The 275,058-nt window shown below is 41.5% G+C and overlaps 17 protein-coding genes, 1 long non-coding RNA gene and 1 other non-coding gene across 38 annotated transcripts; 10 read left to right on the top strand and 9 right to left on the bottom strand.

Annotated features, from left to right (window-relative positions):
- Nucleotides 1-13,379: 13,379 nt before the first annotated feature.
- On the top strand, nucleotides 13,380-21,100 carry LOC122983421. 3 transcript variants are annotated; one of them, XR_006403683.1, is made up of 8 exons: nucleotides 13,380-13,680; nucleotides 13,957-14,007; nucleotides 14,343-17,314; nucleotides 17,456-17,590; nucleotides 17,681-18,128; nucleotides 18,767-19,043; nucleotides 19,273-19,359; nucleotides 20,464-21,100. It is a non-coding gene; the product is annotated as an uncharacterized LOC122983421 (long non-coding RNA). The 3 variants fall into 3 exon arrangements; XR_006403685.1 differs by lacking the exon at nucleotides 17,681-18,128; XR_006403684.1 differs by lacking the exon at nucleotides 17,681-18,128 and having other exon boundaries at nucleotides 17,456-17,613.
- Nucleotides 21,101-59,698: 38,598 nt separating this feature from the next.
- Nucleotides 59,699-62,865, bottom strand: si:ch211-151h10.2 (uncharacterized protein LOC567699 homolog). Its single transcript, XM_044354585.1, has 8 exons — nucleotides 62,781-62,865; nucleotides 62,624-62,688; nucleotides 61,961-62,099; nucleotides 61,277-61,395; nucleotides 61,013-61,193; nucleotides 60,821-60,904; nucleotides 60,644-60,739; nucleotides 59,699-60,554 (listed from the first exon to the last, which is right to left on the bottom strand). Exons 1-8 carry the CDS (start codon nucleotides 62,847-62,849, stop codon nucleotides 60,207-60,209), a joined length of 1,101 nt encoding a protein of 366 aa, XP_044210520.1. The 5' UTR covers nucleotides 62,850-62,865; the 3' UTR covers nucleotides 59,699-60,206.
- Nucleotides 62,866-64,613: 1,748 nt separating this feature from the next.
- On the bottom strand, nucleotides 64,614-78,629 carry prdm10 (PR domain containing 10). 5 transcript variants are annotated; one of them, XM_044354247.1, is made up of 23 exons: nucleotides 78,539-78,629; nucleotides 77,247-77,388; nucleotides 76,675-76,836; nucleotides 76,501-76,560; nucleotides 76,312-76,416; nucleotides 75,658-75,832; nucleotides 75,055-75,296; nucleotides 74,326-74,526; nucleotides 74,094-74,166; nucleotides 73,851-73,968; nucleotides 73,636-73,756; nucleotides 72,904-73,170; nucleotides 72,199-72,543; nucleotides 71,585-71,740; nucleotides 69,919-70,098; nucleotides 69,729-69,839; nucleotides 69,403-69,603; nucleotides 69,103-69,246; nucleotides 68,409-68,579; nucleotides 67,810-67,947; nucleotides 67,400-67,631; nucleotides 67,200-67,297; nucleotides 64,614-66,615 (listed from the first exon to the last, which is right to left on the bottom strand). In XM_044354247.1, exons 2-23 carry the CDS (start codon nucleotides 77,316-77,318, stop codon nucleotides 66,427-66,429), a joined length of 3,561 nt encoding a protein of 1,186 aa, XP_044210182.1. In that variant the 5' UTR covers nucleotides 77,319-77,388; nucleotides 78,539-78,629; the 3' UTR covers nucleotides 64,614-66,426. The 5 variants fall into 5 exon arrangements, with proteins under 5 accessions (XP_044210182.1, XP_044210185.1, XP_044210181.1 ...); XM_044354250.1 differs by lacking the exon at nucleotides 78,539-78,629 and adding an exon at nucleotides 78,264-78,428 and having other exon boundaries at nucleotides 67,864-67,947; XM_044354246.1 differs by lacking the exon at nucleotides 78,539-78,629 and adding an exon at nucleotides 78,264-78,427.
- A 6,173-nt stretch (nucleotides 78,630-84,802) lies between these two features.
- aplp2 (amyloid beta (A4) precursor-like protein 2) lies at nucleotides 84,803-139,172 on the top strand. Of its 6 annotated transcripts, none has more exons than XM_044353290.1 (18): nucleotides 84,803-85,108; nucleotides 110,950-111,123; nucleotides 112,328-112,457; nucleotides 118,574-118,686; nucleotides 120,420-120,640; nucleotides 120,927-121,126; nucleotides 121,619-121,786; nucleotides 123,745-123,878; nucleotides 124,756-124,830; nucleotides 125,164-125,322; nucleotides 126,335-126,463; nucleotides 129,895-129,994; nucleotides 130,793-130,966; nucleotides 131,632-131,667; nucleotides 133,655-133,737; nucleotides 134,896-134,973; nucleotides 136,545-136,700; nucleotides 136,995-139,172. In XM_044353290.1, the coding sequence occupies exons 1-18, from the start codon at nucleotides 85,037-85,039 to the stop codon at nucleotides 137,094-137,096; spliced, it is 2,304 nt and encodes a 767-aa protein (XP_044209225.1). In that variant the 5' UTR covers nucleotides 84,803-85,036; the 3' UTR covers nucleotides 137,097-139,172. The 6 variants fall into 6 exon arrangements, with proteins under 6 accessions (XP_044209225.1, XP_044209230.1, XP_044209226.1 ...); XM_044353294.1 differs by lacking the exon at nucleotides 84,803-85,108 and adding an exon at nucleotides 94,508-94,513; XM_044353295.1 differs by lacking the exon at nucleotides 121,619-121,786.
- Nucleotides 139,173-142,749: 3,577 nt separating this feature from the next.
- st14a (ST14 transmembrane serine protease matriptase a) lies at nucleotides 142,750-156,790 on the top strand. The gene is made up of 19 exons (XM_044355202.1): nucleotides 142,750-143,189; nucleotides 146,134-146,293; nucleotides 147,451-147,581; nucleotides 147,673-147,743; nucleotides 148,471-148,637; nucleotides 148,804-148,839; nucleotides 149,376-149,610; nucleotides 150,566-150,708; nucleotides 150,799-150,902; nucleotides 151,037-151,149; nucleotides 151,252-151,388; nucleotides 151,475-151,579; nucleotides 151,709-151,816; nucleotides 151,916-152,032; nucleotides 152,852-152,974; nucleotides 153,185-153,368; nucleotides 154,650-154,921; nucleotides 155,635-155,771; nucleotides 155,876-156,790. The coding sequence occupies exons 1-19, from the start codon at nucleotides 143,148-143,150 to the stop codon at nucleotides 156,032-156,034; spliced, it is 2,544 nt and encodes an 847-aa protein (XP_044211137.1). The 5' UTR covers nucleotides 142,750-143,147; the 3' UTR covers nucleotides 156,035-156,790.
- Nucleotides 156,791-157,273: 483 nt separating this feature from the next.
- Nucleotides 157,274-166,666, top strand: dhx34 (DEAH (Asp-Glu-Ala-His) box polypeptide 34). Its single transcript, XM_044353075.1, has 16 exons — nucleotides 157,274-158,308; nucleotides 158,774-159,085; nucleotides 159,318-159,572; nucleotides 159,678-159,780; nucleotides 160,059-160,276; nucleotides 160,370-160,544; nucleotides 161,059-161,252; nucleotides 161,383-161,484; nucleotides 161,571-161,834; nucleotides 162,227-162,400; nucleotides 162,505-162,610; nucleotides 163,566-163,672; nucleotides 164,353-164,622; nucleotides 165,277-165,468; nucleotides 166,147-166,294; nucleotides 166,449-166,666. The coding sequence occupies exons 1-16, from the start codon at nucleotides 157,616-157,618 to the stop codon at nucleotides 166,577-166,579; spliced, it is 3,444 nt and encodes a 1,147-aa protein (XP_044209010.1). The 5' UTR covers nucleotides 157,274-157,615; the 3' UTR covers nucleotides 166,580-166,666.
- A 779-nt stretch (nucleotides 166,667-167,445) lies between these two features.
- On the bottom strand, nucleotides 167,446-174,722 carry spred3 (sprouty related EVH1 domain containing 3). The gene is made up of 6 exons (XM_044353080.1): nucleotides 174,599-174,722; nucleotides 172,499-172,664; nucleotides 172,129-172,297; nucleotides 171,967-172,028; nucleotides 171,710-171,868; nucleotides 167,446-171,246 (listed from the first exon to the last, which is right to left on the bottom strand). Exons 1-6 carry the CDS (start codon nucleotides 174,607-174,609, stop codon nucleotides 170,248-170,250), a joined length of 1,566 nt encoding a protein of 521 aa, XP_044209015.1. The 5' UTR covers nucleotides 174,610-174,722; the 3' UTR covers nucleotides 167,446-170,247.
- Nucleotides 174,723-176,148: 1,426 nt separating this feature from the next.
- trnap-agg lies at nucleotides 176,149-176,220 on the top strand. The gene has a single exon. It is a non-coding gene; the product is annotated as a tRNA-Pro (tRNA).
- A 2,785-nt stretch (nucleotides 176,221-179,005) lies between these two features.
- Nucleotides 179,006-183,479, top strand: LOC122983371. Of its 2 annotated transcripts, none has more exons than XM_044353078.1 (3): nucleotides 179,006-179,139; nucleotides 180,448-182,052; nucleotides 182,834-183,479. In XM_044353078.1, exons 2-3 carry the CDS (start codon nucleotides 180,467-180,469, stop codon nucleotides 182,946-182,948), a joined length of 1,701 nt encoding a protein of 566 aa, XP_044209013.1. In that variant the 5' UTR covers nucleotides 179,006-179,139; nucleotides 180,448-180,466; the 3' UTR covers nucleotides 182,949-183,479. The 2 variants fall into 2 exon arrangements, with proteins under 2 accessions (XP_044209013.1, XP_044209014.1); XM_044353079.1 differs by having other exon boundaries at nucleotides 179,007-179,139; nucleotides 180,448-181,931.
- psmd8 (proteasome 26S subunit, non-ATPase 8) lies at nucleotides 183,107-187,478 on the bottom strand. The gene is made up of 8 exons (XM_044353081.1): nucleotides 187,460-187,478; nucleotides 187,107-187,218; nucleotides 186,409-186,481; nucleotides 186,214-186,316; nucleotides 185,952-186,117; nucleotides 185,399-185,499; nucleotides 184,649-184,760; nucleotides 183,107-183,958 (listed from the first exon to the last, which is right to left on the bottom strand). The coding sequence occupies exons 2-8, from the start codon at nucleotides 187,209-187,211 to the stop codon at nucleotides 183,821-183,823; spliced, it is 798 nt and encodes a 265-aa protein (XP_044209016.1). The 5' UTR covers nucleotides 187,212-187,218; nucleotides 187,460-187,478; the 3' UTR covers nucleotides 183,107-183,820.
- On the top strand, nucleotides 187,263-189,899 carry nup88 (nucleoporin 88). Its single transcript, XM_044353077.1, has one exon. The coding sequence runs from the start codon at nucleotides 187,335-187,337 to the stop codon at nucleotides 189,495-189,497; it is 2,163 nt and encodes a 720-aa protein (XP_044209012.1). The 5' UTR covers nucleotides 187,263-187,334; the 3' UTR covers nucleotides 189,498-189,899.
- Nucleotides 189,900-192,266: 2,367 nt separating this feature from the next.
- On the bottom strand, nucleotides 192,267-199,174 carry ehd2b (EH-domain containing 2b). 2 transcript variants are annotated; one of them, XM_044354443.1, is made up of 7 exons: nucleotides 198,759-199,174; nucleotides 197,080-197,547; nucleotides 196,787-196,963; nucleotides 195,649-195,764; nucleotides 194,116-194,528; nucleotides 193,716-193,880; nucleotides 192,267-193,610 (listed from the first exon to the last, which is right to left on the bottom strand). In XM_044354443.1, exons 2-7 carry the CDS (start codon nucleotides 197,298-197,300, stop codon nucleotides 193,053-193,055), a joined length of 1,650 nt encoding a protein of 549 aa, XP_044210378.1. In that variant the 5' UTR covers nucleotides 197,301-197,547; nucleotides 198,759-199,174; the 3' UTR covers nucleotides 192,267-193,052. The 2 variants fall into 2 exon arrangements, with proteins under 2 accessions (XP_044210378.1, XP_044210379.1); XM_044354444.1 differs by having other exon boundaries at nucleotides 195,667-195,764.
- A 517-nt stretch (nucleotides 199,175-199,691) lies between these two features.
- bicra (BRD4 interacting chromatin remodeling complex associated protein) lies at nucleotides 199,692-214,150 on the bottom strand. 5 transcript variants are annotated; one of them, XM_044354083.1, is made up of 15 exons: nucleotides 212,507-214,150; nucleotides 210,451-210,496; nucleotides 210,293-210,338; nucleotides 209,694-209,759; nucleotides 207,357-209,432; nucleotides 206,980-207,168; nucleotides 204,999-205,625; nucleotides 204,288-204,468; nucleotides 204,090-204,187; nucleotides 203,773-203,907; nucleotides 203,629-203,675; nucleotides 203,389-203,537; nucleotides 203,200-203,294; nucleotides 202,996-203,101; nucleotides 199,692-202,896 (listed from the first exon to the last, which is right to left on the bottom strand). In XM_044354083.1, the coding sequence occupies exons 2-15, from the start codon at nucleotides 210,489-210,491 to the stop codon at nucleotides 201,086-201,088; spliced, it is 5,667 nt and encodes a 1,888-aa protein (XP_044210018.1). In that variant the 5' UTR covers nucleotides 210,492-210,496; nucleotides 212,507-214,150; the 3' UTR covers nucleotides 199,692-201,085. The 5 variants fall into 5 exon arrangements, with proteins under 5 accessions (XP_044210018.1, XP_044210020.1, XP_044210019.1 ...); XM_044354085.1 differs by having other exon boundaries at nucleotides 202,996-203,098; XM_044354084.1 differs by lacking the exon at nucleotides 212,507-214,150 and adding an exon at nucleotides 211,777-212,453.
- Nucleotides 214,151-216,338: 2,188 nt separating this feature from the next.
- On the top strand, nucleotides 216,339-223,988 carry napab (N-ethylmaleimide-sensitive factor attachment protein, alpha b). The gene is made up of 11 exons (XM_044353561.1): nucleotides 216,339-216,566; nucleotides 217,938-218,017; nucleotides 218,116-218,232; nucleotides 218,712-218,758; nucleotides 218,865-218,942; nucleotides 219,155-219,210; nucleotides 220,641-220,725; nucleotides 220,831-220,935; nucleotides 221,017-221,085; nucleotides 222,261-222,311; nucleotides 222,709-223,988. Exons 1-11 carry the CDS (start codon nucleotides 216,469-216,471, stop codon nucleotides 222,808-222,810), a joined length of 888 nt encoding a protein of 295 aa, XP_044209496.1. The 5' UTR covers nucleotides 216,339-216,468; the 3' UTR covers nucleotides 222,811-223,988.
- A 99-nt stretch (nucleotides 223,989-224,087) lies between these two features.
- On the top strand, nucleotides 224,088-227,464 carry b3gnt2l (UDP-GlcNAc:betaGal beta-1,3-N-acetylglucosaminyltransferase 2, like). The gene has a single exon (XM_044353560.1). It carries the CDS (start codon nucleotides 225,305-225,307, stop codon nucleotides 226,553-226,555), a length of 1,251 nt encoding a protein of 416 aa, XP_044209495.1. The 5' UTR covers nucleotides 224,088-225,304; the 3' UTR covers nucleotides 226,556-227,464.
- On the bottom strand, nucleotides 226,967-233,772 carry bckdha (branched chain keto acid dehydrogenase E1 subunit alpha). The gene is made up of 8 exons (XM_044353559.1): nucleotides 233,478-233,772; nucleotides 231,757-231,933; nucleotides 231,546-231,632; nucleotides 231,341-231,449; nucleotides 230,224-230,385; nucleotides 229,905-230,111; nucleotides 229,668-229,809; nucleotides 226,967-227,945 (listed from the first exon to the last, which is right to left on the bottom strand). The coding sequence occupies exons 1-8, from the start codon at nucleotides 233,571-233,573 to the stop codon at nucleotides 227,603-227,605; spliced, it is 1,323 nt and encodes a 440-aa protein (XP_044209494.1). The 5' UTR covers nucleotides 233,574-233,772; the 3' UTR covers nucleotides 226,967-227,602.
- Nucleotides 233,773-234,795: 1,023 nt separating this feature from the next.
- LOC122984460 lies at nucleotides 234,796-243,714 on the bottom strand. Of its 3 annotated transcripts, XM_044354925.1 has the most exons (16): nucleotides 243,614-243,680; nucleotides 243,152-243,273; nucleotides 242,721-242,871; nucleotides 242,244-242,556; nucleotides 241,410-241,588; nucleotides 239,847-241,301; nucleotides 239,617-239,756; nucleotides 238,907-239,081; nucleotides 238,256-238,351; nucleotides 237,701-237,893; nucleotides 237,062-237,609; nucleotides 236,806-236,950; nucleotides 236,490-236,721; nucleotides 235,714-235,845; nucleotides 235,404-235,490; nucleotides 234,796-235,310 (listed from the first exon to the last, which is right to left on the bottom strand). In XM_044354925.1, the coding sequence occupies exons 3-16, from the start codon at nucleotides 242,755-242,757 to the stop codon at nucleotides 234,972-234,974; spliced, it is 4,071 nt and encodes a 1,356-aa protein (XP_044210860.1). In that variant the 5' UTR covers nucleotides 242,758-242,871; nucleotides 243,152-243,273; nucleotides 243,614-243,680; the 3' UTR covers nucleotides 234,796-234,971. The 3 variants fall into 3 exon arrangements, with proteins under 3 accessions (XP_044210860.1, XP_044210859.1, XP_044210862.1); XM_044354924.1 differs by lacking the exon at nucleotides 243,152-243,273 and having other exon boundaries at nucleotides 243,614-243,714; XM_044354927.1 differs by lacking the exons at nucleotides 242,721-242,871; nucleotides 243,152-243,273; nucleotides 243,614-243,680 and having other exon boundaries at nucleotides 242,249-242,331.
- Nucleotides 243,715-245,102: 1,388 nt separating this feature from the next.
- Nucleotides 245,103-249,592, top strand: exosc5 (exosome component 5). The gene is made up of 6 exons (XM_044355269.1): nucleotides 245,103-245,261; nucleotides 247,624-247,737; nucleotides 248,032-248,153; nucleotides 248,276-248,416; nucleotides 249,117-249,206; nucleotides 249,432-249,592. The coding sequence occupies exons 1-6, from the start codon at nucleotides 245,162-245,164 to the stop codon at nucleotides 249,525-249,527; spliced, it is 663 nt and encodes a 220-aa protein (XP_044211204.1). The 5' UTR covers nucleotides 245,103-245,161; the 3' UTR covers nucleotides 249,528-249,592.
- A 111-nt stretch (nucleotides 249,593-249,703) lies between these two features.
- On the bottom strand, nucleotides 249,704-264,664 carry tmem91 (transmembrane protein 91). The gene is made up of 4 exons (XM_044355268.1): nucleotides 264,094-264,664; nucleotides 255,753-257,388; nucleotides 253,503-253,649; nucleotides 249,704-251,990 (listed from the first exon to the last, which is right to left on the bottom strand). Exons 2-4 carry the CDS (start codon nucleotides 256,185-256,187, stop codon nucleotides 251,835-251,837), a joined length of 738 nt encoding a protein of 245 aa, XP_044211203.1. The 5' UTR covers nucleotides 256,188-257,388; nucleotides 264,094-264,664; the 3' UTR covers nucleotides 249,704-251,834.
- Nucleotides 264,665-275,058: the final 10,394 nt, after the last annotated feature.

The raw sequence follows: 275,058 nt of genomic DNA, 5'->3' as shown, positions 1-275,058 counted from the left end.
CCATGGCAGCAGGTGGTCTGCAATCACGATCCATAGAAACCTGTGAGACAAGAAAGCACAAAAACTATGGGGAAGAAGCCAAGTTAGAAACATGTATTAATAGGACATGAACGTGTACAGATGGAGAGGCAGAGGAGGAGAGAGGAGCTCAATGCATCATGGGAAGTCCCCCGGCAGACTTGGCCAATAGCAGAATAACTAGGGGCTGGTCCAAGGCAAGCCTGAGCCAGCCCTAACTATAAGCTTTATCAAAAAGGAAAGTTTTAAGCCTACTCATAAACGTCAAGAGGATTTTTGCCTCCCAGACCCAAAATGGAAGATGGTACCAAAGGAGAGGAGCCTGATAGCTGAAGGCTCTGCCTCCCATTCTACTTTTGGAGACTCTGGGAACCACCAGTAAGCCTGCATTCTGGGAGTGCAGAGTTCTAGTGGGGTAATAGGGTATTATGAGCTCTTTAAGATATGATGGTGCCTGACCATTAAGGGCTTTGTAGGTGAGGAGAAGGATTTTAAATTCTATTGTGGATTTTACAGGAAGCCAGTGCAGAGAAGCTAATATGGGAGAAATATGATCTCTTTTCCTAGTTCTTGTCAGTACACGTGCAGCTGCATTCTGGATCAGGTGGAGAGTCTTTAGAGACTTGTTGGGGCAGCCTGATAATAAAGATTGCAATAATCCAGCATGGAAGTAACAAATGCATGGAGTAGTTTTGAGTTCTGCATCTTTTTGAGACAGGATGTGCCTGGTTTTGCAATGTTACGAAGGTGAAAAAAGGCAGTCCTTGAAAGTTGAAATTTGTTTTTTGTGGTTGAGTTGAAGGACATATCCTGATCAAAGATAACAGATTCCTTACAGTGGTGCTGGAGGTCAGGGCAATGCCATCTAGAGTAGCTATAACATTAGATAATGTGTTTCTAAGGTGTTTAGGGCCAAGCACAATGACTTCAGTTTTGTCTGAGTTTAGTAGCAGAAAATTGCAGGTCATCCAGGTCTTTATGTCCTTAAGACATGCTTGAAGTTTAGTCACCTGATTGGTTTCATCTGGCTTCATTGATAAAAAATAATTTGGTATCATCTGCATAGCAATGAAAATTTATGGAGCGTTTCCCAATGATATTACCTAAAGGAAGCATATATAAGGTGAATAGTATTGATCCAAGCACAGAACCTTGTGGAACTCCAAGTCTAACTTTAGTGTGCATGAAGGATTTATTTTTAACATGTACAAATTGAATTCGTTATGATAAATAGGACTTAAACCAGCTTTAATTCCAATTAAATGTTCCAGTCTCTGTGTTAGGATGTGATGGTCAGTGTTGTCAAATGCAGCAGTAACAGATCTAACAGGACAAGTACAGAGAGAAGTCCTTTGATGCAATTAGGAGGTTCGTTGTAACTTTCACCACTGCTGTCTCTGTGCTATAGTGTGCTCTAAATCCTGACTGAAAATCCTCAAATAAACTATTGTTCTGTAGAAAGTCACACAACTGATTGGCGACTGCTTTCTCAAGGATCTTAGAAAGAAAGGGAAGATTAGATATAGGTCTATAGTTGGATAAAACGCCTAAATCAAGAGTAGGCCTTTTAAGAAGAGGTTTAATTGCAGCTACTTTAAAGGACTGTGGTACATAGCCTGTGGTACAAGACAGATTGGTCATATCTATTGCTAACTAAGGGTAAGACTCTCTTAAGCAGCCTAGTTGGGATGGGGTCTAAGAGACAGGTTGATTGTTAAGATAAAGAAATTAATGATTTATTATCATGTATAACTGCAGGCCTGATTGGCAGGAGTAGATATGCACCAGACAAATGGACTTTTCACAACCTTGCCAACCCAAAAGTTGTTTTTCTTAATATCTTATTACTATAGTTTAGTATGAATACATAGTGCACTAACCATTTATAACCATAATCAATTTATAGACCTTTCATATGGTGTTTCTTATTCAACAGTTTTTTTCCTCATTGTCTTTAATATAAGTGATTCATTTTCTTTTAAGTTGGTCTTCAAGTGACAACAACCTCTCTCTCTCTCCCTCTCTCTCTCTCTCTCCGTCTCTTTCTCTCTCTCCCTCTCAGGGTCAGGAGCTGGTTGGAGATGGAGACGGAGGCTCTGGGTTCAGAGGGGGGTGAGCAGGGTGATTGGACACAGTCGCATGTGAAAGGCCGGAGAGCTGCGAGTCCACAGGGAGCAGGGTCCACACACAAAGGGCCAGGGAGGGGCTCGGCGGGGGCGGGAGGAGCAACCGAGGAGGAGAGGCCACGCTGGGAACCAAAGCTGACAGCACAGACACTTCTCATCCACTGAGGGTTCGGCTGTCTCTGGCCCCCTGGGGTCTATACTCACTTATCTGTGCAGAGCTGCCAGCTCCACACTGTTGAGCCACAGCAGCCTCAGAGAGCTGCTCACCTAGAGCAGTCGCAGCAGAAACATTAAGCACACAAAGCTGCAGTGACCTCTGGCCCACATTTAACTGATATGGGGCCTGTTTCCTTAGTCATAGCAGCCCTGATAAAAATATCAATAGATTACAACACATTTAGCCGATGCCAGATTAGTATTTGATGACCAAGCAGAGGCTGTAAAACACAAGCAGTTTCCACCTTACAGATTTCAAATACTGAATTTCCTTGCATGATGCCTGGATTGAGCTTAAAGGAGGGGAAATGGCAGGAGAGGTGCTAACAAGGGCTTTGTGTCCCAAATTCACAGGCTGGGATTGTTTGGAGTTGGTAGATCCAGCTTGCTGCCCTTTGCTCTGAGGATAATAAGCCTCTGACCACTGTCAACAGAGTGTTTATGGCCTGCAAAGCAGCGCTCCGGTGTGTTGACTCTGTCAGCAGGGGCCTGAGGGACGCCTGCCTCTCAATGCTATTAAAAGGCACTTCCAGATAACAGGAGTGCCATCCGTCTGTTTGGGCTAGTCAGGGTTTGTGGATTGGTCAGCAGGACAATATACCAGAGCTTAAGTGATCTGACACCCAATTTTATGTAATACAATTGAAAGCGAATGTTGTGGGTAAATTTAGAGGGTAAAATGCCATGAAAAACACCCTGTTGCCTTTATATTCATAGAGTGTCTTACCATGGAGTAGGACCATTTCAAACATGTAGTTGTTTTTTTTATTATTATTTCTAAGACGCTTAGACAAGCACATTTATTTGCAACTTTTTATAAGTTTTTATAAGGCAAGAAAAACTTTGTGTGGGCGAAGAAATATACGAGAGTGAGAAAAATCACAATATTTTACAACATAGACTAAAAAGATTTCCCCAAGGGTGCAGTATATCTCATGACTTAGACAGGTGTGTGTGTGTGTGCGTGTCTTTCTGTACGTCCGGGTATGTGGCTGTAGTTGTGTGTGTGTGTGTGTGTGTGTGTGTGTGTGTTTGTAGATGTGTAAAAGAAAGAAAGAGAGAAAGAGAAATTTGAAGGCACCCCTCTCCATCTGGTTTCTGCATCACTGTGGTAGGATCACATTATCCATCGTAGGCTCTCTGGGAATTTCATCAGTCTGTAACATCTCACTTATTCACACATCTCCCTGGGCTTCACCATGTAGAGCAATCCTGAGTGTCCCTCCTGACACGGTGATGACCCTGGACATCCTCTGACCGTTTTTAAAGCTTTTCCCCGTCTGATATCATGTCTCTGTAAGAACTGTACAGGACATAAAACTGTCTAAACTCCAGTTTTCACACGGTCCCTGTTTTGCCTAAGTTGTCCACAGCTCAATAATATATGTTCATACACATAAACCCAGCTACCGCTTTGCCGACAAGGACAAACCAAGACAAACCAAGGAGGGCAGGAAGTCGAACTCGAAGGAATTTAACACAAAGGTTGTTACGGTATTGCGGTTGCTTGTGACTTCACCAAATGTAAATCAGTTACAAAACAAAAATGCAATAATGTGCTCTTACAACCTTTACATTCCTTTGTCATGTTTAATGAAAAAAGTAATGATGACAAAATGAAAAACTGCACAGATCTGGAAATGCATTAGGTTAAAGGAAGGAAAGAAGGACTTGCATCTCTGATTTAAAGTGCTTGAATGTTTTAAAAAATAAAATGTCAAAATATTCTCATATGCACAAATTCCAGCTGAGTGTATCCAAACCTGTAAGACACAGATGAATCCAATTAATGATTTCCACACAAAGATGAACTATAATAATGACATTTTTTACAAAATGTATGAATTTTGTACATCTGTGGATCACACAGTTTGGCTCATCATTAGAGGAATATGTAACACCTGCTGCTATTTATATTATTATGAATATTTGCAAAAGAGTCTGTCATCCAAATACATGATTACTGAGTAAAGTAACAGGACACATTAACAGTCCTTTTTTTGTACAGTGCTCATGGAAACTATTCTGCTAGTCCTCAATCCTGCACTTTATCATTTCCACCAAACTCTGATTTTTAAGCGGTTTCCAGATTTCATCCCCATGCGAATCAGCACTGACGTGAAGCTGTCATGATAAAACATCCGGGAGTTGGATGTAGTGGGTATCTGGGGAGTAGTGGAACAGGAAAAGGGTGCAGTGAAATATCATTCCTGCTTAACACTGATGTTTCCTCTGGTCCCACAGGTTCATGGTGATCTTGTGATTTATGGTGCAGCGCTGCAGGAGCTGATCAGAATACAACATACAGCTGCCCCGTATCACACAATCATGTGTATACCAGACCCATGCATAACCTGAACTCTCATATGTAGTCACTGAAGGTCTGCAGTCAAATCAAAGCAGCTTGGGACTGAAGGATTTCCGGCTTTTAGATTAAAAAAAAAATGTATCCACATTTCTCGTCTTCTCTTTTGTGTATATTTGCTTCTGTCTGTGAATCCAGGGATTATGTGCGTAAAAATGTGACGCTTGTTGTGGCTAACTGGCTTTTCCAGCTCATTCTGAATGGCATGAAGTGATGTAGAAAATGAGCTAGATGAAGAGGATTAGGACCCAAGACTCCGAGTGCTTATCATCTCCCGTAGCACTGGAGTGTAGCCATGGAAACAGGAAGTGAGAGGCAAGCTTCCAAGATGGCCACCAGCTTGTGAATGGGTGCATTCCTCAACGGCAGGGTGTCTGCTGGAGGGAGGAGGGGCGCACGAGTGTTTACTCCAAAAAGGGACTATATAAATAGTAACTGCTGCTGTTTTAAGGACTTCCTGTCACTAGGTATTCCATAAAACAGTAGTTAAATAAACAATCAGTTTCCCATTGGGGCTGCCTTGTCTATACTGAAGTGAGGTCTGCTGTGGGTTCATTCCAGGACCCCGGCGTGTGGATTTTAAAACCCCCAGACCGGAGTCATGGCACTGTTAGAGGTCACCACACTCTCTTTCACTCACACCCCGTCTGGTCGTACAACCTCCTCAAACACAAACTGAGCCTGAATTCCACATTCAGCATGTTTTTTTTTTTTTCTCTGCCAAGTAACTTCTACACTGACTTTTCAGTGACCACTCCTCATTGTTTTGTTATGAGCCATGCATATGGTGCTCTTCTTTTTGCCACCACAGTGCATCATTTAGTGTGTTGGAGCTCGAGAAATCTAAAAGTAGAAGCTAGGGAACAATATTTAGAAACTGGCTTTATACTCCAGCACATCTGACTTAAAATAAAACAAAGACTACGGAGTTAAATTGTTGACTTTCAGCTTTAATTTGAGGGTGTTTACATCCGGTTTGGTTGAACAGTGAAAAGCTAAAAAAAAAAAAAAAAGCTAAAAGTCAGCCCTTTAACCTCATAGTAATTGTTTTATTTCAAATCCACACAAAAAAAAACACACACACACAAAAAAAATTAAAAGAAATGCAAAAGCCGAGTGCGCAACCAGTTTCACATGTAGTGAATCCAGGGAACTTCAAGGAGCTCTTGAAGATAAAAAGTAAAGCATGTCCAGAGAAAAAGTCTATTAAAAGCCTATATTTACTCAGTCATCAACCAGTTCCAACCTCACAGGGTCTTCATAAGGCCGTAGATAATAAAAACAAATTGGTTACATCTGGTTCACTAGACAGACAATCCACCGGAAGTTAACATTATTCCATCACATAATGAAATTACCACAGTAAAATATATTTCCACTGTAAATCTGTGGATGTGCTCAGCTCTCGGGAATGCATCAGAAATCTTTTGAGAAGAGGTCAGAGACAAGGACAGAGGTAAAGAAAAGGAATTTCTGGTAATCAATCTCATCTGCACACGCACACACACACACACACACACGCACACAAATACATTTAGATGTCAGTGTGCAAATACACAAACATCTACCAGCTGGCATTGTCAAGAAGGACACCATCCATCATGCTGGCTCTGTTTCAGACAAGGCCATGAAGCTGTCAGCATGTATTCCTGTACACAAATTTTGCAAAGCACATTTGTCAACCTCAAGGAGAGCACATACCGAAAATATATATATGGATATTGGCATTCCCACAGGTGCTAAAATAATCCACAAACAAAATGCTTTGGCATCAGCAGAGGCCTCGAGTGGTGCACTGTGATCCTCTAGAGGACATTTTAGCATGCCATCATGCTTGTTTGTTTGTAAGGATTCAAGCAAAGATGCAAAGATTGGAATTTGGCAAACACAATGGACGCCGCGGACAGGATGTCAGGGTGTGATAGAGCATCCGTTGCCCTCATCTTTTTTTTTTTTTTTCTTCTTGCCTCTGTCTCCTAACACAGACAGTGCCCTCATCACGGCAGAGGTATCACTTTTGTTTGTGCGTCGCACTGGTCAAACACATGGTCCAGGAAGATAGCATTTATCTCTCTTCGGCTTTTTCAGATGTTGAGCCTCAGAGCCCCCAGCAGGGGCCAAAGCACAATCAGTGCAGAATATCACCAGATAATCACTTTGGAGCCGCAGGAAAATGTACTAAGAGTAAACAAACTGTGTGTAACAGTAAACAAAGAAAGCGTGGGTGTATGTTTGTGTATGCACATGTGCTGTGATTATATATGTGCAGATATACTGTACATGTCTATTTTAGATTTTCCTATGTCAGTATGTTTGTTTTCATATGTAGCCATACGGATGCATGTTTTGTCTCTCCATGTTGCAAAGATGTCCGCTATCTAATCAGTGACAAGACACGAGAGATTTGCTGGGTTCAAACAAACCCCAGAGGAGTGACTTTCCCCCGGAACAGGATGGTCTTTGGGGAAATCTCGGGCAGATGTGAAGTGAAGACTGATGTCTTCATAACGATCTCTGGTTTTTTTCCTGCTCTCACTCATGTCACCCAGCTCTGCCCATCTCCTCCTTTTTCTCCCCCTCATGCCAGAGAGACAAGCTAGATCCGTGAACAATCTGCTCCATCCCGCAGGCTGCGCTCCTCTCTCTGCTCCATAAATCGCAGCTCCCTGGGGACAGGTGGAAAGACAGTACAAGTGGGAGCCAGATAGAGCTGTCTGAAGAGGCTCCTGTTTCAAATTAGGCGTGCTGGACAAAAGTCACCTCAACCCCAAAGCTGAATCCATATCTACTTCCTGTATCCCGTTTTTTTCCAGCGGTGCGGGCAGACACTCAGTGGCGAGCGTCAGTGTGTTAGGACTGATGAAGCTGGTGTCACTGTGCCTGTGGTCTCCCAATCAGGGCACTGAAAGGCAGTTTACAGCCCTGTTAAAGGCGGATAAAAAGCTCTCTCTAAAGAGGCATATATTTCATGGCCTGTGTACTCCCGCAGTTAATGTCCCAGCCCAGCATGAGTTCACTGGACTTCCTCCCTCGTTCTGCCTCCATGCCCTGATGGACTGAGGTCACTGCAGAGTTGTATACTCCAAATGAAATGGAGTGCAGTGAAATGGAGAAAAGACATTTGGTGAGTCTTCACATAAATAACTGCAGGATCACAACCTGAACGAAGCACTGAATTCTTTTGCCATAGTCGCTGTGTGTGTCCAGGTGGGCCACTCAAGTCTTTTGAAATTTTTGCAAAGCCTCATTTATTGACATTTACTGTGATACAGTCTGCAAATATTTAACAATGTCAACAAAGTCTTTTGGCTCACTAAGGTTTATTTCCCGTTCTGAGGAATTTAGTAGTCACATCTCAGACAACGTTGGAGAACATGTCAGATATGATTTCCTTTGTATTATTTTGGCAACCTTAAAGACCCAATTTGTGATCGAAATATAAACAAAAGTGTTGTTCCACTACCAATATTCAAACCGCAGCTTTGGAACCTGCTGTCATGTCAAATTTGAGTCTTTTAATAGTCTTTAAAAGTATTTCAATAAACAAAGTAACAGTAGACAAACAAAATCTAAGATTAAATTTAAAGGCCTACTTATTTATTTTATTTTACTCTAACTCAGATATGTAAATAATTTTCCATATATGGTCAGAATACAGATTGGACCTTTAAGCCTCTCATATTAAAAGTAAGCAGACTATAAACATGTGTGTGGCAAACAAGACATTCACATAACTGAGTGAAGATTTGTGCAGATTTATAGTCAGTATCACAGATCATTCTTGTTTTGAGTGTCAGATATAAAAAGAAACTGAGCAGCCAGGACAAATTGGTTGAAATAGAGACAGGGCAGGTGAGATCTAGAGTTCTTTAAGTCTCAGGGTGGATTGATGGCACAACAGGGAACATTCAGGCAGCTCAGGTTCACGGCTGTGATACTGGACTGTTTGGGGTCAGGGTGAGAAAGAATCAGGGGAGCATCAACTGAAGAACCATCTGATGCTGCTGCAGGTATAGTGTCACACCAGCCCCCCTGAGTGACTGATCTCACCACAGGCGCTCATAGTAGATCTACTCACAGGGTCAGGGCAGCAGAGGAGCATGGCTAACATGACCCTGACCTCTCAAAAGAATAATTTTTCCCAAAATGTGACTGTAGTCAGTAAGCAGTTACTTCGCTTTAGGGCTCCAGACTGTGAACGTCAGTATATTGTCTGAGGTCAAAAGAGTCCTTTTTTTCACTGTGTTGACATTTAGACTGAACGGGGTAAAAATGCATTCAGGTATGTTTCCCATGCTGACTGAAACGACTTACCAGATTTCTCAGAACTAAAATATAGAGGGATTTACCCTGTCAGAGAGCTGAAAAGATGACTCAGACATGGAAATATTTGGACTGCTTTAAAGAAAATGAACTTGGCACCATCCTATTCTATATTGAATTCCCATTATTTAAAAATCTCTGTCATGTCTGTAACTTTGTGCTGATGCAGGTCTCTCTTGTAAAGGAAATTTAGAATCTTTATGGGATATTAAATGGTTTAATGAATGATTTGAGCCATTTGTCAATTTTTTGTCTTATTGGGATCGCGAATGCAAGTTAGCTGTTGAGCTGTATATCCAATTCTGCCTTCTCCATAGCTATTGAATAAAACAAGATCTTCCATTTGAAGTTTTGAAAAATCTGATTCATTCAGTTTCTCTAAACAGCCTGAGCTGCACAGTACAGATACTCTCTAGCCATACAGCTGCGCTAACTTTCCTCACTGATTATGCAGTGGTTGCACACATATATTTACTCTAATTAAAGACTTGCTACTGTATAGTCTGTTTGTTAGAAGAGAGCTGTCAAGCCAGGAAAATTTAGGAGATAATGAGATAAATACTAGACTTTTGGACCTACAGTGCAATCATTTGGCTGCAGATGGTATTGATTATGCTGTATGTTTGTTTAGAGAAACATCTATGCTTTTTTGGGGGGGAGATGAGAAGGTAACACAGTCCTGCACGTGTCTTTCTTGTTGTTTTGATGTACTTAGGACTATGATTTTATATACTCACAGGCTCTGTAGAGGTGGACACTCAGGTTACTTGTCCCAGAACGAGCATTCTGGTTTTGAGGAATTCTCAGGGACTACACATTGATGGAGTTAATCTCTTCTGTTTTAATCTGGCTCATGGATATTAAGAACAGCCTCTCTGGCCCCGGTCCCATCACCTCTGACCCCCTCTGTAATCCGCCTCTCCCATCAGCTCATTAAGCCCGGGGAGTTCACACCTCTCGCCATGTTGGGCCCAGCTGTGTCCCCCTAGTGCCCAGGCCAGCCCGGGGTGTCAGGAAAGGCTGCCGGCTTCACAGGCGCGCAACAGGCCCGGGCCTCTGATCTCTGCTAAAAATGCTATAAATCACAGAGTGGAGGTGATGGTCCAAAGTACTCATTAAAGCAGGCAATAATAAATGTGGAGAGAATGAAAGGCTCTCTCTACCTGTCAGCCTGGACTGGTTAATGAGAGGAGCCTGTTGGAGTTTACTAATGACTGATGATTAGGAAAAGGGTAGATGGAGTGTTAACAAACGTTTAACTACAGCAGTGCTCGTAAATGTTTCACAGCTACAATAGGCACTACAATGCTTCCTCTGAGTGCATAAAAACCCCTTGTTGGATGTATTTATACCCACAATTTCATCCGTTTCAACTTAACTCAAACAGATTTTAACATTATGACTGATTAATATGAGTTTGTACAGTGTTTACACTTTAAAATGTCACAGTGAACCACAGTGACTCAGTCACTTTAATAGGATTTTGGCTTTGGTAGACTTTGATAGAACATTTGCTAATGGACAAGCCAGTCTCTCTATTCATCAACCTGACAAATAAATCTTCTTATGTTCATATTAATACCAAAGAAGGCGTTCTTCTGTAAAACATATTGGTAGACTGAGTGAAAAGTTGTAATGCAGCCACAATGAAAACTGAGGTCATATCCATGCTAATGCAACTCACTTGTTTTTCCTCCTTCTCTGGAGGATTTACAACGACACTGTGATGGTGTTTTTATCTATTCTCATAAAAAGGAAAAATCAAAATCATTGTTCAAAGCAGTGCTGAAATAATTTGTTAATTAACTGACATGTTGACTGAGAGAAGATTAATAAGCAACATTTTGGATGATTGATTTTTGAAGTCATTCGTTTGTCCCAGGATTTGAAATGTGATGATCGTCTACTTTTCCACTGTTCTTTGTTTCATATCATCGTAAATTGAATATCTTTGGGTTTTGGACTGTTGTTCACATAAAACAAGATATTTGGAGACATCGCCTTGGATTGTGGTAGACATTTAATAGGCTTAATGACTTATCAATGAATCAAACAAAAAAAAATAATTAATAGAAAATGAAAATAATCATTTGTTGGAGACTTGGTCCAAACTAGACAATAAAACTAGTATATGAAACCTTGAATGTGAATGTGAAACCTGCCTCATGACTTTTCCAAATTTCAGATCCGCATCATCGTGAACACAACCTTAGACACAACCGCATGCCTTTCAGGGCTCAGGAACACTACACATGCAATCAAATAAACATGCTCATATTCATTACCTGGGCTGGCCAGCTGCAGGAAAGCTAATATTGGACTTGGTGGTTTGGGTGGCGCGGTGTGGATTAGGAAGCAGCGTGGGTGTGAAAGAGCTCTCTTCAGAGCCTTATTGCCCCGCAGACTGAACCCCCCGGACGCAGGGCAACCTTCAGAGTCAATCCAAAGACTGCTTTCACAGCGCAGCCAGGTGGGACACAACGCAATAGCCAGACTCCTCAGGCTGACTCACACAGAGATTCAGGACTACAAATCCCACCTGATTCATTTGTATCTTATGCTCTTAGATGTGTTTCTCCCTTTTTACATAACCAAGATTAAATACTTCAGAGAAAAATGAAAGATTATACTGTGAGATTAAAGTAGCTCAATACATCTCAAATGAGATGTCTCCAAAAGACAAAGCAGATTGAAGTCAAAGTCTTGCTCTTGATGTTTATAGGAACATGAGTGAAATTTTGTTGTTCAGTCTAGTTTCTGCAAGAAAGAAATTTATAACATAACCTTCCATCAGCTCACATCATTATCATCGTGCTTGTAAGTCGTTCTCGTTTACTGAAAACATCAGCTTAGTTTGAAAACTGTTTTCTATGTTGAAAATGTAATAGAAGGAGGGAGAGGGAAGGAGGGAAGAAAAAGAGAAGTGCAGGCCTGACTGGATTAGGAGAGGGGCTGTTTTTCCTCTCCGTGTCAATGCACTCCTGCAGCAGGATAGATAGATAGTGACGGCCTGCCAGTTGGTTTTCATTACGTCCTCTGCACTTCAGACCTATACAAAAAAACGGTATCGCTCCCTTCCTCCTGCCCCCTCACAACTGAACACAGTTTCCCTCTGAAGGAAAGGTACAAAATTGTTCCTGAAAGTGAAAAAAAAAAATTGCCAGAGGGGACTTTTATTTTTCTAATATCCTCTTCAGACTTGAAGTCTCCCCCTGCATGCCTTTTTTCTTTTAAGTAAAACCCTGTCATCTACCCCGTGGGGGCTACGCTGGAATGCTACTTCAATATAAGATCTGTACCTTTACATTCTCCGTAATGCATGCCTATGTGTGTCCAAGTGGGTCTCCACACGGGGGGAGAGAGAGAGAGGAAGGCAGAGGGGGGGAGGCAGGGAGGTTTCAGTCAGGGATATGGAAACAAGGTGGAACTGTGCTTTGTTTGTTGCCCTCTGTGCATACCGACACAAAATTGAACAGCAATAAAATAAGGCACAGATGTGCATTACTGGCTCAGACTTCAATTGTCCGCAACCTGGGAGGAGGCCTGATCACATGGTATTAAAAGGTGGACGGTCTGACTCTCTTTCTCTCCCTCTTAAAGGCCTGTTATCTCTCCAACATGCTGTGCTGCCTGGATGCCAGCATAGCGCACCGATAACCACAACCAGAACATCTCCCCTCATAGGTCTCCTCACCCTGTTCGTCTCGAGTCACGCCATGCTATACCTACGGGAGCGGTATGCTTCAAAGAGAGCAAACTTGCACACGCAACGGAGCCACAGCAGGCTGATTTTTAGAGGATAAGACAACTCCTGTCTGTTCTTTGAGAAGCATTGCCCTTTGACCCTTTGGCTTTAACGTTGACAAACTGAACTGTTCATTATTTCAATCAATCAGAAATTCCTTCCCGCGTGTGCCTCCTGCTTTAAATCACTTGGCATTAGCAGCGGAACTGCAGCAAAATCAAAAGCATGCAACCTAATGTGGCAGAAACAGAGAAAAAAAACACATTTTGATCTAACTAAGTGAAGCATCAAATATGCCATGCAGAGAAATAACACTGGAAACAAACAAAATAATCTTGAATCAGCTTAAACACATCAACCCCAGCTCCAAGGGCCTCGGGGACGTTGCTGTATGGTTCTGATGAACACACCTACTCCAGTCACGAGAAATGTCTTGCCAGACTTCGCTGCTGCTCTTCATTTTTGGTGGCAGTTTTCCAGAAAGTTTTTCAATAAAACCTTTGCCATCATGATAGCCTTACATCTGTTTTGTTTCTATATAAGAAAATGCAATGCAGTAAATTGACCTATGAATCTCTGGGGATGTTTGATTTAAAGAGTCCCAGCCTGCTTTCCAAATGTTCTGATTTGAGTTGTATATGAATTAGGCATACACATGCATGCTTTTACTTATGTGTTAACCAGTGCTGTACAGTAATGTGTTTCTTTGTCACACATTACAGTAACGTGATTACTTTTTTTCAGTAACGAGTAGCGTAAGGGCTGATATCAGTTTGCCATCTGTATGTTCAGTGGACAGACTGGTCTGGGACATGCTAGCTTGGTGTGGGGCTGGAGATGTGGGGGCGCAGTTAGCCGCCACCAAAAGCGGAGAAATGCAACTCCAGGTAACTCCAAGGTTGTCTTATTGACATGTTGTGTTTTCTTAGCTGGCTTGCTAAGGTTACCAACTGACAAGGCCTCAATCAGGAATCACCTGGTTTAGTTCAGAGTTGGAGGATGTGAGAACATTGCAGCATCATTAAGAGGACGAGACTTCATGCAGTTAATGTGGCTAACGTCACGCTAGCTGTTGATGGTCAGTAAATATTTCCAAACTGTACGCTGGCTGGTTGTTAAACCAGAAAATCTTGTTTTTCTTCTTCTATATGTGTTAAACACAGAGGATGTAACATGTGGGCGTGGAGGCTTTTGATGGAGCTGGGCTGAGTAAAGTAAGTAAGGAGTAATGTCAATAATTACTTTTGATGTTGAGTAAAATAATGTAATGAATAAATTATTACATTTTTGACCCCTTGTGTGTACAGATCCCAGCAAGGTTAAACCAGAAATTAAATCTGACCACTCTTTTATTACTTAATTCTTTCTGTTATTAACAGAAATTAGAAATTGTGGAGATTTATTAGACATGACCTGATTTAACCTACAGCTAGACTTGGTCGAGGTCATTATATCACTACTTGTTGCTCTTCTCATTGATTATCTCCACTTATTGTGTCTTTTTCAATCTGTTTGTGTTTGTTTTTGTTGTGTATAAAACACATGTCAGGAAGACAGAGGGGAAACCAGGAGACAATCCAAATGGACGTTTACTCTGCAGTGCTAGCCAAGCAGAGGGGGACAGAATGGGAACTGTTTTCAGCTCCAGAGCTTGCAGATTTTTCCAGATAGCATATCTGCCTCTTTAATTCTGCCAGAAAGGGTTTGTATGAGACCCAGACCCTTCAGCAAGCATCAGTCTGTTGATGCAAAGCAGAGCAATTACAATTCCTGCCCAAATTGCAGAACTCACTCACTTCTCCAAGCTGAGGCTTCAGTGGGTTGGACTCTGCATCACAAGACCACTGTGTACACGCTGTACTCTTATCTTCTGTAGCAGAGAAGCTAAAGATAGGGATAAAGAGCTACAGAGCTACCGGGATGGGAAACAGGATCGCTCAAATAACACACAGACAAGTAATCTCTACACTAATCACACTAATTACTTCACTCAAAGGGGGGTTTGGTCTGAATATTAGCCTTCAGGCATCGTATTCCTTTTATCTTGGGTAGTTAGCTCTGTTAGTGAAAAAAAATCCACCTGAAGAGGGGAAGAGGTTCAAATCTCTCTCTCTCTCTCTCTCTCTCTCTCTCTGTCTCTCTCTTTTCTTTTTTTTTTTTACATTAGATAAAATAGTTTTCAGAATTCTTGAACATTACATCCGATTTCTTTGGATGATGTAAAGAAACAAGAGATATGGTGAACAGTGGCACTTTAATGTGATTTGTTCTGCACACTTCCAGCATCTTATGGAGGAAATCCATTACTTTTTACTTACTTATTACCACTTATTACATACTTATTACTTTGTAAAGTAGTGTTTGCTCTTCATTTTCTGTTCAAATAACTGTGAGCAGCAGCTTACAGATAAGATACATGTCATTTAAATTAAAAAAAAGAAGTTCAGGCAGGTTGAATGCAGTTTCTACTTTCATATCTAAAGAGAGTGCAATCTCAGATTTCTAATTCTTGTTTAAATTTACAAAAACTGTGATTCAGAGTAACATGTCAGATCTTAAATTGAGTGGTTTTCCAATTTAGCCCAAATGGTAGAGCGGCTGATTTAATAAAATATTGGGTCAGATTACTTCAGATTAGATGAAACCTGATCCTGATGATCCCTGCAGGAATCCCAGGAACACTGTGGGTCCTTCCAGCAGCAAACAGCACAACATAAAAAGTTCATATAGAAGGTATTATACATAATATGGATGTTAATGTTTATCAGTTTAAAATCAGTGCCTCTATGTTCAGTGTGTAATCTATCTAAAGCTGTGACCCCATGGCAAGATGTTTAGTTTTCCAATAGCACCTTGAAGTGGATTCATACACGGTCAATTAACACCCATAATACATTTCAGGAGCAAACATAGTTTGGGGGGAAGCATTTATGTTCATCTTTGATGTAAGCAAGCAGAAGTGAACAGTGTTAAGTGTGCGTTGTCTTTGAGAGTCACCCGAGTGAACGGTGTGTGTGTGTGCGTGTGTGTGTGTGTGTGTGTGTGTGTGTGTGTGTGTGTGTGTGTGTTGTGAGCCTGTGGGCCCCTGCTACAGCAGGTTGTGTGTGAGAGCTGCTGGTGCTGTGTGACCATCCCGCGGTGTGAGAGTGAGGAGCTGGAATCATCCGAACCCCCTGCTGCAGCTCCAACATCTGCTCGCCCGCCGTAACCAATCAGAAGGGAGAGCTCGGAGCCGTGACGAATCAGCCTACTCGGTGATCTTTTCAGGGGATCCTGGTGGAAGAGTTGGAACAAAAGCCAACCCCCACCACCCCGAAAAAACTCCCGCTGCATCCACCCTCTCCATCCTCCCCACAGCCTTCTGGCTTTGATATCTTACACCCCTGCGTGGAGGAATAGCCTCCCCTGTTCATACCCCCACACACACCCCACCTCAATACAAATAATCCCATGGATCATGACAGAAAAATGATGAGGGTTTTAGTATCCTGTACATGGTTGACATATATCTACCTCAATTCCTCAAGGAAAGGTTTTTTTGTGTCCGTTCTTCCTTCACCTTTCACAGGATAAATTGAGATATTCCTATACCGGAATATGTGGGCCTTGTCCAGTGAGACAGATCTCATCTGCAACCTCTGCGCTCAAAGTATCTATCTCGTTACTCATCTCTTATCTAGACATTCTCACTTTAAGCAGAGATAAAACTCTAACAGCCTGAGGATACACAGGCGTCATGTGAGCAGACATAGCAACACCAATCTTCCAATAAGAGATTATCAGACCACAGAAATGCAATTCATGCAGAATAAATCAGACTCTCTAAGACGTTTTAGGGGTCAATGTTACATTTTATTTGTGAAAAAAGACACACTAACTTTTGAACTGAACCAGACGGCTCTGTAAGAATGGTCCAGACAGTCAATCCTTTGGCCAGCCCAGCTCAGCAGGCTAATGACATGGCTCTCTCTGAACATCTGAGGAATTGGCAGACAGGCAAAGGGAGGACTGGGTTCACTGAGTGAAGTGCAGAAGGTAATTATGGGATGGAGTAATGTAGAGACAGACAGAAGAGACAGGGGGCACATCGAAGTATGTGGCATAGGGCCCATTGACACAATGGGTACCCGCACAGGGATGACATCCACTCCATCCAGATGATAGGCCGTGACCAGCTAGAATTACTCCGTGCTGAAATATGTCCTCTCGAGGCTCATACGATCCTGTTGTCTTTCAGAGGGACTTCAAACATTCAAAAGTTGAGTTGACTCTGCCAAACACTGACACATTATAGCACATAAATCATGCTCAATAGATATATGATACTTACTCTCCAGCTTTTGTCTTGCTTTCCGCCGAGCACTATGAAGTGCCAGTTTTAGAGGGTGAGGTGGCGGTCGTTGCTCTCTTATGTGACATACTGGAGCAGAGGTGAGAGGTGAGAGCTCTTTCCGGGCTAATCCTGATTTAATCTCTGTAAACTAAGAAGAAACCAGAAAATCCTGCACACCAGGTCATCAGGTAAGATAACCCAAATCTTACATGATTAGTTGTTGAATCATCATAACTAAATAAAGTCTCTACAATTGACAGAGTTTGCAGGATTTCTGGAGCGTTTTTTCGTTCTATGGTCCTTTACTTGATTTGCTCTCATCTCTCCAGTGATCCGGCTATCATCAAAGAAGGAGGGCGCCACAGCTTGCATGGCTCTGGTTTCAGAGCAGATGTGCCCGGGTATCAGGGATCACCTGGGGAAGCCTCGGCCTCCTGGCAGGACCAGCTGCCCTCCTAGAACAGGTGCCTAATGGCTATAAAATCAGGTTCGGTCAGTTCATCGTTACCACTTGAATTCGTGCATTAGTCAATCCTCTCCCTTTCATCCTCTAGGCTGTCAGCTCTTATTTATCTAATTGGTGTTACTGGTGAAGAGGCACTGACCCGCCACCCTTCACCCCTTCCACCAGCCTCCCTCCTCCTCCTCCACGAGGCCCTACCCCGGCCCTCTCATTGGCCCTTAGACCTCATGTCTCCAGCTCCGTACATGCAAACCCACTACTTTTATGCACCCTTGCACATTGAACTCTGTTTAACCTGTAGTGAGCAAAGGCTCATCATCAGTGACAGGTCAGACCCGGCTGACCGTCTCACCGCCAAGAGACTGAAGAGGGCCACGGATCTGGCCTTTAGGCCATGTTCAAAGTGAAAACACCCATGAAAGTACCTGTATGTTTTAAAAACACATGGTACCTTCTCAGCTACAGGCACCGTTGAGAAGATGAAATACAGACCTGGATGTCTAGTTTGAAGACTTGTCAGATGCCAAGACACTGCAGCGGTTTGTACTCTTTTGAGGCTATGATAAATTATTATGGCAGAAATAAAATGCTCCTCCAGCTCAGTACTTGTGAGATAAACAGCAGCGTTAGCACAATGCTACACACATGCACATGCTATAAGGTATTCTGTCTGTTATGTTCATTTGATTAACCAGTCCACTAATTTGCCAGATGACGTTGGACAATGTTGCTGCTGCTGCTGCTGCTGCTGCTGCAGTAGTTGAGCTAGAATTAGACCAGATCAGTGAGCTCAGTACTCCATCTGTGATTCAGTCACATTGCAATGCATCATAATCTCTTTTTTCCCTGTGATCCAGCAACAGGTTGCATCCTCTAGGTTATTTTTGTGGTCTCACAGATATTTACAGTCCACCCAGAGTCATAAAATGTTGCCCAGGGCAAAAACAACATTTAAATCCAATATTTCCACAGACTTCACCGGGTTTGGTTTTGGACTGAACATGCAAGTGCTGAGGTCACTGATGGGGCTAAGCCAACATCAACCTTTTCTCTTTTTTTAAGCCAGAACACTGTGGCAGTATTGAAATAGCTGTGGAGGCTGCATTTTATGACGCATCGTATTGTCGGCCTAAACACGACCTTAATCTACTGTCTACTTCTGTGTTTCCCTCTGTAGGAGCCGCAGTGCACTGACTCATGAGGACGGAGAAGTAGATATCCTACTGCAGGGATATTCGACAGAGTTATAAAGACCAGTGGACAGACAGGAAGTGTGGAAGGCTGACAGGAAGAGAGGCCCGATTTTACTGCGCCAGCGCTAAACGGGAGTTTCGAAATGGAGAAAGCAGAGAGGACAAGAGCAAGGAGGAGGAGGGGGGAGGAGTTGAGTCGACTGCCTGAGAAACGAATACTGGCTCACTGAAAGAGTTTCAGTCAGGAAGGCACAGTGGCTGGTGGGTAATTTATAGCACAGAAAGGCTTGTAGGGTGAAAAACATTATTTTAGCGGCCCCCACATCCTAATAGAAGCCAGATGTGGAGGGATTAACAAAGACCATTCCCCCTTCTCTTTCTCCCTTACTCTAACTCTCCCTCTCAAACCCTTTTTCGCCCTCCCCCCTCCTCTAACTCGAGTCCCTACTGTCTCATTTTCTTCCACTCTCTCTTTCATACTCAATCTCAGGCTTTCCTCCGCCACTCCGGCATATTTTTCCATGAGAGCGCGAGATGCACTGGGAATACGAGAGCAGTCAACACTCTGGTTTTTGAGGTGAGACTTAGGAAAGCGTCATTGAGCCTTTCCAAACAGATCCTCTGTTTATCCCCGCTCCCTGCTCGTGTGCAAACGGGAGCTTTGTGGTCACTGATGTCACTTTACTCCAGGAGCTGGAGGAGGTTGCCAGGCCACACGTCAGGCAGCAACAAAATAGCCTGGCATCACTTTACCCAATGATATCAGGATGCAATTTGTTTCCCTTCACAGCGAGTTCTCCTGGCCGCTAGAAAGGTATGATTAAGCAGTAGAGAGATACTGTTGTAATGTGGCGCCAGGATCTTCAAAAGCTCTTTATAGTTGTGAGCTCGTGGCAGCATCACAAAAGCCAAAGTGCCATTACCTGGCATGGCTTTGAAGGCCAACCAAGCCTGCGCACAGCAGACATGCCGAAACCCATATCAGCTGCGTAAGCCAACTGCAGCGCCAAAAGACAGATAGATGAGAAAGTAGGACAGATGTTTCGAGTCTGTTTGAGTGCATTAATCACTAAAATGTGTTGAGGGAGAGAGCTGCCAATGAAAAGGTCCTGCGTTCCTTTCAGCAGAATGGTATCAGTTCCAAAGTCAACACATTATGTAAATTGAATAAAATTATTTGCGCTCTTCCCTCAACACTTACATCATCACCTGGGAATAAAAGCTCAATGTTGCAACCTGTGTTGCAACCTCAGAGGACCTCTGGCGCTGAGATGAAGTGCACTGAGTCAGGGCAGGTGCGTCTCTGAAGGTTTGAGGTGAAGTTTGCTTTGTGGCAGCTCTAAATCTTGCCTCACATGAACAACTGACAGCATGTTTACATTGAGTTTTCTCAGTGTTTTTGTATGTGTGTTTATGTTTGAGTATGTTTGGTTATACAGTATAGTTCATAGTTTGATGTTTTGTGTGTATATAGGTATGTAACTATATGTTTATGCTTCTGTCTGTGTATTTGTATGTGCACGTGCTTGTGTGTGTGTTTTTGTGTGTTGTCGTCTGTAGTGCTTAACTGTATTTTCATGTATGTACGTAATTGTGTTGGTATTTACTTTTATCTGTGTGTGTGTGTGTGTGTGTGTGTGTGTGTGTGTGTGTGTGTGTGTGTGTGTGTGTGTGAAAGCAGCAGGGGCAGGAGCTCAGAGAATGACAGCGTGTCTGTGGCGGGCAGAAACCCGAACTCTCTGATCTCGTCTCAGAGTCTCCTGCCTCCCAGCTGTCACTGTGCCTCTGGCATCCTACTCGGCCTCTCGCCCCCCTCCCGCTCCCTTTGAAGACGGCTACCCAGGAAATTGAAAGCTGTTTTCAAACAAAGACAAGAGAGGAGAGAAGAGTACAGACACTGTGAAAAAGGGAGTGTGTGAAAAGAGGGTGATGGAGAGGTTTTAGGTTAAAAAGGGTTAGAGATGTTCTTCAGTGAGGCAAAATCTATCTTTACTGTCTGCGCTATAGTTAATCAAATGCTGATCAGACAGTATCATCTGTGATGACGTGCTTCCTTCCTGGCTACAGCTACTTAAAACAGTGTGTGCATTCGAAATGACATTTTATATCCTCTGAAATTTGACATTTTTTTGCATTAAATTGTTGAATTGTGTTTACTTATTTGTTCATTTAGATCAGTTAAGTGTCCCAGGCTTACCCTATACATTAAATAGGCAAGTTTGAGGAGTTAAATGGTTGGTTTACTTTAATCACAATAAAGCTAACATATTTTCCTCACAATTTGCCTCCTTTGTATAAGGGTGGCCGCAGACATTTTAGAGACATGGATATACCACAATGGGTATATGAGAAAAATATGTTTTTTTAGGAGCCCCAACTTCAGAATAATTTTAGAAACATGTGCTCCAGTGGAGAGCTTTACTGTCCCATGATTGTCAAAACACTGTCTCATGCTATTTCATGGTGGCATTGCTGTTGTAGACACTGAATACTTTTATTGTTGGGAGCATTAAAAGGGCACAGTTAAAGGAAACTAAAATAATCTATCCAGCATCTTCAATTTTAGAAAGACGTAGGTATAGTTTAGCACTGGAAATTTTTGAAATCATCTACATGAAGCCTCACAGTGGATTTCAGAATGATGATGTCTGTTTTAGTTGCTTTTATCACAGGGGTTAACAGGTTTGTATGCTTTCCCTGTCCCATGGGTTTCTTCCCCCAGTATAAACACCTGCGAGCCTGGTAGACTGAAGACTCAAAACCAGTGTGAGTGTGAATTTGAGTCTATCTGAATGTTAGTAGCATGTTCTCCCTGCTTTTTGCACACGACTCCTTCCCTGCAGTGCCCCTGAACAGAGATGTGCAGCTATGCAAAATGGATAAATGGATTTCAACTTCAAACTGATGCAGGCCCCTTAATCGTACAGAGCTGAAGCAGCGCTCATTCCTCGGGCCAGAAAGTTCAAGAGGGCAACTTGATTCCCCCAATAAAACGTATTTTATGGAGAACTGTCTCCTATTCTCAAACGACAACACATGGATGAACCAAATCCACAAACCTTATGTACACTTAGGCCAGGTGTGTGTGTGTATGTGTGTGTGTGTGTGGACAGGAAAAGTAATTGCTCTTTCAGATAGAGCATATTGTCAAGGCACAACGATCTCTCTATTGGCTGTCCTGCATGGCTGTCAGGTTATGTGGGTGGGCTTACCTAGTCACAAGACCAGTGTTAGTTTGAAAAGGGCGTGCCGGAGTGATTAAGATAGTAAAGCATACATAATATACAATACAGAAACAGATGAAACAACCAAAGTCTGTTCCTATCTTTAAACGTCTTCCTGGCACCCCAGGGCCCGCCCCATAACACCAGAACCGGCATCAGCGTGTGCCACATCAGAATTAGATCAACATTAACCTTAAATTTTACAATTAAATTTAATTTCCAAATGTGGCATAGAGAAATGCATGCCCCTACATAATAGAAACACATGTGCTCACACACATCTACATACACAGACATGAAGAACTTTAAAAAAACTAAATAAAGTATATTCTCAAAAATCAACATGTAAGATAACACTCTAACCAAGCAGCAGGTAATAGTTTAAGGCTTTATTGAGGGGAAAAGTGGTTTGGCAGTTTCAATACAAACTAATATGAATGCACAACAGTACAGAAAAAGTCATAAGAAGAAGAAATGTGCTTTTATACACTTTAAAAGTTATCGATTGTGAGGTGGAAACGAGAAAGAAAGTGGGAAAAGTGTCTACAACAAAATAATTAAGATGAAGAAGAAAACAGCTTGTTCAAAACACTGAAACATCTTGAAAACAGGTGGTTAAGAAAGCAGGAGTTGATGCAAGAATACTAGAAAATAAACCAAACATGCATCAGAACAAATGACAAAATAAACTAAAGAATACAAAAAATTAAATAATATTATTATAAGCTTTAGTTGTAACAAAACCAACAGTGCAAGTGCAACAAGAAATATCATCCAAAACAAGCACAGTAAATAAGTATTACCAAAGTAGAGTAATCAAATACATGAATACAAAAACAAACAGGTTAAAACGACCACTGATAATAAATGTTATGGCTGTTAAATCTTTACTCGATAATGAGTAAAGGATGGGAGTTGTCTGACCACGTGTTCACAGTGTTTTTATAACAGACGAAGCAGAGGCCTCTGACCTGACATCCTGCTCCGTCTGAAGTCTTCAAGACTCCCAGGGAGAGAATCTCTGTTACAGTAGAGCTTCCTTCAAACTTTCCCTCCTCATGTCTTCGAGACAATACAGGAGTGTGCCAGAGCACCGGGGTTCCAGTAGTTCTGCTGAGGTTTACACTGGAATAACATTTAGATGATCCATGTCTCAGAGGACAGGAGCCAGGCAGAGGGCATATGGTTGTGTGGTTTGGCCCAACGGCCGACAGCCGAAAAGACAGGCAAACAAACAGTGATGGACAGGTGGGCGTCACACGGGTGTGGAACAGCCAGACTGGCAGTCAGATGGAAAGCAGCAGCGGAGGATCCAGAGTGGCATCTTGGCACGAAGTGTTAGACCGACGCACAAGTCTCCCAGCCAACAATAATGTCTGCCTCATTAGATCTGGACCACGAGACTGACCAGTTGTTCCAGTGGGGAAAGAGCTCGTGAAGCGCTCCTGGTCAGGACTGTAAAGTTTATAAACGCAACAGATGGATTAACACACTGTTAAATAACAAGGTAGAGAGCTTTGGTTCCCTTTTTATGGTAATGAGAAACTTAGTGTGCTATTTTTTTCAACTGTAATCAGCACCTTTGCTACGTTTTTCCAATCATTCAAGAACTACAAAAGGATATAAATCTGATACAAATGTCTTCAATGTAACTTTAAAAAGAAACCAGCTCAAAACCCTCTGTGAGTAATGATGTATAGTTTGTGCCAGTCTTGTTGTGCCATATAACTGTCCAAATACGGACAACATGGCATTGTACTGAGACATTTTCTTATAGGCAGCCACAGTCGGGAGTTTGACTGCAGAAAGAGTTTCAACTACCTAAAATATCAGCCATAAAAGTGTTTGCATTTTTGTCTAGAAATACTGAGCAAGAGATTCTCATTTTTTCTCATTTTATAGACCAAGACTAACCCATTTGTTCATAAGGTCAACAGTCATAGAGCAGGCAATCCATCCAAAAAAAAGAAGTATTTCCAGAAATATTTCCACTGACAGAAGCACCAGTAGACCAGAATGCAAAGCTGGCAGATGAAAACGCTGCGTTTAACAGCCTGACTGTCAACTGGAAAACTCGCAATGCTATCACTATAAATTTCTTCATGTACAATTTTCACAGCTGAAATTTAAGTCTCATTCTCTGGAAGACATCAGAAGGCATCGTGAGGAAATAGGAGATTGCAGGAAGGAAACAAGAAAAGCAGATAAACCGAAATTGTGAAATACGTCACTTGATCAGAGTAGCTTGCATCGCACTGAACATCACAGACAACAGTGTTTGATATTTCTCTGCCCTTTACTCCAAAATGTGACATGTTTTTCTGTCAGTCTCTGATATGTTTCTGCAATGACTTTATTATGTCTGCTTGGATTTCTCTCAAATGTTATACAGTCCATTCATGAATAGACAAGAAAGCACCCCTGCACTCTTACACAGTGCTCCCCTTCTACTGTTACACTATAGCGCCAGCTGGACCAAAATATTTGCAGGAGTAAACCATTACATGGCTAAATATGAGTAAGGGAAAACATGAAACCATGTAATTATGGAGTAATACAGCCTGAAGGGCTGGAAGGTTAATTCACCCAACTTTAAATGTTCACAGTCGCACGAGTGCAGGTCTCTTCTCCATTAACACAACAGACTTCCAAGGCGCCTGTGAATGGGATCAGCTTTTTTTTTTCTTCTTCTAACAGTCAGACATATCACCGTTTCTTGAAACAGTTGCAGCATATGAGTCAGACCTTAAGAAGAAAATTAAACCCCCGCTGGGTGATTTTCCAGTGTTAGATGGGAGATATTAGCGGATGCTTTACAGTTCATGATTTTGCTAAGAGATTAAACGCAGCTTCAGTCAGTAACTCTATAACTTCGCCTCCCACAGGAGGTCATGAGTTCACAACAGCCTCTTATCACATTCTAATGTGTCCTCTTTTTCAGGGCTGCCTCTGTATCCATGGCAACAGGTCTACAATGGCAAACTGGAGACACACACACACACACACAGAAAGACACACACACACACACACACACACACACACACACACACACAGGTTGAGAGAGACGGATATTGTCGGCTTGAGAAGTGTTCACTCACACTACAAAGGAACATGTACAAACACATTCCAGGCTGGTGAGGACCACAGACGCAAACAGAAACATGGATCAAACATTTACATACAGATCCCCAGATATTGAAAAGAAAATGCACATGAAGCATTTAAGCGCTGAAGGTCATTAAACATGTTATTTTTATCTCAAAACAGATTTGTACTGTTACTACTATCTGTGGCACCTACCTGCTGTATCTATTTCTTTGGCTTTTTCTGTCTCCTTCCACATCTCCTCCTAAACTCTCTAATCAACAGCAATAAGTTTTGTGACCTGCATCCCCAGGTGCGGAGGTGAGGGGTCAGAGCTTTATGGCGGAGCGGGTAGGGGTCGGGACCTGCGCTCTGTGGAATTTGGGTGTCACCATGGCAATCACAATGGAGCGGTGAGAATGACAGGTAGCCCCTGGGGGCTGTAAATAACAGATATGCTCTCATACTTATGGGAAGGGGGCAGGGGGGCTAAAAGCCTGGTGTAGCTCAAAACAGGAAATGAGTATAAGAGGGATGGACAGGGAAAACAAAAACAGACAAATGGGAAAAGATAATTGCATTTGAGGAGCAAAGGAATGCCACAAGCTGAAGGGCAGAATCTCATATCCCGCTCATAAAACCTCACAAAACCCAAGTATGAATTCATCAGGTTTTAGGGACTCTTAACCTGCTTGAGAGTCTTTTACTGTTAAAATATTTGGAATAGTTTTAGATCAGTTGGATTTGTCTGTACAGAAATAAATCACAAAACAGAGAAATGGAGAAAAATGATAAATTGGCACAGATGTCTTTAGAGGAAAAGTGTGTTTTTAACACAGTTATAAAACATGGAGGTGAAATGGATGAAAATAATTCATGAAATGATCATCACAGAGGCGGTAAAGAATGATAAAATAAAACACTCTTGATTAAAATATAGGGATGAGGTGAAATAATGTGAAAAATACAGAAAAAAATGCTAAATTGGTGCACTTGAAATCAATTTTATAACTGACAAAACACAAAAACAGACAAAAGCAATGGAAACACGGCAACTCATTAGGATGTAATTAGTTATGAGTTATAATCACAGTGTCGTGCATCATTTTGAAATCTGGATATAAAAACAGGCTGCACAGAAACATTTATACTCCAGGGTATAAGATTGTAAAAAATCATCCAGATCACTGGAGACACTGTGAGGAGACACAAGCTTGAGACGGGGCCAGCTTCATCCCAAACACTTTGCTTGTCTGGCTTGTCAAAAAGGGGAGTTAGGAGCAGAGAGGAGGCAAGTTGTTTAAACGTGTTTGAGAAGCACAAGCAGAGACACGGCCAGCAACACTTTGCTTTGGACACAGCCAGTGGGAGACAGTGGTGTGTAATGCAACGTGTTTCTCCTGCAGGCTCCAGAAAAATTCCTCTGAAGCCAACACACATGCAGGACCGGTGCCAGGAGAGGCAGGGGGTACAGGAGGAGGGAGGGTGGTCAACATCAAAACACATGGACGTATATATGAGTCCAGAGAGAACAGTCGTACCCTGTCTAATGTTACTTTTGAAAGCTGACTTCATCTGAACTAACTTCCTTGAACAAGGTAATGATGGTTAAACCTCTCTTTAGAATCATCTATAAGTCTTTTCTTTTCTCCAGGATGTGGAAAACTTAAAGCGATTACTGCTGGAGAAATGTATTTTGGAAAACTTAACCATACAAATTGATGCTATTCAGTTCTCCACAGGCGCCATTGTGGCCACTGGATATGTAAACTGATGTTTTTTCAGCTGCTTGATCAGAACTTTCAGAAAAATTTCTGTCTTTATTCCTCATTTTTGTAAGCACAATGACGCCATACAACCCTCTGAGGAGCACTTATTGATCTGTCCGAACAATCCAAAATTGAGATGGAAACTGGATACGGCAGCTCTCTTTCTGCACTCTGTCAGTTGATCCAAGAGAGAATAAGGGATTCAGGTGTATACAAAATAAAGAGATGGAGAGGCACAGCCCATCTCTCAAGGAAGGGAGGGGAGGGAGTCCTTCACCCACCCCCAGGGTAGGTCACAGTCCCTGACCTCTGACTTCTCTCTCAAAGAAGGGAATTTAGGGGAGGGAGAGAGAAACATGTCTGAGCAGAGCAAGTACCAGAGGAGCAGCAGGAACAAAGACTCGACACAGGCAGCACGCCACGTAAGACATCTACATTTAAAGAAGGACCATCAAAAGTGATAACAATCCTCAGAAAAGGAGAAAAGGACTGTAGTAAAATCTGAATCTGAAAACAATATAAGACACAATTAAACCCCTCATTTTAAATACAGTTTAATAGGGGTGTTTTTTAGTTCTGGACAATTTCTGCAGCCTCTTTCCTGTCTTTTTCTGCAATCAACCTCCCTGTCATCACATGCATACCTGAGTGATGCTGATCAGAGTCTCATTCTGTGCTGTCCAACCTTGGAGCCACTACTGAGGTTTGTTCTTCTCTGTTGTTCTTCACTTTTCTTCTTTAATCTGCATTAAAGGGCCCGGGTAACCCCTGACCCCTCATACATCTGTCTCAGAGGCCATGTGCCTTCCAGATGTGCTCGTACCTGACCCCCCGACTGCCAAAGTCGGAGTAATTCAATGAGGCATCAGTAGATGGCAGCACACAAAGTTTATTTGCAGGAACCAAACCAGTGCTTGAAAATGAGCTATTATTCTAAGTCACTGTTCATAAATAAATGTGTTTGAAGCGTTCTTGTGAAATGTTTGGTACTTTATCTCATGTATGACTGTATAAGACATATTTGATGTAGGAGCAGTATCACTGCTGTTGCTATTTTGTACCTAAAACTTTGCTCTTAAATGTGTGACAGAATGGAAAATCAGTGTAAAAACCAAAAAGTAAAGTCAATCATTAAAACTTTTCTTTTAATGAGAATGATCAACAACCACTGAATGAATAACATAAGCCTAATAGAAGATTAATGAATCATAAAACGATATGATAATCATAATTCAAGCCAAAGTAATGACTTCATTCCTTTCAAAGAAAGCCAGTGACAATATGTGACTCCATTTTTTACCCTTCTTCCTCTCTACATCACTGCCTGTCCTGCTCCAGATGTTCAGTGTCTGTAAAAACCTCATTGAGAAAAACTGGGAGTAAGTTGTTTTTGTATGTGTGTGTGTGTGTGTGTGTGTGTGTGTATGAGAGTGTGTCCTCTCCAAAAATCTGGCAGACGTCCAGCCAGCAGCTGTTCAAGAAAATATTACATTCATATTGTTTTTCTTTTAACGTGCTAAAATAAATCTGTTCCACATGGGAAATGAGGGAGCTTATTTAATGATAATAATTATTTCAGCGGTCGAGAGGCTTGACAATGAAGGAGTTCTAGACGGGGACGGAAGGGTGTTGATGTAGACTTGAGACTCGAGACTCAGCCTGGAGTCACAAAAATGAACGGCTGCTATTTGACTGCTGTGAGACATGATTTGACTCGAGACTTGAAAGCAGCAAATAAGATACAAACAGACAGGCTTTGCGTAGCTTCACGGCTTGAATATTTAATCGTTGTACACTGAGAAGATTTCTCAGCAGTGTAAAAATCACTAGTAACACAGCTCTCAAAAGAAAATGTTTAAATGATTTTCATTGCTATCAGAGACCTTAAAGACTTGCGACTGACTTGCAATTTGCTTCTGGAGACTTGACTGAACTGGATTTGCCCTCAACAACTCGATACTTGACTTGGCATTTGGTTTGACTATACTTGAAACCTGACTTCGACTTGGCCCAATAGACTTAAAAACAGCTCCACATCTGACCACATCATCTGGACCTCAGTTCATCTCCTAAAAAATAAAGGGCCCAAATAAGGGCTCCAACCTTCTTCCCTGCTTTTTCTTTCTCCATATCCCTGCCTGCCTGCCTGCCCCTCAACTCTGTGTCAGTCCATACCTGACTGTGTTCTCTCTCACAGATGAGGAATTTCAACCCATCCAGATCTGTAAATTCACCATATATGTATGACTTTTTCCTCCCTCGACCACCTCCCCACCCCATCTTCTCTTACTCACTCTTCATTAAGGAAAGCTGTGCACATTTTCTCAGTCCCCGAAGCTTTCAGCACTACAACACACTCTTTCCCTGTCCGATTAAGCACACTAACAAGCTTAGCCAGTCTGTGAAAGCCAGATTTACCGCCATTCCTCTATGCTGGTAATTATTGGCAGAGCGCACTGTAACAATTCTGGTTATAAAACGCTTACTGCTCTGTCACGGTCCACCTCCCCACTGACCCCCAAACCTCCATCCTTCCTTCACACCCCCTCTCTCTCTCTCTCTTTCTGGCCTTCTCACTCGATCTCCCGCTCCCTCTCTTCCAGTTTAACTCCTGCTCCAGGATTCTCAGCAGAGCCAAAGAGCTAAGAGAGCCAGAGAGAGAGCCCTCTCTTCATGGAGGGGGGAAAATGCTGAGAACAAGTCAGAGTGAGAAAGGAGGCCATTGTAGGGGGCTGGCCTGGGGACAAGTCACCCATTCAGATGCGGCCAGCCGTGTACAATGGCTAAACTAACATCATTGACATTTGGAGTTGCCCAAGCTTTAGAGTGAGAGGAAAGGGGAGGAGTGGGGGGGGGTGCCATCAGGGGCGGGGAGGCTGGCGAGAGGAGCGGTGTCGGCAAAGGCCCTTCAGAGGCACCAGCCATTGATCAAAAATTCATGTCAGCGGCTGGGATCAGACCAGCATGCCCTCTGTTAGCTTTCATGTGCTGGAGAAGCAGGGGGGACGCAGAAGAACGGTATGGAGGAGGGGAGGACATCTGAGATAGCCACCTTTTCTAAACCCTGTCCCCATGGACCAGGCTGGGCCGACAACAGAAGGCCACCCAGGGCCACATGGGGCCACCAAGGGCCAGCAGGGTGATAGAGAACAGGCCCATGCTTGATCAAAGCACTCAGATAGCACTGCTTGTTACACTCTATCGGTTGCCATTAAGGGACACAGTGCTTTGATTAATGATAAAGTGAGCAGCCAAGTGGACTTCATGGCATTTACTAATGAGTCATTCAACTGCCCTTGACTGATATGGATGTGGCCTGGTATCAGTGACAGTGGTACGCCATAAGGAGATTTTCTGTCGTTAAAATTCCTAAGTGAAAGGGCTTCAGCATGACTAGATAGCATCCTATCCGTCCTAGAGTCCTGTTTTCAGGAGATAAATCCATGTCATATGGTTCTGTTCTTTAGACCATTTGTTTAGACGTACATACCAGTGCCTTAAAGCACCTTAAAGATACAGTCAAATGGCATGGTAAATGGTAAATGGAGTGCACTTATATAGCACCTCTTTAGTCTTCCAACCACTCAAAGCAGCTATCGGGAGCAATTGGGGGTTCGATATCTTGCCCAAGGACACTTCGAACTGCTCATAGTCACCCCATAATGTCTTTAAAATGCTTTATTTTATTCTAAATTTTTCATAATGCAGAATCTTGAATCAAAGTGCTAATATTTTCTCAAGGGTAGAAACTGACAAAAGGAAAATCACCACAATGTTTGTGTCTAACAGAGATAGTTAATTAAAGGCTCTGCTCAGCCTTGGTACATCTGCACAGATGTTTTCACTTCTTTGCTTGATTAAAAATCTTCAGGATCGTGTCAGTGAGATTAACTAACATTTTCCACTCTCCTGTCAGTTTTGTTGCGCCTGACAATTAACACCTTTATGATTCTCATTAGTGTATAATCAGTGATTCCCATCATTATTTCCATGAAAGCTTTCCCCATCATCATCAAACTAAGCAGAGGTCTAATTAGAATAACTGAAAACACCTGTGGTTTCATCTTTTGAGTTAAAACTCCCCAAAAATGACATTATAAACATGCCTGATATCCTTCCATATGATATTACTCATTCTAACTTTACGATCTTGCTCGGTTTCAGGGAAGATCACCTGTGAGAAGCAGGCAACAGGTGATTGAGTGAGCATACAGTGATCACAGAGAGAGCTGGCAGTACAGTGAAGTGGAAGAATGTTGAATCGTTGGCTGCGGGGTTTGACTTCAGGATCCAAATGTTAATCAGAGCTGCCAAAGAGCCAAGATTTTCATGCTGTTCCATCGTTTTTTGGCATACAGTTATCTGGTCAAACAACTGGGACGAGGGCTGATGTGGTCTGAGTCCTGCAGCTGGCAACATCTCTCTCTCTCTCTTTCTCTTTCTCTCTGGAGTACACAGTCCAGGGTGCTCCTGGGAAAGGCCACATCAACACGCGCCTGCTTGATGACGTCCACAGGCCGAGGGAAAGCTTATGAAGGCACCCACTTTGTTTAAACAAGCCTGTGCGTGCGGCTGAAGGGGTAAACAAGGCCGGACCACCTAGCCTGCATTGCTTCGCCTGCCAGCCTGGAGACAGCCTGGCATGGGTCGGTGTTAGAATATCCCTCCCTGGGCTGGGCCGCAGTACCGTAGCGTCATCCCGAAGGTCCCGCCTCCTGCTCTGTCTCCACGCTGGGCCCCTTGAGGGCAAAGTCCTCCCCCTCGGCTCATGCCTGTGATTCAGTGGGGGCAGCTCAGTCTCTTGAATGCAATAACAGCTGCTAAAAGCAACAAACTGAGAACCTGATATATACTCTGAAGGACTGACCCCTGCTCATGAATCAGCCCCTGGACAGGAGGTACTTGAGCGTGGGTCATGAACAAAGTTCCCTGCAATGCCCTATAGATCCTCTTGCCTAACCACTGGGCTATTTTTGGGTCACCCTCCACGCATCAAAAGGCCTCCAAATATCTCTTCAGTGAGGAGAGAACATTTCCGGGTTGATTTAAAGCAGATGATGGGTTTTTTTCACTTCTGAAATTATATTGTTGTTTCATGTTGTTATGTTTATTTTTGAATCCAGTCATTTACTGTGGTTCGGCATTTGTTCCAAAGTATATCTCAACAACGCTCAAAATGCCTTGACACAATGTTCCAGACAGATGCTTTTCATAAGACACTTAAATTACACAGGGTGACACTGTTGATGTGCTGCCAGAACTGTTGGTGTGTTTGGACAAGAAATGAGGCGTCCACCCATATTACACTTGCAGAGACGACTAGACATACGCAAGCTGTGTGTGTACGGAGATTAACACATACTGCAACCCGCGCACCGAGGGCTGGCGGGTTCCTTCCTCATGCATTCCCAGGGTGCACCGCTTTCTAACAGCTGTGGGGGCCTGTTAACACCCCGATCACCGATGTGATTATGACTCTCTTAAGATACTAAATCACACGCAGCTCCTGTTGGACAAAGACGGGCTTGTCCCTCCGCCGTCCGGGAGATCCTGACACAACCCCAGCTGGAACACACGGCACGTTTATCTGGGCCAGTGTCCAGCTCACCTTCTGTGTCCTGGGAGGTGAGGAGCACAGGGAGTTATGTTCCCCTTGGCGAACAGAGGAGGGGGTGTTACAATTGATACTCACACTGTACACAATCAACACTCATAACATGCCAAGGTGGGCCACCCGCTGAGCAAAGGCCACCCAACGGACTTTACGGCTGCTTGACTGGGTACAGAGATTCATGCTGTTAAATGTTTTTCCATTTGTTGACGTTTTGAAATTTTCTGCAATCTGTGTGTGTCCCGAGATTTCAATGTGTATTTTCAATTTAATATCAGCGAGTTCACATGGGTGATGGGAAATGGGTAAAACATCCATGTCCTTCAAAAAACGAGGGATGTCCTGCCAACACCTCGGTGCATCTGGCATAGACATTTCTGCAGCAGTGATTAAAAAGCGATTTAATAGGAAACTTGAAGAATGTGGCCGCAAAAGTTCAGAGTGAGCTTCGGAGTGAGCTTCATAATGCACATCTCTTGCGGTTTATTTCACCTGAGACGTGACTGAGTGTTTAATCTTCCACGTATGACAGAGAATGTGTGCCACTCTCACCGCTGCTGTAATAAAAGTTTTGCTGCAACGATGGCAGGTCGGCGCTAACAGCATGATGTCACTGACGGGAAGGAAGTCGAACATCCAAGCAACAATTTTACTGCTGGGCGTAGACTTGATGCTTGAGTTTCTGGTCCTGACAGTATTTTTACCTCATTACATTAACTACAACTGTATATATGTTGGACATCTTACAGATATGACATGATGTCCATTAAACAAGGAGCTCATGAGTGTAGTGTTTACAGGGGGAGCATTATTGGACTGAACAGAGGCTTCTCTATCTGCCACAGTATCTCATATTGAGGAAGAATTATTAAGGATTAAAGGTCCTATAAGAATTGTGAAGCAATTACATGTATTAATCATTTGTTATTGCCAATGAGTAAATGGATTGTAACATAACTTAAAAAATAAGACCTTCCCCGACTTTCTCAGTTGTCTGTAACAGCCTGTGGACTGGACTGACTAAGGCCGGTTTTTCCACAAAAATCCAAAGAATGTCACGTTTTTGTGCGGTCCCGAGTGCCTTGCCTCTCTCCCAGTAACCTCAACAAACAACCGACATCTACCACAACAGACACGGTGCAACGTATACACAAATCTATTATATTGTAATTTATTCCCATGCATGCTGCTCAGAGTAATCTCAGTCAGTGGCTCTTCTGGCAGCAGCACAGCATCTTTCCCTCTCCTCTTGCGCCATACGCACGCAGGCAGGAGTGAGAATTTACTATGGTTATGGGGACGCTCTGTGTCTCTGTCGCTCTGAAACTTTCTCGCGAGGCCCAATAATAGGTTTTTAGGTTAGTATGCCTATGCAAAATCATGAATTTAAGTACTTAAATGCAGAAATCTAGTAATATAACATAATTTTACATTTTACAGGGTTGCCAACACGCTCTAATCTCTCAAATAAGAGACCCTGCTTCACCACAACTGGCCACAACCGGTTCAAATCAGTGCAACTCAGAGCTCAGCACACCAGGTTAGTTAAGGCTGTTTAAACAGGGTTGGATGGGATGAAAAACATTTCATATATGAAATAGCTTCTTCTAATAATCATTTCCTGTCCTGATCTACTGATTCTATACTGTTCTTGATGCATTATATTGCAAACTAGACTAGACTAGACTAGACTAGTGCAGGTGGCTGTTTTTTGACATAATCCAAGAGGTTAGGTGGTGTAGAAATGCAGGAAATTTGTTTTAAATTATTATTTTTTTTTTCTGAGGGAGGACCCCCACCCCAACTCCACCCCACCCCCCTGCCAATTATGTATCTTTCCAAGTTTGCTCCCCCAATTTTTAAACATAACCAGGCTCCCATGCATAGACATGTTTACTTGTATTTGGATAGACTTCAGAGACTAAAGTGGGGAGTGTCGGATGATGGGAGCGACTTGGTGAGGAGCATAGATCTTTCTAATCCTATGTTTTATGTATTATTTAATATCTGGAGTGTATATCAAAAATGCTACGTAATAAACACAAATTAGCAAAAAGATTTGTCATCTATCTGCCCCCCCCCCCCCCCCCCCACACACACACACCCTCCACCCCACGGGAACAAATCTCTCCAAGCTGAAGTCAAAAGTTGGCAGCCCTGTTAACGCATATTTTTGTGGGTTGGGCGATGTGGATTGGCTCTTACCGGCCAGTGGCCACAGCACAGCGGGACCCTCTGTGTGTGTGTTTGTGTGTGAGCATGCACACATACAGCGGGGGTTGGGGGGAGGGGGAGGGGTGGTTGGACTGACTGAGAGATGCTTTGCAGAAACACGGTGCAAAACACAACGTTATATTATTATTTTATGCAGTTCACTTAATGGCCACCAGTGTCACTAATGAGAAGGAATTTCTGATTCTCACGTATAGAACCTTTAAGATTTAATTCCAAAATAAACTGCACTATTTTTCAAAAATGTTTATATGTAGAAGCTCAAAGATGTTAATATGTTTTAAAATATTCTTTAATATATTCTTTTTGTCCAAATAAATTACTACATCTCTGACGGAGCTTCTGAGCTGAGGGGGGAATAATTCAACATGAAAGTATATTTAACTACTGGTATGTTGTGTAGAAACTAAACGACTGTATTTATAATCAAAATACATCATGCTTAATGTCCATCTTATCAGTGATGCTTGAAACTTGAAATACTCACCTGACCACCATTACATTCTCGAAGCTCATATCTCACCTTTGACCCTGAGCTTTTTGTAGACGTCTTGGGAAATATCAGTAACCTTGACTGCAAACAACACTCCCAGATCTGTTCTTCATCGGCATATAGAACTGATCAGAGAAACGAGGAGTTACCTGGAGAAATGAGAAAGATCAGACATCTCTTTCTATCTGTCTTTCTCTCTCATCTCTCCCTCTCAGTTCACGCAGATCATCCGTCCTGAACTGCTCTGGCCTAGCCTCGGCTGTTCCAACAACATAATTCAATTGTCTTTTTATCCACAGGCGATGAATAACCTCTGAATAGTAAATCAGCGCCATGGCGTCTCATCTCTGGACTGGAGTGCGCCTCTGATGGGTCCACAGGGGCTCAGATGGAGAGACCGAGCAGGCTCCGTTCCATCCCCTGCTGATGCAAATCAAAATAAAAGCCATTCTGAAAGGCTCAGCATGTGCTCAAGTCATTTGAGGCCCCGTCAGGAAAAACCCAGGAGAAAATACATCCCTGATTCCCATCCACATATTGACAGACAGGGAGACAAATGTGTCTCCCTGTCTCAAGCACACCCTCTCAACCTCAACGTGGTGACTGCTTGCACACAGTGTGATGAAACAGGAACAGAAACACAACAGAGCAGCAGGATGAAGGATCCTGAAGTCTGTCATATTTATGTATGTGTTTAACACTTGTACATCAGTGCATAAACATGTGAGAAATTGTATCAGTTGCAGAGAGGGATCAATGCAACTGCATCCTACAAAAACACAAGCAAATGGAGAAAACACTTATCTGGCTCAAATGCAATGGAAATACAGAAAGTACAAGCACATACAGGAATGTTGCAGGCTGTACACAATACAGTGGAAGAGAGTTACAACACAAGACTTATGAATGTGATTTGCTAGAGTCAAACACTCTTCAGTGGGGTTGCAAAATGAGATAACAATGTGAGTTTATTTTGGTGTAAATATTTTGATTGCATGAATTTGATATCATTGGAGATATTGGCTGTACACCTAGCATTAGCTTTTTGTAGCCGGAAACTTTTTTTGTGTTGTGTATAACTTAGAGGCTGTGTTTTTTTGTATTTGCAGCATGTTTCTTTGTATGTTGTAAAAGCAATGAAGATGTTTTCTTATCTATTAAGTTGCAATGCATTAGGCTCTCTCGGCCACCATATGTATGTAAGCGTGTGTCTGTACTAATAATACTGAACAGAGTTGACCTTATGTATGTAAATAAGTGTGTTTGCATGTGTGTATACATGTGTGCGTAATGAAGGGGGTGTCTCCCAGAAGCAGATGTTGGTGTTTTGTCAGAATAATTTGGTGGGAATTTTCATGAGCTGCACAAGGCCACAGCTGGGTTACAGGTGGGGAGGTGGGGGTGGGGGTGGTGGGGGAGTGGCGGGGCGGGGGGGGGGATGGTTATGAGGAGGGTTAAGTAAGAGCGGAACCCCGGACCCCTCAGGGACAAACCCTTGTTCTGAGCCAAAAACAGTCAGAGAGAGACATGCAGACAGAGGGAGGTGGGGTGAAGGTGAAGACAGCAATTATTCAAATTAGTATGTTGTATGTTATCATATACTGTATCTCCTGTGAAACTAATGACAAAGCAGGTTTGGCTACTCTCACTGGTTGCTGGCCTTCTGTTTTTGCATACTTTCAATTTCTAGCATGGATGCACCCACTGACCGCATTTAACGCATGCTCAGATAAATCCTGTTTTTTTTCTGCGAGCATGAGCTCCACTCAGATCTGTTTTGAAGTATATGAAGCAACAAAAGAAAAAGACGTTTTAAAAAGAAAGCAAGACATACAGAGTGGCAATTACCTCAGCTCTTGGCAGGGACTCTAATTAAAACCAAACTTGTTTCCTTCAGTGAACAAACATGACAGGCGCTGAGCAGAGGAGCTTTTTTTCCACTTCTGCCAAAATATTAAGTGAGTGCAGGTGCTCCAGGAATGTCGACAAGGGTGGGGGCAAGGCAGAGTTTGACCTTCTTCTCTCTCCATTGTGTATGTGTGTCTGCATATGTGTGTTTATTTATGTATTTGCGCACGTGTTTCCTCCAAACCTGACTGTTTTCACGCATGCTTTGGTTGCACGGCAGAGGAGCACACCCAGCAGTTTGTCTTAGCACCCCTCTGCAGCTTCGCTGTGGTAGACAACTGGAGCAAAAGCAAATGATTGTTACGTTATTCAGGAGAGGCTGGGGGCTGCCCTAAGCAGGAACAGATGCAGGGGTCCTGGCGGCTCCTGGGCCTGATTGAAGGAGGCTCGGTAGCCCCAGTGGAGCCTCTGACCGGATCCACGGAGGCTTGGCAGATGGGAGAATTTCCTCTCTGCACCCCTTACAACACAACGAATACAACGATCACTGACCTATAGAAACAATTTGGTGGAAAAGATATGACTCTTAGAAGGCCATAAAGGGACATATGAGTAACTAATACACTTTGAGTGATATTCTAGAAGAAGAAGAATCTCGTCATTTTGCTTACCTCTCTGCCATGAGGCCATCAAAGTGCCAAATCAGCTACAGAATGGCACCCCTAGGGATCTTGCTGTCAAACGTGATTGAAATCAGGGCTTTCTGCTTGAGAGACAGGCTCTCTAATCACTATGCCACCCGCTGCCCTAATAATTGTACATAATTCATTATTAATGTCCATCCAAGGCAATAACTCACGCTCATTAGTGAAGTTGCACATTTAAGCAGTTCCGTTTCTGGAAGTTCGCAGTCACTGTAGCGTATCTTCCAGCCGACAGCGGTGGAGGGGATGAAGGTTGGAGGAATTGCAGGCCTCCAGTGCAGGCGGGGTGACATTTTTTGGCAACTTCCTGTAGGGTCAGACACGCCTCACTAGTGGGGTGATGGGTAGAAAGGGACACCTGGTCCAGATTGACACCTTGGGGCCAGGCAACCAGTTGAACTGCCTGAGGACAGCTGCCTAAAATGAGGCTACAGTAAACGAGGAAGCTTTGAGCTGTTTGAATGGGCAGACAGAGATCAGTTTGTAAAGCTGTTTACCAGAAACCTCAGGACAGGAGGACAAGTACCACACCGAATGTGGCAGACCAAGGACAACACAGGAATTATCAGTGTTTCCATCTGCCACTGCAAACAGGACACAACCCATTTCCATGAGACATGCACTTACAGTAACCGGTAAGATTCAAAATATTTACATTGGCTTCTGTCTGACTTTTTTTTAACTATTACTTTTTCTTTCAATTTCAGGCATTGAGCTGTATGCATTACTGTTACTGGAACGATTTGCAATGAGTCATGAAGAAGAGATTCACTGTTTTGCTCACTTCGATGGGTAAACATGCCAACCAGACAGTTAGAGGAACAGTCTTACTAATCAGCAGGCCACTCAGCTCGTCATCAGGTTTGATACTTGAGAGAAGTTTTGCAAGTCTGATTGCACTTTCATCTCTCCTCTACATAAAATTAAAGCCTGGTTATTTAGTACACATCTACACCGAAACACTTCAGCTAAATCAACTAAAAACCAAGTGGAGGAAAAATAAAAACAGTCTCTTCTGGTTGTGGATTGATTTCACTCTTTTTTTCATTGCACAAAATTCAAATTTAGTGAACTCTGACCTGTCAATTAGCACTGCAAGCCAACAGAAACACACCTGGATACACTGAACAGTGATCCTGCATGAAAGTTTCCACACTATATAAAAAGGAGCACACACTGTTGCGATACAGCTTCCAGCAACCAGTGAGCACTGAGTGCAATGCACTCAAGGTGTTGAGTGAGGGAGAAATGATGTGCCATCTTGGATTTTATATGGGTATATTGACTTGGATGGATATCACCCACACCCCATTGGATGAAGTCATGTTTTTGTTACTTTTTATCTATCTATATACCACCTATATTTTTTCTCACTTTCAATATTCTTCAATAAACATCTTAATGAGAAATGGATGGGTCACCTGAATATCAGTCCAGGACTATGATACATATGATATAAACTAATTTAAAGCTCTACACATGTTAAGATGGTGAACAAGCACTAAGATTGATGCAAGATTTGTCACAAAATGAAAACTGTAACTTCACACAAGAAATCATTGGATGAATTCAAAATGACCGCCCCTTTAGGACATGCCCCCGCTACCATCTCTGGCCTTGGTTAAATACTGGCACCCCTGATCACGTCTGCCTCTCACATTCCTCCTGAGTCCCGCCTCGCAAGTCCAGGCGTCTTGGCACAGCGCTGACAGGGAATTTTCCACAGGTCGTCAGTGGAAGGGGCACACAGGCCTACCTTTGTCTCTGCCTCCTCTACAGACCCTGCTCTCTCACAAGCGCACACACACACGCTTTATCTGCCATCACACACACATACACACATAGCAAACAGTGACATTAAGCCAGGTCCAGATGTTGGCATTTTAAATCTGCACCATATTTTCTCATTTCACTCTCAACAATTTGGCCTCAAGCTGTATTTTGTGTCCATGAAATGCAAAACATTGTCATAAATATACATTAATAAGGTTACACCCCTGCATCTTCTGAATAATAAACAAGCTTTTACAGTCTCTCAGTATCTTTTCAAAAAACAATGCATACCTTGGAATGCATAAAATCAGGTATGTTTCATCTGTGTTTCTATGGCTGTGACATTATTCTTGGCTGTTCTTGCAATCTTCTCTTTGTTCACATGAAGTCTGTCAACCATTAGCAGGTGCAGCAGATCTGGTCTGGACACTTACATGGACCTGAAAAAACACTAATGTAGTATTATTAAACAAAGAGATATATTGCTATACTTTTAAAGACAGATAGCAATGTCACTTATTTGGTACTCAGTCTAAATCATGTTGGTCAGATTGTGTGTAAGGAGCCGCTAGTTGAAGAAAGACTCCGTTGTGTCAACATGCTAGCTAATATCAGCATTAGCCTGTGATCACTGTGTGTTCACAGCAAAGGCTCATAATTGTGTGACAACTTGTAACATTTGCTCTTCACATCTTTCTTAATTGCTCTGTGCAAAATAACTTCAACTTATCAACAACCGTTTTATTACTCAATTATTGTACCTTTTTTGCTAGCAGAGATGTAAGAGCAGAAACACTTGATTTGATATGATGAAATTGGTTTACTGTCATGCATCAGTCTGCAGTGCTCTTATATCAATGATCACCTGCTCACTCAGCAGCAGGACCATATTGTGACAGCATGTTTATGGAGTGTTATGCCAAGATGCATGTCAAATTAAATTTACTGACATAACGAGAACCTTTAAAATACACAATTTTACTTTGTAATAAGTAAAAATGTAAAGAATGAAATTGCTATTAAATCTAACATCCCTTAACACCATTTCAAATATTTTTGAATATCCACACCCTGATGTGCAGTCAGCAATAAAGCCTAGCTGTCAGGGTTAGAAATGGTTGTCAGTGCTTAGTAGAAGTTGACCTGATGAGAGTGGCTCAGGGATTATTCCCATGTAAAGACAGAAGCTTTTCCCTCGCTCCCTGCTTGTTACCCGCTGGGCCGCTCTGAGGCCCCCTGGTGGCAGGGTAATTAAAGTACCATAGCCCAGCCAAGCTGCAGTAACACTCCCAAATCCACAGAGAATGACCGGAGCCGTGGGTGCTCCTAATCCTGTTTGCGGCCATCGGGAACTACTCCAGTCCCAGCCAGAAGACGGGGAGGTCAGGACCAGCTGACAATAGCCCAGCGGAGAGAGAGGGAACAAGGGAGGGTGGGAAGGAGAGAGAGGGACAGCAAACCTGTATTCACCCTCACTCCATGTCTCCCTCTGTTCCACTGCTTTTGTTGGGGGAAAAAAAAAATCAGCAGAACCTCCCTTTTCTCTTTACTATTGTCATGGCATATCTGAGAGGCTCAACCACCATTTTTTCATTCAGTGAGTTCATTGAACAGGAAAAGGGTTAGCAGTAAACAGCTCAGCAAACGAACATGCCAAGTGAGGTTAATTTTCATCTGTAGTGGACTTTGGTCACACTTGCAAGTGTTTCATAAGTTTCATGTCATAAAAACCTAATTCACTAAGTTTATGAGCACTCTTACAGCATGCAGTGATTTACCTTTGAGAATAACTTTGCACAAGTTCATGGACATAATAGATGTTGTGGATTTGAATAGCAACAGCTGACCTACACTAGATTATCCCTTTAGCATTGGCTTTCAAAGCAGAATTTGTGTAGCCTCGCATGACCTGCCCTTTATCTTAACAAGCTGAACTCATGAAATGCTCTCTCACCAGCTTCCCTGTTCATACAGACAATAATCCTCTACCTTGGGAGGACAGAGCAGGAGAGAAAAGGGCATAGTGATAATCCAGCCTGCAGGTTTGTCCCCCTCATCTCCCCTCTCTTCAGGGGGTTTGGACCGTGCCCGCCCTCTCCTGGACGCCCAGCAGCACCAACCAAAAAATCCAATTAGAGACCTTCATTAACAAACCCAGCAGGAGAGGTACAAACAAGGCCCTGTGCACAACCAAATGCTCACATGAACACTCATGTACACACACATGCTGCGAACTGCACCTGTGTGTTGTCCCACACTGTGAGGTGAAGACAGGACCAAGGGAGCGACAAACGCTTTTGTGAGTTTGTTGACTCATTTTGAAAGCAGGCTGCTGAAAACTTTACGCAATGTCCACCTCCGCACAGGCTGAGCTCTGTGCTTGGTTTTCCATGATGCAATGTCTCCAATGGACAGACACAACTCACTGTGACACCCTATTACAGCATATGCACTACCTCACTGCTTAGGAACCCACTGCTCAGAATCTCACCACCCTGGGAGTGACTGGACCGAGAATGACCAGCAGAGGGTTAAAGCAAGCAAGCGGGTCTGCAGCCGTTCCAGTACAACTTTATAATAGGATATACTTTTAAAAGGTTTTATAAATTATGACTTATGACTTTAATTGCGGTTGATGGTTTCCAAATAAATTAGTCATTGATTAGGACACCTCTTGGTCGGCCAGGTTGTCAAAAATCCATTCGGCTTGTGCATATTCCCCTCCAGCAACTTGTTTGTTTGGTTTTTAATTAATTGCTAAAATGTTCTCAGTGGACATCTAACCAGTTAAACTTCTGGAAAAGAGCTTCAGGGCATTTGGACCAAAATATGAAAGCCATCCTGACAAAGTGCGGCTGCAGAGTTTAAAAGAGGTGAGTGCTGGAAAACAATAACTGCTCATTTCTTGGACAGATAAACCTGAACCTTGAAGCTTGTGTACTTCTGATGATGAGTCCACCTGGCTCACATATTCACTGCTTGTCTGGTCCAAGAAATTTTGAAGTGTATGTTCAATGTTTGGCCTAATAGGGAGTGACAAGGTGCGGTAACCGATACCAACCCGCACTAGCCAATAAGTATTAAAGAAGGTGATAATTAGCTTAACTTTTTGGAGCACACGTACGACGGTCTTGGCTCTTTTATTTATGTTGTTTTCGTTCGTCGTAGCTGCTAATTATCATGGCTGAAAAACCTTGACCTTGAGCAGTTTTTAGGAGGACATTGCTGGCTCAGATGCAGCTGCAGGAGAAAGAGGCTGAGATGAGGATAATCCAGTCAGTAAGTTTTACCCTTCACTCTGAATTCCTGCCTCCACGCTCTGGTTCCTCTGGTCAAGACAAGTAATTACAAGCATCATTTATTCCAACACCAGTGTGCTATAACGGGAAATCCAATGTAATTAGGAATAACTGAAACTATCTTAATTGCTTTCACTGAACCATGATGTGCTGTGTTTTTGATTTGGATTGTTTTTGATGTTTTGTCTTCTTCTCATGTTGAAAAACAGTAATTTCTCATGTCTTGGACAGATAAAACCTGAACCTTGAAGCTTGTACTTTCCTGATGAGGACTCAACTTGGCCGGCATATTCAACGCTTGTATGGTCCAAGAAATTCTGTAGTGTATGTCCAATGTTTAGCCTGATGGGGAGTGACATGGTGCGGGAAGTTGTTGGTGAGATGGCAGGTTGGCTGTTGGCTACAGGCTGGTATCCACAACTGGTGCTGGCCAGAGTAAACAGTGCCTGGCAGCCCATCTCCACATATACACCCACCCAGACACCCTGCTCTCCCCTTGTGTCACACATTTCGCTGACACTCCAAACAGAAATGGAAAACATGTGCTCGCATAAGGAGTCAGAAGGGAGAGAAGTGTACACAGGGCTCTGTTGTTCCCACAGTGAGCGATACATAATGCTTCCCACCCTTTTTCTTGAGACTTAGCCCTTTATTCCAAACTGACGCATCCCAACAAAAACACTGGGAAATATTTATCTGACATTTCTTGATTGATTGTCTCATAATTGGTTAAGCTCTTAGTGTAAACTCTTCTTCCATGCGTGTCTAAGAATAGTCTAAGAATACAAAACTGCTTTGTCCGAATGGTCAAATTCAGTCAATCTTCTTAAGAACATTACAGCTCTGCACATGTTCGACTGACATATGCACAAGTGTACATATAGTGGATATTGCTTTTGAATGTATATTCTTGATGCATACAAATTATTACATTTAATTGATGATAATGAATGCTTTACAGTAGGAGCAAAAGAATACATTAGATAATAAAAAATAAAATAAATACTCATACTAATATGCACACTAATATTTCTTTCATTCACCTGCACGCCTTATCACCTCTACCAAAAAGATAACATTAAACAAGAAGATTTAAGCACGTCTTCCACAGGTGAGTCTTTGTTTGCGTTCTTTTCCTTTTCCTCCCTTTTCCTCCTCAGCCTTTTATTCCTCTGTCTGTCTGTGTCAGAGCAGAGAGATCTACGTTAGTCCTCCGTCTCTCTCTCTCTCGCTCTCTCTCTCTCTACGCAGTGAACCCCCACATTCCAGGAGAAATCGCAGAATCAACAGGCATGAAATTCATTTCTCACATGGCCGCATCTGCGCCTCCTAATCATAACCTGGACTGACAATTCAATCCCGCACTCCATCGCCTGCTCTCTCCTCCCACTCTGGCTTCCTCACTCACCCCCTACCTCACCCGAACCTCCATCACCTCCCACCGCCTCCCTCAACTTCCCAAATTGCATTGCACCGGCCCCCACCTCATTAGGCCCAACGAAAAACAATTAACAACGCCAACTATAATTACAGTAATGGCCATAAGGGAGCTAGTGACCTGGTTCCTCGCCACAACTCCATCCAGCCAACCTCCCAGCAGCACACCCGCCTTCTGGCCTGTGTGCTGGGGAGTAAGGTGGGGTGGGGTTGGGGTACCGGACGTGGTGTCAGGGTGTCTGAACTGACTGACTAATGGCTGGTCAGAGCTGATGATTAGGCTGTAAGAGGCTGGAGGGGGAGTCCAGTTTGGTCCCCTGGCGAGACATGTTTTCTGGGCTGTTACAGCAGGGGGGTCAGGGTGAGGGGGGAGCCCCACAAACACTCCGATTCATCATCTATGTGCCTGGAATTATATGAAAGTGATGAATGTGTAAAGTCAGGTAAATGACTGAATTAGAGTAATGGCTGATTACTGCAATTTACCCTGAGCACTGCCAGGAATATACATTCCAGGCCGCAGCACACGATGCTAGCTAATCCCAGATGCCTGGGTCTGCATGTGAGGGGGGGTGGTGGGGTGGGTGTTGCAGGTTCTGGTCAATGTGAGTCCTTCATGGAGGCTGAGTGTACCATCCAACCTTAAAACCCCTGGTTTAATGCAAAGCGCCAAATAGAGCTGGGGGAATAGAAAAAGACGATCCATTACGGGAAATTGGGTCAATGCACCTGCACTGACGGCAGAATTGACATATCAATGCATTTGAAAATAAAGTCACTAATGCTTATTTAATAAATTAAGCATCTCTAGGATGCAGAGCTTTAGACTTGAAACTTGGACTTTATTCCGGTTTATGACATGTTGTTTCTTGTTTTTGTTATTTTTGCCATCATTTTTATTAGTTATGATAATATTGCACTCACCAACATGATGGCTAAGATCTGGGACAACAATGTCAGTGGTCAGAGTGGTGAGATAATTAGACAGGTACAAAAGCAACCACTTTATTTTTAAGGTAAAACCGAAAATGAGAGCACTCAAAATGGCAGAAATAATCCTTCATTTCACAGGAATATAGTGTGTGCGCACAATTATGGTGATGTGAAACTTGACCTTTCTCAAGTGTCATTTCAATGGGCAGCATTCAGATATTTGAAAAACTTATAACTTGACTTGCAATTTGCAAATAAAGACTTTCGACTTGGACTCCCAATATACAGTAGGGCCTACTTAAAAACAACTCTGCCAATGTTCCTCATTCTTCATTCTGGCTAAACCTGAGTTTGATAGTGTCTGGCAAAGTTATAGATGTCTGTGATGGTGTGCTGTGTGATTTTGTTCATGCATAAGTCAGAGTCTGCTGTACCATATTGTACTAAACAATACAGGACCAAGCCTGATTAAAGGCTGCATGAGTCTATTAGTATGTGTGTCTGTGTGTGTACAGCGGGTGTAGTGTAGCGTGCGTCAGTGCAGGCCAGGGTGAGGGTGCTCTGGCAGTCTGGCAGAGCTGTGCTCCAGGCCCCTCGCTCCCTGGATTAATGCCGATTGTTTGGGAATGACTCGGAGCTCCGGACCACACAAGGAGAGCGAGGGGGAACGCCGACCTGCATGGGGCTGCAGGAGAGGGAAGCAGAGGGGAGTCCGGAGAGAGTTTTTAGCAAGCAGCTCCCTTCTGCCTCTCGCTGTTTCCCTTCGTTCTCCTTCCTCCACCGAGCACAGAAATACTCTTTCTCTCTTTGTCTATCACTCTCAATCTTTCTGTTTCCTTTTTCATGCACCCTTTGAAAACCAATGAGCTGCACTTGTGCCACTGCTTCCCTGAGGTCAAGATGAAACATTATTTCCCCGACTGCAGCCCCATACCTGCCCTGCTGTGTGTGTGTGTGCATGCAAGTGTATGGGTTCTGTGGGAGGTCTTAAAGCACAGTATGGAAGGACGCTTAGGGAGGAATACAAAAGGGACAACAATTCATCAAAAACACAGTTGCTGGCTTCAATTAGCTGAAGTCTTACTATGTGCTTTGCTGGTTTTTGGTGAGTCATTAAAGATGGCTAGTGTTTTGCAGACGTCTTGGTAAAGATTGCTCTATAAACACAGGGAAACAACCCAAATATATTTCTTTGCTGCGTAATCAGTTCAGTCAGCACATAAGCAAAGCTCTCCCACATCCACCAACAACAGAGGAGGATGCTGACAGGGAACTCTCTGCCTGCTCAGCCCTATAGCTCAAGTGATGTGAAGGAGGAGAGAAGAAAACACAGAAACGAGCAATGACAGGAGACACGAGACTGACAGCTGTGTTTGTAGAGCAGGGTGAGGGAGGCTGGAGCCCTGTGGATTCACTTCATCCAGTAAATGGCTCCCATGACCTGCCCAGATGCTCAATAGCATTCATGTGGGGGAACTTTATACATCAAGCAGGAGTTTGATATCAAATGCTTTTTATTCACTGTCTGGAATGGGTGAACTCACGGCATAGGATGGTCTGTTTTGGATTCCCAAAGGAAGGACCAAGTATGTGTGTGTATGGGAAGCAGTGGGTGTGTGTGTAACTATGGTGGGATAATGTGGGTATGGAGGCACATATCATCTTTTCAATGTGAGATTTAAAAAAACCACAAGACAGGAAACTGTCAAAGGTGTGAGACAGTGATGTTTGGGAAGTGGGGTGAGGAAGGGGTTCCAGACAGGGCAGCATGTCATACACTTACCCTTCATTTTACTATGTGTGTGTTTGTGTGTGTGAGTATATACCATCTATCCTACATTCAGGCCCAGTCATGTGCCTTGACCCTGTGGAGTGGATGAGACTGTGTTCACACTGCAGCTGAAGGAGCACTGATTACTGTGTTTTCCATCATATGTTTACATGTGACAGAGATCTGAGGCCTGTACTACGAAGCAGGATTTGGGATTAGTGAGATAACTTCAGGTTTAACGCTGGGTTTTCAGGGTTACAATGGTGGTTCACTTCTTACCAGGATACATCGCCACGATAACTTATGCTGCACACCTAAACTGCTTCAGAGTAGGTTATGTTCGAGATAACAGATCAACGTGAACTGACCAATCAATTCTCTTGGAAAATGGCATCACCATTCATGGAAGATCCCAAGGAGCTCGGTGCATAGATTGCGAGAGGGTCTCTTAGGAGGGCAAGAGCATTCAGAGACTGGCAAAATCCTTTGGTTTTCCCTGTTAATTTTTTATATGAGAGATATAGATTCTCATCAGAGGGAATGACTTATCTGTGTCAGCGTCTTGGGCCGTATGTTGCCAGTGTGACACATCAGAGTCGTGTGCTTACAGTCCTGCAGACTGTATGCATTGCGTTGTGTCACTTTGCTACAGGTACTTTTATGTATTCTATGGGTGATTTGGAGAATTTGAGCAAAAACACAGTCAGCTTCCATTAAGGGGCAACCCTCATTATTGCAGAGGGCCAGCTCCTCAGCAGGAGTGTAGTCCGGTGTAGGAGCCCCCTGACCCCCTCCCACATCCTCTGCATTTCATTTTGTTTCCTGTTGGCTGCAAGCAATGTCAAAGCTATTTCACTGTGCTTTTGTATTCCAATATCATCTTAAAACAGAGGTACATTAAAGAACTAAAGCCTTGTACTTGTTATACCTTTAAGATATGAAAACAAGCCTACTTACCACTTTGAATTATGTTTTTATATTTATTTTTATTTGCTCCCAAGTCCGTTTGACAGTCGGGGTTGCAACTGAAAGAATAAGGCTAAAATTGTCATACACGCCATAAGAATACATCTGAGCAACATATTAATTTAATGGAATACATGAATGTATTTATAGTCAGATCTACTTGTGCCCTAATAATGAGGCAGTGATATTATAAGCCTAATAAAAGTGGTGAGGTTGCAGATTGCAACCAACTGAACCCATGAAAAACATGAAAGGCCCTCTCTAGAGCCAGTGTTTAGTTTGTCTGTTCTGGGCTACAGTAGAAACATGGTGGTGCAACATGGTAGGCTCTATGGAGGAGGACCTGCTCCCTATGTAGATGTAAAGGGCTCATTTTATGATAATGAAAACACATGATTCTTATTTTCAGGTGATTTTACACTAATTAAAACATGTTTATGAATATTATATTCACACTGCACCTTTAATTTACGCATTCACACAGTCTGCAATTTTTTGCCAGCTGTCCTTCCTGCATTTGGCAGTTGCAATTGTGTTGCTTTTAGCCTGGATTATGTGTTCAACTTCTCCATATTTGTCTAATAAATATAAATTATAGTTTGCTCTTTGTTTGCAAAATATGCCGCTCTACTGCAAATAGACATGTCCATGTTTGTAATTGGTCATATGCTGCAAACACTGCCCCTTTTATGTGAATGTTCTCATGGCTAGATTGGGAAAACCTGGGTTGACTTACCGAGTTGATAACCACCATCGTATGACCGCTTAGCGTGATTGTGGTTGTTAGACTTACTGAAGCCAGATAACAAAAATATATCCTAGGTATGCTGAACTTCTTTGTAGTACATGCCCGTGGTGTTCTCTAACTATAAACAGCAAAACGCCATATGAAACCACATTTTTAATTTGAGACACTTGTGGCTCAATTGGAAACACAATGCTAGAGAATATCTATAGCACCTGAGAGATTTGTAATTATTTTAACACTTATAGCAGCATGACTGACCCACAATGGGCTTTTCCACAGCAGACATTTTGACTTGTCACAGTAGGAAAAGCACAGGTGTCAATTAACAATAGTTCTGTTCTTTTCAAGTATCTCAGTAAGCCATGACAGTGTGACAGTGAGCCAGCATGCACAATACCAGGACCCTGAAACTGAAGCAGCTAAATGGAATTCAGCCAACATTAATTTTATGATTTGCACCTGTGATTTGTCAAAATGTTTTTTTTTGTGAAAAGGGCCTATAGCATTGAAGACAGTGGGCCTTTCACAGCACTTTTCATAGCAGGATCATCACAGATCTAATGAATAACATTAATCATAGATGCATTCCTTTTTGATGTGCTCTTATATTGTCCTTCCTGGAATGACCTATCTGAACATTTATCTTGAACAGAGCCATCATTTGTGTTATTAATTACCTTCCCTGTTTTGTCTGCTTCTAATTCACAAAAATGCAAAAAAGTAGAAATAACCTGCTTGATTGTTACATGATGTTCCAATAGAGTCAAAACATAAATCTATAACACAAAATAGTATTTGAAACAATCCTGAGGGTTGGAGGTGCAAAACAGATGTGACATCTCTTATTATTGTGGATCTACTCAAATCTTTTTAGCATCACTGTCAATTCATGTTGGTAGCAGACACATCCCAAAATATGAAATGTTACCTCAGAAAAAGTCTGAAGAGCAATTTGGGGTTAAGTATGTTGGCCTGCGGTGTTCCTGGCAGGAGGTTTGTTCATGGCTGACAGACTAACACTGACACACTGGCTTACATTCACACTCCAAGTCAGACAAGCAAGCTGACAGAGGACAGATTCCACCAACTCTCCTCACCAAATGCTCAGACCACAAGAAATATTAGCCAGCAACAGAGCAACGCTCAGCTTTTCTTCTGCTGCTGGTCATGATTTTCATCCCACAGCTGCACAGAAACAAACACCAGCCCCCAGTTTTCTTTTGCCCACATCCTTCTTTCCTCACTCCTTCCAACTTTCCCTTCCATCCACCTCCCCCCTCCTCTTTAGGTGACTCCTCCTGCCTCCCCCTTGTACACAACCCGAAACACACCCCACCCACCCGCACCATAGGCTGCCTCTGTCCAGTGCAGCTGCCAAGAATAAGACAGCCTGATGTGGGGGCCTCAAGGGGGAGGCCCCGCGCTGGTGAAGTAGTGCTTCTCCAGCCTGAGCACTCACTCCGCTGAATTCAGCCACTTGGCTCTGTTTATTTAATATTCAGTCAGCTGTGGGGAGTGGGGTTAGCCACAGCTTATAAAACTCAGTCAGCATGACCAAGATATAACCCCCCTCCCCCCTCATTCTTGAACAACCACATGCACACACATACAGTACACGCACACACATGCACACATAGATATATACATTTGCTTATGGTAAGATGGTGGCAGATGCACATCGCAAGGCTCAGCGTCTCACCAGTTTTTGTGATATGGTGTTTATTTATTTAACTATCTTCTGTGTTCACTCATGCGAACCTAAGATATAACAGACAGACACTACTGGATATTAATCATCACTGTACAAACATCGTTCTGGGTCATCCTTTTAACTTCAACAAGCTACCTCCAGAGCTGGGAAGGACACAAGACCAAACAAACCAGTCATCCCAACCGGAAGTGTCCGGCATCGGCGTTGAGACCGTAAACTAAGACCATGTAAGCATGTAGGCCTGCGGGCTAAGCTAAGGCTAAACTCATATTGGCCAGCACTACCTAGCATCTTCCTTGCCAATATGCGGCCTCTGGTGAACAAGCTGGACAAACAAAACATGGTCCTTGGACTGTCATTGCTGATAGCCACTGCTCTGCTGATCTGGAGTACCTGATTATTTAAGTACAGGCCTTCTAGCCACCATGTGAGTTTGCTTTCATTGTTGCTGCTGCAGTTTATGTCTCTCCAGATGCTAATACAAAAGTGGTCATGAAAGAACTATTAGTAAGCTGCAGACCATGCACACGGATGGGGCCTTTATTGTCGCTGGGGACTTTAATCACTGCAGTTTGTGATCTGCACTCCCGGAGTTTCATGAGAATATCTCCTGCACCGACAAGGGGACATAAAACCTTGGACCATGTTTACACCAGTGTGGCTGACGCTTACAAAGTCACATCTCTCCCCCAACTGGAACAATCAGACGATCTCTCATTGTTCCTGCTCTCCAAGTACACCCCAGTCATCAAACACACGAAAACCTCAAAGGGTACTGTTAAGATCTGGTTGGAGGGTGCTGACTCCATTCTCTAGCACCAATTCCAGTAGACTGGAGTCTGTTTGCTGCCCAGGCCACCACAGACTCTCAGATCCACATTGACCCTTACATCAACTCTGTCCTCTGTCCAGGGAAATAAGGAGACCATCATGAAACAGAGGACGCCATCTCCACGGTACTCCACTCTGCCCTGACCCATCTGGACAGTCACAATTTGTACATCAGAATGCTGTTCATTGACTTCAGTTCAGCATTTATCACTGAGATCCCCTCCAATCTTATCTCCAAGCTTCGCCAGCTTGGTATCAGCATATCCCTCTGCAACTGGACTCTGGACTTCCTGACTAATAGACCTCAGTTAGACAACCTCTCCTCCTCCATTATCAACCTGAATACCAGCATGCCACAATACTGCGTAATGAGCCCTCTTCTCTACTCTGTGTTCCTGTCTTTGGCTCTAACACCACAGTCAAGTTTGCAGATGACACCACGATGGTAGGTCTGATCAGAGGTGACGATGAGAAGGCCTACAGGGATGAGGTCCAGCACCTGGCTATGTGGTGTGCTGACAACAACCTGGAGTTTAACAGCCAGAAGACCAAGGAGATCATTGTGGACTTCAGGCAGGCTTGGAGCCATGCACACACCCCCATCTACATCAACAGAGCTGTAGTGTGTCAAGCCTCACGTCCCTGGCATCCACATCTCCAATGATCTCACCTGGTCCCTAAGTGCCTCCATTCTGGTCAAAAAGGTGCAACAGCCCCTTTTTTCCCACAGAGCCTTGAGAAAACTCACCTGTGTCCCAGGATACCGGGGGACTTCTACCGTTGTACCATTGACAGCATACTCATGAACTGCATCTCAGTGTGGTATAGCAACTGCTCCACATCAGACTGTAAAGCACTCTCGCGGGTGGTGAAAACTGCCCAACGCATCACCAGTACCCACTTACCCACCATCAAGGACATTTACCACAAGCACTGCCTGGTTGGGGTGGGAAACATCATCAAGGATGTCTCTCATCCTAACAGAAAGAGAAAGAGTTCATTCCCTGAGACTGTGACCCTGCTGAACTCCATACCACCACTCTAATAGCATCATTGTACTTTTTACTGCACTGTTTACAGTACTTTAATGTACACATTATTTGTACTGTTCATATTTTGCACAGTCTGAACCCCTACACTGTTCAAATTATGTTACTGTATATATAACCAACTATACGTTGTTTATACTCTGCATACTTAATCAAATGCACATATGCTGTTCATACTATACATACAACTTATTCTCTAACTCTGTCCACTTCTTCTCTGTATATACGTTGGCCTATTTGAAATATTTACATATATATTTATATAATATTTGTATGTTGTAACTCTACACTGTCCATCACTGTACGAGTTGGACAATATAGGATCACTTATGCTGTAGCACTTACTTTCCCGCACTCATCTGTAAATAATATTGTATTGTTGTACTTCTGGTTGGACGCTAGCTGCATTTCATTGGCTTTGTCCCTGTACTCTGCATAATAACAATAAAGTTGAGTCTAATCTATACATGTACAAACTCTAACATGCTGAAACTCTTTCCCCCATATGTTCCATCATCACAAGCTCAAAGTTTGACAACACAAACTGAGACTTCATTGATTTAATGTATGTCCTCATTCTAACGCAATGATAATGATATTAAAAATTTGTGAGTATTATTTGTATAGCACTTTTTAATATAAAGAGTGCAGAGTACTCGGCAGAAAAAAAAGCCAGAACAATAAAATAACTTCAAAAAAGATGCACCTAATGAATTAATTTTTTTTAAAAACAGACAGGACACAAAAATGTCACTTAATCTTGAAATGCAAATGTATGTAAAATAGTGTTTTAGCATACACATTTCAACTGAGAGGTTTTTGCAGATTTAACACAGTCTCCTTTAGTTGAAGACTAAATATGTAAATATAAATGAAAACTAGTTCTGCACAACAAGAACTAACACGAACCAGCAGCATCAATAATGCAACACAAGATGAGCTCACAGTAAAGCTGGAAAACAAACACCATACATGGCCAATTTGCTGAGAAGAAACATGCAGAGAAAAAAGTTGAGGGTAGTTTTTCCATTTCATACTTATGTAAACTATCACACTTTTTCCTCCCTGCACATCAAAAGTGAACTCTGGGATGTAATGAGCTTAACTGTTTGACTGGTATTAAGACGACTGAACAGAAACAAAGCAGGAAGCGAGAGAGAGAGAGCAGCACATGAGCTTCGGCACTTCACTTCAAGAAGTGAGTTCAGAGGAGCATGAAGTGGACGAATATGGATTTGTGTATGAGAGAGGAGGGGGTGAGGGGAGTCTTAATAATTCTCACAGCAGCCCATATTCACTCCACCCCGCTGGGAGCAATCCCAGCATGTTCCATCTATGCCTCGACTGGAAGGCTCCATGGCAACCTCCGGGGTCAGGGGTCACAGGGAAAGGTTGCTTTTATCTGCTAATGAGGTCGGTACCTGGGGCTCCGTGTCTCTCCGCCTCTGTCTCTCCGCATCTCCCCTGCACAGTCAAAGGCGGGGTGGGGGGGGGGACTGTGGCTGTGAATGCCTGCCAAGTGACACTAATGCCATCTTCACTCATCTCCACCCCGGCCTCCAAGCCGCACTCTTTGAGCATGGAATGGGCTGTGAGGTTGCGGGGCGGTAGGGGTTACTCATATTAGGTTCTGCCCTGTAGGGAAGATAACAAACGGCTCCGAAATTGCTGTCCCCCAGTCTGGCTCCTCATTGTGAAATAAGTGTTCACATGCAAATTGACAATCGCCCCACAAGTCCACTGGATGGTGCTCCCAGTACCTTCACTTTGGGAGTTTGATTGATTGCCTGCACACCAACATGGTTTGTGTAGTGTTGTACTTACTGTTAAAGTGGCCTGTGATTGATGTAATGTTGTTTTGCCTCTTGCACACAAATCAACTGTGCAGAAAGAGTAGTGACAGAACAGTCAAACAAACCAAATGATTAACATGCACCTTTTTTAAATCACTAACAATTTAGAGAAAGTACCGTGGTGGTATATGATCTGAATTATAGACTGCTTAAAACAAATATGTGTTGAATGAAATGCGGGGCTTTCCATTGGGCGAGCTGTTAATGCCCCTGGAAAACACACTTCCCTTGCCAATCTGCTCTCACTATATCACACAAGGCTCATTGGCCCATGTGCCCCTTCAATGGGGCAAACAGGCACACTCACCAGCCCCCGTCCCTCTCCCACACCCTCTTACTCTCACACACACGCCCCCTGTCATGTTCGCAGGACTGAGAAAAGAGTCCATTAACTCTGATTTAGTGGCAGTGTCATGCGGTCCCCTTTGTGAGGTGCTGACATTCAGTGAATAGGAATCAGAATTCGCTCCCCCTCCTCCTCCATCTTTCCTTCTCTTGGCTCCACACTCAGGGTATGCAGAAGGGTTTGTGTGGCTCCGGTGGGAGTGTTAGGGGTTCAGAGTTGTGGCTGGGGGGGAGGGGAGGGGAGGGTGGGGACGTGGATTGAGAGGGTTTTGCTGCCACATGTCTCTGAGTGGCGGACTCTTTGTGCCGGGGCCAGCCTGTTTGTTTAGCCTTTCCTCAGAGGGCTGCCTCACACATCGGTGCCTCATACAGGCGACCGAAGAGACAAACTCAGGCTTTTAGAGGTGAAGGGAAAGAATGAGAGGAAGCCACAAAAAAGTTTTTGAGAAGTTGGTCGAGGACCATGGAGTTGCATTCCTGATGTATCTTAAATCCCATTTTATTACAAGGTGGGTCTTATCTTCATAGTTTTACCTAAGATTCCTATTAGTAATAAAAACATTGTACTCACCAAATTGCTTGCTGAGATCTGGGGATGCAGCAACATTGTTGAAATGTAGCTCAAATTGTCAAAGGAACACAAGCAGTCAGATGATCATACAGGTTGGAACAAACTCACAGGTTAGCCAAATTTATTTCTTATTTGTGAGAAAAAACAAAAGCGAACAATAAAATTATCACCCAAGCTGTCCATTTTAAACATCCATCACAGTTTAATCAATCAACTTCCCAGGTCAACTTTGACCCAATGTACATGCTGTAGTGCACGCAAGGTTTTCTTGTGCAATGAGGAATCACTACCAACATTTCAGGTGTGCTTACTTTCAGTTTTACCTTTCAAATAAACTGGCTTATTTACCACTTGTCTGACTGCTTGTGTTTCCTTCCTGTCAGACATTGTTGTTTCCAGATCTCTTGTTTTTGGAATTATCCTTTAAATAGACTAATTCTATATTAGTGAAGGATTACAATTGCTTACTTTTTAAGCAGCCAGAAATCGAAAGAAAGCGTTAAGAGCCCCAGCATCTTTATAGCAGATACAGAACATTTCCAAAAAATTTTTCTTTCTGAGGGAGGAATAGACAGAAATCAAACTGTCAGTGTATTTGGCAGCACAGATAAAACATAAAATAAAGATAAAAGACAGGTGTTGCAATGGATACTAAGATTTTAACGGTATAATTCTTGGAAAAAATACTTGGCTCAAAGATTTATCATGCAATATTGCAAAATTGCAAACAGCTACATCTGGACAAATCCCACAGGTCTCTGAGATTTTAACTTCACAAATATATTGTGGGGAGCTCTTCAAATTCAATATAACTCATTTTGCAATTATATTTTGCAACTATAAGTTATCAATCTGTGAATGGTGATTATTATGTCAGAGTTATTTTTGTCCCACAGCTGTTACCCATTGGTGTCAATGGCTGTTGCTCATGACCTTTGAAGAATTCATCCATTCCTGACTAACCTCTCCCACTAGCCGGTGACGGGTCAGGACAGGCTCCTTACCTCTGGTGTCAGCAGTGTCGACACAGAAGGTGAGCCGCGTCCACGTGATAAGTAGGAAACAGGAGGGCAGAGAGGTCAAGCTTGATTATTTTGCCCCACTCTCTTGGAAAACAAAATAAGAAAATATTTACACAAACAGGAAGCTTAGCATTTCCTAATGATTGGAAACATGTTGAGTGTGGCGTTCAGTCCCTCCCCCTGCCTATTTATGTCACTCTCTCACTCACATTCACTAACACACACATATATAATCACATGCACTGAATGGGATAAGGTTTTTGTATCAGAATAAAAAAAAACTGCCATTCAAGATTTGAGAAAGATTTTAGGAGGAGTTACGCCCTTTTTGACTTGTTGGAATGTTTCAACCCAAACTAAAACCCCATTAATGTTGTTGAGTTTAGGCTTCCCTCCAGCCATGTTAGATCAACCATAATAAGTTGCGAGTTTATGGACCTTTGCTCCCCAAAATGCCTACCATGTTGCTAATTGCGTACATCTGTGGCTGGTGTTTTGATGTTTTGTCTCAATGTGCAGCTGTCCGTTCCGTTTCCAACAGCCTCTGGTTAAAAGTGGCATGGCCCTCCGTTATCTGTGTCCAGCCCTTTAATAGCAGCCATTCATGTGGTTTGTGATTCACCAGGAGCACTTCCAAGGTTTTGAAGGGACGGAAAAAATCTTCAGTTCAACTTAAAGGCTAACACAAAGTTAATCAGAAGAAAGAAAAATACAAATAAAGACTCCAGCTATTTAACGATTTAACGTTGGCCGTAATGCCGTAATGCCGTGCAGCGATTTTCAAGTAGAGAGTGAGAGCCATTCATAAAAAGTCATTCAGGAGTTCATTCAGGTTTGACACAAACATGTTAAACAAAGAAAATGATGTCTTAAAATGGATGCAAAAAAACATCCAAACATCCAAAAAAAAAATATTCATGTTAACTATCTGGTGAATTTATATATCATGGGTTGGAAAACATTTTGTTTGTGTCTTAGCGTTTTTAACTATGTTTTGACACTGCTTCTTTTAACTTTTTAAATACTGTTTTGCACTAGTTTGTGGCTTCGCCTGGTTAGTTTGAAACTTCCTCTGTTGTTTTTAACTTCATGAACCAACTGGCATCATTTTTTGTTGTTCTCTTGTTTTTAGTTTCTTTCCTCCTTTAAGTGGAGCTGAGGGCTGGTCTGCTGGGGCGGCCAGTCACCCCGGGTGAAGTCCCCTCACTGTTCGCTGTGGTTAAAGGCACTGGGACGCACACCTGTTTCATGTGTGAGTGTGTTCAGGTTGCTGTGACTGCATATATATGGCAGCAACCCCTGGACACCTGCACTGACCAGCCTCAGCCTACTCAGCTTTATTACTTTAGTTTTTTTTTCTGAAAACTGGGAGTGCAATTTCAAATTCTTAATATATTCTTGTAATAAAAGAATGCTTTTTATTTCAGGTTTAAATCTCAGTTGTTCATTTTTTAAACATTAACTGATGTTTTTTTCTTCCTTTCAGCAGTAACTTTCACGTTTTTTTAATTTAGTTGTTTTAATAAAAAATCGCTTCATAATAAAAAGCCTGTGTGCCTTTTTGATGAAGTGTAAAGTTGAGCTATTGATTTTTGTTGATATCTATTTCCAAATCATTCACAATTCATACAATTTAGCCACAGCTGCGTTACCACAGTTTCCATGAGATATATTGCAGAGCAACATCATTGTCATGCTCCTCAGATCATAGGGTGAAGACACGCAGCCTTTCTGATGCTTCTCAACCTGGGAAATGTCACTGCTATTAAGTTAAAGGTTAACAGGACAAACATGCACATACAGCATTTATAAAGCATTCTTCACAGTTAAAACCTGCTTTGTAGTTTTTGCCTTTATTCGGTGATACTGTGTATGCTTTCTGCTGATACTTATTTGTCTACATACCAACTTTCTAATCACCACTTTGTTTAATATAATTTTGACATGTTTTTCTCTGCAACACTGTGGAAAGCAGATTTAAAATCTTAATGAGAGTTAAAGGTGGTGTTTAACTATTATCTCATGAAAGTTTTGTGACAAGTTTCTTGGGGTTGTTTATATCAGATAGCAGCCATTCATACTACTGTAAGGTGTCTTGCAGTGCCATCAGTGGAAGGATCAGCACAAATGTGTGCTATGTGTACGCCAGTGAAACCCGATCTTGAGTAATTGTCAGGATAAGGCGAGGGATTGACCTATGCCATGAACCATATTTTCTGAAACAACACACACTTGAGCTAGCTTTGAAATAGCCTCTCCTCCAGGACTGGAGTGGCCCGTGAGGAAGCTAGTCATCAGTTTTTTAGTGTAACTAAACAAAGCCTGTAGTAATTTCATTCGCTCACTCTTACATTCTCAGCCAGCAGATTGCGGGTGCCCCTCTGCTTCCCGAGACGCCGTCCCTCTGCTGGCCATGACATCACATGCCAACAATGCGAGGCATGAGTTCATTTGGACAGGGCTGAGATGTTCCCCACTAACTTTTTGTAAAGCAGGGCCTGTTTTTCACATCTATTATAATCAATTATTCTTCCTCCTATTAATTTATAAAAGCACTTAATAAATCATTTTTTAAAAAAAACCTTTGTTGCCCTCTTTTGACTGTTGGGCCTCAAAGCAAATGTTGTCACTGTTATTGTTAATAAGCCTCCAAGACCATTATGTTCTGTGTATTCATGAATGATTCGTGGAAGATGTTACATATTCATGTGGCAATTCATAACACATTTTTTTTTTTAATTCAAAGCACTTGTCACTAACTTCAAATAACTAAATACACAACAAACTCTCCTCCCACAGTCTTTACATCCCACTATCCATCCAGACATGGTGTGTTTGTGTCTTTGGTGTTGTGACAGCTCGGATCCTGCTGCGCTCTGCTCACATTCCTTTCATCCCAGATCCCCCAGGGGTCAGCCCCACCTCTCCCAATCACTGCCCCAGTGTGAGGGAATCAGACAGATGCAGGATCTAGCAGATGGTAGGCAAGTCCATGTTCGAATGACATCCATGTCATGTATACTGTACAGGCTCCCTACAATTAGCACTTAACGGCAGGCATGAATAAATTGATTTTCAACTGAAATCCTGTTTTCCCTTGCCAGAAATGTCAGGAATCCGGTCCAAAAAACTATGGTGCCTTCTGTGCCTTCAGTGTGGAGCTGCAGGGTAATTGAATTTGGATCAAAGACATTCATGTCTTTCAAAAAGGTCTAGAGGACTGCTCAGTTTTTAGTAATAACAGAAACGCTTCCGGCGCTGACCTTCACTGCCCCTTCCTACCTTCCTCTCCCCCCCTTCTGCCCTCAACCTGAAATCCCTGCTTTGAAGGGCTCAAGTCATCATGGTCACTCTGTCTGATACAGAGAGATGGAATGAAAAATAGTTTTGGAAAAGAGAAAAGTCTGGGATTTCTTAACCTGTGACATATTCCCTCTGCATATGAGGAAAAAAAGACTTCTTAAAATCATGGATAAATTGAAAGAAATGTTTGTTTTTTAACTCACAACTTCTACTCTCAGCAGACATTTGATTTTTTTTAAAGAAAGCACAAATGTTCATCCAATATTACGTAATTATCTTTAAGTATAATAGTTGATTAAACTAATAATTTAATATGCCTGAATGAAAATAAAGTGAGATTCTTTCGACACAACTTGTAACTGACTGTTCTGATCTTGAAGGAAAATATTTATGAGTGTTTGAGAGACACTTTCTTTCTATAAAGCTGATTGAAAGAAAAGGTCTGAGACACGGTCAGTCATTGCAGACAAAGATCCAGGATTGATATACTGTATATGGTGTGATTGTTTAATATGGGTTGAATGGGTGCTGTGACATGCATCTGTTTATGCTTGTGATAACTGGTGAAAGTGTGCCCCCTTGTGTTTGAAATAATCTTAAACTACAAAAAACTGCTTTTGCCACTCTTAAACCTACCAGGCATCTTTGAAATGGAAAAACTAAAAAAGCCTAAAAATGTCATTAACAGCAACATTCACAAAAAAATCCATAATCACAAAATACAATAAATACTCACTTTTTTAGCAACCAGCAAATGATCAACATTTGAAAATAACTTATCTAGTTAACTGACACCTTTCTATTTACCAAATCACTGTTGTATATGCCAATTATAGTCTGATAAAAGTCATTTCTTCCTTCCAGATTTACGCAGGCGTCCAATCGTGGAGGAAAACTGCAGTGCTGACCTCTCACACAAAGAGAGACGATGGTCTTTGTCTGTTTCTGCATCCGTTGATGAAACAGACGTAGATGTAGAAATCGAGTTACGGTGCTCCGGTGAAACATCACCTAGGCGTTCACTGTGGAGATCTGGGGAAGTCTGGGGAGAGGCCGGGCGTGAAGAGGCCCCGTTTGCACGAGTGAGGGGTCCTGCGAGTCCGTCTTGATTCCCTTTTACAAGTCCCTCCAGGTGGGCCTGGAACGTGGAGGTCTGTTGTTCCAAGGACAGGAAACTCTCCTGCACCTTGTCAAACTGCAAGGAGAGGTTTTTAATCCTGGTGGGTTTCTAAGTATATAAACTAAACATTCTGCTATTTGTCTACCGGACAGAGCGTAGAGTACCTGCTCAATGTTGGACTGAAGCAACACCTCCGGCCAGACTGACTCACTGCTGCTGCTCACACTGTTGCTTATATGAGTGTGACTCCAGGTTAACTCCTGTGAGACAAAGTTGAGAGGATGTCTGAAGACAGCAGGAAATATCAGAAATGTTTTTCTCCTGTCTGAGCAGAGCTTTACCTGCAGAAGTTGTGTGCTGTCTGTCAGATGAGCCTGGCAGCACTCAAATCTGTTCCTGTGGTGACCCTGGACTGTGAACAAAGTCTTTGCAAACACATAACAGTGTTACAAACAGCACTGAAAGGGAAAATGTTAGTGTAATCACCAGGATTTATAGCAGAAACTAACAATAATAATACCACTACCACAGACCTTCACACCTGTCTGGGCCAAGGCCAGGTCTCTGCAGCCACTACTCCCCTCTTTGGTGAGTGTGACCCCAGTATGCAGCTCCTCCAGCTGAGCCCAAAGGCCACCCAGGCCCTCAAGCATGTTCTTTATGCTGGTCTCAAAATCCCCCTGCACCTGGACGAGTCTACGTAGTGACCTGATCCTACCAGAGCGGAGAGTGCAATGTTAATATGGTTGAACCGAGATTTCCAAGAGAGTGGTCAGCACTATGTGCATAAACCTCACCTCTGCTGTAGGAAGGTGCGGATGAGCATCACTTTGTCTGTCAGTGCAGAATCTTGGTCCACCTCCTCCAATGTGGCCTCTGACCCAGTATCAGCCTTTTCAAGTGTGTGAGACACTGACTGCAGAGAAAAGAAAATAATTCAGAGGACTGGGTTTAGTTTTGTGGGTTTATTTGGTTGTTTCTTTGTTATAATGCTGTCATATAAAAAATGTAAAGCCCCCCTCCACTCAAAAATGTGTTTTGTGTATTGTTACTTCACTTTAATGTTTGACCCTCACTCTGCAGTAAACAGAAACAATGGTATAAGGTCATTAGGGACAAATTGATTGACAAAGTCATGAAAAATTGGAACGATATAATAAAGCCAGTCAGTAGGATTAAGTTTAAGGAAGACAGGCAGAAGGCAAGACTTTCAAATTTCTCTCCTCCGCCTTTCTGGTTAATTCAGAGTGCAGACAACAGCAGCTCAGTGATGGTGTCTGTTGCCTGAGGCTAGAATATCTGTGTATGCCTGAGTGCAAGGTTTGATCTCTGTAATATCACCAACAAAGACTTTACACTAATCTACATGCAAAAAGCGACTGAAAACACAGGAGATGACAGGTATTGCTGGAGGCTGCTGTGTGTGTGTGTGAGAGAGAGAGGGATATTTTGCTTCTTTAATGTGGTTTTCTCCTTCTCACCTCTAGCCTGGAGAGGAGAACCTGAATGTGGGGCACACTGGGGTCTGGCATAGGCTCCTGGAGCACACACATCAGCAAACAATCAGCCAGAGCAAGGACTAGAGGACCATGGTGGCCCGGGCTCCTTGACTGAGACATCCTGGAGAAATTAGGAGACCACGGCAAGGACATGTATGAGATGGTTTTGGGTCTTTGATTCAAAGCTTTTTGGTGATTTGTCACCAAGTTTTTCCAAGACTTAATTTTCCAAGAGAAGTGCAGAAATGTACTTAAAAACAGCGAGTATGCAAAATCAATAAATGGCAGAATAAAGAAACCATTGGATGTGATCATCCCTCACAACTATAGATATAATGGTATTTTATGAAACAGTGAAACAATAACATTTGGTGACAGGTTGTGGTGATTAAGTCACTTGTGGTTCCTTTGAGTATATTGAAATAATATCTTTTCCCCAAAGTATGGATTAGGAAATTGAAATTGACTTATTTCACACAGGATCTGTATTTTGTAGATGCAGATACATGCAGCGTCCTCATATCTGGCCTATAGGGTGTTTGATAAATCTCTGTCTATGTTTTTGGTCCTTACTTTTTCTACTGTCAAAAAGTGCCAAAGTTTAATATCATGTAAAGGAGATATGACTTTAAAATGAAGTCTTACCATGCATGCAGGTTTTTCCTGTTTTCAGCCACAACTTCCTGCTGTGAGCTATGTGTAGGGTTGCCCTTGAATTGAAGCACAGTCTCTGAATAAACATAACATGATTAAATTTACCAAACAGGGTCAAGTGAGATCCGATTCATGCAGCTGCACTCACCTTTCTCTGTCCTAGCCGCAGGCAGTGCTTCAGGGCATGAACACAACCTCCCAGGACCAACCACAGCATACACACCTGCAGAAACCTCCAGCACACATCCACCAGTAATAGAGAAGGGTGCAGCTGCGCCTCCACCTGGCAAACAGACCACACTACACCTACTGCAGCAAAACTGTACCAGCTTTTCCAGAAGGGCAGTCTCCTCAAAGTTTGTGACCAAGATATGTAGTGTGGCTGAACATCAGCTAGTGTTTGGTTTGACCTGCAGTAAGTAGAGTAACAGAGAGAATGAGATAAAATATCAAGAGAGAGAAGTTATGAAAAATGAAAGCATTAGTTGCAGTATTGAAAAGAGAAACAGAGAATCTGGCAGGTTGGGGAATTTAAAAAAAACATATGCAAAACAAATATGACTTTCAGATGTTTATACTTTGCTAAAATAACTGCAACCTCAACGTAGGGTAATTTCAGGATGGTATTAGGCTACTACAATAAAATAAAATTAATATTGCTCCCCTGTTGTAAAAAACTGCCCCTTAAGTAGCATTAAAGTTAGATAAAACATTTTTATGACACTATCACATAAAGTTCTGTATCACTTGGATATTTTATTGAAGCTAATTATTATATTGACTGTAACTTTATGATCTGAGAAAGCATGTCTTAATGTGAACACATACCGAGAAAAGGAAAATGTCATCATTTTTTATACACACTCCACAAAATTCATTATTTTTTGGAAATCTTGAGATCCAGAAGTTATGGGGACCAGTCTAGCAGAGTCTAACACACAAACCAGGAATGTGTAACAGTTTAAGCTCATGTGTAATGGTAAGCAGGTAGATGTGAACCTAACCATCAGACATGTTAACAGATCTTTGCCTAATGGAGCGTAAAAACATTTGTTGTCAATATAGTCTGAGCAGACAAACGGAGAAGGACCATCATTTCACTCACACTCCTCCTCCCTGTAGCAGCAGGTAGTCAGATACCTGCTACTCAAACGCTGATTCAAATGAAAGGCCAGTTGTTGAGTGACATACAGATCTACCTACCTCTGCAGTTCTCGGCTTGTCCCGGGAGTTTGACCCTCCCTGTCCTCCTTTACTCTCTCCATCCATTTACAGGCCCAGTCCCAGCCCGCTCTCGCTGCCTGTACTGTACCCCCTCGACCTTTGGGATAAGTGATTGTCAACCAAGGCATGGGAGCAAAGCAAACGCACACATGCCTATTGAAACTGGAGGAGTACAATTAGTTAAAGAACATACACCTGTTCAAAAATGTGATCAGTTCTTTAACATGACAAGCTTGATAAACTGGTTCAACTGGAAGATTTGTTTTATGTGTGGGTAGTGCCTTTTTGCTTTTCCTACATTCCATGGATGAAGGAATGTGTTAAACATACTGATGACAATTGTGTGAAGGACAAGCCCTGCTCTGCCCAGGTACGCTGGGAGCCAATAATAACCCCTCTTACTGTCACTTCTTTCCCTCTGAATCACCGTCACATGCAAACACTGAATTATTATTAGCTCATATCATCATCTCTCTGCTGAGAGAGGTTTTCAAATGGAAACGGGCCAATGTAAAACCATTACTACCCAGATATAACTGAGGGTAACATTTTCTGCCTCTACTGGAATCACAGGTTTAATGTGCTGTCAAACTTGCTTCTGTTTTGCGAGGCCATGCTGCCATCTAGCAGCAGGAATAAGAATAACATCCACACAAATTAAAAATAATAATAATCTAACAGATGCAATGAAATTGCTCAGGCATCACTTACATCCAAGTGCAACACGTTCATAATGAAGTGAACAGAAAACACAATGTACAGATATAAAATAATTTAATTTCTCAACACATGGACAAAATCACCTCCAACTATAAGGAAATTCTAATAATATTCCTGCTATACTTTGTACAACTCCACTGTCATAGACCAATATAAATAATTTCTGAATTGGCTTTAATTCAGTGTATTAACCTGTGTTGTGATCGTGCAGAACTTCTTGTAACCTACAAATACTTTGAATAGGTATAAGTACCAAAAGTACTGAAATACTAAGTTCCAGTATCAGACATAAGTTGATCCACCAAAGGATCATTCATGCCTTGTTCAAGAACTTTTTTAGCAAGACAGGTGATTTGATTTTAACTTTTTCTTCTGAATTAGTTTCCTTTCTCACTTTACTCCCAGAGACACCTTGCTGAGTGACAACATTCCTGCCTTTCAAGTACTGACCATAAATTACTTTACTGAAAAGCACTTAAACCATATTTTCACAGGTTAATACACTGGAGTAAGTCCACATCAGCTTTACACACAGTATCATGTCAAACTTCTAAGCTGTTCAGTTGCAAACCTGTGATACCGTCCCTAAATATCTTTAACTGTAACACTTTTGATATTCAGATATTTGGAATTTTTGTCTTCAAATATGTGAGAAAAGCAAATTCTGTATTTGGCTTCGAGCTTCTTTCAAATGATCCGTTACCTTTCTGCACCATCACGCAGGGCTAATCATAATTTTTCTGGTTGCAATTTCCCTAGTTTCAAAAGGGACCTTGATGTAAAAAACATGTTTTTGGAAAAAAGAATAAAAATAACTCAATTAAACTTCAGCTCAAAATGCATGTTGCCCTCTTGAAAAACTAGAACTCTGATGTCGTTCAATCTGTGATGATTTCCTTTTAGATATGTAAGAAAGTAATCTGCAAGTTTCAGGTCAATTACATCCATGTGAAATCCTTTTTAAAACTGAAGAAATGCAAAACATTCATAACTGACACGCTAAGACCTTGGTTTCATCCAGCGAGTCTTGGAGAAGTGGAACTGATTAACAGTTTCTTTTCTGCATTTTACTAAAAAAGAAAAATGTGTTGTGTTTTTGACAATGAGGAAAAAAATACAGTTAAAATAAGTCATTCTGAATTTTTGGGAAATCAAGATGATCAAGCATGTGAACAAAAACGAGACGTTCTTAAAAGGAAATTAACTGATAAATCACATCACATATCAGAAACAATATAATAAGGTACAATAAAGCAGGTTGTGTTTCGGGGCAAAAACATAATGTTTTCTGTTGTGGAAGGGCAACTGCAGGATTTCTATATATTTTTTTGTATTTTTCAGGTCTGTCTTTCTTTTCTGACCTTCATTTACAAATTCTGTACTTCTAGAAATTGCTGTAGCTTAATGATGATGTGAAACGGGCACTCAGATATGTAAAAGAACTTTTCAACAAAACTTTTCCACCTTTCCAGACTTATGTAACTGAGACAGTAGGGGTTTAAAATGATCAAATTCCAGACTGTCCAGACTTTCCCCAAGTGTTCAGTTTAGTTTTTCTTGTTTATATATTCTGTTCAAAGTCAAAACTTCACATTTTTAAATTTATGTCACAAAGTTCTAGCAGCTTGCAACCCAACAGCTCGTACAACATATTAACACTTCACAGACACATAAAACTGTGCTGGTCATCTATTCATCCCCATTTAAACTCTGTATGTACACAAATCTGTATCCATGTGCGTATGACTGTATATTTTTGTTCATTCATGTGCGTACAAGCTGCTGAGGACTACATGCAGGATCAGTCCGTGGGGTCTGCGCTGGGTTTTCAGGGGTCATCGCCGTGCAGCTCAGGGTTTTGTGATGTGAACTTCACTAGTGCCGCTGCCGTTGGTGGTTGTGGTGATGATGTACTGCGTGGTGGCTTGCTGATTGGTCGGTTGCTGCTCCAGATGTTCAGTGTGGCCCTGGGTTGTGTTCTGAGGAGCCGTCTGTTTGGTGTCCAGCTCTGTCTGACCCTCAGAAATAACGTAGTGTGTCTGCAGGACAGGGATGAAAACGTCTTTAGTTCCAACAACTAATAAAGGTTCAGTTCAGGGTCAGCTCCTGCTTATTTCTTTTTTTGTTTAACTCACATCTGACAACTATTAGCTGAAAAGTTTCTAAAAGATGTGTGCGCAGAGCAACAATATTTTTGCGAGAGAAATACACATTAAGGAGACACATTACAGGTGTGATATAGAGGAGTCACATCAAGTGATCAAAAGCCACATAAACCTCTGTTTGACAATAACTTAAGAGTTACAGTAAGTATACAATTTAGATGAATACACAGAATAAAAGTATAGATATATGGATTCTTCAACCTATTATCTGCATATAGTAACAGGAACATGACAAATTCTGATGTCTCAAACTTCATTATTTACTGTCATGTAATCCGGTAACTAACAGAAAGAAAATGTGGCCTCATGTGACATTAAGATATTCATTTGATGTTTGTCAGGATGTGTTGACGCCTTCAGCTGTAGTGGTGAACCTTAAATATCAGAATGTGGGTGAAAAAAAAAAACGAAGGTGCTTCCGCGGTCAACACGATGATTATCAGTCAGCATTCACTCACCGTTTTCACCTGGTTGCTGTTGACTCCAGATACAGGTGTGCTGGCCTCAGCTATCACGTACTGCGCGTGAGGCAGAGCCATCATCTGGATCTCAGATGCTGAAGCAGTGAGAGGTTGACATATTAACCTGACATGCAATCAAACAGTAAACCTAAAAGAGTCTGATTGGATGATATTATGGGAGCATGTGTAGGACTCACGGTAGCCTCTGTAGTTCCAGTTCCCAGGTATGTAAGCGTGCTGCACAGTCCCCTGCTGCTGCTGCTGTTGCTGCTGTTGTTGCTGTTGCTGCTGCTGCTGCTGCTGCTGCTGCTGCTGAGTGCTGCTGGTCTGGAGGGTGTGGCTCTGAGCCAAAGTCACGGGGGTCAGCTGGGCAGGGCTCAGCTCCTGACTCGCCTGTTGAGAGGTGGGGCTTAGAGGCTGACCAGTAACCTGAAAGAGATTGGAGGAAAAAGTTATAGAGATCACAAGGCCTGACATCCACAACAGACTGTAAAGTTTCAAATCTTTGAATCTCTTTGATAGAATGACACTTCATGTCTTATTTATTAGTTACGTGTTATAAATTACTCATCAACCTAACCTCGGAGTCAGAGTAATGAGGATTTACCGGCGTGGCACCTTGTCCAGTGCCTGAGGGTTCAGTGACCTGGATGTGCTGTACCTGGATCGAGTGCTGGCTGTAACCGTGAGGATCATGCAGCTGGCTCACATCAACTGTCGGGTGCTGGGAATGTGGGGAGGAAGCCTGTGAAACACAGAGAAAGCAACAACTTGTTACTGTTTCTTAAATCCACATTAATATTGAAACATTCAATATGTCAATTAACACTGAGAATGTAACATTTAGACTACACATAAAATGTTCAAAATACAGCAATTACAAGAGATGAAATGTAGTTTACCAGCTGAACTGTCTCAAGTCAAACCTATTAGCCAAAGCAGGATTTTTTCTGGTGGCTGGTGGTTATTTCCAACCCTACTAATGTACTTAAAGCAGACGAGCTTGGAACGTTATATTAGGGAATTAGAAAGAAAAGCTCCCCTTTCCTTCTACTACAATAGTTTACATACCCAGCTATCAGAGAGAATAACTGTCATTGTGAGGTAGGATGTTATTGAGATGCTCCGTCAGTTTTCAATGGATGCATAAAGGTTTAAAAAAAAAAAAAACCACAAGTCTCAGCCCGATCAGATCATGGAGCTTACCGGAGCCACCTGCACCACCTGCAGCTGAATGTGCTGCGGTTGGGACAGGTTTCCTCCTGCCTGAGAGACAGGGATGTACTGGATCCTCTGGTAGTCTCCCTGCGCTGTTCGGTAGTCTGTGGTCAGTGTCTGTGAGAGCTCCGTCATGGCCTGCGTCAGCAGATCTGTGGTCTGTGGGGAAAATAAATTATACAGTTTATACCATACATACAGTATCTGGTGTATATGAGTTGGACTTTATTCTGTTCATGGCACTGGATCACTATTTTAAAGATAACTTCTTAAAGTGCACCCAAAAAACTGCACATGCTTGTTTCCACTGTGCTGAATCGATTTATTTTCACTTTTAGATTAATTGACATTTACTTAACAATTTCTTTGATTTTTTGTGATGCACTTAAATTTACAATGCATATTGCTGAATGTGAAACACATTTTGTAGCCTCTTTTTCTTTTTGCTTCTATTACAGAAAAAGGACAAACATACTGGGGAGAGACGTGGATGACATGACACACGGCCCAGGATTCATTCAAATCAAGAATGTCACACTTACATATGAGTGTAGGGTGTGTAACTCCAGCAGCCTTAACTGCATTGTATACCTTTGTTGTTGTTGCTTTTACTTGTTTATTTAATGTAATAGTAATTTTTATGGAAAGGTATGACACCTTTTGGACAGAAATTCTTTCTTACCACTACAGTCTCAGCTGTGGTACCGTCTGCACTGATGACTGCAGGAGCGCTGCTGATTACAGTTGTTGTTAGAGGAGTCTGGATGGTGGTGGCAAGCTGAGCAAACTCTGGATGCTTCTTCCTGATGTGCTGCACCATCTTAGTCTGAGATACAAGCACACAAAATTATTTATATTTCTTTTCATTATTAATAACCTTTAATTCAACCTTTTCAAAGAAGGTCCAAAACAAGAAATCTGTATAAATGTAGTCGATCTCTTTCCAATGAGGCGGAATACCTTCTCTGAGCCTCATACTAACCTTGCTGCTGTACTGTTTGGCACAGTGTAAGCAGCAGACGGGCGCAGTGGCGATGGTGCCAGTCAGCTGGGTGTGTGTGCTCAGCATGGGATCTGGCTCACCGGGAGCAGCCGGCCGCAACTTACGGATGCTGGGAGGCAATTCTGCCCCAGGGTGGTTCTTCAGTATGTGAGCTTTCCTCTTACTGGCACTCTTATACACCTGCACAGACATCAGTGATTAAAGGTGTGAATTTTCATGTTGCATACTGGGATGCTCTTACTAAAATGACAAAAATAATAACAATTCCATCTTCAGTGAATGTGACAGGAACGGGACAAACTAACCTTGTCACAATACTGGCAGAAGTAATCCCTGTTGGGCTTGATAATTGGCAGCGTTAGCTCAGGCACATCATCAATACGCATCTCTGGGTGACGCTTGGACAAGTGATTAACCTGCAAGCAGAAAGATAAAGCTGGGTATACTCCAGTACAAGCTCGACAAATAAAAAGCTCCCTCTGAGTTGGTCCTCACCAGCATTCCTCTGCGTCTGAATCCCATCATGCACACTCTGCATTTGAACATGAAGCTCTCGAAGTCGGTGGTGGGCACCTTCAGTTTGAGGGTTTTGGAGCGGTGGACTCGGTCAGCCTTCTTGGCCTCTCTGTCAGGATTGTGCATGCGCTGCATGTGCTCACGCAGCTTATCTTTCCTCTTTAAGTCACAGAAAAAGAATAGTTACACAGATACAATATCTAGATTTGATACATCAGATTTCTTCATTGAATGTAATTTAATTAGGCAACAACTTGACTGTGGTCAGCCCTTTGTCATAACAGCTGAGTAGGTTTGTAGAGCCTTAAAAAGATCAATCCAAGAAAGGCAGCTGGTCCTGACAGGATCAGAGGTATGTTCTGAAGGAGTGTAGGTAACAACTTAGGTCTGTGTTTGGACAGCTTTTTCAAATGTCACTTGATACACACCATATCCCCAGGGCATGGAAAATTAGCACTCATAATGCTAATATCAAAAAGTGTCAAAAGCGTCTGTTTTACATGATTATCAACCAGTTGATTTAACATCAATTGTAATGAATAGCCTTGATTGTTTTCAATAACCTTAGGGAAGCACAACATGAACTTGACCCATACAATCTGCATATAGGAACGGGAGGAGTACGGATGATCTTTTGTATAAGCCGCATAATATTTATTGTCATCTTGACCGGCCCAAACGATATGCTTGTGTTCTTTCTGTAGAATTTTCATCAGCCTTTAATATTATCAGACCTCATATTATGATGGAGAGATTAGTGCAGTTAGGAGTAAACGGTGACATCATCAGATGGGTAGAGTCCTTTCTGACTGATTACAGTGTGTCAGAGTCAATGGGGCAGTGTCTTCTCCTATTATTACTAATACTGGGGCTCCACAGGGGAGCACTATGTCCCCAGTTTTATCTACCCTCCATACAAATGAATGTAGAAGCAACACATCTGATCATATTACTATTGAATTAGCTGATGACACAGCATTTGTGGGTTTGATTCAAGATTATGATGAAACCAGCTACTGGGTGTGGGTAGATCAGTTTGTTGGTTGGCGCAGGTCCAGTTTTCTCCATTTGAACACCAAGAAAATTAAAGATATCTTTGATTTTAGGAACAGTAACAACACCCACCAACAAATGACTATTGATGAGGAGGGTATTGAAGTGGTAGATGACTACAAATATTTAGGAACAATAGAATGGAATTCTAACACATATGTTATCTATAATAAAGGTCTGCAGCATCTATATTTCATGTGTAAACTGAGACAGTTTAGAGTGGACAGAGATATATTGGTCCTCTTCTATCGCTCCTTTGTGGAGAGCATTTTCATTTTTTTGTTCCATTGCCTGCTATTTTTCACTGTCAGTGAATAAAACAAAACAAACAATAAAACAAACTGCATAAGACAGTCAATATGTCCAGTAAGATTGCTGAACGGCAATATTGCATGACGATGACCTGTGAGTCCCGAGTGGTGAGGAAAGGGCAGGTGATCGTTAGAGACGTATCACATCCCCTATTTAGTGTATACAAGCCGTTATCATCAGGCAGACTGTATAGGGCGCCATTCCTCCGAACCAACGAGGCTTGCAGAGTATTCATGCCTACCAGTATTGCATTTCTGAACAAACTGTTAACTCGTCTTACCTTGAATTGTTTGCCGCATGTTGAGCACAGGAAGTCTTTGCGATCAGAGTGGCGTAGCATGTGCAACCGCAGCTTGTCGGGCCGACAGAAGGCCTTTTCACAGTCTGGGCACTGGAAGATCTTCTCTGAATGGAAGCAGCGGATATGCTTCTTCACCTGAGGAAGAGAAAATCTTATAGTGTGAAAACTGATAATATATGACACCAGACTGGTACTGTGTTTAGGTCTAAAGGGCCAAAGCCCCTTCAAAGCAAATATGCATTACAATTAAGAGGCAACTAGTTTAGTTTCTGTTCCTCTTTGCAACAGAACTCCATAAAAAAATTATATACCAATTATTGTGTAACTGCAGTTTTCCAAAAGAGAAGCCACTCGGGGTGATGCTTTACATTAACTAATGAAATAAATTTAAAATGTGTTGTAAAAAATCTCTTGGCTTCATTGCATTGATTAGGGTGAATATATAAAGGAACAGTGTGACTCTGAGTTTGAATTACAATGGTCTGAGAACAGCTAAAAGGGTTTTGACTATTAACTTCCTGTCATGTATAACAAACGCTGTTCAGTTGTTCTATAATCATTGTATCTTCCTATAGGAGGCTTTCTTTACCAACCTGGATGAAGTCAGTAAAAGTCTTCTTGCAGGAGGGACAGGTGAAGCAGCCGTCCACCGCATGCACCCCTACGTGGTCTTTGAGCAAGTCCAACCTTTCGAAAGTTTCTTGGCATAAGAGACAAGAGTAGGAGCGGTTCTCTGTGTGCACCAACAGATGGTCCTCCAGGGCCGAGTCACTCATGAAACTCTTGCTGCAAATGTGACAGGAGAAGGCATAGGCTTCCCGGCCGTGGACACGCAGGTGCAGATCCAGCTTCTCTTTGTCCCGGAAGGCCTTGCCACAGTGGGTGCATTTAAAAGGACGGAAACTCTTTCTGATGAAAAGGTGCTGCAGTGCTGCATTCTGAGACGGAGAAGAAAGAGAGAGAGAGAGAGGAACAATTAGTAGAAAATCCAAACAGTGTTTTCTGGCATGGATGTGCTGAGACACTAGAAGAGGCTGATAGATGCAATGGAGTGTGCAGGAGGGGGCATATCCTGAAATGTCACATGAACATTAACACCATGGAAAATGACAAAAGGAGTCTTTGAACCTTATGTGTTTTTTCTGACATTCTCCAGGTCCCACCTACCTGCACATCCATCTTTGAGGGAAGCACATATTGAGGAAGAGAGACACATCGTTGAAAAGACACCAAATAACAACAATCTAAAACACTGTTGCATTTCAGTGAGCTCACTGAGCGTCCTCTGATCATCTTACCCGTATCCTTTTGGCACGGCGCATATCCTGAGATGTGAGGTGGGCGTCTGATTGGCTGGTCTGTGCGGGGTCTTCCTTTAGTGGAACAGACAGGTCCATGTTGGAGGGAGGGGTGACTGACTCTGGGACTGGTTCCCCTGCAGAAGGTACAATCTGACCCTCTGCCTCAGTCCCGGCATCCGGTTCTGGCTCCACTACCTTTAGCCCGTTCTGAGCTCCCTCTGCTCGCTCCTCCAGTGGCTGCTTGTCTGTCAGTTCAAGCATCTCCTGATAAAAAGGTAACTCAGTGAGAAACTCAGTAGCATATCTCAAAAATGCTTGTAGATTTTCTTTTTGAGCAAAAATGCCAAAACTTCAAGAATAAGCAGCAAAATCTCATCTTTGAGAGCCTGGAACCATTAACTTTACATCCTAGTAAACTGAAAATTTTTGAGTTTTGGACTGTTTCAGAAAACAAGACATCTGAAGACAGAGTCTGTGAAACTGGCATGGACATTTTTCACAGTTTTCTGATGACGAACAATTAGTTCCAACAAAAAAACAAACAAAAAAAAAAAAAAATCAACAAATCTATTTAAGATTCAATATTTTTAAGAATGTCTCATGAATATATTTTCCAATTATTATTAGGCTCTCTATTATATTTTAATTGATTGTTTCAGCACTAGTATGAAAGAGAAAGGGAGCGCTAACCCTATTATAACATACAACAAGTATTAATGTGTCTCTTACTGTTGTTTTGTCCCCACCAGCTTCTACTGGTGGATCCAAACGTATGAATTTAGGCGGCCGCCCTGGTCTTCGTCCTGTCCCAAATCTCTTCCTGCCTCTTCCTCGACCTCGGCCTCTGGATCTAAGAGAGGCAGACACAGTGAACATGTCATTATGGGCTCCAATGTTGTAAAGACGTGAGGACATAAGAAGTGGTGTAATAAACAGGATTTTACCTTGTAACTGAGTTTAACTTGTCGTCATGCATGTTGAGATGTTGCTGCAGTTGTTCAGAGCTCACAAAGCGGCGGTTACACTCATAACAAGGCCAGTTCTTCTCTTGCTCCCGCAGCACTGACAGAACAACACAGTGAGGACCAGGAACAACCACTGCTACTAATCTGACACTACTGGGATTGTGATAGTTTGTAATGGGACATATGTTATTAGTGCTGATATTAACTAAAGAGACTCCTCACCTTTTCTCTCTTCTTCCGTAACATCATGGATCTTCTGATTTACAAACTCTGCGTATGATGCAGCATACCACACCTGTAGAAGGAAATATCATTAAAAAAAACAAATACTTCTTATCCAAATATCCTTTATATATTAGGGCTTATTCAATCTTTGTTCTGTATTCTTTCTTTTGTTCGTTCTGCACCATTTTGTTAAAAGCATACAGTCCAGTACCTCATATGAAAGACTGACCTTGAGCTCTTGTTTTGGTTGGATGTTCTTGATGGTGGTGTAAAAGATCTCTGAGCCGTACTGATAGGCCACCAGGTTCTGCTCCAGGTGGTTCTGGGCGGGCCTCACAAACATCATCCAGTTACAGCTGTCCTCATCAGAAAGGTCCAACCACGTGTCGTCTGACTTCTCTCCGTCTTTCTCTGCATCCAGCATGCAAAGCTGAAGCAACAAGGAGAAAGGACCAGAGATTAGACTGAAAGAGTGCAATCTTAGATATTAAATGCTTGTAAACACAAGAGGTTATCATCAGTTCTTACTTACTCATCAGTTTCCCATCTCATTCACAAGAATATTTACTTTTTTTTATATTGATAGGACTGTTACGAACTCTGCTCACTTTGCTACAGATTTTTGTGTAAAGCAATAATAGTAACTCTTATCTGATGTATCCCTCTATCTATGGCATACAGTACATAACAACCAGGCCAAAGGAGAAAATGTGATACTCTTCTTATTATAAACTTAAGTTGAGAACAAGTATTTTTACATAAATATCTTACTCAGTGTACAGGCACCCCGGTAACCTACTGATTTAGACACACACATGACCACAACATCCACGGTTTGAGTCCAGCTGTGGATCTTTGTTGCATGTCATACCCCTCTCTTAATCCCAGTTTCCTGTCTCTCTACACCTTCAGTTGTCTAAAAAAAAAACTTAACAGGGAAATGAGAGCGTCAGTTTACTTTAAGATGAATGTAGTGGTCCTGCAGTTCACTCTGAGGAACCAGGGGTCCCTCCACAGGTCCAAACTGAGTGCGCTTTGGGATGCGTCTCTTGGAGAAAACCCCACCCAGGAAGCGATCGATGTACAGGACCAGAGGCAGACTGGCCCGGGCCTTGGACATCACCGGCCGGTTGGGGATGGGGTGAAGGGGCCCGTGCTTCAGGCACACAGAGGGGTTGGCGCTATTACACTCCTCGCACCCTGAGAGCCCACAACAAGAAGAATTCAATGAGACAGGATCGCCAGACTGCAAGTAAGACATTCAAATGTGGACTAGTTCTTCAATCTACTATGGGGAATGTCAGAAAAAAGGCAGTTTTTTCAGTGTCTTTGGATTTTTGTGATGTTCTATCAATAGTTTATGTTATATTTTCATGTTTTATGCATAAAAAAGTACTGGCAGGTCAATCCCTTGTCAGTGAGCTGAGTATATTAAGTAAACCATCACTTCCACAGGAAAAAAGCTCATTGTTCAACATCTTCTGCTGTCTGGTCTACATGACTGACAGAGACTCCTGACAGACCAGACTACCGTGTTACTACTGTGGAAGACATCACTCACAGAGGCTGTGAGGGTTGAATGACTGAGGCGGACGAGGCTCCCAGTCATCCATCTCAGAGTCTTCGTCTTCATCTTCGTCAGAATCATCTGTGGAGTCTGTGGCCCCCAGGGGACTGGTGGGGGCGTCCGTGATGTCAGCCATGGAGGTGAGCGAATTGGACACAGACAGCTGCTCCTGCGTGTGTTTGATCATTGTACAGAGTTAATACTCACTCAACTGTTCTATAATGTGATGTAAAAATATTACAAAACTATATGCTATTTATTAATTATCTCCAGGGGATGTCAAATCTGATATTGTGATTAAGTGTTTGTGTGAAATTTCTTCTTTTACTTTGACTTGTTTAGTCTTTGTGCATGATAAGAAATATTTTTATCATGTCATTATAGCTGCACTGGACATATTTCAATATAAATATAAAATGAACTGCACCTGGTTAGACCACTTCCCAGCTGGAATAATGTTACTTTGCTTGAATGTGTTAACAAATGCGGCCTGACATTGTATAAATACATTATGACACAATTTTGTGCTTATGTTAGCTTGTGTCACCCCACTATGTGCCATCATGTGTGTTTTAGACAAGAATAGATGAATGCTATTCATTGGTTTGAAAAGGTAAACAGAAGCACACACAAACACTGTGTCCTCACCTGGGAAACTGGCTCCAGGATGGCTTGTGGAGCCTCGGCTACATTACTGAGAACATGCAGATTGGCAGCATTCATGTTCTGTCCGCTTGGCAGCAAAACTGTGACCTACCAATGAGATGTGGTTGTTTTATGATTCTATTAAAAGACAGTAAACAGCAAGGTAGCGATATGACAGTCTAGCAAAGGTACCTGTTGAGTTGTACCATCCTGCTGAATATAAGCCACCTGTGGCTGATCAGCAAATACAGTCTGAAAGAAAATTCAAGAAGAATATGAAAAAAATGCCCAAAGGTTATGAGTGTCATCTAACTGTATAAAATTCCAGCTACAAATATATCTGCCCTAAATAAGACCTTTTCTTACCTGAGTGCCATCTGCAGGGTGTATGTAGACCAGCGTGTGCTCTGCAGACTCTACTGAGGTATAGGAGTTCCCATCGGCCGTATAGACCACCTGCTGCTGTCCCCGGTCAGTCTGATCTCCACTGTACACTATCTGGGCCACTGTGCCACCTTCAAAATGCACCTGCAACATGTGAACACACAAAGGCTTTCAGCATTATTACACTCCTTGGCTGTGACTAACCACTGATGTGTCTTCTATTAGCTTTTAAAAATACAATCAACACAAAGTATATATTTGTTTTCAACAAATAATGGGGAGTTTTTCTCCTCTTCAAGTCAATTTGGCAAGTGAGGAACCACTTTTTAGGAGGTCTGTCGCTGCTCTAGTAATTTAAACATAAGGAGTGTGTGGTGAATTTCGGGATTCAGCAACAACTGTGATCAGTGGACAGACGTGAGTTTCCTCATCTGATGAGTGTGTGCAAAAGATAAATTCTAGGAAACTTAAATTGTCCTCTGATGCATTGAATGTGCTGCATCTTTGTCTAGTGCTAATGGCTCTAATAGAGCAATTCAGACAGGACAGCGGACCTGTGTGGAGTTGCCTGAATCAGTGTTCGCAGCCTGACTCCACACAGCGGAGGGTTCCTGCTTGGTCTCCATGGCAGCACAGTGCCAGGTCTGCTGGCAGACACGTCACCTATCACTTCACTCCTGAGACAACCAGGGACACCTGTAATATACACAGATAAGAGGTTTGGGGTCATTTTAATAATAATAATGCAACGTGGAGCAATAACTTATCCCAAAGTAACATATGGCTGGATGGCTGGTCAAGTCATGGATGTGTTGATCATGTAAAGAGACAAATAAATGAAGATAGATAATGAAATTCATTGTGGATATGATCTGAAGTCTCTCCATAAATGAATAACAGAGCCAACATACAGCTTTATGAAAGTCATATTTATGTATAAGACTTGTTTGTGTGGTGAAAAGCTGTTTGGCTGCAACAATGAGGTTACTGCAGCAGCCATGTCTGAGCTGAATGGGGCTCAATTAAAAATCAAAAGTGCCATCTACAACTAAGATTTTTTTGAGGGATCTCCAGACACAGTTTTGCTCGGCAGGCAGGACTTGCACGCCAAAATAAACCAGCATGTCACTTCGTGTAGAGAGCGGTCACACAGGACTCTCTCTCAGCGGGGGTACGAAGGGAAACGCGGCCAACGTTTGCTAACGAGGCCGCCCGGAAAACGGTGTGCAAATGCAAACGTATGTCGGCACAGAAGCCAAAGCGAAAAATTAAGACTCCGTAAACTCATTTAGAAATATAGTTGGTATAATCAATAATAAATTCAATTCCCCCCTATTTTAACCCCGCAGGTTCTCAGTCCCAACCGGACCATACCACAAAAACCAGCGCTGTAGAAACCCGGGCATTTACTGCACCGCAACATTAGCATTTCGGCCATTTAGTCCCAATGTAAGGCCGACCTTGGGGGCAAAACATAACTTGTCACGCCCCACGACGTGGGCCATATACTGCTATTTTTCAGAAAAGCTGTTTTGAAGCAGTAAAGACCCGAATTATTTAGGTAAACCCACCCGTCCCCCCATCCTAGTTGAGCCCAGCCCTTCAAGTCGACTGTGGAACAAGGAAGAACAGGCTCCATTTTGGGTGGGACTACCAACGACAACATCCACATCCGAAGAGACCCACAGAAAAAAATATATTTTTTGCCGGTACCTGTGCGCTCAAAGTAGACGCACATTTAATTTATATCTACAGAAAGGTTTACGAGGAGTCGAGCTACATAACTGGCCGTAAAGCAATCCCTGATTTTGTCACATTTTGTGGAAAACGCAGAAGTTGTTCTTACCTCAGAATGGTAGCTGCAGAGATGGCCGCATTGCATATATTAACATAATCTGCCTAGCAACACGCAGATGCCTCTTTCTGATTGGTTGTTTTTTTACTCTTGGAGAAAAGCAACACGGGTTATTTTAAAATTTTAGCAACACTAAACAGTGTAGATGCTCGTCGGTAAATGTATAATACAACGTTGAAACTGTTCAGTTATGATAGTGATATGTTTTTATTGTTTGTGTTGTAATTTAATGATGGATTTAAGTCGTTTCAAATACAGCCAATCAGAATAAATTAAACACTGAAGTTATCCAATCGAATTAAGTTAAGTTACTGAGTTTCTTTTGTCTACTTTTAAGTGGCATTGCTATCTTAGCCCAGCGTTATTTATATGAGTAGTACATTTTTTAATAATTTTAAAATTAAATTATCTGTTTGAAAAATAGATTCAGAATCACGAGTTTTCATTTTAACAATTGACACTTCCGGTGAATTTTGAAAAAAAAAATTCACCGGAAGCGGTAGCACCTGCAGGTCTGCATTGACGCCACCTTGACGAATTGAACGTGTTGCAGTAGCTTACTGTCGCCACTAGAGGGCAGTGCAGTCGTGGGGAGAAAATCAAAATTGGAGTCCGTTCTGTGAACTACTTGATTCATAAACTTTCTTTAATTAGTAAGTAACGTAAGAAATATGAAATTCGTGTGAATTAATAGGAGGCGGAGGTCTTATTTAATCAGTTTTAAACAAGTCCAATATATAAAGAAAGAAGATTGGGGCGTTTCTGAGACACTGAAGGAATTTTGCATTAATGGAGTTCATTCTTCCATCTGTTCACAGGTGACAGTGAACTTTAGTGAATTTGGAGCATGAGTGTTTATTATTATTAAAAACCTTTTTATTCCTGAAGGCTTTTCATCTTAAATCTTGTTATTTTCTTATGTTATTTTTTTAACGGTGTAGCACTTTGAGATTCATGGCAAATGAAAAGTGCAGTAAATGCATTATCATCATCATCATCATCATCATCATCATTATTATTATTATTATTATTATTATACATTAGCATTTTTACAGTTTATGTTTTACCGTTTAGTGGTCACAATGAAGAAATGCAATACATTACATTCGTATTGAAGTAATTAGACGTGACAAAAACTTAAGTAATCAGAAAGGAAGCAACAGAAACGGTCATGAAAAGTCCCGTGAGATTTAAATGCACAAATCTGATGACGAAAAAGGTACAAAAAGTGTTTTTTTTCTATATAAAAGTGGAGATTATGATTGACTTGAGTGTATTTACAGCCACCAGTTACTACTGCCCTCCAGTGGTCACAGAGCAGAACTGCAGCATTAAATTCGTCAAGTCTCGTCAATGCAGATATGATATCATACTAATACTTCCGGTTAAAACTTTCAAATTATAGTAACCAAACTCGTCTAATATTATTTTGTGGACATAGCAGAGACTACAAATCTGCATTCAACAATGATGATACAGTAATTGATTATTATCAATATTACTAACATATGTCAATCAGGGTATTATTCATAGTGGGCATTAAAGCCCTCTAAAAAATTTTGTTTGTTTGTATCTTTTTAAAGGTGCAGTATGTAGAATTTAGTGGCATCTAGCAGCACAGACTTGGCAGAAATGGAAAATAATATTCATAAGTATGTTTTGATTATTGTATAATCACCTGAAAATAAGAATTGTTGTGTTTTTGTTACCTTAGAATGAGGCCTTTATATCTACAGAGGTAGCAGGTCCTCTTCCACGTAGCCCACCACATTGCACCGCCATGTTTCTACAGTAGCCCAGAACAGAGAGGGCCTTTCATGTTTTTCACAAGCTTCATGACCACCGTAGGTTCTCCTACACGCTTGGAAGAGATGGGGGATATCTAACTTCACCATTACATGCCACTAAATCTTACACACTGGTCCTTTAAAACAACAGTCAGAACCCCAGATGAACATTGAAACATGTTTTTCTTGCTGTAATCATTCCTCCGGTTCATACTGACCATTAGAAGATCCCTTCATAATGTACTTACAATGTAAGTGATGGGGGACAAAATCCACAGTCCTCCTTCTGTGCAAAAATGTATTTAAAAATTTATCTGAAATTAATATGAAGCTTCAGCGTCCAAATGAGTCAAATCAAGTAGAAATCTTTCAACGTTACAGTCCTTCTAGTGCCAAAGTCCCTTTTTTTTTGTTACTATACTTCAAACACTGTCCGAGGAAATACAAAGAGGAAAACCTTTAAATGCATTTTTGCACAAAATGACTTTTGACCCCCATCACTTACATTGAAAGCACATTTAAAGGGGAACTTTTAATAGCCAGTATGAACAGGAGGAATGATCCACATTAATGGTCCACATTAAAAACTTCCTATATTTTCCTGACATTGTTAAAGGAACGCTCTGCTTGCAATCGTATGATAAAATATATCTGATAGTCTTTTGTAAAGCATCATACTAAACACAGTGTTATTTTTATCACTCGTTGTGTGTTTGGTGAGTTGATAATGATTATAGTTATGGGTGAATTATTCCTTAAACTTCTCAAACTGTAAACTATATGGGAAGTTTCTCTAATAATGTGGATGCTACTACTACTGTACTTCTGTAGTATACTGCACCATTCACATCAGGGTTATATGGGATCAATTAGCAGGGCTTTGTTGAGAGAAGCACCTCTTAAATAGAGCTTGACCTATTCTCACTGGACTACTTGTTACCTGGGGACTTAAAACAGAAAATTAATTCTCTGCTCTGTTTTTTTTTTCAGAGGCATTTTCAAATTCAACTCGTTCTAACACATCGAACAGCCGATGTCTCAAAAATTAAAAACCACTCCGAGTGCCCTGCCTGAAGCAAAGATAACATTTACATGATCCTGTTTTCAATAAGCCATCAAAGAGAAACACAAGAGGCAATCTAGGAGGGGAAAAAATTAGTGGGGGGGGACAACATAATCAAATCACAACAGGCTGGTGGCGTGTGTGTGTGAAATTACTTTATTCATAGATCCAACTAAACAAAGAAAATTAAATCTTTATCCATCTTGTTGCCTGCAAATCAAAAAAAAAAATCACTTGTTGAATAATTTGCCCGTCTTTCTCCTTGTGAAATGCTCAATGTTCATTTTTGTGCATATAATGAAAGAGGGGAAGACTAATCCACAGAAAATCAGATATCAAATGAGTTTCTTTCGAAATAAAAAAAGCCATTCTGAACACTACCACCCAAAAACAAACACGTTGTGCCTCTTCTGCAGCAGAAATAGTACAAAATAAACCTCAGATAGAAGCTCTGCTACTTTAAAGGATGTCAGAAATAGTTTAATCTAGAGTGGAGTGCTCTTTCTTCTGCTTTTCTTTGTCATCTTTGCTGGTGTAATATTCTATTCCTTCAGCTAAATATTGATTTCATGTGTGAAATGAAACACGGCTCTCCTTGAAATGAACTGCAGGTACACAAAGTGAGCAGCTAAGAGCTTCGCCTCAGACTGTGAATGATGAAGAAAATTCATGGACAGAACAGCAAATGTGGTGATTTTATATGTGGATATATATTTTATGAGTCACAGTTTTTAGCCAGTTATGAATCAATAACACTAATTTGGATCTAATGAATAAGGGGGAAAAGTGTTACCTGATAACTTTAACAATTCGAGTTTAAATGTTCTGATATTCAGCTCAGGATGGACAATGTATTCAGATCCTTTACTGTGGTAAAAGCAGCAAAACCACAAACTAAAAGTACTAAATTACAATTAAAACTCCTATATTCATAATTAATTTAACCAGTAGTGGAATGTAATTAAGTACATTTACTCAAGTACTCTGCATAAGTACAAATCTGAGGTACTTTTCACCTCTATTTCACTGTATTTCAGAAGCAACAGCAGTTACTCGAACTGCTGATTAAGAATTTACATGCAAAACAGCATATAAAATATGATGGATTGTGTAGATTAAACTGTATATAATATGGTTTAAAATCACATATGCCAACTACAATAGTAAATTCACATAACATCAGTGCATCAATAATTGTAATCAAATAATGAAATATGTTAGTATACACCACTCATAGGGGCATTTTTCTGCAATACTTTAACTTTATTGATAGCGCATTTTGAATTGAGAACTTTTATTTGTGATGGAATATTTTTACCCTGTTATACTTTTACTTGAATAAATAATCTGAATACTACTACACTACACTACTGTCCTTAACTAAAAGTACAAAAACATTATCATCATCATATACTTGCATGTAAAATGGCCCTTTTATAGAGTGTTGAGTAAAAGGGTTAAAGGACAACTGTCAGGAGTCCAAATGAACATTGAAATACATTTTTCTAACCACAATCATTCATTTAAAAGTTAATCTGAAGCTAAAATGAAGCTTCAGTCGTCCAAATGAGTCAAATCAAGTAGATATCTTTCAATGTTACAGTCTTTTTAGTGCCAAAGTTCCTCTTTTTGTTACCATACGTCCACTGCAGCTCAACAGGGAAAGGCTGTCTGACGAAACACAAAGAGGGAATTTGATGGTAAAAAGACTCTTAATGTGGCAGATATCCACTTGACATGACTAACTCAGACTGCTGAAGCCTCATATAAGCTTAAGATAAACACACTGTGGATTTTTGCCTCCATCACTTACATTGAAAGCATATTTGAAGGGGATCTTTTAACAGCCAGTATAAACATGAGAAATGATTACAGTGAGGAAAACCTCTTTCGCTGTTCATACGGACACCTTGTTTTAAGACACACTTGAAAAACTGTGAACCTATCCTTTAAGTAGGGTTAAGAGTGATATTTTAAAATATGTTTTTATCTATTATTCTATTGGATAATTGTTACTCATGTATTGACATGTAAGCAGCATTGAAATGTAAGTGATTAAAGTTGAGCTCTTTTTAACTCCTTTATAAACTGTTGGGTAGTTTAATCTGTTATAATACATCATATTTTAGAAGTTTTACTATTAGTACAATATCTGGGGCTCAAATTTAAAAAGTCACATGTTATAAGTACCTGAGTGTCTGGTTAGATGAAAAATGATCTTTTAAAACTCATGTTGAGGACCTGACTAAGAAGCTTAAATTTAAATTGGGTCTCTTTTATAAAAAAAGAAGCAGTGCCTTTCTTTTAGCAGTAGGTTACAGATTGTACAGGCAACATTTTTTTTTATCACTGCAAGACTATGCAGCTGTAATTTACATACATACTGCTGTTTATACCCTCAAACCCTTCCATGCTGTGTATCACAGTTCTCTCAGATTTATTACCGGTGACAGTTTTACAACCCATCATTGTATCGTCTGTGAGAAAGAGGGGTGGACATCACTTACCACTCAAAAGGAACAACACTGTCTTTTTTTTAATTTATAAAGCCATCCTAAATAAGCCACTATTTTGTTTATCATGACTCTTAAGACTTAAAAATATGAGATACCGTACCTTTTCACAAGTATGCATAACCTTGAATATCCCATATATGAACATAGAACTGGGAAAAACATTCACCTATTATGCTCCTCATAGGTGGAATAAACTTAAGTTAGACAATTTTTTAACCCTGGAACATTTTTAAGGATATAATGCTCCTGTTTATCTTAATGTGTCTGTTTTATCTTTTGTGTCCTTTTTGTATTTTATAATTTGTCTTGTGTTTGTGTTGTATTCATATCTGGTGTGTTTGTTTTCTATCTATCTATCTATCTATCTATCTATCTATCTATCTATCTATCTATCTATCTATCTATCTATCTATCTATCTATCTATCTATCCATCTGCATTGTCACTAGAAGCTAGTCTTAAAATAAAAGTAGTGAAGTAAAAAAGCACAATATACTTCTGCTCCTAAATTATAGTGAGGTGGTATAACATGGAAAAATCTCAATTTTAAAGACTGTATCATTATTAAATAGATGTTATGTTTGACTTTACACAGGCAGAGCCCAGTGTAAATGGTGTTTTAGGCAAGACAAATTTATTTATATAGAACATTTCAGCAACAAGGTAATTCAAAGTGATTTACATAGAACATAAAAGGCATCAAGGTAAAATATAAAAGCAACACAAAGCAATATAAAAAAAGACATTTAAGTACAATTAAAAGCTAAGCTAGAATAAGCTTTAGGGCGGGTGTTCAGAGCAGCCGGTCGCCTGGTGGCGCAGTGCGCTCTGCTGTGCGCGGCTCAGCGGAACCAGAGGAGGGAGGAGGCAGCAGCAGAGGCAGAGCCGCCGCGCCACAGACACAGTCCACATTTCCAGAGGAGACCGACGCGCAGTCCCCTCCAACATTTTCTCTCTCTCTAGGCTCGGGTAACAAAACAAGCGGAGCAGGACTCGTCTCGCTCATCGGGATAGATTATCAGATTATTCCCAGGACTTTGGTTTGCTGTTTATTCTCCCGGAACGCCACCTTTCCAATATAGCTCACAGGATATAAGTTATTTACAGTAGCATAACCCGAGAAGATGGGTTCAGTCCCAGCGATATCTGTCCTTATTTTGGGCATTGTGGTTCCAGCGCTGGCCGGCTATATTGAGGTAAGTCTGAAATGTTTGATGTGATTTATTATGTGCCACGTTTAGTCTGACTCGGTCAAAACACCAGTGTGGGTTTCTCATGTAAAAGCAAATTATTTCGGCCCATATTTTTGTCCTCTCTACACATGAGGCATTTATGGCCAATCTCTGCTGATCTTTCAACCAAATACATATTTTATCTAGCTTGATGTGACTGTAAATGTTTTTTTTTATTGGGCTTTGATTACTTTTTGCGCACAAGATTTCCCCACACAAGTAGCGGAATTGATCAGATTGATTTCGGGATTCATAATGTAAGGATTTAAATAACAGGCGACATGTGTCTTTTATAGTTTTACAGCCTTTAAACGTGGTCATAAAGGCTGATATATAAAAATCTAGATCTACTTATATATTTATGAGCTTGATTGCAGGTCAGTCTTCACCTCAGTCTTGAGCACTGGTTGCAGTTTGTTGGTGCCAGTTGAACAATGTGGGGAAGGTGCTGTAACAGGAATTATAGCAGGGGTTTGCTGCAGAGATCAAATGAAAGACAACTGGCGCTTTGTCAGGCCTTTGGGGACACACAAGACCTCTGCAATGGATCATAAACAATATCCCGCCTGCTGTACTTAACAGTTACCTCCACCATGTGTGTCTGTGTGTGTGTTGTATCTTCTAATAAGAAAGGAGGAAATCTTTAATCTTGGTATTTAAACTCAAACCTTTCCTGTGTGAACAGGATGGCCTCCTCTAATGCTAGACCTGGTGATGCAGGCAGGCCCCTGTTCTTAATCAACACTGTCTTTGAATGGTTTATTTTGACAGGTTAGTCTGTAGCACAATTCAAACCACTTAAATACAGCACCGAAGGCCATTTGTTAGATCCAAATGGCCTAAATGTAGGTCCTCCTGTACAAACACACCCACTCACACATGCACACGTTTCATACCTACCTGATGTCCCATTTTTCCTGCTGCCTCACCAGTTATTGTCCACAGACTATGATGTCTGCAGTGTCAGACATATGCGTGTGTCATCGGATAACAATGCACCCATTTTAAGAGCAAACAGCCCAACCACCCACCAACCCCTCAGAGGTTGTAAACACAAGTCTTCCTGCTCACTGTTGAAGCAAGCATGACAAACCCGTTTTAACAAGACGTCTCCTCCTGGCACCGTTATGCTGCCGTGCAAAGTGGTTATCAGGGAATGTTTCACTCTCCCGCATTTGCGACAGAACCTCAGCCATTTTGAGGCAGTATTGGCTGGCATTGTGTGGAGAGAAATAATGGTTATTATGTCCCCCAACTGAATCTATGCCGCCTCACGTAGCTCTACAAAGAACCTGTCCCCTCTGCAATGATTGCCTCCTCAGTCAGCCTTCCTAACCACACAGACGGACTGATCAATACCGTACAGACTCTCTTGAGATGATTAATGGATGAAATCGATGCATTTTCCTGATCAGTCACCCAGATTAAATTGAGAAATTTATGGTGGCTGCTCGACTGAGGGGCTCATGCTGAGGATTCCTGTGGTTTAATCAGGGCCCGTCCTAAAGGAAAGTGCTTTTTTTTTCTTTGTTTGATATGGCGTTTTTATTTGCGGTAGAACATCACATGCATAGAATTTGGTTTATTAGTGTCAGTTTTTGCACCTGCGATGCTTGCCTCCAAATACTGCCTGCGGGAAACCAATGACTAAGCAAGTAAGTGATAATAAACAAAACATCTGAGAATACACAGCTTTAGAGTCCCAGAAAGGGAAGAACAAACCGAAACCCCAAAGAGATGACTGTATAAATCTAACATTACAACAACAAATCAACATTAAAAAAAAAACCACCAGGTTACATTTTTAGCTACTAAAGCAAATGATTACAGATTCCTACGTTATTCAAGCATCAAGTTAAACATTAAATTGTCTTTTTCTCAACCAGGCCAGTAATGAAATCTGTATAATTCTTACTTGTTTGAACCGTGTCAGTACTGAGACACCAAAAAAAAACACAACTGGCTGCTGTTGAGTTGTTTGTCAGTGAGGCTGCTGGTGTATGTAGACCGGGCCTTGCTGATGAGCTTGTGGACACACAGATATTGCTGTGCTGACATGCTGGCTGCACACGCTCCCCTGGACCTTGAGCTTGAATTTACGAGGTGGTGAGAGCTCCTGCGAGACACAAACTCACCGTCCAGGCCTCGGTGGTCAGAGACGTTTTTTTTTTTATTATTCCCTCTCGTCCGCCTCTCACCTTCCATTGTTCGTCCTCTCTCTTTGCGTATTATGATTGTCATCGGAGCGGAGCGGCCCTCTTGTTTTGCAGTTCCTTCCTTTTTTAAGTGTTTTGGGATTAGCCAGATACTTCAGCTGTGTAAACGCTTTGGTTTTGTCAGATACCTGCGAGAGAGCCAGATCGTGAGCTTTTGTTTCTTCAGCTGTGTCCCCCCCACCACCTCTCCCTCTCATCTGAGCATCTCTGTGTCAAAGCTTTACAGTCTGCTGCTGCTTCAAAAGGAGTTTTGCCCCGCTGCTTTTCTTGCTCTTTACTCCCTGTATCTTGGCTTATCATTTAAAACCTTTACTCATAATTTAAAACCTTTTTTGCATCCAAAAAAAAAAAAAAAAAACAACATGCAAGATTTGATTTCAGTTTCACTCGCTTGTGGACAATCCAGAGTGAGCAGCTGTATCTTCTGTGGAGCCAATTTAGAAATAGGGCGCAGGCTAGAACCACATAGCAGGTTTACCCAGAGAATTGCATCACACTGAGGCATTTGCTGATGTTTCTCCAACTGGATTAGTGGAATACGGAATATCTGGAACAGTTAATGCATCGGGTACATTTTATTCTCAGTTGACTTAAGCAAGCAGAGATTATCACAGCCATAAAACACAATGTGAAAATGACGGCATGTTATGCAACACAACATCAAATTTTTTGTGCATGTCATAAAATGAAAAAAAAAAATGTTGGTGTCGATCCTTCCACTAAGTATCTCAACACATGTCTTAATTCAAGGCAGGAATTTGGCTAGCGTGGAAGAAAAATGCAGTGTTAACTCATGCTGGTCTGTTTGCAAACATGTGCTAGTCAGAGTGGTCTTCGAGGAGTGGACAAAGCAGATCCGATCCACAGAAGTGCGGAAATGCTCGATATTTGTGCTCAGGGAGAAGTAAGAAAAAAATTCTCTTCAGCATAACCAGAAGAGAAAAAAAAAGACTGTGGTGCTCTGCTTATTGCTCTTTGGTTGCAGTCCTCTTGCAGCAGCATTTTTTTCCTCTTATCATCTGAAGTCTGTGTGCGTGCCTGACTGTGTGTGCTTGTAAGCGAGCGTTGATATTAAAGAGTGCTCCTGTGTGCTTCTATGTGTGTTTGCTCTGGGTATGAGCTGATAGTGAACAATTGCATGTGAATGAATGCTCCCAGTTGGCTGTGATTGTCAGGGCGGGTGCTATGGAGCCGTCCGTTAACAGGGCTGAATGATTCCCTATGAGGGCCTTTTGTGAGCCCCTGAATAGCCGGGACAGCCCAGGGTGTCGTTACCATACAGAGATGATCAAGATACAGAAGAGAGATGAGGGCAGAGGCAGACTGTTGGCAATGTTTCACGCCTGAAAAACCCCCAAAACAACAATCAGTATCACTTGCATTTGATAATGATCTCTCAATACATCGTTGTGGGTGGCAGAGCACTGTTAAAGCCTTGGGTGAGCGGTTTCTTCTCTCTCTTCTGAGCTGTAAAGATTTCCTCTTTGACCTCCACGTTCTGCCGTGTCAATCAAGTTGCAGGTGGTGGCATGTGCTCCATCAGCCGAGAATCCGCCTCACTCGCCCTTGAATTTGTAGATTAGCGCGTAAAACCTTTGCTTTCAATTCTTGGGACAGCCCCGTATCCCTGTGAATCCTCTTAGTGACAAGAAACACAGGGTGCTTATAGATCTGCAAAGGGAAAGGTACTAATCCCAGAGCCCTACCCTTCTCTCTCCGCTCATACGCTCACTCTCCCACTCACTCAGTCAAACCCTCTTTTCTACGCCCTGCGGAGGCAAACTACCTTTTAAAGTTACACAGAAAAACAGTGAGTCACCCGTGTGTATTATCAGTGGCTCAACAATAAAAGTCTGATTTGTGCTCTACGGCACTGGTCACACCTAGCATTAGAATATCTGACCACTTGTGATCGGATCTCACTTCCCTGCTCTGTATACAAATAAACATCATTTCTGTTTGCAAAGACCAAATGCATTGATGTTTTTAACTGGTTGGAGGCAGCAATACACTTCCCGTGCCTAGTCTGCCGGAAATTAAAAGAAGTTTGAAAGAGAAATTTGAGACTCAAAACTCTTCAGCCCAAATGGAAATATGTTTCATGTGTACTCCATCCACGAGAATCCATTTTGCCTGTTGTTGTCTCACACTTAAATATGACGTTGTCGGTGCGTGAACGAGTACGTATCTGCTCACGTAGAAGACGTCAATTTAGTAGGCGGTCCTTCAGTGTGGCCCATGACACATTTGCGTACACACTGCTAAAAGAATGCAGTCATATGCGGACCAGACCACCTCCCAAAGTGGTCTAAGTGATCGGATCTCAATGTGTATTCAATGCATCTTGGGTGGATTCACACCTGTGCTTAGAGCTGTCCCCTTGTGGTCGGATCACCCAAGATGCATTTTAATGCCAGGTGTGAACAGGCCTATTACTAACAGTAGGAAGGGATATCTAGTTGAATCTAAGCCCTTATTCTCCATCCTGTCATTTCCTCAAAGATACCTTCCTGCCACTTGGTTCATCTACAGTTTTGTTTTTTTTTTTATCTCCGTCTGTCTCTCCATCTTCCTTTCACCGCCTTGGCTGTTTCTTCCTCCAAGCCTGTGCATGTCTCCTGGAGCGATTCCATCGACAGACACACTCTCAGCTCATCCCGGGGATTTAAATAGAGAAGCCTCATCAGGCGAGCCTTGTTCTCACGATGCCAGGCTTTGTCTCCTAGGCTCTGCGTGCGCTCTAATTATCCCAAGTGAGCAGAGTTGCCTCCCTTTTTTGCAACTCGAAATGTGTGTTTGTGTGTCTGTGTATGCCTTCGAAATGTGTGTGTGTGTGTGTGTGTTTGCACCCGAATCCTCTTACAGCTCAGCTCATCACATATTTAGTCAGTTTTTCTCGGTGAGAGATCCTGGGCGGTGGGGACTTGGCGCGGAGTGAGTGGGTTCAAATAGACACACTCATGACTGCACATCACTTAAGTTGCACCAAGCCTTCTGCCATATGTAGGCCAATCTGCACAGTCCTGACAATCCTTCTCGTGTATACACAGCCAAGGTGAACGCCACTACACCTGAGTCTGAGTGGTTTCAACAATAGCCGGGCTAAGAACGGCTGCATGAGAATTCCTTTTGTCAGTTTATATGCCAGAGTGCTCAGGAATGCATAGCCTGAAGTGCAAACGGCTTGCTGTATTGTGCTATGAGCGGCTCTCTTCCTGTAATAGTGCTGAGAGTGACTATACACTATGGCAAGTTCGGTAGACAAAAACATCCCCTTTAATCCCTTTGAAAGAAGTTCTGCCATTTCAGACTTTTATTTTTTAATGTATTTTCTGTTTGAGAATGAGCAGGCAGTCATCGTAGGTGGGTTAAACCCTGTCAGCCCTCTGCCCAGCTTGTTTGTGTGTGTCCCTGTGGCTCTGTGAGTCACTCTTGCTGCTTGGGTTTTTCTTCCCATTAATAAAATATTTGGTGGGCTATCTATGAGTTATAGTGCACTTGTACCTCTGCCTATGGCCCCCGTCTGTCTCCTCCTCGGTCCCTGTCTGTCCATACGTGAGGAAGTCTGTGCCTGCTGTCCCCTCCTCGTCTTATTCAGGTGTGTACCTCTCATTTTTGTGAGATCAGTGAGTCATCCGCTGGCTCGAGCGAGGCCCGCGCACTGATTTGTATGCCTTTTTATCTGCCTGCACAAACTGGAATAAAATGGAGGCAGGCAGCTAAGAATCAAAGAGCTAGTTTAACTGTGTGCCAGGCATTATTTCCCACTGTTTGTATGTTCAACTGCACCAGAAAATGTAAGAGAATAAGAGAGATAAATTACTCAAAGGCTGTTTTTTGTTCTTTTTTTTTTTACTTGTGTTTGAACCCATAGTCAACTGAATCGTGTCAATCAGACCCAGTTTTCCAAACATTAGTTATAATTGATGTGTCATTTCATAGCGATTTGTTGATAAGTGTCTTTGTCTCTTTTCTGTGTGAGCCAGAGTGTGTGGGTATGTCTGTCTGTATGTCTTTGTGTGTATATTTGTGTGTCTGTCCTTTTTCTCTGGATATGCATGTGGCACGCTGAGAGGCAAGTTTTTGATGGTTTTTTTTGTGTCTTGGCATCACGTTTGGCATCCTTTTAGGATGGGATTGAGAACGGTCACAGCCACAGTGCCTTTCTTTGTTGTTGTTTTGTTTTGTGGTGATTTGAAAGCCATGGAAATTCCTGTTTTATCAAGTTCTTCTTTGAGTTATGTGCATGCCCAGGTAAAAGCACTGAGTGGCCATGGTTTTATAACTGAGGGAGAAAGTGGGGGGCAAGGGGGTGGAGGAGGGGGGGGGGGGGGGCTGTGCTGTTGCCTTGATAAGCTGGCTGGATGACTGGCAGGCTGCCTTGCTGCTGAGCAATGCTGCACAAATACTCTATCTGCTGCCAGGGAAAACAGAGCATGTTAGTTCCAGTTCCCTCCCTGTCCGTCTCCCCGCTTCCTGAGCTTCCTTTGTATCTGTCCTCTCTTTCCCCCCTGCCTGTTATGGAAATGGTATCATCCAGACTGGAACCAAGGGCGGCAAGGAGTCCATCCTGTTTCCTTTTTTTTTAAGTTTATCCTTTTTTTTCCTCAGGAGAGAGGGGGGGAAATTAAAATGTCAGAACGGTAAGAGATAGAAGCAGTGCAGTGTAACTGTATACCCCCAGAGAGAGAGGCCTGTGCTTCTGCTGCTGCTGCCGCTGGTACTCGAGCTGTGTGACGGCCCTGTTAGCAGGCTGTCTGATACAGCACTTTCTCGAGGAGAAGGTGGCCAAGGACAAACATCAGCCCTGTAGATTGGTCCACATGGGACACAGACAGAATAAGAGGGAGATTTCACTTACAAAGGAGGGATGATGAAAAGGGAGAGGCTAGGGAGTGTTCTACTTTGGACTTGTGAGACAGAATAGCATTTTTACCTCTCTTGAGTTTTTCTCCCAACTTGTCTTTAAACTCTTACCTTCGTGCCCTATAATCAATTCAATGAGAGGTGTTCGTGCGTGATAAAGAGCTAAATCCTGCAGATCTCCTCCCTGCCCTCACAGAGGAAATAAAGAGAGGGAGGTTTGAGTGTTTGTGTGTATAATTTAAGGAAAAGGCGAAACGTAAATGAGAGTTAGAGCCCGGCTGTAGTTCATAATTTCCTGAGTCTAAAAAAGAAAGTGGGGAAAATTGATGTTGCTAGCAGGAAACCCTGGGAAAACACAGGACGTGAAATCTCACTGAGAGCATGTGCAGCAGCTCCATATCCTCCCATCAGTCTATACTTCCCTTTGTCTCCCCTGCACCGACTTTCGAGTCCGGAAGTAAAACAAACAGTTGTAGAGCTACAGCTAATGATTATTTTCATTCTTGATTAATCTGTTTATTAAAGGGGAGCTATTATGCTTTTCTTTATTTTCATATTTCATATTAAATGTGGCCAAAGTGTCAAATAATGAGGCAAACATACAGTATCCCTGTGAGCAAAAAGCACCGGCTTCAGACTGCTCTGAATGCTCGGTTTCCAACATTTTTTTCTAGTTTCAGTCCGAGCCGACATCAGCTCGTGACAGATTTCTTTATATGGTCATCTGCTGCACACACAACTCTGCTAACATTATGGTGTTTTTCCACTGTTTTGGGGGTAGTCACGCCGAGCCATGACTTGAGTTGAGCTGGCACACTGTGAGTGTTTTTCCATTACGCAGCAGGGCAAAGTAAAATTAAGTTGTTTACCTGTTGGAGGTGTGCTGGTTGTCTGCAGCTCTTCATCAAACATCATCACTGTGGCTGTTTCTGCTTGTACTATTTCTCCTTGCAATTATTTCTAACTGAGCTGTTGAACAAATAGCTCTGAATTTCTCCATATCTTTTTGTGTTGATCTGTTTTTAGCACTGCTAACGAAGCTCTACTACATTTTATTTCCTGTAAATTCTTCACAATAAAAGCCTCCTGTTATTTGGTAATTTAAAAGCTTTTAATATGAAGCAGTAAAGCAGGAAATGTTGGGTTGGGCCTTAAAGAGACAGGAGCTAAAACTACCTGTTAGAGACAGAGGCTGAACTGAGGGCTGCATAAAGGGCCAGTAAAAGATAAATAAGGAGGTTTTTTTTTAAACTGTGAGTCATGCAAAGCTATTCTAGTGGAGTCCCAGAATAAAAATATAGAGCTGGAAATGAACATAATAGGTCCCCTTTAACTGAGTAGTTGTTGGCCATAAAATGTCAAGAAATAGATGATTCAGGTTGCAAATCCTCTCATTTGAGAAGTCGGAACCAACACATTTGTCATTTTTACTTGATGAATGACTCAACAGATTAATTAATTATCAAAATTATTAGTTAATTTTGAGCTGATCAGCATATTGATTATTTAACTAATTGTGTCTGCATATGACAGTTCCCAAGCGTGTCTCATTGCATGGTGTGTGTATTAGCGTGTGCAGAGTATGTAACAGCATGCTCGGGGGCCTAATTGTAGGCAGCATATTTAGCATTCTGCACCAGGCTTCCCACCACCCAGACCAGGCAGCGGTTGAGCTATGACCCTGATATTATCCTTGTAGTATCTCTCTTATTAATTCTCTAACTAATGACCAGTAGAGGTTTCCATTATCTGTCACAAGAAGTTATTAAAAGACCGTTCTCACTGAAGTGCTCATGGAAAATGACTCCTATAGCAACAGTGACTGTGCATCACACCATGAATTCTGAGCACTGTCAGATCACAAGTTGAAGGACTTCGTTGGATTTCGACATTATGTGTAAGTTTTGTCTTACAACCATTGCCTTTATACATAATAGTGCCCTGAATTGGCACTTTTTTCACTATAAAACTGCAGCTCGTGAATGCTGCAGCCGTGCACCTCTATCAGCCATTTTGATCTGAGATAAAAACCAATCAAGCACTCTAGAGAATTCCATTAGTTTGATGAGATATGAATATAGCTCCAAGCGCAAATCTGAAATAGTCTCCTGTTTTCAGACAAACCCATTAAAAGTCATTTGATCTTCTGGGGCTAATTATAGAGCGTTCTGAGCAGCTAGCTGTCTTCACCGGACTCCACCTCCTCCATAACTGCTCCCGTCAGTGTTCATCACATCCTGTCCTTATGTTTCAGGAGCCTATTTATCGTCACAGCGCTATTATTGAGGTGCTGGAAGCTGACAGTCAGACATTGCAGCCCAGTCATGCGAGGGCGCGGGGATTTGTCAGCCTCATAGACGCCATCATTGTGCTGATTTGGATTTGGGATCTTTCCCAGAGAAATTGCAGGATGCCGCAGAGGTCTGACTTGGGCCATACACTGCAGGGAGACACACAGAGGGTGGGGGAGCAAGGTCAAGCAATTGACAAAAAGAGAGTTTAGTAGACAGGCTTAGAGACGTATGCTACTGCTGTGAAGTCTGCTGCGAAGTCTATGTTATATTCTTCACTAGTCTGATTGAAATCCCTCCTCCCTCCGCCTGCAGAGAGGCAGAGGGAGGGCAGAGCAGGGCTTAATGACAGATAAGCATATCTACATTACATTCATCATTTTCCCCTGGTAAAGATGGCCTCCCTTGCATTGCCTGGAGCAGCACAGGCTAATGCAGCCATGTGGGTTGTGTCTCTGCTCCATTGCTCAGTGTCTGCAGGGGAGAAAAGGGAGCAAGGATCTCTGCAATCAGAGCACAGATTCATTTAAAATCAGCTTGGGTGGTCATGGGAGAGTGACACTGCATGCAGGGACCAGAGTCCAACTCAGCTGCCGTCCATAACTTACCTCCGAGTGGTAATTGAGTGTTGTCACAATGACAAATTTTAGCATGATAGTTATGAAAAATTATTGCAATATTAAATTTTTACACATTCATACTTGAACGATTAGCAAAATTGTTATTGATGCATTTTCAGTCCATCTATTCTCTGACTAATCATTTCATCTCCGAAACTGATCCTCTTTGCAAAATTTGCTACAGACACATCCCAGTGAAATATGGCAACACGCTGCTTGATGTCTGCACTTGTTTGTTATGGTTTTATAGTATTGAAACCATAGATGTTACAATGAGTTATGGCATCAAAGTCAAATCTCTGGTAACATACTAATACTAATAAGGTCAACAACTTTTTCCTCTCTTTTAGCATTCCCACACAGAACATCTGTCACCTACTGTCATGTCATGTTGCCAGATCTTTTGGAAACATTGCTACATGTCCTTGATCTTCTTTCTCCTGCAGTTCTCTGGCTGGTCTCCTGATCCAGCATGGCCTCACCACAACTCATGGCTTTCCTTGTAGCGACTGAATGTGATATTTCCATGTTGTCCTTGAGACTGTTTTTCTCCGCCCGCTCTCAATGTCAGCTCCCACTGAGCAGCATTCCCCTTACAGTCCCTCTGATTTAGACAGAGTGTTCTGCCTCCCCTCTTCTATTGCTGCCAAATCTACTGCACCACAAATTTTAGGGCAAATTGGTTATTTTATATCTTACTTTGTTCACTGGAACAGTCTGTCCTTGCGCTTCCCTCACCCGCTCCCCTCTCCCTCTCCCTCTACTATCTCTTTATTACACCTCTCACCTCATCGCCGCTTTCCCCTTTTGCTTCCCCAATTTCTCTTTTGCTTGCTCAACAATTACGTGCTCATTAAATGAGGGACTCCAGGCAGCTGAGAGAGATGTCAGTGACAGGGCTGGAGGCCTTGCTGAGGTGCCCTGTTACTGTGGTTCCTTTATTGACAAGTCTGCCTGCCTGTCTGCCAGCCTGCCTGGTCCTGAGGAGCTGCCGCGTGATGCTGCATGCTGATGAGCACAGAGTCATCCAGCAGGAAAATGAAAAAGCGGGTGTGGGAGTGACGAAAGGATGGGTGCGGCATTGTGCTTTTTCTCAACTTGGAGGGAAAGAGGGGAAGAGAGGCAAGAGAAAGTGAAGTGAGCACAGGTCATTTCTCCCAAATCCCCTCTTCTCAGCACGAGAGATTAGGCGGCTGTGTTCTCCGGCAGACGAGAGAGAGGCACACTCCTGTGTCTAATCCTCCTCTTTTAAACTGCTGAGAGTGCAGTACAAAGTGGGGAAAGAGTCAGCGTCCACATAAAGCGGTCCGCGGAAAACACAGGCCCATAGTTCAAAACAAACTGAGCCCCGTCTAACAATCGCCTAAGCCCTAAATCTCCTGTGTAGCCACTGCCAGAGTAGAGCCCACCACCGACTTTTTCCCGCCCATCTATCGCTTCTCAACAGGCTCTCACTCCATCACATCACCTGAAATTCCCTGCAGAAAGCTAGCACTGTGTCAGAAATACCCCCGCAACCCTCATTAACTTCTCTGCCTTGGTGATGTCAGGCTTAGACACACACAGGAGAGCGATACACATCGTGTACACGCACACACATCCCCCCATCCCTCCCCTACTCCACTCACCAGCTATATAGACCTCCCACCCAGCACAGAGAGGCTTTTAATAAATGGACAGGCAATGGCCAATTTAATCATGCTAATGTGTATGTTACAGTGGGCGGCTTATCGGCTATTTGATCTCCATACCGGCTCACTGAGAACGCCAGCAGCAGAAGCTGCAGGAGGAAGAATAAAAAAAAAAATGCAAACTAAGGGAGGAAAGGAAGCAATGAGGTGAAAACAAGAGAAAGCTAGTCAATTTACTCTCCTGAACAAGCTAATGAAGACAGCAGCTCTGATTCCCAGTGAAGAGAGAGACATTAGAGACAAAGGAAACAGAGGAGATCATTAGGCAAAAGAGAATCTTTCCTATTAAAATACAAGAACCTGCTCAAGCATAAATGGAAAATTGGATGTCAACTAAGGCTTAATGCATTGTTTGACTTAGTGGTGAGTCTAGTTGTTCTGTCTATTTTAGTGGTAAACATCTGGCACAGTGATGTCAAGAATGTAATCCGCTCTAGGCCACGTGGACCGTAAGCCTGGATAGAGAGGGCTGAGAGGGACGCCAGCTCACATGGCTCTGAGAAAGAGAGACAGACTGAGAGAGAGAGAGACAAGCAGGTAGAGAGGTAAATATATAGAGATAGTTGAGGCAAGAGGGGATGGGTGCACAAAGAGTTTTCCAGAGTCCTCAAAGTGAATAGAGATAAAAGGAGGTGAGATGGAGAATTGAAGGGGTTGCTCATGCAGAGAGCTTTTAGTGGGCAGGCAGGAAGAATGGCTGATTGTACTGACAGGAGCACTGCAGGAGAGGCAGGCGTGCTCAAATCTGTCGTCAGCACACCATGCAGCTGTGAGGCCGCTGCAAAAAAAAATTCACCTGAAAATGGACCTCAATCATCACAGTCCTCCAGTCATTAACGCAAAATGAAAAGCAATTATCTTCTTCGTGCAAGAAACTGTTTTTACAGTCGTCCACCTTATTTATGCAATCATGCACCTGTGTAGCTTAGCAACTAAACAACAAGTCCTGGTTTAAACCCTCACTGTAATTATCTCTTTATCACTGCTGCAAACACTTATCAGTTATTTCTCTGTTGACAGACTTAAATGTGTATACCAACCTTTGTTGCAAGCAACAGCACACATCTTACACTCTGAATTTTTGTCTTGCTGTCATATTTTTGTGGCTTTAAAAATCACTGATGATGATGTGGGCTCAAATTTAATCAATTCTTCTTCTATTCTATTAAAGCTTCCTGTCACAATTGCAGCATTAAAGAAGCAATCAACAATTTATAGTCTTATGCTATTTTTGATTCTCTTTTTAAAGCTGTTGTGACAACTGGTTGCTGTTCTTTACAAGCCAACACAGGAGAGAAGCACATAAATATTTAATGATGGATAATTACCAAGATAGTTAAGTGATAGATAACAGCGTCCATTTTTTATTGGCTAGCAGTCACACTCTTCTTCCCTGCCTCTCCGATTCAGCCCATATTCGTTAATTCTTTCTTTGCCTCTTTCCTGACATCTCTTGACAGTGATTGGACTAACGAGGAAGCTGTAGACAAGCCCTTGCTATCACTTGACGTGTCTCTTCCCAAGTTCGGCAGCATATACTGCAAATAGTACACTCCAAACAGAATTGAAACAAATTTGCTCCCTTGCGTCCTCCTTCCTTTCATCTTCTGTGCTCTCTGGCTCCTGCTCCTCAGCCAGCTAGAAACCAATCTGCTCTACCCTAATCTAACCAGGTAGACGGAAAAAAAAACAAACCATGGCTGTGTGTGGATGACCCTCAAAGCTGTGTGTGATGGGGGGGCTGGAGAGGTGGACGGGGAAGAGTATTATTCCAGGGAGATGCATGCAGCCTGAAATCTGTGTCAAGAGGAGCCGTGGGGGAAATGGCTCTTCTGTCCCCTCCTGCTCTGGCTTGCTCTCCTCGCTTCAGTGGCAGACCCTCGGAATAAAAGAATAATGAAACACAAGATGCAGCAGGCATCCTGATGTTGGCCGTCAGGCACTCAGCGTGTGTTCACAGGCAGGCATCTGAACAGCAGCTCTGTGTCTGTCTGACGTGCAGCAGATAACAGCTGAGAGAAAGATGGCGAGACCACACAGTATTGACAACACTGAGTGTCTGAGAAAATGTGTCAAAGGGAAAAAAAAAACTGTGTGAAGTGAGGGAGGGGAAAGGGATTGAAATGAGGAAGACTGAGAACCTTTGTCCTGTGATGTCACAGCATGGCTTAGCTATCCGTACCAAAGGGCTTTTTTTCCCATGACTGGCTGCCCTTTGGTCCCTTGCACCAACATTATAAATATCTGAGGTGCACTTTTGCATGGGTTAATAGGTTCTTTGGTTTGTCTTCTCTATGAAAACACTAAACTCTACCTCATAGGAACCTAACAGTTTTCTAAGAAGTCTCCCACAAAGACTGTTACTGATTAATATAACTGCACTTGCAGTGCAAACAAAACAAAAAGAACCTGCAAGTCTATTTCTTTATTTTTTTTATTAGAGTTCAAGGACCAATTAAACTCAGCTGATGTGTGGATGGTTAACAAGTCAGCTAAGCTTCTGAGTTCCCTTTCCATGTATTCCAACAAATAAAATGTGTGTTCACAGGTGGGAAACACGTGAAGTTGCTTGTCTGCACTTGCAGCTCCTACTGGTTGTTCAGGGTGCCTGTGCAGTGGGTGTGTAATGTGGGGATAACAAGAATCCCAACGATAAAGCTTCTGGCAGGTGAAAAGAGGCAACTGAGGACACCATGTGTCACAGCAGTAGCACATGGCTGTCTACACCGTCCCCTGGCCAACAGAAGAGTTTTATTTCATGAAAGACCACAGCAATAAATAACTCCAAAACATTGGTTGTAGAATAGTTGATTTATTGTGCCTTTTTTAATTAAGTCATCAAAATTATTTATTACTAAACTACAACCACAGCATTGAAAAATACATAATTTATATCAGTACATTGTTGTATTTCTTTGTTAAAATCTATTTACATAAAATAACTACATAGATCGTACCAGGTTCTTGTTCTACCCACAATAGAACCAAGTTGCTCGCCGTGTGAACCTGCTGTGACAGCATACCGTTGCACATCAGAATCACTTTAAATCCCTAATTAGACACCGAAAATAAACTAAATGGGACACAAGCAGGTTAGTGCCACTTTTAATCAGTCTTCTGACAGGATTTTTCATTAAAGAGAATGGAATAAACTACCTTTTTGCATTAAAATCCCCTCTGAGCTCTCATTTACAAAACTTCTAAAGATGAAATATGGTTCTAATTAAGACACCACTTGACCCAAAATTTTTTTGCGTTATTCTCATGCGTTTAAAGTGTTTATTTCTCTCTCTGTACAAGCTCCATTGGCCAGGGCAAGCCTGGAAGACTAAGACCCCACTGGCCCACCAACTGGAGCCGCTTATAAATAGCCCAGACACACCTTCTCCCCAGTGAAAAGGCAGTGTGCCACGGAAAGAAAAGTGCTTTGCTCTAATTAACAGAGTCTTTCTTGGCCTAGTATCTCTCTACTTCCCTACATTAACATTTACATGGTGGGATTTTAGTTGACACTCTTATCCGCAGCCACTTAAAACGAACACATAGATAATTACTAGATCATAATGATTACAAGCAGCCTTCAGCAAGGAGTGCTGGGGTGAGAGCGACAGTGCCCCAACAATATTCTTGAGATAACAATGATGTAAGAGAGACGTGCAAGGGAAAGAAGAAAGAAAGTATGAGCTAAGTATAGATGTCGATGGCTTCTGTTCTATGAGAGCAAGATGCAGTATAGTATAGCAGAGGACAGAGATTTGGGAAAGAGGATCTGATTGAGCAGTGAGAGGGTCACATGAGGTTCCTCTTGAAGGGATGAATCTTCAGGCTTTGACAGAAAATGCGGAATGACTGACTCACAGTTCATCCCGGGGGCGATATGAATGTGTGTAGAACATTTACTGGCTGTAAATCCAGTAGTTTTTAGGACATTTCACTAAAAAACACAAATGTCAACTTCACAGTGGCCCCAAACGGAAAGTCAGGGAAGAGCCAAAGTCATTAGGATAAATTGCCTGGAATCCATGAATGTCAATCCAATAAAATGAGATATTTCAGTCCTGCTGACCGATGCTGCTTTTATGCCTAAAAAGCTTCATCGTAAAAACAGGCTGCATTCAGATACAATATGAATTAGATTTTCGCCTCACTTCTACAGGTGAAGTGGTTCTGCAGTCTTTGGCTTCAGGCCACTTAAAGCCAAAGGTCAAATTCCCTTACAGTATGGATATTACCAAGAACTCCAGTTTCACTTATTTTCCACCAGACTGTTTGAGTTCTGCATGTTATGGACTCTGGACAACTGAGAAAATATTCAAGTGAATATCTAGTGCAGATCTACGTCTGTTCTCCTTTGTTCGTGTTGTGTCTCTGACATTCATGCAGATGGCATAAATACTGTTTCCAGCTAAATAATTCAACAGAATGGCAGCATTCACCACATTTGTGGTGTACTAGTTCCTTGAAGAGAAGGTCCACCCAACATCACATTTATGTATTCTGTCTGAATAAGGACATTTTCATCTCAACATGATTTATTCTTCAGTTTAGTTTTATATAGATTTGGAAGAGAAGGTACTTTATTTGTAGCAAAGATGGAAAAACAATATTAAAGCAACAAATCGGTAAATTTGAAAATGTTTGTCATTAATAACATTATGGAAAATATTTTGTGAGTATGTCAAACCTCACAGCTGACTGTATCATTACACCAATACTTCCCAGAATCCTCCACCTCAAGACTTGCTCCCATTAAAGTTGCATAAACAGTCACTACATTGTGAACTTGGCTGCTGCTTAATCTGGGATTTTTTATGTGGCACTAACCTGCCGTAACACATCTTGCAAACTACCGTTATCATTATTCCTCTCCGAGCTCAAGCTGTGGCTTACTGTTTGGTAAATATTTTAAAAGAAACCAGCAGCAGTTGGTGCAGTGTCTGCTCGTCATGCGGAGCGACATTGCTGAACACACTGATGCACACTGCCATGGCAATGGGCACAGTTTTTTGTTCGGGGGGGGGGGGGCTATGCACAGACTTAGCTTTGTGTACTGTATATCTGCCATGTCTGTGAGTCAGGGGAGCTATGTTCAAACCTATGGAGCTGAGGGTCATTTTGGCGCTTGCACACAAGGACACAGTGTTGCTGAATGCACCAAACAGGGCAGAGCAGCTGTTATTGTGTCCTCCTCTGTGCCATTCACACGCCTCCTATCTCCTCTCCCTCAACGCAACACTGTCTCATATGCCAGTCTCTCAAAACTGTGGCCTCATTCCCTCTTCCTCCATTATTGTTTCCCTTTTTCTCGAATGCACCCTCCTCTTTCTTTCTTATTTCTCCTTCCTGTCCTCTCGCTTTGTCGCTGTGAGCTCCTGATGATCTATCTCCCTGCTTTCTTCTTCCTCCTCCTCCCTTCGCTCTCCCCTGATTCACTTCCTCAGTCTGTTTCTCTCTCTCTCTTGCCCTCGCCTTTCCCCTCCAGTCTCTCTCTCTCTCGCTCTTCCCCTCTTCTCCCCTCTCCCTCTCTCTCTTCCCCTCTGCCTCTCTTTCTTCTACAGCCTCAGTGTCTCTCTCCGTGTGAATAGCTGGGATGCTTTTGTAGAAGGTTTCCATAGTGACGGGCCATTTGAACAAGTCGTCATTCACGTCCGTTTGCTGTAAGCCGGAGAAAGGGCATGTTATCTCCCCCTGACATACAGGCAGACCTGTGGCACTCAATCACCACAACTGTTACCCTGCAACCAGCGAGCTGCTATGCATCTTCTAGCCGCAGCCTCATTACGAACACGTCTCACTACTGTTCGTATCCCTTCACTGAGCACGGCGACGTTCGGGCAACTATCAATGAGTTCAGGTTGCAGCTTATAGTTTGCCTCGGAAACTGTAAGTCAGGTTTACTGTATCTCAAGATGGAATATGTCGAATATTAACAGCAGTAAAGAATTACCACAAAACAGTACGCAATTAACTTTGCAGTTAAAACACAACCATGTGCAGATAGTGAAAACGTCTTATCTCAGCTCCTCAAAAGTCTGCCAACAAGGACTTTTAATTACTTTTATTTATTTATTTAACAAAAAACAAAGAGTGAACATTATTGACAAATGGGATTTAACTTTTGTGAAACGTTGGGTTATTTTATTCTTCTATTTAACCAAATTAATCATATTTCTGTATTCATTTTTTATCTTTATTTTGCATGCTTTAACATTGGTGTTATAATCCCGATATATTCTCTTTTTAAAAATATTTAGTAGTAGTAATTACTAGTAGCTCAAGTTAAAAAAAAAACAAACATGTAGGACACAGGACCAAACTCAAAATAAGCCGCTGAAAAGGCAGCAGGCTAATCTAACAGCAGACCACTTGTATCAGAAGTCAAACAGGTAGAAGTTCCCTTCATCACGATCAACCTGTTTTCCCTTCTGAACAATTTTTTTGGCTTAAAGCATGAAAGGAAATATAGGACAAGGCTGCGTCAACGGTATTTCCAGCGTTCCGTACTTTGGAACAGCTCCACACGGTCTCATTAACAAAGGCATGTTCAATCAAGCACAGGTTGAGCGGAAAGGATTACAAATTGGCTTACTGTCTGATCTGGGGCTGGTACCGGCGTGTCATGGCCGTGCCGTTGCCTTCCATGGTGGGCGTTTGGTGTGTAGGGACAGTGTTTTTTTCGCTCCCCCGTGACAGTTTGGGGCAGAAGGAACAGACTCCTGTCCTGTCCCATCTTGATGGGAAGTTAATGAGTCACATGGAGGTGACCGCTAGTGAACAGAAACATGATGTTCCGCTTTCTGCAGAACATCTCTCTGTCACCTCAAACTCAGAGGAACACAAGAACATAAATCATCTCATGGTTTCTTTGCAAATTTAGTAAATTATCTTCACAGAATTTTGTGAGTAAAGGTATTTTTAACTGAATATTAAAGGAGATCAAAGTAAAATTATATGTTCAGGAATTTATTTTTCACTACACTCTCAAACACATATGCACATTCCCATAGAATTTGTACTCGAGTCCATAATGTTTTCAAAGAGGAAATGTAAAATGAGTCATCTTTCTCCGCAAAGAGGAAGAAGAATTCAACAGAAGGCTGATGTTAAAACTGTAAATTTTACAGCTTTCAGTCATTCTCTTTCGAGTGAAAGTGGCATTGACTGGACTTGACTTTTCTCCAAACTGTGAGAGCGTTTCCCGCTGTGGGCTCGGAGCGGTGACTCATAGGGCAATTCCAGTGTAGTCTAGGGACACTTCAAATGGTGAAGACAAAAGGCCATTTCACTCAGACAGAGGAGCTTATTTGCATTGCAGTGAGGGGTTGCCCTTTTGATTCAGAGACTAAGAACATGACACTTTTTTTTTTTCCTTTTATTATTCTGTTTTTACTGTCTGCCCTTTTGAGGGTGGGAGGTGGTGGAGGTGTTTGGTCAGTAGGAAAATGTCACTGTCCCTCTGTCACTGAATGTCCTCCTTCCTCTCATCTGTAATCTGTCGCTGGTGAGATGTAACGGTGCTGTCAGTTGCTCAGGCCTCAGCCTTCCCGTCACTGCTGCTACGAATGTCATACTGCCTCATTGTGCATGTGTGTGTGTACTGATAGATTGATATATATTGTTAAAGGGGAACTCCACTGATTTGTCTCCGGAAGTACTACTTCATCATTTAAAAAAAAAAAAAGATGAAGTTGGAAATCTTGCTTTGTCTTTAGTTAACTGTTCAAAAGCTGAAACGATTAGTTGATTGACTGGCATCTTTGAGTTTTTTTCACATTTTTTGAACATTTCCAACGAATAATCAACAGATTGAATCATTATTAGTTGTGGCCCTAAACCTTTTTACCCTTGAGTTAATGGTTCCATGCATGTAAAAGCGAGCCACAACCTTTTTAGGAATCATATCTGCTTTTATGATGCCTTCCTTATTGTAAACTTTTCTTGTGGGTAAATTGTCTCTGAAAGTACACATTAAATCAGTGTGCTGTGATATTTACTCACTTCTAACACTGTCAGCTCTTGTAAACATCGTAACCAGGTTGTCTTACTCACATTAAGCTCATTATCTGAACAAGCAAAACGTGACCCGAGCTTGAACGCTCTTCAGTCTGTCGAATCACTCTTGACATGACTGATCTTTGTCTGGTTTAGTGATTCATTTCTGTGCTACAGTCGTCACAGAGTGAACCAAATTCGATGTTGGAAGATAGCAGCATAGTAACTAGTGGTGGGAAACAACAAATCTCTTTCCAGCAACAGCATTTTCATGTCACAGCTGACATTGCAGTCAATGCAGCTTGAGTTAAGGTGCTCTCTAAATTCTTTAACGTGCGAAACAATAAATACCTCCATGAAGCCTGGCTGCACATTCTTCGGTGCTACTGTATTCTCACAGTGTGAATGAAAACGTCACCTTTTCACCGTCCTCCCAACATTTGAGAATGTATGGGCGATGTTTTCATGTCTTCATGTCTGAATCTCAGCACCTGGCAAAGTAATGACTGATCAATAACTCAAAACCCCTGCAGACGTATTGTGGTAAAACGTATAAATTGTGTATCTGAAATTATCCAACAGGGAAATTTAAGTGTTGCAGCAGCAACTACCTTGGGACCCAATAAACAAGCACGTGCGATACTAAAAGCTGTAATATAAAAGCTATAATATAAGATAATAAAGAAATGCCAATGCTGTAATTGCTCTCCTCCCCATATTAGCTCGACGAGGTAATTGCGGCGAACACTGCTCCCCCGTTCACATCAACACCTTTAACTGCAGGCATAAGAAATAGAAACCAATGTTAATTTTATTTCTCTATATATTGTACATGTATATCATACTCCTGTACGTGTGTGTGTGTGTGTGTGTGTGTGGCTTTCTCACCAGTGCCTATCTTGTTTAAGTATTAAGTCACCACAGGGAAGGATTAGGTGGATTAACGATGCCAGGCATTTCTCTACAGTCACATGGACAGTAAGCATTCTGGGAACCCACGAGTCCTGACCGGTGCCTCATTCTGGAGCTGTTTTTATAAGGGCTAGACTGTGAGGATGGCTTCACCATACCACTGCCAAAATTAGACTAGTTGCCACCGCTCAGTGGAGCCTACAAGGTTTACAGATGATTGCAGTGTAGCTGTTTTTGTATGCAACATGGGCAATTTAACAAAAATTAATATTAGTCAGGCACCACTACCTAAACCATTTATTAGACTGTGTGTCCACACAGGAATTTACTGTACAGTTTGTTTTGGCTGTGTCGTAGTTACGGTGTGTACTCTGTGTTTGTATTGGAGTATCACCACTGAGGCTAAAACCTCAGCGCTTTGATCATCATGGCCTTCGTTTATTCATTCTCCCCTTTCCCACTGTCCTCTCGGTGTGTGTCCGGGGCTCACACACTGCTGATCATGCTGCCCTGAGTAGTTGACCTGAGACCACACACATACAAACACACACAGATTGGATTAGCGTCTTTGGATCTTGCCCAGGTGCTGTGTTGCAGGTCGTGTAATAACTGACCCGTACCACTCCAGGAGCGGTTTCCAAAACCTCATTAAAGAATACTACATGAGTTTTTTTTTTTAAAGTTTGTGCCAGCAGTACTTAGTCGCACTTTTCTTTCTCTATTATTGCTGCTGGTGTCTGCATGCAATCAGCATTGTTGGAGATATCAGGCTTTATTTCCTTCCTTTCTGAATTTTTAGAAAAGAACATTGTCTCCTTTCCTTTTTGTACAGAACAAACAAAAACAGCTTTCACAGCCTCAAAAATTGCCTGAGCTAAGTAGTATGTGAAGCCTTAATTTGGTTTTGTCAACGTTTCTCTGATTTATCGTTAGTACACTGCACCTACAGTCAGCATTTTCATTCAGTTACACTCAAATAATCCTGCAAAAAAACATCAATATTTCTGATTATTTTTAAGATAAGTGTGAAACTCTGAAGGTTGTATTGTAACAATGGAAAAACAAGCTAAATTTATATAGCATGCATGACAAAATGATTGTGTAATGCGGACTAAATGTAGACAGTAAACAGGCTGTAACTTGCCAGGTAATGTTTTCCGCTAGAAATGAAGACAGATTTATCTCTAATGTGTGTGTGTGTGTGTGTGTGTGTGTGTGTGTGTGTGTGTGTTTGGGTTGCTCATTAGGGACACAGACTCATAAAGGTACATTTATCTGTTACCAGGATAAAAAAAGGAGTGTTTGTTTGTGTGCATGTAATGTTCCATGCGTTATTACGTGACGAGCGCTGTCATGTCCTAGCTTGTTTTATGTGAAACTTGGCTCTGCGCACAGAGAAGGCTAATAAAACATGTTTGTGTGCTGGAGGCAGACTGGGAAGGCAGTGACAGACTGGTGTGTGTTTGCAGTAAAGACGGAAAACGAGCTAAATGCTCAAACGAGCTCAGCCCACACAGCTTTTGACAGGCGTCTGTGGTGGCAAGCCTGTCTCTCCTGCGTTCACGCTGCCTTTCGCCATTCTTTATTGCATTACAGTCTGCGTTCATTTGAGAAAAATATGTCAAGCCAGGACATAAGCCAATCAGCACACATTCCCTGCTGCCGTCGTCTATTTACCCTATTTGCCTGAGCTTTCCTCTATCTCACTGACTCGCCCTTTTTCCCAACTTCCACTCCCTCTCTCCCTCTTTTGTCTTTCCCTCTGACTCTGCTAAGCCTCCACATAAGAGCAGGTGTTCACACTTACACATGATATAACATCTCATGGTGAGTCAGTAATGAGAAATGGATGCTCAATGACTTAACATTTGTTAGGAGTGGCATCATATTTTTCCAGTAACTGTGTGTTTATGTGTGACGGTCAGAGATAAACAGACTAATTTTTTATTTAACTTCTAATTCTTTGAAAAACATTATTTCAGCATCACAGATCACATATTAACAGCTTTATTTTCTGTACAACATGACACCTTCTACCCTTCGACCCTCAATTTACTGTGTATTAGCTAATACATAACATAGAGACTTCATAAAATGAAAAATAAATGAAAATACTTCATTATTACTGTCAAAAAAAGATGGATTTTTGCAAATTTTACATCAAATTCCACCTTTTTCTTTCCCTTTAACCTGCCAAAATGTTGTTGTTGATGTCTCATCTTTTCTCTCCCATCAGTTTCGATGCTCAGGGGCTTTTTGAACTTTAAAGTCCCCTTTCAACTCAAACATGTGTTTTCCTTATTGTTACTTAACTTTGATGAGCCGAGTTTGACACTAGACATGTCTGGAAGCCAGTATTGGTCCAATATCAAACACAAGTGTGATGTGGAAACCAGAGGCTTGGAAGTTATAGATTCTGAATTTTTCATTAATGGAGGAGGAGTAGGTTTAACAAGGTAATCGCAAATGTTGTTGAAAAACCATATCAGACACATTATCGTTCAAAGCAAAATCATAAAACATGTCCGGAGGGAATTTTTCATATGAAGTCACTCTTGGCATGACGTCCTACCTCCGTTTCATGTAGGAACTTGAACAAAATTACTGTCAAAATAAGTTCATATGACCTCTACGGCAGAGTTCAGTTACATCAAGTCACAATAAAAAGGAAAACAAGACCAACACTGTAGTGAGTATTCCTCCACAGCTCCCTCTGAATCTGAGAGTTACTCCTCTTTTTCTCATTTTTCTACTTTTGAGTCCATTTACCAGTTGTAGGTTTGGTCTGCCCTCACTGGCCAGCAGAACAAATTGGTCTTTGATGTAAAAAAAATTGTGACAATGACACTCCAGTTGTCTGCTCAGCTGGTCTTGAAATAAATTTTCACAGTCATGGTTATCTGAGGCTGAGGCACGACAAGTTTCAGTTTCAAGATGAGACCAAAAAACTTAACATTTTGTCTGTAGAACTAAGTTGATTTTACACCTGCAGTAGTGTGTTTCTGTTTGATGTTGTGTCACAGGCAGCACAACTGACTGCCCAGTCTGTTGTCTCGAGGCCGGTCGACCCTCTGGCTTAAGTATCGCTGGTGATGACACAAGGACCACAGACGAGACAAATTATTTCTTTCTCATTCATGCTGCCCCCCCCCCTCAAGCCCTCAGTGTCTGTGACTCATTTCTTGTGCTCTCTGCTGCCCCCCGTGGTTCATCTCTTTGTGTAGTTAAGTGGAGCCAAAGGGCTGTTAGGAAGCCCCAACGCTTGTTTTTCCACAGCCACATCGTCTAGTTGTGGTCAGGCTGTCACAGCCTCCCTTGTCTTCCTCCTTAACATGCTTCTCTGCGTCCCTCATTTCCACCCCACCTCTCTGCTTCTCATACACCCCGAGCCAATCTCACAAAGGAATGAGAGGGAGGAGAGCAAACAAGCCTGTGGTGGTTTAGAGAGGGAGAAGTGGAGCAGGACAAAGACGTGGATATGGAGGAAGGAGGGGAAATGAGGTTGAATCTGAGGCTGTTGTGCCTCTAGGACCGAATCAAGACAGTCCAGCATGTGTTTGCTTGCCTACGTGGATGAACATGTGCCTGTAGGAGTGCACGCATGTTTTTTGCGTGTTATATGTGTTTGCGTGGGCACCGATGTGCTTGTGTGGCTGGAGCTGTATTCAATTAGTGTGTGTGTGTATGTGTGCGTGCAGACTCAGCCCTGGCTGGCTCTACGGCTCATCACACGCTACAGCCAACTGCTGATTACACAGCACTTGTTTTGTCCCCGCTCTACTCTGTTCTGCGCCTATTATCAGCCTGGGAGCCTGCGCAAAATTAGACGGAGAGCTTTGTCTAACACACTGTTACTCAAGTCTCCCTCTTCAGCTGTTTTCTCCTTGGCTCTGCGCTGCAGAGGACACCTCTGCCGGTGTCTCCTCCAGGCTTAGGACCCGGAAAACCAATCAGAGATTTAAGTCCAACAGTCCACAACGTTTCGCTCTATTTGTCTCTGGGGCTGATGCCTATTTACTCAGTTTGAAAACATTATGACAATAAGGAGGGGATCAGTTCTGTTTCACTTCCTGTCTAGAGGCTCCCTTGTGTGTGTTTGAGGATAGTTTGGCATGCAGAGCTACATCGCCTCACTGATTCATTAGAGCTTCCCGTGTTGTGACACCCCTAGCATCAGGCGGGTGTTAGCAGGCCGTGACTTATTGTCTCATTGAGGAACTGATGAGTTGACTGATGCTAGCAGTACACTGATGCTAGTAGTCATTTGGATGCAATCATGTGAAAGCTGATTACTCAGTAGTTTTGGTCAGTTGGTCACCACTTTCTGAAGTGAATAGCAGTTAGTTATTTTGAGAAAAGGACATGCACACTGGGTGTTGCTGCTTCCTGCTTGGTGAAGGAGGAACTGCAGAGTTCAGCAGTTAGCCCTGTGATGACAGGAAAGACAACAGGGAGAGAAAAATGGCAGATTTCCTCTCTTGTTCAAAGGGCTGGGGGGGTAAACAAAGATGGCAAATTAGGCAATCATAGAAATATTTTTTAACGAATAACAATGATTTCTAAGAACACGTACTCTCACCATATTATATGTTGTTGTTGTTCATATGTGTCTGTACAGCTGAGTGGATCAGGAATGATCAGTGTTTACCTTGAGGAGTAAATGATCCATTCTTTGTGGAAAAAATGTGGTCCCAGGAGGTCTGGATGAGCAAAGTTCTGCCCTCAACTAGAAATGTCCTGGTTTGTGGGGCATGACGGGCTGCAGTTTTTTCTTCTCTTCTGCTCTCCGCGTGCAGCCTCTCATTCACTCACTGGGCGTCAGAGCAAAAAACCTTGTGCACAAATCCAATCAAACCCCTACTCGTCTAACCATCAACCTAGCCAAACATTTCCGAGGTGCATTTAATTTGTCTTCTGTCTGAACCCCTCTGCTCTCTCAGCACTGCAGCGTTGAGTTGTGGTAGCAGCCAAGCATTGACAGGCAGGTCTGTTGTTGTACATCGCAGCACATGAGCTGAACCTGCTTTATGTGTTCAGACTTCACAGCACTGGGGCTCCTGTGTCAGCTCATAATGGAGTTTATGAGAAAAGAGAGTGGAGCAGACAGTGTCTCACGCCTGTCAGCCAGAATACTCCCCAGATTTTATGGGCTCCATAATGATTGAGTACATTAACCCTCATTTCTATCTCTCTCTCTGTCTCTTTGTCTTTGTGCAGGCACTGGCAGCCAATGCAGGCACAGGGTTTGCCGTGGCCGAACCACAGGTGGCGATGTTCTGCGGAAAGCTCAACATGCACGTCAACATTCAGACTGGCCGCTGGGAACCTGACCCGTCCGGAACCAAGAGCTGCGTAGGAACCAAAGAGGGTGTGCTGCAGTACTGCCAAGAGGTGAGTCACTGTGACAAAGATTTCTTTGAAATAGGGTATCTCCATCTCATCTGTAAAGGCCACCATCAATCCCACAGAGGTGGTAAAATTCAAGCAGTAAAGTCAGGTAGAAAAGGGCAGAGACAAAGTGAGTGTCATCATAAGAACATTACTTCAGGGAGAATCAGATTTGAAGATATATTACTTTTGGTATATTTATTATAGCTGGCCAAGTGATATAAACATAACTTACTGAGAGTTTACTTATAGGGATTGTTTGACAATTTGGGAAATACGCTTATATGCCTTGTTTCTGAGAGTTAAATGAGAAGATCAATACCACGGCCATGTGGTATTAATGAAGCTACGGTAAAAATGAAGCTACCACTTCATGGAGTCTTGTCATCGCTGTGAAGTTTCTAGGCAACCAGCAAAGACTCCAGTAATTTACTGCATCCAGCCAAGAAATAGTCTATGATTAAGCAAACAAAATATAACATGTTAATTAGTAAGATATAGTGGTGCCTGCAGGTGGCAGAGATGTAAGATTGTCATATGTTGAACATAATTTCAGTCCCTCTGCCTTTTCCGGAATGGTAATGGGAGTAATATGATAATAGAAGATTAAAAAAGTTAATATCATGGGGATATTTATTGTTGAATACGTCCAATGTTTATGATGTTGAAGAGAATTAGCTAGCGGGGTCATTTTTCATTTCCCTGTGATTTGTCATTAGAGAGGATATTGAGCTGTTCCTGAAAGACAGGCATTATTCACAGAGTAGTGGGTGGCATTTCAATTAGCAGACCCTGCGACTGTCATTTTCTCTGGCTGTCTCTACACTCATGTTCTTCCATGACACAGATATCCTGGCTCTTATTTACTTGTTCCTCCTACCGTATCTCCTAACCCATGAGCCTGCTGGTATTACTGTCATGGTTTATTATGCAGCTGTCCAAGAAAAAAAGCAGGGCTGTACATTTTCAAGCAGCCCTGCTCACAAGCTTCAGTTGCATTTATTGATGACATTTTGATGGCATTTGGGGAAAGTGTAAATTGCGTACTCTTTCACGGTTGAGAAGATGGCATCTAGAGAGTATAAAGCGTGGATTAAAGGATCCCATTGAAGCTCCACTTATCGCACCTTCTCTATCTCTCTCACACACACACACACAAAATCCCTCTCTCATTATTTAATGCACCCTCTGCTTCTTTTCTCAACAGATGTATCCCGAGCTCCAAATCACAAACGTGGTGGAGGCCAACCAGCCCATTCGTATTGAGAACTGGTGCAAGAAAGAGAAGAAGGTGTGCAAAGGGCACGCCCATATTGTGGTGCCTTACAAATGCTTAGGTAAGAATTTACACTATTAAGTACTGGAAGAAACCTCTAAGAGGGCTGTAAATGGCTGTTCATATCAGGTGTTCTCCATTGTTCCCACTTCTTCTATATTAGCCCTTCATTCAAAAGCTAGAGAAAGAAGAGATTATGATACATCTTAGCCATAGGCAGAGGTGACATGGAGCGATATTAGAGTTTGATTCAGTTGACTAATCTTGGCCTTGAGCTGCAGATTGAGCAGATCCAGGCTAGATGGGAGCTAATGTCTCTCAGAACGGATGGCTGAGGGGGGGAAGCTATTATTGCAAGGGAGGCTTGTTGAGCAATAAAGCACAATCTTATTTCCCCCCTCAGACAGTGGCCATAAACTCGAACAGACACACAGGGTCAGTGTGAGGGAGGGTGGGGAGGGTGGGGGGTTGTGAGGAGGCCTGCTTTATTACTCTCCATTCCTCCATTCGCCTGCACCGTCATACATACCTCTCTACCTCCTCTGTCTCCTGCAGCATCACTGTAATCAGCAGTGGCAACATGGCTATATTCTGGTTTATTAAATGTCAGATACAGCCTCAGACTTTTGCAGGCCACATATCTGTATGCCCCCTGACTTAAAAGAACTAGAACACAGCACTCTCCTGCTACCTTTGAGGATTGCAATAATAAAGAAAATAGAGTTCTGAAACAAGGCTTTTCTCTGTACTTGTCCAACTATGTCAGGGAGGAAAAAACATCTTCCTCTGTGCTGCAAACACTTCCCGCCACCCTTCCTCTGTCCGAAAGCCTTTTGCTGATTGAGTTGTGCCACTTTCTGGGATGAAAAAGCCATTAGCAGTTGCACTGGACTGTGAAATGGGCTACCATTCAAGAGCATTTTTGGCAAATGCAGAGGAGGAGGCTTTTGGGAAATTCATGAGACAGCAAACACCACAACTGGAGTGGCCGCTCGGTGGTTAAGACAGGAATATAGATGAGAGGGATACACAGGTGGAATCAATCTCTGAAAGTCCCCTAGTTTGCTCTCATCTTACATCCTGAAACTCTTTCAACCTGACTGCCTGTCTGACCTGTTAGCTTCTGTCGTGACTGCGGCCGGCTGTTGCTTTCATCAACAACTCAAGTCCTCTCATTGTGATTCAGCAACAGTGCCACGACTGCCATTTAATTAAAACAATCCCATTACCTCTTTTGGGGTAATTAAATAACGTCATTCCTAGTTCTTGTACGTTTTTTTTTTTTTTTTGTCTTCGCTGTTAAGGTCTACGCACTTATGCCCCATCGAATTACATAGGCCTTCTCTGCTGCTCTGCTGGGTTGCAAATGAGGAGTCTGAACAGAGTGAACAGAGGAGACAGATGGAGAAGGGGAGATAAACATAAGGTGTTGGCGAGAAGGAGGCTATTGAGAGGGTTTCTGCTTAATTATGTAATGGAGCATGTTAGGGGCTTAATTGGAGGGCTCTGATCATATGCTACGAGCCATGGCTTGCCTCTGCCACCTCACCGCACCTCACCTCTCTTGTCCATAATTTGTCAGTCCCCTCTATCATATCAAGTGCAACGGTGAGTGCTGTTGAATTATTCATTATTTGTGTAGTTCACACAGTGTTCCGGAGAAATGGACATCATAGGTTTTGACTTATATTCATCGGTGTACATTAATTATAGTAGAATCAAAAAGAAATGAAATAGACCAAAGGGAGGTGGGCTATAGCTTGAAGGATATGATTAAAAGGGCCAGACCAGCACCCATGTCAAGTTAATAGGTTTATATGAATAATGCAAGTGCTAAGGGAGGAGCTCAGTGAAAAAGGAGAAAGATGGGTTATACCATCTCTTCATGCAGAGGCTCAGTCACAGAGCCACAATCCCTCCCTGTTTCCTGTCCCCAAACAATGGCTTTGCAAATGAATGTGATTTTTGTTCCATGGCACTCTAATCCCTGCAGCATGATGTCTTTGTCAAACAGCAGAGGATTATTTGAGAGATTTTTTTATTATTATGTCTGGAATGGTGAGAACAGTCAGTGGTAGATGTGTGACTGGGGTGTTGGTTAGTGTGCATGGCAGGCTCTCTCTTACACAATGGTTAAATTGAAGGTGGGAAATCGCTGGGACAACACAGACTACAGCAGCTTTTTGCTGAAAAAGAGCATTCGTGCAAATAAAGCATTTTGTGGTTAAATAGAGATTTTCAGGGATCCCTCAAAAGGCATGTTTCGTTTTAAATTCAGTTGTTTTATATCTAGAATTCCTTTCAATTATTTCCTTGTCATTCCTATAGTAGCTATCAGCATACTTCTTAACGATCACATTTATTGCTATGACCTGTTAAGGATTATTCTCAGCTCAGATCTTGAACTTTGAGCTGCTTTCTGCTTCCTCAGACTTTTCAGGAACAAAGTATTTCACAGCTACGTCTGGAGAAGAAGTGAAATTCACTAGGTCACATTTTCAGACATGACACATACTTGGCCCTTCCTGTTGACTAAGCCTATTGATTTAAGAAAGGGAAGGGCACACAATGACAACTTCTGATATCATCAGTCTTATCATCAGTCTTGTTATTGTGAATTAGCTGATGATTGATACAAGCTCATTTTAGAGTGCCACACCTCTGGTGGTATGCACTCCTTCGCCTCTGGATATGTTTTGAAATGAGCTTTGAAAGCGTAGTTAAAGGCAAATAATACAGCTGTGGTTAAGGATTAGGTGTTTCCTGTGGTTAAAAATGAGCAAAGTTTGCTAAAAGTCTAAACTTAGCTGTGAAAGTTCTTTGTGTGAGCTTGAAGTCGAACCCAAGATTTAAATGCAAATGCTCTTTTTGTTATGCAACATCAACCTCCAGCTACCTCCCGGTTTTAGTCACGTCTCCCCCCATGTAATCTTTTCATGGTGGCGGATCAGATTTCCTCCACTTAAAAGGCACAATCCATGATGCAAATGTAAACAAAAGGGGAGAACCACTGCCAAAAATCAAAGCACAAGACGTGAACCGGATATCTTTCTCAAACTGGCGTTACATTTTTCATATCTTTAATGTATCTCAGCAGGAGGAAAACTCAATATTTTGAATCATTATTAGCTGAGAAACACAAAACTCCACTCCATCTATAACTCAAAGTCTTCAATTATGCATGTTGACATACCTCAAAGTTAAGTGGTGAAATATATTATAGATTGAACCGTTAAGTGCACTTAACATATCATTTGCATTTTCAGATAATCGCACTGATTACGCTAACTTTTACTGCATCAGGCCTTTGAAACACAATAGCCTCACTGTCGAAAAGCAGATCTTACGTGTGCTTAGCTGAATTCACCACTTCCCTGTACTGTAGGTATCATTGGGTGTGTTCATACCGTAAACTGGGGAGTGTTATGGGAGTCTGATAGATGGAAGGTTAAAAGAAAGGCGGATGAATAGAGTAGGTAGAGAGGAGGTCATAGACAATGAGGAGTACATGCTCTCATACACACACTTGCACAACTACACACACACACTGAAACACACAGAGCAGAGTGCTTGCGAGGCACAGCTGCTCTCCAAACACCACCATCCATCACCCACTGCAGTGTGACTGCATACAGCGTCTGCATGATACCCACTCCACCTCACAACCAAAGCAACCTGTGTGAGAGACAGAGAGAGATGAAATGGGGAGAAAAAGTGTGTTAGTGAATGAATCACTTAGCATTCGTTGTGCAAGATATGGAGCTGAGGGTTACTGGGAGTCATGATGCTTTTCCCTGTGCTCTCACTCTCTCTCTCTCGCTTTCTCTGAATGTTAAGAGACAGAGAGGTTAGAAGAAGAGAGGTGGGCACCAGTGGCGGAAAATATACACTCACAGGCCACTTCATTAGGTACACCTGTGTAATCTAATCCAATACAACAGCTCTGCCGTAAAGTCTATATTTACGAAGCTTATACACATTCAGTTTTTGTTGACATTGTCAGAAAGGTGATAATTCACCTTTATGTTTATTACTGAGGTCGTAGAGGATGGTGGTGGTGTACTGGAGTGCATTATATTGAAAATTGTTCCCAATATTTTGTCCACTCCATTAACATACATGAGTCGGACAAAATATTAGGAACACCATTCAATATAATGCACTCCAGCACACCACCAGCGCCCACTATGACCTCAATAATAAATATAAAGGTGAATTATCACCTTTCTAACAATGTTAACAAAAACTGAAAATGTATAAGCTTTGTAAATGTAGAATTTATGGCAGAGCTGTTGTATTGGATTGCATTAGATTGCACAGGTGTTCCTAATAAAGTGGACTGTGAGTGTATTAAGTTATTTTATTTAAGCAAATGCAGCAATATAACAATAGTAAATTAATAAAGTCTTACTTATGTAAAAATACAGAAATATAATCAGCAAAATCCACTAAAATATCAAATAAAAGTACTTTCAAAGTGTAATGTCATACTGTTTATTATCACTGTTTATTACCGTTTATATTTTATTGGATTGGGCTATTGGGTTATTCTGTTTTAAAGTCGCAGCTATTTGTGTAGATCATTTTAACGACTTTATATATATACGGTTGCATATTTACCTATCGCAATCCATCACATTTTATAAGCTGATAATATCTGAAACATATCTCAGACTCTTATTCCACAGAGTGAAAATATCTGCCAAGTAAATGTAATAGATGATATAAACAGTATTTATAGTAAGTATAAAAAGTAAGAATCAGACTTTTAAGTAGCATAAAATGAAATTACATCATAACAAGAGCTGCAGCTGATTATGCTTTTCATTATCAGCTGTCTGTTGATAAATTTTTCAGTGAATTGATTGTTTAGTCTTTGGAAGGTCTGAAATATCACAATCTCCCAGAGCCCAAGGAGGAGAAAAGCAGCCTATTTTCAGATTTGCGAAGACGAAAGTAAAGAGAATAATTGAAATTGATAAATGATTAACCGGTTATAAAATTGTTGTTGAGTAATGTGTCAGGAATGCATCAACGAATCGAGTCAGAACTGATAATGACATGAAAAACTGTATCTAAGTACAGTACTTGAGTACATTTTGCTGAGTTACTTTCCCCTGCTGGTGGGCACAAAGCAGAGAGGTGCGAGAATGAGCGTCTGGAGGGTTGACAGAGTTTGTGTGAGGGGGTGTTACTCTACCTCCTGGGCGGAGATGAGAAGCAGCTGCCGAGTCCTCTGCTATTTCCAGCTCTCTCCTCTTCCTATCCTACCCTCTCATTTTCCAAAACACTGCTTTTTCACCCTCTGCCTGCCTGCCTGCCTTGCCTTGTGCTTATAAGAAGTGCTCCAGCAGCTTTGCCTCAGGCCGAGGTCATGGTGAACCACTAAATGAGCAGCTATAGGACAGCTCCCAGCCCTCGTTGTGAAACCTCTAGACCCTCATTTGTGTGTTTTCAGTCCGCCCATTCTTCAGCCGCTCTGATCTCAGTCTGGACTTTGCCCTAAACCTTCTATTCAGCCCTCCCTCTCGCTGCCTGTCTTTCCATCTGTTTCTGATGGCAGTGTTTCTACCTGAGTGCCTTGTCACACTGCCAGCCTATCAGCAGTCGCTGTCCTTTTTAATCTTTCTTATGACCCCTGCACCATATGCTTACAGGCACATGGTTTTCAGCCTGAAACTATTCATAGGAATTCACAAGATGCCTTTCAAGTCTTTTATTTCCTCCAGATCTGCTTTCTGTCAGCTAGTTCTATGAATAAAACATCTCCTAATTGAATTCATCAAGCAAATAATATCACTGACTTGCAGGAAAGAATCCAAACTACTTTAAAAGGCGCAGTGTGAAACATGATTCTCTCTACTGCCATTTTGATTAGAGGTACAGATGAGAGGAGGGATGAATTCCTCTCTGCTTCAGGTGCATGCACAGATGTTCAAGTGTCAAATGCCCTTTCTGTTATACCACTGTAATGACATGTAAAGGACCAGGCAGCTATGAATTATTGAATCATGCCGTTTTTTTTTCATTAATCTCATCTGTTATTCCTTTTTTAATTCCAGTATGTGATTTATTGTTTCTGACCCTGTCGTTGAACATCGACCAGGCAGGGGAGAGATTTTTCTTTTTGGTGGTTTGGCTAACAGACATATTGGTCCGTGTGATTTGCTCTTACAGTTGGCGAGTTCGTGAGTGACGTGCTTCTGGTTCCGGAGAAGTGCAAGTTCTTCCACAAGGAGCGTATGGACATGTGCGTCAGCCATCAGCAGTGGCACGGTGTGGCCAAAGAGGTAAGGAAACAATTACCGCAGAGGAAACAGAGGGAGGCTGTATCCCAGAGATAGCAGCGCAATGGAAAAGTCCTTTTGGAAGAGGAAGTCTTAAGTATCAACTTTGCTTTTAGAAATTAAACTAACCGAATTTTAGTCCCTTCTCCTTGTCACACTTTTATTGCTTTCCAATCTTTCTTCTTCCCTCCCTGATGTCTTTCCACCTGTCTTAGTGAGTCTCAGAGGCCTACTGATCACAGGCTGACTGGGAGCCCTCACATTTCAGCTGCTAATCAGATTAGTGTTGTGGCTGTAATGCAACTAATCCCCCCCGGGCAGCTCCAGAGCCGGCCCTTGGGGGCCACTCTGACCACAACAGGAAGAGCAGCGGCTCACCATACCCATCAACCTTCTGCTCTAGTCACTCCCTGCTTCATGCTTTCTGACTCTTCCCTGTCATGTATTACGAATGCGTGAACCCGAGAAGATAGTGTGACATCCGGAGGCAACCAATGACCTGTAGTCGATAACAAATTTGTCTCAGTCAAGCAGTAATAGATCTTACTAGTGGGAAAATCCAAGAAAGAAAAATGATTCAAAAACAATCTCATCTCCCTCACCAGCTGCCACTGAGATGTTCTTAAGCTGGGCAGCTAATCCTGGACTTCTCCAGTGGAGTTTCTCAGCAGCCATCAGTTAGTCTGAAGTTGTACTCAGCAGCTCCTAGCTGTTAGATGAAGCACAGCATTGTTGAAATGAATAACTACGTGACTTTCTGAACGTTTGGCCCATTAATCCTTCCAGTCAATATGTGACAAGAGAGCTAGCTGTAAAGTCAGTATGTCTGTATTCTGTGGGTGAATAGATCCACTAGTGTCAGGAAACTGCATGGTACAGGCATGATACCAGAAGTCATGAAATGAGGACTGGTAGTATCTCTCTGGCTAGATAGCTAGTAAACACCAGGATTGATAAAATCAAGGTTAAACAGTGCTGCCATGGCAAAAAGAGACATTTGATTACAAACGGGGCTTTTTTCTGACTTTATATTTTGCTAAACTCCTTTTATGGTGCAAGTCGTGTAGGTTGGCAATATGCTCACAAAAGCAAAATGTCAAGTATCAGCAAAAACCAAGGTCCACATTTGACATCAATTACAGCAGTGTGCACAGGCTGGCTGGACAAACTTAATTGACTTTTTTATTCTAATTCATTCTTCTAATTATTTTTGGTTTCCATTTTTTTAAGTGATAATTTTGCAATTTTCTTATTTTAATAGGAAATAATAAAATTTAGGTGGACAAGAGGGAATCATTTAGTGTAAACTGCTGTCAGTAGTGTCGTCTTGAAGCAGAAGACAGAACTTTTCAGTGAGTGAGGAGATAAAATCCAGGTGAAAATTAATTTAAACAGATCTCTCTTTTTTAAAATGAGGTATATTTCTTTGTAAATCTATATAATCCAAAAAACTGAAAGCCTTACTGCAGCCTGTCAACAATACCATGTGACTTAATTAATTTAACTTCCACTGTTTCCTGATCCCATTACTCATAAGCTGTTCCGTCTATCATGAGCCTCATTGTTGGTGTAGTCCTTCAACTTCTCCTTGATGAATAAAGATTAAACAAATATCCGCTTGTCAGAGCTAAAGTTGATACTTTAATGTAGTGTGAGAAACCACAGCAGCATCATCAATCTCGATGCCCTGCGCCATTTTCAGTCGATTTCATCACTTACTTCTTCTGCCCCGTCAGGCCTGTGGCAAGAGCACCATGGTGCTGCACAGCTACGGCATGCTGCTGCCCTGCGGCATTGACAAGTTCCATGGCACCGAGTACGTGTGCTGCCCCTCCTCCCGCATCGGGGAGTCAGCCCCTCCTTCCCTGCCGTCCCAGGAGGAGGACGAAGAGGAGGAGGTAGAGGATGAGGAGATTGACGAGGCCGACCTGGATGAGGAGGAGGCTTTAGAGGACAGGTGAGCAGTCGGTAGTTGTGAAGGGGGGGGGGGGGGGGGGGGGGAGGACAAAGTATGTGGCTCCGTGCATGATCATGGCATGTCTTTGAAATATTGTGAGCATAATATCCGCTCTCTTGCGAAGGGCAGGTATTATTGGCCATCTGGATGAATTAAACTGTCGTGACATTGACCTATGGCAGCTGCTCTGCCTTGTTTGATAAATGTCTCCTCTCCCTGGCTTCCACCCCTTCACTCAATCACCTCCGCCCTGCTGCCCCCCCCCCCACCCTCCTCCCTTTCTCAGTGAGACACCAGCTGATGAGCAGCCCACACAAAAGGAGGAGCCCGTGGATGAGGACGAAGATGAGGAGGAGGAAGATGAGGACGAATACCACTATGTGTATGAGGACGAGGAGGTGGACAAGGACGATGAGGATGAAAAGAAAGAGAGCAGCAAAATGTCAGAGAGCCAAGATGAGGACAAGACTCTGCAGGAAGTGAAAGGTTTGTAATGAGTCCTTTTAAATTATAATGTACCATCCTCCATCCTTCTCTCTCTCTCTCTCCCTCTCTCTCTCTTGCTCCTTGGCACTTTGCCTACCACTTAAATATAATCAAACCTTTTTAACTTTTAAACTATAGGCAGTTATGCTTAAATCTCAGCCAGACTGTAATTAGATAAGTGTATGCATCAGCAAATACCCTTTTCTCCAGCTCGCAGCAGACTCTGTGACGTACTGTTCTGCTTTATCAAAGAACAAGTACAAATCATCCTGTCTTACTTGTAGCCAAACTGCTGCTAAATCCTGCTCATCATGTACAGAGAGAGTTGCTACCCAGGTTTTTTTTTTCTTTTGCTTTGTTAAATTGTATTCATAGATTCATAATAGTACTGATAAGGAGTGTTTGATGGTAGTTTTCTGGGTGTTTGTAATTGAGACTGGAATTAAGTGCTGCCCCTAGTGGTCGGATGATCTAACAGCTGTCCCCTGACAGCGGTGTGCACCCTGGAGGCTGAGACTGGCCCCTGCCGTGCCTCCATGCCCCGCTGGCACTTCGACATGAGCCAGAGGAAGTGTGTGCGCTTCATATACGGGGGCTGTGCCGGCAACCGCAACAATTTCGACTCAGAGGAGTACTGCATGGCCGTGTGCAAGCGCCTGAGTAAGTCTCACGTGAACGAGGCCCGCTTTGACAACAACCCCTCTTCCTCTCTGTGCTTGTGTCTTTGCTGCAGACTCTCTGCTGAAAACTTCTTTAGAATAACGTAGTTTTAGTCTGTCTCTGAGTAGTTCTGCAGTCTTCAGCTCTCTCATCAAATCACCACAGCTGTTGTTGCCACGTCACCTCCACCGCAACAATTAACACTAAATTCACTCATCATCTTCTTTATATGTGTTACTACTTTGTTGATATATCTAGGGCATCAAACATCAAATAGTAGCAAATATCCACACATAAGATGAAAGCAGATAATGTTTGGTATTTCTGCTTTGTAAATGACTAAACCATTTATCAAAATTGTTAGTGGTTAATTTTCTGTCAATTTATCAATCAACTGTCACTACTAAATTGGAACTGTTGACATTTTCAGTATTAATATCAGACAGAAAGAAATTGAGCTCATATTAGGTTTTATTTGAATCAGAATTGTTAAAATTAAATATTATGTACTGCCCTTACTCACAAAGACATGTATTATTTATTGATTACTGTTCATTCCATTATCATGTGTCAACCAGTGCACTTCCTGTCACTCAGAGCTGGGTATCAAACCTCAATACTTTTTGGTACCAACTGAAATTTGTCTTAAATAAAAATCATCAAAAACTGTCAAGTACAGAAAGCTGGCATTGAACGCTTGCTTGCTTGCTCAAAATTTTCTGATTTAAATCATAATTTTCACAATTTTGTTTAGACAATGTTGAACATTTGGAAAGGTCGGTTTCTTTTGTTAATTGAAAAAAGGCTTTTTAGAAACACATCTTTATTTTACTTAAAGTAAGGCATGTTTTTGGAATTGGTACCAAAACTCAGGTATGATATTAGTATTAATATATACAAACAATACCCAGCTCTACTGTCATTTCCTGTATTCTAGGACCTTACAAGTACATCCTTAATTGGAATACAAAAGTAAAATTAAAGTTTCATTAGAAAATCCCCAAATCCAAAAAAATATGACAATATGTCATATTTTTACTTCACTAGTCTTCCTCTTTCTTCTTAATTTAGTGTTCATTCATATGCATGTCATCTTCAAACACGCTTTTTTTCCTGATTTTTCTGTCTTCTTTGTTTGACTGCCAGTGTTCACTCCTGCCATTTGTTCATGTTTGTCTGTTTGCTGTCAACAACAACCTGTCTGTTTGCACACTGAGCGCTGCCACTACTATTGCAAGAACCCCACCAGCACATGTCAGCAGGCCCCATTTCTGTACACCTAACAAAGACTTCACTTTTCATCAGTTCAAACACAGTTCATGACCATGACCAATTGGATTTTTCTTTTGCATTTTAAAAAATAAAATGATGTTAGGAGCTGAAGCAGTTCAGAGCGGAAAATATGCGTTTATCCGTTAACCTTTGCCTCCTGTTTTTTGATGGTGGGGTGAAACGATGAGGTTTCTTCCTGTTTACGAGCCCGCAGCGTTATTATTATTGCTAGTTGCAGCGATGCAGGGAGTGAGTCCTGCGTGAGTGTATACCGAGGAACCCAGAACAGAGCCCTCTGGCCTCTCCCCCTCAGATGACCCGGGCCGTCAAACATGGAGATATTTCCATTAGAGTTTGAGATGCGACCTGTCAGCAGAAAGCCGATGGGAAGATAAAAGGAATGCGAAAGGAAAGACTGTCAGATTCTCTTAAATTTATCCGACTTACCGAGGGTAGAGGAACGCCTATGAGAGGAGTGCCTCTGTGAGGATTTTTGTCCAGCTTCAATCTGCATTCCACTTTCATCTCTCTTTCTCTCTGTGCCCGGTTGTGTCTCTTTGTTTTTTCTGCCTACCTGTGTCCGCGTGGATCAGCCAACCTGTCTGTCTCTCTGTCCGTGTCTCTCTGTCTGCCTAGTCGTCCAGATTGCGTGTCTGTCCGCTCACCATCTGTTTTTGAATTCGCAGCCATGCCTCCCACTCCTCAGCCCACCGATGATGTGGACATCTACTTTGAGACCCCGGCTGATGACAAGGAGCACAGTCGCTTCCAGAGAGCCAAGGAGCAGCTGGAGATCAGGCACCGTAACCGCATGGAGAGGGTGAGTTACCGGGTCCTGTCAGGGCGCCAGTCTCTGATTAAAGAGGCAGTAAGTAGGGTTTTTACTGCTCAGTCACAAAATATGACTGTTATATACATTATTTGTGGTATTGATCAATACTTGTATATCAAAGGCTTTTAAAGCAGCCCAAATCTGTCATGGAACAAACTTTTAGTGCTTGCTTAATGGCTGTTTTTCAAGCCAAAAGATATAAAACAAAGCAGGATTATCCTCACAGAATTATGTATCGTGATAAACATGATAACATGATAATTATTTAGGGCACTGATGAGGTGACAGCTGTCGTCCCTTCTTGATTCCTCTCATTAAGAAAGACCTATAGATAAAGACAGACAGTTGGGTTCATAGACTGTATGATGAGGATGAGTTAGAAAAGTATTTGAATCAGTCTTTCTCAGTAACTGTGATGCTGGTTTTGCTCTTTTTTTTTTCAAAAAAAGTGAAAAAAAAATGTTGGAAAATAGGATTTATTTTTTCAAATAAGAATAAGTATTATATTTGTATAGTTTCAGTAAGAGTGAGCCGAGCCTCTTGAGAGAATTCAGGGACAAAAAAAATGTGCAAGTCAGTTGATTCACAAACTTCGCAAATGTTCTTAAAACTTGAAAATTTGAAAGCAAGAATAAAGCAAGGAGCAAGGTCATACTTAACGGTTCACTGACCCCCAACTTTTGGCAGTTTTTCAAGTTCACAGCTGACAGTAGAGGCTTTGCGGACATTTCAACGGGGCACTTGTTTTGGCACACCTCAGTTGTTTCTGGGGTCAAAATTGTGACCCTCATGTTTTTTATAACAATCGGCCCACCTTGCATCTCGCTTCATTTCCTATTCTCTCTCTTTGTCTCTGTCACTCCAGGTAAGAAAGGAGTGGGAAGAGGCTGATCGCCAGGCTAAGAACCTGCCCAAGGCTGAGAGGCAGACATTGATCCAGGTAAGACACTGATCCTTCCTACTGGGAATCCCCCCCTTTGTCCCTTTGTTTAGGTGAGATATGACAGCTTACAGGCCCTGGGTCCCTCATTCCCTGTGCCATCAAAGATCCCTTTTCCCTGACCGCTCTATCTTTATCACTCTAAGGCTAAATTAGGGCACCGTCTGAATGGGGAGACTTCTAAATGAGTCCCTAACTCCCCTGACAAGCCTGAGAGGCGACATGTGAAACAGAGAGCTGTATTTTTTTCCTTCTATTTTTTAAGTAGAAGTTGAAAGCTCACACTGTTTTAGGTACATATACATTTTTATATGCATATACTTTTGTTTACAGCACTTCCAAGCCATGGTGGAGTCCTTAGAGGAAGAGGCAGCCAGTGAGAAGCAGCAGCTGGTGGAGACTCACCTCGCCCGGGTAGAGGCCATGTTGAATGACCGGCGCCGTCTGGCCCTAGAGAACTATCTGGCTGCCCTGCAGGCTGACCCCCCCAGGGTAAACACCACACACCGGCCTCTGAGAGCATCTTTTATCCTCTCCTCACGTCTCTCCAATCTGTCTATTGCTTTTTCCTCCCTCAGTCGATGTGCAAACACATTAACACACACATTTCTGTCAGACCACACTCAGCCTCACACTACTTATGGCCTGTGGCTAATCTCATATCCTGTCAAAAGACCCTCTGCCAACTTTCAATTCATCATGAGGAGAATGGATTACTGTAGCCAGAAAAACACACATCCCAAAATCCTCCATGAGTACAAAGTCAATCACATTTGAACCTACAGCTATAATCCCTGTGTCAGTTTTTTTTTTTTAATTCCTCTTATCTAATAGTCTTTTGATCCTTTTGCCAGCACACAGTTTGGCACCCTGTTGCAAGGTGCTGGTTGTTTCTCTAACCAGCAGTGTTGGACTTGTTACTGAAAAATGAATTCATTAAATATTTTTATTTTGTACCCATTTCATGTGGAATAATGTTGCCCAAACTGAGAGTAGTAATTCCTTATCGTGCTTCTGTTACACCGCCAGCGTTGGTAATTGCATCATCTGTGGTGCGATGTTATTTCAGGAGGTGCTTACAAATTATTTTATGTCATGTTACATGCATTGATTTTTTTTTGCACTTCACATTTGACAGCAACGTTCTTGTCGTGTTTCTGCTCAGTTATAACAAGTTGGCAGAAAGAGATCACAGTGTGTGCTTACGTCTAATAACAGCAAATAAGTTTCATCATTAAAATCCAATAAACCAGAGGCTGATGAAAACTGAATGTTCTGAATAAAAAAGCTTAAGTTATATTTTTTAAGATGATAATAACAACAATTTACAATTTACAGAGTGGTGCCTGTAAAATTAGAATAAGGGAAGAAATTGCTGTTGCATCAGTGATGTCCACATGAGGCAGGAATATTACATCAATATACACTTAAATGTTTAAAGGCCTTGTTTTACCATCCAACACTTCAAACCACCCCTCTTCCTCCTATTGCATGTCCCCCTCAGCCCCACCGCATCCTGCAGGCCCTGAGACGGTACGTCCGCGCTGAGAACAAGGACCGCCAGCACACCATCCGCCACTACCAGCACGTCCTGGCTGTTGATCCTGAGAAGGCTGCTCAGATGAAGTCACAGGTCAGTGTTTGTATCCTGCTGATTATGACCGATCAGTGTCCATTACAAGCTCCCAGAGCCCAAGGTGATGTCTTCATGATACTTGTGTTATCCGATCAACAGACAAAACCCCTCGAATAGTCAATTTACAAATATATAAAAGAGAAATGCAGCAAATCCCATTTGAGAAGCTGGAGAAGTTGGCATTTTTGTTAGATTGAATTATCTCAGACTTAAGTGATTCATCAATTCTTCAAATTAGTTAATTGGTGCCTGCCAATACTTCGAGGTCTTGCCTCCTTCCTCAACTAGTTTTGGCAATGACGACGTACTTTATTAGAAGCTGTGTCAGTAAATCTGAAACCTCTCAAAGAGCCACTTGGAGATCTCACACTCTTGCCTATTTGTGCTCAGACAGGGGAGGGATAATGATGTCTCAGGCTGCTCCTCTCTGCCCTGTTTCTAAGTGTGTAGGAGGTAGAAGAGTGCATGTTTCTCTGAGTTGAAGCCCAGGAGGAGTGAGTAGGCTTGTCTGACGGAGGGAGGGAGAGAGGGAGGGAGGGAGGGAGGGGTGTTTCATTCACTTAAGCCTCAGCCGAAGATTAACATTGCGCAGGTCTTGTGTAATGCTGGACTCTGAGCTGCTGCACAGGGATTTGGCTGGAAGCTCTTCTGTTAGATGCACTTGCATATGTGTCAGTGCCCTTCGACACCATTTATAGTTATCCTCCACCATTAAAGATAACACAGCAGATGGATGAAACAACATAGTGAGGAGGGGAAAAAAGGAACCAGAGGGTTACTATTTAGATGAATCGTAGGATCTGGGAGGCGGCGAGCCTTTGTGCTCAGTCATGGGAAGCCAATCTGTATTGTTTTGCTCTCGCAGTGTTTATTTGTCAAGTCTGCATGCTCTGTATTTCTTCACCCAGCCAGACTTGAAATCTGCATTGTCTGTTTTAGCAGGCTCTCCTTGTTTGTGGACGTGACATGTGACTTAGAGATGTATTACAAAAGAATCCATTGTAAATAGGGAAAGGCTTGCTGTGCTTTATATAACTGGGTTATGTGATGTTCTAGGATCAAGGTTATACTCTTTTTTCTTCTTTTTTTTTGATAAAAGCCTCACCTGTCAAGCTTAGGTGAAGTTGCTTGATGCGTCGAAATCTCTATACCAACATTGGGACGTGTAATCTTCATAATGAGGATTGTTTGTCAAACATCAACAGGAAGGTGTCACAGGAGCTGCAGCCGTGCCTTTAATGGGAAAGGTGCTTTATTGCCATCTGTTGCTGGCTCTGGTGCACTGCAGCCATGTGTTAGAAGATGAAAACAGTCAGTCATCATACTGAGAAATAAACACCAGTTACCTGCCAAGAGCTGGCCAGCTTTGTCAGTGGCTGGTAGCTTTTCATATTCTGCCAAACACTTTGGCAGCAGAAATTTGGAAATAGTTCTCTTTTCTAAACATTAAATTTCTGGTAAAAAATGAATACAGTGAAAGTGACTGGAGAATTTTTAGAATACACAAAGTTTTGTGTCTAGTCGATCAAAACAGTCTATTTTTTTGTTGGTTTTGTTTTGTCGTGATCATTGGGACTGACAAGCAGTAGATCCTGTCAAGACACTTCAGGGCTTCAACACTGATTTGAATATTACATGCAGCAACTTGTTTTATGTCTGCACGTTGGCTGGCTGTGAGTGAGTGAGCTCTCTACCAGAAGGCACATTTCTGCCATTTCTGTGACAGTTCTGTTTAAATTTGTGAACATAAACAACTCTCTTCTGTCAGTATATTTATATTCTGGGCAGAGAACAGTTAGCTGTCTGTCCTAAAATTTGTACTGTGTAGTCATTTAATATCTCCGCCAAGCGTAAGCCTGGAGGGGATCATGTGTTTAGTCTTGTGTGTGCGTGTGTCCGTGTGTGTGTGTGTGTGTATATCTGTCCGCAGCTAATCTCACAAACTACTGGACCCACCAGGCCTAATATTTTTTGTGCACATTTATGACTGTATGCTCAAGGAGCTCTTGTGGTTGCGGTGATTCACAATTTTTGAAAAACTCGACTGCTGACTGTCAATGGCAGAAGTTCAGATAAATATTAAGATTCCTTATGAGCATATTGTAAAGCTTAAACTTTCGTCTTTTCAGCAGCCCTGGCCATTTTACATTACATCATAGCAAAAGGTATTTCCAGCAATCAGCAAGGCTAAAAATAGGGCTTACTTAGTCTGTCAGAGTCCACATTTTTGGCTTTGTTATGGCTCAAAAACTGACATCCATAGAAAAGTTTGGTCTAATCTTGAACCAGAACATCTGCAGATTATTACCATACCTGATATGTTACTATCCACTAAAGTTAGGCACAATTAGAGATGAATAAATCCGCATTTTTGTTATTTTTACCTCCATCTTGCCTGTACACACCTAGCAGAGATCTGCCCTCTACTGAGTCCGCTCTTCTAGTTAAAATTGTCTGTTTGTTGGTTTCACTGATTGATGCCTTCTGGGATAAAACATCACTAAATGATCTGTAACAACTGATAATGTTGTGATGGTATCATTTTGTAAGATGGCTACTGGCTAACTAACTAGATGAAACAAATAGTGATCAAACACACAACTTGTTGCATGTAAATACAGATGTAATTCATCTTCACCTTCTTCTTCTTCTGTCTCCTGTATCTTCTCTTCCTGTTGACACCTGTTTCTGAAGACAAATTTTAATCCTCTCACATGCTTTATCTCAAGTCAGCACCATGTTTCTCCTGCGTGACACAATGTCTCTGTGCATATTTCCAAACAGGAGAGCCAATACTGTAATCTGTGATGCTATTAGGTGACAAAATGTATAACCTCTCCAGTGACAATAAACTCAAGAGTGAATTTCAGGGGGATTTTCTGGGATAAGGGTTCATTTTCTGGTTTATTAATGTTAGCTTTTAAATAAATACTATTAGAATGAAAATCGTATACTAATAGTTCACAAATCACTCTGTAATTGGTTATCACTGGATTAGGGTTGAATCAATTATTCAATTAATGGATTTGTGGAACACCGTGAAATGAATCACCAACAATTTTAATGAGTGATTTATCATTTACAAAGTATTTTATCAAAACATTCCCTGCTTCACCAATGCAAGGTTTTTCAGCTTTTGTCTATCTTACATCATTATAAACTGAATCCCATTGTGCTTTTAAGTGTTGTTCAGAAGCAATTGGAAGACAACACTTTGGGCTTTGGGAGCTCACGATGGGAATTTGTCCATTTTTTTATGGCATTTCACAGACAAAACAATGAATCCTCTGTAGAGAATCATCCGAGATGCTGAGAATAAAACACATCTCCATTCAGGGGGAACATTTTCACTTTGATGTCATCATAAAAATACAACAGGATTTATTTGTCATTTTGTCTTTTTTTTTTTTTTTTTTCCTCAACTCCAGGTGATGACCCATCTGCGTGTGATCGAGGAGAGAATGAACCAGAGTCTATCTCTGCTCTACAAAGTACCGTATGTGGCCGAGGAGATTCAGGATGAAATTGGTGAGTCATGTTCTGTCAGAGGCCCTTTGGGCATCTTGGAGGACGGATTGTGTGCTGTAATAACAACGAAGTGAAATGAAAACAGTGATGGAATCTGCACATGTGCCAGACAGATGAAGCCAATACATCACATTTCCTCTGTGCCCTCAGTGGATTGTTTTTCTTATATCTGGTGCAAGCTGACATCTTGCGTAAAGGGAAACACAAATATAGGAGTAGACCAGTAGACACAGTCTGTAAACCAGTTATCAGAGACAGAGAGAAACATGCTGTCTGTTTCTCAGTATGAATTTGTGAAGGGGAATTTAATACAGCTGCTACTCTCTGTTTCTAAGGGCCTCCGCTCACCAGCTCTCATTTTTACAATTAGATCTAAAGCTGGAAACTGTATTTGGGATGTTTCAATCTCCAGTGGTACAGTTTTAGGCAGTCAATGTCCGGTACATTTTATTATTGTCTTTTGTCTCCTTTGGTTCATTAAGGAAACCATAGCATGGTGTTGCAGCACAGATTAAAGTGGGGCGGGTGCAGTGACAGAACTGGGTCACAGCTTTCACCATGCTGCATCCTGTTGGGAGATGTGTGGATTTACATGGAAAATAGCTCTCAGAAAAATACTAATTGGTAGTTAGCAGAAATGGGAGCAGATGTGTCTTGCAGCAGCAGCTCTGTGATTGTTGGGAAAACCAGTTAACAGTAATTGGAGAAACCCTCATTTTGCACATTGCTGCCGTGTCCCAGGTTGGCAGGTGTTAGCATATGCCAGGATGTCTCATACTCATTTGCTCTTTATTACAGATGAGCTACTCCAGGAGCAGAAAGCTGACATGGACCAGTTCCTGTCGTCTATCTCTGAATCACAGCCAGATGTCACCGTGTCGTCAGAGGAGAGTGTGGAAGTCCCCATGTCCGAGGGCAAACCTTACAGGCCCTTCCAGGTCACATCCTTGGGGTCCCGTTCAGAGCCAGAGGGTGAGCAGCTCCAGCCTCAGAAACAGTCACAGGCAGAATAATGAGCGTCACAGTGGCTGTGTGGAGAACAATAGGCCATACACGCTTTCTGAAGGACATTGGTGACAAAGCACACCAGAACTGTTGCACAGTGAGGGAGAATAGCCATGGGTATGGACTATCTGCGCCTGCACAGTTCCCTGTGGCCTAGCCTTCAACGCAGCACCACTGAAGTTCAGATAAATGCACAAAGCCTCAGGCTTTGGTGCTGAGCTGGGGCCAAAGGCTTAGGAACAAAAATGTGACGGTTATGATTCTCTTTTTGGTCACATTTGTGCCAAACAAAGGATTGAATCCTCAAGGAGACAAAAGAGTGATGGATGGAACGCTTTCAGGAAAATGGAAGGCAAATTACCTCACAAAAATAAATCCCCAAGTAACATTTATTATACATGCCAACACCCCAGAGGGCTTAGACACAGCTAGCCAATTTTGAAATGGCTTGAAGTTTTTTAAGTTTGGTTATCTCTCGAATTTATTTTCAGACACTTCCCTGCTGGACTCTTTTCCTAATCAATTAACACAGATTGATAATCCTGCCTTTTCTCTGCTCACCTAAGTTTTCTCTCTTCTCTCCTTCCCCTTTTCTATTCTTCTTTTTTCTGTTGCTCATTTCTAATGCCAAGGCGATCTATCAGACTCCCCACGTGCCTTCAAGAAAGGTTGGTGCCTCTGCTGCGTCTTGTTTTTCTCGCTACCCCCCCCTCCTCCCCTCCTCCTCTCCTCATCTCCCAAGCCATTCCCATCTACTATTTTGTTCCTCTGTTCTGCTTTTCCTTATCCTTTGGTGCAGTTTGGGATCTTCTCTCTCCCACCATTGCTGCTATTTTATCAGAAGCCATCTGGTGGTTAATTTTCTCCTTTTTTTTGATGACTCACTTAGGCTACGTGGTTGGGTCTCAGTTGCTCCTATGCCTGGCCTTTTATCATAATATGATTATCACCTCATGCTGAATAGCGAAGTCTGTGGCTTTGACGTCCTGGAGAGATAGGTCACAGCCACCTCCCCTCGTAGAGAGACTCTTCAGTCATGTGTCTGCTGCCATCCCTTACTCAGTACATTAGTCAAAGCACCTTGCTTAATTATTCCCCCCGCCCACGTACTCATTCCCTTCATCAGTCGCCCTCTTCCTGATAGGAGCTGTGTGATTTAGTGGCCTTGTCTGAGGCTCAGTGTTTCCGCTGCTGACCCACAACCCAATCTAAATTGGCCTAATTTGTCCTCCAAGACCTGAGACAAGGATGTAGTTACCTGTGTTGTCTGATCTGGGCTTAACCTTGTGATCTCACTCTTTAAATTGAATGAACTAAACATGTTCCACTAATTGTTGAATCAAAATTATATATTGATTTTTTTTTTTTTTTAAGTGGATGCTGAACCTCCCCTGTTGTATTTTTCCAGAGAAGTTTGTCCCCCTGTATTTGCTGTTGATTTTGTGTTTTACTTGTCAAACCTATAGTAATGCTGCAACTAAGGATTATTTTCATTATTCATTAATCTGTCCATTTTTTCCAAGTAAATCTACAATATTTCAGTCTATAAAATGCCAGGAAAAGTGAAATAATTCAATTTAGATTATCCAAAAGAAAGAAAAATCTGCAAATCCTCACATTTCTGTGGATAAAACCAGCAAATGTTTGGCATTTTTGCTTGATAAATGACCTATCAATGGCCAAAATTGTCGCCAACCATCTGCCGATTGACTAATCGATTAATGGACTTATTGTTTCAGCGCTCGGTCAACCCATGCAGATGAGGTCACATTGCTCACATAGAGGTCACTGCTATTGTTTTGTGTGTTGTTGTGACTGGCTGTGCACTATGTGCACCCTGCAGTACCATCTGATAACATGCCAGAGTTTCTGATGTCACTTCTGCTGAGTGAGGCCTGTAAAAACGCATCATTGTTCCTCGCTTAATCCAAAGGCAATTGTGCTAATCTTAAGCGTTTGGTATTGGCTGACTTGCAGCATCAGCAGCAGACAATAAGCCTACACCAGACTCGTTGCTGCTGTGCATTGTTCAGGACCCTGCCCTGACTGCCTCACTTGCTCGCTCTCCTCTCGGTTCTTGATTAATTCATGAAATATCTGGTGTGTGTATTAATAGATCCTGTGCCTATTTCAAAACCATCGGTCTAACATGCATATTTGACACTCTGGCCCAGTTTTTTGTCTTAGCCACTTACTTACTAATCATCTGTTAAAATCTCAAGGGACTATGAAGGATTTTTAGATGAGGAACTTCAGTGATTCATAGTTTTGACCATGAAATCGGAGATAACTGAAGGATGCAAAATGCCAGGATGAGTCATAATTATTTAGAGGGCTTTGATTTAGTGAGTCAGTGCACGTAACTGGATGTTTACAGAGACATCTCAGCTTTATGCAAAACACCACTTTGAGAGGGCTTTGTAGAAAATGTAAGGTCAGTGTCATGTCGGCTTCACAGTGCTCACACTGTGCTGAATGGAAGAAAGGGCTTTGTTGTCACCAGTGCACTGAGGAGACTGAGGCGACAGTTGTGACGAAAAAGAGCTGGATATCTGTGTGCAGCTGTCCACCATCAATACCACCATCCCTGTTTGTTTGTTTGTTTGTTCACGCTGCTCCGCTCTTATTGACCCGCGCTCCTTCACCTCCTCACAGGCTCCGCCATGTCTGGTTTAGACGGTCTGATAGGTGCTGAGGAGAGAATCATCAACAGCAAACCCAAGATCAGCGACAATGTGGTAAGAGCTTCATTATGACTTTTATCATTCTTTGTTTGTGTCTCAGAGCATATTTAACTCTCTAACTTGCTCAACACATGAACTGAGAGCAGCACTGTTAAAGCAAAAAAAAACACAGGAAATTCTTTTAGGATTTTAAATTGTGTTTGCAGCGTTAAATATTCTATAACAGACAACTGTCTTGACAGTTTCATTTCACTACCACAACCTCAGACCGAGGAAAATGTGCTGATGATTGACATTAATGGGTACATACAGTATAGCGCTTTCACATGGCTCTCTTAAGTTCAGCTTTTAATGAGTCAGATTATTCCAGTAACTATGTTGTCATAGTTACAGCTAACTCACACTGGGCTATTTGCGTGTCCCTCTGCCAACCGACACTCATTCAGATCAACTCCACACGTTGTTAGGCAGTCATCGCATGCTACTTTTCTTTGCCAGACAGACCATTCCTCCTTGTGGATTTTTCAAACGATGCTTGGCTGCTGAATGTGTAATGTGTTTTGCATGCTAATCCAACACCAACTGCAAAGCTGCGTATTTGTGTGTGTGTGAATATGAGTCATGATGCAAGTTTTTTTGTTTCGTTTTTTTTTTGCATGCATGTTTCTTTTTTTTTTTTTGGAAATGCTAGTTTTCTAAGACGGAGCAATCTGAGGTTAACAAAATCACAAATGGTGGCGACGCCTAAATGTCTCTATTTTGATTATCTTTTGTGAGAAACCGACTCTGGACTGCTCTGTCTCTACAAACAGCAGATTTTGTTTCTGCCTCCCGAACACACCCACTTCCACTCACAGTGCTTCTTCTTCTTCTTCTTCTTCTTCAGATTAGAGCTCTCTGTAATGAGTGGCTGACAGTCTGTTTAGAAGGACATGTTAACTGTGTGCCTAGAAGAGAGTCTGTTGTTGATGCTTGCAAACCCTCACCCTCTCTCCTTCCAGTTTGTACGAGACAGCTCCAAGTGTATCATCACCCAAATACAGATAATTCCTTCCAGTTTACTTCGCTGCACATTCACACCCTCTTGCTCTCCACCTGCCTATCGCTCTCTTTCTATCTGTCTCTCTCTCACACACACACACACACACACACACAATCTCACACACACATTGTGGTGAGTGTAACCTGGGCTCCCCTGTCTGTGTCTGACAGGTGATTGATGAGTCTCTGGATGTTAAAGAAGTGGTTTACAGTGCAGAGAGAGTCAGCGTTATGCATGATGATGAGCTGGTGAGTATAGCGGCGCCCTCCACAGGGCTCTCTGGGGAACTGTAGTTATCAGTAGTGGGGAGAAGATGAAAGAGGTAGGGAGTGTTGTAGCGTGCAAAAATACCAGTTCTGCAGCTGATAACTGCGAAAATTAAAAAATTTAAAGAATCACACCGTTGAAACAGACCCCAAATCCCCTCTCTTGTTTTTTTTTTTTGTTGTTTTTTTTTAAAGTTTTCTGTTCAGGCTAATACGTTTTGGTTATTTCTGCATGGATGCATGTTTGTGTATGTGAATGTATCTGAATGTACACATCAAAAAAATCTGAGTTCATATGATGAATGTGAATCCACACAAACTGAGTGCTCTCAGTTTATGTGTAAGAATGAGCAGAAAATAACTCCCCCGTGGCTGTCTACATATGATTAGTTTGTGTCATATGTGCCAGATTACATTGTGAAGATGAGCGTAGGTGACTGTGGTTGTGTGTATATACCGAATTGGCCAAGATATTACACAATCTTTTCCACAAAGACACATTTTATGCATGTGTACACACTAGTCACAAGTCAATCATGTCCAATCCTCTGCCCAAAAGGGATGTTGTCCCTGCTTCACTCTGGTTTTATAAAATAACATGAGAGTGTTTGTGTAACTCGACATGTACGTTCTCCTCCAGCTGCTTCATCACTCCATTTAAAAGTGATTTTTAAGGATAAAGGTTATATTTTTTTAATTAAGAATCCAATTTCATTCATTCACAATTTCACAGGGAAATTTTGATATGTGTCAACCTGGATGCTATTCTCATATCTATTATTATAACTATTGATCATGAAAACAATTGACTCACCGCCTCCGCTATAGAGATTTGGAAACACAGACTCCAGCAAGAACAATATTGATCGGGGCAATGAGTGTGAGCCAACTACAAAAACGTAAAATTAACAGAAATCATCCTCAACAATATTGTCTTTGAGTCCAAATGAAAGTAAACACATCTAGTATTGTCTTGGAAATGCCTGTAGCTATTGGAGAAAGCTGCACAGCATAGCAGATCCACCTCCTGGTCAAACTTAGCAGCTGCTGTACTGCCAGACTCTCGATTTAGGTTGTGTGCATGCTGGAGAAGTAGCAGCAAACACAAGTAGACAGTGTATAACCTATACGATTAAAGGAGACTCAAGTTTTTCTGGGGAGTCGTTGCTCCAACTGCTGCATTTCCTAAATCTCTGGTGAGGAAAATGTAATCATGATCAATACTTATAATGGACAAAAATATGAGAATAAGTTACGGGTTGACAAATACTGGAATTTTCCTTTAAATGATTCATACTTTTTAGATGGCTGGAGGGGAATTTTATTCAAGATTGTTATTTAACAGCATGATAACAACAATTTAAATGTGTATCTAGCATAAACAAAGTAACTAAATGAGGTAACTACTTACTGTCTGTGTATAATGTCTTTATTACTGCAACCAAAACAACTTCATTGTGTCTGTTTGTTGCTGCAGTGGTCGGATGTGTTTGCATGTCTTGTCTCCTCACTGTTGCTCTCTCTGTCCTCCTCTCACCCGTTCTTCCTGTTAGGAGTCCTACCGCCCCCTGGGAGAGGACTTCAGCTTCGGGAGCAGCGCACTGATTGGCTTGCTGGTGATCGCAGTGGCCATAGCAACTGTAATTGTCATCAGTCTGGTGCTTTTGAGGAAGAGGCAATATGGCACCATCAGTCATGGCATTGTGGAGGTAAGATATTGTTATTTGCTGCATAGCGTGGAGATTTGGACAGAGAGTGTAAACCGCATACACAAGTACTCTCAATGAACTGCTGTCCATCTTATACCAAGTGTCAGATTTAGATTAAATTATCATGTTTTATGTAAATGGCATGTGGGGTAAATGCAAGGCAAATTAAGTTATTATCCCTGCAGTATTTGCATACGACACACACAGCATGTTATGCCGTCTTGAGAGGAGCTGTTAATTCGTCCCGCTCTTGTCGAGGTCAGCCATAGTGAGTGTCCTCTGTCTGCGTCACAGGTTGACCCCATGCTGACACCAGAAGAACGCCACCTCAGCAAGATGCAAAACCACGGCTACGAAAACCCCACCTACAAATACCTGGAGCAGATGCAGATCTAACCAGAGCCTACAGGGGGCGCTGTGAAGTCTGACAGAGGACGGCAATAGAGGGGGAACATACTACTGACCAATAACATAATGATGCTATTGTTAAAATCATTTGCATACATCCAAACTCCATTTACTGGTTTGTTCAAAACAATCCTTAAATAATGCTACTACTTCTACTACTGCTACTATTGTACTATAGAGCTCTTTTTTGATCATGTTTCTTTTGAAAAGGTGATGTATCTGCCATTTTGCATTATGGAAAATGTGATTCTGCAGATTTCTCTGTAATTATCGATACAGCTATCTCAGATCAAGATGTACAACATTTCTTCAGACATTTTCTTTATTTTTGAACGTGAAAGGCAAATCAAGCAAAAATTTAAATGTTTTGAAGTAGCCATCATCAAACTGGCAAACCAGACACTAAAGCTTTTGTTTTTCCATCATGCAAGTGTCACTCATGCAGTTTCTGATGGTTTTCTCAAAAAGAATTGGTGTTTTTATTTTTTGTTCTTTTTTTCCTCTCAATAGATTGCTTGTATATGAAGGTTCTTTGTACCAATTAAAATGTATAGTGAAACGACAAATGAGAAAAAAATGAAATCATGGTTAATTTACTTTATGTTCTTTGTTATGATAACAGACAAAATATACATACAGTTTAAATATATATAAGAGTAGATGTTTTTATTCCACCTTTTTTTCCCAGGGAAGAGGTTATGAGTCGGTTTAGGGTTCTAAGATCAGTGGTCATGGGTTGTGTTTGCGGGCACACTGATGAGAGAGATTTAGGAGGTGAACGTGTGCACAGGCCCCCAGCTCAAACACATCACACAAAACCTACTCTGAACTCTTACTAAGTGAATGTGATAACATCCCAGTATATTCCCTCCTACACACACACACACACACACACACAAACAACCTTTTATCAACAGGAAAACTGGATAAATCGATAAATGAAATAATGCCTATTGACATGTGTTACATAGTTGAATGTATTGTTTTTTTTCCATACTATGTACCTGACAGATTCCCTTGTGGCTTTGATTTTAACGCAGTGTCACATACATTGTGACGGTGGACAATGACATGCCACAAACTGACAATTGTTGTTGTTTTTTTTGAGGCAGTTGTTTATGAATTTTTTGCACAAATTATATCTGAAGCAAAAACCAAGTACTAGACAAGCTACATCGCAGACAAATTTAGTGATGGTGTACACACATGTTACTGGAGCAACTGTTGGCTTTGCTGGTCATGAGGCCGAGAACAGTCTGATAGATCAAAACAGGGCCGGCCCAGAGGCACAAACTAACCGGCTGCGTGTGTACGATCAGCCACCAGGGGGCCCCAAACAAAACAAAAATGTACAAATATTGGTGGATTTGGGGGCGTTTTTTTTATGAATCTGAATGTACCAATAACAATAACAAATAATTCTGGCTGATACTAAAATTATTTTAGTATTTAGGGGAAACTATGACAAATTTTGCAGTTTGAATTTTGTAGTTTGGGCCCCCAGAAAAGGCTCGGGCCAGCCCTGGATGAAACACACCTGAGACAACTTGGAGCTGGAGGGCTGTGCAGGCAGACTGAGACACACAGAAAGACAAGGCTTAGAGAGCTGGTTTCTGGAAAAAAATAAAAAATAAAAATAAACTTGTGTATTTTTACAGGTAGAGAATGACACAAACAAGTAAACTGAATCCTAGAATCCTTTTTTCTCTCTCTCTCTCTAGTATTGTCTTTGTATGCCTGTATAGTTGATGTTGCAATCATGGCTTTTTTCTGGAGGATTATCTGTGGTGTGCATTGTTCTTATATGAAATTATATGATATATATTTTTAAGTTTGTTTTCTTGTTTTCTATTTTTTCTCTTCCTGTGACAGTATCTCTGTATGTGACTGTCTCACTATGCACCCAAATGGCTTCAATCTTGTAACTGCCTGCTTGATTGTGGGAGGGGACAGGGAACTAATATAATATGCATATTAGTGATTTAAAACAAATTTTGATTGACACCAATGGAAACAGATTTATGGTTACAGGGGGGATACACATCAATAAATTCACAACTTCCATATGGATGTGTCGTCTTTTCATTGATAGATAGATAGATAGCAGTGGTGGAAGAAGTATTCAGATCCTTAACTTAAGTAAAAGTACCAATACAGCAATGTAAAAATACTCCATTACTAGTAAAAGTCCTGTATGAAAAATCCTATTTCAGTAAAAGTACATAAGTATTATGAGCTTTATGTAGTTAAAGTATTGCAGTAAAAATAGTGTTTTGGTCCCTCTGACTGATATATTATTATATATGACATCATTAGATTATTAATAGTGAAGCATCAGTGTTAGAGCAGCATGTTACTGTTGTAGCTGCTGGAGGTGGAGCTAGTTTCAACTACTTTATATACAGTTAGCTAGTTTAGTCCAGTGGTTCCCAACCTATGGGTCGGGCCCCTCCAAAGGGTCACTAGATAAATCTGAGGGGTCATGAGATGAGTAATGGGAGAGAAAAGAAGCAAATCTGTTTTAAGTTTTTGGACTTTTTCTCTAATCTTTGTTTTTTGGTGAAATATTGGATCATTTGAGCATTTATTAAAATGAAATCATGTGAGAAGTTTAGAGGGAAAAATCACTATTTGGTGGAGCTGTTAACAACTCATAGACATGTGAAATGTGACCCCGACTACACACTGCTTTTTGTAAGACGTCAAAAGCCAAAAAGGTTGGAAACCACTGGTTTCATCTTTAACAATGTGTTGTATTTTAAAAGCTTGTTATATTATCCATTGTGTCAAATCTTCATCTGAAAAGTAACTAAAGCTGTCAGATAAATGTAGTAGAGTAGAAAGTACAATATTTCCCTCTGAAATGTAGTGGAGTGGAAAATGGAAAATCAAATGGAAATAATCAAGTAAATTACAAGAATCTACCTTAAAATTGACCACAGTAACCACAGTAGCCCTACTGAGTTAATGTACTTATTAGTTACTTTCTATCACTGATATATATATATATATATATATATATATATATATATATATATATATATATATATATATATATATATATATATATATATATATATATATATATATATATATATATATATATATATATATATATATATATGGGAGAACGGGGTAACATGAGCCACTTTTTACATTTGATGATTTTACTGTAAAATAAAACTGTATTTCTTTCAAATAATAGTAACTATATATACCTCAGGTTATTGTGTACCCATGGAAATTAAAACAAGCTATCTAATCATTATGGTTTTAGAACAATGACCCATCAAAAAAAGTTAGTCCTATGGCACAACTTACCCCAAGGTAGGGGTAAAATGAGCATGGGGATGGGGTAAATTGAGCACTCTATGGGTAAATAGTGTTACCATTAATACTGATATAAAAATTACACAAAATCAAACAAATATGAGATAATTTTGAACTTTATTAATGCCATCAATTTAACAAAAGCAAAAACTCATACTTTTCAGTAAAATTATAAGTTTGTGTCCTGTTGTTCAACATGTTACCTAAACACTTTCAGTAAAGATTAAACTGTGATCTTTGTGTGTTAGCCACAGAAAGAATGTGTATGTAAATGTGCTTTTGTGTAAACAGACAGGTGACAAATTAAAGGAAAAACTGGTCCAGGTCTGAACGCTTGACCCCTACAGTGAGGGGATCTGGTGGCTCTGTTATGCTGTGGGGGGCATTTTGCTGGCTTGGTTTGGGTCCACTTGTCCCCTTAGAGGGAAAGGTCACTGCAAATCAATACAAAGTTGTTATGAGTCATCACCTTTATCCTATGATCAAACATCTCTACCTTGATGAGAGTTGTTTCTTCTTCAGAGTTTTATTGCAATATCCAGAATACATATTTGCAAGTCCAGATCTCCCAGTTTGCTAGGCTGAAGAGATACTGAATGAAGTTCAGTGTTGGTACGTGCATATACAGCCACATGCATCACAATCATCCCATATTCATCACCCTAACAATTATTTTTAATTAATTCACCGTATCTCCAGGGAGTTTCTTTCAGTCTCTGCTGAGAATTAAGAGTTGAAGGCCAAATACTTATCTACCTTTCCTCCCTGGACATTCCCTCTAAAGTTACAGTGTCCGAGTCCCACACCTCACTTTTGACAGTACTTGTTAGGGACATTTTCACACAGGAAGCAGATCATAAAGTCTTACAATGAGCTTTTGACTATAAGGCAGTGTAACATAATTTTAAGACAATAACATAAGTGTATATGTTTCCATTTCCCCCATTCACAGGGCACGAGGAGTCACTGAATGGTTTGATGAGTATGAAAATGATGTGAATCATATGCTATGGCCTTCACAGTCACCAGATCTCAACCTATTTGAACACCTATAGGAGATTTTGAACCGATGTGTTAGACAGCGCTCTCCACCACCATCATCAAAACACCAAACGAGGGAATATCTTTTGGAAGAACGATGTTCATCCCTCTAGAAGAGTTCAGAGACTTATAGAATCAATGCCAAGGTGTATTGATGCTGTTCTGGTGGCCCAACACCTTATTAAGACACTTTATGTCGGCTTTTCCTTTAATTTGCCACCCATCTGTATGTACAGCATGTTTGTGTGTGGTTTAAACTTAACATCAATCAGCAATTATGTATTTACTCATTAACATTGTAACACTTGTAACAGGATCAAACATGAACAGTGTCTCTAGTCTCTAGAATATCAGAAAATGATTTTTGGGGGTAAATTGAGCCATTGACTCAACTTGCCCCAACATGACTGGCATGTTTTACCCCACTACCTCCATTTTGACATAAGTGTTTCACACAGTGACTCAGATCCACAGTTATGCAATGTTTATGACCTTGTTTTGTAGCTTATCTTTTTTAATTAAGATATAAGACTGATAACTTGGTGTGACAAATGTTTTTTTTTTTGCTCTGTTTTGTTGACCACTCTCTCCATGTGCTTAAGTTCAAGATGAGTAATGTGAGTAATGTGAACTGTACTTTCTTAATTTGTGATCACATGATTACTTTTACTTATGGTTACCTAGATAAAGGGGGGTGGCTCATTTTACCCACTGGCTCTAATTACCCTGTTCTCCCCTATATATATCTTCAGATGTACATCATGTATCAGGGGATTAATACAGTCTCTGAAGTTACAAATCGGAAATATAACTTTATCCCCACAGACTGACGAAATTTACAAACAGAAACTTGGCTCATCATAGACGTAAAAGAAAGAAAAAATGAAGGTGACTCAGCAGAGATGAATCATCGTCATTATCGTGTACTGTACAAACAGCATCGCTTGAAAAAGATCACATGACTGATACTAAAAATAGGTCACACGAAACCCCTGATGCATCAACATTTTACTTAATAATAAAGAAATAAAACACGTTTTGTAATTTATTTCAACAACGTCTTGAAATTGCGGAAATGTAGAATAAACAGTACAGTTCCCAAATGCTCAGAAATGACAACTAATTGTAGCACTGTCAGTATTATAGTACCAATAGTATCGTATAGTATAGTATAGTACCAATAGTTAATGGTACGTTTTTTACATTACGTACGTTTTTCTAAATAGTTTCCCGTAAAAGGACCTAGTAAAAACCTGTTGTTTTCGGCAGGTAAACAGGAAGTCCCTGCAGGTGTGGAGACACGCCCGCAGAAACCTGAAGCTCCCGGAAAAAGTTTTTTCGTTTCGTCTCCCTCAGTTGAAGTCAGACAGGTGGACGACATAATCTAGTCTGAGAGACGTTTGTGAACATCTCGACCGAAGAAAAGCCTTTCTTTTAAAAACACTTTTAAGACGTTTTTTTTTTCCATCGTTGTAAAACCTTTTAGATTTGATAGTTTTTTTTTTTTGCGCGCAGTTTGAATTCGTTGCCAAACACAAGACTCATCATCCAGGTGAGCAGGCCTGCAGGTTCACCTGCACGAACAGCCGAACTACTGCAAATCGAAGAAAATAACAAGAAGAGAAATTAGAGGGAGTATTTCAGGTGTAATTTCAGCTTCGACCCCTGATGGACTACATGGACAGTGGACTGAGATACACCCCAAAGTCGGTAAGGAATTTGTGTTTCTGTACAACCTACATATAGGTCATAAAATGTAGGTTTGGGCTCTTTTGGATTCTGTTAGATGTAGGTTAGATGATTAGATTAGATGTCTGTGTTGTTATGAAAGAGTTTGGATTTGGGTGTTGTCTGCTATGACACTGACTTCGATGTCCGCTTTTTCCTGATATTCTTATTTATGGATCATCAGACTGCAAATGAACCAAACTGCTGTAGAAACATATTTAAAAATTATTAAATATGTGTAGGTTATTGGCAGATGAACCTGCAGATAGCAAACTTGTCAGACATGACATATATGTGTCAATTGTGTTTTCATTCCACACATACTGTACAAACACTTCAAAGGGTGTCACTGTGTACAACCATATAAATGGGTTTTTATTTAACCTTAACCTTTTTATTACCAACACACTGGTTTTCCTAAAGATAATCATATTACCGAGTGAAAAACAAACCCAGCACTTACAAGCTGAGAGAAGCTGTCAGCAGATGAATTTGGTATTTTTTTGCGTGAGCTTTGAATCTGTTATTCTCATGCCATAAGTGTCATCTTTTAATAAAAGTCCTCAAAGAGCAAATAACTCCTCTGAAGCAACACAGTCCTCAAAACTGTTTTCAATACAATAAAATTTATAATCTGCATCTGGATAAGAATCAACATTGAGATGAAATCGTTAATAAATAACAGAAATGTTCCGAAATGTCATCCAAACATAAGGTTCTCCTTAAAAAAATAAAAAAAAGCTCTTGTTCTTTAGCTCATGGTGTAACTTTCCACTAAATTTAATCATATTAGTTGCAAGATTTTGAGATTTCCTTCCAAGTGTTTACTCAGGGTGTCTAAAGAGTACGGTCTAGACCTGCTCTATGTGAAAAGTGCCGTTACATAACATCTGTTGTGATTTGGTGCAATAGAAATGAAACTGACTTGACAAACAAGAGGCTGCATGCACGTCACTGTCTTTCTCGGTCAAGTGTTTAAAGGTGTCCTCCCACCTGCAGAATACACGAGGTTACACTCCAAAAACCCTCAAACTTGAAACAGATTCAAAACTTGGGATAAATCTTTAAAGCGAATCTCTCTGGGACTCTTGAGGGTCTTCAGAAAGCAGGCAGCCACTGTGGGGCTGACACCCTGAATTCCTCCTGTTCCTCCGCCCTGTTGTGACTTGTTCTACTGAGTCCTTCTCTTCTGTAGGCTAACATCCAGTCGTTATTACCCCACAGCATCACAGTATGGTAATAGATACGAGGGATTATCTGACAAATGCCCTTCAGACTCAAAGGATTTTTCCTCCAGGGCGCAAGAGAAAAGATCAGTGAAGTATTCAGTGTTTAGCTTGTTATGCTAAGTTTTGGTCTTCAACACTGAGGCTTGGTCATGATTCAATATCATTTAAAACCTATTATGATGACCAAGAATCATGTTGTCCTTGAGAATAATAGGCAGTTAAAGACTTAGCCTACAAAATGAGGTATGAAAAATGTCAAGGAATATGTGATTTTTCTGGATATTATGTGTTATATTAGTAGTATATCAGTAGTTTAATGTGTATGACAGAATTTGTTTTGATCATGATGATATTCATTGAACCATATGGTCAAACAGCAATTGCTTTCAAGCCCTCCAAAGATTTCCACCTCAATTTGAAGCCTCATGAAGATTCGTGTTTTACATTTCTGATTATTTTGAAACTGATTTATAGCCACAACAAAACTTCAACTTTTATATGAGGAGATGTTGTGTTATGACTTGTTTTCCACGTTTCTTAATTTAGAACCTTTTTTTTTAATTAGTAGGCATCACTTAAAAAGCCCCTCAGATGGTGAATGCAGACATGTAATATTTAGTTAATTAACAAAACAGAAAGGAAAACTGGAGTGAATATCCAATCCACAGGCTCTGCAATGAGTGTTTTCAAGGTGACAATTGTAGCGCCTTCTGTTTTTAACATAACTATTCTGTGGAAGTGCTACATTTTAATGCACGAGTTGTTGCAGGGCCCTCAAAGGTACGCTTTAATTCCTTCTTGTCATTCAGCATGAGTAGCTTTAAACAAGCAGAGAGAAAAGTGTTGCCCTTGGATTATAAAACAGTTATTGGTGTCACAGTTTCGCACTGCAGTTCATCTTCCTGTTAGCACCTCCTAATTGTCATGTGTAAAACTAACAGGGATGAAATCACAGTCCTAGCAATGTTTTTTTTTTTTTTTTTAAATTTGAAACATTCATAAGCTGTGAAGATGATCTTTTGTTGATCCGTAAAGAAGTCATCCAGTGTGTAAATTTATACCACAGTCCAGTGAGCATTCACAGAAACTTGTTGTCTTCCACTTCAGAGCTCTGAGTGGTTTACTCTCAGCAGGTTTGACAGGATTTTCCATGGTGAAACCTTTGTACTCCTGCCCGTCCCCCCTCCCTCACCTTAAAAGTAACCACGGTGCTGTGACTCATACCTAAAGTTCCTTCTAATTCATTAACAGAACCACTCACTCTTTGTACTTTATGAGCCGTTTTTGACTGAAACTTTGAATAGATTTCTTCCGCATGTGAAGCAATTCATCAAGCAATTCATTCATGTTAGTATTTCAGAACAGCGTTGCACAGTTCATCTAGTCGAGAAACCATTTTAGTAGGTCACTAGAGACTAAGACATTCCTAAAATACACAAGTACCTACTTGCTGTCTGCTGCTGTCAATTATCTTCAGTTGATTATCTGATCTACCCACGTATAGAAAACATAGCTATTTATAGTGCCTCTTTTTTTTTTCTTTTAAACAACAAAAAATCAGCAGTATCAGTAAATGGACGTCCTTGGAGCTTAGCAGCTTTTACAGCGCTGTGTCTACAAAGTGGAGAACATGTCATTATTCTTTGTTATGTATTTAATCATTGATTCATCCATTCAAATGTCCATCTGTCTTCAAGGACAAAGACTGGGACACCGCTGTCCAGTTCCTGCCAGCCTCGGATAATAAAAAACTCGAGAAGAAAAAGGGTCCGGGGAAAGTCGGGGCTGTGATCGGTGTGGTGATCTTTGCTGCTGTTATTGCGCTTATGACCGGACTGCTGGTCTGGCATTTCCACTGTAAGTAACCCTTCTTTTAGTCAGTTCAGACAAAGATCATGTACAGAGTTGGACAAAATGATACTTAAAGTAATCTGACTTAAACTTGTGATGTCAGCTAGTTACAATATACAATATATATACAATATGTGTGGCAATTAGTGTGTTGATATATGAGTTCAGTCAACATGTTAAGCTGTGCCTCCTGCTGCAACATATTCATATGTGAAGGGGAACAGTCTCAAAAATCATGAAAACATACTGTAACACGGACAAACTGAAGTAACAAAGACGAAAAGTTGACACAATATGAAAGTTAATCAGAAACATGACAAACACAGAAGGGGGTTGGAAATTGCTGCAATGATATTTGATCCACCTTTTGTATCATGGTTACTTAGTAGATAATTTTTAAACATTTATTGTTGACTTTATTTTATCCAACTGCTTATATGTTACATTTTTAACATTTTTCCACCAATCTACAATCCTTAAAAGACTGAAACTTAAAGATAAACATCTGAAGATGTCACTGACTGTCATAAAGATGGTTATCAAGATAGTGTGGGTATTTTCCAGTTTGCTAGTTAAAATATTTTTTGTTCTTTGTCAAGAAATATGTTAGAATAATTACTGGATCCACATTAAAGACTTGTTTCCTGGTCCCTGGCCTAACATTTAAATCTGTTAACGAGTTTGAGATGTGCCGATAAACAAAGAAACAAATAAAACCAAGAAACTGACGTCTTTGCTCGAAGTTAAAAAAAAAAAAAGAAAAGAAAAAGCTTCGATTCACTTGTCTGTTTTCTTTTAGTTCCTTTTGATGAAGTAACAAAATCAAATAAACACACATGGTTTAGATAGAATATGCAATGTTCATAAGCAAGTTAGAGCTCCATGCATATTTATTCTTTTTGTTTATTTGCACATGCAAATGATTGAAACAGAGGAGAGATTAAAGGTACATCAGCTGAAAAAAGTAATGCCGAGGGACTTAAGACATCACAACGCAAAAGACTGAAGGAAAAAAACACAGCGACAAACAAAAAAAGTTATCAAAGCCAAGATAAGACGAAAAAGCCACAGCGCTGACACTTAAAAACACGGAAGTAAAATTGAACTCATGTGCGGTGAGAGTGTGGCTGTTTATCTTCAGTCTTGTTTGTATCATCCTACAGTCCGTAAAGATGTTCGGGTCAAGAAGATGTACAGCGGCTCCATGCGGATCACCAACCAGGTTTTTGAAAACAGCTATGAGAACTCCAACAGCTCCGAGTTCAAGGCGCTGGCGAAGCAGGTGACTTCACAGGTAAGACTCCCGCTCAGACCTCTGCACCTGCTGCAACCTCACATCATCTTTTCAAACAGCCTTCATTCATGCTCTATTGTTTGTCTTTCAGCTTAAAGCCATCTATACCAAGAGTCCGCAGTTGGCCAAATACTATGTTGGTTCTACAGTTCAGGCTTTCAGGTATGGCAGTGAAGTTGTTTGTTTGTCTGTTTGTGTGTTGTTTAACAGGATATCTCAAAAACAGGTTGAACTGAAAGAAAGAGAAAACAAGGCTACAGGTCAATGAACAAGAGACAGCCTAATGAAACGTATTAATATTAGTCCAGAGAATTGTGCACATGTGCCCTCTCTGAGTGCTTTTTATCATTGAATTGTATTTTTCCATCTGTGATGCGACATTTGTATGTTGCTTTGTTAATTGACTTTGAGACAGAATCCGACTGTCCTGGGCTTTTTAAATGACATTTCAAATTTTTCAAAGGGCATTTCCATCCTCTAAATCAGCAGGGATTTAATGTGACACTCAGTATTATTGGTTCACTTCAATTATATCAGTGATGAAAGTATAGAACCATGGCACAGAAAAAGAAGATCTCTAAGCCCAAAGATATAATCAATAAAAATAATGTGTTTATCAAAATAAAATGAACTACAACTCTCCATTGAAACCTATAGAAATTAAATGATTGTAGGTGCATTAACAACAATTTTTATTTATATTTGTTTGTAACAGTTGCTGTGATCAGAAACAAGTCATTATATTGCTACTATCACTGGCCAGTTTACAGTATAAGAGCCTGATTGGCACACATGCATACTTCTAACCCTTCCAGTAAAGTGACTTTGTGTTTTTTAACACAGTCTGATTACTATTTAATCTATTTAATCCTTGTCTTATTGCTCCTAGTGAAGGCAGCGTCATCGCCTACTACCTGTCTGAGTTCAGAGTCCCTGTAGGCCAAGAGTCGTCCGTTGACAGCGCCATGTCTGCAATCGACAAGCTAGTGGACAAAGAGCAGCGTAGCGTATACAGACCTGGCAACTCTCTGGTCCTCGAAGATGTGGTTTCCTCAGGTAGAGTCAAAAGCAACCGAAGCCTAAAATACTGTCATCTGTGATTCAGTACATATCCATCATGCTGTAGAGTCAGTTGTCAACTTCTGTCTGGTTTCGAGTTTTTCTTTTTTTGCTATCCGTAACCTCATTTAAGTTATGTCTGTGTTCTTGTTTCATCTCATAGCACTTGATGCCCGCATGCTTTCAACGTCATTCAGCAGTAAGTGCTCAGCTTGCATTTATCATTTATTTTACTAGACAACTCATCTAAATACATACAAAACGACATATAGCTGGCTAACAGGTGTACAGCTTATCTTTCTACCCAACAAAAATGAAGAATTGTGTAATTTATGTTCTTCAGAAAATTATAGTTTGACTGATGCATGATAAGCATGTAGAATGGTAATATTTGGACATGCAAAATTGTTTTCCTAAATGTTATCTGTAATTGGTTTTAATGAAAAATGCAAGACTTTAGAAGGAGTGTACAAGACTGAAATTGCACATGAAATGCATACAAAATATTGTTTCTTTGTCATTAGTATAGAAGAATTATATTTAGTTCAATGTTTCACCATAACCAGAAAATGTCAATAATTGTGTACAAATTATGCAATTAGGCATTTGTATAGTAAATATTACCGTAGTGATATCAGAATGTGTCTGTAAAGATGTCATAATTTCATTTGCTTTGAGATTAGTGGTTCTGTGACAGGGATTTATATTCTTATAAAATGTTCTTGTTTGTTTCAGGATTTCTGAAGTATTCAGAACATACAAGGCCGAGTCAGCTCGGGCAGATAGAGTCCCCCGGCTTCCCCAACGAACCTTATCCCCCCAACACATTCATCCAGTGGCAGCTGAGAGCTGACCCCAACTATGTCATCAAGCTTGACTTTGATACGATGAACCTGGAAGAAAACTGCAAGAATGACTTTGTCAAGATCTACGACTCCCTGGTGGCCATTGAGAGCCGAGTCATGGAAGAGTGAGTTTGTCCCTTTGCCCTTTTCCAGATGCAGCTTCAAGCAGATAAATAACTCATCTCCCCTTAGCACTCTTGGATTATTTTATTTTCACACAGTGGCACACTGTGATTCAGATAAAAGAGACTTTATCTGGTGTGTAAAGCCCTCTGCTGGTCAAATGCTGTGTTACTGATGGACCCTCAAACAGAACGGTGTAGTTGCCCAACATCAGCCTGAGTTAAGCTTCGTGCTAAAATAACTTGCAAAATGACAGTTTAGTCTAAGCTGATGAGCAGTTTGACTGAAAATTTGAGAAAGTGAAAGCTTTTCTTGAACAAGAATAACACGCAGTCAGAAAGCAGTCTGTATGTCTACAGTCGGAAATTTCATTTGTACATGTCCTGATGATAAAAGTCATTAATGGCGTTCTAACACAGTTTACCAGAAAGAAAAAGAGATTAAGTTGATGACGCGTGATACTTTTTTCCCCTAGGAGGGTAGCTTTTAGTTTATGATTAAACTTAAAGGACCAGTGTGTAAGATTTAATGGCATCTGGCTTTGACATTGCAGATTGCGACATCTGTAATAGCCCTCCCGTCAGCCTCCCCTTCCAAGTGTGTAGGTAAAGGTCCTCTCTAGAGAAAGCGTTTGGTTTTTATCTTGATCAAAATAAAATAAAAAAACAAAAATAACAGCAAACTTTCAGTAAGCAACACAAATAATAACCTTTCAATGTTTGAGAAGGACGTAGGATGAAGTAAAGAACTTTTCTAGTCCTACCGAGCCCTTTTTTTATGCTTTATCGGTCAAATCAAAGCCAAAAACTGTTCAAAACAACACAAGAGAATAAATATAACTTGCATAGAAACAAGTTTTGAGAAAAGGTCCATATCAGCCTGGTGTATCAGTCAATCAGTGATCAGTGCATAAAGAAAATTAATGTTTCTTTTTGTTTTGTTATGTCTGTTTTACAGGATGTGTGGATACTACTCACCCAGTGAACCACTGACCTTTCTGTCTTCTCGCAATGTCATGCTGGTGACAATGGCTACAAATGACAAGAAGAACTACCCAGGTTTTAGAGCACAAATCTCACAAGTTAAGCGTGGAAGTATAGGTAGGAAATGCTTGTGTGAGCCTTATGTCCAGAGCTACACCATAAATGTTTTGATATTTATGCAAATGCTAACACTTTTTTTTTTAACAGCTACATCATGCGGCGGCCAGCTGACAGGCAATAATGGCGAGTTCATGTCTCCTAACTTCCCAAATTACTATCCACCTCAAACTTTATGTCAGTGGACTATCCAGGTGAGATGATTGAACTTAATGGGCACGTTACCCAACCATGTCATATGTTTCACACGTTTCTGATTTGTACTGCTCCTCACATGACCACCTTACTGTGTCATTCAAGTTTTTACCCATTTCTGTCAATCATTAAGGTCCCCGCTGATAAGGCAGTGAAGTTGACGTTCAAAAAGTTCCTCTTGTCTGAGCCCGGACAGGAAAACCATAAGGATTGTCGCAAAGACTATGTGCAGATCAACGGAAAAAAGTGAGTCCTTGCCTGCATGTATTAAAAAAAAAAAAACAAATTTGAGAAACAGGGATTACATGACAGAGCAGACACCTCACTACTTGTGCATGTCATCTTCAGAATATGCGGAGAAAAGCCAGATGGATCAGTGACAGAAACCAGTAACACCAACACAATGACTGTGGTGTTCTACTCTGATGCCTCCTATGTGGACCGAGGTTTTAAGGCTGTGTTTGAGGCCATAGATGTCAAAAACCGTAAGTAGGCAACAGTGACGGTTTCTCCCAGATAACAATCATTTCTTGACATCAACATTTTTAATGGAAGCTCTTGTCATCCACAGCTTGTCCGAAGCAGTTCCAGTGCAACAACCAGCGCTGTATTAAGTCTGAGCTCAAGTGTGATGGTTGGAACGACTGTGGAGACATGAGTGACGAGTTAAACTGCAGTAAGTATTATTAACTTACTCTGAAGATACTCGCTGTTGATTATAACTGCTGTTTTAATCACTCTCTACATCGTTACACAAAACCAGTTACATACTAGTAATTTTTTTTTTGTACTATTTTTCCTCCAGAGTGCAGCCCAAAAGACATCAGTTGTAAAAATGGGTTGTGTAAGCCCATGTTCTGGAAGTGTGACGGCGTCAATGACTGTGGAGACGGCACAGATGAGCTGAATTGTGGTAAAGATCTCTTCATACTGACAGAGGACGTATTTTACATGAGCGCTGAAAGGCTTTTAGTCTGATTTCTCATACACATGTGCTTCTTTTCCTTATAAGGTGGTTGTAAATCTGGACAGCTAACGTGTAAGAATGGCAAATGTGTTTCCGAGAAGACTCACTGTGACGGCAGAGACGACTGCGGGGATGGGTCAGATGAGCTCGAATGTCCACGTGGTGAGACTTTTTTCTCTTAAAATACAATGTCTTATGTCAAGGTATAAGACACCAAATCTAGTATTTAGTAGATTTTTCTCAACACAAGTGGCATTATTTGCCAGTGGGACCAGCAATTCCACCTGATTCCTATGCTGGCTGACTTGTTGAGCTACTCAGGGGATAGTATCTAAAGATATTTGCCTTACAGTGTCATTTAATCATTTGTGTGTCATTTAATCAATCAAACGATTATGAAAAAGGGGCCACTTTAAGTGCCAGAGCTACAGGGGTTATCACCCAATTCTTAGCCTCTTTTAGACAATTGTTTTAGTTTTATGGCACATTAATCGTATGGTTCAATCTCAGCGTCTCATCAACCCTGTTTCACACAGCAGCAGGCAGCTGTTTTCAGCAAAAAAGCTGTGATAAAACCACTGTAGGCACCAAAATGCAGACAAACAAAGTTGACAACTAGCTAGTGAAGGAAGTGGAACATCAAGTAGCTACAGGGTTTAATAGTTTTCTCAGGATTTGGTGGAGATTAAAAGGAGAGTGAATATTAGATTAACATTCAGCAGGTGCACAAAAACATCTGCAAATGTTGCTCTATATCTGCTGGATTGTAAAACTCGTGTGTTAACATGTTAGTGATTAAGAAAAGGAATTAAAGCAACTTCAAGAACATTTCAAACTACTAAAACTGCAGCGCAAGTGTGAAATTATGTTTAGTTTTAGTGGACACATAAAATAATACTCAAGTAGTTTTTCCTCTTCACTGGAATTCTGTTTCCTAGCTTTGGTTTTGATGGTTCGTTTTTTTCTTTCCTCTCTGTGTAGGCTCTGATGTGAGATGCACCGAGCTTACATATAGATGTAAAAACAATAAATGCATCAGTAAAGTAAACCCAGAATGTGACGGGACATCTGACTGTGAAGATGGATCTGATGAGGCAAACTGCGGTATGTTACGAAAAAAAACCTGTCTGGGTGCATGTACTGTGTCAGCTTGTGTCATATGTTGTGACATATCTAAAACTAGTTATTATCTCTATCTGCATCTGAATTGTGTAGCTTGCATGACAAAACAGATATGAGCCTCCACCCACTTGTGGCACTAAAGCAAGCTGCAACAAGTCATGGCCTCTGACTGATTGATTGTTTGTTTTGCAGACTGCGGGAGGAGTATGTTTAAGACGTCACGAATTGTCGGCGGTCAGGATGCGGAAGAAGGGGAGTTCCCCTGGCAAGTCAGCCTCCATGTCAAAGAATACGGTCACGTGTGCGGAGCATCCATCATCAGTCCGCGCTGGCTGGTCACTGCGGCCCACTGTGTGCAGGATGACGGCAGGACGAGGTAGCTTCTTTATTTATGTTTATGTACTTACTGGCAATTAGTTTTCTGTATAATCTGAAGAGATCTCAGAATACAGTGAAGTGAAATCTGGTGATCATTACATTTTCATACATTTAGCAGATGCTCTTATCCAAAGAGAATCGAAACAAGTGCAATAGTTGAATGATATTAAATTCCTCTACAAATATGTATTTTCATCCTGAACAATCTTCTTTAGACAAATACAAGTTGTGTCCAAATGCTGCAAAATTATTCAAGGCCTTGAATAGTCTTAAATACAGTTAAATATAGAGTTTTACACAACTATTCTTTATAACTTAAACTATTCTTTAGTTCAAAATGAACGCAGTCATGCTATTATATTCTGGTATGATCATAGTTGGTCTCATAGCTTTTTCTTGAAAAATCTTAAATTAAAGCTGATAAGGTTCGTCCCAGTAGCCCACCAGTTAAGACACATGCAACATAACAGCAGTGTTGCATGTTATTCTCCATCTCTCTGCTGTTGCTTTATAATAAAATGACTTCAAAAATATATTTTAAAAACATTAAAGCTGATAAAACATACAAACATGCTGGAAGGACTCAAGTACTTGTTAAATTATTTGAATCATCAGGACAAAACTACCCAGTTCAATAGTTCAATAGTTGGTCTCTAAAGATACTGTAAACAAGTTGTCATGTGAAAAGTGAAACCTTACACTTCTGTGTTTTTACTAACAGCACAATGCTTGGATGTGTGCGTTCAAATAATTTAACATGCCTGAAACCTTACACCATGCTTTTGTCCTACCAAAGTAAAGTAAAATCTAGAGCCTGGCAATACGAGTCAAAAACAACTCACAATAGATGTTCTACAGTAGGCTGCAGTTTTTCTTTCTGAACATTAATATTGCCTTTAAATTGCCTTTTAGTAATTGCCTTTAGATTTTTTTACAGACCTGTGCAAGAATGATATCCTTTAACATTAATAGAGGTTTTTAATTAGAAAATAGAATTAATGGAGCTCCCCAGTAGCCTACTGGTAAAGATGCATGCCACACAATTGCAAAGTCCACGCTACAACAAAATGGACAGTTATGTTATCTAACTTTCAACACCAAAACATTCAGTTTATTTCGGATGCAGTCTTAAATCACCACTAATTCTAAACTAGGCCTGAACCACCAGGTTTTCTACATACTTCCTAATGTGACGCTTGTTGTGCCTCATGATGTGCCTGTTAATGGTTATCAGTTATTGAAAATTAATTTCGAGATCTGTTTTCGTGCATGTCCCCAGATTCTCTCAGCCCGGCACTTGGGAAGCTTACCTCGGCCTTCACACCCAGCGAAATACTGGAAGTAAAGTGGTGAAGAGGAACCTGAAGCAGATCATACCCCATCCTAACTACAACGCATACACATTTGACAACGATATCGCCCTGATGGAGCTGGACAGTCCCGTCACGTACTCCGATTACATTAGGCCCATTTGCTTACCAGCTGCCCAACACGATTTTCCAACTGGCAACACTGTGTGGATCACGGGATGGGGCGCCACTCGGGAGGGAGGTAAGCTGTCATTTGATGAATACACGTGGCCTCAAATACTGAAAATACTCTTAAGCTGAAAAAACTTAAGCTGAATTTCTAAAATATCTAAGAAGTATAATATGTGTATACATAAACAATAAATGCTATTTTTATTCCAGTTAATGCAGAATTAGCTGCTGGGAGTGAAAATGAATGTATGGCCTAAAATGTGTTTGTTTTTTTTTTATTATAGTGGGCGCTACTATAGTATGACATTAAGATTAAGATAGTGGCATAAATGCCCTTTAAAAACATCAGTAAAACAACTGGATTACTATAAATCATTGGCATGTTATTTCTGATAACATTCTGAGTTAGTTAAGTTTATTGTGTATTCAAATGTGCCATGATTCCTGTGATTTATATGTAGTTAAAATATTCCGGTTTGGCATTGATTTTGTGGTTTTGATGCTCGTTTCTAGACTGAGTTTTCATAATTTGCTTAAGGTTTTTATTGTAGTAGCTCTATATTTGCATACAGATAGATGTCATGTAGTTGCTAATACATACCATACAACTATACTCTGAACTTGCCAATAGGAAGAACAACTTTTCTGCAATGATTAGCTGCCATTATTGGAATTATATCTGTACTTTGCTATGGCCACAATAAGCGCATGTGCATCCCTACTTGATTCCATGACATTAAGACCTAAAGATTGACGATGTCGTCTTGTGTTTGTGTGAATCAGGATTTGCTGCAACAGTGCTCCAAAAGGCGCAGGTCCGTATCATCAACCACTCTGTGTGTAATGATCTGATGGGAGGGCAGATCACATCGAGGATGTTGTGTGCTGGAGTGCTGAGCGGAGGAGTCGATGCTTGTCAGGTAATATGATTTTTGAGAGAGGAAAATAGAAATTATGACACACACCCTGCCTCTATGTAGCGCCTCTATGCTAACATATGTAACTGTGCATTTGTCTCTGTTAGGGGGACTCTGGTGGTCCTCTGTCCAGTCCAGCCAAAGGTCGTACGTTCCTCGCAGGAGTGGTCAGTTGGGGTGACGGCTGCGCCCGCAGAAACAAACCTGGCATCTACACAACAGTCACCAAATTCCGTGGCTGGGTCAAAGAAAAGACAGGAGTGTAGAACAACGCGACGTGGTCGAACAAGGCCACGGACATGAACAAAGACTGATGACGAGTACTTAAGTACGGATCGTTGCCTCAGAAAAACCCCACTCTGACTTTCCAGCTGATGTATTTGCCTCCAATTCCGGTCGTAGCTGCAGTCGAAAATGCACTGTTTGCTTGAAGAGCGATTGCAACACATTGTATGTGTAATTTTATGAGGGTGGGGTTGATGAAATGTAAATAAATGTTTCATTTTTGTGTGGGTTTTTTGTTTGTTTTCTGCTGTTGTTGTTGTTTTAATGGAGAACGATGTTATGTGTCGCACAAGAAATAGATTTTAGGCGTGATTGTTACACATTTTTACACTCAACCTGTGAAATGTACATCCCTGTGCTCCGTTGTCCGGTGCTTCGTCAGTTGCCATCATAAGAATTTTCCACCACTTTTCCTTGTTGTCTTTGTTCTGAAATGTATAAATTAAAACAAATTGACAGCAAGCTCAATCCATCCTACCTCCTATGGCTTGGTATCTTACACATTTACTCATGACTTTTGTCCAACAGAGATCCCTGAGTGCACCCCCTGACTTCTGAATGCATTAGCCTGTTCATCATGGATGACACTTCGTTTTTAACAACTTTGAATTTAATATGACCTCTCATCCAGTTATCACTTCATTAGTACAATCTGTTTAGTTTAACATATCTGAACTATGTGTAAATGTGTATTATAGATGGTTTTTAAATAAAAATATTTCTTATGCAGAACTCCAGCGCTTTCTATATCTGTTTTCATGCACTGACCTACATTTCATCTGAAGTTTCAGTATGACTTTGCTTTATAAACTTCCATTACATCTGATCCATTTGCATTGTAATCATTTAGGTCTCCACTTCAGCACTTCCATTTTTACAGAACTGTTTCTGATAGACATTTACTCTGCATTACATTAAGTCATTTTGAATAATTCGATTCCATATACGCTAAATGTGAGGGGTAAAAATCTACCTGTAAAATCTTTTTTTTTTTTACAGTCTATGGATAAAAAATGGTGTACCATCTTAAAAAGGGCAATTCTTTTGCTTCCAAGGCAAAAATATATTTTCTTCTAATTTTTTTCCGTCTCCAAAGTAGCACATCTGAAGTGAAAGTGTGAATGAAATAGTGACAAATCTGTTTCCACACAGAAATATGTTCCACTGTTTTATAACCGCGGAACTAATAGGAATGTTTGTCGGAACATTTTTAAGAACGGACCGGAAACGGCTCCGACTGTGTTATTGTTCCGCCCAATCCGCCGGTCTTCGAAACAGGCAAAGTAACAACTGTATTTGCTCAGTTTTTATTCATCAGTTATTCTTCTCTTGCAGCTGTGATATAATATTGTCCAATAATCTGAGATGTAGCCTTTAAAACTATTTTCCGGACGTGTTGGCTGACACATGACGTCAAAAATCAGATTTAAAAAGGAGTTGTGTGTAAGTTAGTTTATCCATGCTGAAGCTACAGTCGGGTTTACTGAGCTGTTAGCAGGTTGACATGTCGGTTTCAGTTGTTGACAGTCGCTAAACTTGAACCCTGTTAACGGACCGTGAATATGAGCTCAGGCCGGAGCAGAGACCGGAGATGGGACTGGGACAGCCCGCAGTGCCGAGCCCAGCTGGACGAGATCTTTTTCCGCAGGCATGACTACATTCAGGCTGGCAGCCCGGAACACAAAGAGTTCTGGGCTTTCTTTGACCGTTTCCAGAGGTTCAAGACAAAGAGAGACATGTCTGGATGTGGAGCCAGTCGAAAAGACAACAGAGAAGAAGGGAAAGACAGGAGGAAGTCCGGTACTGGAAAGGTGGATCTTGACCTTCCTAAAGAGTACGATGCTCGGTACCGGATCAATGTCTCTGTGTGTACCAGGGACATCGAGGAGCGCCTGGGGAAGTCAGGTCAGAGCTCCTCTGGTCCAGGTTCTCAGGAGACCTCAGACTGCCGCCTGGCTCTCCTGCACTTCCTGGACTTCAGCCAGAGACAGAGTTTCGGTAAATTGGCCAAGCTTCGACGGGAGCAGAAGAATCTGCCCATCTTCCAGTACCGCAGCCGGGTAGTGGATCTGGTGCGACGCCACCCTGTGGTTGTGGTGGCAGGGGACACGGGCTGTGGGAAATCCACCCAAGTGCCTCAGTATCTACTCTCTGCTGGTTTCAACAACATCGCCTGCACGCAGCCTCGGCGCATCGCATGTATATCCCTCGCAAAGAGGGTCAGCTTTGAGAGTCTCAATCAGTACGGCTCAAAGGTTTGTCACCAGCTATTGTTGAAGCACTGACTGCACGTCATCATTAAAAACAATGTGCTGACTTGTCTGTAAAGTCTCGTAGAACATCTAGAAGTGCTCATTTTAAAGGCAACTGGACCGGAGGGAGTTTTGACATCATTTGGTCATCACAGCATCACAAATACAAATATTTTCTTACTGTGGTTTGTTTAATGTCATTATAAACTAAGTAACACATTGTCTAAACTCCAGTAGTGTATAGAGGGTTTTTGCCATCAATTTGGCCATTTCATAAATTAATTCTGTGGGGATTAAATTAATCAGAAAACCAAAGACAGAAAAAAACTGTAATTATTTGCAGATCTAGTCAAATATATGCTTTTTATTTTTTTGCAGCACTGACTTGTGTGTAAATGCAGGAAGTACAAATTTGAAGAAAAACAAACAAACACATAAGAGCTCACAAAATGCAGTTATGTTTTGCAGGTAGGGTACCAGATACGTTTTGAGACCACCCGGACCACAGCCACCAAACTACTGTTTCTGACTGAGGGGCTCCTGCTCCGGCAGATTCAGCAGGACGGGACGCTGGCTCAATACGACGTGGTGATCGTGGACGAGGTCCATGAGAGGCACCTCCACTGTGACTTCCTTCTTGGTGTCCTGCGTTCTCTGCTGGCCAACCGCCCAGACCTGCGTCTCATCCTTATGTCAGCCACCATCAACATCAAACTCTTCTCTGACTATTTCAATGGTGCCCCTGTGCTGCAGGTACCAGGCAGGCTGTTTCCTATACAGGTAAGCAGAGGACTACAGTATTTGTCTCAATAAATAAGTGACAAGATGGGGAAAAACTATAACTTTCAAAACACAAATTGAGCAAAATACTCAACATGTGAGTATAACATGGTTTTGGTAGTCCGTTGGTTGGTCTGCAATTATAAACTTCAAATTAGCTGCTTGCAGTATAGGTTTGAAGCATTAACTTTGCCTGACATATTTCTTTAAAATACCCGTTTCCTGTGCTAAGGTGATATATCAGCCCATCCCTCCTGAGGAGCAGTCCTCACGTTCAGAGAAGATGGATCCCAGACCGTACCTGCGCATCCTGCAGGGCATCGACCAGCGTTACCCCCCAGAAGAGCGCGGGGACCTGCTCCTCTTTCTCAGCGGTGTGGCGGAAATCTCCACCATCCAGGAGGCCTGTCAGATTTATGCCACACACACACGTCGTTGGATAGTCTTACCGCTGCACAGCACCCTTTCACTGGCCCAGCAGGATAAGGCACAGTCTGCTTTGTTATTATCAGAATGGACAGATAATGTTTGCATCAAATATGTTGGGTTTGGTTTATCAGTCCTAATTGTCGGTCGTCATGTCATTCTTCAGGTGTTTGACGTTGCTCCTCCCGGAGTGAGAAAGTGCATCATCTCTACAAATATTGCTGAGACCTCAGTTACAATAGATGGAGTACGCTTTGTTGTCGACTCAGGTATGGAACAACAAATACATCCGTAGCCTGGGATTAACCTTTCACAGTTATCTTAAGTGTGCTTTACACTGGCAAAGTTTAAGAGTTTATTAGGTTTCCTAAAGCAGAAACATACAGGCGAATCATTTCTTGGAAAAGCACAGGTGGCAAACAAGACACTTGGAAGTATTAACACTATGTTAACGGGAAAGACAAAGTATTTCAAGTGATCCTTATAATATATGTGGTGGAGCAACCAACCATATGAATGAATTCTGTTGTTACATATTCTTTTATAGGAAAGGTAAAGGAAATGAGTTTTGATCCGAAAGCCAAGATGCAACGTCTGCAGGAGTTCTGGATCAGCCGAGCCAGCTCTGAGCAGAGGAAAGGTCGAGCCGGTCGTACAGGTCCAGGAGTGTGTTACCGCCTCTACGCTGAGTCTGACTACGACGCCTTCGCACCTTATCCTGTGCCTGAAATCCACAGGGTGGCTCTGGATTCCCTCATCCTTCAGGTAACTATATCCTTTAGATAGCAGGATAGCAAATCTTTGTTCAGTTTCTTTTAGTTAAATTCCAACTTGATTGATGCTGTTTTGTTCCTGCAGATGAAGAGCATGAGTCTTGGAGATCCACTTTCTTTTGTCTTCATTGATCCACCTCCAGCTGCTAGTATCCAGGCTGCAGTTACTTATCTGAAAGAGCAGGGAGCACTAGACAGTCGTGGTGAACTGACCTCTATTGGGAGTTTGCTGGCTCAGCTGCCTGTAGACGTAGTCATAGGTAAGAATCCCTACACCCAAACCATGCTGTAGTTTGTTTATCCTTATGTTTTTTTCTGAGTTTAATGTTTTTTTTTTTTCATGAAACTGCCAACAGAACACAGTTAAATGATATTTGAAATTGAATAAATTGGCAGAAAATGCGAGTTCAAATAAGACATTTTCAGGCTTGGTCTCTTTTGTTTGAAGTAATTATACAAAATTTCACAATTAATCTGGCAATGACATTCTGGTGTTTAAAAGCGCTGCACAGGCATGCCCCAGTAGCTTACTGGTTAAGACATGTGTTACATAACTGTAACGCCTGAGATTAGATTTTGGCAGCAGACCTTTGTGGCATGTTGTTCCCCATCTCTCTCCCCTGTCATCTCTCTACTATCAGTATAATAATATCAGTATAATATCAGTATAATAAAGGCCTAAAATACCCCCCCCAAAAAATAAAAGTGCTACACACACAGTAGCAACTTTAACCAACAGTTAGATTTAGTGTGTGTGTGTTTGTGTTCATTCAGGGAAGATGCTGGTGCTGGGTTCTTTGTTTAACCTGGTGGAGCCAGTGTTGACAGTGGCAGCAGCTCTCAGTGTTCAGTCACCTTTCCTGCGCAACTCACAGCACAACCCAGACTGTGCAACTGCCTGCCAACCCCTGCACAGCAACCAGGGAGACCCCTTCACCCTGCTCAACACCTTCAATGCCTGGGTGGAGGTCAGTATGGGCAGTGGCTATTTAATGTACAAATAGATTTGACACTCCTAATTGCAAACGAAAATGTAACTGTTGCAAATAAAATATGGGTTTTATTGTACATAAAACTGTAGATTTTTTACCTCAACAGGTGAAGGGAGACAGAGGTGGCGGCTCAAGGAAGTGGTGCCGGAGGAGAGGTTTGGAGGAACAGCGACTCTATGAGATGGTCAACCTACGCAGACAGTTCAGGGTAGGCTGCTGAGACCTACAACATTTGATAAGCTTTATAAGTATGAGCACTGTTGCCCCAATATGTACTTCCTCTCTGGTTAACAGGACCTGTTGAAGAGCCATGGCCTGATGGAACCAGAGCACAGCGCTCCCTCCGGTGGTGACCGTGAGCAGCGCAGGGAGAGGCTGACGGAGAGGAGGAAGCTGCATCAGCTGAAGAGAGATCACGAGCAGCTGGAGGGCAGCAGACGTAAAGTGCTGAGGCTGGAAGGAGGCCAGGATGGAGAGTTGTCATCAGGATCAGACACAGAGGAAGCAGGCAAAGGCAGGAAGGACAAGGAGGGATCAGGACAGAACATGGACATACAGGTGAAAGCAGAGTACAGCATAACATGGGAAATAACAAAGCAGCATTTAACATTCACAAATAAATGAACATATTTAAGCCATGTTTAAATAATATGTGTTACTGATGGGGCCACCTGTGTTAAATACTGTATATACCCATTTTTTAAACTTTTAACTGCACAGAAATTGTCTGCAGCAAAGAAATTGGGAAGTTTTGTGGATTCTGGCAACATTAAATTGCTGGAATTGACATCAGGACAGTTAACAGGACATTATCTTTGCATAAAGGAAGAAAGGGCAGCACATATTGTATCAAGGCCTGTCAACTATAGAAGTGGATATGATTGTGCCTTTGAGTGTGTGTGTGTGCGACACTGATTGATCTCTCTGTGGTGCTGTTCGGTCTGCAACAGGAGGTGAAGTTCAAGTTGCGTCACAACGTGTCAGAGCTGCAGGAGGCGGTCAACGTCAGTCAGGACATGTCCTCCCGCCAGCAGGCTCTGCTTAAGCTGCTGCTTTGCCGAGGCCTCTACCCTCAGCTGGCTCTGCCTGATGAGCACAACTCCAACCGCAAGGACTCTGACCAGGTCAGGCCATCAGATTTAATTATACAATACAGTGAAATGAGGTCATGTCAGTGAAGTCATTGTTTAAATAGCGATGGATCATTTTCTTCAACTTGTTTGTTTAGGTGTTTCACACAAGGAATAAGCAGGGAGTGGTGATCCACCCGACCAGTGTGTTTGCCAATGACCCGGAGGTATTACATGTGCCTGAGGATGACATCAGAGAGATGGGTAAACCTCTGAAACATCTTTAAAAGCAACACGTGTAGAATTTTTAAATATAATTGAATTACTTGTTTAAAAATTAACCAATTGACAAGATTAGTTTCACTCCAGTGGTGTGGTTGATTAACTGATTTATTTGAAAGTTATAGCTCCGCTGTGGATGCCAAAACTTTAAAAAGCACCTAAACACCTTCAAAATACACTGAGAGATGGGCAACTTTCAATTAAATCTGCAATTAGAAGACATTTAACCTCACTAGCAGTTCACAATTCCTAAATAATTTTCAAGCACTACCTAAAAGATGAACTGACGCACACCCAAATGTGTCTTTCTGGTACTGACTGAATCTGTTTCTTAACTTTTGTTTCTTTATGTTGCAAAGACAATATTGCTGATGGTAACAATAGCATTAGCATCTGTATAGAGTATGCAAACATTAAATACATGGTTTATTACACTATAATGTAGTTATAAGCAGATATAAGGACATTTTAAGTGTTTTATGAAGTATTTGTCTACAACTATATCTCCTCCTGTGAGCACATGTACATGGAAGCTGTTATATAAACAGATAATGAATGACAACATAGTAAAACACAGCTGCAATAATATAAAATATGTCTTCATAGGAGAGGTTATTATTGTTTACATACTGTCCGTTAATAAGCACTGAAAATGTCCTTATATGTGCTTACAACTACATTTATAGTGTGTTAGAAACCATTTACTACATGTTTATATACTGTTTATAAATACTAAATGAGGGGATTTAAAGTAAAGTGTTACCATGTAAAGAAAGTGTACTCTAAAATGCTCTGTGTAACACCTATTCCTCATCCTCCCTTGTCTTGTTTATTCTTGTTTATTTCTCATGTCTCTTCCTTTCACTACCATATTGTACGTGTCTCTCATCATACCTCATCTGCCTCTCCCTCTTTGTCTCTTGTTTCCTGCCCACAGGGCCCGATAGAAGGGACAGCAGCAGACACCAGCTGCTAGCCTTTGTCACTCTGCTGGAGACCAACAAGCCGTATTTGTCCAACTGTGTGCGGGTTCCAGCGCTGCAAGTTAGTACTCGATGTGGGATGTCCCTGCTCCCACCACAAACTGCTGAAAAATCCTCACGGATTAACCCAGATAATGTTGTGTATTATGTTAGCCTGAAATAGTGATGACAAACCTATATAAGCCAGTTTTGTGTTGATTTGTTGACTGAATCACTTCTAGTAGCAGGACAGAACTGTCAGTTGAGTCGTCCATTATCAATACACTGACTCCAGTATTATTGATACACTGGAAGCAAGTAACACTGGTTATACATGAGGTTTATGGGGTAATTCTTTTGTACTGGTGGTTTTGAGTTTTCTGTGAAATGTATTTAGCACAGATTAAATTATGTTCATTTTAGAAATTTCTGAGAAACAATAAGTAACTTTTTATAAAGCACTTATACAGTTTTGTCATTTTAAGGTTGTTATACAGATCATACAGCAGTCCCTTAGAGTGATGCTGCAGATTTTATTTTTATAGTTACAATGTTTTTTGTATCATTTTATTTATTTTTCATTTTTACACCAAACCTCACATATTCAAATATTATGAAAAATATATTATGTGTAACAAAACCACCTGTAAAATATACCATCTTTCTTCTATCATGATTTATTCCTTAATTCTCAGCTTCGGCCAATTGACGATTCATGATACAGTGGTGTTAACTGTCTGTGTGTCTCCGTGTGTTTACCAGGCTCTGCTGCTGGTAGCAAACTCTGTGGACAGTAACGCTGACTGTACGCGTCTGGTGGTGGACGGGTGGCTGGAGCTGGAGCTGAGGGAGCCAGAGGGGGCCCTGAAGGTCCTGTCCACAGCTCTGACACTCAGGGCTGAGTGGGAGCGCCTCCTGCTGGCCCAGCTGGGGCAGAGCCCCGCGGGAGAAGAACCAACAGTTCAGGGGGTGTCCCGCAGAGTCATGGAGAAGCTGAGCGAAAACTTGGTCCGCTTCCTGCTCTACACTGAGGTACTGAAGCTGTGCTGACCTGCTGGAGACAGTATAATACATCCCAAAAGTAGCAATAACAATATGTAGCTTGTACAGATGCAAATCATGTAATTATGTTTCAGAATTTAAAATAGTTTTGTAACAGTTGTGTCAAGGTTTTCCTTATATTTTGGAAAATGCTGCTCCGTCTGACAAAATTTAATAAAATCATAAAAATACACACATGAAAAACAAGAATTACTATCAACCGTTTGTGCAGGTGAGATTTAACTAATCATTAAGAGGTTTTAATGTGCCACCAAAAAATAAACAAGACAATACAAGAGATACAACTTCACTGAAAATCAATGCAGAAAGAAGGAAGGATGGAAGAAACACAATTTAAAAAATGTAATACATAAAACTTAAAACTTTTGTTATGTTTTTAGTAATCTGTCAGGTTGGTTATGTTGGTTATTCTGGCCATATGGAGATGAGGGGTGGATGGTGGGAACTGGGGAAATGTATCTCAGTTCATGTTGTTTCTTATATGAACAATAAAAAGCAGCATTAAAACAGAAAAGTAAACCAAGTGTAAAACCTGTATTGTTGCCTCTGCTGCTCATTCATCATTTTATCACCTCATTTAATATGCTTTTTCTGTACTTTCCTTGTGCCTCTTACCTTTCCTAGATCAGTTACAGTCTGCGGCGACTCACAGCTTTCCAGACCCAGAACCTGTACATCGGCCCTCAGTCTGAGTCGGAGCTGTCTCAAACCAAAACTCCAGATCTAAACCCGCTGTTTCCAGGAGTGGAGGCCAAGCCGGACCCTATTAAAGGAGGCCTACGTGTCACCAGTTTCTTTACCTACAACTGTCTGGCGGTGAGTCCGTCTATCTCAGTGTAACAGTGGCGATCTTAAAGGAAATTCCCGTTATGTTTATTTTGTGGAAAATTGCAGTTAGAGGTCACTTCAGGTGTAGCATACCAGCCCCCTTTCCCACCTGTACAACCAAACAATATAGTTATATCCCTGCAGCTGTTTTCTCAAGGATACACAAGTTGTCACGTGTGTCATGCAAAGATTTTTTTCATGTATTGTACATTTTTCCCACATTATTTGTTGCCACATCATCCTGTTTTTCTTGGTATTGATTTATTAACACAGACATTATAAAAATGGTATTCTGAGCATAAAGTGTTGAAAAGGGATTAAACATAACTGAGCTTGGAGCTGTTTGTTACCTCAACAACTGAACCTAACTGCTCCAGTAGAGCTGCTGGACAACATTAGAAGACTAGTAGAACAGATCAGTCTATTTTTTACTGGACAGATGAAGTTAAAATTAGACAAAAACAGCATAAAATAGAGGAGTTTAATTCCCAAACAACAAAATAATTTCTAGCTAGTTGAAGCTGTGTTTAATTTTTCATAAATGAATATACAGTTTATCCCTTTAGATTTTAAACCATTTCACTTAAAATTAACTGATCACCACACTGGACAGAAATATTATAATAAGTGTCATCCATCCTTGTGTTTCTACTTTATGATTTGCAGGACTCAAAGGATCTCTATAGTGAGTGTTTACGCACCTTCTGGACCTGTCCTAACTGTGACCTCTACATGCCTCTAACTCCACTGGAACGCATGCAGCACGAGGCCTCCTGCAGGCCAGCAGGAGAACAGCAGCAGCAGCAGGAGAAAGGTCAGAAACTTCTGTTGATACTGATTATTTATTTTGAGGTATCTTTTTTAGGTATCGGGTCACTCTAACACATTCAGCAGCTGACTTATGATATTTGGTGCCTGTAATTTTGAAAGAGAATAATAACTCGAGACTCTTTGCGGGTGTTTTTCAGAGCCAGAAGGTGAAAAGGCCTCCTCGTCTGTGTCCAGTCTGACCAGAGTTTATCACTGTGACGTCTGTAACGAAGACCTGAAGCTCACCTCTACTGAGATCCTCAAACACAAAAGGCAGCACATGTGCTAACTGACCACAGCACCTAAAGGAGAACAACTCACTACAGCTTGTATCTGCTCTGTTTTGATAATGGAATAAAATTGTTTTTTTATGTAACATTTGCATCACCGTTGTTCTACCTTTTTGTACTTAAGACAGTTTATAGAAGGCTGTTACTTCCCTCTAATGTTCATTAGATATATTGGCTGTTGTCTTCTGCATAGTTCTCTTCCAATAGATGTCCATATTTGGAGAAAACACTCTTCCAAACTTTAAACATATGACGAACACATTTATGGACTGAATGTCTTTTAGACGGCATTAAGAAATTATTATAGAATACAACTTTTCATACAGTGTTTTTTGAAAAAGGCACAGTGAGTAAATGACACATGAGAGAGAGAGAGAGAAGAAAACACCGGTTTTAAAATATAGAGTGAGGGTTTAATAATGATACAAACCCACGATATGTAACACCTCAAAGCAGCACATTGGCACAAAGTCAGAAGTAAGACAGCACGGAAGATAAAAACCTGTCTCAAAAAAATAAAGAATCAGAATAAATATCTCAATAAATAAATAAACAGGTAATATCTCATTAATTACTTTGAAACTAATAAATACGTACATTTGAAAATATGCACATTGGCAGAAATCAATAACCCAAAAAGTAAATAGTACTTAATACAGAGTTACTTAGAAATCATAAGTTATTGATTACTCAAATCAAAAGGCACATTTATTAAGATGTAAGAATGGGGCCTGCAATTGTGATCGCATGACTGTCAGTACTGTACTCTAACACCATTTCTGAACCAGAAGTAGCAAACTGTGTGCAATGGCTTTACTGGTTCTGTATATCTGCACCATCGAGTGAACTTGTGTATGTGTGTGTGTGCAGGTCTACGCATTGCTGATATGTGTGTATGTGTGTGTGTGTGTGTGGGGGGGGGGGGGGTTGTGTGGGGAATGGAGGGTTAATTTAGGATCAGGGAATGGCAGTCCAGTGACCGACTGGGTTTGTGTTTCCTGCCATTGTGACAGGATTTTTTTTTTTTTTTTTTTTTTAAAGTGGACCAACATTGTTGGAAGGCTGGCCTAGTAGTGAAGATGACTGCCCCCTAACTGGGACGTCAAGGGTTGTATTCATCAGCAGTCGTGTGTCCTGGCTCTGAACCCTGCTGCCTGTTCATTCACTTTAAGTCACTTGGGATAAAAAATTTCTTGGCTAAACCTAAAATGTAAATAATCCGGTGAAGCTTCTGAAAGGTTCATTCTGCCATAATTCAAGGTCTATCAGGTGATTCTTCATTTGAGACATGACACTGTAATATAGCTTGTAAACAACGGTTTCCTTATACATTTCTTTCATTTTAAAAGGAGAATACCTCTGGATGGAACAGAGAAACCTCCCCTCAGATTCTCTTACACTGTTAAGATATCATCCATCTGGGATGATCAGTGCATTTCATGAGTTATTTTGTTGTTTTAGTGTTCCCACTTTTACTCAACCTGTGTAATTAACTTCTACCTAGCCGTCTGATCACAGAAAACCAGACACAAGCTTCTTGCATTCAGCGGTTGGTTCTTCGTGTAGGTAAAGGCGCCAATAACAACACTGTCAGGAATAGCAGAGCCCGAGTTTAGGGTTGAAAAAAAATGAGAATTGGACCACTTTACCCAAAAATATCTTGTGGCTGCACTGCATATTGGTCAAGAGGCAACTTTCAGTAGAGAAACTGGTGTCTCTGCTGTTTCAGTACTACTACATTTCACCCTGCATGATTGTTAAACACTGGTGCAAAATGGAGGCTGTGCAAGAGGCTCTTGTACTTTGATTCTGAGGGATTAACACCAAAACCTGATGTTTATGTTGACATTTTAACATTGGTAATAAAATTTGTTGCAGCTGTGATGGGAATATATTTTAATCTACCTTTTACCAATCGGCAAAATAGACAAAGAAATGCAATCTACATCACCAGAGGCGTTTTAAAAATGTCTTGGGTTGAATTTATCTTTTAGTCCAACTGACAAAAACTTTCTTCACACACTGTTTAGCATCCTCAGTAACTTGGGTGGAATTAACAACTTGAAGGATTGTTTCTGACTCTGTTGCACCACCTTATAGATTGCTAAGAGGCAGCGGGAAAAGTTTGAATAGAGTTAGAGGCCGGGACTTAAAATAGCAGCTTTTTCAGCTTCATACTTAAAGCAACATTCAGCAAACACATCTGCCACTGTGCCCAAACAAATACCTTGATCCATTCATCTGTTTTCAAGTCAATGTGTCTCTTTTCTTATCACAGGGTCAACAGTCTACAGCACGCACGTTTAAAAACGCCACACCTGTGAGCCACGTGCTGCTGCTCAAAGACAATTTTGTGTTCCTATTTATATTTTCTTGCTTGATATCAAACACAATAACACACTACAGTATTCAGTTCCCACACTTTTTTCGATTTCCACTTAGCTTTTTCCTAAAGTGAGTGACTGGTACAAAAATACTCTTTCAATACATTGTTCATTGCACTTAATTTTTTTTTTGGTGGCGTCTCATTCGAAGGCCTAGACACGTCTACAGATTGGTTAGCATGGGGCCCTGTTTTGTTTTTCTTTGGGGTCGGGACTGCATGGTCGTTGTGTACGTTAGCACCTTGACTGATTCAACAAGTACAGTGGTTGGGATGTGATGTTTTCAATGATTAATACTTTAAAAATACATGGAGAGATGAAAAATCTGTGTAAAGTGTGGGTGTTTAATGTTCGACACACATTCTTGATTTTCTCTTTTTTTTTTTTTCTTCAGAAAACAAAAATACTGTAACCTCGTTATGGTTACAAAGGACCATAATGAATCACATTATGACTTTTAAGTCTTTGTGGTTGTCATTGCAACTTCCCTTACTAATAATTGTCCCTTTGCATTTGATAACCTTTCTTCCACTGTGGTCTACCACTTTAACCAAAACACAACACTAGTGGTCTCAGATGCTCATTCTTTCTTGATGACTGCACTCTTTCTCTCCAAACTTCTCTCTCCCCTCCTCTTTTTCCTTTCTTTAACCAGGGCTTGAGTTACATCTGAGGTAAAGTTAGAGGTAAAGGGTGACCTCTGTTCATCTGACTGATAAACAGGCCAACATGAAACAAATAACTTCCCCAAGATCTCATGTTTGTGAATACGTGGTAGTGTGTGCCATTGGGGGATTCTGTCAATATGTTTTACACTTAATAAAATATACCAATTAAAATTATAACAATCATATATATAAACATCTTTTGTTTTTTGTGTTTTTCTTTCTAAATAAAAAAAACGGACATTTGAAACAGTGTACACATCGTCGTTGCCTCTGCCACTCTCTTCCTTCGGTAAAGTCTCTGACCGCTAACTGTAGATTAGCCGACCCTCAGTAAATCCACTATGAAGGCTCCAGATGTCTCCCACAGAGCCTGGTCTGAGTGCAGCGCACCTTCTGCAGGCATGGACCAGTGAGGAAGGCCCCAGGTTGAAAAGAGAAAGAGCGGAATGCAGTGGAAGGCCGTGGGGCTTTGGAGGGCCACGTCAGAGGTCTGGGTCTACTGAGAGCACTGTTCCACCTTCGAAACTCCACCTCCTGCATCCCTACAGATGCTCTCTTATCTCAACACCCAAAGCCCCTGGGTCCGAGGAACCCCTCCCACCCCCGAGCCTGGTCTCATCGGACCGCCTTGTGCTTTCCCCCACAGCAGCCACACCTCTCCCCACACCGCAGGCAGGCGCGCAAAGGCAAGTAGCAGCACATGCAGGGCACGAAGAGTGACAGGGCCAGGAGGGCCAACCAGCGGGCACAGCAAAGGGGGTGCGGGTGGCCCCCCAGTGAGTCATCACACGAGCAAGGCTCCCAGAACTCTCCCTCAGAGTCTGACATGCAGTGGTAGAGCAGACTCTCTGCGCACCACACACAGGTCCACTGGCGCAGGCAGTGCAGGGCCGGGTCCGGAGCATCTCTGCAGCGGCCCCGCCCATTCTCCGAAGCACTGAAAACCGAGCGGCAGTACACACAACGAGATGAGCACGACGACGAGGCCTGAGGACATGGGCTGTCATCGTCGGGGGAGATTACCCCCGGATCGCCGCCGCTGCTGGCCCCTCCTCCTCTCTTACGAGTCCGCGATCGGGGCGTGGCCAGTGAAGTGTGTATGCAGCAGGGAGAGGGTGAGCCTTTGCCCGTCTCCTGGGGTGAACCGGCACCTGAGGACACGCCTGACACAGCGTTGGGCATTGACATGCAGGTGGGCGACGACGAGGACAGACGCTGGGAAGCCTTACTGTCCAGGGTCACTGTTACGTCGCAGCCTGCTGTCCCCACTCCCGCCAGCTCCTTCTCGAAGCGAACCACACAAAGCTCTGACTTGTCCTGCAGACTCCCTCCGCCGCCGACAACCACACCCCCAGTCAGCCCCCCGACCATAGTCCTGGTGGCCCCCGCCCGTCGGTAGTCCTCATAACCGCGGGAACCCCACAGGTCCTTGCAAGGATCTACACTTTGCAGGTCTCCCTCCTCCAGCAGAGAAATGGTGGGCGAGAGGGGTGACAGAGGAGATGAGGCTGGGGGACCCACAGGAGGAGTAGGCGGAGCAGGAGGTGGGGGTGGGGGCGCTGGGGGATTCAACACGGCCGTCATTTGCGAGAGCTGTCCTGGCCTGGTGTGGATCTGTGGAGAGGGTATAGAATTACAGAGTGAGTCAGGAACAGCGTGTACTGTGGCAGCAATTATAGAAGGTTTTCATCTCAAGAATATCTCAAAAAGGTGCACAAATGACCAAGAATCCCAAATTTGATCAGATTTCGTTCTCGGGGACATCGGAGGATCATTTTGATTTTAATTTGACTTCATGCACAATTAAATAAATGTTGCTGCTGCAGGTGAGGACTTAAAGTAGGAACAGAGGAAAAAAGTCAACCAAACAGTCAATCTTACATGTTTTTTCATTGTTCTCCTCTCTAGTAATGAATTTAAAATATACCTGATTTTGCAGGGAACCCCTTAACATGCCATTCCCAGACTTCCCCTTCAAGAACTATTCCTAATCATTGTTAGAGCTCTCACGTGTAAGTAGAACATGTAAGTACTGAGAAGCACCAATGATGGACTTGTAGCATGAGGGTGTTGCTACCTGAGCAGGTGTTTGAGTGGTGACAGCATGGCTGGATCCAAAACCAAACTCTTCCGGCCGCACGAAGCAGGTAGAGGACGACTCGCTTGTCACTATGGTGATGGGTTTGGGAAGCATCTCCTTCCTGCTGTTGGATGACGATTCACTTCCTGTATGGGACTAGCAGAGGTTGTATGTCATCCTATAAGCCAAAGACACCAGTAAGTGAACTGGAGCCCTTATCAGGGAATAAACGCTCAAACCACTCAGATACTCACAGCTTGTCCATCATCCTCAGTGTCGGCCTCTTCTGGTGTGGAGGACGAGGGCGAGTCAGAGCCTTGATGACATCAAAAGAAAGGATTTAGGCCTTTCTGGATATTTTTCTAAAGCCAATATGAACACAACTAACGAAATCAGTTAAATCGTGGCCCATGTACCTCTGTCGAGCTTGTCTATGACAGTCTGCAGCCCTTTCTCAAAGGAGATGGCGTCGGCAGGACTCTGGAACGTAAGGCCAAACTTGCGATCCTCTACTCGCCAGTGATGGAAGATCGGGTTCACCTTGTTGTACACTAACCCCCTTTGCACCGCACACTCCAACACTGGCTAAAGACACAAAACAACAACCCCCGGTAACATAATAGGTTAGTTTACTAATGAATATGTATCCCATCCTCAAATTATGCCCCCCCCCCCCCCCCCCCCCCCACCCCACCCCACAACATATCATAAATCTACTAGTCTTTAGGTGGTGTTGAGGAGCAACGTGGCACCAAAGACAGCCATAACACACACGCACACACTCACTGCTCGATCTCGCAGCCGTTCTCCACGTATGATGTATTCTCTCCGCCCCCTTCCGTCATGACTCCGCCCCTTACATATGACCACATCACTGAAGCCGCCACCTCCAAGGGGCACCCAACCGCCACTGGAGTCATCACGTGTCATCACCACCGCACGAACACGCACACTGTCAGGGAAGCCAAGAAGAGTGAGCAGTGAGAGGCCCAGGCTGATTAAATAAACGCTACATATGCGCACACACAAATACGCGCAAAAGTGCACGCATCCATACACCTTTAGCTGAAGAAAGAGTTCAGTTAGGTACAAAAATGCAGAGCAAATTTCAAAAATTTCTAGTGCAGGCGACTGTTTTTATTATTATTATTGTTATAGCTCTGTTAAATTGAAATATCATAATTAAATTCACACAAAGAAGACACAAGTGACAGTTTGGCCTATATGAGCAACCGCTGTTGCAACATGACAGCTCAAAGGCGAATCATACAGTAGTCTTCTTCTTCTTCTTAAATAATCCATGGTCACGTGATGGAGGTAAATCGAATCACAATTAGCATGTGATGACGGTAAACAAATGTGGAAAATAACGAGAAGAATTTGGACAAAGTGGGTTTGGCGTTATTTCAAAGATTTTCTGCTGCTTAACACAGGAGCATAAATCAGTGTTGCGACTGACTGAAAGGCTGTGTGTGTGTGTGTGTGTGTGTGTGTGTGTGTGTGTGTGCTGCTGTGTGAATAAAGGGAAAACTATGAAGCAAATGGATAGCAAGAAAGCCAAGCGGTGAGGAGGAGAGAAATGGCCAAATGGGAGGAGGGAGGAAGAATGAGTGTTTCCCAGATAGATGTATCAATGAACGCACCCATTCGCCATCAGAGGCCCCGGCATTCTTGCAAAAAAAAAAAAAAAAAAAAAAAAAAGCTCTGTCCTCACCAGTCGGCTGAATAATTCAGCACCGCAGTCCGACATGTGCATGTAATGATGCATGCACCGACGCGTGTTTTTTTTTTTTTTTTTTTTTTGTTATTTTCAAATCACACTGAATTTTAATTGTTGCAATTATTTTTCCCAGACGCCCCTTTTTCTCCATTCCGCCCCTGCTGCACGCACTCATTAACACACCCCGATATTATGTTATATATTTTTATGAATGGGATGGGAGCAAGGCTGGATATTCGACAATCGCACTGTGCGTTATTTATCTCGATTTTTTTTTTTTTTTTTTTTTTTTTTACTAGGCCTAAATACAATGCAATCGCGTGTGAAAAAGGGAAGGGAGAGAGAGAGAGAGAGGGAGAGAGAGAGAGAGAGAGAGAGAGAGAGAGAAAAGGAACGAGTGGGTGAGAGGATGGAGAGGAAACGAGAGATGGGGGGAGGGGGCCCGATTAGAAGGGAAGGAGGAGAGGAGGGGTGAGGATGAGGGAGAGAGCGAGAGAGAGAGAGAGAGGGAGAGAGAGAGAGAGAAAAATCACATTTCATTCATAAAGTTTGGCTTTAAAAATCATAATGAAACCCCGAGACACGTTGATAAAAATCACAACGCCTCCATCCCTCCCTCGTTTTACTGTAGCCATATCTTGAATGACGCGATGCTGGCCCCAAACTCGCCATATTTCGTCTTTTTTTTTTCTCCCCCCTCACCACCACCACCACCACCACCACCACCATACATTTTACACATTGACTGATTTCGTGACTGTTTTTACCAATCGCTAACCACGCATTTAGTTTTTTGAATTGTTGCATAGCTTCTGATGCTTGTTTAACACGATATTTATTATTATTTCATAAATTTTTGTGCGTGTGGATAGTGTGCCAGTCGTCTAAAAGCACAGGTCCACATGTAGGTGGCTAAACATTTATCCCATATTGGCATGGATATATCGGAAATGGGGTGTATGCTGTTGATTCAAGACTACGTAATGGTGTTTTTATTCTCGGCAGCCTGCTAAATTATAGTGCACCGATTGTGATAATAGTGCATGATGTTGGATTGGTGTAACATTGATGGCGGTGGCGTTTTCTTTCTATCCGTTTTTTTTTTTTTTTTGGCGGATGGCTGAATATATATGTGCAATGTTAAAAATGAAAATTTAAGGACTTACTCGCCCTCCATGGCTCGGTGTTGCCCGCCGCTTGCAGCAGCCCACCCCAGGGTCTCCTCTCTCTCTCTCTCTCTCTCTCCCTCTCTCTCTCTTTTTATCCTCCTTTCAGGAAACACTCACAGACTCACTCACATTCTCTCTCTATCTGCTCTCATTTTCCTAATCTTTCTCTCTCTTCTCCTCTCTCTCTCTCTCTCTCTTTCTCTTGCTCTCGCTCTCTCTCTCTCTCTCTCTCCACCTTGATGTCGTTTCGGTGTATCAGGATAGGCTTGAGGTTGCAGCAGCCATTTTCCGCTGGCAGCATCCTCCCTCTCTCCCTCCCTCCCTCCTCCCTCCCTCCTCTCTCTCCCTCTCTCTCTCTCTCTCTCTCTCTCTCTCTCTCTCTCTCACTCTACCTGCACTGTGCCAACACATCCGCACTAATCATTGACAGCATCGTGGCTTTAGATGGGCTATAGGGTTTGTCAGTGTAACCATGTGATTTTAAATTATTGAAATTGAGCTACGGAGCTGTCGATATATGCAGTGACGTGTTGGTAAATGAAAAAAAAAAAATGGGTAAACCATCAATGACCCCAGTTTGATCCTCTGATTATCACGGGGCAAACGAATTTTAAGGAAAATATAAAATATAATAAAATTAAGTGGATTTGCCCTTCATTGCATCCTTGCAAGCATTGTTGTTTTTTTAAAATTAGACATACACAAGCCTGAAGTATTTTTATGCTCCTTATATGCTTTTTAAGGTCTGTTTAATGTATTAACTATTATGAGTAGACGCCTATAATACGCTAATATGTTGCGGTATCTTATGGGATCTTGGAATTGGTGCTGGCAGCTGGAAATATTTCAGCACCATGGACAGCAACAAACCCCCCGACCCCTCCACCCACCTCCAACCCCCCCATTAAAAGAAGCGGCATCTCAGACTTTATCAAAGAGTTTAATTTGGGGTTTAAATTATTGGTTTAATCATTGGTATTAGACTCTACGTCTGCGACCCTCTGACTAAGCACAAATCTTTAGGTTATTTTGTGGTTACTTTATTTTTTTAAAAAATTCATAAATAAGGCCAATGCAAACTAGTTAATTGTCGTCGTTGATCCGCTTGCTGCACTGTGGTTTTAAGACAAAAGGCTACTGTTTTGAAAATAGTGCATAACTCTAAACGCTTCTTTCCCCACGATTTTTTTAAAAGTACAGCTACGTTTTAGCCTTATAGGAAGTAGTATAAATAGTTGGAAAATTTGCCATTGAAAGATAGAGAAACAAGCATGACTCGACAGTCAACAACATTAGACCAGCGCCTCTACATTGAAGGAATCACACACATTTATAGGCAGAAGTCTAAATGTACACCGTAGTTATAATTAGCGCAGGCCTGCACTATTGTTAGACACGGGCATGTTTATCACGTGCAGTGTGTTAAAATGTACCTAAGATATGAAGTAAGAGTTTGAACTTCAGCAATAGATAAACTCTGTAGTACACTAGTACAAACAGAAGTGGCCATTCATCGAGTGAGAAGGCGATTTGCGTTTCCCTTATCTGGCTCGTTGGTCTAGGGGTATGATTCTCGCTTAGGGTGCGAGAGGTCCCGGGTTCAAATCCCGGACGAGCCCTGTTTTTATCTACTCAAGTCTATATTTGAACGGCTTGATTTATACCCTAATATACCTCAAATACCTACCTAGTAGGCTAATAGGTTAAGCAAGAGTTAAGGGCATTAGCATGTTCTACTGCCATGTTTTAGTGGTGTCCTCCTTGACCTGGCTGCCAGGTCATCTGAGTCCCAGTCCATTGAACTAAATTGTGATTTATAATGTTGTTGTCTCTCCTTTTGTCCCTTTACAGCTTTCTCCTGAAGATGATTAAATTACTTCATAGTTGTACATACCAGTAAAACTTCAGATCAGGCCCCAGGTGCTGCTCTGTGGCTTCCTGCACAAATTCAAAAGAAATATCCCTTTTACATAGATGATCAAAATAACACACTGTTATTTGCATGTTTGCTTAATTCAACTCTGTTGGTAAAGACAACCTCCAGACATGTTTTAAGGTGTATATAAAATACTCTATTTTGAATAATAATTTGTGTCTGATATGGCTTTTCCACAAAAAAAAGGGTTCAAATATCTTGTTAAAATCCTCCCTCTCCCTCAGTAATAGTTCCAGAATCTATAAATATGCAAATATATTTCATTTCAGAAGTTTGTCTCCTACTTCACTGTAAAGTCAATTTCTCAACATATGTGCACTGGAGGCTTCAGGTTTCCGTATCACACCTATGTAAGTTGATCATGATTGGACCACGATTGACTTCCAAACTAGTTGCGATGTCACAAATCATGCTCATAGAAATCCGATGTTCGCTCTTTGAAATCGGATTTTCAGTGAGCACAGAGAAACTTTCCACTTTCAGCAGATGAATATAAAAACAGCCTTCTAGTGTCAAACTCTGTACATACATCTTTTTGCGCAGCGAAGCTTTAAAGTTAAGTTGTTAATTTATCAGCACTTGTAGACCAATATCTGTTTTTGATTAAATCATACAGTTAAGCATAGTTTTACCATTTACGGGCCTATAGCAGGTATTAGTAATAGTACATACTGCATTCTCACTTCTTCCATCAGTTTGAGGAAGGCTTCATTCAAAAGAAAAAAGATGCGCGTAAATCCGCTTACATTTCAGCACCACGGACAGAACCTTTAAAGGGGTACTCCACTGATTTTACACATCAAAGTCTGTTTCCAGGTCTTAGGGAGTACTAGTTACTGCATAAATGAAAAAAGTAGTATAGCCATTGTGGCTCAAGAGGGAGCTGCATGAAGTCTGGCGACCCCAGCTGAAGACTACAAGTTTGAAAATGAAAGAAGGTGGAGGTGTGAAGTTAGAAAGAAGTGAGGTTACCAAACTTCTGTAACACGCTCTTCATCTCTGCATGAGGCTGGCAGCTCCAGGCTAAATTAGCCACTACTAGCATAACTCATCCATATCTGTACAGTCCAGTGAATCAACAGGTTTTTGAAGAATGTGTGGGATAAAAAAAGATGATATATCTGGTTCCGCTGCATCAATTTTGATCCTTTAAAAAAAATATTTTTCTTACTACTTTTCTTAATACCTCCAGAAATGTACATATGTACATACTATTACAAAAGAACTCAAACAAAAATATATTCAATATATTAATAATAATAATAAACTCCTGCTTATAGCCCGAGCCTACTGATGCTATTCTACAAAAGTTTAATTGAGGACACAATAGTGATTGGCAGGTGACCCATCAGATTCTTTAAAGTTAAAGATTTATCTATGATTTTTTTAATTTTTTTTTTTAAAGACTGATGGGTTTACCAAATTGACAGGTGAGGTTTTATGCACAGGTAGCATTAGGTCTATGGGATATGATTGAGATAGGGTTGCATATTCTCAGAGATGTTTATCACATAGGCCACGTAAAATTGACCTGTGGCTTTTGGGGTCCAGGGCAGTTGCAGGCTTTTCCCAGTAAACGTTCAATGTGGTAATTTAACTGAATTTCTTAATCAGGTCGAGAATTTGTATCACTGTGCAAAAGCAGCAGCGGTGGGAGAAGTATTCAGATTCTTAACTTAGCCTAAGTAAAAGTACAAATACAGGAATGTAAAAATACTCCATTATGAGTAGAAGTCCTGCATGAAAAAGCCTACTTAGGCAAAAGTACATAGTACAAAAGTACATAGTATTAGCAGCAAAATGTAGTTATTATTATTATTGTTATTATTATAAGTATTGCAGTAAAAGTAGTGTTTTGGTCCCTCTGGCTGATATTTCATTATATATGACATCATTAGATTATTAATACTGAAGCATCAATGTTAGAGCAGCATGTTACTGTTGTAGCTGCTGGAGGTGGAGCTAGTTTGATCTACTTTATATATAGTTGGCTAGTTTAGTCCAGTGGTTCCCAACCTAGGGGATGGGCCCCTCCAAAGAGTCACCAGATAAATCTGAGGGGTCGTGAGATGATTAATGGGAGAGGGAAGAAGAAAAAACAAAGTTCTGATACACAAATCTGTTTTCAGTTTTTGGACTTTTTCTCTAATCTTTGATTTTTGGTGAAATATTGGATCACTTGAACATTTATTGAAATGAAATCATGTGAGAAGTTTAGAGGGGGGAAAAATCACTATTTGGTAACTGTGTTGTATTTTAAAAGCTTGTTTTATTATCCATTGTGTCAAATCTTTATCTGAAAAGTAACTAAAGCTGTCAAATAAATGTAGTAGAGTAGAAAGTACGATATTTCCCGCTGAAATGTAGTGAAGTGGAAGCATAAAGTAATATAAAATAGAAATACTCAAGTAAAGTACAGTATCTGTGTAAATGTATTTGTGTTACTTTGCACCACTGATTAGCAGTTATGTGTAACGTTAGCAGGTTGTATCTTCCGGAATTAATAACGAACGTTGACCGTCACGTGCCGACCGTTACTGTCGATGAACGTTTGTTAACAGTTTGTCTGTTAAACGTCCCTGCAGATCTTCTGGCAAACCACGTAAGATAGTTTGCTTACATAACTTATTAACAAGCTAAAGCTAACCATAGATATCTGTATGTTTACAAATTAAGCAAGTTAAATTTAATGTAACTAACGTTAGCTTGGCTACTTCTTTGTGAACGTTACTTTAACTTTGGCGTTAGCTAAGTTAGTTAACGCTACGTTACTTTAGTCAACAAATTTACTTACCTGGTGTGTATTTTTGAATAACCTTGTGATACTGGAAATGTAGCCTATGTTTATGTATCTACAGTAGCGCTATTAAGCAACAAAAAAAAGAGAACAATTTTTCAAATTAACATATTAGCGTCTACCCTGAAATGAGCGGCAACGTTAGCCATCGTGGTGCCGCACGTTATCCTGCCGCTGAAGCCTGTTCTGTGTTGTAGCTAAATGATGATTATGGGAATATTAGGCCAGTGGTTCTCAAAGTGGTTCCCTCCAGGGGTCCTTGAGGGGGGTCCAGGGCGTTTCCAGCAAAAAGGGGAATAATTTGTTTTCACTATAATTCCATCTATATGTAACACAATGACAATGTATGACTATTTTGGTCTTGGGTTTCATACACTTTCTGTAATAAAACATCCAAAAGCAAAAATCTTATCAAATGGAGGTCCATGGTCCAATTTGTGTCAGTTTAGGGGTCCCTGATGTGAAAAAGTTTGGGAACCAGTGTAACAAGGGCTAAGTTACAGCGAGTAGTTACTATATAGCCTATCCAAAATCCAAAAACCAGTGATGTGTTATTGGCCATCCTTTTACATATATTTTACTCACAAGACACTCTAAAAGTAAAAAGTTATCCTGGGATATTATTTTGGTACTTCACATATCTGGACTAAAACCAAACTTCTTAGCAGAGTAATTAAGTAGGCCTATCAAGTATTGTGATGATTCTTTACAAAACCACAGAATATAAAAAAGTGTCTCTTTTTGCACCACCTTTGGATTTATGATTAAAGGCTGGTGTTGTTCTTTATTTTTTTATTCTTGTTAACAAATAACATGAAAAGACCAAAACCGATAATGTGTTAGTTCATCTGTCACTACCTCCATACCCTGCCTGTAGAACTCAGCCCAGTGAGTGTGGCTCATTTATGTGTTTTTAATAGTTTGTAGACAACACTTATGGCACAGAGGAATCACATATAACAGAATTTGGATACATAGACTGGATGTGTTAATAGGATCAGTTCATTGTTGGTTTCAGTCTTTTCATGGGATTTGTTTACAATGACAAAAATATAAAATATCACCAGACTTACTTTTTAAGTCTGCTGACAAGACCTCACATATATTTTGCAGAAAAGTTGAAAAAGACAAGATGGGTAATCGACAGTCAACAAAGAAGAAACAACAGGACAAACATCAATCCAATATGGACACAAAAGAAGCAGCTGATAAAAGGGAGACTGATCAGAGTAGCTTTGCAAAGTTACCCACTCCCACCAGCCCAGATGACTTAAACCATGGCGAATCAAAGGATTTAACTGGAAACCTCAATGAAACTGCCACCACTAGTCAAGGACTAGGCCCTACTAAACTTGACGTACCTCAAAACAGAGAACAAAGCATTCCCACGACTGGGAACATCTCACAGGATGCTGACCTAGTAAAATCTACCCCTTATCATGCAAGAGTGACTAAACTGTACATTTGTCTTGATAAACCTGACGATCCAAAGACCAATATTCCAAAACCAAGGCTCCAACAGGCCACACCTGCAAGACCAGCAGTTGAGCCACGTCATGGTGCGGAAACAAGCGCAGGAGACTTTGATGCTCTGATGTCAGACGTTTTACAGAAACTAAAGGATGCACCTGAAACATCAAGCCAGCAGCAGTCAACATCTACAGCACTGGTGCAGCAAATGACAAAACCTGTGCGACCGCAGAAAAAAACTACAGCTCCCTTACAGCAGCAGACATACAGACAGGTGACATATGGCCATACTCTATATGAAGAATCAGAAAGTTTAACACCATCAGAGCAGGAAACCACAAAGGAAACCACAGAGGGACTGATACAGAAATCGCAAAAGCAAAACACATCCACAAAACCAGGTGTTGCTCAAGTGCCTGCTTCCACACCTACAGAGTTACCAAACAATTCAACACAAATGTCAAATCAACCAAGAACTCAGGTCAACAATGAGGAAAACGCTCTACAAGAACCCGGCTTGAACCACAACAATGTCACCAACGTGATATCAGTGAACTATCAATACTGCTTCAGTGCCAAATCTGAATCAAGCCGTGCTAATGCTGCCAAACTGAGGCTAAGGCAGAAACTAGCAAATAAATTAAAGGCTCAGCCACAAGATGGCAGTAATAACTCCCAGCAAACAGCTGAAGAAACTGTCACTGTGCAAGAGAGTTCACAGCAGCAAGGTTGCACTGCCATGAGAGCCAAGAAACACAAAAAGCTGCACCAAATACCTCAACACAACAAAGCTGACTATGACACCAGTGGGAACCCTTCATCTTGCATACATAAAGTCAGTGTGAACCCACCAGAACCACAGGTCCCAGTAGTTGAACAGAGGCCTGCAGCTGCCCCAAATATCACTGCCACTCATCACCCAACAACTGCAGCTGCAGATGCGAATGTCAAGTTACGACACCAGTGTAAACTTAAGGTTTCTGTACCTCAAGATACTGCTGTTAGGCCTAGGAGAAAATGCACATTCATAGCATTAAATCAAAACCAACCAAAGGAAGAAAAACTGAATGGGAACAATGGACATGTTGGAGAAGAAAGACCGGAACCAGCTTTCAGCCCTGCCCCAGGTCCTGAACACAGTTTCCATGCTGAGGGTCGCTGGCACCCATTCACAGTGAATCAGTCCTGTTCCCACAAAGCACGATGTCATCATAACCCAGGGAAAGGTTTACCACCAAACGTCCAAAAGTGCTGAGCTACACGTCACACTGAAAGATGTTTTAGATAAGATTAGATTGTTTTTATTTTGAACATGTTAAAAATAACAAAATAAAATATATAGGCAGCAAAACAAAACAGAAATAACAGCAAACTTTCAGTAAGCAACACAAATAAAAACTTTTCAATGTTCATCAAGGGTGTAGGATGAAGTAAAGACTTTTCTAGTCCTAACATTTTTTTAATACTTTATCGATCAAATCGCAGCCAAAAAACATTGAAAACACATGAGAATAAATGTAACTTGCATAGAAACAATAACAACAAACAAAAACAACACAAGTCAAAAAGACACCCTGTACCAAATCATATTATTACAGTCCACCTCTTTGTTCATTCATTCTATATTTGTTCAATTTTATTTTTAAAGATTTGTTTTAACTTACTTAATGTTCTACATGTTTTCATTTCTTCACTACAGTTGTTCTATAGATTAACTCCCTTTGTTGGTGATACGATTTTGCATTCGTCCTCACTAATTGTTTTTTGAACATACATATTCCTCTTAGATCATGTTTACTTCCCCTCATTTGAAACAACCTTTGGATACTGTTTGGTAACTGCTGATTTTTTACTCTGTACATGATTTGAATAGTTTTGAAGTCAACCAGGTCTTTGAATTTTAGTGCATATTTAGTGCACTGACTAGTTGTAGTCAGTGTTTTACTTAAATCTGTACACAATCTTAAGTCTAGAAAATAAGTCTTACTATACTATGGTACTACTACCATTTTTGTTCACCTTTATACAGGTTTGATGAATGCCCAAACTACCTGCGTGAGCCTCCTCGGGTCACCACAGCAAAACTCGCTGCCTGCTTACCACTGAGAGAGGCGCAGGAGGAGGGAGGAGATTCTCACCAATAAGAGAAAACATTCAGAATATTCTTTATGCTTTAAAAAACAAAACAAAAACAAAAACAAAACAAAAAAACACTTACATTGTGAAAATTGTTCAGTTCCTGTATAAATGACTTGCTGTTTAGGAAAGTTAAGAGTTAAAGTGTAAAAAAAAAACTGAAACAGTCATTCAAAAAGTTTATTTTCTGAGTCATTTATTGCAGACAAAGATTTGCATTGTAAGATCAACTGGATTACAAACCATCTGGGAAGGAAGAGGCATTACCATTTAGAAAACACTCACAAACTTCAATGGCAATTCTGTCTGTTGCTAGGATACAAGGCAAGGGCAATACGTTTCTGTGAGCTCTACTAAGTTGAAAATGAACTTTGTATACAAAAAGGAGTTTGCTTGAATTTGGGAAAACTGTTGTTTGACACAGTCACAGGTTGGTTACTGTAACTGAGAAGAGACAAGTTTATTAAATGTAGTATCTGGACTTGAAGTTCTTGTCTTTTTATCACCAGGGAATGACCAATAAAAAGCAAACAGTTGGACAGATGGTATCTTGGATCAAATAAGTAACATTTAAACCCTTTAATGTCTTTAATAAAAAGGTAGATATATTGCAGTTGCTCAGACTGTTCACCTGTTAGTTCCCCATCTTCTCAAATGAAAGAAAAACTACCACACAGGAAGGCCCGCAGGTAGGTTTAAGATACAGAAAAAATAAACGTTCATTGATTTACTAAGGTATTGGCAACAAATCAGCCAACCCGGCAATAAATGAAGTCATATCCCTCAAGGAAACTGCATTCGAGCTGACTGGATGTATACTGGAACAGCGGCGTGTGTCTGAGTGCATCTGTACATGGTTGAGTGTGTTCCTGGGGGCGGATTACACAATCATTTCCAGCTGTCGTGCATATTCGATGACCTGTTGTGCCAGCTCCGTGGAGGGGATGGTCACCTCTTCTGTCCGCTGTTGCTGACTGGTGAAAGAGTAATAGCCATCTGGACTCAAAATCCATCCCCTCTGAAATGAAAAGAAAAGAACAATCAGCTTTGGCAATTTTATTCTTTGAACGCAAGGATCTGGGAAAAAAATATTGTTTACATTTTGGAAATAAAAATCATGAGAAGAGCATGAATAATATGCCAACAGCTGAGGGATAAACAATAAGTAATCTTCCATTTCAGTCATTGCCTTTTCCACCATACAGTGCATCAATAAAAATTAATGAATTAACTACTTATTGGGTGAAGCAGTAGATGCCGTCTTAAATTAGGTTTGGACTTGTTATAGAACCGTAACAGAATGTTGCTTTATACGTATTTTTTATTTGTAAAATGACATATTTTCTTCCAGCAGAAGGTAAATATCTGCTGTCAACATCTGCACAGACATTTTCTCTATCTTAAGACAAATACTGAAAGAAACATTTCCAATCATAATGACAGCAACAAACTGAAATGTTGCTAAACATGTAGTCATTCATAGCTGACACTTGAGACTCTTCTTGGTATGCAAGTCCTTGGTAAATTGTACGTACAACTGAGAAAACAGGGTAACACTTAATTTCCCCTCCCTTTATGTTTGACTGCAAATAGAAAATAGACTTTTTTCTTCATCACGTTTGCAGATATCTTATGTTTTTTTCTTGTAACATCTGCATACTACTTGAAATGTAACCCAAGTCTTCTTTCCAAATGAAAATATACACACCTTCTTGGCGTAGTCTGTCATCTTTTTTGGGGAACTGAAGAAAAGCACACGAGTGGCTTCACTGAACTGGATCTGCTCGTACGCTTTCTCTATGCAACCTGCGATCTCGTCACTGCAATTCAAAAAATTAGTTTTAGTTTATCTTTTAAAGACAGCTTCATATCATTTGGTCTTCTTCACTCCCTGCTGATTAGAGAATGTCGAGATTTAATATCATAAATTAAACAATGAGGAGTCCTGATATAATAAAATAATTGTGATGGAGTTGCTTCCACTGCAGAGTCCATCATCCTCTACATCAGGACACCTTACAATAGGAGAGAAAAGGGAGGATATGTTTAAAATGACCTCCATTTTAGATCTGTTTTGGTCAATGTGGTAAGTAAGATAGTGATAAAGCATCAGTTTTGTTACTGTAGTTACTTGCAGCTTAATATACTTTGCTCACTAATTTAGACTGGTGTTTTAACTGCTGACTGCAACTATGCTGAAGGTGTCCTGATATACGCTTTTAATGAACTGCTGCAAGCCAATCATATGCCAGTATTTTCCACTGACATGGTTTTACATAACCCAGATTTTAAAACCACAAGATGCATTGGGACTTCAAACCAAATCTACCAAGACAGAACAAACCAGAGTTACTTTCTCAGGGAAACAAACAACAGCATTCGTTATATGCAGAGAGGACTGCATCAATGAAACAAGTGCAGAAATTATAGTAGGCATGGTTACCATATTGATCCTTACCGAATAGTGTCAAGCAGAATATCTATAAAAAAGGTGTAGCTCTCAGCAGGGATGTTGCCTTTGGCAAGAAATACCTTGTTGTAGCTTCCCTCCATCAAGTACTGAAAAGGCCACGAGAGGATATAAAACATTAAAGTGGTATTTACATATGTTATTAATGACATAGTGTTAATATTAAATGTAAATACAGAATTATACAGAGCTGGGATTTGTAGAATTCTGTATTTCTGTATGACATACATGACATATGTGATTACGCTGTTATTTTGATGCGCAATGGGTATTCAACCCTACCTGGGTGAACTAGCCACGGCAACCCGCTACCAGTCCCTACTACTATAATAATGTCTCACTACTGATTTAAGGGAATTAAGTCATTTGAAGACCCAAATTATTGATTTGAGGAAACAAGTTAAGTAATTTGAGATTTACTTAACTGTTTACTGGACGCACAAATATCAAAATTATAGCATTGGTACCTAGTCAACACATAAAATTACAACTCCATATAAAACCCTATATTTGTGCTTTGTCTAGGGTTAAATTGCAGCACCTGCTCCAAGGACACTGGGTGTCTGATGTATACATTGGTCTGAATATCTCGTGCACTCAGTCTCTCAAGTTCCGTGTGAAACTCAGACACACGATTCTGTGAGAGCAGGAAGAGCAGGTTCAGCCCAAGTAACTGGTGCATGTATGCAGCTTCAGGCAGTTCATCCCTAGATGACAAAGGACAAAAAAGAGGGATGTTCAGGGAGAAATTCAGTGAGTACTATATAACAAAATCCCACTACACATGAAAATAAGTCGATTACTTGTAGTCAAAGTAGTAACACTTAAGCTGGGCCATGTATCTCTCAAAAGAGGGGATGTCTTTCTTGAGGATACTCCACAAGGCTCCAATTTCAAGGACATCACCTGCAACACAGACAGAAATCTGTTTGGCAAATGTCTACTTAGACGAACACTTACCAATGATTAAAGAATTTTAATATTCAATCAATACTCACGAGCTAAAATGAGCTGCTGCTTAGTGAGCGCGGACCCACTGGTAGGTAAAAAGTTCAGCTCCAGTAATGAAATCTACAAAGAGAAAGTTGGGGTCATTTTCTACAAAATTTAAATCCGTGTCTGATCCTAATTTCTAGTCATAATCTAGCATGTTGACAATAATACCTCGTGACATAATCAAACGCGCTGTCAGTTGTAACTTTAACTGCGACGACACTGGTTTTAGGAAAACAAAATAATCACATATACAACAGGGTTTAAAGTTAATAAGAATCAATACGTAAAAGAGGTGTTGAGCTCCAGTAAGTTTTGGCAATACCAAATGTTTATTTTGGATGTCAATTGCAGGATTAAACCACAGACTGTATATAAAGTCTATGGTTTGAACTAGTTGGACAATGAATTAGCAAACGATACATTGACGTTAGTAACACTGTTTGTTTCCTGAAGCAACAAACAGAAAGCCAGAAACAATGAAATCGATCATCACTGACATGTACTTAACAATTTGTGTCTCAATGTTATTTTCCCGAAGTTATATTACCATTTATTAAATTCAATACAGCGTTTTATTCTGACTAGCGTAAGTTAGCACGCTTAGCTACGTTAGCTAACCGCGCTAACGAGATAGCCTTTTTTAAACAGGCAGAGTTCCTGTTTCAGAATCCATAAAACTAAAACGGACGAATCGATTTACCTTAAGTTTGCTCAGGAGGTCTCCACATTTACTCAGGTTTGGGTTTTTCTTGTTCCACTCTGCTTTCAGTGTTTCATACAGCCCCGCAGTCTCTTTCAGCGCCATGGTGATTCTGCAAAATATACGACACCGGCCAACGGAATACGTTAAATGACTGTCGTAAAACTCTCGCGTTGCCATGGACTGTTTCCTCCATAGTGTTCGTTCTGACGCAGAGAGTGAATCAAGATGGCGGCATTCAGCACGGAGCAATGGCTGAATGAGTTACCAAACCATATTATTTTCAAAAAACTGCGAGAGAAGTTGGACTCAGAAGTCAGCTCAAATGAGAGAGAAGTCGTTAAAAACCTCACCTTTTGTCTGGGCGGGGACTTCTTCGTGTGGGACGACGTAGACCGCGTGTTTTACACGACTAATCTACGGCAACTGAACTCGGAGAGTTGCGTTAGCGGGAACCATCACCACCAGACGTTGCTGTGTACAAACCCACCGCGCTTCGCCGTGTGCCAGTTGTTGCTCAGTCCGACGCAGCAGCATGTCGCGCTCGTCGGGCAGCGCGGCGTATCGGTGCTGGAGCTGCCGCAGCGGTGGGGCAAGAGGTCCGAGTTCGAGGGAGGCCGGAGCGACATCAGCTGTAAGACAACACCGGTAGCGGAACGCTTCTTCACCAGCTCGCCGTCGGTGAGTCTGCGGCAGGCGGCCTGGTACCCCAGCGAGACCGACGAGCCACATCTGGTGCTGCTCACATCCGACAACACCATCAGGTTTTACGGCTTGAAGTCGCCCCAGACGCCGGCCAGGCTGCTGTCCGTGTCGCAGTCTGAGGATGACAGCAACGTCCGTCCTCCGGCCCGCTCTTATGCCGCTTCTCTGGGGGAGATAGCGGTGGCGTTTGACTTCGGGCCGGTGTCGTCCGCCCCTCGGCAGCTGACAGCGCAGTGCTCCAAAGAACAGCTGTTCTACCCCCTGTACATCCTCTACGAAAATGGGGAGACCTATCTGACCTACACGAGCCAGTTCAACGGTTTGAGTCTAAGTAAACCCGTTGGACCCCTCCCCATGTATCCCGCAGCAGAGGATAACTATGGCTACGATGCTTGTGCCATCCTCTGCCTGCCCTGTGTGCCCAGCATCCTGGTCATCGCCACAGAAACAGGCACTCTGTATCATTGTGTGGTGCTGGAGTCTGAAGATGAGGAAGACACAGGGGCAGTGGAAAAGTGGATCCGAGGCACAGAGGCAGTGCCAGCTCTCTATGTCTTTGAGTGTGTCGAGCTAGAGCTGACCCTCAAAGTAGCCACAGGAGAGGACGAGGAGCCTCAAGAGTTTGATTTCACCTGCCCAATCAGACTGCACAGAGATGCCTTATGTCAGCACAGGTACCACTGCACCCACGAAGCAGGTGTGCACAGTGTGGGGCTCATCTGGGTCAACAAGCTCCAAAAGTTTCTCCGTTCAGATGAGGAGGATAAGGACAGTCTGCAGGAGCTGGCTGCTGAGAAGCGCTGTATCGTAGAGCACATCCTTTGTACCAGACCTCTCCTTACCAGTCAGTCAGCTCCAGTTCGAGGCTTTTTGATTGTGTCTGACCTGTCCCTGGGTGCCACCATGATCTGCATCACCAACACCTACGAGTGCATCCTGTTGCCCCTGCTTAGCTCCATTCGCCCCCCGTCCCCTCCCCTGCTCTGCTCCCACCCGGGTACGGGCTCCGCTAGCTCCCCACTGCGTGGGCTGGCTGACGACTCTTTCGAGCAGCACATTCGCAACATCCTGGCACGTAGCTCCACAAATCCCCTTGTACTTAAAGCTGGAGACAAGGACACATCGCCACCACCTCCAGAGTGTCTGCAGCTCCTCAGCAGAGCGACGCAGGTCTTTCGTGAGGAGTACATTCTGAAGCAGGACATGGCCCGTGAAGAGATGCAGAGAAGGGTAAAACTCCTGACTGGCCAGAAGACCAAGCAACTGGAGGAGATGGCTCTGTGCAGGGAGGAGAGGAAGAGTCTTAGAGAGGCAGCAGAGAGACTGGCCGATAAGTACGAAGATGCAAAGTATCGCCAGGAAACCATTATGAAGAGGGTTAAAAAAGTGTTGAGCAGCTTGCAAAGCCAACTGCCCATACTGTCAAACAGTGAAAAGGATATGAAGAAGGAGCTGCAGACCATCAGCGATCAGCTGAAACTCTTGGACAACTGCATCAAACAGGTGAACATGAAGATGGAGTACCAGAAGACACAAGTGGACAAGGATGTGCCTGTCGCCCGGACGACTGTCTCGCTCAACGCCCAACAGAAGAAGGTTGTTCAAGATGTCCTTAAAGAACAAGGACAGCAAATTGGTGACATGATGAAGCAGATCAAAGACATCAAAAATCATTTCAGTTTCTAAGAACTGCAGAAATCTGTAAATAAACTGTTGTAAACAATTGGAGAAACTATTTCAAATGCTCTTCTGAATACAGTCAGTGGTTAAATATGCCTTCTTGCTTTAGTCATAAGTGAATGTGCCATGTGTGGAATGGGTATTTGACTTGAGAGATGATTTATATACACTGATATAACTTTACCTTTGATACTACATGTTGTTTGTCTCAAACAGTAGGTTTTCCTTTATGTCTGTTTAACATTTTGAATATTTTTTTACATCAGTGTTTCTGAATGTTAAGGTTTGATTGAGTGCCCTAGTCGGAGCACATTGTGCCATGTATGGGCAGGTAAAAATGGAAATATTTTGAACCAAGATGATTTACTCAGTTTTGGGATAAATAATAAACTTTAAAGTTCTCTTTAATTGTCGTAACTCATTTGTGACTAAATATATTCACTAAAAGATCTTTGATTATGAAGTAGTTATAAGTGAACAGATTGAGTGAGAAAAACATACTAAAATGAAAAAGTATTTAAAAAATACTAAACGATAATACAGTACTCACATGTCTATGTGTATATGTAGGTGTGTCCAAACTTTACTGGCACTGTAAATTGAAGAGTTATTGGTTGCTGTAATTATTCCTTCTTTCCATGAAAAGATCTCTTGATAATGCAACTACAAAAGTGAAAATCTACAATCCTTGTTGCATGCAGCTGTGTACATTATAAATGTATTTCAAAGTTCAGCTGAAGCTATTATGAAGCTTCAGCAGTTTGGAAGTTAACCGCCCGATTTTTGGCAAAACTTTCTGTCTTTTCTAGCATACAATTTCACATTTTATGTGCAGTACAATCTGGAGGAGTTGTAACGCAAAGAGGGAATTTTATACTAAGAAGACTGACTTTGAAAGATACACACTTGGTTTGACTAACTCTGATGAAATCACTTATTAGTTGTAAACTTAAGAATGCAGTTTTGCACATAAGGAGGATTGTGGCTTTTGACCCACATCAGGGAAAAAATCAGGGCTAGTATGAACAGGAGGAACAATTACAACAACCAGTAACTATGTACATATAATAATAATAATAACTTTATTTGTATAGCACTTTTCCTACAAAATGCAAATCCAGTTTGATATGGGTCTATAATTGCTTAGAACTCCACAATCTAAGTTAGGTTTCTTCAGTAAAAGTTTCACAACAGCAGTTCAGAAGTTATCAGAAAAAACTCTTCAGGACATCCTTAATGAGTGCGGAAGGAACAGGGTCCAAGGAACTGGAAGATTTGCCCATCACTACAATCTTGAGAAGTTCTGAGTTTGAGATGCATGAATGCATGATGATGAATTTTGAGCATGATAGTATTTTTTTTTTTTTTTAGACAGACTTGAAAACACGTGAAGCTGTCCTTAAATTGCTCACAGCTGCATGGCTCCAGTCTGGCATCTACAGTTGGCCACTGTGGTGTTCAATTTCAGTGTAAGGTTGCCAGGAATCCTGTATCCACCAGATGTCACCCCTCTCCAGAGTTGACCTCAGTTTTCTTCCACAGTAGGTTTGCGAGTGAGGAATTCCCCATGTAAACACTGAGTGACGTACTGGGGGACCCCGGTTTTGTTGAGTAAGCTTCATTGTTGGGGATTTCTGATGTTGGTGGGGTTCCCCTGTTGTAGCTTCGAAGTGCCTGTAAGTTTCAGCCCATTGCTGTGGCAGCGCTGTGCGGCTTAATTTTAGAAACTTAACAAACATTGAGATGGTTTGTGACTCAGCGCAGCCTAATTATGTAACAGGCGGGCATTGTTCAAACAGCTATGGGGATTTTTTATTCCACTCTCTAAAATAGCATTGCCAGCACTGAAAATATAAAGAGTGCCTAACAAATATACAGGAAGCCAGCACAAGTTCATATCCAGCCAAGAAACTAGATGCCCATTAGATCATTTCAGCTGTCTTCAGTGAATTTTATCATGTTACAAGCCTTTCCCCATTTTACCTCCCTCTTTCTCCTTCACACACATGCAAATACACAGGAGAGGGTGTGGTGTTCTGCAGGCCTTTGCTTAGGAACAGTCCAAAATGGGGGGATGTTTTCAAGGTTTTTCAAAAAGGTACAGTGTCTAGATCCTGTGCATGAGCCCGAGGAAACTTAACGGACCCTAGGAAAAGAGATATTAATAACTCTTGGGCCAACCCACCACATTCTTCACATGTGAGTCACTGTAAACCAGAGAGCAGGGAGGAAAGGACTGGATTGCCTCTGTTTCTCATTTGTATTTCTTTCCATGGAGGAGTGGAATAGGGAGGCGGGGAGGCCACCCCTTCTTCTACGAACCTTGAAAGCCTTATGCGTAACACACACACACACACGGCTCCACACGGGACACGTACTCGCCCTTAATGCTGCATAGTTTACACAGGATAAAACCAAAAAAAGATGTACAGACAGGCTAGTGAGAAAGTGGATGTTGAGCTAAAGAGGGGTGAGGGTAAATAGAGTGTATTTAAGTGTGTGTGTGTGTGTGTGTGTGTGTGTGAGACAGGCAGAGAGAATGTTTCAGATGGTGGGAATGAGCTGGGAGAGAGCGCCTCGGAAAATGGTGGTATGGAGACTTGGCAGGGGAGAGTGTGACTCACTGTTTATCTGGTCTGTCACTGAGAGACCAAGTGAGCTTGATAGAAAAGGAAATCTTGTTGAAAGCGTACCAGATGAAATGCCCGCTATTAGTTCTGTACTGTGTGTGATCAAATTTGACTTACAAAAAAAATGGTCACTAGCAAGACGAGACACAGTCAGTTTAATTTTATTTGGTTATGATAATAGATAACAGTTGGTGGAGCTGTGTACAGTAGTCAGTAATATATCAATCATTCGGTCTAGTTTTAAAAAAGATCATCCCAGCATGTAATGTTCTTTTGTGTACAACTGAGGTCTTATTGCTCCTGCACATACGAAAACAACAATTGCAATTACAAAAATAAAATAAAGCATATGCACAGAATTGTGGCGTGTAAAGAGTCAAAGTGAAATGCATTCAGGTTATTTAGATTTACACTGCCGAAACACTACATCATAAACACATCAGTTGAGCAAGTCTTGTAGATGATACCCTCAAGACCCAAGATAATATCTGCCACTCCAGTCTAGTCACTGTGGGAATGTTAAATTTTAAAGGTTTTAATATAAACAAAGTTTTCCCCTGTATTCTGTCAAATACATGTGCTTGAATACTGTTTGCTTAAATGGTGCCAGCATTTATTTGCTTCTGCTCATAAAACACGAGTACATATATTTTCAAAAAGCTCATCATAGAAAGCAAACTTCAAAGAGCCAAAAAAGGAAGAAGAAGCAACCAGACCCGTGTGACTTTTTAATACACAATCATTTGCAGTGAGCATTTGTTACAGTATGTTCCATTGTATAAGACAAAAAAAAAAAATCGGTCTCAGAAATAAACACATTTCATATAACATTTTGTTATGGGTCTGGGGGGAAAAAAAACAACAGCAAATACAAACAGTAGCTAAAGTGTGACAGCCAATAGAGAAGTCTCTGTCAGCTCCAGGGACTTGTCTACGCATCAGAACCCTTCTGCCTGCGTTTGGAGGGTGGGATCAGATGGTTGGGCAGCTCAGGGGGTAAACCGTGGCCCTCCAGCTTGACCTCGATCAGATGGCTGGCCAAAGCGAATTCTTCATCATCCAGCATGCCATCACGATCCACATCTGACAGCTTCCAGATGCGACCCAGCACCGAGTTAGGCAAGCGAGAGCTCACCATCCAGTCCTTAGCCTTGTTGCCGCTCAGTTTCCCCTCATTGGGAGCGAGGTTATAGAAGATTTCATCATATTTGGGCTTGTCTTTGGTCACGACCCAACCTCCTTCCTCCTCCTCACATCCCTCTCCGTTCTCTTCGGTGAAGGTAAAGGGGTCACCCTCAGAGAACGGTCCGGCGCGGGTCCCCAGGAAGGCTCCACCCTGCACGCCTAGTTGCTCACCTGCTTCCAGCTCCTCCTGCCGCAGGAGGGGCATCAGTTTGGCGATATCAGAGGACAGCAACTCATCCAAGGCAGCCATCAGGTTAGGCTTCAAGGTTTTGAACTTGGTGAAGTCGTGAACCATCAGTTGTTCCTTTTAAAAAAAAGAAAGAGTTCATTTAAAACATTGTTGTGGTGCAGTTAAAGAGAGGCTTTTACATTATAACCTTATAAATGTGAAAACCAACAAACTACTAACCTGCATTTTAGCACAATCCGGGAAGTCTCCAGCAGAGATGTTATGCTGCAGCTGGATCTTGGAGAAAATAACTGGCAGCTGGTAGATGAGATTCTTTTTTTTATTGTCCTTCCTGAAGACAGAAGGCATCTCCTGCTTCAGATAGCTGATGATATGGGCATGGACCTGGGATTAAGAAAAAGCACAGCAAAGTTTATTTTTTATAAAATAAACTTTGCAATTCTTTGGACCTTTGTGAGCTGAGATTTTTACTCAGCTCACACTTTAGATTCAGTAGGTTTTAACACTACTAACATGATTAGAGTGCAATAATGTCAACCTGTCACAATAATCATTTAATAAACACATTGTCACATGCAAAAAAAAAAAAGAAAAAAACATGCACAGATTTTTCACCCACCCTGACCAGGCGTGCCCTCTTGACCAGGTCGTTCAGTTTGCGCAAAGCTGCGTTGCGAGGAAGGTTTTGGATGTCAGCGAACAGATCCTCCTCCTCCAGCTCAAACAGCTTACGATTGTCGCTAACCATCAGTGGCTCTGACCAGAAGGAGCCAATATACACCCGCAGAACCTCCGGGGTGCCAAACACCTTCCCCAGGGACCACATGAGTGCACCGTACACTCGCATCAGCTGCTGGGTGCCCACCATGTCTGCCTTGTTGAGGACCACACGCAGCTTATCCTCATTACCCTTCAGGGCACCGATGGCCTCAGAAAACTCGTCTGATATCTCAAGTTTATGTGCATCAAACAGCAGGATGATGCGGTCCACACGCTCAGCAAACCAGCGCAGCACAGCTGGGAAGTCATAGCCTGTTTGGGTGGGAAAAAAGTCTGGATAACTAAGGTATTCATGAGCCTAAATGTACAGTGTGCACTGAACCCACACTGAGTAAGGAGAGGGGAGAAGGTCGACATAGACACAAACCCTTCACACCTCTTATCTCTATCTGTCAAACCCACAACAGCTGTGTATCCAGACACCAAGGCTCCACTCTGTGTAAGATACTGAAACTGTCTAACAAAACAAATCTTAATATTTCTAAGGGATTTCTTTATCTGTATCCACTTGATCATATTTAAAGGGTCGGTTCACCCAAATTACTAAAAACATATTTTCTCTCTTATTTTCTAGCCACCTAGATAGTTTGGGTTTTATCCTCCTAGGTTTCAAGATATCCACTTCTCTCTGAAAATGTACAGTTTATCAAAATTTTAAAAAAGAAAAACAATCAGCAGGATCCTGTCTGTCCAAAAACAATGTCCCAGTTACTCTGGATAATGCACAGACTTCACTGCAAGCTGTCTTCATCGTAACTACTTTGGATTACCCAGAGAAACTGGGACACTGTTTCTGAAGAGACATGTCGATGCTGGAATTTTTTTGATTGTATTTTTTCAGTGCAGTGAGCAGTACAAACAAAACTTCATCCACCTCCATTGCATTGGGGTGGAGGCAGAAATCTCGCTGATGGATATTCAAAAGCCTCAGCAGAAAAAAACACTTATCTGCATGGCTACATACCTCCAATAGGAAATATTATTATTATTATTATTATTATTATTATTATTATTATTTTCATAATTTGGATTAACTTGTTAGTTGTTCATGCAGATTAACTTGAGTAGTAATGGATTACTTAAAGCATGGATTAATTGAAAAGTGAAAAATTACTGTGAGATCCATGACAATGATCATTATTTCTCAACAGCACATTCCTCCACACGTGATGACAGAATTTTTGTTGTGTACCGTCTCTGTTCCCAATTATGATTTCATTGCTGTTGATAGAGGTTCTTACCCTGCTGCCAAGTGTTATTGTGACAGAGCAGACTGGTCCCATGAGTTAGCGGGGCGTGCCAAGGCAATGAGTTTGTGAGCCGATGTTCAGGGATGTGTGTCTCTGTGGGACCCCCCACGCCCTCTCCTTACCTTTTTTACCTCCCTCACCTCGGCTCACTCTCTGTTTGGCTCCGGACAAGATCCCTGGTGTGTCAATTATGCTGATACTCTCCAGGACCTGATTGGGAATCTGGGCGCACTGGAACCTGGTATTTTCAGACGGGAGAACAGTCACATATACGATGATGAAACACAAGTTCAGAGAGGTCAGTTTTGTATGAAACACTGTTAGTTTAGATGGAAAGAATCTAAGTTATGTGAAATATGGTTAACTCTCATCAAAGAAGCCAACGTGATCTAAGGAGCAGATTGGAAGCTGCCCTCTCCCCACCCCAACTGTAGGCCATTGTGTACAAGCTCATTGCTCTGGGCTTCCTGAAGGAAAATGACCAGTACTGCCAGAATCAAACAATAAGGCCCGCTAACGATGTGTGGCTTAGAACAACAACACCACTTCCTGTGGCTTATGGGCTTAACGAGCCACCAGTTTCCAGAACGGGAAGTGTACGCAAGAGTAGAGACGCAAATACGTTCACAAACACACCCTGCAGTGGGAGAAAGGGACTCCACGGGAAAACTAGCATCCAAACTTCACTGTGGAGCCCTTTTAACAGAGGCACTGTATGTTCCTGTCACTTCAGACCCACATGTCCATGCTTCTAGCAACTAATAGCACTTTGTCATAAAACATGTGACTTCAGTTTTCTTGGTTTACATCAGTGGAAAGACATACACAGAAATCTGGCAGCCAGACAGTAAACAGAGAACAAGAAAGAACCTCAGTGTTGAGGTGCCTCATACAAATTCCCTATGCCTGACACAGTCTGTGACTTCATTTATTTTTCCTTGCCCTGAGGGGCTGCACAGCCCTCTGACCTTGTCTTTGAACTTACGTACATTGCTGTTCCTGTCTGAGTACATTAGCTTTCATCACCCTCCCGGGTGATATCGTTCCCTTTCTCCATTTTTCCACAAATAAGGCAAGTGCCTCCCCGCTCTGAAATTTGGCACAAGGACATGAAATTCCAAAGACCAAAAAAAAGCTTTCTGTTATCTCTCCTTCCCTGTTTCCCTCCTTGAGTTCTTTCACATAGTCTGTGCATGCTGATATCTATCTGGCTCTTTCAGTGGAACGATTACACACTGTGAATAAAATCCCTGCTCTCACCTGTTGAGGAAGGTGTTTCCAAATGGGTTGAGTTTGCGGAAAGGCTTGTTGGGGTCTACAATAAGGGCGTTTCCAGGGATGACTCCCTCCACCTCCCCATGCATGATGGCGGTGAAGCAGTCAGTAGTGGGTTCAGGTCCCACCCTGCTCCCAGGAATCTCATGCTCCAGTAGATACCTGTCAGTCACACATATAGCTTGTGATTTTTTTCAGTACTGGTACTTAGATGAACTTAACAATCACACTAAATTTAACAGTGAGAAAATGTTTGATGCACAGCTGTGATGTCTTACTTGATGAACGTTGTCTTTCCTGTGGAATACTGTCCCACCACCAGCACCATGGGCTTATTATCAAAGTCTGCATCCTCCAGACTGGGAGAATGGAAGTCATGGAAACCATAGAACTGCTCCAGAGGCAGCAGCTTCTTACGGTACAGGGACTTGAGCCCTTCTGTCACAGTGCGGATGACCTCAGGGGCCTTCTTCACATTTTTTCGTCCCCAACGTGACATTTTGATTGACTAACAAGATGATTGGGAGTTTCTTGCAAAAAAAACAGTGTCAGAGTTGTGCCAGTTGTTTGGAGCTGTATTTCCTTCTGGCTGGACCTTCAGATGTTTCCTGTATTTATGTGAACACTGCTCACTTGTCCTTGAAACCTCCTCTGCACACGCCAAGAGGAACGATAGGGCTGATGTTTCGTTTGAAGTGTGGATCTTCCCCTTTGAAAACAGTTGCCACACTGAGAACTTATAGTGCCTGAAATGTGGACAGGAAAAGGAGACAAGTAGACGTTAATCCAAATAGAAAAAGAAGAGATTAATCCAAACGAAAGAACGTATCTGAGCACCTGGTTTTCAAAGTCTGCCACGACCTAGAGTAATGATGTGGAATCTGGAGTAAGCGTCAGCCCACCAGGACTCTGCCTAACATTGTCAGTGCATGCCTGGAAAAAGTTGGTGTTCATGTTGGAAAACTTGCAAACCCAACCCTGTGTCAGGATTTGCACAGGCACAGCTCATTTTCTCTATGGTGAAATGAGTAAGACATTCCTTTCATCCCCTGCAGTTCCTCTCAGTGGAACATGAAATACGTACATGGCTCAATTGTTCATGTAAGGAAAAGACCTCTTAGAGGGTTCTCTGTACATGGAAAAACAAATTTAACCCTTGAGTAGAAAGCTCTTTTTTTCTTCTACCAGAGTCTACATAAACAGAAGCACTGGATTAGAAATGGAAGGCACAGCTCATTATTAGAAGCAGACTGACATAAAGGCACAAAGGTAAGACACGCACCAGCAGATGTTAACTCATCTGCAGGGAGTTTCTCTCTTGCAAATCCCATTTGAACTAGGATAAAAAAAAAAATCTGCCTAAAAAGAATAGGCAACACAGCCCTGACATGTCACAAGACCAGTGTGGAAAGAGTTCTTGTCAAAATGGCGATCCCAGGAGATCTACAACGGAGACATTAAATGTGATTTCACCACCATTACACACAAGAGAGAAGAAGAAATGTCATAAAAACAAAGCACTGTGCCAACCAAAGCTGTATGAACAAGAGTTCATTTCCATGTGTCCCGTGAGAATTAAAGGTTTGGTTAAAGGCTGTGAGATCAATTTCTAAACTTTAAGGATGGTGGAAAATGCCTTGTGGGTTTGTGCACCACAGTTTTGGACTTGGAACAAGAGTCAGCAGCACTCTAGCCTGCAGGAGCAACAAGTATAAGTTGAGTTATACTTAAACATCCAAATGAATAAACTACTGAAAAACTGTACAAAAGAGCCACTGAGAGTTTACAAGTTTCCCTGTGTTTTACTTCTGCAGCTAAACTGTAATCTTTGTACTCATCAAACACCATCAAGGCTTATTTTCCACCAACTGTATCACAATCTGGTTATATTTGAATAAAAGCTCAAATACAAGTTGATCAATATAGCCATATTTAGGGTTTAAAAAGGAGTATTTACCAAGTTATTACGGAGAAAGCACAGACTTCTTCAAGCACCTTGATCCCTCTCTCTCTCTCCCCCTCTCTTCAGTCTTGCCCTCTGGAGCTTGGAAAAATATTTTGACTTGAGGAGACAAAAACAGTCAGTGTCTTGGAGGAGCTGCTGTTACATGTATGGGTGTACCTCTGACAGCAAATAGGAGCCCTCAGTGGAGCGTCAACGCAGCTAGATTACAGAGGAACGTTCTTCTCCAGGGTTTAATATATTTCAGATGAGCTCCAGATCTGGCAAGGATCCTTACTCTGCTCGCTGAAAGAGCACAAGTCAAACAGTCAGACGCACGGGCGCACCACACTGAGGCTAACTTTTTTGCTTCCCTCCTACTTTAATGCACCTCCTCTTCCATGGATGCCTGGCAGCACTGTGGGCAGCACTCACATCCTGCTCTGGGCAGGGATGAGCTGTGACCAGAGGGCGTAGACCTGGAGGAGGAGGAGGAGGAGGAGGAGGAGGAGGAGGGGGGGGATGGTTGTGAATAAATAATTTGGGTGGAGTCGTTTTTTTTTTTTTTTGACATAACTCTACAGTATGCTTATGCAAATTATGAGCGACAATGCTGCACCACTACAGCTGCTTCTATCTCCACGTCTTTCAGTTCTAATCTTTTCTATTGAACCTATAGTACCATGTCATAATCTTACAGACGTGACAGTCAGTTTAAACTCTTTTGCTCCTCCCAAACTCTGTGAACCCTTCAGGGGATGAAGCTCTACTTTTCCATTTCCATGCACCACCTGCTGGCTGGCTGATAGAGAACACACCCCAACATTCATCAGCACCATCCCCTCCTGACTATCATTCAGTAATCATTAGTCATCCAAAGGAATGTAACCCCGATGATCAGTGATTGCTGTATAAAGTGCTGGACAAATGACTGCAGGACCTGCAATGTTTCATAAAAGAAGCAAGGTTTAATTTACAGTTTTACTAAATGTACATTTCTTTTTAAAAAGTGTCATTATACACAATAAATACAATACAAAATTAATCTGTAATACTATACTTCAAATTCTCTTACGGTCTTTTTGTACATTATTATTGTTCCTTTTTTTCCATTTCAATGCTTGTGCTGTGTTTGTGTTTGAATTGTCCACCAGGCTTAAAAAAGACAAAAAAAAAAAAAAAAAAAAAAAAAAAAACACACAAGGGAGGCAGGAACACAGTGGCAGAAGGATTAAACCAAACAGACTCAGAACACAGAAAATCAACAGTTAAAACTGGCCTGCCCCCTGCTGACTGCAATGCATCAAGTCCTAACCTGGCATTATAAGCAAAAGGGGGAGGGGGCGGGTGTGTGTGTGTGTGGAGGTGAGGTCTAAAAACAAGAACCAGGGTTGGGGGGGGGAATTGTCAGTCATTTGAATTTCCTTATAACATGTTAGTTTACATCTTAACAGAAAAGTACTACAGTACCCAAGAGCAGTCAAAAGGAAAACCGCTTTACACTTTTCAAATGACTTTCTCAGCATGTTTACTTTAAAATGCAGGCATGATGGAGGTTTGAGGCTGTTTGATTTGGCCAATCGAAGACAAAGAGCAGTTGCTGTGTGAGCAGTAAAAGCCTTCAAAGTTTATTTCCCATCTTAAAGAAATGTATTCCTGATAAAGACTTGGACTGTGTATCATTTTAGCTTGTGCTATTTGCATCTGTAGGACAGCATTATCTCTGTGATAAGAGAATCAAATTAGGTTGGTGAAGGAAGATACCGGTTGTATTGTGACCTCTTACAGTATGAATTTGGTTATATTCTCTTCTGTCTCAACTCTAGGTAGCCAAGTTAAAAAGGAGGTTGCTGACTTCTGACCTGTTTAAATGAGCTGCCGGATGCTTACTGGGACACCGTTCAAACCAGGATAGAATCTAGTGTTCAGGCCACTTGAAAAGGAATGTATGAATACTGAATGAGAAAAAGAAAACGATCAAAAGAGAAAAAGGAAGAATGAAATAGAGAACAACTTCTGACAATTTCATCTTGTTACTGGAGCTTGGCTGAGAGAACACATACAAAACAACAGGTAGCTTCATGTCTGCAACCCAGAGACAGTTTTACCTCCTAACACATTCTCATTTCTTCCATCGTGGCGGGGGTCTACCTCAGGCCGTAAATGACAGAAATGTCTGGACAATTCAAATGGACAAACAAAGCCAACACAGCTTGGCAAAGTAGTACAGTGATACTGTTTTCACAGTGCCCGCCACCCTCCCATGCCCCCAAGTCTGTCTCTTAGTCCCCCCCCCCCCCCCCCCCTCCCGTGTGTCAGTCCGGCCTGGGGCTGAGGGGCTGTTATCTGCTTTGAGTCTGGGGCACCAGGCTGCCATTGTGGCCACGGCCACCGACCTGAGGGTGCTGGGCCAGGGAGGAGGACGAGGAAGCAGAGGAGGAGGATGGGACTGAGGGTCTGTGGGATGAGGCTGCAGAGCCCCCTGGGCGCTGGCTTTGGTGTTGGTGGGGCCTGCTGTTGCCCCCTTTAATGTGCCCGCGGGCAGAGGGCTCCTGCTGCAGATTGAGGATGCTGTCGATGGCGCACTGCAGGTGTTCGTTCAGAGAGTCGTCTGGAGGGCTGCCGCTGGAGAAGCTGGCGTTATCCATGTCGGGGGAGTCTGACTTGCAGCGTTTGGCAGGAAGCAAAGAGTCTCGTGTTAAGGAGGACTCTGGAGAGGGAGGCCCAGGGGCGTGCTGGTCCATTCTGAATGTCCCGGCTGCCCTCTGTCTGTTTTTTCCTTTCGCCCTCTTGTATTTACTTACATCTGTCTCTTGGTCTGTGTGCTCCTCCCCTCTCCCTTTTGCCCCCTCCCTGTCCATAAGCTGTGGGAGATGATGGTGTTGTGTGGTTTTGATACCATGGTTAAACACCTCGTCCACGTCGTCCAGCCCCTGCACTGCACTCCCTAAGCGGCACGTTTCGTGGCTTGACCCCGTGTGAGGATGCAAGGCCTCCCTGCCTCTTTTCTCCACCTTCACGCTGGCTATCACTGTCCGCTCTGAGGGAGAAGATGAGCCCTCGTGCCTGGGGGGTGACAGCGTGGGTCTAGGGTAGGACACGCTCTCGTCTCCTCCCCCCGGGACACCAGGTCTGACCCGGGGACTTATGTTTTCCCGGTAGGTTTTTCGAAGGGGGAGGCGACAGGTGGTCTGTGAGGGAGTGGCAGTGGAGGCAGGATTGTGTTTGACCCCGCCCGCGTCATGGTGATCCAACGTCCCGTTCATTTGAGTGGACGAGGAGGAGGAGGAGGAGGAGGAGGAGAAGGAGGAAGTGGACGACGACCAAGTATGAGAGGAAGAGGTAGAGGAAGATGGGGCAGCACTAGGGGGAACGTTACCTCTTAGTGGCGGGTTAGACTGGGTGGTTGCTGTGGTGACTGATGAGGACGAAGAAGCAGTGCATATGGGTGACTGAGTTCTGATGACGCTAGTGGGAGGGGTTGATAAAGGGTAGGACTTTGGGTGCGGTACAGTAGCTTCAGGCTGAGTTTGAGATATGGACTGGCTGCTCTGCTGAGGTTGAGGTGTGTGCACTGGGTCTAAGGCAGTGTTGTGGACCACCTTACTGAACCCCGTTTGATCCTGCTTGATCTTCAGCTTCAAGCCTATTCTCCTGCGAGCCTCGTAGGTCTTGATAGGTGGTTTGCTGGTTCGCTGTGGGAGAGCGTCGTCATCGTCGGCCACTTGAGAGTTGAAGGAAGAGGAGGAGGAGGAGAGGGAGGACGATGCTGCTGGAGTACGGCTGAAGGTGGAGGAGCTCTGGCTGATGGGTTCGGCCACCAGCCTGGTGGCTGCAGCTGGAGGTGTGGGGCAGCTGCTGGACCAGGACACAGAGGCTCCGCCTCCACCCTGCTTTATTACCAGTTTTGTCGGAGGGAAAGGGGTGGTTGAAGGGGCAGCGGGAGGTGGTGGAGCAGGAGCCGGGATGGGTGTAGTAGGAGGATTCGGGGTGACGTTTGGAAGAGGGGCTGGGGCAGGAGCTGCCGGTTCTGGAGCAGGGCCAGCGGGGGCGGCAGCAGCAGCAGCGGCTACTGAGGTGGGCTCAGCAGAAGGTGATTTCTGTTGTGATGAAATTACACTCTCCAACATGCGTGCGTTTGCCATAAACTCCTCTGCAATTAAATAAACAAAATTATATCATTAGCATACAACTAATTTAGATAAAGGCAACCAAAAAAAGCAATGTATGGCCACAGACAGGGGTAGAGTACCTGGTCTCTCCTTGGCCAAAATCTTGTCCTGACTTAATGCAATCTTCTCCTCCTGAATGAACATCCGGTCAATCATCACCATCTCAGCCGAGGGGCCCATTCTCTGCTCAGGTTCAAACACCAAAAGCCATCAGTTCAATATCAATTCAAGACAAAGGGGGCAAAAAGAAGGCCTATCGTGACAATGCTAGTTTATAAACTTACCTTTGACTCTGTAAAGAGCAGGTAGCGATATTTATCCAGCATAGCCTGGGTCCTTTTCAGCAGCTGGCAGGAGACCCTCTCAAATTCATCATCCACTGTGCACAAAAGAACCAAAATGTTCATGAGGATCAAAAATGAGGAAAAAAGGTATAAACCTTTATATCTGCTGCACTGGAGCCTTTTCATTACCTCTTTGATAGTCTTGAGAAGAGTTGGCAGTTCCCTGGTAGAGATGGTAAGGCAGCAATCTGTGCAGTGTGTCCTCAACAGAGTGGAAAGGAGCACTGTAGTTTGGGTGAAGCACTGAACCTTGCTGTTTCCTCAGCTGTTCTAGCATCCTGCGGTTAGGAGTGCATAAGGAAATACTATTTACAAAAATGACATTATGAGACACTGAAAATAAGCCATTCACATGCTTGCGGCACACACCTCGCTTCTTTGCTGGGCTCTGCACTGAAAGGCATCTTCATTGTCGTCTGTGATGTGAGCAAACAGATGAAAACCAGTGATTAAAACATTCAAGCTGAAGCTTAAACACTGGAGGAAGTTTTGTAGGACCTCACTATCATGTACCTGAGTTTGTACTGGAGCAGGGGGCTGTGGAGCAGGCATTTGAGTCAGACTAGTTCCTAACACCTGTATCTGCATCCCACCTTTCCCCAGAGTCATCCCACCAACTGAGCTGATCACTCCTGGCTTTGGCTGAACCTTTAGGGGAAATAGGGGAGAAAAGGTTAGAAAGTGACAAAATACTTGAAATGAACATGTTTAAAAGACTATCACTATAAAATTCAGAATTGCATGAAGGGAACTCATAGAGCAGCTAGCACACAACACACAATAACCACCATCCATGTCATCTAAGGAATTGGCTTTGTAATGTTGCCTACCTGTGCAGGCTGGGTAAGGCTGGCAGGAGTGACAGTCTGATTCACCATTGCTCCAGCTGGCCCTTGGGCTCCTGAGAATACCTTTAAGTCACTTGAGGCTAAAACAAGAAGAAAACAAATCATTACAGAGGGAAATACTTCAACACACGTTTTCAGGGTCCTGCTGTTTTGCATTATTAACGGTTAATTATGTCTAACCTGTAGCAGGAGTTTTGACGAGCACTGAGGGAAGCTGAGCAGGTGTACCGGCGCTGGCTGATGATGTTATCACCACTTTGTCGACAGGCACGTCTTGCTGGGAGCTGAACTGACTGGTTGCTTGAGGCAGAGGCAGAGGCTGAGCAGACTGCTTGGACTGCAGCAGGATGTTCTGCTGGACCTGAAAACACATCAGGACAGTCTAATCAAACATTGTTGTTCACAAGAAATTCTAAATCATAGAGGTTTCCTGGAGCCTACTCCGACTACTGATTTGTACTGATAAGCTGATTACCAATCCAATCACCAGCTGTTACAAAAGTGTGAAAGAAAACAAAAGTATGAGTATACTCACCTATTGCCAGTGATAATATATGAAATGATTTTTCCCCTATTTCCAATGTATTGAACTTATTATTTAAAAAAAACTCTGTTGAATTGTGGGAAAATTTTACAACCACACACATGCATCACAGGTATTACATTCTACAACAGTTTGTATCAGATAAAAAACACTACACTATTAATGTTGTATTGAATGCTGCAAACCAGCTCATATGTTTACAGCACACATTTACCGGCAGCGTACAGAGATTTGTCAACTGCTGAACCACAACAGGGTAAAAAAGTTGCATGTGAAGATTGCTTCACTGGCAAAATCCATAACAAGTTTTCATTAAGGAAAGTTTATGGTGAACTGGGACACAATACCTGGTGCAGCTTCTCCAGCAGCTGTTTCTGCTGAGGTGAGGGTTGGGTGATGGCTGACAGGGTCTGAATTTGCGCTCCTACTAATTGCAGGTGGTGCTGCTGCTCTGCTGACAGGCCCTGGATGGGAACCTGGGTTTTCACTACAGCACTGGCAGAAGTGCTGACAGGAGGAGCAGTGAACTGGTGCTGTACAGGTGGTGCAGGAGGAGGCTTGGGTGACTGTGACATAGGAGGTTGTTCTTGTTGGTAGGGCGCCGGCTGAGAGGCCGGCCGTGGCTGAGACTGAAGCTGAACTTGAATGTGTGCCTGTTGGGGCTGCGTCTGCTGTGGCTGACCTTGCGGAGTTGGTTGGGGGGACTCTGCAATTTGGTTATGGACAATAAAGAGCGGAGGGTGAGATGAAGGTGTGCATGAGCGGGAGGGAGTTTGAGACTGCGGCTGAGGCTGAGAGGGAGGACGCGACTGCTGTTGATGGTGTGGCGACTGGATCTGCTGGCTCAGAGTAAGAGGAGACTGGGAAGGCTGGGGGCTGTCTGCCACCGGGGGTGCTGTGGCGTGACTGGTCAAGGCCGGTGAGGGGGACATGCCCTGGATCTTCAGGGGCTGCTGATGTCCACTGGAGGGTACCTGAGGAAGTGGAATCAAAATACTTATATGCTGATTTGATTCAGGGATGCAAACAGTATTTTAACACAGCAGAAAAAATCGGGACATCAAGCACAAAAATCATATAGACTAAAAATTCTGCATGCAGACAGTATATAGTAAATATGATTCTGGTGCAAGGTTTAAGATTTGACACTAGATACAAAGTAGAGCTGGGCGACATGGCTATATCACAATCTTAATTTTGCTAATATCAATATTTATCATGATATGGCAAATGTATGCAAGACTAAATGTTATGTGTAATGTATGTATATGTCAGTGTTAAATCACAATTCTCTTGGCATTGTTAATTGCATGATATAATCATATCATAACAATACAATTCCACTGAAAATCGATATATGATAATACTGAATTATCGCCCAACCCCAATAAAAATCTACAACAACACTAAACTGTACAAAAGCAAAAAAAAAAGTATTAGACTTGAAAATCTAGTAGTTGCTTAAGTAAAAGTAGAAAAAGCCCAATGATTTTCTCTAGTGCTTGAGGAGAATTACACATAAAAAAAGGGAGCGATGATCATTTGGCGAGCTAAAAAGAAAACAGTTGACAAAAGCAAGAAGTCAAGATCTGCGGATCTGTGATTGTAAAGTAGAAGGTGATCTAAAAACTTCAGGTACGGGGGGGGTGGAGGAGGGGGGGGGGGGTCAGCAGAGCATGTAACTTTGATTTGGGGTCGTTACACTGGTCAGACTAGGGGTTAAAAGGGGGTAGTGGCACATTAAGAGTCTAAATGAGGAGTGCAGGGTTGTGAGGTGTGGATTGATTGATCAGTCCTTGGTCAGTAATGCAGCAGATGAAGGTGAGCTGACTGAATTTGATAACAGTGTTAGTAAAGAGGTCAATAAATTGCACTTGGCACCTTGGTAGCTCTTCTATTAAGCATGAGCATGGTTTTATTTGTTACTATATACATAGAATGGATGAAAAACATACCAAGTTAGTTTAAAAATTAACTTTAGTTAGACAAAGGAAGAACTGGCATTTGATTAACAATGCCAAATTATATGAGGTGCATACAGCTAAATATTAAAATAGCGCAATGGTTGACACTCAATTCATATGGATAAGTGCAATGATCATGCCTTTACCTTTAACAAAGCAATGTTAGAAACACACAGAAGCTGCAAGCAAATGAGTAATTTTTGCGCTTGGGAATTGCATAGCAACTGTGAAAGCGATGGAAGCAATGACTAATGCAGAAGAGGACTACAGAGCAGTGATGGGGAAAGGTTAGGTACCCTAACGTTGTGGCGGCAGCAGCAGCAGCAACAAGTGGGTGGGGCTTAACATAAAGGGGCATTTCTACCTGCTTTACCACTGCTGTCATGTGGGAGAGGCCAGGGGAAGAGCTGTGGCTCTGACCCACCCAAGAGTCAGTTAATTGGCTGTCATGGACAGCGGGGGCTGGAGTAGTGATGTTGTTGCTGCTGACGATTACAGACGCTGGTACGCCCACAGAGGGGGTTGACTCATTCTCTGTTTGGTGGTGCTGCTCCTGATAGGAGTACATTTACCATTTCAGGACGAGGAAGGGAAGGAGGAGGAGGATTGGAGGAGAGGGGGAGTAAAATAGTAAACCAAAAAGGTCAGACCATGATATCACTCCGTGCATGTTATTTATGTGTTTTAAGACAATGTTAACTGTACACAATTAAAGCAAACATGCAAGAGTGGAACACTGACCTGTTGCAGAAACATCTGCAGAGACTCCTGGCTCAGGATCATGCTTGAGTTGGTGAACAATAACCTCCCTGGACTGTGTTGAGCCTGAGGGGGGACCAGCCCCACTGCTGTCACAGAGGAAGAGGTGGACACAGACATGGACGGAGAAGAGGAGGGTACTGTGGTAGCCGTGGACACAGACGAAGTCGGTTGCATGGCGAGGATAGAGGACTGTGGTACATGCTGCTGGGTGGGATGAGCAGCCTGGTCTGTGGAGCTTCCTAGCACAGTAACACACTCTCCAGGCTGGCCCTGAGCCATGGTTGCTGCTCCGGTGCTGCTGCTGCTGGGGACTCCACCTGGCTGGGGCTGCAGGGCTGGCTGAAGGCTGACTGCGGGGCTCAACCCCTCCACCTGACTCAGCATGGTCAGGGAGTTCTGTATTGGCATGCCTTGTATGACTGTCTGGGCATGACCTGAGACAGTGTGGGTCTGTGTCTGGCTTTGACTCTGAGCCAATGAGACAGGCATCTGAAAGAGGGTGGGTGTGCCCATCTGCCCAGGCTGGAGCTGGATGGGTCCAGAGAGGATGTGGGCAGCCCCAGGATGGCCCTGTGAAGTCAACACCTGGCCCAAGTTGATGTTCTGGTTTGCAGTTAAAATCTGGTTTGCAATGAGCTGTCCACCAGGACCCTGACTAGTTATGATGTGGCCCCCGGGGTGTTGGGTCAGAATCTGCCCACCTGCCTGTAGTGGTGGCAGGAGAAACTGGTGGTTCTGACCTTGTAGAACTGTCTGAGAGGGAATAACGATGCTGCCTGATTGGTTTAATAAGTGTACACTGAGGGGCTTGCCAGATGGTTGTGCAGCTTGTTGCTTGAACAGGGTTTGTTGAAACTGAGGGCCTTGTGTTGTGGCTTGAGTACTCAGGACAACATTAGAGCCTGGTTTTCCAGTCAGGAAGGCTACGTTTTGAGCAGCAGAAACTGGAAGTTGCTGCAGCCCTAGAGCCTTGTGGGCATCGTTTTGCAGGGGTTGGGGCGCTGGCTGTGGCTGTTGTGGCTGTTGTTGCTGTTTGAACAGTTTCGGTTGGATGGCTCCCCCCTGAGGGGGTTTAGGCTGAATGGGTGTTGGTGTGCGCTGAATGATCACGTTCTGCATGATTTGGCCTTGAGTTTGCGACTGGGGTCCAATTCCTGAACTTAGAGGGGAGCTTCCAAAGCCCACAAGTCCAGCAGGAGCAGTCATTGTACCGCCACTGCTGCTGTTTGTGCTGCTAACACAAACAGCCGGTCCATTTAAAGCTGGAGATCCCAAAGTGGCTTTGTTACCTTGGATCAGAAGTCCACCTCCTGAGCCTCCAAGCCCCGCCTGAGAACCAGCACCTGATACCTCTGGCCCAGACTGGTGCAGCTGGTAACCACCCATGGCTTTAGCCAGGATTGGCTGCCCAGACTGATTGATAGTCATGACTGTGGGCTGACCCACAACCTGAATCTGTCCGATACCCAAATGTCCAGACTGACTCCCATTAGGAAGAGGTTGGAGACTTGAAATGGGTTGAAGCGTCACATTTCCCAGGCCCACAGGCTGCATAAATGGCTGAACGCTAATGGCCTTGTTCATGACCTGGGGTTGGAGCTGGAGGCCTTGCTGAGCAAGCACTGACCCTAGCATGTCAGCTGTGGCATTGGGAGGAGTAGCAGTGGTGCTTTGGGCTGACCCAGGGAAAATTGCTGCTGCTCCTCCAACACCTATGCCTACACCAACAGCAGCGCCTCCAGCCCCAGAGAGGCTGGGATCAGGCAGTGTCTGAACCACCTGCGTAAGGCCTGGAATTCCAAAGGAGCCCAGGTCCAGCTCAGCCTCTGCCTCTTGTAGGCTTTGCTCTGTAATGTTGGCTTCAGCCAAGCTCTGCTGCAGGATGTCACATGGCTCGTGATTTGTCCCAATGCCATTGCTCCCACCTTCACCACCTGGGGATCCACCCAGGATGTCATCATCCTCCAGGAAGTCCAGGTCAACACTGACTCTGGGCAGGCCTGCTGGCTCATTGGCCGACAGCTGGACAGCAGGCTGGACCTCTGGAACATGGCCCTTAAAGGAAAAGGGGCAAGAAAAGACAGAAGTGAAACAAGATGATGGATGAATTTTGATGACTAGATGTGATGAAGAGAAGCATAACTGAGGTAACACAGAAATGCAGACACGAAAACCCCACAAAAACCTATTGTCTCATCGCGGCAAATCAAAGCTTGTAGAGTGTAGATGTGTTAGTGGAAGGGGAGGGTAATTGGACATGCATGCTACATAGATGGGTAGAAAACAGGAGGAAGAGGATTGGGGGATTCTACTCACCCCAGTGGTAGAGAAGAACGAGCTGGAGGGGTCACTCGAACCATCCAAAAGGTCGTCAGTGTCCAACTACAGACACACCCACCCAGGATAGGACAGACAGAAACCAAAGGCACCCAAACCAGCAGGCAAAAGCCACCAGGACAGAAAAACAAACAGACCATCAAACAGAGGAGGAGGGCAAGGAAAGGACAGAACACAGACCAGAGAACCCAGATTGTAAAGAACCAGCGAAAAGATTTTGGGACAGATGGGCAAAATGATAGGAATAACACAGAGTTGGGAAGCGTTAGTATTTGCATTTCTCATTTTGTGAAATAGCCAGATTAAAAAGGGAAGGCAGGCTGAAACCATAAATAGTGCACTCAAAAAGCAAAGACAACCATTAAGCAGAGAAAGCAGTAAAAAAAAAAGGGTAAATGAAAGCAGTGAGGGACATGGGTTGCAAGGTGCATCAAAGTGTAATCTGAAAGTGACTCAAGAGTCACACGAGCCCAAACTAAAATACGCACAATTAAGACTCCTAATCTAATCAATTACAAAACCATTTTGTGTAACCCTAACCCTAACTTCTTTCACTTTTTTTCCCCTCTTATACTCACATGGGTCTCAGATCCATGAAGAAAGTCATTGAGAGCTTCTGGGTCACTGAAGGAGAAAACAATGTGAATCAAACCAGTACATGACAACACAAAAGAGACGACTTAACAGTTTGTTATAATATCAAGCTGTTTCCTGCGCCGTGTCTGCAACGACTTACCAAATTACATCTAGAAGGCACCTGCCGTCTTCATCATCCATGACAACTGTTAAAGATGAAAAAGGTTTGAAGTCAACCAACTGTGATTTGTTTCATTATGAATGCACTTTCAAAGAAAAACAAAACTTAACATCAACAAAAAAATGACCTTCCCCAAATGAGTATTTCCACTGTTAAAAGGTTATTACAACGCCCAGCTGTGTTATATTTTAGCTCCGTATTAAGTGCTTAGTTGTTTAAGTTAGAGTGCTAAATTAAAGCTGTATTTCGACATCAGTTAGCCAAAATATTATGATGATGAACAACCACAAAACTGCAACTTCATTTTACTCCCCCTTTCCTCTAACTTCAAGTGCTCCTCTGCCTCAGAGTGGCAATAAGTAATGTCACATGGTGATACATTAATATAGTCAAAAATTTAATCTGGCTCTTTAAAAAAAAAAAGTTTATTCTTTCAGCAAAGCTCTGCACAGCACTCATTTTCAGCATGGATAGTCCTTGAAGGAAATAAACCTCTTTTTGAGTCTGTATTACACTGTATTCAACACAGAACTAAAAAAAAAAAAAAAAAGTTAAAAAAAAGTTAATATCCTGTATTCAGATTTTTACTCTTACATTTTTCAACATATTACAGAGGACTTAACTAACTATGCTCGGTCAAAATAAATATTTTACTCAAGCTTTTTACTCTTGGATAGTATGAAGTAAATGTAACATGAGTCATTAAACCAGCTTCACACCAAAGAGTTTTTGCAAGTGCTGCAAAACAGTTATCTTAGTTACTAATCGTCCTTACAAACCCAACAGCAGTTTTATTGGCTGGTTACATATGAGGGAATTTTGTTTAAATGAAAATAAATTCATCTCACAACCCTTATATTTACCACAATCAGACTATGAGTAACATCTTGAAACATTACATCATCGATTGCTGTCAGAGCTTGCTGTAGATCTTGTGAGAATAAAGCAAACACAGAGGCAACTCTGTAAGCTTGCTGGACTTAAACATTTATATTAATACATGTAATTTAAAGATATCTGGGTTCACTAAATTTCCAAGCAAAGTTTTACATTTTCGCACAATACCCATCGTCATTATTAGTTGTAACATGGCTTGTTTACACATATCCACACAGCAACATGAAATCCCTCTTCTGCTGGGGACTCAATCAAGAGACTCAACAAACTGAAAACGCGCGGTTTTCTCACAGCCTGTAAAGATACCGAGTGCGGTCTCTCCGTTGTATTTACAAGCGTCAACAACTGAGCACAGCACTTCCAGTTTCACAAACATAAGTCACCCAAATTTCCACGCAGACATCATACCGAGATTATGAAGCCAACGTATCCCCAGCTGCCGCTCTACAAAGGCAGCGGATCGTAGCCATTACTCGGTCAGAGCAGAGCCAGTGCGCAGGATATGAATGGAGACACTGCAAGCGGCTGGCTACATGCTAGCTAGTGTTTTCTAAGAGCTTTACGTGCATATTTAGTCAATTCGTTACAATCACAGTAATTAACAGGCACACGACTGTCTAAAGACTCTTAAGTTATTAAAAAGTTTGATTCCAACAACCCGTTTCACCTCTATTTCCAGCATTTTGATGCATCTAGATTGAATTTCGTTAGCCTAGCTGGCTAGCCTGCTTAGCCAACCAGCTATCAACAATATTCTGACGTACAGCTAGCTTGAGCCTTTGACATTCAAAACAAACCACCGAGTGACACAATTTTAACACTGTTAATGTGCAGCGGGACCTCGATTCAACCAAGACAAGGCGGAATTGTTTGCTTAGGAGTGTAAACGCAATTGCGTAGCGAGCTATCTGTCTCTCCTTGCAAGCAAAATATGAGTTAATGTTGGAATAGTCTTGGATGAGGGGGGTATGCTTGGGAATTCGGTGGAAAATGAGCGTGTTTGCCGGCTCGTGCAGCAGCGCGGCGTTTCGAACGCGGCGGCTGTGCAGTTCGCGGCTCGTGTGCAGAACGCGAATATTGCAGCTTTGTTACAGTTATTCGGATTAATAGAGAAATCGCTACATTGTAACAAACTCACCCGAGACGATAGAGGTGCAGGCAGCGCGGGGTCTCCAGGACAGCCTCGCACGGGCTGCTGTACAGGACCCAACTACAGCCAGGAAACAGGGGACTTCCGTTTTGCCTGATTGAAATCTGTGCTTCGTCAGTGTGCTGCCTCTCTCCTTCACCGTATTTCCTGAATGTTCAGACTGAGTATAATACTATATCTAATATACAAAGATAATCTCTGTAAAGAAGTATCTTATATGGTCAATATCATCATAATTATTGGTAAATATGGCACTCATTAATGTAAATGGAAGAGTCAGAAACTTGGTTTGGTCAATATGGATTCACACACCCTGTAAAACTTTTTCTTAAAATATTTAAGAAGTATATTAATGTCGCAAGGACTAATAAGTACCGAGGTAAGGTTTATGAAGTTTGGTCTAAATTTCTGATGTATTTAAGGGAGGAACCTAACAGGAAGTAAATACTCCTACAATCTGTTTTTTGTTACTGTTTTCTTCTCTAACCCCATTTTAAATGATACATGCTGCCCCCTGATCTTAAATTTTTCATTTGTTGCCACAGTTTACTGTTTTTTTCTGACTGTACTAGTAGCTAATTCTGTTTGTCCAGATTTATTTTATTTTTACTTATTTTTCACTGTTTTACTGTAATAAGTGGTCTTGTGTTTCATTATGTTTTGTATCTATTGAAAAAAGTTAATGGAAAACTTTAATTACAAAAAGAATGATGTTAATGTATGTGTTCATTTTGCTCTGCACATTCTGAAACCGCCTCATTTACTCTGGCATTGTTACCGTACTAAAAGACTGTGATAAACGGTTTCTGAGTTAATGATACATTTATGGCTGATTTTAATTCATTGTATAAACACGTACTGTTCTGGTTTTTAAGTTAACTAAATATTTAAAGATCCCTCCACTCAAAAATGTGTTTTTCTTCTCGTTCCTCCAGTTGAAAGTTTGAGCTGCATTGTGCAAAATGATGTATGTGCAGAGTTTGACACTACAAAGCTGTTTTCATAATTATCTGCTGAAAGTGGAAAGTTTTTCTGAGTTCATTGAAAATCTAAATTCAAGGGGTAGGCCTATGAGCAGAACTATAAAAAAAAACATAGAAGTCAATCCTAGTGCAGTATTCATATTACCATAGTGTAATGTGAGGCCTTAAAACTGTCATGCACAAACTCAAGTGAGTAACATGCATATTTATCTTCATCATGGTTTGAATTGTTTTAATGTTGATCTGAGAGAAAACCATCAGACTACTCTGACGCACATGTTTAAAAAGACACACAATAACCTCCATCATGTAAATTGTCCAGAAAAAAAAGTTTTCAGGACAATTTTCACACTGATGTAATGCATGCTTGGAAGTATATTCAAATAATCTAACACTGTGTCTAAACAATTTCATATGAAGAGAGGAGGAGACAAGGTGACGAGGAGGAGTGTTTATGCTTGTGCCAGTGCATGTCAGTATGTTGGTGTGTCTTTGTATGTGTTTGTGTTTATGAGATAAAGGCAGGCAAGGAATTGTGAATGAAAGCTGAAGGTTTGAGGCGACTAAGAGGTGACTGGAATTTTTAATGAGGGAGAAGGAGAAGATGTCATTTCAAGGATTTTAACAAGATAATTTAACTTTTGTGGTGGAAAAACCGTATCAGACACAAATTATTATTCAGTTCAGTATTTTATATCCAGTACATCTTAAAACATGTCTGGAGGGGATTTTTAAAATCTTGTTTTCTCTTCCAAAATCTGAATAAGCAAATGTTTTTTTTTTTATTTCAGAAGTTTAACTGCTGGACACAAGATGTTTCCATATCACACTTGTTTAAGTTGAATATTGGACCAGGATTGGCTTCCATGCTATTTGTGACGTCAGCAGTCATGCTCGTAGGCCCATAAAAATCAGATTTCCAATGAACACAAAGAAACAAAGACAGGCAATAAAAGGTTCTTGTACGAAAACCCTACATACGAGGAAAGTATTGGTGGGGGAATTGAATGAATGATCTCCTCCCTTTCACTTCATACCCTTAATGTGTTTACATGCACTGTTGTAATCTAATTATTTCCCACTTTTGATTGTGATTTGATTTCACAAATGACCATATGGAAGGGTTTCAAGTGGAGGCAATGCATTGTGTATGTCGACTTGAGACATACACAATGCATTGTGTATGCACAAAAATGTGGGCTAAATTTCTTTTCCCTTTTTTAAAAACATATTTTATGCATAAAACCTAACTGTTGTGACATCATCTATGCAGTATAATACACTGAAAATGATGTATATACAGTATGTACAGCATACGGGTTTGTTCATTAGGGAGCTGATGGAATATTTTTATAGCTCATCCCCATGTTGCTTTTAATTTTAAATTAGATAAACACATACCAGAGTCAAGTTAGATATGACCAGTATCATATATCAGGGTCATTATTATTTTGCTTAAAGTCCTCCTCCAGTCAAAAATACTCCTCTTCTTGTTCTTTCAGTTGGATGTTTGAGCTTCACTGTGCAGAATGATGTACATGAAAAAATTGAGACTAGAATTTTGTTTTTACATTCACCCCCTGAAAGTGGAAAGTTTCTCTGTTCTCACCTTAAATATGAGTTTAAGGCGTGTACCTAGGAGCATGATTTGTGACATTAGTTTAGAGCCAATTGAGGGCCAGTATGCAATTTGCACAAGTGTGATTTTGAAACTTGAAGCCTCCAGTGCACAGACACTGAGAATGGACTTCTCAGTGAAGTAGGAGACATCTTGTACTCAGCAGTTAAACTTTTAAAATGAAAAACATTTGCATATTCATACATTCTGGATTTTTTATGAGGGAGAAGGAGTAGATGCCATTTTAAGGATTATTAACATGATAACTGAACATGTTTTGTACAATTTATTATCACAAACAGAGGTTTTGTATATGACTCCTTAAAACCTGTTTGGATCTTTAAACCACCAATTGTAAGATGCCTTCATGGGCTGTCGGATTTATTGCAGTTAATTGTTGGTGAAGAGCTATAAATCATACAAACTGAGAAAGTATTGTTTGACAATGTAGAAAATCATTAATGTTTATTATCGTTGTAATTTAGGCCACAGCGTGGTTCACACTGATGATATAACACCAGCAATTATCTTTCAACAATTGGGCTACATACACCAACACTGCCTCTGCTGGTTGACATGTTGGGACAGGATCACTTCTAATCGATTCTAAAATTGATTAAAAAACACAAAAACACATAATATGTTGTGTCTTTGTTATTATTTGCTGACTGAGAACAGTTTGGTGGATATTATAACTTGGGAGTCTTGGGAGTTTTTAGCTTTTTTTTTTTTCAACTTTATTGAGAACAGTCAAACTCAAACAACAGTAACATATAAAGTATGAAGAACAAAAAGAGGAAACAAAGTGCCAGAGAATTCAGTTATGACAAAATAAATAAATAATTAAAAAAAAAAAAAACATTTGGTAAAGAAATTGTGCAAGAAGCTTTTTTTAAAATCAATAAAAGCAAAATGATACATAGAAAGAGGAATAAATGAATAAACATAAATAAATTTATATGTTTCAAATATTGTTTGGGTCTTTGCTGCTTTTCTATTTTTCAGCTTGACTAGAGAATAGTAATAGAGTTTAATATCAATTAGAAATAAGTAAAAATTTGGTTTTCTATATTGGTCCATTTCATTTTATGTATATGGAATTTGCCAAAAAAATATAAACAGCTGGATTAAAAAGTTATCATTCTTGTCCATTGAGTTATTTTCAGACTAGGATGTTGGAAAGTGGAGTTTACAAACAGCACCTGAACGCTTCATTAGTGTTTCCGCTACACCCATGTCACATGACAGAGGTGACAAGGCAAACCCGCTGCTGCTAGCACTGGTTAGCAAGTTTGTTGACTTTCGCATTTTTTCGTTGTTCCCTTTAAAATCAGAGCAGTGACACTAAAATGGACAATAGCGGGAAAGAAAAGGAAGCGACAGCCTTAATGGCGGAAGCCGACAAGAAAGTAAAATCATCGCAGTCGTTTTTCGGTGCGATGTTTGGGTGAGTATGTCAGTTAGCTTCTGTTAGCTAATTTTGTCAAGCCAAGGGCCAAGTAAGCGGAAGGTGGCTAGCTGACGAGTTACCACCAGATCTGGAGGGCAGGACAAAAACACATTTTCTTAACCTTAACACCACTGTTACAGTCGGCTGCTTTGCACCTGACGTTTAACTATTGTCGACAGTGTTAAACGAGTGTTTGTTTAGCCTCATATCCAGCGTTATCTTCCCGCAGATTACTGCTGGAGAATAAATAAGCATCAGCTGCGCGCAGCAGTGTGTCTGAGCAAGACTTAACTATGTCAGGTGCTGATGAGGCTGTATTCAGAGATGAATTGTGCAATATTTCAAGGGAGTTATTACTCTCGAAAAAGAACACCGAGTATCACTGAATAACAGCTCCATCTACTGGGGAAAGATCAGATTATTTTAGGATCACTCAGCTGTGTGCAAATCACGTCCATCAAATGTGTTTACAGTAGCTGAGTGAACCGGTTTGTTGAGTTGCATCAGATTTAGTAAGGTAGTAAGTTTATTTACTTTGTTTATATACCTATAGTAGCTACATCTACCAGAACCACAACTTCTGCACATATTTTGCACAACTTTTCTGCTTTTATAACCGTCAAGTCAGGTCATGTAGTCTAGTATCGTAATGTGTATAAGCCTTATATTGTATATAGATTGAGTTCTATTTACTTGATTTGTTGTTTTGTTGTGTTTATTACACTTGGTTCTTATCTGTTACCTTGTTTTCTGCACTGCTGTAACATGCGAATTTAATAAAGTCTCATCTGACAAATCAAAACCTGCCAAAATGGTTGAAGTTGGGATTCTGTGTAAATCAGAAACTTAACATGCAAACTCAGAGGTGTATGTGTATGAAGACGTCATCTTGAGCTTTGGGAAACAGTGATTGACATGTTTCACCATTTTCTGACATTTTATAGACTAAGTAACTAAATTGATTAATTAAGAGAATAATCAACAGATTAATCAATGATAAAATAATCAGTAGTTGCAGCCCTAATTACAATATGGCTCATAAATGTAAAATCACATCAAATAAATTGATGTTTAACGCAGTAAACATCAATTGATCTAACTTATTTTATGACTCTTTTGGTGTCATGATATTGCAGATAGATTTTTGGTTATTATAATGTCTTGATATTAATGTCTTCTCTGTTCTTAAAGGTTAGAGTAAAATGATACAGTGAAGTGAACAGTGAATGCCCAATAAATCCTCACATTATCAATATGTATTATTAACTATCAGAGCACTTGATATTTGTCAGTTATAGAGAGTATGAGTGAAGCCAAAGAGTGCAAACTCTGATCATAAATATAAATAACACTTCTCTTGTCACACAGGGGTTCCTCCAAGTTGGAAGAGGCATGTGACATGTACGTGAGGGCTGCCAACATGTACAAGATGGCCAAAAACTGGTGTGGTAAGATGATTACCATATGTTTGACGAACAAGCGTAACGATAACCTTCTTCCTCGTCCGTGACTCAATCCTCTTTAACATGCAACATCTTGTTTTCAGCTGCAGGAAATGCGTTCTCCCAAGCCGCTCGTCTTCACCTGCAGATGCAGAGCAAACACGACGCGGCGACTAACTTCATAGACGCCGGAAACGCCTTCAAAAAAGCAGATCCGCAAGGTAATCATCACTCATCATCACCACCACCCTCGGGATATATGACCGCTCGAAGCTCGCTCGTAATGCACCGTTTTACAAGCGGCTGTTCCAGTTCCATCGGGCCATGCAGCCAGTATCATCTAACGTCATTAAGCTCTTGCAGACAAAGAGCTTTAACAGCATTATTCAGGGCTCTTCCCACTGTGCTGTTAGCAAGTAGGGATGTGGACAAATTAATGCTTTTGCACTGTAGGAAAGTGTAAAGAAATCATCTTCTCGCAGCCTTTTTATCCGATGCAAATTTTTCTCAGAAGTCGATTTTCCACTTCACTCGTCATGTCTTTACATTTGTCGGTATTTCCCATGACGAGATCATTCTACAGTCAAAGGAACTTTGTTAGAAATATTCTGGCCTTGAACCCTGCACTTCTCACAACTAGTTCCTTTTTGATTTTGGCAACATATGTCATGTGTCCAATAATTATTATTTGTCTCAACAGAGGCCATAAACTGCCTAAACCGAGCTATTGAGATATACACAGATATGGTGAGTTTAGGATCTGATTTACTTATATAACATACAACTCCCCCTGTTGGACACGTCTCTTATGTGAATTTTTTTTTTTTTTTTTTTTGGTGGGGCGGGGATTCAGGGGCGTTTCACCATCGCAGCCAAACATCACATCACCATCGCTGAAATATATGAGACAGAGCTGGTGGACATTGATAAGGTCAGATGAAATATTTGTGTTTTTATATATTGTACATATTCATTTCAGGGCAGATTTCTGCTTCAAGTATAACTGTTAATAGAGTCTGGTTTTTTTTGTTTTTTTTTCAAAGACTGAATTTAAACTCTTGTTAGCCACAAACATGGGAGATGTCTGTTTTAAAACCTATAACTGAGGTCCAATTAGTGCTCACTTTTGTCTTTTCATTGCAGGCCATTGCTCATTATGAACAGGCAGCAGATTACTACAAAGGTGAAGAATCCACCAGGTGACTATTTTAAATGAGCAGTTTCAGCATGTTTTAATTTTCTCTTGTTTGCTTTTAGGTTGTGATGGCTTATATGTTTCTGTGTTGTCTTTTTGTACGTTTTCTATGCACCTACTGTGGAAAAGAATTTCCCCCTTGAGGACAAATAACAATCTTTTGTTTTAATTAAAGGCCCCATGAAACAGAAGTTAGAGCGTCTTTTGCTTCTGCACTGTGACGTATTTCCCGGTGAATCAGAATATTTGAGTGGTGAACAGTTACAAGAGAGATTTAAATCAGTTCCCTCGCATTCGATTGGACAGCTAAAAAGTGGGCGGTGGCTTAGAGTTTAGCGGGATGGCTGTCGGCTCCACACACACACACACACACACACCTCCCTCACCTGTTGTTAGATCAGGAGGACGAGGGAGAGATGAATGAATTAGACGTCAGCCCACTGATATCCAAACACACGTCTCTTCCTGTCTCTCTCCATATTGCTCTGTCAGCTACTATGACCCACAAACCTCAAAGTGCGGTTTTATATGACCGGTGTGATTAGCTACTCACCCAAAGTCACATTTGATTGGATGAACTTTTGTAAAGGTCCCTGAGTGAAACCGTTGTTGTGGGGAAATCTTCATACGGGCAGATAATAACGCTTCAGGTCTCCCTCAACATAGTGAGAAACTCAAAAAACTTAGATGTATATTCAGACTTAATGAACTCACTTACAACTGGTAGAGTTCAATGTGAATAGGTTTACTGTGCATCAAGAGTAATAGAAAGCAAACCGAAGCCTTGATCCCGGGACAAAGAACCTGAAACTGAATGAGAAACCATCATCTTATGTAATGTTTTACAACTCCTCCTATTATGGAGCCTATACTGGGCTCCACATGGCTCTTAACCAGTTTCAGCTGGCTTGGAAACATTGGTGTCTCAAATTTATTCAAAATCCAAAAGTAATATTGGGCCTGTTGGCTTTTTATCACATATCATATGCAAATAACCGTCGCATTATGTTACTGATTAATCTTCAATGTATGGTCCTTACAATGACTACACATTGTTGATTCCTTTAATTAACTCTCCTGGGTGCTGTCTTTTATGCTTTTACTGTTTACTCAAGGGAAATTATTCTCCTCACCGTTTCACAGGAAGAGAAAAGACAGATTTTGATGTAAAAATACTCTGATACTATTTTTTTTCTCTTTCATATATTTGGCATATAACGAGAGATAAATGAACAACTATCACAGGGACACACATGAATAAAACTGGGAAAAGGTATTTTTCATGTCATGGGGCCTTTTAATGCATCATTTTTCATTTCAGATCTTTATTTTTATGACCGTACGTTTAAATTAGTGGTGGTTAGTGGGTATTTGACCGTTTTTGATTTCTATGAATATGTGCGGACTGAGAAGTTCTTTGACTTTTCTTTTCAGTTCAGCAAACAAGTGCCTTCTGAAGGTTGCGACCTACGCGGCTCAGCTGGAGCAGTACCCAAAAGCTATTGAGATCTATGAACAGGTGAGTTAACGCTCAGCAGCAGCCTTCATCTCAACGTCTTATCAGCAGGTATCACCGGCTGAAGTCACAAAACAAACATGAATTGTACTGTTTTTATTTTTTCAGGTTGGAACCCACGCAATGGACAGCACGCTGCTGAAATACAGTGCCAAGGATCACTTCTTCAAAGCGGCACTTTGTCACTTCTGTGTGGACATGCTGAACGCAAAAGTAAGCACCGACCTTGTGTCCATGTGTACCACAAGTGTAAGATGAGCCACCGTTTCTAATATTCATCCTCTTGTCACTCAGCTCGCTGTGCAGAAGTACGAAGAAATGTTTCCGGCTTTCTCAGATTCTCGAGAATGCAAATTGTTGAAGGTAGGTTTTGTTTTTTTATTGTTGTTTTAACTCTAAAATCCCTAAACAAAAACAGCAAATAATCCTTTAAATGTAGAGCGGCTTGGCTGATGGAGAGCAGTTTAACTCGATAGCCAGCTGAGATAAACCTTCCAACTGGCAGACTGTTGCTTTCTGTTTCCTTCCTCGCTGCTCTCTGCTGCTGTTCTCAGTTAAATACAGTGACGGCTGCTTTACCTCACTTAACAATCTACATGCTATTAATGAAAAGTAAAAGTTGTAAGAGTGGCAATTGGCTGCATGCATCTTGTTTGACACCTCAGCATTATATATAACAAAAGCATGAGTTAGTTTTAGTGCAGGTGAGGCCTGCTTTTAACAATTCTGTGTCACGTTTCACAAAAGCGATTTGCGAGCACCGCTCACACGCAGATCACAAACGGTGCCAGTGTCCCGTTTCACTAATGAGTCTCACTCACCGACTGCAGATGGTTTTTCTACAGTCCTGCAGTCCGCTCACTCTCACGCATGGGTCACAAGTCTGGTAATGCTGGTATTTAAAAGCTGTAAAACGGTAATAATTCATTTTGTAATGCTTGTAATGCATGCAGACAGTGTGACTGCAGTGTGTTATTATAGCATTTCATTTTTTTAATTTAACCTTTATTTAAACAGGAGAGTCCCATTGAGATTTAGAATCTCTTTTTTTTTTTTTTTTTTTTAAAGGGAGACCGGGCCAAGACAAGCAGCAGCACAAATAAAAGCACATAATTACAGACAGAAAACACAAAATGAGACAAATTTGAAAAAGAAAATAAAAAAACAAGCATAAGAAAACTCACATTTCAGAAGAGAAATTTCTCATTTTGGATTTAAATCTTTTTAATGAGACTAATTTCTTGAGTTTCAAGTCTTTCTGCAACGTATTCCATGCCGAGGGTGCAGAATACACAAATGCCCCTTTTTCCGATTTCTGTCTGGACAATACAAAGCGTCCTGTCTGGCACTTTTCTGCGTGATAAAAACACAAAGGTAGTACGGGAGCAGACCAACAATTGCCTTTATATATAAAGATGTATCAATTAAAAGCCTACAGGTGGGCAGAGCAGCCGTCCTACTGCTCCTACATCCTACTTTATCATCTCAGTTTTTCTATTCACAGCCCTTCTAATATGAACTGTATTTTATCTTACCAGAAACTTCTAGATGCCTATGAAGAACAGAATGTGGATGCCTACACTGATTCGGTGAGTTTAACCGTTGTTTTCAGCTGAATAAAGACCTTAAGTTCATGTGTCTGACTGCCATCAGTGTCCTGCAGAGTCTCCAAGTCTTTACTCTTTACAGCGTGACTTTAAAATGATTCACCTATGAGTGAAGTGTTGGGATGGTTGTTAAAGAAGAGAGTCTTTTATTAATCCTTTCTTATACTTCATGTGTATCAGAATCTGTCAGTTTGAACTTGTTTCCGCCTGAAAGATTAATGTCTAAAAATGCAAAAACTGTTCACAAGCAGCAGCACGAAACTCTCATTAATTGTTTTGAGTTATCAGTTTTATGTTTTGGATGATTAAAAAGCAGAACAAGAGCGCCGCACCTTACTACCTTTATTGTGTTTTCTGAAATATCGTATTTTGTTCTCAGGTGAAGGAATATGACACCATTTCACGGTTGGACCAGTGGCTCACCACCATGCTTCTCCGCATCAAGAAAAGCATACAGGACGAGGAGAGCGACCTCCGCTGACTCTCCTCGCTGCTCCTTCTCAAGCCCTCGACGACCGACTCGCATCCCTCTTTTTCGCCTCGATCCTCTCACTTCCATTCAAATCTTAATGTTTTGAACCTTTATATTCCTTCACAAATACTTGTTTCTTTCCTACCATCTGCAGTATTTTTTTTTTTTTCTTGCCTTTTTAATCTGCTCTTTTGACAACTTAATGCTCCAAAAAAATTATAGTCTTTTTAGGTATGAACACTATTTTCCTGAGTGTACACTGCACACAGTATGTTAGTTGTACATTGTTACAATACAGGTATTGGCCTAATATTGGTTAAAATATTAATAATTGGGCTGCAATACCAAATACTTATACCAGCACAGGACTATGATAAACTTTTTATTTTTCTTCTTATTAAATGGAGGAGGGAACGCCAATTTACTAAGGCTTTGATCTACAAAATATATTTTACAGAACGTGCTTTGGGATTAAACTGACCAAAATGCCAGTATCAACACGTACAATAAAGCACACACTTAGGTTTTTGGTACTTTTGAGGGCTCAGTATACTGTTGGTCATATCAGGGCACCTCTAATTAAACAGCACTTCATCTCAGCTGAACAGCTCCTCTCCAAGCAGAGAGGCCAAGAGTTTTATTCCACGGCAAATAAGCCCCCTCCCCCCTTTTTGCCTTATACTGCTAAATTCTCAGGATGTGAACAGCTAGATTTGATGAAAGAAAAACAAAAACAAAAAAAAATCATGCTTTTAGAAACGTTCTCAATAAATTCACTTTATTGTTTTTTTTTTTGTCACTTCCATTTAAAGTGCTTTTATTCCACAAAATATGAGGTGAAATAAGCGTCACCTTTGTGAACATTTGCATGGTTTGGTATGGATGAGAAAACTAGAGCAGCAGTTTTCCTCTCTATAGGAGCTATTTCTCGAGTTTTTTTTTTTTTTTTTTTTTTTTGATTGTATGATATGTGTTCGTTTTCTGTCATAACTAACCAGGCTGAAAAAAAAGTTGTTTTTTTTTAAAGGCCTGCACAAGATGCAATACATTGAAGAAAAAAGGAGCTTTACTGATCTGAACACTGTGCTCACCCTCCTGATGATTTTGTCAATAGACAAATGGTCTTAAATAATTTGTACATCAGTGATGTTTCCTGTCAAACGTTTGAATAAACCTGTCTTACAGCATCATGGGTGTGGCCTCCACCTGCCTGCTCTGTGTGAACAGTGCTGTTTACCTGATCTCATGTGAAGAGCTGCATTTGCATGTGCTCGCATCGCTCTGCTGCTCCAGTTCCGTTCAAAGAGAAAAAAGGAAAAAAAAAAAATGTGTGGTTGAAAACTAAATGATGTGGTCTTGTGCACCTGCTCACCTGGCGATTGGGCGTGAACACTCTTGGATACTATTTTGTTCTTTTGTCATCAAACATTTGCTTCAGCTTTTGCTCGGTGTGCGTTCATCTTGTGATAAGTAAGTATTTTACAACACTTGCATGGTAAATGACTTTCTCTTTGACTGGTTGACGCTTTTACCTCCAGGTTAAAGGTTTTTTTTTTGTAACACTGTAGGCTTCTCTGTAAAGTCTAGGCAGGTTTATCAAATTATAAGAATTATATTATAATTCACACTAATGAAAAAAAGAAAATGTTCATTTTAAGTACCTCATAACAGCAAAGAGGCAGTGTGAGATATGCAGTTAATTTTGTCTGTCTTGTGCTTAAATTCATAGACCTCAGGTGTGCTCTTAATCTGTTGCTGTTAATCAGCTAGAGCCCTAAGGGCAACTTTGCTTTGTTATTTGCACAAAGCCAGTTTGCTTCTAATTAAACACTAGAGAGCAGGATGTGTTCCAGAGAGCAAAGCTGCAGACTGTTTAAAGACCACATCACCTGCACACATTCAGATAGCACCACCGGTGTTTTTGTCAAAACATTTCAACTGTACTTATCAGAAGGTCTGCGCTGAAAGCAGATCATTTTTATTAGGCCTAAGTGCTTCAAGCTCACTAGATGTTTAAAACCATGAGGCCTTGAAATGATGAGATCAATTAGTGGTTTACAGGCCTCAGCAAATTAAAATATGCTAAATGCAGAATAGAAAGGCAACCACATTTATTTTAATAGCCTATGTACATTTGTGTATTTGATTTCAAACTTATTCCTAAGTTATAACTTCTAAAATGTGCTTCCATTATGTTCTTAGCTCTGGAAGAGCAGTGTGACGGAACAACGGGGAAATCAGGCAGTATGAATAACAAATCACTTTTTTGAAGCGCATCATGCATTTTTAATTAAGGTTGGATGTCAAGTTTGTGATGTGTTACATTAAGGTGTCTTGTAACCACTGTGTTTTTCGTGCTGGCAGGTAGCCTACATCCTGCCTGTCACCTGCTGGGAGTCTTTGTAACCTGAAGACAATAAGGTCCCAGGACCAACCCCCCTGAAAGATGATCCATTTCTAAGAGCAACACACCCGGACGGCTTGTTTTACTAACCTCACACCAATGAGACGTATTAAAACCTTCAGTGCCATGGTTCTCATTGGCACTTTACTTCTGATCTTCTTCTACTCGTCCCTACACCTAGAGACGAGCTACAGTCACAAGGCTGGATCAGAGGACTTCCTGAAGCACCCCAGCTTCTCCTCCAAGCAGGAGAGCTTCACCACACCTCCCCCTGACTTCCACAATGTGACTGTTTCTGCAGGCCTCAGACAGAGCATCCCTCAAAATAGAGCCTATTGGAACCGTCTGCTGTATTCGGCCCTCAGGCGTCTGGACAAGGGGGAAGACCTTTTCAGAGATGACTCCAGTTGGTCGCAATGCAGGGAGACAAATCAAGAGCTTCTGCAAACCAACATACACGACATCACTTCCTACCCTCTCTTGTTCAAGGACTTTTTACAGGGCATGGATTGCAGGTCTCCTCCTCTCCTGATCAATCAATCCAACAATTGCGTCTCTGATGAGGGGAAGGGAGACAATCAGATCTTCCTGCTTTTTGCTATCAAGTCAACTCCTGGAAACTTTGAGCGGAGACAGGCGGTGCGGGAGACCTGGGGTCGAGAGGAGGTGTATAAGGCTGGACTGAGAGTACGCACCGTGTTCTTCCTGGGTAGCTCCTCCCTGGATGACCCTGACCTCAGCCCTCTGCTTTCATTTGAAGCGCAAAGCTTTGGGGACCTCCTGCAGTGGGACTTCCACGAATCACTGTTGAACCTGACACTCAAAATGAACATGGTTCTCCAGTGGACACTGTTAAACTGCCCCCATGTTTCCTATGTCTTTAGTGGGGATGATGATGTATTCGTCAACACACCAGCATTGATCAGCTACCTTCAGTCTCTGGAGCCGTCAAAGGCCTCTCGGTTGTATGTTGGACATGTTATAAGCACAGCAAACCCCCTCAGGGACCCTAAAAGCAAGTACTACATTCCTTTGAGCTTCTATGACGGCCCGTACCCTGCTTACGCTGGGGGAGGAGGCTTTATCATATCTGGAGCGTTGTTGCGACCCCTATACTACGTTTCACGTGTCATTCCTTTCTTCCCCATCGACGACGTCTACACCGGGATGTGCGCCAAAGCCCTGGATGTTGCTCCTGAAGCACACGCAGGCTTTCAGACCTTCGATGTCAAGGAGGAGGATCGTGAGAATCTGTGTGTCCATAAAGATCTTATTCTGATTCACCAGCGCTCCCCACAGCAGATGAAGAAGCTGTGGAAGGGCATTCACAGTCCCTTCTTGACTTGTTGAACTGAGTATAGAGCAGGACTGTTGAGCAAAGAAGACAGCGACAGAGAGTTGATACTGACTGCAGAACATATCAAAGTCATGGCTCCATCAGTTTCTGCCATTGTCCTGTTGCATGCAGTTGCAGCAGAGGCCATTTTAGTAAACGGTTTTGTTTTCTGCTGCTGACATCTTGCAAGGACTTGTTTGAAAAAGATGCAGAGGCGTTCTATTAGCAAATTTGCAGTGAAGCAACTTTTTAAAGTTTCATGATAGGAAGACATATTCAATCTTAAATAGCTAAAGGAGTTTTCAACTTTTCTTTTTGGTCTGTTTGAGCATTGATGGTTAAAACATTTCATTGTCAACTTGATTAGAGTTTGATTAACCCAATTCCCATTTTGATATTGAATTTAAATTAAAAAAAAAGACAACTGAAAGTTCCAAGTTCGATCTTTTATTTTACACAAAACACCAAACATGTAATTTGTGCTAAATGAGTGTACAGTTCTGGGATTTAGGATAGTGTGTAACAGCATTACAGCATACAAACCCATCTAAAATTTGGGTGAGTATACTAAAAACCATTCAAATAAGAAAAAAATCAGTCACCTCAATGATACACAAGGAAACCTATTAAATACCACTGAAGAAGTTGGCAGAAGGAAGATGCACAAGAAGGTTAAACCTCCACCGTTTATTGCTGGATTTGTTTGATTTTGTATGCAAACCGCTTTCAAACTGCTGCTTTTTGCTGAACTTAAAAATAAGAACATTGATGATGATGATGATGGTTTAATATGAAACAGGTGTCATTCAAAGTGTTCCACTACCGACAGTAAATCTATAAACGTAAGGCACCAAACCCAGAGGCATGAAATATATTTCTGAAAGCACAATCCTCCACTCCGCTCTGTTGTGCAGAAGAAATGACGTGTTATATCAAAACTAGTTTTTTTTATGAATACAGTAAAAGATGTGCAACAGTTTATCCCAGTCTCACTCCTCACCCACTCCATATCCGTTAACCAAATCACTACTCGTTCGTTCTCGTCAGGTCAGCCTGTGCAGTTATTTATCATACATATCAAGCGGGTAATGCTCCTTGTACTGCTGCACGTGCCTCCACAGGGATTCCCTCTGCTTGGTCAGGCTGGGCGTCATCTCCTGGTACACGTCGGTGAAGAGCAGCTCGGGATTGGGTTTCAGGCGTCTCTCGGCCCTCTCGAACACTTCCATCACCATCTTGCGGGATTGCTTCCGCCAGTTCCTCTCGTCGTCCTCGCTCCACCAGTTGCGGGCTGTCATGTAATGTCTCAGCCTGGAGATGGGATGGTCCTGCTTGTCCCAGTAGTTCACCTCGTCCACCGAACGGTAAGCCGAGCTGTCGTCGCTGGTGCTGTGGTGGCCGACTCTGAAGGATGAAAAGTATCGTTATTCCATTTTTCTATACTACAACATGTTAGAAGTACATTTTCTACAACCCTTCATTAAATTTTGCACGTCAACCGACACTTTTTTGGTTCTCTTAAAGTCCTGCAGAACATATTTTAAAAAGGCTTTATCCTCTGTTTTATTTATGTTTTTCCCATAGATATCCTAAAATCATGAATGTTGTTTTACATTCATTATTAGGTAAAGGTAATCAATACTCCCTTTTGGTGCTTTTCTTCTCCCCTCACATTACTTTGCATCGTTCTTTTCATCTTTGGTTTATTTGCACAAGTTAAAATCAAATTAAACTAATTCAAACTTAAGTTCAGTCACTGAGGTCAGAACTGCTGTAATGACCACAGACAAAAAACTAAACCTGTTCTTGATTATTTGATCACATCAGTCAGTGACAGTAAATGACCATTCGTGGCTGTTACAGAGAACTATTCAGCCTGTGTAGAATGTAACTTTTCTTCTCCTAAAATGCAAACCTTTGATTAATATGCTAACTTCATCGATTGCTAGTTTACAACCTTGCAACTTATATATCGCCCAGAGACACTGATAGTGTAAAGTGGTAAAATATTGAAATTGAAAAGTGTTCAACAGTTTCCTAACTCGCTATTCTATGTCTGCTTTGGATATCTGATTAAAAACATGCCTAACAATTTGGTTATCGTCCGAATAGCTGTCTATCAATAAGTTTGATCTGATGCACCCTGTAAACCGGTTGTGTGGCCTCACCTGTTTGTTGTTCTTTGTTTCTCTATCTAGTAATGATTCTTTCTCTTTTTTCGTTTCTCTTTGTTCTTCTTGACTTTTGTTTGTTTTTCTGGTTTTGCTCTGGAAGTGCGGAGGTGGGTGAGACTTTTCATCCAGCGCTACCAAGACTCTTTAGTGAAATATTTTGACAACTATTGAATGGATCACTGTGAAATTTGGTTCACACATTGATGGGCCCCAGAGGATGAATTGTAATAGCTCTGATCTGCTGACATTTCATATAGCGACACCATCAGGTCAAAATTTCATCTTCCTGAAGTGACCAAATACCTTCAAAACTCATGACATTCCCATCAGCCTCAGCTGTATTTTGTGTTTGGTGCTAATAAACAAGTGTGTGCATGACAACCTGCTAAACCAACACGGTGAACATAGTAAAGATTATATCTGCTAAACGTCAACATGCTAGCGCTATCATTGAGAGCATGTTATCCTCACAGAGCTGCAAAGATGGCTGTAGACTCTAAGCCTTTTTCATTGTTCATGATTTTACCTACAGATGTTCCACGTAACATAATGTTAATGCAGAGAGCAGATGCACAATGGTTGTGGTCGTCTTGTTGATTGGACAGTTTACCCACAAGCAGGGTGCAAAATTAACTTTTTTGTCCACTGGCCAAATGGCTTATGTATGTTCAAATTTTAGCAGCCACTAAACAGACGACCATTGTTTTTTTGGCTGGTGAGTGAAGCAAATCTACCATCCATTTGCATATTTTACCATCATTTGCCTGGTAGCTGCTACTTTGCAAAAAAAAAAAAAAAAAAAAATCAACATTTCTAATAGTACCAGTAACGACCAAAACCTTGAGTAGATAAATCAGTTAGGAGTATTAAACTGTGAGCCTTAAAGCTGCTTGATGTTAATTTTCAGTTTGAAAATGCACAATGGTCACAGATCCTTCACACATCAACTAACCTGTAGGTCATCGCCTCAATGAGGAAAGGCTGGTTCTCAGCCACGGCCCTGCGGCGAGCTTCCTTTGTAGCGTTGTACACAGCAAACACATCATTACCATCGACACGGATGGACATCATGCCGTAACCGGGACCACGAGCAGCTGTTCAATCAGAGAAAGAATTGAAAGGTGTGTTCAAAAGAGCAGCTGCGGATCTCAAATCAGACACTGCAGAAAACCACAGCAAGGCTTCTCACCGATGCCGTCTCCTCTGTACTGCTCGTTGGTGGGGGTAGAGATGGCGTAACCATTGTTACGGCAGAAGAAGATCATAGGGCACTCGAGGGTGGCAGAGAAGTTGAAGCCAGCGTGGGCGTCGCCTTCGCTAGCTGCTCCCTCTCCGAAATAACAGATTACAGCTCGGTTGGTGTTTTCTCTCTTAATTGCATACGCAGCTCCGACCGCTGAAACAGACACATATTTACAGGTGTTAACATGTGTTTAAAGACAGCAGAGGTGTGCAATTGATTTTGTAGTTCAAACAAGCATAAAATTGCGTGCGAGATATGAGCTCACCCTGAGGAATTTGTGTGGCCAGAGGAGAAGAGATGGTTACAAAGTTCAGGTCTTTGGAGCCGTAGTGGACGGGCATCTGCCGGCCCTTTCCAAGGTCATCAGCGTTAGCGTAGCACTGAGCCATGAACAAATCCAGAGGAAAACCTCGATACATCAGCACTCCTGCAGGGCCACACAGGAATTAGAACACGATCACTCACAAGACAAGAACACCCAGGGCCATTGATTATCATGATACTCAGGTACCTTTTTAGTTTGTTAGCATAAATACAAATAGATGCAATGTATATCTTTTTTCCCTTTAACAAAGGTTATTTTAAAAACACACACACACACAGCTGGGCAGCAATTGGCATGCAGGGGCTATATATGGGGTGACCCAAATGTTTGGAGGTTATATGGACAGTGATACAGGAGATATGAGTGTGAGACAGTGGGTAAGAGGAGAGAACGGGGGTAAGACAGTAACTAGGTGGGCATATGGATATGGAGACAGCATTTAAGAGAGTACACAGTGGTAGGAGGGAAAACAGGGGTTGACACAGGTTGGGGGATGTTTTACCTTCCTGTTACACACCTTTCTCTCAAAAAAAATGTGTAGTTAATAAACGGTGAAACAAAGATTTCTGAAGCGAAATCTAAAATCAGATCACTACTGAAAGAATCAATAACGTGATTGACAGCTGCTGGTAAAATGGATTGTAGTTCAGTCAAAGAACGCAGATTTGAGATTCTTCCTGATGTGATGTTGTGATTCATATTTACGATTTAACAGTTCTGTGTTTACCTGATGTTCTTGGTTTGTAATTTTGTTCAAGATATATTCTCTGACTGGTCTATTTCTACATGTATATGTTTTACTGCTGTTCCTACATAATGTGATCTACAAATGAAGACTGACTCCCTGAAGTGAATGACTGCAGTTTGACATGGATGTTTGTGTTTGTTTGCCTCAAACAACTTGCACCAAAGCAAGCACTAGTATATCTCTTTAGAAAAAATTGCCCATCAAGCTTGGAGCAGTGCTTTGGTGTCTGACATATTTTCGCTACTGACACTGATTAACTTATAAATGTGACCCAGAGTCCTATCTGAACGAACGCTGTCTAATCCTTACCAGCCTCTCTGTATTGACCGAAGACCAGGTCATTTGGGTCGAGAGCAGCAGCACTACCGATATGTGTCCCCTCCTCACCATAGTTTGTCATGTAGAAGGAAATCCGACCCTGTAACAAAAAAAAACCCAACAAAAAAAAAATTTACACACCTTTACTACATTTGTCCCATTGGTTAAACCAGGATATACAAAAGAAAAAACAAACCTGTCTCTGAGATTCATAAAGAATGCGGTCCATTGTGTTCAGCAGAGTCATCTTCTGGTAAAAGTTCAAGACTGTCTCTTTGGAGAGCTGAACAGGGAAGAAACACACAAAAACAGCCAATGATTGAGCTTTTGCCCTGCAAAGTGTTTCAGGAGTTGAGGGTTTAGTGCCTCTTTTAACAGCAAAGGGGTGTAAAGCAGGCTGACTGTACCTGAGGGTCTTGAGTGGGGTCGATGATATTGCCTTGCCGGTCCATCACCCGGTACACTGGGATCCCAGAGATGACATTGGGCTGGATGAACTCAAGGTGATCCACATACTCAGCTGAGGCTCCAGGAAACTGTGGCTTTTCCATCGACGAATCAAAGGGCTGCTGACGGTGCACCGCCTGTGAGGTTGAAAGCAAGCATTATTTTTTAACAATGTCACTGTGGCTGTGTCAAAGGAAGGCCCTCTCTGAAATAGATGCCACAAAGAACTATTCATCTTTCTCTTAATGATGACATCCCGACAAAAACTCTGCAGCTGCTCTGTTGAAACGGAATGCCAAACTGATAATGTGATATCATGCAGAGTGATTTTAATGGAATATGGCCCAACAGCTGAGATTGTAATTATCTATGTATAATATATATATCAATATATGATACCATGTCCTAATAATATGTCATGTGGGCAGTTAGAATACGTAAATGTACTGTGTAAATGTAATTGTGTTGTACTGGGCTAACAGGAAGTTATCCAAGGTGTGGACTGTCAATCAAGCTATGACTTCAGAGCAAGACAACCAGCTCTTGAACAGATCTATTTCAAAAGGATCAACTCGTTCATTTGTTGGTTTTCTGAGGCTGTCCTGACATTATCTAGCTCCATTTAAGTTTTGCACTGCATTGTGACTGAACTACATATTCAAGACAAACGGTATAATGTGAAAAACTTGACAGATTGTTATTGCCAATATCTTTGAGTTTTCCTACAGTCAGATGAAATGAAATGACACATTTTCGACACCAAACTAACAACACATCCTGAGACAAAAGTAACAATTCAGTTAAATACATTTTCTTTTTCATGACAAGAGTTTTAGCGTCACTGTCTCTGCACAACGCAGTTATCGCAGCAGCACTTGTCAACTTGAACTTGGTGACGGAAGTTTCCTCCTAACGCCCCTTTATTCGACCAATCAGGACGTAGCTAGCTAAAATATTTGCCGCTAGCTAGCGACCTCGGAGCAGTAACAAACAACAAATACAAGGTGCACCAGTGTCTGTCAAGCTGCCGATTAAAGTTCAAAACATTAATTCGCATACACATGCGGCCAACTGCAGCTGGACTCCACATGACTGCGTAAGAGAGTCGGGATAAGATAGAAAATACGTTAAGGTTGTTAGCTAAGCTAGCGGCTTCACAACCTATCGCGATAACTGAATAAGTCAAACAACGCGTCCTTCTGAATTCTGGATGAAAGCTCTCGCGAGAGTGATCATTTTAACCCAAATATGATCTTTCCCTAACCCTAACCAAGTGTTGTATTTTTGTGCCTAAACCTAACCAGACCTTCAACCACAGTGTTGTCGCATCATAAAACATAATTATTTTGTACAATGACAAACAACGCGCACAATGATGGCACGACACTTATACATCTCGCGAGAGTTTCGCAAATGGATCATAACAACCCAAACTATCTCCTAACCTTAATCACAATTTTCTACTTTACACATAAACGTCACAATATTGTGACTGATAAGCCAAATTTCCATGACAAGTATTAATATTATGCCTGATTCGACTTTCTGGTTTCCCAGGCCACAATCACACCAATGCTGCAACAACATTTTGGGATACATTCGCTAAATTATTATTATTATTTAGCTCACTGCAGCTATCTGGCAGAAGTTGTTCAGCTAACAGTTATGCACAGTCACTTACACTGGCTCTGAAGGCTCTGTGTTGAAGCAACCTCGATGCCTTCAGACCTGCCGCTTGACGAACAGCATGGAAACAGACTCCATATATTTTGTTCATGGTGCTCACAGCCGTCTTCAGGACGGTCCACAGTCGGCTCTAGCTCGTCAAAAGTTTCGCACTCTGGAGTGAATATGTCAAAATCTTTTAAGACAAGCGTTTGGTCTTCTGTCCCAGTCCACCACCACTCTCCGGGTCTGTGAAAACCTGCAGGCAGCAGCGTCAAGTCAGCTACAATGACGATATCCGGCCAAACCTCCAAAATAAAAGTCAGTGACCAAAAGTTATCATACTAAAGGACAAGTTCACAATTTTCTAAGTCTGTCTTAAAGCAACAGTCAGGTGGCCATGTGAACAGTGAAAGAGGTTTTTTTCACGTTGTACTCATTCCTCCTGTTCATACTGGCTATTAAAAGATCCCCTTCAAATGTGCTTTCAATGTAAGTGTTGGGGGCCAAAATCCATAGTCATTTTTTTTGCAAAAATGCATTTAAAAGTTGATGTGAAGGTTATATGAAGGGTTATATTCAGCCTCCAGCAGTTGACATTAGCATCCTGCGGTGATTCACAGATGTGTTGTTATGTGGCCCTTCAGATTCTGTTTTCAGTTCTTCAAAGTTGGGGTGCTGTAGGCTTCCCACTGGGTAAAAGTATCTTAATGTGATAGTTTACTCTCACATATGGTTGCCCTAATTGTCAACACATGCATCTCTTACCTCCATGTGTGTACAGATTGGAGTATTCAGTCTGTACATACTTGACCAGACTGGCTGCAACACATTGGTAATGAGTATTGTTAGAAAAATTGACTGATATTACTACCTATACCACTACTACTTGTGGCCTATTCAGGGTTGGAAATTAGTGCTATAATTTCCTACTCAAATAGATTTTTACTTGAGGTACATATCACTCAAATACATGAGATTTGTTATGTTAAAAAGTGTTGTACAACTGTTTGAAGACTAGAGCAACACATTACTGGTTACTTATTAAAGTCATATCGAGGTTCAACAAAATCTTAGAAAATAACTCCTGCAGCTGCACCCATGTATGCTGCTCTGCAATTCCTGCCTTTTTAAAAGTTTATGGTCACTTTATCGAAGCAAAAAATACTTTGATTTGATAAAATACTACTTTTTTCAAAGTAGAATGACTGATTTTACTGTGTGAAGTACATTCAAGTTACACAATATACCAGTTATATTTAAAAGAGGGCTTGTAATTATAAACTTTTTTGTGTAGTACCTTTGTGATGTAAAAATATGTATTTTTGCTTGTATGAACAAATATAAAATCCTTTTATTTTAATGTACATAACATGAAAACATGTTTATACTCTTGGTTGTTACATCAACCTAATATTCATTCAACAGCAGCAAAGTGAACGATCTACTTGAACATGTTCATTGTAAATAACAGGATTTTAACACTTTATGTATCGGTTGTCACATCTGATCAATTCTTCTGTAGAAAAATCTGCATGTCCGCCTGTTCTGGTACAATATGTGACCTCTCTTGGCTGATTGTGTCGCCTGCTGACGATGCTTGGATACACAGGTATGAGTTGGAGAGTTCAAACAGGAGAGGCAGCATGTCCTGTCGCTCCCACCACCAGGCCAGAGCGTCTTCTGATGTGGGTATCGCAGGCAGATTTCTGTACAGCTGTATTTCTCGCTGGACTCTTTCAAGGATGGATAGGGTCTTTTCTGCTGCTGCACCGCTCTTCAGAGCTCTGTCCTCCTCGTCAAAAAGCTCCTCCAGGGCAGTTAACCTCGGTTTTTTGGGCAATGGAGTCTGGAAAGTTGAAATTTAGCAAAAAAAAAAGTGTTAAAACAAGACAATCTGAACTAAATACAATGAACGTGTGTGTCCTGCGGATGGCATTACCTCATCTGAATACTCGTCATTTTGCTCAGATACATCATCAGCGTCACTGTCCTCCTGATGAAGTCTGTGATCCTCCTGATTTGACACCTAAAGAAAAAAGTAAATCACAATAAAATGACATGGATGAGTTCAAAAACAGGCAAAAAGGCCAGCATGTACTACTACTTCAGCTGCGAGTGTGTATGAGATGACTGACGGTAGATTCAGACTTTGAATCTATACTATATGGTCTATTGATAAGTACAGATATCGCTGGAATACGGCATATCAAAGCAGAACAAATGTAATATTGGTAAAGAAAATAGATTACCTGCCCCGTTGTGATTGTAACCGTAACTGCAGCACTTTTCACTCTGTTCCAGATCTCGTCAGAGTCAACTCTGTTCTTGAACCTCGGGTCCATCGCGCTCGCCTCCTGTAGGAACTTCCAAGTGTCACCGTCCTGAAATAAAGCAAACAGACTCTGGCTGTTAAAATCAAAACATTAAATATGTGTGTGTAAGAAGAAAGCAGAGTGCAGTCAGACCTGGGATAGAGTCAAAACACTGAACTCTGGGTCTGCAAACTTATTTCATCTTTAAATTATTACGTCAGATGTATATTTACTGTCTGAGATGATAAAGAAAGCCTTCATGTTTTCTGCCACTTGGAATAGTCTGCAGAAGGTAATTAACATTTAGACAGTGGATATTCTGGGTGAATTTAAGACTATTGTTAATTCTATGGTAAATGAGCTCTGTTATTGGCTCTTTTTGACCTTTTTAGTATTGTTGTGTGTTTTCAGTCTTTTGTATTTGTTTTGTTTGCAAATCTTTCTTCTGCCATCTTGGCCAGGTCTCCCTTGCACAAGAGGTCTCCGGCCTCTGAGAGACTGCTTAAATAAAGGTTGACTAGAAAAATAAAACTTTACAGTACTCTTACCAACTAAAGACACCTCACTGAAAATATACCTGGAAAACTAAATAAAACTTCATAATTTAAATCTACTTTTATAAGGAATCACCACAACCTCAGATGGAATTTATCAGGACAATAATGAAACGTCTCCTTTTGAATTTGCTCTCCTGTGGAAAGTACTGAACGTACCTTATAACATGTAGACAGGTCACCCCAGACTTTCTCCTTGAGTGTGGCTATGAAAAGAGAGTCCTCATCCTGGGTTTCAAAGTGGGCCTCCAGTTTCTTCAGGATAGGAAATATCTGACTACAAGTTGGACTCTTGTCGGCTGAGACGCAGAGCGAAGATCTATACAGAGGCTTCATGGTCCTGATGAACTCTTCTGCTTTTTGGAGATCGGCCTCTGAGAGCGTTTCAAGCCTTAGGAGTAAATGTAGGTGAAATAAATCTATTGTTTTCACAACATTAACTATATTGCATTCTAAATTATACAACTTCCATTACCTTTTCTTCTCAACAGACAGTTTGAGGCGGGGATCTGTGGTGGTGGCTTGAATGGCAGCGTACTGCTCTACAAACCTCTCCACCATGAGGTAAAACGAGTTCCAACGTGTTCGGACGTCGACTATTAAAGAGTGCTCTGGTAGATCTGAAAGACAGGTGTGATTCTGACATTCATTTTCTGTGTGAGATACTGCAGCTACTATCTAAAAACAGCCAAAAAGTAAGATACAGATGATGATGATGATGATGTACTCACTCCAGAGCTGTTGTTTCTCTTGAAGAACTGTTTCAGCATTGGAAGACCCTTTGATCCAGACAACAACGTCTCTTATCTTTGACGCCCATCTGGCCATAGTGTTGCTGGTGTGCACCTTCTGTGCAGCGAGACTTAGGATGTGCGCAAAACACCTCAGCTTCCTTAACGGCAATTTCTTGATGGAAAAGTCCATATTGAATGCGTTTTCCACCGTCATGGCGACAACTTTGTCTTTGACGCCATATTCCTCCAGTATACGGCCGATCAGCTCCGCTGCCGCTGCGCCTGTCTGAGAGTCGAAAACTGACTTTGTACGGAGCACTTTCTGCCTCTTCTGGCCTTTCATTATGAAGTGTAAAGTAACTGTCAGGTAACGGTCGTGGGCAAGACTTGTCCACCAGTCGCACGTCACGGCAGCCTTGGACACCCGAAGCAGCTCTCTGATGAGGTTCTTCCTCTCCAACAAGTACCATGAAGGTATCAGTGTATTTATGAGCTGATCTCTGGAGGGCAGCTGGTACTTTGGGTTTAACGTTTCTGTCATTTCTCTGAGTGAAAAAACACACAAATGAAAATGCAGATTATCAGCGGATGTAAATAACCACATTTGTGCATCCAAAGATGAATAATAAGACCTACTTGAACCATGGTGACTCTACTGTGGACAAGGGATTTAATCCTTTCACGAGATATCTGATCACAGCTCTGTGACACTCCTTTGTTCTTTGCTTGCTGAGCCTCTTTCTCTCAGCCAGGGCGAAGGAGGTCGTGACGGCAGACACTGCAGCTTCTTTGAGGTTGCTGTTTATGGAGGCAACGCTGGTAGCATTTCCTGTATTTACAAAAAAAGATAGTAAAAGGAAAAATGCATGAACCTGCATAACGATACCTAAGATTGCTACTTTGCTTTTACTCACAGCAGGCCTAATGCATAAGTGTCAGACTCAACAGATTTCACATATAAAACTGCACATAACTTCATTAGTCAAATGACACGTTTTGTAGAATAACCAAGGTTTCCCCAAGGATTGCAAAGTAATGCTTAAGATAATATTAATATTACAGGACTTCTCCCAAATGCCAACTAGATTGAGGTCACTAAACCAACACACAATGAAATTCTATAATCTTGATGGATGTCTCTGGCTCAAAATGAAAATCTGTGGATTCTACAAGTCTCCAAATTACACTTACGAGCAACAAGGGCGCTAGAAATCACTTCTATGCACACCGTATCCCAGAACTCTCCTTCGTTTGCGTCTCCAGTGAAAGACTCTGGCAGGTCCATCCCTGTGAAAATGTTTGTGATTAACTTACTAAATACACTGATTATAAGTATGATGACTGTGCAGCAGAAAGAGACAGGAAAACTCTCTGATACTAAATGAAAGCATTGAAATGTAGCCATATTAAAAACTATTAGAAAGAATAACAACATCACTAGGACATGAAGCTGAGAGAAAACTCCTATTTTTTATTTATTTTTTATTGTTGTTGTTTGTTTACACAACTGCTAACCCTCCTTCCTTTCTCTGTTGTTGTGGTCTCTGTTGATTTGTTTGTTTGTCTTATTCATGTTTGTGATTAATATTCTATCGACGGGTCTGCCATCATTATTGTACAAGCACTTCTTATATATGCTTATATAGTATATATAACATGTAAGATTAATTTGTGTATACTTTGTCAATGCTCAACTAGCTAATAAATTGCTGATCGTAAAAGAAACACCACTGAGATGTGGATTTAAAATGTAAAATGACAAAGAAAATCTTACTGAAACTATATTCAAACTTTTAACTATTCATTTATCTTTAATATTTAATTCCAATTAGTAATACTAACCGTCAATGCTGAAAACCCCTTTTTGATAAAGATCCAACATGACTGAGGACGGACAGCTGTGACTGGTAAGAGCTTCAAAGTGGAGGTATGCCTGAAGCACATCCACGCTATATGGAGACTTGACACCTACAGCCCGCTCCAGCACCTCCACCACTCCACCATCAGTGGTGTGATCCTAAACGTAAGAAAGCAGACAAAAATGATCACTGACAGGTAATAATTTCACTGAGAATAATTAAAGGACGGATTCACAGCTTTTTAAATCTGTCTTAAAACAACAGTCAGGAGCCCAAATTAACACTAAAGCAGGTTTTTCTTGCTGTAATCATTCCTCCTGTTCATACTGACCATTAGAAGATCCCTTCATGATGCATTTACAATGTAAGTGATGGAGGACAAAATGTATATAAAAGTTTATCTGAAGCTAATATGAAGCTTTCAACATTACAGTCTTTTTTGTGCCAAAGTCCCTCTTTTTGTTACTATATTTCCACCGCAGCTCAACAGGAAGGAGGAAACACAAAGAGGGAATTTGATGCTAAGTGCATTTGGAGGGGATCTTCTAATGGTCAGTATGAACAAGAGGAATATAACAGCCAGGAAAACCTCTTTCAGTGTTCATAGGACTGTTATTTTACAACAGATTTCAGACTCCTTTAAGTATTTGAATCTCAAAACCACAATGACTTTTGAGTTCTTTCATGAAATACCTTCATCAGGCTTCGCAGCAACAAACAGAGTTCCAGACTCAGGATTGCGTGGTTGTTGTAATTGTGCAGACCCTCACTCCACTCCTGGTAACAGTAGACCATTTCACAGTTCGGACACTTTTTGAAAAAGGTGGATATATCTGAAAGATATCAAAAGATGTCTTACAAGGACTGCCTAAACACAAAGATGTTACCATTTTGTACTACCAGCATGTAAACAGATGACAAACCTTCCATCACTCCTGTCACAGTAATGACTCTCGCTTTGTTGGTGATCAGCTCCGGCTCTGTTAAGGAAACATGACCTGGGCAATCTTGGCAGACAGTTTCAGCTGGAACCAAACGCTTTGAAAAGTGTGTTTCAGGGTCAAACTGGATGATTTTTTCTGGAAACACAGAGGGCAGTTTTTTTTGGTTGTATATGTATTTTGCCGTTTGTTTCAGTCCTTCCTCTCCTGACACAATTCCAGTTGAATTTTCCGTAGGCGAATCCTCTGTGAACTCAGAAATGCTTAGTGATTTGTCTTGTTTGGCATCTGAAGAAAATAACTCTTTGTTGGTTTGGAAGAGATACCATTTGGCTGCACATTTGTGCAAGCAAGCAATTCTCCCACGAGAACAATCACAATGCCATAACCTTCGCTTTATGTTATAAGTCACAAACACTCTTCCTAACTTACTGTACTGTGACACTTTGGGCTCGAACACAGACAAATACATGCAATGACTTCCGCCAAGAGCCACAAGAGTAACGAGTGGGGTCCTGTTTTGTGTCGCTTGGTCACGATGGTCGAGGCACTTGGCCCCCATGTCCTTTCCAATCCATTTACTGGCAACCAGTTGCTCCAGCACACCAGGTTTCAGCTCTTCTATATTTGCGTGCGTAAAACAAAAATCGACAGATCGCAGGTGGGGACACTGGCTGTTAGTCAAACCGCTCCTCCTTCGGAAATCTGCAATAACCTCACACCGATCTTCTCCGCACAACATTTTGTGTGTGCTGCCAGATTTTTTTTTGATGACGTGAACTGGTACTGCAGTGGCTTTATAGGACTTTGCTACAGCATAAACCCCGTTATGAGAATCAATACACTGACTTCTAAGATGGTCTTTGGCTGTTATGTCTATCTCAGAAATTAAGTGTTTCCTGAGTTTGTGTTTTCTTAGATTTTTTTTATTCAAGTATAAGTTGCACATTGGACATTTTATTTTTCTTCCCGCTGTTCTGAATATTTGAGCCGTTGGTTTAACAAGGTTGTCTGTTAGAGCACCGGGGTGGACCACAGGGGTTATAGGCTGGACGTGTGGAGCAGCAGGCTGGCCGACTGTTGTGGGCTCAACAGGGCCGTGAGGAGGAGCAGGACCCTGATCTAATGTGCTTTTTGTTTTAACAGGGCGGTCGGGCGGAGCCGAACACTGTTCGATCGTAACTGTTTGCTGAACGGGTGTAGTGAGGTTGAGCAGGAGGATGGCGCCCTGGCCGACCGTGGCCGCGGGTCGAGCAGGAGCGCCAGGTGGAACAGCTGATTGGACCGCTGTGGCTGCTGCTGTTGAACTTTGTGTCGCCACACATTTATCCATATGACTTTCAAACTGTTTCCGAGTAATAATTGTCTTCGGACAGTACGGACAGTGAAAATGTCTTTCTCCTCTGCACTTCAAATGGCAAACGTAAATGTTATACTCTGTAAAGACAAAACAAAATTCATAAGTGTGGAAGAAGTTACTTGTAGTACTTTGTATTATTGATTGGATAAATTATCAATATATTTCAAGCACGAGTAGATTCTGACCTCCATGTTGTAAGGCCCTCATTCGGTGAATTTCCACATGTGTCCAAACACTTGCGTATTCTCCCTTTGGTTTGTAGACAGATGGCTGACAGAAAGGACAGTGGTACAGTCTGCACTCTTTGCACAACTCCAGACGCATGCGGCCATCTGATCGCCTCCGTACTGTGACGTGCAGGTTTCTAAATACAAAAGGTGAAAAAATTAAATACTGTAACAACATCTAAAACATTTTATATATGTTTATAGAGGACAAAAAGTGAATTTGATTTATACTTAGGAAGCTACAACCTTGTTTACATTAGATCATTCAGAAAACACAAACTACAGTGTCATATCGTTGTGTGGATGGACTAGTTAACGACGTTCAGTCATGCTGGAGCGGGATGAAGGTTTTGGTTTAGGGTGGTCTAGGATGAAGCACATTACACCACTCCTTAAATCACTGCACTGCACTGCACTTTTCTATGAAGCACTGAATGGTCTCAGGCCTAAATACATCTCTGATTTACTTGTACGTTATGAAGCGTCCAGACCCCTCAGGTTATCTGGGACAGGTTTACTCAGTGTTCCCAGGATCAAAAACAAGCAGCTTTTAGTTTCTATGTTCCCCACTTGTGGAACAAGCTTCCTGAATATGTGAGGTCTACTAAAACTTTCAGCTCATTAAAAACAGGGCTTTAAACATTATTGTGTACTGTGGCTTTCCAATAAATGAAATATGCAACTTCTTTTTTTAAATGCAATTTTAATGTCTTCTTTTCAATGTATTTCTATGCAACTGTAAAGCACTTTGACTTGCCTTGTGTCTGAATGGTGCTATATTAATAAACTTGCCTTGCCTTGTGGGCTGTCAAGGACTGGACACTGGAGCATACAGAGCCAATGGAGGCTGCAGAGACGATGGATGCTGCAGAGACGATTGTAGGTGCAGAGACAATGAAGGGTGCAGAGACGATGGAAGCTACGGTGGGGGCTACGGTGGCACCAGAGGGTGCGGGGGCACCGGGACCTTTTGGAGGGTTAGCTAACCCACATTTCTGCACGTGGCTCAAAAATAAATTTTGCCGGGTTATAATCCTTGTACAATAGCAGCAGTGATAATGGTGGCTTTTGACACATCCGCCATGGCATCTGTACATTTTATACCCTACAAACAGAGAGAAATCCAGTTTAAAAACTACTCATACATACTTTATTCTTCAATCAATGTTCAAAATAAAACCCATTGGAATAAAATGCTTAACATTACTACAGTTTGGACAGTTTGTATATTTTACAAGATCTGCAACATTTATTTAAACTGACAAGTACCTCCATGTTTAACAGCTGACTTCTCGTGGGTCTGCATATGTGCCGCAACATATGCATATTCTCCCACTTTGCTGCAGAACTGGCATTTGTAGTTTGGGCCTTCACAAAGGGGTTTTTGTAAGATACCTTCCCTGCAAACTGTTGGATGTTGCTGGAAGCAAATGTAAAAAAAAAAAACTAAGATTTTTATTCTTTCGCACATTATAAACACTTTACAACACTTGCCAAAGGAGTCATGTTCCCTTGAAGGTGTAATACATCCACATAATTTCAGTAAACTGATTAAATTCTCTATTCAAGCTGAAGTGCACCTGATAAGAGTGGCACAACTTGCACTTTTATGATTCATGAAGCAGTTCAGTCACCTCAGCAATGAAGCACAGACCTAAACAACTTCAACCTAACTAATGAGACAAAATAAATGAAATCACCTGTGCTGGTGGACAAGACCTTTGGAATACCAGTATGGCAGGTTCATGTCAACATCCAACTGGTAGTAATCACAACTAAGAATCTCGTATTCAGAGTGCAACGATATATATTTCCAGCAGACCTATAATACATTTATAAAGGAACCAAAATGCATGAATGTTTTTTTATGACAAAGACATATGTGTTCCAGTCATTCCATCACAGAAAAATAGTTGTAGAAATCATTGGAACTCAAGACTGCCATGACATACATGTACTTTACAAGTGTATGTAAACTTTTGACTAACAGCTGTAGCTTCTCTTGTTATGTTTGCCCGCCAACAGTTATTATCCCGCCAGAACGTAAAAATATTACTTATTTTAATAACAACGTTAAGACAGATACCAATGTGTGTTACTACTATATAAAAAATCACTTATACAGTTCAGTTTAAACCGTTATCCCGGGTAAATATGCCTACCGTTGTCTCTACCATGGTTGCTGTCCCTACATGAGCTGCCATCTTGCCGACAACATCTCGTTTTGAAATCTCGCGCGGCTCTGTGTGATTTGGACAGCTTCAAATTACGCCCCCTTCTCGGTGGTTGTAGTCCTCAGAAAAACCCCCCCTCACCGGGAAATTTCTTTTGAAAACGGGTTCAAAAATGATATCATACTTGTTGGTCAGGTCAATTAGTTGACTCGCATGGTAGAATGTGCGATTACTCAGAACTTTTGAGGAAATATCAAATACCCATAACAGATAAGGAATATGCAACTTCTCATGGCCGCTTACTCACACTGTCAGTTTATCTGATATTGCTGTGGGTGGTTTGTGCTTTTCAGCAGAGCATCAGATTAATGATAGAACAACATATTATTACAATCCTTGTCCTTGCCTCTCAAGTATGTTCTTACTAATAAAGTGAGAGAAGTTACATTTAAATTAATTCACAGCAAAATCTTTCCTTAAGATACATAAATGGGATATTGAGTCTGACTGCTCTGATGTTTCACATTTGTTTTGCAAATGTTCTCATACAGAGAAGTTTTGGTCAGACATATCTAGAGTTCATCCAAATATAATTCATTGCAGATTTTTATTTGTGTTTTGAGGATTTTTTGTTTGATCTATTTGATTTTAAGATGGAAAATGAATTTTATAATAAATCTTCTATTTTTATTGCTAAATACCACATCCACAAATTCAAAGTCAGTGCTTCTAAACCATTCTTTCCTGTATTTAATACTGAACTCAATGAATATGTAGATACTGTAAAATATTCAAAGAACTCTAAAGCTATGAGGACTGTGTTACGACCTCCAGGACTGATATTGGAGCATCTTTGACTGACGTTGGTGGTATGATTTAGACTTTTGAATGAAGAGCTTTGTTGTCCTTAAATATTTTCCCCCCTCTTTGCCTGTACCCCTGGGACTTGTGTTGTATTTTGTGTCTTAGTGTGTCCTATATGTATTGTATATGCGATTGTCTTTAATAAAGTTTTTTTTTAAAAAAATCACGTATTTCTGTGAGGCAAACATGTACCAACGTGTTTATTGAGTAGTCACATTTAGGAACTGCAACAAATTTTAAAAAATAACTGATTATGTATGTCAATAAGGGTAATTTCAGATAATAACTCCGTGTTATCAGTGTTTTTTTTCTTTATTGACATATAAAACAATTACAATTTCTTCTTTCACAAAATGATCATATACCAAACATCAGAATATTCATCATTTAAGCTTATACACAAACTTTCTTATAATACATTCTTGTTTCTTTTTTTTCTTTTTTGGAACAAACAAATATACAACGCTGATACAGATAAATATGACATGGAAATGGTGTAGTAAAAAATAAAGATATAAAAAAAATAAATTTACACATTACAACTATATTTATATATTAAATTTAGAGTTCTTATAATATGTTCATGAGTCAAACGGCAAAATAGATGACGTCATCCGGCCGCGACAAACTACTTTTCCTCTACAGAAGTCGGAAGCTGCACATGGATGTATTATGATGGAGGTGTGCGGATCTTCAAACGTTACTCTGAGAGAGTTTGGTTGTGAACAGAGTTTATTGTCTCGACCTGATGGTTCAGCTTCTTTCATTCAAGGTAACGACACATATAATAAATATGACTCGGAGCCTTTCGGTCTGTTGTTGTTAACCTACTAAAGCTTCAATGAAAGCCTGTGTGCAGTATAGACCGTCATTTTCTTATTGAGCCTTAATTATCGTTTTCTTAACCATTTGTAGTAACAGTTATTTTTTCACCAGCTCACCATAACCCACATTTATGCAGCATAACAACCGTTGCTGGACATTAAATCATTACTCCACGGGTTTAAACAATAAAATACAGTGCTGTTATTTAAACTGCACAGAGACCTGCAATTGTATTGTTTATTGTATGTAAACACAAGAAACATAAGCAGCAGCAGCAGCTCTGTTTGTTGAGTGTGTCTGGTTATATTAAAGGACAGGTTCACAATTTTCATTTTCACAGTCAGGTTGTTTTAATACAGGCCTGTTTATACTGACAAAATGCACAGTGTGTCCACACAGTCATTTTGTGCAAAACTTTTTTTGTTCAAAAATGCATTTAAAAGTTGACATGAAGCTTATATGAGGCTTCAGCAGTCTGAGTTAGTCATATCAAGTGGATATCTTCCACATTTACAGTCTTTTTAGCATCAAATTCCCTCTTTGTGTTTCCTGGGATAGTGTTTCCCTGTTGAGCTGTGATGGAAGTATAGTATCAGAAAGAGGGACTTTGGCACCTAAAACAATAACGTTGAAAGATATCTACTTGATTTGACTCATTTGGACGCTGAAGCTTCATATTAGCTTCAAATAAAGTTTAATATATATATTTTAAATAAATTTTAAATATCTTTTCTTTTAAATATATTTTCACACAGGAGGAGAACTGTGGATTGTGTTATGAAGGGATCTTCTAATGGTCACTATGAACAGGAGGAATGATTACAGCAAGAAAAATATGTTTCAACGTTCATTTGGGCTCCTGACTGTTGTTTTAAGAAAGACCTTTGGTGCTTGGACCGCTAACAAGTATTTCTTTGTGACTTCTGGTTTGTTTAACTACTATATTGTTATTTTTTAGCATCAGTTGATGCTTTCTGTGTTGCAGGACATGGTCTCTCCAATGTAAAGCTATACAGATGTAGGTGTTGTGGCTTAAAGGTGCTTATGCACAGAACACGTGTTTACTATACTTTCAGTCTTTACCCTTTTTGAAGACAAAGCTGGTATAATCACACTTGACCAGTCAATGAATCAAAGTATCTGAAGCAGTCAAACATGTTTTCTGTGTAATTGCTCCTGATAACTTTTTCCGCATTGCTTTGTCACTTACAAAGACACAGTTCAGCCTCCGACAGTACAGTTCACCTTGGCACATGGCACTAAAAAGACTGTAAGGTTGAAAGATATCTACTTGATTTGACTCATTTGGACGACTGAAGTTTCATATTAACTTCAGATAAACTTTTAAATACATTTTTGCACAGAAGGAGGACTGTGGATTTTGTCCCCCGTCACTTAAATTGTAAGTGCTTTATGAAGGGATCTTCTAATGGTCAGTATGAACAGGAAGAATGATTACAACAAGAAAAACCTGTTTCAGTGTTCATTTGGACACCTGACTGTTGTTTTAAGACTTGAAAAATTGTGAACCCTTCCTTTAAACATCTAATATATTCTAAAATGTTGTGTTTGACTATACTCTACTGCAGATGATATGTTGTCACAATAATTAGGAAAAAGTAATGACACTGATATTTTTTCAGTACTGTGCAGCCTTTCTTATTAAGCTCTTATAAATGTTACTTAAATATGGGATTTTGAAGGTGTGTTTCCTAAAGTTTGGAGCAAGAAGAAGCAGACATCTATCAGGATGCTGCTGCTTCTGCTGCGACTTTATGTGGCAAGTTTTTTGTTTGTATGTGGCAGTAACTTAGGTATAAATGACATGTTTTGCAATTTAAGGTGTCAAGCATAAAATGTGGTTTCCAATTCATCATGAACTCACCAATACATCCAGTTGAAAGCAGCAGTGATGTAACTTTACTGTGTTCCCAACAGCCATCAATGCTTAATGCAGCACATTTTTCACCATAAACATAAAACAAACTTCGGCTTTTAATGTTCTGACAGTTACTCCCAGAGGATACAGAGCTGCAGTTATTTGCAAATTACCAATTGGCCTCCGACTCATTCTGCTGTAAATGATTTGATGTCTTGTCACCTACAGCTGAGATGCTTCACCTGTAGTCGACACTACAAGGATCACAGCTTCGAAGCTTCTGTCCCGTCTAGACTTCCTGTTTATTTATTATTGTCTGTATTCTGTTGTTGTTTATTTTTATATCTGCACAGGGCGAAGTTTGATTTCCCAACCTGGATCAATAATGTATTTTCTGTTGAATAATTCCCTCTTGTTTTCTCATGTGAAGGAGACACGAGTGTGTTGGCTGGAGTTTACGGACCAGCTGAGGTCAAAGTCAGCAAGGAGATCTATGACCGAGCAACCTTGGAGGTGTTGATACAGCCCAAAGTTGGACTGCCAAGTACGTAATTATCTTTCTCATTAAACATTTTATTTAATTTGTTTGTTGGGAGTCTAATGTAGTTCCTGAATTTTGCTCTAATGCAATGTGGGCAGTCTTCTTGTATGGGTGTAATTAGATTTTTCTTGCATGTTGTAGCTCTGATAAAGAAGTAATTTAGAGAAGATATTAATACACCGCATGTTTATTTTACTGTGTAAACTCTGCTATACCAAAACACACCACAAGGTGGAATAAGTGAGCCAGTTGGTTCCCTGCATGACTCAAATATGTATCCCAACCTTTGTTTTCTAGGCGTAAGGGAGAGATCGCAAGAGCAGTGTGTACGAGAAACCTGCGAGGCGTCTCTGCTCTCGTCGCTCCATCCTCGCTCCTCCCTCACTCTCATCCTTCAAGTGTTGCATGATGACGGTTCAGTATCCTTCAGTAAAACTCTGCTGCCTGTGTACTATGAAGTTAATGTTCAGATCTGCAGGTACTTGAAATGTTGTCCTACTGGTGTTTTCCTGGTGAGTCTGCTTCCTTACCTGCTCCTCAGCTGTTGTCCTGCTTTTTGAATGCTGCCTGCATGGCTCTTATGGATGCAGGTCTGCCTATGAGCTGCCTGTTCTGTGGAGTGACCTGTGCCATCCACACAGACGGTCAGATCATCACAGACCCCACTGCAGCTCAGGAAAAGGTAAATCTGAGGCTCATGTGTTGTTTTAAAAGGTAAAAAGCAGTTTGTCAAGATCGTGTCATATTGTCATGAACTGTTGTAAGTGTTAGTTAAATTTCTTTAAAAGTCCTCGGGTGCATTCATACAGGTGAGGGGGCGTGAGAAGCATATATTTTATCAATACATATCAGTAAAATCATCTTTGCTTGGGAATAAAAAAGGACATTTAAATGCTTTAGATTTGTCAGAAGTCGCCCCATGAAACATCTAAGAATTAATCATGAATCTAATATAAATTTGAGACTTGAATTCTAGTAAATTTCATACATTTTGATCTGTCTACTGCTGTATTTCACTTTGACTAAACCTTGTATAAAACCCTAGTTCATGCTTGTTTTTGGGAGATGTCAGAGGACACTTTGGGAAACATAGAAGTCTAACTGAAACAGATTCAGACACAGATTCAGGGAAAGTTGGCACACCAGAAAATTTAACTTTAACACAATTAACAGAGTAACTTGTGGAGTACAGTGACAGATTTATGATACATTTTCAACTTGTTGGATTTTTCTTGACGTATGATTTGCACAATACACTTGGAAATGTCTATTGTGTATTGTGCATCCACCTACAATATACACTGTATACGTGGTCTTTTTAGTACAGTTACTTTCTCAAAATCATCACTGAATTTGTTCTTGTCTGTTTTCACTTTCACCAGGAAAGTCGAGCTTTGATGACCTTTGCTATCGACAGTACAGAACGCAGAGTCATGATGTCATCAACCAAAGGATCATTTTCAGTTCATGAGGTCTGTAAATAAACCGCGACATTGTCAAATTAAGTCTTGTGATCAACCTAAATGTATGAATTCCAGATTCGTTTTCACACAGCTGTTTTATTTCTAACGTTCGTCATCATACCTGTATCATCAATGCGTGAGCTGTCAGGTCTGATGATGGTGATGAAAGGTTTTTTTCTGCAGACTTTTCATTTATATGGATAATCTTTATTTTTTTTGTCTTTTCTTCCACAGCTGCAGCAGTGTATAGCCGTCAGTCAGAAAGCATCAGAGAAGATCTTCCAGTTCTACAGAGACTCCGTCAGACGGCGATATTCCAAAACCCTCTGATGAAGCAGAAGCCTTTTTCTGATCTTTTTTTTTTTTTTAATACGACACATATACATACTGATGTTGTAATAAAATATTTAGCAACCACTTCGGGCTACCTTTGCTTCTGTCTAGTTGTGCCGTGTGTTGAAGTGTGTGTGTGTGGCTGAATGCAAAACGAAAAGAAGAAACATGAATGTCAAACAAAGTGCATTTATTGGGATTCATTGATTTTTCCTTCAGTTTAATATACACATGTAATACAAGAACGTGAACTGAGAAAGTACATAATATCTCCTGTACTAATAAATCTCATTCGCCACGACCTTTAACCTTCATCGACCCGTGCAAGTCGTCCGCTTCGCTGCGTCCGCTGGTTGTCTATACAAGTGATAGAAAGTGAGACAAATCTGACCAGGGTCCGTCTTATAACAGTGATCAGTCAAAACGAACTACATTAAATGCTTCCATATAAATCACTAATTGTGGTAACTCATCTGTAACTACAAAGGGTCATTTTTTTTTATTTTTCATTGACACATAATGTCCAGTGGAGACAGAAGATTTAGGATTGTCTGAACTGTATCACAGCACATCAACGGTGAAAGCTGACGAGGTTTAGACGCTGAGATATCACAGGTGTGCCTACGTGTACCATTTATGTATAGTGACAATAATTATCAGCTCAGTCTTGATACAACACTGGGTTTTTTTTTTTTTGGAAAACAAAGTATTTGAGTTATTTGTAATTCATCTGTGTGGAGTCTATAAAAACTATACATCGAAATAGAAAATGATGACTTTCACCTTAGTTAAATGGCACATTTAAGCTCAAACCAATATGGCCAGAGGTTTTTTTTTTTGTTTTTTTTTCTATCACAGCTATTCTTGCAATTATTGGGGACCAAATGAAGGGAGTGTTTGAAGCTTGGAGCAGGTTTGTACAGTATATGACACACTGCAAACTCGCCATGCAGGTTTCCGTTGTGACCGAGATGGAGATTTTACTGAATCATGCATCAAATGGCTAAGTGCAAGATGAGCTGTCAGCCTACTTTTTTTTTTTTTTTTTTTTTTTTTTAGCCCCTTTTACTCATCTGGACAAAGTGTTGACTGTGTTTGTTTACACTGAGTAGACAACTTCATTTTCAAGTTTGTCATACTGCAAGAAGCGAGTTCCTGAAGTCTTCTTTTTTTGGAGGAGAAAATAGAATCTATATTTGGAGAGTGTGGAGCAGCGATCCACGTGCTTCTATTAATGGAATAGCTCATAAAAGGATCATCCTCTGAGTTTCTTCCATGTTTTTTGGCTCTTTCTCTTGCAAGTCTGCACCCTTCTGTCTATGTCATCACTCCCTTCTTTATCTAGAGCCAGTATCTCACATCACCTTGCATTTCATTTAAAACTTCTCATTTTTATTTATTTTCTCATATAATGGCATCATATGTATTTCTCTCTTTTTTTTTGAGTATTTTAACATAAAGATACTTCTTAACTTGGCCTAAACAAAGCAGAATTAGTCCTCTCTGCAGGTAAACGAGGAGTGATGCTGAATGTGTTGTCTTGAAAGCAGGACGGGTTGATCAATGTACATGTGTGGTGGTTCCCAGTGGTGCTCTCGCTCCCACCAGGAGTTTCCGGCCTCCTCCGTATGTTTTTAAAAATAAAGCTCTGGGGGCCCCCGGAGCCATCACCAGCTTTCACCTTGTGCTGGCTCAGGCCCCGCCCCCCCAAAGCGAGGTCCATCAGGTATTAGCAGCTGCTGTGACCTTCTCATAAATCTGCAGACTCCCATCGACGTACGCTGTCCCCCTTAACTTTCCTCCTCCCAGGTAGACGTCGTCTCTCTCTCTACTTCTCATTATCCATCTGTTGCTTTTGTGACAGTGATAACTTCAGTGTTCTGTGTCTGCATTTGTTGTCCCAGTCTCTTATAACTCTTGTAATGCTTAACATGTGATGACGACTACAGCACAGAATCAAAGGATGACAAAATAAATCACATTTACAGACCAAATGTCCTACACAGAGTGATACTGAATAACTTCCTTTTTCAATTATTCTTCTATGCGTGCGAGGAACGTCCTCTGAGCTGAATTATGTCCTAATCCAATTAGAAGTGACTAAGATCTCTCTGTTGTGTTTTCACTGTCCGGTCTTTGCTTTTTCCAGCTCGGTGTAGATAAAACATGACTGCAGACAGGGTCGACGGACGAAAGACTGTGATGATTTTTTAACATTTACAGGTGATACTGTATGTCGGCGTGTGTTGATATTCATGAGATGCGTGAGAGGTCTGTGTTTATTCTTTGTGCAAGAGCTCGCTTTTATGGCGGTTTGCCAGACAGGTAGGAAATCAGCGCAGCGATGGCGCAGATGTACGTTATGATTCCAAACACGATGGAGAGAACTGAGAGCCACAGAGCCTGGCGAGATGCTGCGTTGGCCCCTTGAAAATCCCCCTGAGCGGACGCCTTGTTCGTCTGAGAGACAGAAGAGAAAGGAGAGAGAGAGAGATAAAGGATTAGAGAGGGGTAAAAAAAGAGGGAAGAAGGGCATTCGTCATCATTTGTCAATGTCCTCCCTGGCCTCCACTTTCCTCTTCCACTCAGTCCAATCACACGCTAAACCCATATTATGTTCCATCTCTGAATCACACCCAGCGTTTGTGCCTCATTCATCACTTTCTCCTCCTTCCTTCCTTCCTCTCTCCCTCTAGTCCTTGTCTTTGACTCTGACCCCTGTTTTAGGTAGCACTCCACAATATTGGAAATCTATCACCTTGAGGCTTCTTGTTATGACTCTAATTAAACCTTAACGAAGGCCATTGATCTGATCAGAAAGCCTTTGCAGCTTGCCGCCAGTTAGCTTTGCAAAAGCATTAATGGGATTTTTTTTTCTTGCACTGCTGGAAGGATGCCTATATAAACTAGTGGCCTCTGGCAACTGGAGATAGTGGTGTTAGAGGGAGTTTCCACAAGGCCAGTGGTAATAGTGACTGATGAGATAGTTCGTGCGGTGATGTTGTTCCCCTTTTGTCTTTGACCCGCTCCATATTTCCACCAACTTTATCTTAGAGGAGATTAATTAACTCAGCTAATGAATTAACAAGCCATATTTTTTAGAGGAAAAACACTCTCACATGAGCCGTAGGTATCGCATTACATCTTTATTTTTATGAATTTGTCAGTATCTTTTGTTGTCAAACCCTTTGTAGAGAGTGATTTTAGGCTGCTAGAGTGGAGGAAGGTGGTTGTATTGGCAGGATGCTGACACAGTGTCTGCAGGTAGCAGCGTGTTTGTTGTTAGATTCTCTACTTGCATATGATGGCTCAGGATCAGCTGGAGTTAGAAATATGAACATTGTAAAACAGGGACAATACAGTATACTGTATATGATAGTATAGATATCGTAGCAGGGGCGACTAGAGATACACAGCTCTTATTTATTAGATCAGTGGGATCACTAAATCACTTAAGGATAAAAATATATATATATACATATTTCTGCTACATAAACTTGTCTCAGTTTTGTATTTGCTCTGGTTGTTGCTTTTGAAATATGCATTAGAGTTGACTACATTTCAACCTAAACAACCCAAACAAAGACTGTTCACACTGTTCTTTTCGTTCCTGCTTCTGTGTTTTTAGTCGGCACACCTCAAAACAACTTCTGATTCTAAAATGATCTGAACATATAAAACCACAAGACACAACCGCAGATCTTTGTGCATTCCTCCTTTGGATTGTTCAGCTCTGCTATTTCAAGGTTCTTGTGGCATAATCCTGCAAATCTAGATGTAATCCCTCCCTGTCTTTACTCCGAAGCATGAATTCCATAATGTCCGCATTTGAGACACTGAACCTGTTTTCAGTCTACACACACTGCAGAGGGTAAGAAATCACCCTCAGCTGTGAACTAAAGTGCCAGGTTGCATCTTGTCAGCTCAGGACTAAGTGTGTGTGTGTGTGTGTGTGTGTGTGTGTGTTTGTACCTTCTGTGAAAGGTAGAAGGCAGCGATGCCCAGGGGCCAGAAGCAGCAGAGCATGGAGAAAAAAGCCAGACCCAAGTAGTCCTGAGGGATCATCAGAGGGAAGTTGTTCTCACTGTCTGTATCACTAAAGTCATCAATGGATGAGTCCTGAGGATTCAAGTGCACATAGATGGAGTTCAGTTTAAAGGGTCCAGTAATACAAATGACAGTGTTATCTGTTAATGCTGATAGTTTTGGGTTTGTTTTCACAGGTTTCCGCCTCCACACCAATGCAATGGAGATGAATGTCATTTTGGCTCACATCATTGGAAAACTGCATTAAAAATTCAGCAACATCTCTCTCCAGAAGCAGTGTCTCCATTACTCTGGATAATAAAACAGTGTGAAAAGTTTTCATAGCGACTATTTCTTTGGTGGTAGCAGTTCCACTGAAAACTGCTACCACCAAGTGTATTATTCAAAATACGAGGACATTGTTTTTGGAAAGACACATTGATGTTACATGCTGTAAATGTAATTTTAAAATTCTGTGAGCACCACAAATGAATTTCCCTTTCAACTTTGTGGCCACTCATTGCTTGTCCGCTTGCTTGTATTAGTTTTATCAGGTATTGGGTAAGTAAAACCAAATCTACCTGCATGGCTAAACACCAGGACAAGTGAGAAAAAAAGATTTTTGTAATTTTGGTGAACCAAACCTTTAGACCCAAAGCTTATTAATTCAATCAAGTGTGTATATGTTGAGTATTGTTATTTTAAAAATGCATTAAACATACAAACATACATAATACACTAAAACTAAGCTACTAAGCATTAAAATGTTGGTTTTATAATGTTCATGTCCTCACAAACAACTGGAAAACTTTGCTGGTGCCTGTAAGATAATGTGACTGAATGAGGTTAGTCTGAATGTGCACTAGCTCCGCTGACCGCAGGCGATTCATGACTCGCGCATCTTTTTGAAACAGCTGCATATTCAATCTGACTCTTCCTCTCTCTGTCTTTCTGACCCTGTTATATTACTTTCCTTGTTTTATTTTAACGCGTGAAATAATAATGCATTTTCAAAAGATGCACCTGAGCGGATGCATCATCGTCAAGGTTATTTTGATGATTCTGATGTCACTCGCTGCACATGCATGTTCTGCTGGTTTGAAAAATAACTCTCTGATGTTAAGATTGATCTGTTCTATCTGGATTTTATTCTCAGATATCAGGAGTGATCCGCCTGGAGCATTTTTTGTTGACATAAAGCAGTTCCGATGTCAGGGAGAAGATGGGGAAATCTCTAATCAAGAGGAAAGCCAGACATGTTTTAGTCATTTAACTAAGTGTTTGTGAAGTGAAACTAAAGAGAAAGAGATGCTGTGTTGTGCTTCTTTAAGGTCACTGCAAGGTTTTATTCCAACTAGCCTGCACCTTTGCATCACTGCACTACTGCCAGCATTCAGAATGAGCTCGAGAAAAAACATTATTTCATGCGCTCTTCTTTTGTCCTTGTGGAGCAAACTCTCAATGTTAACAGCTAAACTTTGTGGGCAGCTGATTGCTCTTGATTTTAATGCTGTATGGTACTACTGAGTGTTTGTTTGTTAATCAAAGTAATAAATGTAGAATGGCCTTCAGCCTTTTTAGTACACAGTGGGTAATTGGATTTTTCATAATCATATAATCAACCAGCAGCTATTTGTGACAGATGCAGCATATATATTCACATGTTGACGCGTCGTTTTGTTCTTAAAAGGTCACATGACCACTCTAAGCGTCTTAAAGCTAATTTCCATTACACTTTAGGGTGGGCTCTGCTCAATAGTCAGTGAAACAGAACTGACATCCTCCATCGCTACTGTAGTGTCATTACCTGCACCGCAGCAGGAGAAGAGCTTTATGTAATCTGGCTTTTTGACAGTAAGCATTCATTTGCCGCCTAGCCTGAAATACATTTCTCATATGTCTATTTTAAGTTCCTCTTTGGTTCCCAGATTCTGTCCTGAGAATATGAGAGTCTCTTTTAATGCAAAGCTCCTCTATGAGGATGTGGTAGAAATTAGATTGTCAGACATGATGATTATTTATTTGTTGCTGGTTCACCTCTCTGTCTTTGAGAATCATCACAAAGGGAATAATTTGTGTTGTTTTTCTATAACTGTCATTATGTCTTATGTTTAAATTTTGTATTCAAATGCATAAACTCTGTTGTCAGTTCACCAGAATTTTTTTTCTCAGCATCGTGTCAGTGGGATGTCTTACGTCAGAGTCAGGAAGCAGGTCGTCTTCATCATCCATGCTATAGGACATGCTGTGGAAGTCCTGCGTCTCAGCCAGAAGCTTCCTCTCCAGCGTAGAGCCGGGCCGAATGTCCACAAAGGTGGTCTCCAGGTAGTCCTTGCTGAGCAGGGAGTCTGCGTGGCCCCAGATGGGGGGCGGTGGGTAGAAAGACTCCAGTGTGCGAGGTAATGAGCAGGGATCCAGTAGCTGTTGCTGCTGAAGCTCAGGAGGATGTCCACAATAGTTCCTCCACGTTAAAGGAGGGTAGGCTCTGTCTTCCTCACACTTAACCAAGATTCCCTTAAACAGCCCACCAGGGGCCTGTCCAGGTCCGGGCCCTTGCCCCGGCTTTGATGCTTGGCTGTTATCGGGGCTTTCTCCCAGAAGAGGGTGCTCCAGCTCATCTAGATTCTCCATCCCGCTCTTTTAATACCAAGCACACGAAAGGCCACCACATCAACAACCAAATGTAATCTACAAATCAGTCTGCAGCAGCGTCTCCCTGGAGAGCGTACGATGGGTTTATGCAAAGGCAGCTGCTTTGCTGGCTTTAGTGTTTCAGTGATAATCCATCTTTAATCCAATTCTTTAATTTTTCTCTTATTATAGGCCTGATTCCAGAGGCAAACAACACATGCCAGGTTAATGTTAGAGTGAAATATCCTTAATGTGCCAGTGGTAGCCGTCTCCTGTAGGGTATGGGATGCTGTGCTGAAGGATTCAAGATCCTCTTTTCCTCACATGTCATAAGCGATTTGTTTCAGACCTTGATGGCTCAGGGTTTGGCCCATGTCTTCCATTTCACATGATTGAGTGTCTCAGTGTTCATGAATATGCTAATGTCGGCTACTTTTCTCGCTCATACAATATGAAAGTGTCAGTTCTGATGATGGAGGACCTTGATTAGCCCCAGACAGGCTAATGAAAACACTGGGCAATGGGATTTTAGTGTGATTTGCCCTCAGGAACTCATGGAAAATGTCTCTTGCAATAAAATATGAAGTCTTAATCTAAGCACAGTGTCATGGTATTAGTGTGAAAGCTTTGGATGTCAATCTTTCCCTTCAAGGGTAAAAACAGTTCTGGATGGAAATGGGCAATGAGAATTTAAAAAAAAGACTTTTAAGCTGTCATGACATACAGGCGTATGTTTGTTCCTCTGCAGGAGTCGGGAGGGGGAAAAAAAAAAAGTGCATTGACACTGCCTTCAAAAACAGGCCAAAGGCAGCGGACCCTTCAGATGACTGGACTGACGCACAGCGGGGTGTTTTGAAGCTTGAATATGCACAACCTCCGGCTGCAGTCAAACTAGTGCCGCAATGAACGGATTGGGGCCATATTTGAGGGCAGTTAATCTGTAAAAGCAATGAGGCTCCAGAAATAGAATCCTATGGTGCACGTCGGTGGGTCAGCGGGCCTGCCGACATGCCTTTTCCTCTGTTGTTGCTGTAGGAGGCGATAATGAAGAAATCCAAGTCCTCCTGTGTTGATTTATGGGTTTACTGTTTGCCACGGCAGCGCTCCTTTGGGACATGTATTTTTAATGTACCCCGTCCACCTTAAGAGGGTCGGGTAGTTTTCTTATCCAGGTCTCCGATGAGGATGAGGAGGTGCTGGTCTGTTAGGAGAAGAACAAGGTCACACAGTTACAGTAAACTTAAATTAAATTACATTAATTAAACAATATAACTCTTCAAAATTGATTTAATTAGATTTTGTATCATTACACAGTAGTAGTTACCTAGTTCAGCTTTATTTATTCAGGAAGTCTCGTTAAGATCAAGATTTAATTCGCCCAAGAATAAATTACATATAAACAACATCACAATAAGTCCATCGTAAACACAGACGCACTAATTTAAACATTCGAAAATATGTTTAAAATATATCAGTAAGCAGACAAGTGTCTCTAACTTCAGTTTGTGCAAAGTACCAGAATATAAGGTACAGTGAAGTATCTGCTATTGTCCCTGAGGTGTAGCAGCTACCTGGCGCACAGCTCAGTGTCCGGTGTGTTTCAGAGGAAGGTCTGTCCCTGGGTGTTTAAGAAAACTGCCAACACAGCATCACACCTCTAAAGAATTCACAGCTCATGACAGACAGAGACACACACACACACACACACACACACACCAAAAATCTGCATTCCTGGTTACTGCAACGCTGCAAAATGGCCTGAGTTTTAAAGATACCCCAAATGTAAGACGACAGTATACTGCTGCAGCAACCAGGCCACATCTAGAGCTTTAAGATTCTAGTTTTTTGAATGGAAAATGTAATCTGGATACCTTTTGTTATTTATTGTTTTTTACTGTATTCTAGTTGTGAGGAAACCATGTAAGAATAGTAAACAACTGAAACTGAAATTTGACATGGAAGAAATGCAATGTGCAGCAGTTTGCTGCTTTAGGTGAAATATTGAGATAATCAATCTCATCTTTTATCCCTTGAATTTCTGTGTGGAGTTTGCATATTGTCTCTGTGTGTCTGTGTGGGTTTCCTCCACTTTCCTCCCACTGTCCAAAGACATGTAGGTTAGGTAAACTGAGAATTGCTTTTAGGTGTGAATGTTCACACTAAACCAGCTAAGTTTGAAAATGTGCCTTTTTCTTTCTGTTTTGGTCCTTCATCCGCACTGAGCTGGCATTTTCTCATCTGAAAAGTGAATTTTTGGACAATGGTCATGAGAGCAGATTAATCTGAAAACGTCAACATTATGTTTTAGTAGGTTACGGACAAAAATTGAGCTTTTGAAAATGTATGCATAAGGACCAAACATGGTCAAAGTAAACCTTCTGTTGTCATAACTTTCTCTGTGATCACTCATTTTAAATGACGACCACATGGCGCAGCCATTGCCATTAAGTATTTATATGTTTTGTTAGATGACTTCATGATCATAAATTCATGTTTTGAGCTACATTTCAGTGAAGCAGCAACGGAGATACTGTTCACCTAGTTAACAGGTACTTTTAATGTTCAAATCACTATTTTATAGTTCACAACAGAAAAATAAAAAAACATGTAAATGAGAACAACTAAATTCTGATGTTTTCCTTTTGTACAGGCATTCAAGTGTGGATGGAGGACTTTACGAAAATGAAAACACTGATGTGGGCGCCGGATGTTTTTACATGTACATTCAGTTTTCAAATTTAGCCGGCTTAGTGTGACTGTACATGTGTTAGTGGACCTATATAGGCTATTCCCTGTTTCCCACTTAATGCATACAGCCATAGGCTCCAGCCCCCAGTGACCCTGCACAGGATAAGCTGCTTAGAAAATGGATGGCTGGACATGTGCACCTGACTGCCCCATAACATGGAAGTGATAAATGACTTAAGACCTTACTCTGTGGTGCTAAATGGTTAAGTCAAACTCACATAGGATCGACTTTATGTGTTCCAAACCGACAATATCTAAAATTAGAACGTAACTGCGTGGTGGAAAAAAGCTACTGTGAGCTGAGAAGAGAAGAAAACAGTCTCTGTATTGTGTGTTCGGGGCCTTTTCATTACAGTTAGAATTTTTTAAAAAAGTGTCATTTCAACAAACCACATAATATATCATCAGTAAGTATTCATTCTGCATGGCAGAGTGCTTCACAGACTTGATATCAATTCAGTGACTAATTGCTGCACGCTTGGGCTGGCATAGTGCTGAGGGCTGCATTCTGCCCTGTGCGCTGATACTGCTTCACCGTGCAAACCCCCCTCTTCCCCCTCTTCCTCCTCCTCCTCCTCCTCCTCCTCCTCTTCACCCACCCCATAATGAAGGGCTAGTACCTCTCATACTGGAACACGCTGAGTGATCGTTCAACACGCTGACGTCAGATCTGAGCAAACTGACGCCCCCACACACACACACACACAAACACATACATCTGGACATATGGTGCATACTGCACGCATGCACTTGTGCTCACTCACACATTAATGTTTGTAGCACTTCGCCAGCCTCTCCTCTCTCTCTCTCTCTCTCTCTGTCTCTCTCTCTCTCTCTCTCTCGCCACAGCTTCATTCCAGGAGAGATGCACTCAGCTTTATTAGACTCCCCCCCCTCCTCATTCCCCTCTCACCACCACCACCGCCACCACCACCACCACCCTCCTGCACCGCTGCCCATCCACCATAAAAAGACTTCTGTCAGCTGTATTATAAGCCTGCCTCCTTTTCTGATTCTGCAACGCTCATAAAATATCCAGTCAGGTGGAGGGAAGGTTGCAAGGACGCCCCTGCAAATCACCACAGACACTTTAACAAGAGCTCCTCTCCCTCCCTATCTCTCTCTCTCCTTTTTAGTCGCTGCCATACACGTACACAACCACACATCCCGCTCAGCTCCCTCCATTACTTCAACCTCTTTTCTTTTGCTGTTTTATCTGACTCCTTCTTGTTTTCATAATCCGGCAAAATACTGTTTGCAAAGTCACTGTACAAAACTTAAAACTCTGCTTTTTTTTTTTTTTTTTGGTACAATTTGCTGCATGAAAGAGAAATCTTGTTTTTATGACATCAGAATGTGCAACCAACCTTTAAACTGCTGCCACAAAAGCAGAGAACTGTTGCTGCTGACTTATACTGATTTTCAGCTACTCTGCAGTCTTTACGAAACACACTGATTCTCTGTCTCTCAGCAAACTCACACACACACACACACATTTGTGCACAAAGCTGGAAGTAATTGCTGTAATATTTCAGCTGATATAGATCGAGGAGATGCAGATACAGTGAACACACTCAAGGAAACGAAATTGCATAGTGGCTGTAGGAAATTGGAGCTGTAAAAGCCTGTAGGCTCTAATAAAAAGACATCTTGAGGAACATCGATGTCAGGCTGATAAGACCGGAGCAGGCTTCGAGATACGCCAAACAGAAATCTGAAAACCAAAGTGGCGGTTAAATGGCCCTATTGATTTTATTTCCAAACCCCTTTCTCACTCTCTCTTTCTCTCCCTCTCTCTCTCTCTCTCTCTCTCTATCCCTGTTTTCCTTGATCTGTGTGGTGTCACTGATGAGAGGAGAGAGGAAACTGAACAGAAAAGATAAGCAAAAAAAAAAAAAAAAAAACAGGCGGCGACGTAGGGTACATTGCACAGCTCGTGAAGCCCAAAGTAACATCATGTTCCTATGGAAACACATTCACCGTGGAGTGGAGTGCTCACTGCAGGATAAATGAAGCAGAGGCTAATTTGCCATTTCAGTACTGTTCCTCTGTTCAGCTTGATAAGAACTGGATGGGATAATTCCAGCGTAGCTGTGCCTTCTAGTAAGGATGTGTTACTGTTACACATTAGACGGCAAAGGATGGATAAATTCCACAGAATTACTCTATAATAACAAATGAGTGCAGTCACACCGGCGCTGGGTTTACTTGAATCCCCCTGTGCAGAATGTGAGTATGACAGCATGAGCTCATTAATCAGTCCACAGTATGCCCCACTCTAACTCAGACACACACACACACACACACACACACACACACACATGCACAGAGTCATTTCCCCTCCTTCACATAACTACACATCCACTTACAAACACACACACACACACACACAGTCCTTTGCAGTCTTGCATCATCTTGCCCTTTTCATACACACACACGGTTAATGAACCCTTTGAAGCCCTTCATGCCCTGCCTCCTACACACATCACACACACACACACACAAATTTTCTCTCTCTCACACACACACACACACACACACACACACACACACAGACTCTGCTCGCACAGCTGGTGCCTGTGTGCAACGAAGCCCAAGGAAAGAAAAAGTTACCCATCTGCAGTATGTTTCAAATAGCTCCGGCATCTCTGCAGAGTGTGTTGTAGGTTGTACTCGGTGTTCTGTTATGTGCATCTGTGAGCATCGTGGGACACACTGTACAGCGACTGGCTATATCTCACCATGTTGTGTTGTTTGTGTAGTTGAATGACGGTGTGTGTGTGTGCATGTGTCACTTGTGCTTCGCTGCCTTCTACAGATGTTGTAGTTGTATGTGAACGGTACAAATGCTTCACCCTGTAAGATAAGGTTACATTCCTGTATACCAACATCCATTTGTATGTATTTCAAATTGGTCGTAGTTTCCCAACTTATAGGAAAGGTTTTGTTTTCATATATTTAATCATCACTTCTGTTGGTCACGAATTTACTCACAAGGTTCATTGCTATGATCTGATAACACAGTTCTGTTATGGAGAGCCACAACACGGATGATAAGACAGATTTTAAACAAATCTCCAGTTTCAACATGTTTTCTAAACCACTTATTTGAAAGTGCAAACAAATGCGACAATCGGTTTAAGTAATAATCTAGTTAATAACATCCATTTTGTTGTTTTTTTTATATCTAATCCCTTGTGTTGCTCGTTTGTTAGTGGATGACGACATGTAAAGTAGATGATTTTGCACAGAAACTGCCAGTAGCTATTGTCAACATTAAATATATTGAAATTTGACCATTATTTTACAACATAGAAACTCCCAAAAAAACATTGCAAGGATTCAGTTTTTGACTAAAACTCTTTTTTTTGTGCAGTGGCAGGAAGAACATCAGTCATATCAAAGGTGGGTGGAAAAATGACTAAATTATATCCAAATTTAATTAAAGCCAATCGTATTTTGGTCATTTCTCTCACTTCATGGTAAAACCTGTGCAAGTGTGAACAGTGACAGGAGTTGAAAAACCACCACAAGGCTAAACAGACACTATAAGGCCACACAGGTGACATCTAGACATCTAGTTTGCATCAGCTGTGTTGCAGTGTGATGACCTGTATGTGCCTGCGTGTGAGTATCCGTGTGTGTACCAGTATTAATCTCGATGTGTTGACAGAAATCGGTTCACACGTTTGAGGGGATTCACCTCCAATCAGGGAAACAAAAGGCTGATCTCACAAGCTAAAGCTGATGTTTTAGGGATGATTTGGTTTGGTTAAGCTTAGAATTATACTTAAGGTTAATGAAGGGGTTAAATTTCAGTATGTAGCAGTTATGTTTAAGGTTAACGAGCCTTTAGGGAAATATAATGTCTTCACAAGAGATTAAAACAAGCGTTCATTAGGGTACATGTGCAACAACAAGCTGAATTATGTAATTAGCCTCTCACAGATCTTGACATGAGAGATGATGTATTACATGGTCTCATCATCATCATCATCACAGAGGGAGGGCCGCTAATTGACAATGACCTACCACCCCCCTGCAGAAAAACACACTGCGCGTCCTTTGGAGGCACTCGGACTGCCTTTTTCTCACACTGTCACTGTCTCACGCCGATGAACGTTTTACATTTCACATTTCAATATACAGTATGATCTCTCAAATCAGATTCTGGCAGAAGACCGGAAGACTTTCAGATTTTAAATATCTGGATAAAAGACGAGCATGTGTGAAGTTCAAGGATGCGGCTGGGCTGTGTCAGGTTGTCTGATGTTTCAGGAATGCTGCATATACAGTTTTATATTACTGCACCCTGAGCTGTAAATAGCTACACAAACATAAACAATGGAGCAGAGCTGCATGTGTTTGTAAAGGGGGGGGGGGGGGTGGAGGGGGGGGCTATACAAGCTCTGCTGTTGGGGTAAAAACAATCCGAAGTAGCACATATTCTCTATTGTGTTCACAGGAGAAAAAAAAACAGTGAGAAAATGAAATTTCAGTTCAATTAAACATAAATATTCCCTGGTGTTCAGGTGTATCAGTCAGCTCCACCTTGTCATAATCTTACAACATACAACATTTGTCCCTAACAAACAAGCATAGATTATTGACAACAGTGATTTGGGTATCATGTAAATCAAATAATTAATAATTGAAAGGTTTCATGTCCAAACAGAGATCCACTTAAGACCTGCTATTAAATTACAGCTGACATGAAAGTCAAACTTGAACATAAGTAAAGTTATTTCTAATATAAACCTTTAACTGGTAAAACAATGAAACCTCTTTTAAAACTGAGGTTATACTTGCTTCCTCTTGCAGGATGTAGACTAGCAGTTTTATACAGCCTAAGTAATAGCAATGCTTTCACATTTAATGATTTAAAAATATACGTTTTTTTAATCTATAACTCTCCAGAAGGATTTGCTAATGCACTTTCATAATGAGGGGAGTGGATAATCACACAGAGAAGGGATACACAGAATTATTTTAAGACATATTTAAATACTAATGATACTAATAATAAACAATAATGCTATAAAACTGCCACCATAAACATCCTCATAATGCAGAGTTTCCTTTTACTCTCTCTCCCTTCTTAATACCCTCAGAGAGCAGCACAGGGTTTTCCTCTGGATTGCTTTGAGTCTTTTCTCACCTTTACTCAGATCCGTCCTGCTCCGTCCTGTCCTGTCCTGTCCTGTCCTGTCCTGTCCTCAGGATGAGTCCTCAGAGAGGAAAAAGAGGGGTATCCAATGTCCCGGTTTCAACAATCCAGATCCAGCATTGTTTTGTTTGCCTCCAGTAAGAGCATGTGCAGAAGGTGTGCATGTATATGTGAGTGTGAACAGATTACATGTATCCTGCATGTATTTGTGTGGCAGCAGTGAGGATGAGAGAGTTACAGAGTCAAACTGATGCGGCTGTGAATGTGGGTGCAGATGCCTTCTATATTACACCTGTGCAGCCCGGCAGCAGTAATGTGCATGCTTTGTCAAAGACTCCCCTTCCCCCTGCACATCTTCTCTTCTCCCATCCTGCTCGGCTCGCTCTCTCCTCCTCACAGGAACGAGAAGGTCTGCCATTAATCCTTGTTGCGGTTGTAGTGCATCTTAAACCGTGCCAACTTTCTTCTGCCACTCTCAGCTTTTTTTCTCTGACTTTCCAAATACTGCGCTACAGCTCTCTTCCTCTCATCTCCTCCTCCACTTCTCTCTCTCTCTTTCTCTGCCCTCTCTCTCTCCTTTTTGCCTTTCCTCAGCTTTGCTACCTTATTAGGGCAGAAAAACTGGGTCCTAAAGTCTGTTGGTGCATTGCCTGAGCATGTGTGAGTTGTATTTCAATTACTCCGAGGTCCTCATAAGGATAGAAACAAGGACACACATGCTAAGTAAAGACATTTTGCCTTTTCTTACTTCTTAAAGAGGATTAGCGGGGTCAGAGCTTGATTTTTTGGTTGGAATTAGGATTGGGGTTAAGACAAGGGATGTAGAAGGAAGAGGTTTAAGGTTAGCCTCAGCAACACAAATGTGTGTGTTTATTGGGATGCCAGTGGATCTTAAGGATTCTGGACAAGCTGCAAATGCAATATTCTCAGCATGCAGCAAGGTGCAAGTGTGAGATGAAAATCGCCTCGACGCTGCTGTAGCAAACACAAAAAAACGGACAGAGAATGCAATCAAAACAGAGAGGCGAGGGGAAACCAAAGGTGGGGGAGGTGGAGAATAAGGGGGGTTGTTGTTATGCAGTGCAGTAGCTTCGTGTATGTGTATGTGTGTGTGTGTGTGTGTGTGTGTGTATGTGCTAGGCAGCCAGATGCCCCCCAGCGAGGATGACTCCCCTTTGTGTCAGCCCTTTCATGTCCGCTTCACCCTATGACCCACTTTACCCGCCCGAGCCTGCCCACATTAAGTCGGAAATAGACTCAAGATGCAAAAAAACAATCGTCCCTGCTTCAAGCTCGTGCTCATTTGCCTCTTTCACGGGATGCCGTGCTAGATAAAGCTCAAGCATTGCTGGACACCAGCAATCAATGAAATCCACAGGGCTTACGCTGAGTATTTAATGAGGTGCACTGCTCTTAGCTAGAATCCCCCTCCCCCAGGAAACGGTTTAACCTTTCGGCTGTTTTTTTTTTTTTGTTTTTTGTTTTTTTGGTTGTTGTTGTTTTTCGGTTCTTTCCAGCCGGTCAGCAGCACAGCCGTGAACCTGCCTATCTGATGCTCCATTTGTCTTTGGCTGTCAGAGTGACAAGCAGCCTCTCAGTCCATCATGAAGCAGGGATCAATACACTCTGCTTAGTCCGAGCACATCCTCTCGCCCCCATCACTGCATTTTCTTCCTTTTTCCTTCTCTCTCTCTCTCTTTCTCACTCTCTCCATGCTTCTCCTCCTTCTGCTCTCTCTTTCTCCATCTTCATCTCTCTGTTTTACTTATTAGAAGAGCAGAGTAAAGGACGGGGAAGGAGATGGGAGGATTGATTTGGTTGTGGAGGGGAGGGGGTGGGGGGGGGCAGTGAGAGGGGACAGCTGAGATGAGGGCACTAATGACATTGCATAGGGTCAGACTGATGTATCGCTTTGTTCATGTCAGACTGATATTGATCCTACAGTAGCAACATTGTCAACCCCTTCAGTCCTGATCCTAATATCTTGAAATACTTTGGGATGCACGACTTGGAAAGATCGGCTGTTGGCACAAAATAACAGATATCAGTGACTTCAATCCAAAAATATCTGTATCAGCCCTCCCTGCATTCACATGCTGTCACTTTATGCAGCAGAGAAGTTCATGAACACCATTGTTGTTAAAGCCAAATAGAAATAATTGCGGATGATATTACGCTTCAAGAGAATCTCTTCAGCTTTTGAGGGCCATAACGATCCACCCCTTTCCACAGAAGGGAAAGTCAGAATCATTTGGTTTGGTTTTTACAGCAATGGTTCAGAAGATGGATATAGTGGATTTGGATTAACCAACTTCTTTATACATGCAATCCTTGTGTGCGTGTGTGTCACATGCCACTGTCTGCCGTAGAGGGAAGGTCACTAGGTGAGAATAAGACTCTTACCGCCTAACCTGTCAGTCATTTTCTACAAGCCAATTTAAGAATAACAAGCTAATCTGGGATTGAGACCACTTCCAGGTGAGATGGCGAGGACCACCTTGCAATGAGATAACAGGCAGACACACGCAACCCCCGTGCAGACACATTAAAAGAGACTTAAGTTCAATTACAACATTCTTGATGAGAATGAAAGAAGAAAAAAAAAGCTGCAGGCAAATAGAGCAATGCTTGATATTTTAAGGAAGCTCGTGTTTTTCCTTTAGGAGCGCAGTGGCAGCAACATCTTGAAAGGCCACCTCAGCAAACGCTGTATGGGAGGATGAAGGAGGGAGAGAAGGGGTGGCGGTGGTGGAGGGGGGGGGGGGAGTGAAAGCCTGAGGTGGTGAGTAGCTCATTAGGGAAAACACAGCTAATCCAATACTCACTGAGGAGGGGAAACAAAACCACTTTGGAGTTCTAAAACATAATTATTGCTAGATAGTGTTAATTCACTGCGGTTGGCCTGTCTCCATTAGATTTCATTTATTCAATTCAGATTTCAAAAACTTGTGCTGAAGTGTCAAAGATGCTTTTCTCTCAAGCCTGATGTTTGTTTGTTTTTTTTGTAAAAAAAAAAAAAAAAAAGAAAGCCCTAGGGAACATATTGATATTTTAGCAAGATGTAATCTATTATCCTTGTTACAGAGAAGGGCTAACAAGATATCCTGTTTGTGTGCCAAGCACTTTAGGCAAAATGCAAATGTAGACGCTCAATCTCCCGCCTGGGCTGCACACAGCTGATGAGGGTTGATTTGTGTGTGTGCACGCTGCAGTACGACGGGGGTTTACACGCCATCACAGAGGAAATGCAGCCTTTGTACTCCATCCCGCCCTGAGAGACAATACATCATGAAAGTCATGGCTCATGACTCTTTCCTTTTTTATTTTTTTTCCCACGAATGTTCTCGCTCCTCTCTTTGCCTCTCTTAGCCTTTAGATGCTTGAATTATTTATCTTACATAGGCCTAAGGAAAGGAGAGGAATGCAAGGAGGGATGCAAGGACATTTAAAATGCAGAGAGCTCAGCGTGAGACACACAAACACACCCACTACTGTACATGTAAATGTCAGGCATCACTCTCAACCCACACACATACAGGCATGTTTACATAAATAGACACAAACACACACACACAAACACACACACACACACACACACACACACACACACACACAGATAGAGAGTTTCAATTTGGATGCATGATTCAGTGATCACGGATGCCTGAAAAAAATGTCACCGTTTACATGCTCGGAGATAGCTTTGGTTTTCTATATTTGGAGTGTCGGTCTGCTCGTGTAACAGGGGAGAGAGACCTAAGGGAAGAGAGTGTGTGTGACAGAGAGAGAGAGAGAGAGAGAGAGAGAGAGAGAGAGAGAGAGAGAGAGAGAGAGCAAGAGGAGGTGTGATGCTTTCTCAGGAGGAGAGAGATTAATGTACCGGTAAATTGATTACACGGCGAGCTGTGAGGAGGACAGAAAGTGATGCACTGTTGAGGAGCAGAGTTTGGGGACCGACAAGTCAAAACTGCAGCTTGTTGTGATGTAAACACTACCGTGGTTTCATCACCATGGCACCAGGCGTGACACCTGTGATTAAGGTGTAACGTTTACGGCATCGATAGGATCTTTAGATTAAAAAAAAGTGTCCATCACATCATGTTTTCTGGCTTTTAGGCTGTTTCAATTTAAGGCTGTCATGCTTTAAGTTATAGTGTAATGCTATTATAGCAACATGATTGACAGTAATGCAGCTGCAATGTGACAATCTAAGATTTTTAAGCTATATTTAAACAATTTATCCTTAAGTGTTGAATTCAAAGGCGTTTAGGTGTCGGCACTAAATATGCTGGAAACAAACCTATAGATCCCAGAAACACTAAAAACAAAACCCACTGAAGAACACACAGTTACTCTACTGTCAGTAAGTATTACATTTATAATGATTATAGTAGTAATGCATTTTGTTTTTGTGGAGAAGTGTTGCTGCTTATGTTTGGGGTAGTGTGTTTTTGTTTATAAGGTTTGTCTGTTTTTTGTTGGGGGGTTTTTAAGCTTTAATACAGGACAAATTTCTCTTGTGAGAGACACTAAAAACAACCTTGTCCTTGACTTTGAAATACCATTAGCTAAAATGATAGCATAGATGCATAAATTTACTCCGCCTCATCAGTGCCAATCTGTATTAAGAGAAATGGACGATTCTGCTGTCCCGGTGGCTAACCTGCAACTGAACTAAAGAAAACAAAAGTGCTGCAAAAAGCAATTTTCATACAGACTACCATTATACAAGAGATGCTGCACCTTTAACTCAATTATTTCTCTTATTATGGACTTTCTCAGGGCCTATAAGGGCTATTTTAGTGTGTGTGACTGCATCTCAACGTAAAGTCTCAGGGAAGGAGTTTGCAGAGAGCTGCACAACATGAAAGCAAACCTGGAGGAGAAAAAACGTTGGTATATTACGTGCGGCGGGTGATGAAAGTGCAACACAGAGGCCATACTGTGGTGAAACAATGACTGTAGGTACATATAGAGAATAAGGATGAAAAGCTTAGAAGTGCACAGGAGTGGTTTGAGAGTTTTGAACTTCTTGAAGTGCTGACCACGGCAAACTTTTTTACAGCCACCTCTCAAGCCTATGAGGGATGAGTGTTCGATCCTTCAAAAGATAGATTTTGGGTGGAGTATCACTTTAATAGTGAGGAACTGTGATTGAAAGGGAGACGGAGGCAGAGATATTAACAGTGTCCTGGAAAGTGACCACCCAGAGAGTAACAGTCCTGTCCACTTTATTGATGGGACACAGCCCCTGGCTTGGCTAACAGCGATTGCTTCAGCAGCTCGATCCTGTTGAAATAGGACTGTGCAGCCAGAGTATTATTCATCTGTCCTCTGTCTCTTTGGCATAGTCACAGTCAGTTTCATTCCTCTCTAACATCCATACCGATGAGGAATGTGAGAAGAAAAGACCTCGACCTGATGGCGGTCGGTCAATGCTAGGTATGAAAACATTACGATTTGGTAAACTTTGGCAAATTTAACAAAACTTCAATAAACAAATGTTAATTATCAGCCAGTTTTGGCTAAAAACCATTAACCAATCAACTGAGAGCAAAAACTTGATTCAACATATTGAAAACTGAGTACATAGTAAGTAGTAAGCCTGAAGTGATCTTCATGAGAAATTAAATGTTAGTTACTTTCGTCATTCCATCCTGACAAACAAACCACGTCATTACAAATCATTTCACCTTGACAGTCATCTGGCTGACTGGCAGACTTTTAGGCACCAGCGGATCAATCTGATTAGGAAAGCAAAATCAGTCTGTTACTTGTCGTCCTCTCTTGCAAATGCTTCTGGCACTGCGAGTTATTAAATCCTTGAAAAATAATTTGCCCTATCTGGCTCAAATATGAACATTCATTTTATGTGTTTACACTCTCCCCCAGAGAGACAAAGGTAAGGCCATCCATCCATCTTTGATAGAGTGGAGATTATATCGGTGTGATAAGCTGTAAAACATTAAAAATTAGCTGTAAAACTAGTTCCTTAAAGGCTCTGATGGATGTATTCGGGAATTCAGTCAAAGCACCATATTATCTGTTTCTTCATCCCAGAATCCCAAAGTATCTGATTAACATTAACATCTTCTAAAGAAGAAGGCAGGAAATTCTGATAGAAGAATAAACTATGGATTTATGGAATATGTCAAGTAGATTCTCAAATATGAAATGGGATCAAGGACGTTTTTCTATTAATTCAGAATTACTACAACATTGTATATTCAAAGTCAGTACTGTAAAATTGTCATTATTTATTTATTTATTATTTTAATTTATTGTATAATTTATTGTATGATGTATCACCGGGTGACACACCCACACACACATTATTTATGTATATCATTAAAAAAGTGTATTGTCATCATTAAATGGGCTATACAACATAAGTAAAATGTATGAAATGCCATGATGACAATAAAATAAAGTATATTAAAAAAAAAAGAAATGGAAAAGAGAGCAGCAGTCATGTCTTATATGAGACACAGTGGGACACACAGTTATAACTGATTTATTTACTTTACGTTAAAGTGTTACTGTAGCTTTGAAGCAGCTATGGCTAGCGCAGCTGTGTGCCACTGAAGTTAGCATTACTCACATATCTAATTAAGGTTTTAAATGAACTTCTGAAATGATTTACAGTTATTTGCTTTGTATGACTGTCAAATATCTAAGGATTTAGATTGCATTTTACTAGAGCTTGCACTGAAAATAGAAAAAAAAGCAGTGTTGACATGGAGATGTAACCAACATCAAAGAACCGGAGGATAAAGTAAAAGCCCGTCTAAAAGCCAAGAAAGCAAACACATTATTGCACATGTAACCATGAAATTCTACACAGACATTCATGGCCCCCAGAGGATGAAGCCTGATGACTTTGGTGATCCCTCGACTCTTCCTCTAGCTGCACTGTGAAGTTGATATTTTTGGTTTTGCTGTGAAATTCAGTACGGTTATCAATATTGCCCGGAGATATGAAGAGCTGTAGTTCCTTCAGGACGTTCAAAACCAAATTTAAAAATCTGTTAAACTACTCAGCTCTGTAACCACTGAATCTAAATTTCATCTCATGGTCTTCTCATGAACACAAATAATCTTGCTTTTAATTTGACAAGTTTAATTTGACATTGTGGGTGCATGTGCTGTGCTGTTGTGTGTAGCTTTGTATTTTGTATTATGTGTCCTAGGTGTTTTTTTGCTTTGTACTGTTTGTTTTTGTGCAGTTATATGTTTTAATTGTGACCTGCTGAAGGGATGCGGATGAAAATTAGCTATAAGCTAGTGCAGTACATCAAATGGTAACATTTATGTTTAATACTGTACATGGTCCCAATAAATACATAAATAAATAAATAAATAAATAAATAAATAAATAAATAAAAATCCTGATGACTTTAGAGAGCCCCTGACTTTTCCTCCAGTGCCACCAGCGGGTCACAATTTCCACTTATCCGGTGAAATATTTCAACATTGGATGGATTGGCACAAAATTTTGCACACACGTTCACGGTTCACAAACAATTCTCAGATTTTCTCACATACATTGGTTTAAGACCAAATATCTGCAAAACTAATGACACTCCATCAACCTCAGCTGCACTTTGGGATTAATGCTACTTATCATATGTTCACATGCTAACACGCTAAACTAACTAAACACTAAACACGCACGGCTGCAGACTCTCATTTCTGTAAACTTGATCTTTTTCCACCAAGAACCTGCTGATTTTTTTCCCCTCTGCAGCAGATAATAGACATATGTTATTACACATAACATTTTTAAATGTTCTATGAACACTCAAAAAATCTGAAGTCCTCTCCATACAGTGCAGATATGAGTGGATATAGCTGCCTGATGTAGAGTGCTTCACAGGCAGACTGCACTATTTAGCTGAGGTCACCACACAAAATGATGATATTACACAACTCTCCTCTGCACTCCACACTCTATTGTGCTCTCTCTCTCTCTCTCTCTTTCCCCCTCATTTTATTTCATGCCCGGTAACATCGGGAGATTTTTTTCCCAGATGCAGCAAATTTGCCCACATCTTCGTCCTTTTACTCATTAACCTCACAGTGAACTGAAACAGCACCTCATTATGAACATTTGGAAGGAACAGTGGAACACCCTCTAATCAGATCAGACAGCAAGAAAATACCAGGGCAAACACACATACCAGGACATATTCAACACACACGCACATGCACACACACACACACACATGCATGCATGCATATACACTCGCTACTTTTGAGAGTTTCTGTTGGATTTTGATGACTGTAATGAAATAGCGGTAAATAATTAAATAAATGCTTAAATGGCCATTTAAGGGGATTAGATGTGCAAAGTGAGAAGGGAGCCTTGATGAAGAAAAAGCTTGAGTTGAGTCATTTGAGTGCTAATGTTGTGAGAGAGAGAGAGAGAGAGACAAAGGATGAGCGAGGAAAAGAAAGAATGAAAGAGGAGAGAAAAAAAGAAAGAAAGAGACAGAAGAGAGAGAAACATCCAAAGAGAGAGAGAATGAGAGATGGAGGATGGGATGGGGGTCTCGGGCTTTTTGGCAATTAAAGTGATTAATACTCTCCTGCGAAGGAGGGGTGGAGGAGGGGAGAGCTTGGTTAATGGAGCCAGATTAAGAATAATTGCTGGTCGGGTTGTCTGTCTGTAACGGGGCTCAAAGAGGCTGAGAACACCCTGAAGAGAGAGAAGACAGAGTTAGATGCAGAGGTTGTTCACACAAAGTGATGATACCGGAGAGGATCTGTGGGGTATATTGAAGTGAAGGGAGGGTGAGGGGGGGAAAGGGGGAGGAGAGGAAATAGAGGGGAGAGAGTGGATAGATGGAGGAGAGGAGAATGGAGAACAACATAGAGTGACAGGACGTTTTCAAGTAGGGAGCAAACAAGGGCTTTTGTAAAAGCTTTCAAATCCTGTTCCTGTCCCCTCCCACCCCCCCCCCACCACCACCACCACAAATCCATCCTGGCATTTGTCCTTGATGGTCCTTTTACTATAATAAAGACCTGATCCTTGCTTGTTTGTGGTCTTATGGAGAGTTACATGCAGAGATTGATATCTAGTTCACCTCTGTGAATTGATGTCTTAGGTGTATTTAGCCTATAGCTTAGCAAAAAAAAAAAAAAAAAACGGTAAGTAGGGGGAAAGACGGTAAAGTTTTAGGAACAATTGCTGTCGTTTATGCATTGTAGCCAAGTCTTGACAACACAACATCTCAGAAATCCTGTTTTTTTTCACACTTTCATAACTCTGAACAAAACCCAACTGGCTGTATTGATTATTATATTTATATATGCTTCCACACACAGGGATCAAGTGGACGTCCATCTTTGCTAAGTGCAGAACGTTGATTATATGATATTTTGCTTGCTGTTGGCGGGGTTTCCTTTGTCTAAAAAATCAACAATAAACATCAAGTTACGTTCAGTCGAATCAACCTCTCATCCTGGTCTCTGCTCTAATTTTACACCAACAATCATGCAGACAAATATTCACCAAGGTGATAATACATGTGCAATGTGTAACCCCTCCAAAACTGCATGCGACAGAGGAGAGGCTGTCAAAATGAATTCTGGGAAATGCAGTAACTGTATTTACTTTACTAACTGAAACAGAAGTTGACGAAGAAAAATGGGAACTGTATACTGGGGACACACCAAAAAACAAATCCCAACACTTTCACACAAAATAACTCCTGGATAGAAGGATGATACATAAGGTAGAATTAACCGTCCATTGCTTTGCTCAAAGGTGCCTTTAGTATCTAGTGGAGGTGAAAGTGTTACTGACAGCCAAGGAGTCAAATCGGTAACTTCCTAAACCCAATTGTCTATTCTCTAAATGTTCCTCCAAATAGCAAAATGGTTCAATAGTTGACTGAGTGGATGTAAAAATTGCAAGGAAATTAGTGTCTCAGTATATCTTGCAGTGTTTTTTGTTTTTTTCCTTCAATCATTGTTAGTCTCTCTATGCATATCCATGTGACGTCATCCCCAACAGGAATTTCTGCTCAGACGTGGAGGGCAAAGAGAGAGCGGAGGCGTAAAGGAGGAGAAGAAGGAAAGAGATGAGGAATGAGAGCATACCCTTTTGGTCGAACCCTGGCAGAGAGTGAGAGCTTAAGTGAAATGGTTTCCCGTGGGAGAGAGAGAGAGAGAGAGAGGGGGAGACGAATGAAGTGGGACTCCTTGCGACTCTGATTTGTCTCACAAAGAGGAAAAAAAAAAGTGTGAGACAGGTATGTGAGAGATGGGGAAACTAAAAAAAGTGAAGGACACACAGAAAAGGGGGCTGTTCCTGGTGTTGCAGTATAGGAGGAGGAGGTTGTAGTGAGACAAGATGGCAGAGTTTGTACCAGCGTGGCTTTTGCTTAGCCTGCGCTGACGTACTTGTCGTCCTGAAGGCCTGTATGATTTATTAACGTGAGGAGTGGCAGAGAAGAGGGCAGCCAGGCGAGCTCTGATTAACTAGGGGAACGAGGGAGGACAAACACTCCTCTATTATTCATTACTCCACAGGAGCACAGAGTGGGAGCACGGCTGGAAAAGTCAAATTAGCGAAAGAAAGAAACAGAAGTGGAGAGGACTTTTTTGCAGGTTGCTCCCCTCCTGACCCCCCCACTCCTCTTTTTTTTTGTTGTATATTTTAGTTTATTTGTTTCCCTGCTCTCAGTGTGTGCCCTTGATGCAGGGCTGGCTGCGTTCAGTGAAGCTCTGCGTTTCTGCAGGGCCATGGATCTGTCTGCTCACTTCAATGTCTGAACGAGAGGAGCATGCATGCAAAAATGCAAGCAGGCACACACGCAAACACGACCACACGCGCTCTGGATCTTCCTCCGAGGCAGTTTGATGGTTGTCACATACGATATAGGCTGCTCACTAATACGAGGGAGTCCACTTCTGGTACTGGACTGTCGGAAAACAGGCGTGGCATGCTGT

The sequence above is a fragment of the Thunnus albacares genome, chromosome 6 (assembly GCF_914725855.1).
Source record: "Thunnus albacares chromosome 6, fThuAlb1.1, whole genome shotgun sequence".
In the NCBI taxonomy this organism is placed as follows: domain Eukaryota; kingdom Metazoa; phylum Chordata; class Actinopteri; order Scombriformes; family Scombridae; genus Thunnus; species Thunnus albacares.
Note: the sequence above shows the minus strand (reverse complement) of the source record. Positions and strands in the feature narration are given on the sequence as shown.

What these genes read in the sequence shown, in the direction of transcription:
- si:ch211-151h10.2 (XM_044354585.1), bottom strand. Translation starts at nt 62,849, where the DNA reads ATGCTGTGGTTGGTCCTGGGAGGTTGTGTTCATGCCCTGAAGCACTGC. An exon ending in CGCACCTTCCTACAGCAGAG is followed by an intron (nt 61,194 to 61,276) that starts GTGAGGTTTATG and finishes CCGCTCTGGTAG; the next exon opens with GATCAGGTCACTACGTAGAC. An exon ending in TTCAGTCCAACATTGAGCAG is followed by an intron (nt 60,555 to 60,643) that starts GTACTCTACGCT and finishes CTCTCCTTGCAG; the next exon opens with TTTGACAAGGTGCAGGAGAG.
- prdm10 (XM_044354247.1), bottom strand. Translation starts at nt 77,318, where the DNA reads ATGGAGACCAAGCAGGAACCCTCCGCTGTGTGGAGTCAGGCTGCGAAC. An exon ending in ATTCAGGCAACTCCACACAG is followed by an intron (nt 76,837 to 77,246) that starts GTCCGCTGTCCT and finishes CACATGTTGCAG; the next exon opens with GTGCATTTTGAAGGTGGCAC. An exon ending in CATGCGGCAAACAATTCAAG is followed by an intron (nt 70,099 to 71,584) that starts GTAAGACGAGTT and finishes TGTGACTTAAAG; the next exon opens with AGGAAAGATAAGCTGCGTGA.
- aplp2 (XM_044353290.1), top strand. Translation starts at nt 85,037, where the DNA reads ATGGGTTCAGTCCCAGCGATATCTGTCCTTATTTTGGGCATTGTGGTT. An exon ending in GGCCGTGTGCAAGCGCCTGA is followed by an intron (nt 121,787 to 123,744) that starts GTAAGTCTCACG and finishes TTGAATTCGCAG; the next exon opens with CCATGCCTCCCACTCCTCAG. An exon ending in TCAGTCATGGCATTGTGGAG is followed by an intron (nt 136,701 to 136,994) that starts GTAAGATATTGT and finishes TCTGCGTCACAG; the next exon opens with GTTGACCCCATGCTGACACC.
- st14a (XM_044355202.1), top strand. Translation starts at nt 143,148, where the DNA reads ATGGACTACATGGACAGTGGACTGAGATACACCCCAAAGTCG. An exon ending in CGAAGCAGGTGACTTCACAG is followed by an intron (nt 147,582 to 147,672) that starts GTAAGACTCCCG and finishes TTTGTCTTTCAG; the next exon opens with CTTAAAGCCATCTATACCAA. An exon ending in GAGAGCCGAGTCATGGAAGA is followed by an intron (nt 149,611 to 150,565) that starts GTGAGTTTGTCC and finishes TCTGTTTTACAG; the next exon opens with GATGTGTGGATACTACTCAC.
- dhx34 (XM_044353075.1), top strand. Translation starts at nt 157,616, where the DNA reads ATGAGCTCAGGCCGGAGCAGAGACCGGAGATGGGACTGGGACAGCCCG. An exon ending in CCTTCAATGCCTGGGTGGAG is followed by an intron (nt 161,253 to 161,382) that starts GTCAGTATGGGC and finishes TTACCTCAACAG; the next exon opens with GTGAAGGGAGACAGAGGTGG. An exon ending in GCTTCCTGCTCTACACTGAG is followed by an intron (nt 164,623 to 165,276) that starts GTACTGAAGCTG and finishes TACCTTTCCTAG; the next exon opens with ATCAGTTACAGTCTGCGGCG.
- spred3 (XM_044353080.1), bottom strand. An exon ending in CATAGACAAGCTCGACAGAG is followed by an intron (nt 172,029 to 172,128) that starts GTACATGGGCCA and finishes GATGTCATCAAG; the next exon opens with GCTCTGACTCGCCCTCGTCC. An exon ending in CCACTCAAACACCTGCTCAG is followed by an intron (nt 171,247 to 171,709) that starts GTAGCAACACCC and finishes CCCTCTCCACAG; the next exon opens with ATCCACACCAGGCCAGGACA.
- LOC122983371 (XM_044353078.1), top strand. Translation starts at nt 180,467, where the DNA reads ATGGGTAATCGACAGTCAACAAAGAAGAAACAACAGGACAAACATCAA. An exon ending in TTACCACCAAACGTCCAAAA is followed by an intron (nt 182,053 to 182,833) that starts GTGCTGAGCTAC and finishes ACCTTTATACAG; the next exon opens with GTTTGATGAATGCCCAAACT.
- psmd8 (XM_044353081.1), bottom strand. Translation starts at nt 187,211, where the DNA reads ATGGCGCTGAAAGAGACTGCGGGGCTGTATGAAACACTGAAAGCAGAG. An exon ending in ACCTCCTGAGCAAACTTAAG is followed by an intron (nt 186,482 to 187,106) that starts GTAAATCGATTC and finishes TTCTCTTTGTAG; the next exon opens with ATTTCATTACTGGAGCTGAA. An exon ending in GCAGCAGCTCATTTTAGCTC is followed by an intron (nt 186,317 to 186,408) that starts GTGAGTATTGAT and finishes TCTGTGTTGCAG; the next exon opens with GTGATGTCCTTGAAATTGGA.
- nup88 (XM_044353077.1), top strand. Translation starts at nt 187,335, where the DNA reads ATGGCGGCATTCAGCACGGAGCAATGGCTGAATGAGTTACCAAACCAT.
- ehd2b (XM_044354443.1), bottom strand. Translation starts at nt 197,300, where the DNA reads ATGTCACGTTGGGGACGAAAAAATGTGAAGAAGGCCCCTGAGGTCATC. An exon ending in GGAAACACCTTCCTCAACAG is followed by an intron (nt 195,765 to 196,786) that starts GTGAGAGCAGGG and finishes TGAAAATACCAG; the next exon opens with GTTCCAGTGCGCCCAGATTC. An exon ending in AGGTGAGGGAGGTAAAAAAG is followed by an intron (nt 194,529 to 195,648) that starts GTAAGGAGAGGG and finishes CCACCCAAACAG; the next exon opens with GCTATGACTTCCCAGCTGTG.
- bicra (XM_044354083.1), bottom strand. Translation starts at nt 210,491, where the DNA reads ATGGATGATGAAGACGGCAGGTGCCTTCTAGATGTAATTTG. An exon ending in TGCCTTCTAGATGTAATTTG is followed by an intron (nt 210,339 to 210,450) that starts GTAAGTCGTTGC and finishes TTTCTCCTTCAG; the next exon opens with TGACCCAGAAGCTCTCAATG. An exon ending in TGCTGGAGAAGCTGCACCAG is followed by an intron (nt 204,469 to 204,998) that starts GTATTGTGTCCC and finishes ATGTGTTTTCAG; the next exon opens with GTCCAGCAGAACATCCTGCT.
- napab (XM_044353561.1), top strand. Translation starts at nt 216,469, where the DNA reads ATGGACAATAGCGGGAAAGAAAAGGAAGCGACAGCCTTAATGGCGGAA. An exon ending in CTATTGAGATCTATGAACAG is followed by an intron (nt 220,726 to 220,830) that starts GTGAGTTAACGC and finishes TTATTTTTTCAG; the next exon opens with GTTGGAACCCACGCAATGGA. An exon ending in TGGATGCCTACACTGATTCG is followed by an intron (nt 222,312 to 222,708) that starts GTGAGTTTAACC and finishes TTTTGTTCTCAG; the next exon opens with GTGAAGGAATATGACACCAT.
- b3gnt2l (XM_044353560.1), top strand. Translation starts at nt 225,305, where the DNA reads ATGAGACGTATTAAAACCTTCAGTGCCATGGTTCTCATTGGCACTTTA.
- bckdha (XM_044353559.1), bottom strand. Translation starts at nt 233,573, where the DNA reads ATGAACAAAATATATGGAGTCTGTTTCCATGCTGTTCGTCAAGCGGCA. An exon ending in ACCCCACTCAAGACCCTCAG is followed by an intron (nt 231,633 to 231,756) that starts GTACAGTCAGCC and finishes TTCCCTGTTCAG; the next exon opens with CTCTCCAAAGAGACAGTCTT. An exon ending in TTTATGAATCTCAGAGACAG is followed by an intron (nt 231,450 to 231,545) that starts GTTTGTTTTTTC and finishes TTTTTGTTACAG; the next exon opens with GGTCGGATTTCCTTCTACAT.
- LOC122984460 (XM_044354924.1), bottom strand. Translation starts at nt 243,655, where the DNA reads ATGGCAGCTCATGTAGGGACAGCAACCATGGTAGAGACAACG. An exon ending in TTCTAGCGCCCTTGTTGCTC is followed by an intron (nt 237,894 to 238,255) that starts GTAAGTGTAATT and finishes TTGTAAATACAG; the next exon opens with GAAATGCTACCAGCGTTGCC. An exon ending in ACCTGTCTACATGTTATAAG is followed by an intron (nt 235,846 to 236,489) that starts GTACGTTCAGTA and finishes GCTTTATTTCAG; the next exon opens with GACGGTGACACTTGGAAGTT.
- exosc5 (XM_044355269.1), top strand. Translation starts at nt 245,162, where the DNA reads ATGATGGAGGTGTGCGGATCTTCAAACGTTACTCTGAGAGAGTTTGGT. An exon ending in GCCCAAAGTTGGACTGCCAA is followed by an intron (nt 247,738 to 248,031) that starts GTACGTAATTAT and finishes TTTGTTTTCTAG; the next exon opens with GCGTAAGGGAGAGATCGCAA. An exon ending in TGTTGCATGATGACGGTTCA is followed by an intron (nt 248,154 to 248,275) that starts GTATCCTTCAGT and finishes CCTGCTCCTCAG; the next exon opens with CTGTTGTCCTGCTTTTTGAA.
- tmem91 (XM_044355268.1), bottom strand. Translation starts at nt 256,187, where the DNA reads ATGGAGAATCTAGATGAGCTGGAGCACCCTCTTCTGGGAGAAAGCCCC. An exon ending in ACCTGCTTCCTGACTCTGAC is followed by an intron (nt 253,650 to 255,752) that starts GTAAGACATCCC and finishes TTGAATCCTCAG; the next exon opens with GACTCATCCATTGATGACTT. An exon ending in CCTTCTACCTTTCACAGAAG is followed by an intron (nt 251,991 to 253,502) that starts GTACAAACACAC and finishes TCTGTCTCTCAG; the next exon opens with ACGAACAAGGCGTCCGCTCA.